Raw genomic sequence first — 277,849 nt, 5'->3', positions numbered from 1 at the left:
AGATTCACTGCTGTCTTCTCCGTCTTAAAGATCACCATGACGTTTTTTTGGCAAATGTAAGACGGATCTTTTCCATTTTTGCCATATTTTTTGAACTGTGGAATCATGAAAGGTGATCTTGACTCAGCTTGCAATGCTTTGGGTTATTTTGTAACAAAACACAGACAAGAACACATAAAAGTAACAGATATCTAAATTTTTGATTGTTTTGGACAATGATGAGTTTTAAAAATATTTAGCATTTCTCATTTTACATAAGTCTGGTGTTAAAAAAAAAGTTACTGTTCGTGTCACTCACAGAGCTAGTGTGAGACGGGGTGCACAGCGTATTGAAATAAAATAAATGGACAAGCTTTATTTTATTTCTGGGGATTTTGTTTGCGTTAGCTTTAACTTGTAGTGTCGGATAGCAAATTAGATCTTGAGGCATCAGGAACGTATTCCTAAGACAGAGCCTTATAATGAGCAACAAAAACAAACAGAAAACAAGCTGTGAATGCCTGACAGGGCTAAAGACACACTGAAGCTACGAGCTGAGGGAAAGAGTGAACCTGCAGAAAATACTGTCTTATTGCTAAAGTTATAAAGTCATATAGGAAACTGTGTGCTCTTAGAGAAACTGTATTCAGAGTTTTTTGGAGATTTGTTTTTACTCTTCTTGTCAGGTTGAGTAAATCATTCCTTTGTTCTAATAAATCCATGCCATTAGAGTCTTCACATAATCATTTTTAAGGTTGACTAACCTCCTTCAGACAATCAAACTTTGCCCATTTTGGACTTTATTTTTGTTTTTCATCTCTGGTTTCTAATTACAGCATTCAAAACCAACCATGCGCAGACCATTTAATTTGCAGATGATGTGTTATTTATTTAGAGTGGCCAAGCAGAGTAAATGTCAATAATGCTGTTTTGTTGGGTTTTAGACTGCATTGCTTTTTTCCAAATAGTTCATTATGCTTAACACTTTTATTTTAAATCACATGTTTCTCTCATGGAACATTACTAGTAGGAGTTGGTTCATGGACCGTTAATGGACCACCATGTACAGAACAAAACACGGAGTCTCATGTAAATAAATGTGGTGGAGTTCAGAAAACAGCATTTTAAAGTTTTGAAATTGACCGTAGGAAAATGGCTGCCACATCAATTATCTGGATTCACAACTTTAAAAAAAGTCAGAAATGGCTTTTAATTAAAACAAAGGAAAACCGACTGATGGATTAAAACCTCGCTTGTACTAAACACATTACATAAATCATCGTTACGTAGCTGATGCTTCTTCAAAGCGTGGCCGCACGGCTCAAATATATTTAAATATATATTCAAGCTCAGCGGTAAAGCTGCTTCACTAATGTGTTTTGATGCCGGCGTTTTCTGTAAAATGCATGATTTCTGCAATTATTCCTGCAAACTGGCTCTTCTTTAAACTGCATCTTATAATGAATAGAGGAGCTAATAGATTTATGTGAGCCTAAAAGATGAGTCGTGTTTTTTCTGCTGTCATGTCTTGCCAGACGTTTCCTCCTGCTATCCCATGAAAGTGAGTGTTTCTGTTCATCATCAGACTTGCAGTTCTCCTCAGTGGTTCGGATCATGTTGTTTTAAATGAGCTAACTCTATTGAAACAGGAGAGTTTATTACTTAATTAACTGATCCATTCTGATGCCCCCTCTCTGTAAGGAATACAATACAACTAAAGTGACACCTAAACACCAATCATCTTGGAAATTTAGAATAACGAGTTGCACTTATGTAAATATAATCCACGTTAGAAAAAAGTTAAATCTCAGAACGTTTCATAAACATTTTTTGTGACCATCTCCCGTTGACTGATCATAAATTGCAGGGGAAACACATTTATCTGATTGTAACACCTGAACGATGATCAAACCCAGAGCATTTTGTAGAGCCGCATCACTGCTGCTTGTCTGCCTTTCTCTGCCAGATGAAGATTTATCACCGCCTGTCCACACGTCTGATTCTGCAGCCAATGCACTGCGGAGTGCTGGGCCAGTTCATCTGCAACGAGAACTATTTCTAAAATTCAGTTGAGTCAAGTTGAGATAAATTAGTTCATAGTTAACCACCAAAACATTCAGCTAAGTTCACAGGTCCAGCCTGAACCTGGTTGGAGTTTGTTAATCGTATGTCGTCTGCAGTGCAGATTAGAAACGTAGCTCATGGCATCAATCAGCAGCATATGGATTATGTCATTGTATTTGCAGCTTTTGTCTTTGTTTGCATAGGTTTTATTTCATAATGACCAAATTTCCCCATGAAACACTGCTCTCATTCACATATTTTTACGTTTTTGTTATTGGAAATCAACATAAAGGAAATCTTGACAGCTAAGTTGTCTCTCCAGAGTAAGTTTTTGTAACTGTGGTCATTTTTCAACCTGTTCTTACTGTCCTTTCAGAGCACACAGCTTGTTTCGTTACGCACTTCAAACTGTTAGAAACAAGCTTAATAAATCCAGGTGGTCTGTGTGTAATTTTGGTCACAAAAGACATAAAGCCTCACAATTTTCCTCTTTAACAAAACCCTCTCTCTGTTATAGCATATTAAACTTCACTTATGTAAATTAAAGACGACACATATGCTGTAATTTTATCCATATTTACCTGTTCGATGGTCTGAGAGACAAGCTATACAATACAAAAGGAAAGCAAAAAAGCTCAAATTAAACTATGACTTTTCAAGACTAGCCAAGCTTTGAATAGACTAAAGTAAGCTTTGTGTTAAAATTCTTCCTTTAAAAAAATGTATAAATAAAAAAATCCCAAGTTTAAAGCCAAGAGCAGAGACCATAAATTCGGCCCTTACAGAGAAGCCAAAACATCAAGTCTGGAGGCATTTTGCTTGCTTTGAGGGAAAAATGTTACGGCTGCTTCTCTTTTCTGCACAAAGTATCCGAACTGTGTTGTTGAGAAATATATTTCAATTCTTTTATTCATCTCTAAATAGACGTTAGATTATGTTTACATGCACCAAGAAAGCAAACCGAACCGTTTTTAAAGTTCTCCAAAAACTCACGAGTGCAGAGCGTCACTCGCGTAACTCAGATGATTTTGACCGTGCCAAGAAATTATCGACGTCTCAACTCAGAAATGCCACACATGCTGCTGTAACTCGCATAATAAATGGTTTTATTCACTGCTGCTTGTAAGTTGTTCACCAGGTTCACTTTACCATTTTTTTGTTTTCTGTAAACAGAATTAAAAACATTTCTTCCACCATCTGTCCAGAGCAAACAACCAATATTTTTAATAAGCTAAACCTTCGTAGCCTCTTGCAGAGTGTGAGTGTATTCCCCCAGATAATTAAAAAACCTTTTTTGGCTTGAGCTGAAGAATAGTTACTTTCAGATCATTTGTTATATATAACCAAATATATTTTAATTATGTGCAAACGTTAATCTTCTGCCGCCTGTTTGAAACCAAACGTCGCCTTAAGAAGCAGATGATGGCAGGTTGTGATGCTGATATGCTAAATGTTTTTTTTTCTTTCTTTTTCGAGCTCAGACTGCACGCTCGCATGGTCACCATTCTCCGCTGCCTGACGCGCGAAACCACAGACGCTCCAGAAAAATGATCATCCCTGCCGTCTCTCACATAATTTTTAATTGCAGAGCAAAAACCTCTCAGTGGAGAGCCACAGAAAATCGAACTGCAGCGACCCTCTGCCAGTGATCAAAGCTTACCCAACCTCGACCCAGGAGATAAAAAAAAGAAGAAGAAGAGAGCAAGACGGAGAAAAGAGGCAGAGCGAGAATCCACACATAACACATCACGCCGCAGATGGAGCTACCTGCTTTACATAAGAAGAACACCCTTTAATCCCCATGAAATCGTGCAGGAAGGAGTTATTTTACCAGAGAGAACAGAAGGGAAGTCATGTGGAACGGCCAGAAGGCCCACAACAGAAAATGTCTGATTAGACCCAGGTCACAGTGTTGGAGTATTACTCTGCCGAAAACACACACTCACCCCTGGGTGTAAAAGTCAAAGAGGGTAGATTGTCTCATCTTCTCCTTGCGCCTTGTCTCTAGACAGTTAGGATATTGTTACACTTATCAACATGCAGTTTTAGGTTGCTGTACAACCCAAAGACAGCTTGTTTTAGGTCTCCCCGGGCTTTTACAAGTGTTTAAAGAAGACCTTCGTGCTCTTCTTCTCTGTGTTGCTACACTGGGACTCCATTATGCCATTTTAATGATTCATAGCTCTACAGTCATGGCAAAAACGTAGTACAACATACTTCCAGTTATTCAAATACAGACTTCAGGTAGCAGCAAGAAGGTCCTGGGTTTGAATCCCGGCCTGGGATCTTTCTGCATGATCTCCCTGTGTGGCTGCGTTCTCACTGGGTACTCCGGTTTCCTCCCACAACCGTCCAAGAAAATGATTGTAAGTTCGACTAAGTCTGTTGGGGAAACTATAGATTATCTTTAAGACCTCAGGCATCGATACTTTAAGGTGTTTTTATCCATTACGTTGGTCCACAGCTTTTTATTTTTAAAGTGACAGTATGTGAATGATACAACGTTGCTAGCACATATCAAAAATCATGCAGCCTATAAAATGTGAAGCCAATACGGCCTAATTATTGACTAAAAACTGATCATTTTACCAACTTCGGTGTCTGAAAGCCTGGATCCAGGAGACGGTGAAGGGAATGATTTTTCTTCTGTTAATCACGTTTCAAGCTTTAATTGAATTTACCATTCACCAATAAAAATCTACTTTGTGCTACAATTAGTTTTCAATTATCCTCCTCTGTTTCCACTAATGTTGAACTAATTTGAGACATTGGGGCGTGAGTCATTAATAAAAACTTCCTTTTAGGCACTCTAAAAGCAGTCTGCTGTGGTTCATATGAGCACCTACATTATATTAATTATGCTCTCATTCAAATTATGAATTTAATGGGATATTGTTGAGTAAAATTATGGTAAAAAACAACCCCCGTTCACACACATATTTAATGGAGAAAATTAAGAAACCAATTGAAATGATCAGTTTCTCTGATTGAACTTTTTATAGGTATATATTTGAGTAAAATGAACATTGTTTTTTTATTCTATGAACTACTGACACCATGTCTCCAAAATGCTAAGCAAAAAAATGAGTGTTTGTTTGCAGAAAATGAGAAATGGTCCAAATAATGACAAAGAAGCAGAGCTTTCAGACCTCAAATAATGCAAAGAAAACAAGTTGATATTCATTTAGGAACAGAAGTAAATATTTCGTTTGAACTCTGACCCCCCCCCCCCCAGGTTTGTGTGTGGGGTGGGGGGTGGGGGGGTGGGGGGGGGGGGTTGATGTCAAACAGCAAGATCAAAAAGGCAGTGTATGTAAATATCTGGCCTCAATTTTACAGACTTCCTTGATAAGTCAGAGAAGAGGTAATCCTTCCAGTCTGGTGCAGGTGGGACATGAGAGATCTCTAAAAGCACCTGTGGAAATAACATTATTGATTCCTCAGTGCCCTCTCATGCCTCACACACACCATGACATTGAACCAATGTGCAAGCGGGACCTCATCTAAGTGAAGTATAGCCTCCGTTAACACACATGTTCCTCCCCGAATCCCTGCGGGAGTGATTGAACCACTTGGAGAAGATGATTCTGCGATCACTTTCAGAGGTGGGCTCTGTCATCTTAAATGTAACAATACTTTCACTTTTGCTTCATCTGAAATCATTAAAAATACTATTCTGTCAATAAAGTACAATTTTAAACTATTAATTTGTTGTTTTAAAAAAAACTGATTATGGTCCTAATTTAACATTCATGGTAAAATATTTAACAAATTATAAAGAATGCAACATTTTCTTATTATATGTTGGCAAAAAAGGGAACATTATTCATTAAAAATCACAATTAATAAATAAAAAAACCCTAAGTGAACAGTAGTTACTCTGCCTTATTCTGCTATAAAAGCTTTTAAAACTAAATTGTGCAGATAAAACTACTTATTCTAACAAAAATGCTTTCACCACACTAGTTTTCATCATTGATTCCAAAGAAAATTGTGTCATTTGTATCACACCTGAATAACGTATATATAAATGCATTTCCAAATTCGGGATTTGATAAAAAATAAAGTAATTATTTTTAAAAGCCTGTAAAAATTATGTCTAATTATAGTGTCATCAAATTATATGACAGATGAAGACTTGGCTGGATAATTAGTTGCTTCTGATTGAAGTTTTCATCTGATTAGTTTCGCTGCATATTTATTATTGTGTTTTATCTTATCGTGGGTTCTTTAGTTGGCTGTCCCACGATGGTAAAACTACTACAGTGCCCCCTGGTGCACACGTCGATTACTGCAACTTAACATTACCACACCTTAGCAGCTCATTGAACATTCACCACTCAAAACTGTCTTTCTCTGCTTGCCTCGACAAGTTGCGCAGCTCACACGACTTCGCACAGGAAGTCACATTATGCTAAAGTGAAACATCCGGGTTCGCTGTCGCCATTTTGATAGTAGGGAAGCTGCTTTCCCGCTTCATTGATTGCACAAAAGAGGATCACCATGGTTGGATGTTGTTGGATATAAATAAAGACGATAAAACAGCGTAGCAGCGGGTTTGGTAATCCGTGAAGGTTCCCAAACTTTCTTTGCTACTGAGCATCAGGCGTCAACATGTGTGGCTGGCTAATATCCTGAGGAAATAAACACAAGCCATCCAGTACTTCATGGATTTACTTCGACCACTATTACCGGTAATAATGTTTTCAAAAGTTTCTAAAAAAATAACCAGAACTTTGATAGTGTTAGTTAGCCAATAGTGTATTGAATAAATCGCTGTAAAAAATATTTACTCTGTAGACAAACTTGTCAATTTGCTCAAAGTATGAAACGCTATGAAACGTAGATGTTCAAATGTATTTCTTCTTGCTGCGACACTAGAACAAAACTGAAAATATCCAGGTAACATTCAAAGTGGCTCCTATACTTCAGTACTGGTTATTTGACCGCATTATGTTTATAAAATACTTGCTGGATGTATTCAAATTGCATGAAGCTTACAGAATGGTTAGAAAAACTTGGCCCAACGCTGCCTTTTGTTTTGGCTGTAGAGTGATGTCATATTTCATTTCTTTTTTTTTCTTCCATATGGCCTGTTCAGTGTCCAAATAATAACATTTTAGTCTCTGGTCCAAGGAACATTGTTTCTGAAGTCCTGGCGTTTGTCTACATTCTCCAGTGACAACATTTCAGTCTGGCCTTAATGTTTATGTCAGAGTCCAAACTTTTCCGCCTTGCACAGCTTTCATAAAAGTTTAACTTTTTCCATTTTGCTCAGACATGCAATTTCATGTCAGCAGCAACAAGAATCATCCAAAAGTCCCATGATTGCATTTTGTGGTTATCAGGATTAGATATCTTATTCTTCACGTATCTATATATTTAACTATGTTATTAAAAAAATATATGCTTTTATTTAGTGGAATAATATTTTCACAGGACTTTGTGTACAACACAGAGAATGTGCTTTTTCTATGTTTTTTTGTGCTACCTACACATTCTTTATAAAAATAAAGACTTCAGGTTATCACAGCATGGAGCAAATACACAACAACATATAAGAGAGAAACAAATAGCCAGAGATTCTTGGATTTGATTAGCACGGTCATTGAAACAGCTTGCACACGGAGGCAGCTACAGAAACTGGGTTTTATGTCTTGTTTTTATCTCGGTGAGCTTCTGCAAAACTACAGAAAGAAAATAAAAACTTCAGAATGAACCACGTCCTCCTGGAATACAAAACAGGGATTCAGTGGAACTGCTGCAGAAATGTTTTGGCACTGTAAAAGCCGATGAATTATTACTGCAACTCTGCCCCGAGGTGGAAATACTGGAAAAATTCAAATGTTGTCTCATTGCTCTGTGATTAAAAGGCAGACGCCGCGTTGAAACCAGAGTCAGGTACCAGTGTTTTAGCATTTAAAGGAAGAGTGCGCTCTTTGCAAAGACTGAAGCACAATTTGAAATTGTCATGTTGTTGAAGCATAAACGATCTTTACCATCAAATCTTATTTAGCTTTTCTTTCCCGTTCGGTTGCATCTGTTTCAGTCACACCTACTACTGAAATACTTTAATCTAAAGAGTGCAAATATGGACTGTGGTGTCCTTCAGGTTTGCCTGCCATAGAACTCGAACTGAGGGAATTTTGCGTCCATGTTGCTCTTTGAATGCAGAATCCCCCAATTCTGTGCCACAGCTTTGCTACAGGGACTCGCAGGGAACAATTCAGAAAACAAGGCAGGATGCAGCTTCACCCTCTGAAGGAAGGATGCTCCGAAAGTGTTGAAAGTAGCCTGTGTGTGTAACTGGAGGCTTCTGCAGCTTTACAGCATCGCCACACATCAAACTGCATGGCTGGTTAAGCTGAGCGGAGCTGCTGCTTGTCTTTGTGTAGAACTGTGTGAGATGAGGAAGGCTAATTGGACTAATTAGCACCAAAACAAGACTCAACTGAGCAGTCTCTCTGTACCGCAGATAATGTGTCTCTTTTTTTTTTTCCTGTTTGAAAACAGAGGCAGGAAAAAAAAAAAAAGCCTAATTTTCAAGGCAAACCCAATGTGGCCTTATTAGGCTCTATGTAGTCACAACTCAGGTGGGTAGACATGTTTTGATGTACCGAAGCTTAAACTAACCCTTGCCACAAGAGCGGAAACCTCAGCAACAGCAGCGGCAACTTCTTAGCTGAGCCTCGCCGCGCCCTGTGGGATGAAAGCTTTGCCGACTTTAAGCTGAATGTTTAGGCTTAGTTTTACTTTACAAACTGTGTGACGCTACTGGCTGCGATCTCAACACCTGCATGTCTTATGAAAGCTTCATTAAACCTGCGCTTTGGCCCAAACACGGCTAGAGAGACGAACAGAGTTCTGCAGCTTACATTACAGAAAATGAAACATTGGTTTTCTTTATTTAATCTGCTACGGGGGGTGGGGGGGGGGATCCATTAATGCTCCTATTAAATCCATCACTCACTGTAATGGCATGTGGAGGAAGCCAAAGCTTCACAGACCTGCTGTGCGTACTTTACAGTTGCTAAGCTACAACTGGACAATCTTGGACTTAAAGAGACAACAAATCATGTCGTTTTGAAAGCAGGTCAGTGTGAAGTGTGTAGATATTACGAATACCTCTGCAAATATTCTGACGCTGACGGCAGTCGCACAGCAAGACGAGGAATCCAAACTCTTCAGATTTCTGAGAGGATCAAGATACTGTGGGAAGCTTGAGTTAGAGCAGCCTGTGAGCTTCTCAGCCCTGTAAGCTGAATTTGTAACACATTATGTCCTTTTAATGTAGGTTGAAATGCCAATAAAGCACAATATATTGCAAATTTATCATTATCACTATGTAACTCAATTTTCAGTTTTGGATAAAAACGTCCAAATCTTTAACTTTCCTTCTCTCGTCTGTCACAGATCTGGAAATGTTGGCTATCTTTTAAAAATCTCCGTGATAAGATAAAGGTTTATATTAATCTACATATATGTAGAGAGAGAGAATACACCCGGAGACTGCTTATTAAGTAATGCCAGTTGTGCTAATTATCACCAATAAAAACTGTTTTAAATGTCAAATATTTCTCTCATGCAGTGTGACATGCCCTCTGTTATTGATAGAGAAAAGAAAATAAGGCTAGAATTTACTGATAAGCTGCTGTTTTATCTTAATGTGTTGAAAGAGGAATGAGAATCGACTACAGTAGATATTAGCTTTGTGAAAAATCCCAGATTAGACGCTGACAACAAGATTCGGATTGGTACATCTCTGATATATTCTCTACAGTCAGCATGCATTCTAATAATTTATTTGACTACCTCAAAATAGATAAGACGTAGACATAATTTTTATAAATATTGGTGCTTATGTGAGGGTGAATGCCCTGTATGGTACCAGGATGCCAAGGCAATCACATGGGAGCCTCCTGAATGTTTTGGTAAGGCGTTTCCAGATTTTAATGCTGCGTTTTAAATTAAACTCTGTAACAGAGTTTCAGGAGTTTTATGTTGTAAAATCATAATTTAGGTCTGACTAAAACAAATCAGTTTAATCTCTTTTAGATGGCATAATAATTTTTTATTTTTTTTTTTTTTTTACATAAAACTGCTTTGAAAACGCACTGGCAGCGCGGACGTTTTGACGGTGATGCATTCTCAGGAACATCTATATCTTTGTTAGCTTTCGTTCTCTTGTCTGTCATAGATCTGGAAGTGTTGGCTATGCCATCCATCCATTTTCTTGACACCCTTGTCCCTCAGTGGGGTCGGGAGGGTTGCTGGTGCCTATCTCCAGCTAACGTTCCGGGCGAGAGGCGGGGTCACCCTGGACAGGTTGCCAGTCTGTCGCAGGGCAACACAGAGACAAACAACCATGCACACACACACTCACACCTAGGGGCAATTTGGAGAGGCCCATTAACCTGACAGTCATGTTTTTGGATTGTGGGAGGAAACCGGAGTATCCAGAGAAAACCCACGCATGCACAGGGAGAACATGCAAACTCTATGCAGAAAGACCGGGGCCGGGAATCGAACCCAGAACCTTCTTGCTGCAAGGCAACAGCTCTACCAACTGCACCACTGTGAAGCCCCTGAAAGGTTGGCTATGTTAATTTTTAAATCTCTGACTCAAGATAAAGATTTATATCGTCTTATATATAGATATATGTAGTTAGAGAGAATACATATATTACATGAATTAAGATGTTTAGCACAAACATATAATACTGTGGCCCGCATTGTTGGTTCACCTCGGCGCTGTCCACTTTGCTCAAGCAGGAATTCATCCAAACGGTTTTCATTTTCCAAATAACAAAAACCTAGTATTTTTTTTATTATTATTTTTTTATGTATCTAATTCTTGAAGAACTCTTAAAGAAAAAAAAATGGATATATTCCTAAACAAATAACCTTTCTGATGCTGAATTCTTAAAAACAGTATTGCCGTTTATCCGAGCTTCAGTCTGGTCCAAAGAGAAATCCATTATTTCCAGACATTTACCAGGGTTGTGTTCATCTCTTTATTTAAAAATCAAAAAAGATTAAACAAATTCAAGCAAAACGCCCACCGCAGGCAAGTTGGAGGCAGTTTTATCCTCTGCATGTTTGTTGGGGTGTGTGTGTGTGCTTGAGGTGTTTCACAGTAAATCTGAAAAGGTGTGACACTTCACAAATAACGCAGCCTCCCTCATTCCTCAGTATCTCCTCCAGCTGTTCATGAAAATTTATGCAACAAATGCTTCAAGAGCGCGATGCTCGAGCTATTTATGATGCAGGTTTCCGGGAAATCGTTCTCCTGTCTTTCGTCAGCGGATTAGATCATCTTGTGGGTTGTCCTCTATAATTTACATTGTTGTCCTGCTTGTTGAACGTTTAGCACCACCAGGGGAGCAGCTACTGCTCTGTCAGTCATGACATGTCACATCTGCGTGTAAATTTATTGAACAAGATGCTTCCCCCCCTCGCCCCCCAATTTATCGCAGGCAAGTGACATCATAGGGGATGTTTAACAGTTATTTCCACTAACTAAACATAAGAAGTAACACTACAGCCTATAACAGGCGTTATTTTAATTAATTTAAATCAGAGTGTTTAGATTGCAACATCTCTAATAGATATTTGTGATTCCTGGTTTAACTTAATAAATTAGAATATAATTGAAAAGTTTTTTTTTTTATTTCAGTAAAACTCAAGAAGATTAATTCCTCTAGCAAGGACTACTTATCACTGATTGGAGAATAAAGGTTTATTAAGAAAAGGGTTCAGAGGATGGATGGATTGGATGTGGTCGTCTGGGAAGACCTGCTGATGAAGTCTTAGGAGGAGGAGGAGGAGGAGGAGGAAGAAGAGACTCAAGGGAGAGTAAATTGTCTTTTCCCAAGCTAGCTTGGGAAAAGACAATTTACTCTCTGCAATGAAGAAGATTGGATGAAGAATTAAAATAGAAACTAGGGGTGAGGGTGATGGGATGGGGAGGTGAAAGAAAGATAATTAAATTCAATTCAAAAACATTTTATGCATCCTAAAGGGAAATTAAGTGATGTCATAACTCATATCATCCAAGTATCTTCAAAGAGCCGCCGCTGTGCATGGTGATGCTGGAGGCAGGAAGGATCTCCGTTTGCAGTCAGTCTTGAAGCGTTTCTGAAGACTTGGTGGCAGAGATAAAGGACGAGGTGGGGAGCGGTGCATACAAATGGGTGATTGACAGCGCTAAGACCCTCCTCCTGACTCTGATTGGTTGTTTTTGACGTATTTCTGTAGATGACAGCAGGTTCAATGGGAGAAGGCAGAGGAGCTCAATTATTTCCAGATTATCCGTCTCATACCTGCCACGACATAGTGAGTTTTAACAAATGCATAAAAACACAGATTTATGTTTTAAATAAATGTTACATACTGCTGCTTTAAGGAAAGATGTGGCTAGTGGAAATTGCCCACACTGACAAAAGTACAGATACTTATCAGGATTTCCCCAGAAAACGTGCTAAGCCTGGTGGTTGGGCTCTAGGGCAATCATTCCTCCAGCAGCAATCTTGTTTTTCAGTTAAAAAATGTTTAAAATTGACAGGAAATTTTAAAATACCACTTGATAATCATGTGTTATTGAAAGATTAGAAGATTAACACCTGAACACCAACTATAAAGTCTTAAAAAAATGCAAACATTAAAAAAAAACCTTAAATAAATAAGTAATGCTTAGTCTGGTGGGGGCATAAGTAAAGCCTGGTGGCCCGCCAGGCTTATAAGACACTGCAGGAAACCCTGACTTACGGTGCTATTGTTCTAGATCAACATAACCTAATCTCCATAGGTCAGAGGTCAAAGCAATGTAGACCTCCTTAGCAAAGCCACAGACAGGTTTCCTCCACGCCACAGGAGCTGCACTGCTTTATTTATAAAGGGACCCTGTCAAAGTTTTTAGTAGGTTCACATTTCTCTCCTAAAATTAACCTGCATGCTACTGCTGAACTTCTTTTCACAAAAGTTAATAGAAAATTTCAGTACTTCAACAAAATGATTTAGCTTCTTGTAGAATCATATAATTGTAATGTTTTGACTCGTTGGAGGAAGATTACAGCACAATCATATAAAAGAAAACCCTCGCCACAGGCCACCTGGTGCATTTGAGCGGGAGGATATTTATCAGTTTGTTTTCTCTTTTTTTTTTTTTTTACCTGCAGAGGACACAGCTGAGCACGATGTGAACTAGACGCCGCCGCTCTGCGCTCCCGCTCCCCGCTGGGGCTTTCCTGTACGCTTTTGCAACGAGTCTTGTTTGAGGCCGAGTGTCATTGACAGCCCACCTCACACACTCAGCCTCTGCGAGCTGCAGCAAAAAAAAACACAAACCAACCTTGCCTCTAGCTGATGGGATTGTAATAATGAAAATAGATGCTGGAGGTTTGCACATGTCTGACTGCTGCGCTCCCAGTGCAGCCGCGTGTTCATGTGGATGCGCTGTCTCCCCTTGTCGGCTTGCTGAGGATCAGCAGCTGAGCTGGTAGGTGTGTTCACCTCGTAGCCACGCTTCATCCATGTTAATGAGGATATAAGAGCTCCCATTCCTCAAGGTCGAACACTGTGGGATTTAGACGCCCCCTGCATCCTTATTCCATATGCTCTGTATTGGCGGTGGACACTTGCAGATGCGAATGACCTTAAAGCATATGAAGCGCTGTGTTTTACATAAAAACACCATGTACTTGAGTTGTTCCAGCAATCAGCTGGGCTTTTTGCATCTTCATTTTATGTAAGAGGGAATTAATTCAGATTTCACACTACTGAGCGTCAGAATGCTGTTAAATTTAGATGTGAGGAGAGTATCGCTGTACGCTGTCAGTCGCAGACGATGATACAAATAGACTTCACATTTTGTAAAATATGCCCATTACTTTTCTTGCAAAGATTTGGTTAAGATTACTGGCACGTTCTCACATTAACTATGGGTCAGTAGAAGTCTTTGTGAGCAGCAGAACTGGGGAAAAAAAACAACTTGGCTCCATCTAAATGTGTGAAAATTTCATCTTGTACTTTTGCATGGCCGTGGTAATGTGCTGGACTATTTCCCGACAACATGCACAGTTGCCAGGGCAGCCCTTGCATGGCATCAGGAGGAAATATCAACATATTCAAATGTCTTTCTGACTTTAATCTAAATTTTCTTCCAAAATTTGTGTATAATCGATTATTTTTTATGAAGAAAAAAAAAATACTCCCAGTGTATTTTTTTTTCTTCCATGAAATCAAATTTTAGGTTTAAATGTTCCTGTATTGTCTATCTTGTATAAGATTTTCACTTATTTCACTTTTCCACTAAATCTATATCTGGTTCTGTTGCAACAGACCGACTTTCCTCAACCCAAAACACATTTTGATTGGCTTTTGGTTTCTCTTTCTGAATCTGAATCTTACCTTGTCCCGACTTTCCTTATTTCCTGGATAAATTGAATTATACATAAATGAACATTAAAATGATCCAGTTGTTTGAATTGGTCTTTGAAAGAAATGCACCTGTGATGTTTGGATCGCTTCAAAAAGTTAAGTAAAAGCAAGCCATGATTTTGCACTGCAGAGCCAGAATGGAGGGAAATAACCTTTCAGCCAACGAATATTGTTCTAGACAGGAAATTACAATAATTTAGTCTCCAAGACATTTTTTTTGTAAATGTTAAATTCCACCAGAACTGATGCAGAACAATGTGCAACATGTGATCAGGTTATTAAGCTTTTCTACAAACTTCTGTAAATATGCGAACAACAGTTAATGGGACACTTTTAAGTTCATGCCGACGTGTAAAAAAAAATCACGTTTCCTTTTCCTTCCAAACAGAAGCAGAGCCTTTCAAAGGCAAAGCAGCTGCATAAGTCCCTCATTTGTTGTTTGTTGTCCATGTCATTACCCAATTTGACTCACTGCACTGGGTGTGTGTTGCTCTGACACTTTTCACATCAATCTTTTGTATACAAATATAAAATGCAAGCTGTGTCTGTTTCCCAGTTAATATTGGCAAATGACATTTCTATTGCTGCACCTTTCTGTGTGAGACTTTCCTGGTTAAATACAAATATATCAATTTATTGCTGGATAAAAAGTTGACAGTGAAGTAGATTTTGTTGAGGTACATTTTAATTCACTTAATTGTTAGGGCTGGATATATAATGTTTGTTGAAATGTTATTTCATTGCAAGAAAAGGGAACATTATACCATCCAAATCGATATAGCGTGTTAGTTTAATCAGCAGTGATAAGTTGGAGAAGACAAAAATAACATGTGGGGAGCCTCAAGGTCCAGTCCTGGAACTCCTTTGATTTAATATCTACATGCTCCCACAGGCTCAGGTTATACGAAGACATCAAATTAGTTATCACAACTATACAGATGATAGTCATGGTAAGTAATCATGATGTCACCAGGTGATTATGAAACCATTGGATCGCTGAACACAGATGCTTGGTGCTCAATGCAGATGCTGCATTTTTTAATTTAATACCATCAGATTCCGATTTTTTTTTTTTTACAATCCTAATTCTTAAAAATGTCATTTTTAAAGAGAAAACCAACAAATTAAAGCTGATGTACTTTGAAGTACAAAATGGTGCATGCTGCAGAAGTCATTTGAGAGTATTGCCATGGATTGTTAATTGCCAAATATGTTTTGTTTTTGGGAGGGGGTGCGGGGGGTAAAAAACGACAACAAAACATTTGGCACAGCTCTGTCCATTGCACAGTTGGTCCTCTATGTTTGTCTTTTTAAGTCCTCCAGAGCGCTTTCGAGGAGAGATTTCCATGCTTGAGCTAATCTCAAAACCCAGAACCAAATCTGGAATGTGGCAAGTGACTGGTTGTCTGTCAGGAGAGATCCTGCTCCCTCTACCTCAACAACCTAATCAGCCAACCGTGACCTCCTCTGCCTCACTGGGACACCCACATAAGCCAACAGTTTCTCCCACATCCTCTGTGCACTTCCCTCCAAACAGTGTAATCCCAGTTTATAGGAGGGATGAGAGACGCAACACCAGTCATAAAATGGGACTCACAGCCTCCTCCAGCTCTTCTGTTGTTTTTCCCACTTGGTCCGTTAGTGTCTTGTGTTTTTAGCTGCATGAAATAAGACAACATTTGCAGTTCTGCCAGGGTCATTGAAGCCGCAGGACTTGAATACAGTGGATCTAAAGAGCCTCTGCACAACACTACTGAAGTACGTGAATTTTATGAAGTAATACAATGAAACCAAGATAAGTCACTTCAGAACATTTTTCCACTTTGATCAAAGCTCAAACAACTCTCAAAAAGTAAACAGAAATCATTAAGAGATTAAATAACTAAGTTTCTAAAATTATGTCGCTGCCTAAATTTGCGCAACCTTAAATTATTACTTTGCAGAAAAACCTTTTACATTTTATTGCAGCTCCCAGTCTGGATTTACAAGTTGGACTAATCTTGATTTAGCACTATTTTACATTTTTATTAGTAAAAGTAATTTTCCATCTTGCACAGGTTTCTCCTGCACACAGCCCTCTTCCTGTGCCTGGATTCAAATATTTGCTCTGGCTTGGATTTTAAGGAGAAGCATTTCAGTTTTTAGCTGAATAATAATGTTTCTTTTTCCTCCCTATGTGCCGCTGTTGACTGGCTTTTGGAACTGCTCATAATTTCTTCTGACATGTTTAAGGACTCTCTTCCAGCTGAAGACAAGCATCCCCATACCATGATACTGCCATCACCATGCTTCACTGTGGGAGAAGTGTTTTTTAATTTTTTTGGTAACGTGTAGTATTGTTTTCTTTGTCACACAAAGCTTTTGGAGTTGTGACTAAAACATGGCCTGACATTACGATCCAGACAGGAATTAGAATTTGTCAGAAATTTCTGCAGCTCATCTGAGGCGTCTTCCTTGACCAGGTTTCCTCTTCTCTTTTTTCTCTCTCTCTCTCTTTTTTTTAGGTACATCCAGTTTTTGATAAGTGACTGGCTTCCATTATAGACTTAATGATTTGGAATATCTTTTCTGTCCTTCTTCTGACTGACACCTTTTGACCATGAGATCCCACATGTGAGCCATGCATTTTCGATGTGATGCAACTTAGAAAATGTCAAAATGTCAGGAAAAGTGTTTTAAGGCTGATGAACTTCACAGTATGTACTGACTCCAGTTTAGAATGAGTATAAGTGTGGCGGATAAGAGGATGTGTCACATTTGTTTAATTTTAAACTCTCCCCTATAAAATTCTGCTTGTTTTAGGTTGAGTGGTGTATGCTATATTTACTTTACATACTCTTTTATTTGCACAAAATACTGGACTTTTTCTAAAAAGTAAAAAGCAGGCCATGCTCATTCTAGTCCAACTTTATAAAGGAACCTGAAATTGTTAGCCGCAGTAAAGTCAAAAGGTGTTTTCCCTCTTCGCTGTGTCTGCGTGTTAGGAAAGTGCTCTATACGTTTGGTCCGAAGCTACTCTGCTGGGCTTTATCCGATTTAGAAAAGCTGAAGAGCATTAATTATTGGAGGTAGCTAGTCAACTGTCTAAGAAGTTTGCTGCAGGTGGATGAAACGAGTATCTTTTCGCTAAAGAGATTTGGATAAAATGTCCAAAGCCTGAATAAAATGTGTTTTATGATTGAACAAAAGCAGCATTTCACTTTTGTGAGTGCAGCATTGCGGTACCTCATTTGGCAAGAATTCTTTCTCACTGCTGAAGTCTGTTTCTGAAAAGCAGATATAGATACAAAGTAAGAAGCCCTGCAGAGATGCTGATTACCTGCACCGAGAGCTTTGACGCATCTGTTCCCCCAGGTCTCTGCATACGCTTACATGATGCTCACATTCACATGGCCCCTCAAAACTGCAGTATTTATTTCTTCTGTCCATCCCACACAACTCAAGCATGGCTCACTTTTTCTCACCTCCTCACATTCATCCTGTCATCAGTGTAAAATACTTCACCCCTGCAGACAGAGACAGATGGAGGAGGCAGCAGCAGCAGCAGCCTCCTGCTCAGCGACTGTGATTTATGCCGCTGTAGCAACAGACCCACACTTACACACCGCTATGCATGCATCCACGCTTAATGCATGTAAGTGCGCATCAGCGGCTGCGTGCATAACGACGCTAAGACCTGCCAGTGGCACCCGGCTGAATGCATGACAGCACCTGTCTGGTGCCAGAGTTAAATGCCACGGCTCAAGAGCTTCTTTAAAAGGACGCGTGCGTCTTTGAAGCAGCAGGATCTGACATCATTTGTCCCTTTCTATGACAGGTAAAGTGGAACAGGCAGTGAGCAAATTTCTCTTGCTTCGTCCACCCGATAGATCAGCGAAGCTGCAGTCTGTGGCAGCTCTTTACCGCTACAGTGGAAGAGCAGCTTCACTTTCTGCTCAATGTCACACAAATAAACTCAATTCTTAAGGTGGATAATGAGCAGCCTGTCCTGCAGAAGCAAAGTCGGTGCACTGAGGGTTGTGTTGGTATGATGAGGTCTGGGCCTCAGAGCCATTACTGTGTTGCAACAAGGACGTGGTTACTGCACATTTAGCAACCCTTATTGAGCAAGGTCATTGCATCAAAGCCTCCCTCTTGCTCACATGCAACCTTTTACTGTAGATTCTGTGGTTTGGGTGGATGGGAGAAAGGGAGGAGCACAAATCAGATTGTGATGGTGGAAACAGAGGGTGGAAAGAAGCAGTCAGATGGTGGAAGACAGGTTGGAAACGGGAGAGGAGGGTTGATGATGTTGGGTGGAGCATGGAGAAAATAAGCAGGGCAGAGCAGTGCTAGAGACAGCGGGGGGAATCGTTTATCCAGGAGCCCAGGTAAGGGTGACCTGTTTGTCTCTGTCGGCCTCTGTTACTCCCCTGATGTCTCTATAATAGGCCTTTAAGGCAGGTAGACACGGCGGCAAAATGAAGCGACCTGCAGCAACAGAGGTGCTCAGGTGCACTTTGGTTTCATTTCATCCTGATAAGTTAGGAGAAATCCCAGAAATATCATCTAATCAAACGCGGCGAATTATTTTTAGCATTTAAAAGAAGAAAGGCTGCTGCAGACATATTTTACAAACTGGTGCACATTTTGATTCATCTGTATTTATTTGGTGTTAAATGTCTTTCTGCAAAGCTCCATGTGACGACTTTGGCTTTGACTCGATGCTGTGCTGAACTGCATGTCTGTTTATTTTTTCCATCTTGAATTATGACTACATGAATAAATTGTGTCAATAAGATATCGGGCTTGTATTATGACATGCAGCAGAAATTTATTACTGTTGTGGCTAATGACAGATTTTTTTTAAGCTCTAGATCTGCGGATTCTGATTTTATCCAACTTTAATCTCTCTTCATTTTGCTGTAGGAAAGAAGTTGTCATGTTTGTTCACTGGTGATGGAGGTCGGAGAAGGACGGAAGCCTGGAGAGCCAAGAGCATGGAGGTGGAAAAGGGGTGGAGGTGGGTTGGTGCCGCTGTGGATGAAGGTCCTTATAAAGGGGAGCTTGATCGGTGATTGGCGAAGACGGGCATGGTCCGATGGTGATAGGCTGACAGTAGATGACGTGGCGATTGGATGATGCAGGTGAGGCTGGAGAGTCTTCCAATTTGAATTTATGCCTCAGGTTCATATCAAACTCGTCTGTATGGCTATCTTTACTCACCCCCAAAAACAGAAACATCCTGTCCAGAAGTGATGCTGAAAACTATTCCAGGCATTTGTTACTTCAAGACTGGATTTGTCATGATCTTTGGTTTGTGGTCAGCTTTATTTCTGTATTTCATATATATTTATATTAACCACTTTGCTCCCCATTTTTTTTTGTTTGTTTGTTTTTTAGTCATTTCTTCCATGTCCTTATTTAAACTTAAATTTCTCAGGAGTTGTCATTACTTATTTGTACTAAAATAAGATGTTTTGTCACGCCATGAGAGGTGGAAGTCAGTGTTACCCAGCTCTGCTGCTAAATGTATTTCAATAACATTTTCAATGAAAGACACATGGTGACAAAGATTACATTTTAATATCTTTAGCATCTTATATTTCCATCAAAAACTGTGTGTTTTCTCAACAGTAAGTAGAAAGTACTGGACTCTAAAATGATGAAACAGGGCAGTAACACCTTCACCTCTGAATGAACATGCCTCCAAAGAAAATATAGATTCTCATATTTCTTTATGCTTGCTCCGTCTTCAACACCTTGAATATACTGAAAATAGTTTACACTCGGTGATTACACTCGGTGATTTACACTGAAGATTTTGTCAGTGTGACCTGTTAGTGTAGAAGAAGTATGGTGTGTTCACTGAAATGGAAAAAAACAAAACAAAATCGTTGCCAGTCAATCATAAAATCTCTGATTTCATTCACCAGATAATTTTTCAGTAAACATCAACTTTCCTTTTGACTTGGATTAATTTATATTCTGGCATACGCACAACTTTCATGCCTCTGTTTTAATTAGTTATATCTGTGCTGAAACTCATATCCACTCATTATTCACCTTGTTACTACCGGAGCTCATAAAGGACAAATAAAACTGACTTTTGACATTTACACCCACCAGTTTTTCCTACATGCGTAAAGGAGGCGAGTGAGTGGGACGAATTCAGTTTTATGTGTAGCTTATGCTAATAAATTTGATCACACTGGGCTAGTTAAAATAAACTACATACAGAGGAAAAAGCAGCTTTTCTACAAGCTTTAAAGATTCGTGAATAATGGTTAAAGCTTATTTATAAGCATTTTGTGTCCTTTTCTTTTTAAAAATAAATAGGTTTTTGGATTTTAATAGGATCTTCTGTATGTTTTTAGTAGAGTATGTAAACTAAAATTAGATGTACTTTATTTGTGGTTAAAAATTTTACTTTAATAATAAAGCAACAACAACAAAAACAATACAATTTCCAATAATCCCAAAGCAGCTCATATACATAGCAAATTAAATGTGATATTCATAAACATCTTCCTGACACACATTCTGTTTTTAATGTTGTCCACAAATTTTCCACAATGTTGAACTGAGGATCCTTGTCCTGCTATAATAAATAACTCTGTATAGGTTTTGACCTCTGCTACTTTAGGATCAGGGGTGAAAGTAGTTTTAAATTCTTGGGGGTACTATGACAAAAAATAAATATATATATATATATATATATATATATATATATATATATATATATATATATATATATATATATATATATATATATATATATTCCGCGATCGACATATTGCAGCCATGCTCTAGCAAAGCACGAACAGTTCAGAAACGATATGAAATAGGAAAAAAGTTATTTGTTAACTGATTAAGTCATGTTTTAGATTGTTCTTGAAAACTAATCAGTCACGGCTGATTAGTGGGTGCTCTCACGGCTGCACAGTGAACCCATTGATTTTTTTTTACAGCAGACAGTCACTCTCTTCTCTTGCAGGTACTGCGTACCCCCGCTAAATCTTTTAGGGGTAAGCAGGACCCTGCCGTACCCCCCTACTTTCACCCCTGTTTAGGATCAAACAAAATTGGCCCAGATTTTGAGAAACCAACAAGGAACCACTAAATTTTAAGTCCATATCAAAGAAAAATATTTAAAATAAACACGAACTGAGAGTCTGCCAACTAATAATGTGAAATCTATACTTTTATTCAACCAGAATGGTAATGTCCATGAGGCAAGTAGTTAAAAAAGAGCACGTCAAAAATCATTTATACCATTTTCAGTGATTAGTGGTGAAGGCTTTTTCTGCATAATGGTTTTCAAATCTTTTTATGATTGCTGACAAGATTTTGCTTGATTCCCAGTATTGTTTTTAACTTTTTATTTTATGCATTTATCACCAGGTATTTGTGGTTGGAAGGCCTCGTCTTTCAGATTCAACTCTCTGGTTTGTTGACTCCAAAAATATTAAATTATTTCTGATTAAAAAACCCCCAAAACAAACAAAATCCTGTTGATAAAATTAAACGATAACTTTAAACCAAAATCTGCCCGGGGTATGAATAATTTTGGGCTGTACGTGATTGCTGACTTTCTATTTATTTACTCCTATTTGGGTTTGAGAAAATTCACAACAAATTCAAACTGGTGCAGCCAGTGAGTCTCTTAATGACTAAGGTTGCATAATTTCATGCATTTCACCCTGGAGAAAGACAAACAAATATTAGATGTAAAATTTAATTATAAACTGGCATGAGTAGGCAGCATACTTTAGAAAGATGAGCTACATTTCTAGCTTCTTCTTCAGGGTCGATATTCTTCCAGCAGAAGACAACATTTTGACCGAAGTGTTTCCATTCAAAACACACAACTTTAAAAATAAAAGATTGGGCTTGTTTTTCATATAAACCTTTTAAAAAAAGAGAAAACTAACGAAGAGACGGTGAGGTCCAGGCTTTATTTTGTGTGGACTGCTCCTAAGGGTTCCCTGCCTCATTATTGTTGCTGTTTGTTGAGCAGCATTCACATTGCTAGTGACTAATATGTCACCTAACATGACATATGTCAGAAATCCCACCGGCATTGTGAAGCAAACTGGAAAAAAATAAAATAAAATAAAAACCCTCTCAATGTATGCAGCTGTACAGCAATTCCTGAGAGGCTTTGTAGCCCTCAGTGAGTCCACAGAACAGTTTTGGTCTATAGAGCACCTGTCGAGATATTTCTGCAGACTGAGTATTGGATAAACCAATTGCTAGATTGCCATGACTTTTTCCGTCTCCAGGGGATGAATCCAATTGACCTTTAATATTACCGGGATTTTCTGCTTCTTCCTCAAGCAAAAGTTTGCACTTTCTGTGACAAACACAAAGTATTTGGAAAAAAAAGTTTCATTTCCTGTAGCCTTCACTGACTTTGGTGAGACAAAACCTTTTGCTCTGGTGAAACCAAAATGCTCGAACACTTTACTGAAAATACAAAAGGACACGTTTAGCATGACTAATGTTTTTCCACATCCACATTCAGGATGTCATTAGCTCAGCTGCATGTTTTCCTCGCATGTTGTTGCAGCTTTTCTTTCTCTGCCCGCAGCTTGACTATCACTATTTTCACTAAGTTGTTACCCATGGTGCAAATTGCATTTGCCAGAGCTGCAGGACAGAGTTTGAAGTCTTATTCATTTTTAAAGGCATATGTGCAAGTGGATGTAACAACTGAAAGAAAATCGTTCAAAGAGTTATGTTGTGCAGCAATAGGCAGTCTTGTTTTGACTAGGAATAACTGTAATAATTGCTTGGGGAAATTAGTAATTTAGATCAAAATTACCAAGTCGGGGGAATACTCGATTATTGAGAAAATAGTCAAATAATTTAGTCTGTTATTGTTGATAAATAACTGCCTGAAAAAGATTAAGATTTAAAATAATAAATTATGGCGTAACTCTAACACAGTCATTATTTAAATATAATAAGTACAGATACTCTCAAATAACAAAATAATTTATTAGCACAGGAAAACAACTTTACGATCAACAAACGCACAACTAAAATTACTGAAGTAAAAACAGTAGAAATGTACAACTTTACAAATATTCTGAAAATAACACTTATAAGACTAAATGTTATAGTCAAGGCTGAACAGGAACTTTAGTTAGACTTATGTTTCGTGTAGACTACTGGTGTTCAACTCAAGTTCTTTCTTCATTCAAAATTGATCCAAATGGTGAGATTAAATTTTCTGCATTGTCATCAAAAGCAAAGACCTGCTAATCATTTATTGATTTAAGGTACTTATAATGAAACAGAGACTCATTGCAAACAAAAAAAGCCCAGAGGGCTGGAAATGAAATCCCTACTCTGGACTCTTCTTCTGCCCCCATCTTTGCCAAACCTGTGCATGTAAATGGGCGTTCAGACTCTGCAGCTCGTCCTGTTTCCTGTTTTCTGAGCGCCTCCTGTGCCGCGCGTAGCAGGCTTGCAATAACTGACGATGTTCATGATGAGCTGTAACAACAGAACCTGCGTGTTCATACTATGTGTATACGGTATTCATGCCGAGTCTTGAGTGTATTTTTGTTGGGCCTGTTGCGTAATGACAGTATAAATACTGGGGGTGCCCTGGTGCTTTTGTCAAAAGACGATGTTTCCGATGCTAACAGTGGTGCACATAAAATGGCCATTAGCTCCAGCTGTGGGTGGTGGGGTTCTGTCATTTTGCCAATTAGATTCTGTGAGGTAGTTTCACAACCCTGGAGGGGTTTTGCTCAAAAATGAAAAGTACACAAAGAGCAGCAGCGTAGCGTCTCTTTTAAAAATGCGACTTGAACCTTTGCTTGAGTGTTACATCGGTATTGAAAGTCTGTGGTGAGCTGGATGTGAGTCGCACACGGGCAACAAAAACAGATTTGGGTCGCATTCGCCTGCTGTGTGAGCGCAGCGTTTAGTCTCAGCTCTGAAACAAAGTTTCTGAAACAGGACACGTGCAGAAACTATTTTCTAGAGCTTAACCCATAAAGACACCAAATGATTTCATCAGGTTATTTCTATCAAGCCTCTGTGTTTAAATTTAGATGTGTCTTTGCGTTATTATGATGCTTTGTGTTCTTGTTTTGGGGGATATTTTGTGATTTTTAATGTCTGATTTCTGGCTCTTTATTTACCTGTAAAGGATTTTGAATAATGGCATAAACTCACCTTACTTTCTCAAAATTTAAATGCCCTGGTTTTCTATTGATTTAATAAAAACCTAACCTTTCCCCACAGTATTTCCCCGCGCTTTGGGTTTACTGTTTTCCAGAAAAAGAGACTAAGTTCATGAGATGAAGCGTCAATGTCAGCATTTCAGCACCATTGAATTTTATGTCCCCATTACGTATGATGGCAGATATTGTCTTTCACTGTCCAGTATTAATCACTGATGTAGGTAAAACAAGAAGATATTCCCTTTTGTCTGTGAAAAACTTTTTTTCCCTAAGAATGAAAGAGTTGGTGCCTTTTCTTCCCAGCTGTAAGATGTTGCACCATTGTTCCACAGTCACATAGGACAAATGCACAGTAGAGTAAAAATGTCAACAGTTCATGACAAATGAACTCATGAAACCTACCAGAGCTTGGTGACTCAGTGTAAGAGTATTCAACGGTAGACTTTTTTCCTTAAGGCAGTAGCTGTAGATCTTGCAGAAATCTGAAACAAAGATATGTCAGGCAGCCGTCGCTATTTGATTTGCCCCTCTGCTTTCATCCTCTTTCCATTTTTGCTCATCATCCCCTCCACATGACACAGTAATGACAGCCTCCTGTTCACTTGCTGCAAATTTACCTCAGAGACAATCCATTTTATTACTTTAATTTGGAAATAAAACACAGAGTGGCGGCAACGCTGGAAATGAGATGGAGAGAAAGGCGAAGGAAGAAAAGGAGCAAAGCTTGGCCTAGAGCTATGGAAAGTTGTAATAGATGTTATGTGAGCAGCAGGAAAATAAGAACATGTAGGCGTTTATGTGGCATTAAGACTTTGGCGCTCATTAACATAAGCCCTTTCAGCTTTAGGTTTCTGAAAGCCGCATTGTTCTTGCAGAAATTGGGCTTCCAAACAATGAACATAGATAAACAACTCAGTGTAAGAACAGAATGTACATCTGTGGAACAGAAATACTAATAGCAGATGGACCAACACAAAGTATTAAATAGAAGAAAATTTATGCATGGTTTTGAGTATTTGTTTCCAAATGAAAATCAGAAACGTGAAGCTTATTCCCCGTTATTGTAATGCAACTAAATAAAATCCAATTCAACCAATTGTTGGTTGAATTAAAATCCGACAAAGTTCAGCTGTGGAAAGGCCATTTATTTGCACTTTTCAGCTCTACTGATCTAAGATATATCACTTAACCCAATAGAAACGGCCTAGGAAACTAAAGTTCAATACATACGAAAAAAATAAAAGTCTGGAAAAGTGCAGCTGCAGCTGTTGGCTAACAGGAACTAAGTGACAGGTGGGCTTGGGAAAATTAAAGGATGATTCTGCTTTAACAAATAGGTCGACTGGTCCCTGACTGTTACCCCGAACTGTCACTGGAAAGACGGTCACCAGCTGCCATTTTTCTGCCCGTTTCCCAGACTTCTGTCAGCTTTGAGAAACCTGTCAGCAAGGCCTGCATGGGAGTCAGACAGAGGCTAGCAGAAATATGAAAGGAAACATGCCAGGTCCTCGTTTCCTCTAAAGTTAGAAAGTTTTCCAGATGCAGCAGAAACTTCAACGTGTAATTTGTTACATTTATTCCAACCGAAGCACAAACACATTTTATAGCCCTGCGAGTGCAGTGCTGCTCAGGTGTTTTCTTCCAGAGGCAATCTGTAAAGTCCACTTGTCGCAAGCGGACAATACTGACGATATTTGCATATTTACAATCAGTGACGGTATCTAAAGGGGGAAGACACAGATCCTGTTCATCCATTCATTCATTTCATTAACTCAGTGCGGCAGAGTGCCGTTGATTCACAAAACATATATTCACACAACCTAATGCACATCTCATCAGACTGATGTCATTGGCTTATGGTTGCAGTAGTATGAGCAAGTAATTGTTTTCTTTCTTTAAGACTTGCAGAAACCACAACTAATCCCAGAATTATTCATATTGGACTTAAATTTTTTTTTTACATCTAGCAACGAATGTTTTTCTTTCCTAATATCTAAACCTTTTCCAAGTTTACTTTGAGAATTGAATGCTTATTGGAAACACAAGTCAGCCAGCACAACAAACAGGAAGTCCTTGCCAGGTGGCTACATTTCAACTTCTGAAATATCTTACACTAAATATGTAAAGCTATCAGATGATATTCACTCTGAACGTTTCTCCAGGCTCGAAGAGAAACAAACAGCCAAGTTAGCTGCGGGTTAGGATCAGTAAACAGATCCTGCTCTCCAGCTGAAGCAAACAAAACGTGATTTTTATTGGGTGTTTGTGTTGCCTGGGACAGAAACCGCCACAATTATGGCAAATACAATATACATGCGTGCTGGCTATTGATCTTAAAAACTGGATGACTCTGCCACATATTGTTGGTCGTCACAGGGACAGCATATGAGCCGTGGAACAATGGTGTGCTGTTCGTGCAGCCTGTGAGGCATCTTTTGTTTTACGATAATGTGGGGCTTTGTCCTCGCAGCCTCTGACGTATATTTGGCTTTATAGTAATGTTGTCTAATGAAGCTTCTTTACAATAAGGCGGGGCATTATTCCTGCAGCCATCTATTTAATGCCGTTCTCTGGAGCTCACAAGAAACATAATGCCGCTGTTTGATTGCACATCCTTCAGGGGAATGTAATTCAACCTTTGTAGATCAATAAAATCTATTGTATTCCAATGCATTCCACTTTCTATTCTAATCCATACCCTCCCATTTACAGACATATGGGCATGTTGACTGCAATTCCCGTTACGTAATTAATAGTCATGGCGGGGCAATTAAAATTTGGAGACTTTATGGGCCTGCTGATTAAGGTATTTAAAGCTCGAGGAACCCAAGGCTCTTCCTTTTCTGCAAGTTTCTACATTTCTTCTTGTTTGTTCTTGTTTGCCTTTTTGTCTCCTCCACCCCCCCAGCAAACGCGTTCTCATATAAAAAATAAGCGCTGCCTTTTGTGTGCGACGTGAAAGTGTGTACAAAGCGTTGAAACGGCTTTAACACTTATCCTTGACTTATCCTTTACCCGCACGCAATTAATTACAGCCTGGAACTGCAGCCCTGGGATCAGCTGCCGCTGCAATCAAAACACGAGTGTGCATGGAAAGCCGAGCGACTCGGGGAGCGTCGCCGTGTCCCAAGCTGAGACCCCGGCACCAGCAACCGTCGGCAGCGGCAGTCATTATCGCATGAAAGCAGCAGTCTCCAACTTTATTCGGGAGGGAGTGTGTGTGTTCATGGGCCCACAGTAATCCACATTCACATTGTTAATTGGTTCAATTAGTTCTCTCTGATACTGTATGAATTTTTCCACTCTGCCTGTCCCCAGATAAAGTCCAGTTAATGTATTACTGGGCAGAGGTTACAAATTGTGTTCCCAGTGGTAAGGCTTAATACACAGTGGATTTAAAGTCATTTATCTGGTTGAGTGGACTAAAAACTGTATCGCTGACACTGTAATGAGGGAACACAAGCAGCTTGGCCTCACTGTTTAGACTCATGGACAAGTTCACAATGAGAGTACAGCGCCTAGCAGCGGTATTTATTCACGCTGATTTTTATTGTTTTATTTTTTTTTCCAGAGGTCAGCAACCTTTAGGATCCAAATGGATCACTACAAAAAAGTTAAATGTCTCAAAATTGATTGCAGTTTATTTCCCCTTTTAGGTTTTAGAATAATTAAAAACCCAAAGGTGGAGCTCAGTTTTCCGGTCGAGCTACATTCCTACCTGCATCGATGGCCGCAAGCTTGTGGTCGTGACCTAAAGAACAAAATCAAGCTGCCAAAATGAGTTTTCTCCTCGGGGGGACTGGGCTCTCCCTTAGAGACGGGGTGAGAAGCTCGGTCATCCAGGGGGGACTCGGAGTAGAGCTGCTGCTCCTGCACATCGAGAGGAGTCAGTCGAGGTGACTCAGACATCTGGTTAGGATGCCTCCCTGGTGAGGCGTCGTTTATGATTTAAAACGGGGTCAACGTACAACATAAATTAACCTCATATTAAATGTGCCTTGTACTCTGGTGTTAATTTCCAGCTGGCTAGTAATAAAATAAATTTAAGAAACTTTAAAAGCAAAGTACAATTTTCCTTATACCATTTTGCATCTGTGTCTTTCAGAAAATCTCAATAAAATCCATCACAGTTTGTGGTCATAATGCGACAAACTGTACTGAAATGAAGAAGCCCATGAGGTGCGAGTACTTTTTCAAGGAACTTGAAACATACATATTTGTGTTGACTAAGTTGCCCTTTAATTTGATTAACATGCACTGCAAGTGTGCAACCTGTAATCCTTTATCCAATCAATGTCGGCATCTGGGCCGAGAGATCAAGTTAATGACACTTCAAACCTCCTGACATAATGGTCCCTCTCATTTTAAAGGCAGAGTAAAAGTTACTGCACGAGCAGGAAATGGGGAGCAGTCTAACAGCCACATGCGCGCACACACGCACACACACACACACACACACACACACACACACACGCACACACACACACACACGCACACACACACACACACACACACACACACACACACACACGCACACCCACCAGTTCGTCCTACAAATGAGGCAGTTGCATTACTGCCTGTCAAGTGAATGGAGAGCATGTATTGATCTGGAACAGAGGCTCATTCATCAGTGCAGTTAAGCAAAATACCATTAAGGGGGAATTAAAAATTATGTCCACACACAAGCACACATTTTTATTGTTGTCTTTTCCAAAATCAGGCCCAACCCCACACAGAAACAATCTTTGACTCTGCTTAGTGCCTCCATAAGCAGCAGTAGCCAAAAGCAGGTTAATAAATACATCAGCTGCACATAAATGAAGGAAAACCTCCAAAGTTTAAAGACTATGCACACATACTCATAATTTAAAGTTAAATTAATCATTTAAGCTCCTACTATTTGAATGAGGAAAACATTTTATGCACATGCAAGTGGTTGTAAATAAATTAATAAGTAATTATCAAAGCAGCAAAAAGCTTGGTCGCTCTCTCAAGTTGACCGTCTCTGATGTTAAGGCGGGAGATTTCTGCTGATGCCAGTAGATGTTTGAGTACGATGGGAACGAAATCAAGCAGCCAAAAAGAGTTAGAACTCCGAGTTCCTGTGATTTACAGTAGGTGCAGTTCTGATAACACATGTATGGGTTAGTCTTTCATAGTTTGGCTCTTTTTCTTCAGCTAATCATGCTTTAGTTGATTAGTCACTTATTTTCCAAGGGGGCTGATACTTTTACTTTTTACTTGCAGAACAGGCAGCAAGTATGCTAAAATAAATAGGGATCAAAAAACATACCCGAGCAGTCGCTCAGTTGTACTGCATGAGAGTTTATTCAAGTGTTTACCAGGATGTTATTTTACGTTCACTATTCTGGTTTTTCCCAAGGTGCACTATAATTATTTCAGATTACTTTAGCCTTTTTTAAATTCTCACCACTGCTAACTTATTTTACTGTGATAATTGTTATTTTGACAAGGTAACTTTTTTTTAAATGTATGAATGTCCAAAGAAAAGCATCTTTTTTAAAGGTTAACTTTTTTGGTCTTTTATTCTCACTGTTGGGTTACAAACAGGCTGATAAACACATCTCCTGTGTGGCAGATTTTTCATATTGAATTATTGCTAAAGAGTTTTTAGAACATGCCGTATTAATGATTCTCATCCAGTCGCATAGCCTCGTTCCCTTGCTTTCTCCTTTCTTACTCCTGTCACACTATTGCATATCTGCCTTATATTTTATTGGCGTAGGAAGACAAAATGCCACAGGGGGAAAAAAAACCTATTGTATCTTCTTTCTAAATATTTGGCATGAAAAGAGACTGCTACATATTTTTTGACATGTTCTACCACAGTAACTCAGGCGGGATGCATACTGCACACATACTAACTTGCCGTATAATTGACACACCTTCTGTTTTTAAAAGGATCTTTTGGCTTCAATTAAGCAGAATTATTTCCATAATTAAGAGAGCCCATCATCGGCCAAAGAAACCAGCCCTCAACCTATCGTTGAAGGGTGATGAATTCATCCATTCTCTCAACCTTTTTTTCCAGGCAAAAGCAGAGATTTTAAAAAAAGAGTCAGCAATCCTGACCAGCCAGTCTGCCAACTTGTTGTGTTTTCACAATGTTTCACCTCCACGTAGAAAATCTTGCCTATAATTTGCCTCTTGTTCAGTTCATTGCTTCTTTCCCGTTTTTTAAATCCAAAATATTTTCAGACATTTGCCTTGAAGTTTGTTAGTGGTGCATAACACTGTCTTTTTACGCTGCTTGTGAAATTGACGATGGCAACATGGGAAAAAGATGTTTTTAAAAGGATCAACTTAAGGGTTTTATTAATCAGTAGGAATAAAATTGATTCAAATAGATTTCTTTTTAAACCCAGCCCCATTATCAGTCGTACAAGTATTGGGAGTGACAAGTGCTTATGTGGCCACTGGGGGGAAATATGACCCACCCCTGGGTTTATACGCAAGCCCCCAAATGAAATCCAGGGCCTCATATGTCCTTGTGCCATCTGGCAAAAAAACCCAAAACAAACAAACAAAAAACTGCTGCTTTCTCACTATTTTTCCACTACATGTTTAGTTCCAGTTTCTGATCTAAATCTGCTCCACAATAAAAATGCTGCTGACTGATGCAGCTCTGAAGAAGTTCAACTTTTTCCTCCACCAGCTCAGTTGTGGGGTTTTATGAATAAAGTCCTGCTAGCAGGGTGATTCCAGCTCCACGGGGTTAGAATGTATGATATTGTAGGAGGGGGAACATTTCCATATAATGAACACAGTACATCTTCTTTAGAAACCCTCATGAGGAGCGCAGATGAGGATAAAGAAGAAAGAAAGAAAGAAAGGAAGATCAAGGCAGATTTCAAGAACGAGAGTGCAATGAAGAAGGAGGAGGAATGAGAGACAGTAAAATGGGAGTGTGGGGGGGGGGCGGATTCTGGTGGAGGTGGTAATAATGAGAGAGAAAATTTAATGGTAGAGACAAAGGGGTAAGATGGAAGGAGGTAATGTTAATGCAGTGCAGCCTGCAGGTTGTGCTCCCCTCTGCACCACTTGTGAGCACTCCTGGCTGCGGTGAGCAGTTGCTCCTTTATATCAACCTCCCGCTGCTACTGTAAAAGGAGACGCTGCGCGAATGTACTTATGTTTTTTTGTGTGTTTTTATGTGTACGCTTGTCTGCAGCGCCCTTTGTTTGGAAGCTTGCAACAATCTGTCATGCTGGCTCCTGATTTGTGTGGATAAAAGAAGCAACAATGATGAGCCCCGTAATGAGAGCTATTTAGCATGCTGTTCAAAGCGAGCTGCCACATCTGTCAATCACAGGAAGTTTTCTAGTCTCTTTGTAACAATTAGGGCTTTTGTCATGAAGACGTCTTGAGTTTTAAATTGACGCTGTGGTGACAGACATGCACTCCTGCCCAACTCCCAATCTTCTGTTTATACCAGATTTTTTATTTTATTTTTTTATTTCTTGCAATTTGCAGGCTGTCAAAACTGTTTCCGCAAGTTGTTGATGAGATGACGGCACCTTTAAACTGTATGACTTGGGTAAAATATTCTAGTTATCCCTTCACAAGCTTCACATAACAGCTTGCATTACTTCTGACTACACTGTACTTGAATTGGCGTTATTTTTACAATTTGGAAGATCCTTTTGTGGCTTGGATTTGACTTCCTGACTGATGTCTTGAGATTGCGGTTAAATATTTGTTGCCTTTTCTATTCAGAGTTAACATTGTGGAAATAACAATGGTTAAACCTTTTCATTTTAGTTTTGTTAGAATAAAACATGTCTCCAGATTTTATGGTAATTGTCTGTTAGTGCATTTACAAACTGTAATTGTGCATGAAATATATATTTTGGAGGAGTGGCTAACTTGTTTTATCGTAGATGATGACACTCTCTCACCAACTTCAGCCTCACAAAGACTTTTCCTTTTTTCTTTGGTAGAGGTTTTACAAATTAGAAATTATTTTGGTTGCGCTAACTGATTTAAACTACTCAATGTTTGGTCTGATGGAAGACACTGATAAACAAATATATGTCCATTAATACAGTAAATATCTGGTTTCAAATGTATGCATGCCTATGTTTATTTATTTATTTTTGTTGAGAAATATATTAAAACCCTATCTTGTCCACTACTTTTGTGTTCTATTTCATGAAGTTAGTATAAAATACATTGAAAATGGTGGATGTAATGTCACAAAATGTGGAATATTTGAAAGAGTGTGAATAGACAAAGCGCTGCATGTGAATACCAGGATGATTTTCATGTGTAAATACAGATCCAACATGGCGGACATCGCTACTTACTAGTGGAAATATGACACAATTCAATCATTTATGATAAATAGAAAAATATTTATTGATCCAAATACCACACAACTGGTTATATGCTGCTATTTATTAGCACATTTCCACCTGTTTTATGCAAAGCACATCAAACTCAAAACATACTAGACATTTATTCTACATAGGCATACATTTTTATCGTACTGTTGCTTATTCTACTAACCTCATAACCCATCTAAAAAAAATAGTTTATTGTATCATAAATGTTTACATCGTTGACCCATAATCGTAGCTTAGCCGTGGCTTGACCCATTTGCAGCTCCCACCAAAGCGATGAGGGGGGGGGGGCAACATCACATCTTACTGCCCACTGTCGATACACCTGGTGTGACCTTATTGGCTGAGGGGGAGAAGAGAAGCTGATCCATTGCATTGAGCGTCTCCTCCCTTCTCCACCGTGCTCTCATTAGATCTACCCTATTAAACTCTTTATGCATTTGTCTGTAGATTGCTTTCTGGAAACAATTGTAGATCCCTTCAGGTGGTGTGCGTGCTTCCATTAAGGCAGTGGTTCTTAACCTTTTTTGAGGTACCGAACCCCCCAGTTGCATATGCGCATTCACTGAACCCTTCTTATTCCAACCCCCCCCCCCCCCCCCCCCCCCCCCCCCCACACACACACACACACACACACACACACACACACACACACACACACACACAAAATACTTTGTGGTATTCTGATTTAGTAATGTAATTATATTAGCTGTGTAACCTCCCCCACACCATTAGAGGCAGTAGCAACCCCGAAAAGATGCGACTAAGGAGCAGATTTAGACTATAGAATTTGGTAAAAACTGTGAGCTTTGCTGAAGTAATTAAAGACAAAAGTTCAAATCCATGCTGAGAGAGGAACTCCTTCAATCAGTGCTCCTCCGCAGCTCTGATTGGCTAAGCAATGTAACGTGATCCTCTGCAGCAAGTGACGGCAAAGCGAGGCATCATCACGACTTTACACAAGTGTGTCTTTACCTCCGCGGCAGAGGCTCCACCGAACCTCTGAGACCGACTCACCGAACCCCTGAGACCTCTGGGGTTCGATCGAACCCAGGTTAAGAACCACTGCATTAAGGCTAAGGAACTGATGCAGACATGCATGTTTCGAGTCTGATAAAGACACTTGGAGATTTTTTTTTTTGGGTGTAGAAAAATGACTTTTTTTGTTTTTGTTTTTAAAGCATTTATGCAAAATACATTTTACCATGCACAAGAATTGCTCTCAAGTTGAAAGTAAGAAATTTTGCTGTACAATAATGTGATAGTATTAAAGAAATGATTCAACTATTTGGGCTCTCTGGAAAGCAATTACATGAGAGAATCAATACTATTTTTATCTGTATAGCAAACGGGCACTGCAGCCTGCAGCAGCTTAGATTTGGTTAAAAAAAGAGAATTAGATCTATCCTAATATAATAGTTGTACCAACGCTGAGTTTGATTCTTTAAAAACTATTTGACCTGAGGAAGTAGCTAGTCTGTATCACAACAGGCACCAAGAAGCCAACCTGATAAGATACATTAATTTACTTTTTTTTTTTTGTGGGAATAAAGAGAACTTTACTGCTATCAAGTTTACTTTCAAGCCATTTTTCAATTGAATTCCAAAGATGTTAAAAGCTGCACTGATATATCATATATGGAGATTTAAAAGTGCCAGAGTCCAATAAGCCCATCCCTTTTGCTTAGTCACAGAGGGTCTGGTGCCTCTACCAGGGGTCAGTGGGTCACCACCAGTCCTCAACCAACCATGCACCCACTTCTAAGAGCAACCAGTGAACCACACATACATGTTTTATGGTTGGACACATCGGGAGAACATGCAAACTATGCGAAATGACAGAATAAATTTAAAATGAATTAAAACCACTTAAGAAATACATTGAATGAAACCCAAGTAAATCATTGGATAGTGTCCTTTTTAAGCCACTATTGAAAATATAAATGTGAATACAAATGATTTATTAATAATGTGAACATAACGTATAAATATTTTCAAAAGGTTTTATTTATTGGACTTTAGCACGTTTAGCTTTCCATACCTATGTAACTGCACTCCAAATATATATTTATTTTAAACAATGCCTGCAGAGCTTCTGTGACTGTTGTTGCATTTTGACAAATAACATCACATAACCGTTGCTGCTGGCATTGACACAAAGTTAGACTTTGTCTTCTGTGTTGCCGTTGGGCAGAGAGGTATCACTCCGGGGTGGAGTTGAGGCGAATGGGACAGTGCAGCACAGAGGAGGCTGACTTGTCAGACATGTCCACCGTCGGCACTCCCATCTTCTTCAGGGAACGCTCGTCTGTCACGGAGATGGACCGGGAGATCGCAGGACGATCGCAGGAATCCTGTGGGCCTGAGAAAGATGGACAGATGTTTTGACAAAAAAAAAAGTGTATATCTTGTCATACTCGCAATGCAAACTGAAACCGGATAGAAAAAAAGAGTAAACTGAAAGAAAAAGGAAATATTATGTTCACTTGTTTGAGTTTCTAAGGAATAAAGTATTCTGAAGATCTGTGGCACACACTCCGGCTCCCATTAGTTTAATCCCCTATTGGTATTCAGCTCATGCTCTCAACTTCTTATTAGATTCTCTCTAGTAAATGACATCCATTTACTTTTATTACAGCAGATGAATGAAATGAAACCTACAGTATTTTTTTAGTGCACACCGACTGAATGCTTTAGCTGCTTATGGCCTGTAGGGGCTCATGGCAGTGGGGCGAGCTGCTTCAGGTTGAGCAATGACTGCAGCTCAGTTGCAACTTGATGTCTCTCATCATCACACGCAGAGGGGGGAGAGAGAGAGCAAGAGAGAGAGAGAGAGAGAGAGAGCAGGCTCAAGATGGTTCAGTCCATATTGGGAGTTCTACCTTTGATTTCTCCCACTAGCTCCTGAGGTTCACCAGAGGAACCAGCAGGGGGCAGGGTGACCACACACACATAAGCACATGCACGTACACACACTGATTTCTGCTGTATGCCCGTACACATGCCCCCTCCAGGTCTGACATTTACAGCTAAGTGCTGCAACGGCTGGTTATTTATGTTGAGAGGGCTCATGATGAGGGGAGTGCAGCAGGTGGCTGCATTACACTGTTTATCAGAGCGACGCAGCGGCATTATCACTTCATGAACTATCTTAAACCTAACTCACAAGCATGCATGCACACACACACACTACATCTGTCTTTCTGTTGTCCTCTTCTTCACACACTCCCTTCTTGCTGCTCCATGTTTTGTGAAATGCCTCCCAACTGCTCTTCCCTTTCTGCCTTTCTCCCACAGATGTACTCCTACCATCTGGACACTTGTAGGGAGCTGCAAAGGCACTAACCTGCTCTCGTCAGGCATGTCAGCGTTACACAGCTAATAATTCACGCTATTTTGGAGTTTGTATTGGTAAACGGACCACTAAAAAAATTACATAAAAACGTAATGTGAACTAAAGGAAAATCAGTCTGTCTTATATTTCTTCCTTCCTCTGCTGCTGAATGCAGCAATAATTTCCACAGATCTCAAATGTATGTTTCACAGCCACTGTTGTTTTTATTTGCTCCTACACTTGCAATCACCTCCCCTTGTCGTTGCCTTTGCCTGCACTGCTCTCACATGCAGCTGGACAGTCTCACCTTCAGTCCTCGGGGGAGTTTCAGTGGAGTGCGGATCGGGTGAAGCAAACTCACCTGAGTTGTTCTGGTTGGATTTGACTTTGCTGTTGGTCTTCTCTTGCATTGTTTTCTCGTACTCTCTCACCTCCTCCAAGCTGAGCCCTGCAGCGAAACGACACGTATAGAGGGTCATAAAAAATGCACATTTTGTACAACCAGAAACTGCAATACATTCATTAGGATTTTATTTGGCACAAGGCGGTGCCTGACTGGCGTAGAAGGAAGTGTATACAACATTACCACTAAATATCTAAAGTGTGGTCCATGAACTTGTTTGGTTCTTGGACCTGTTATGTCTATCACTGATAGATTGAAAATTAAAGAACATTGAGAGTACTGCTACTGGTCAGGCATACCACAAGTCTGGCTTTTTTTTTGCAGAATAAATATAGTTAAAATACACCCATAAGATATCTGATTGAGACTGACAAGGACTTGAGACTAAACATAAAGGTAGAGTTACAATGTAATGATTTACATTGTATGATTTACTAAGGCATACTCAGCTGTAAAAATGGCCCAGTCAAATTGCAAACCCATATCAAATAGAGGAAAAATTAAGTCTTGAGTTGGAGGGATTATTTTGAAGGCATGCCATCCTTTCTATACTTTGAAATCTGTGGCGGCAACGTGACAAAATGTGTAAAATTTCAATGTGTGGAGGCCGTGGAAATTTTTACTCTAAATACATTAGCGAGCTTTTGACCAACCGTGCCACTCGTCAACCCACGCGACTGCCTCCCTGTGGCCGACCAGAAGAATGTCTTTAACAATCTGAAATTACAAAAGAAACAAAATCACATCGAGCAGAAACATCTGAGCGAAAAATGCTTAGCTGTGAATTCTGCTAATGTCCTGTTGGTCACATGTGAAATACTAGCGTTCAGGTTGTTATGCAGCACGTTATTGTCACAGTCAGAGCATCCATCCATCTATCCATCCATCCATTTTCTAACACCCTTGTCCCTCTGTGGGGTTGAGAGGGTTGCTGGTGCCTATCTCCAGCTCACGTTCCGGGCGAGAGGCGGGGTCACCCTGGACAGGTCGCCAGTCTGTCGCAGGGCAACACAGAGACACACAGGACACACAACCATGCACACACACACTCACACCTAGGGGCAATTTGGAGAGGCCAATTAACCTGACAGTCATGTTTTTGGACTGTGGGAGGAAACCAGAGTACCCGGAGAAAACCCACGCATGCACAGGGAGAACATGCAAACTCCATGCAGAAAGACTGGGGCTGGGAATCGAACCCAGAACCTTCTGTTGCAAGGCAACATTCATTCTCATGGAATGCTGCTGTCGCTCTACTTGGAGGTATTTAGTTTCCTCGTTCAGTCTGTTGTTGTAACAAAACACAATATGTTTTTAATTGTGTAGATTCCCCGTTCCTCGCTGACATTTCTCAACTGACTTCACACAGGTACTTAACACTGGATTAAAAAAAACGCGCGCACACAAAGACAGCGTTAACCTGAATAAATTACTTTTAAATCTTAGTTGTTGTTTTTTCGCATGATACTGTGAAAAAATGTTTCCAGGGAAAGATTGTAGTTTGTCAGAAGATACCATACCAAGGCAACAGCTCTACCAACTGCGCCACTGTGCAGGCCCAGTCAGAGCATCTTTTTGTTTAATTAATTGGAGGAAATAGGCTGTTTTGGAGCCTACATCAACAATATAACTTGAAACGGTTATGAACACGACTAAACAAACACTTTGAGCTTCACTTTATGCTTCATTGCTTTGCCTCGTTGTGGAGGAGAACTGAAACAGCAGAGCTAGCTTTACTGAATTACATGAGAAGCAGTGCAGAGGTCATTTGAGACTGCCTGCCCTTGTGGTGTCTGTAATTAAGCTAATGTCTGGAAATTAATGTGGCAAAGATTTATTTGTGTCAGCATGCCGCAAAAGGCAAACTCTGATAATAAAACACCATCAGCACCAAATGAGGACCGTCATTTTGTCCTCAAACCTGGCGTCTTTGCATCGGCGGTGGGCAGAAATACAACTCCGACTCACTCTGTGCAAGAAATCCTCCGTCCTGGTCTGGAAGCCGTAGACCTCGAAGCTGCACTGCACTCTCTTATAGGAGCACATAATGGGGCTGTGGTTGTCCCTCCAGCCTTTCTCCAGAGGCCCTCGGTTGGTTTTATTTGACCGCCAGAGACTCAGATCCTGCACAGGGTAGAAGATATTGGGGGTTATACGCTGAATCTGCAGAAACCTTGCAACTGTGTGGTGTTCTCAGGGGGACCTATAGACGCCTGTGGACGTTCTTATAAGCTGCTGCACGTGTGAGGATGACTGATATCTGTGTGGAGGTGTAAGCAGGGTGTTGCTCAACGCAGCCCCGAGGAGGAAAAACTGATACCACATATTATGCACCTGCGACCAGACGATGGTTGGGATTTTATGTTCTCACAATCTTGTTTAATATAATCCACTGGTGTATTGTAGACATGTTTTTTTTCTTTTCTTTTTTTTTTTGGTTCTATGTGTTTGGATGCATTTGTGCTGGAAGCTCTTTCTACATGGTTGTTTGCACACAAACCTGTGAATTCACCTTTGTTGCTAAGGGCTCGCAGGCACTAAAGAGGTGTGAAATCTCGGATGAGAAGGAAAGAAGGAAGGCAGAGAGGCTGAGTTATGGGAGGGTATTATTGTTTTATTTTTCAGGAGAAAAACCTAAAGCTAGACACAATTTTTATTCGAGTTTAATGGATTATAACATTTGTGTCCACCTAAAAGCTTTTAAGAGCATAAAGGTTTTACTTATGTGTGCAGAGTGAGTAGCCAATCATGTAGCTCGAGGTAAAAGAACAATCCAGCTTAGCTATTTTAGAGCCAGCAGTAGCTAATTATCCTTTTGTTGCAGATCTTGCAAAAGTGTTAGTAATCCATTTACATTCCTGGGTTTTGTAAAACGAAGACCACAAACATGTCTAATTCTGCCTTACAACATTATTTGGCTTTCATAATGCTGTTTAACTATTGTTCTCTAAAAAAAACAACTGAGGCCTTCACAGAACATCTATTCATGTTACATTGAAGTTTAAATTTAGCCAGTTGGTTGCGTTGGATTTTACTTAGTTGTCAGAATAAAGGAGACTGACTACAAATGCAAACCACACTTGCATTAGATTTTTACTTCTACAAAAATGTAAAAACTGTTTATGCTTTTTATTATTTTAGTAAATACACATAAAAATTCCTACAAATACACTGTAATTTGTTGTAACATTACAAAAAGGGCAAAGAAAATAAAACCAACTTTGGGTAATAAACATTAAAGATGCAAGTGCAAGTAATTTTAAACAATGTTAGTTTTTTTTATTATTATCGTTTTCTTACTTTTATTTCATTTTCTTCATCATTATTTTTGTTTGTTTTTTTATTTTGCCCCACGTACCTCCGATTCTTTGTAGTGCTTGTCCGGGATGGGGTCAGCTAGGATGTCCAGGAAGCAAACGTCCCCCTCTGGGGTTGGCTTGTCCCCAAACACCTACATCCAGACAGATGGGAGGAGGTCACGCAGTGTAATGACTGCAGATGCACGAACACGCACACACTCACACACACACACACGCACACACACACACACACACACACACACACACATAAACACATGCATTACTCACTCAGCACTGAGCGGGGATAAGAGTAGATAAGTAACTGTGTAGAAAACGGAGGTCACACACCATAACACCCCTCACTACTGTATATCCCACCCCGAGGCCCTTGGAGGAAATCACACTGGAGCAAACAGATGAGAGAACAGATAGAGAGAAAAAGCACAGAAGGGGATAAGGGAAAACACAAGCCTGTATGTTGGATATTAAAGCGAGGGAAACAGAGGTGTTATGAAAGCAGAATGCAGTTTGTCTTGAGAAAGTGTGGTGCAAACTTGGATGAGCAGCAAAAAAAGAATTGATCTGTTTCCTGACCTTGGGTAACATCTCTTAAAATGCAGTGCTGAAATTGTTTACTTAATAACTCTAACAAGTAGCAAAACATGAAATAGCAGTCCGCCACGCTCCTGTTACTATGTTGTGCTTGTGTGTCGAACCAAGGTCTTGCTCATTCTCATGGACTGCTGCTGTTGCTCTAGTTGGAGGTATTTCGTTTCCTCGTTCAGTCTGTTGTTGTAACAAAACTCTCATATCATCACAATATGTTTTTAATTGTGTAGATTCCCCGTTCCTCGCTGACATTTCTCAACTGACTTCACACAGGTACTTAACACTGGATTTAAAAAAAAACACGCACACACAAAGACAGCGTTAACCTGAATAAATTACTTTTAAATCTTAGTTGTTGTTTTTTTGCATGATACTGTGAAAAAAAGTTTCCAGGGGAAGATTGTAGTTTGTCAGAAGATACCATACAAGCAAACAGAAAAGTGCCCTTGAATTTAAAAATGCATGGGGAAAACTCTGCAAAATCCTGAAAACGATGTCCTATTTCAACTGTTTGGAAATTTTTGTTGAGGTTTCTCCATTAATTCCTTTTGTGAAGATTTATTTATATCAATAAAAGAGCCACTGTAATGGACTTTTGCTTAGTTGTGGCTCATATTTTGTGGAGTGGAACTTAAAATTATTCATAGAAAATATGCCTATTTGCAGATTTTTCCATTTAACATATCTAAAATATTTGAATGAAAATGCAACTTGGAGAGCAGAAAAACCTGGGTGCATTGACATGTAATTGACTGGAGTTTGCAAAGCAACCAATCCAGGTGCGCCAATTGATTTTCATGGTTCTGATTGGCTGAGATGAGAGCGACTGTAGATGTTGGCATGAAAAGACAATGGCACAACTGTAAATCTACGAAGACATCTAAACTCACAGGCTGGGCGAAGAGAAAGTTAATTAAAGGTGCAACTAAGAGGTCAGTGTATCTCTGGAAAAGCTGCAAATATCAGTATGTAAGGATTACATGCACTTTTAGTATAGATCATACACAAGATTTTATAGGTTTTTATTTTTGGCTTTAGATGTGGGCATGTTTTGGTGAGCATCATTTTAAAAAAAATTCTGTAAGATTTCTACACGTCAATACATGTTCTCTTGTCTTAACGATTTTGAAGTGTCTATTTGACAGATTTATGCATATTTGTACCTCCATGGCAAAAGGGAAGAATTGACAATGTAGCTTATAGGTGTAAAATATAGATAATAAAATAAATCTCCAGGTAATTTTTGATTTTTATGTAGATATCTTCGATGCAGTGCTAATAATTGTGGCACTAAGAATTTAAAGAAAATAAAGTTATTTTGTAACCCAGTCTTTTTTCCCACTCCACTCAATAAATGTACTCAAAAATAAATAAAGGTTGGATTTTACTACATTTATCATTGTTAGATAACTGCTTCAATCAAAGTGGAGTTTATTTTCAAGCTTTTTCAGAGCTTTAAAATAAGAATCACAACATTTCTCTCAATAAGCCAAAGAAAATTGAAGCAGGTTGGGTCTCCTCCTTTTCTTCTTTTTTTTTTTAGTTTCATCAATTACTCAGAGCAGGAGCGAGGGGCCAGGCGGAGCTGCAATTGCTTGTAAATTTCTGTCCAAGTGTGTTGATGCACACTGGCCATGGACGAAATGCAGCATGGCAGCCATGATCAGCACACAGCACGTCAGGTTAATAGATCTGCCAATAGTGCATTTTGTGCTTTGCTTGTTTTCCTTGTAATGGCCACATCAATTTGATGAACGTTTTCGTGGCGCTGCAGAGAAAATTGCAATTCCTCTCATTGCCCCTTTGTCTCCCTCTCTTCCCACTCTTCTATGATCACTCCATCTTCTGGCTTTCTCCCCGTTAGGCCTGTACTCACATTGTTGTTACTGCCGTTGTTGTTTTCGAACCTTGTCTCAATGCGGATGCTGAACCTCGGGACGAACGACACCTACATGAGGTAAGCATGGGAGAGCATACAGTCAGCGAAGGAAGGTGATCAAGACAATCCACTGACCTCTTAAAAGAGATCAGCTCGATTGTGTTCATAGGCAGATAATGTGTGAGAGTACTTACTGAGTACTCTGCAACATCGGCAACATTGAATATAGATAGAGAGAAATAACATTAATTAGTCAAATGCACATAAGTGTGAGGAATGCATACAGATTGATTTCATTTACATCCAGTGAAAATCACATATTCAGCTTCTCAGAAATTTGTAATATTACATCAGATCAATAAAAAAAAAACATTTTTAATTCAGAAATGGGAACATACTAAAAAGTGTGTCTGTATTGTCAAGTGCAGGTATTCAATAATTGATTGGAGCTACTTTTGTATGAATAACTGCATCCATGCAGCATGTTATGGAAGATATCTGAGGTATTAAGAAAGACCTTTAACTTCTTCGTATTGTTGGATCTAATCTTTCTTTTGTCAAGACTCCACTTTATGGGGTTTATGTCAGGCCAGTTTGCAGGACAATAAAGAACATTAGCACCATAGTCATTGAACTGGAGAACTAAATCACTTCTTCCATAAATCTTGTCAGGAGTTGGAAGCTTTACGAACTCTAAAAAACAATGGTAGACATTTGCCTGTTACAATAGCAAATTTTGCTGGACGATAAATTGTTCCAGAAGTTATTGCGATAAACGATAATATTGTTGTTTCGAGACCATTTTTAATTTATATTGTGGTAATGGCAAAAATAATAATGCAAGAAAACATCCTAAAAGATCAGTACACTTTAAATTCTAATGAACATTTATTGCTGGAACTGGAAGACATTTTAAATATACAAAATAAATAAATAAAACCACAAATAACATGAATTTTGAAGCCTTTGTAAACAAAATTGTCCTTCAATTTAGGTGAGACCAAAGCACAAAACTGACATTTATCATCCAGTTTTCGGTAGAAAGAGAGGAAAAAAGATATACATGATAAATCATACCAATGGAAGTTATTAAATTTTTGTAATTTATCATGTGATTAATTGCTTTATCGATTATTGCGACAGGCATGCTATCTTGATAAAACACAGTGAACCATCACCACCAGATGACATGGCACTCCAAATGATCACACTGTGGAAAACTCCACCTGTCCTCCTTCCACTCAACTTTCCATTAATATGCAACAGTCTGTGAACAAACAGTTTTGTCACACCTTAACTTGTGGCGTGTCTGTCTTTGTCTCTTTCAGTCAGAAATGCTCACCTGTGATGGTGTAGGGGTAGAAGTTCCACGCCTTTTCTGTCACATAGAAAACTCGTGGCACAAAAGCTTTAATCCAGGACGGCAGTTTACTGAAATTGGAGCAAAAGGGAAAATATCACAAACGTGATTTAAAATTGGGAGGAGCAAGAGGCAGATTAAAGATGGAGACAAAGAAATCTTAAGTGTTTTATTGGGCCATTTAGAGCTACATTACCTGTACACTATTTCCTCTGCAGTATGACTCATTCTCTATTATACTTGCTGTGATGAAATGCTTCAAAGTCACATGTCTGAAATGAGCAGACGTCCATTGTGTGGTGACTGTACCTATGTGCATGTGTGTACTTTTGTGTGTATTCAGTAAGGAGCACCCAACACTTAAACATAGATTAGAAAAATCCTCCAGAGCGAGAGTGTTTCTTTGCTTCCTTAAGAGTTTATTTAAGGATTAAAACTTGGGTTTGTAGTGGTGATTGGAATAAGGCATGAGGTTGCATTAGGGTAATGAGTTGGGTTAGGAAATGACTTTGGACATTTTTTTTTTATTTAGAGCAGACAATAAATAAAACAACACAGAGTAATGAACCCTGAACCCATCCATTTAATAGTTTAAAATTTAACCTTAAAGCAAATTAAATTGTTTTTTGGTTTGCTTTAATCTGCACATTGTTGGGAATTACAGTGTGTGGTTTTCAAACCTTGACTGATTTATGCTTGAGTACGGTTGGAAGAAATAACAAGGACACCGCGCACATGGTTGATAAACCGTGAAGGGATTTGTAAGGTAAATGCATTAAAAAAAAGCAGCTTCACGTTTTAGAAAGTATGCTTATTGATTAAGCAAGCATGCAGCACATTAAAACCACTCCTGCCTCAGTTTAAGGTGACGGTTTAACACCCTCCTTACTTCACATCAGGGTTTTATTTTTTGCAGTTCTGGGGGTTTTCCATCAAATTATTTCCAGTGTTAAAAGTCATTGTTTGTAGAAATTTTGCAGGTGAAATTCCATAGATTTCCTGCTAGTTTTTCTACCAGTTTTTCCTGTCATTTATGACCTGGAGTAGAAAAACGGTATGCACTAACATTAGTTTTTTGTAATTAGACAGATTCTTTAAATAGGGTAATTTGGCAAAAAAGAAGTGAAATCAATTTTTTTTTTGAGTTTTGAAAAACTGTGGCTGTATCTGTGGCTTTTGTTGGTAATTCAAACTAAAGCCAAAATCAATAAAACAATCAATGAATTGGGCCAAAACCTGTGGCTTGAGATTAAATTCAGGCTTTAAAAAAATCAAGAAATCTAGATTGCAAATGGAATTTTCCAACATTTTTATTTATACACATTACACAGCTGTAAATTCATAAAATTATGCTAGATTTTTTGTTATTTGTGCTTTTGTTCTGTCCAATTTAAGACATACCCAGAAAACACTAATAAAATCTAGGATTAGCACTGGAATGAGCTCACTGTCTTTAATTTTTCTGCTGTTTACTTGAAGATTGTCCCATCAGGGAGTCTTATGTGGGTCAATGTGCCACATAAATCTCTGCTGAAACTGCTGACTGCAGCTAAAATATTTCAAAATCTGTTCATAAAACTGTGTTTTTTAGATGTGTAGGCTGATCAAAGAGCAGCTGGTTAGGACTGCAGGAACATTCAAACACAGGCTGTTGCTTTAAACAGCATTTATGAATCAAGCTGGTGGAATTAGGGCAGCTGTTTGCATGGATAGTGAAATAATTTGATAAATGTGTTAAACAGCACAGAACTGTAACTCCCTGAATATAACAAAGGGATTAAATGTTTAGTGCTGGTGTTTCAGTTGACATGATGACATAATATTGACTCTCTGACTTTAGAAAATAAATACACCTCCCTTGCTTTTTTTTTACAGTCAGTTAAGAAATGTTTCTTGCACTAGTTTTTAACAGACACAGAGAGTCAAAAATATTATTTTCTAATTCCAAATCAAGTCAGAAAAGTTTGACGGGTGACCACAAGTTAGATCTCAAGTCTCTTTTTTTCATAGTCCAAGTCAAATTTAAAGGCTCTAAAAACTAAAACCCCTGCCATATTTTTCCAGTAACAGTGATTTGCTGAATCAAACTGTACCGTTTGTGCTTACGGTTAATTTTTCACAAGCATTTAAACATTATTTTCAGTGCTCAAATAGGTAATTATTAACAAAAAAATAAATAAAACAAACGAGCATTATTTGTGTGATCAAAGTTAAGCCATCAATGGCTCTGGAACTGCTGAGCTGGACAAAACCAGGGTCCATTTGTCCTTTCTACGAATGACTGACTTGCACAAATTATATCCCTGAATGTCCCTTTTCACTGGACAATTATGTTTTAACCAAAACTAGTTTTTGAATTAACAACTGAAAGAAAACAGACTTCAAATCAGCATAGCAAAAAAAAGAAGAAGCATATTTTTAGTGTGGGCTGGGTGATAAAAACAGCTTTCAGGATTTGTGTTCCAAGGCACGGGTCAAAAAATACGAAAATTACTGGAGTGATTTGTGTAAAGAGGGTGAATGAACACCTTCAGGCAAAGATTCAGAAGAGTTAAATGCAGTTAAATGTGTTCCAACAACAGAGAAACCCATAAGCACTCAATTTGAATAGATGTGTTCTTATGCTTCTTTTTTTTCCACATTTTTAAACTTTTGAATAATCTTCTTTGTGTTTCCTATGCCACATAGTGATATGGGTGACTGTAAGTGTGGCTGTTATGTTTATTTTTTCATGATAAGCTCCTTTGAGCTATGGATTTTTCTTTTACGGAAGTTTTATTTTATTCTAAGATGCTCCACTGACAAAGATGAAGCTTGCATCAAATGAAGCCATGCAATGAGCTCCATTATGAAAAAGATCAATAAAGCAAGCTTTGCTCATATGACAGTATGACTGTTATGTGTAACATCAAGTAGTCTGTTGCAAAAACGTCACTCCATTTCCAAAAAGGTTGTAAAAAATTGTCTGGATGGTTTCATCCGCTTAACTCAAGCAATCATTCAGAATAGAGCTAAACAAGCGAGACTATGCCGCACTGCAGACTCTCACAAAATCCCAAAAGGAACAACAAGAAAAGGGTTTAGTTATCAGTAAGTTGCAATCATGTCGTCATCAGAGTTTGTCACCCAGCTAATCAACTGTGTGCACATTATGACTGAAATGGGCACAAAATTGAAGGAAGGCTTGTGTGGAGGTTTGTGCTTCATTTGCTCAATTAAAAGGACCTTTTACTCTGACGGCCTGTTATGTCATGAAATGGGTTTATGTCAACCTTTACTAATGAACGCAGTGTATAAAATCCTGATTGACAAGGGCTAATCAATACCTTTCACTTGCTATTATGTAAGTATTAGGTTGTCACTAAAGAGGAAGTAGCTATCAGATAATTTCATAGCCATAGCACTCCCAGCTCAATATTAGGCACAGCCATAACAGTAATCTCTGATATAAATCATAAACATTATCTCTGGTGGACCGGTTGCCAAAATGGTAGCAAAATCTGATTAATTCAAAATGTCACTTGAGCAGACTTTGCTCAGGTACTTATGTAATTAAGGGTGCAAAGTTATTGCTATTCCTGAAGAGTTTATTTGAGTGTTATCAGTCACCTAACACTAAAGCAACCAATCACAGTCATGAATTGAAACAACAAATTGCAGCAGCACACAGTTTCCTCGTGCTCTTTGTCTGCTAATCTAATCCAGCATCAATTATGTGCGTATCAGACTGTAGACTATATAATAAATGGACCGAGCTACTGTAACCTCACCCATTGATTTGTCTTATGCAGTTTTGAAGCCTCATTTCAGGTATTTGGCTACCAAGATGCTGCTCTATTTGGAGTGAGAGATAATTTAAGCTGAATCCTACTTTCTGGTGCTACACCTGCTCCTGGATTTAAAGTTTCCCTTCAACCATTCATATCCCCCCTATCAGATTATTTGATACCTGTTTTGATTTATAGTACATCGTGGTTTAGCTTAATTTTCATGCATGTTTGGAACTTAAGCAACAGCTCAACCAGGGTTCCACATAATTTTGAACATGCATATTGAGTGTTGCACCAACAAAATGCCAAATATACTGCACTTGCTCCTCTGCTATGAATGTAAGTGCTACATCAGTGCCACAACAATGACTTAGTAATATTACTTATTCTCATGCAATGCTATGCAGATGCTCTGTCTACACTGATGAAAATTAACTCACTTATGCATGCTTACCTGTGGAACTGGTAAGCACGCACATTTTTCTGAACATTTCAGCTAAGAACCATCTGAAAACTTGAGGAGACATTGAACTTTAAACCTCACCATCTAACCTTAACCCAGTACAGCAATGTAAATTCAACACCCTCTGTTCTGATAGACACACACTGTACAAAATGGGAGGCAGACCAATAGTGACACACATATGTCAAAGGTGCTACAGGACTTGAGAAATAATGGTTAAAACGTGTCGCCTCAACCTGTATGCATCCGCACTCGAGAGGTTTACACGTCATCAGTAGCTAGTCTTTTCATGTAAACAAATTTTATGTCAATAGTTAACCAGCTTACAACATCTGTCAGCACACAATGGTATTTATTTAAAGACTACTCCTGTGTAATATTCCTGAACATAAAGTACACCTGGTCCAGAGCTACTGCTTTTCTATGTCTCTCATTTCTGTCTTCTCAGGCACCATCAGGTCCTGACCGATGGCCAGTCATGCTAGATCTGGTTCTACTGGTGTTGTTTCTCTCCACTGATTTGATAAGGTTGAGATTAAGAGTTTTGCAAGAGTAAGGCTTTAAAGGGCTTAACATTAATTTAATTATATATTTTTTAAATATATATCCAACATCACACGAGTCAGAAAAAATAATCTCCTTAATTATGCAATACAGACTTATTGGTAAAATGTTGTTATTTAGTATTCAATTAAGAAGTATATATTTTTTTTATAATGGCAGTCTATTAAAATGAAACAGCTATTAGTGGCTATTAGGGATATTAAAATTTTATAGATTTCCACATTGACTTTCACTTTTCACACTGATATCCATCTGTTTAATGTGGCTTATATTCAGCTCCTTTAAACCAGTAGCCATTTGCCCAGAAGACAAAGAAAATACAATGTTGGCAGAAACGCTTTCTTTGTGATATCCAGCACATGTGGAATGTGTTCTCCAAGCTGCCTGCAGGCAGAATATGAAGTAATAAATTAATGTGTTTATACTTATCTGGTATCCTTGAGTATGTCTCAAAGGGAGTTTTATCCTGACTCTAAGTTCAAGTAAGATATATGAAACAGGGAAAATTGATCTTATAAATAAACTTACTGCACTAGATTTGCAAAATTCAGCTGTGCTTATATGTTTGTGTATGTACAAATTATAGAATTATTCAGAGCTAAAATTAAATGAAAGTTTCAATGTATTGTATAAATCACTTTAATTTCCTACTTTAAAAAGTGCCTTAAAGGCATCTGGCGAGCAGCTCCGCCTCAGGACCTGCTGGACAAAATCAGCTACCCTTCCGGTTCAACTCCGGTTGACCTAGTTGCTGATTTATCAAAATTGCCTTTTTCAAGACGCTCTTTACTGGATAAAAAAAATTATAATGTAAACCCCACACTAAACCTGGATTCACCAACACAGACCAGTAAGAACTTTGTAAGGTATTTTAAAGACTGTAACTATGAGCGCTAGGAGTGGCTAACAGCTAGCACTGAGCACAACAACCTGTGGATTTTATTTAGAAGTTATGGGTGAGTTACTTTTCTATTATATTCCCATACAGACTTTACTGAGCATCTTTTCGTTTAATTGTTCACATGTGCTATTTGAGCAGTTTGGACTGACGTTGAGCTTAACTGGAGTACATAGGACTGTTTTGCTGAATTGTTGGCTGTTCAATTATGTGCGCTATTGCCTGTGGACAATATACATTGGTATATTGCTTGATATGCATTGTTGAGCTGCATTGTTGCTTTACTTGGCGTATTTTTATTTATTTGCATTTTATGGGATGCCTGTTGATTGGTGTGGTGCATAATTTTTGCGTTGTCCTGCACAGCGTGTGTCTTATTCAGGCATAGTTGACGTCTATTGAAGGCCCTGAATGAAACCCCACGGTGTGCCACGGAGTATAACAGATAAAGTAATAACATATTTTTCCCCCCAATAACGCCATCATTAAGATACATGGTACTGATTAAAAATTAGAATGATATAATTGATGTCTGTTGGTAGTGCTAATTTTTAAAAATATAATTTCCACTTTTAATTCACATGCTTTAAAGCCTTTGACAGCTCAATTTTCAACACCGAGAGAGAAAATGATGAGAGGCTTAAATTTCTTTCACATCCTGCAATTACAGCCATCAAGATGATGTGGACGTTTTCCTCCCAGCTGGAGGCCTGTACTTACACAATTAGAACACTTAAAGGTTTACTGGATGAAGAGCTCAGGGAATGATAGCAGCTACCACTTTAACTCGCACTAAGCCTGTTGCGGACAAAAAGAGTCCTTGAATGTGGATGTAGACAGGTTACAGTTGCCTTTCTGAAGATTGGATCTAAAAGATGCAAAGCTGTGCAGGAGGGCAAGAGACTAAAGATGGCACAGCATCTGTTATCAGAGTGATAGAACTGGCAACTTAAGGCCGGGACTGGGGTTGCAAACAGGATTATTGACACAGCAGCACAATCTTTAAAGAGATGATCTCATACCTGGTGAGGTAGATTCTCTTCTCGGTCAGCTGTCCAGGACCATGCTGAGGGTGAATATCCGGCTCATTCCTCACCACCTCCACTCCTTCGCCCCCACCGCTCTGCTCACAGCTGTGCTTACTGATCATGTAGAGCTGCCCAATCTTGTACTGGACACCGGAAACGTACCAGGAAAATGTTTATGGTGGTCAGACAGAGAGAAAAAAAAATGTTTAGAAAACATGTTCCAAAAAGCCAATGCTAAGTTTTAAGAGGGCCTACTATGCAAAATTCACATTTTGCATGTTCTTATATTTCCGTTTGAGTCTCAATTTCTTCTAAAAACAGCCCAACTGTTTATAAAAAACCAATGCCAATGTTGTTTGACAATAAGTTGATGTTTTTTTTGGTGTCTGGAAAATGAGCCGTTTGAAAAACTCCCGATTGTTTAATGAACAGGCAGTGCACCGTTACCTAGCAACCACAGCCGAGTCCAACCCGTTACCTATCAACCCAGGTGGATCTCCATCTGGTTTTACTCCTGTATGTGCTGTACAATGGCTGCTGGAAAAAACAAGTGTTTTGCTGTTTACTAACCATTCAGAGGCCTCTTGCTGCATTCTTGTTGGTTCTCTTCTGCTTTTCACAGATAAATGGTTGTATAATGGTTCATCTGTCTGTAGCTATTTTTATGTGAAAGTGCAAACGCTGAGTTTACAGCAGCAGCTTATTTGGATTTAAGTGACAAGAGGCCCTAAAAAAGCTCATTCTTAAAGGAGCTCAAAATAGGCAGAACTGACCAGACTAAAATTTCATTATCTTGGAACATTTAGTGCAAAACAATGTAATTAACACTTTTTGTGCAGTCCATAGACCTATCATAACCTTTTCAAGAAAGCATAATAAGTCACTTTTAAGTTCACTACAGTGTACTCTTTGTTTTTGTTTCATGTTGAAAGTACGCATGGGTGGGTGCTTACTTGTTTAGCTGCGTCTTTTTAGTGGGGGGAGCCAACAAAATTAATTTCTATAAACTGTGCACTCTTTCTTTTTAGTAGATTAGTTCTGGTTTTATGCATATTTATTTACCAGTTGCTCTTTCCTAGATAAAGCTAATGACGGACCTTTTGTCCCCATTAAATATGTACCCCATGTATTTCTCTCTCTCTGCAATCCTTGCCCACTGATTCTGTGTTTAGCAGTGTCTTTTTTTGTCTGGATAGAGCAATGACACAGCTTTTCTGACCATTAACAATGTGTAGCGTTTTTTTTCCCCCTATAGAAAGTACTGCTTCTATGAAAAACCCTTGTTTCTCTCAGAAACTTTCTTACAGGGACACTATTATATATTGTGCAGTCGCATAGTATCATTTTACCATCCAGTATCATCCAAATAATTGTGTTACCTTCAGTTTTTATAAAATTGCTGTATATATCAAACTAGGGCTGTTGTAAACGACTATTTTAGTAATCGAGTAATCTATAGATTTTTCTTACGATTAATCGAGTAATCGGATAAAAACAATTATGAAATAAAATATTGGTAAATCTTCCATAACACCAGTGTTACTATCGGATATCAACATCAGTCTATTTTTTCCACATTTGAGCTTCCCTACCAGTTACTTTTTTGTTGACCGGGGGAGCAAGACAGGATATTTATGGCTCCTCCGTTCAGAAACTCATCTACCAGCCATGTTCCGCCTCCCGGTTGTTCAGACCGGGATGGTATAAGTTTATTGTGCGGTTCGTCCGTAAAGCTGCTCTTACCCTGTAAGCATCGTGTTCAGTCTCTCCGCTCACCTGTATAAATCCTCCTCAACTTCTTCCCGCCGTTCAACCAGCAGCTCCGGAGCAGAAAGGCTGCCGAGCTCCCGGCATCGCGCCGGTCATTTTAAGGATGTTTATTGGTCCCACAAAAACGATGACAACCCGGAATTATCACCAATCAGTAAAGTCCCCGCGGGCCGAACTTGAAGATTGGACGTTATGCCGCTAACACGTAGCTTCCGTCAACAACTCAGAGGCGGAAGTCAGAGCTCCGCGCAACGCAAATAATGTTCCGGCTGAAACACGGTGCGCTAAATGATAAAACATAAATTAACGAAGCTTCGAGGCAGGTCAATTTTCCTCGAGGAATTTTAATAATCGAGGTACTCGAATCACTCGAGGAATCGTTTCAGCCCTATATCAAACACAAAATAAATTTGACTGCCTTGGAAAAATTGGGATTCAGTCTCTTTAAGACTGAATAAAGTGTTCAGCACTCAGTGAATACTCAGTGTTCAGCACATCATGACAACAGTGCTTCTCATTTGACCGTTTACCATCATTCTTTGGAGCACTGGACTGAGAGGTAGTTTGTATGGTGATCTCAGCAGACTCCCAGTTCCATCAGCTGTTTGCTAATTGCTGTGAGGGCATTTAGCTTTTAGGCACTTGTGAATGGTTGCCACAGGAGATTCCAGGATTTCTCAGATATGCTTGAACGAATCAAAGCGACACTTCAGGCATGTTTTTGATTAAGGAATAACATTGTAACGTGTAGTACATTTTACATTATACTAGCCCTGTCAGATGACACTGGTTGTGAATTATGACCAGACTGACGATACTTTACAACCACTACTTTTGTCTTAATTGTATTAAGCATTGATGCCAGAGGTCAGCGTCCAATACAGAACCATACACTTCTGCAACTGTCACTTTTCGTTCGGTTTCATTTTCTTTGATCAGCCCAAGTTGTTATGATGCAATCTATTACTAGCATAACTTGGAAAATGGCATGTCTGTGGCTTTTCTGTTGACGCCACCCATCTAAGTACTGTTTGGGATGAAGTGACACATTGTCTTTCTATAATAACAACACTCATTGCATGAGAACAGCAGCCTCTCCCCGCCAAACAATGTACCCTCTGACATCACAGTTACAGCAGATTATGAGAAAGATAGAAATGTTCCTTTATAGCAATTTGCACTCAGCACCACAAAACCTAAAGGGTCTCCTGTGGCAGCTTTCAGTGAACATCCTGAGATGTCTGTTGGTGTGGGTGATGGGCTGGACCTGCTGTGGTTGCAAACAGCAGTTCTTTAGTCCCACTGTTGCAACAACAGAAGAAGATCCCCTCATTAAGATAACACCTCTGTTGTGCAGCTTTCATATTTGCTGTTTTGTCTAATCTTAAAAGTCAAAAGCTGCTCTGGATCTTTAACATGAAATAACAAGCCTTGCAGTACACAGCCATCTTTGTGATTTTGGGAGGATAAGGACAAATTGACTTGGCATTTAAACAAAAGCTTGAAATATGTTTAAAAAAAAATCACACAGGCAAGAAGGTATTACATAAAATCACAGATAAAAGGCCTGCTATATCAAATCAGTGACTTTGTTTTTCCTTTTAAGAAATAATAGAAAAATCATCTGCAATGAGGAAGTAGTAGCATGAAAAAAAAAACAGGCCATGATCACAGCTGCAGCGTTAGGTTTTGTTTTGACAGACACTTGATCACGGCTTCTTGGGTGCTTTCGTTTTCTTTTTTTTTTTTCTTCCTTAACAGCCCATTGGTGTGTATAAATATTGCCCTGAAGTGCCCTTTTCAGAATTTTTAAAATTTAATTTGGCCAGGGAGGGTGAATGTGTACAGTCCTAATGAGGAAGATGGGACTTTGTTCTCTGCTGCAGCTCCAGTTTGTACCCGCTGCTGATGAGGCACTGTGAATGGAGTATTTTCTTTTACTGCTCCTTTGGGCATGTGAAGTGATCCTCGCTGTGCTCAGCCTGATAGAATCGCTTGTGTATTTTCAGAAATCTACAGTCCCTTTTTTTTGTCATTTCTTTTAGCCAAAATTACACAGTTTTGCGTTACTTCAAGTGTTAACCAGTTGCTGCTTTATTTCTGTAATTTACTGCGCATCACGGTTGAATTATTCCCTAAAATCTAATAAGCTTTAATGCCATTACAATGATGGCACTAGAGTGGTTTATTAAAAGTAATCTGCTCCTCTGTTGCCATTGTAATGCAATTCATTTTGTTGCCCTATATTGGAGTGGCACAAAAGCAGAGTTTTAATTAAAAGCAAGTAACAGCAAAAGATAGGGAAAAAGAAAGAAAGAAATGAGGAGGGTAGACGTCTACATACCATCCTTCACTTCTGACATCTTGTGCCACTCCTTCTTGTTCCAATTACAATGGAGTGTCAACATTCAATATTTACTCATTGGATGTTTATTCGACTTAATTAATCATAGTAATGTGTACTTTTAACACCAGCACTGAGTACCTCCTACACATGCTATAGATCTCCTCACCTTATTGAAGACTTTTCTGTCCTTAAATCACTGCTGCCATGTGTCACATGTTGACAGTTTTTTTTGGCATGTTTCCTCCTACTGTTGTTTTTTTAAGACCAGTCTTAAAGCAATGCAACCATCACGAATTCTGGAAAGGTGTAAATATAGCCTGTCACATCAGGATGGAAACTCTGCTCATTGTGTCAGTGTGACTGCAAGTGAACGGAAGAAAATATACTTCAGTTTCCTTCTGATTAAATCTCTCATACGCATGTGCTCGGCTGCAATTTCCAGGTCTAAACAAATAGAAACCACCTTGCCTTGGCACTCCCTTAGTCCTTTGTTAAGATAAAAATACAAGATTGTGTTTAATGGCCTGCTTTTAAACCGCAAAGTAAAAAACATTTGATTAAAGCTTTTTTGGAAATAAATCAATAATTATTGTGATTGAAAAGTGGGTTCTATACAGTGATTTGCGCTGATAACTTTGTTGCCACAGAAACACTGTATATAGGAAAGATTTATTTTTGTCGTTGTACAATTTAATTGATAATAGATTACATTAATATGATTACTTATGGTAAAAGCAGAGTAGTTTAATAATTTGGCTTAATGAGTGTTAGTTTATAATCTGCTGCCAGTTTCCCATCTTGTCTGATGTACAAGCATTTAAAAAAAGTCCTTGTATGAACTAAGCCACAGGAAATGAGCAAAATTTGGTGAAGCGTTACGTCTTGTCATGTTGTTGATGCACTATTGTTGTGAATAGTGCATCATGTGTTTTAGGATCAAGGTTGTGGAATTGACATCATTCTGCTGCATATAAATGGGGAACGTTACAGTTGTCATGACATCACCGCCTTTTATTTGTATTTTTGGGGTTTCATATTTATGAATCTCATTATTTTCTGAGAATTACTTTTCTTACATTATTGGAGGACCCTAAAGTGACCAGGCAGAGATTTAGCATAAAGTTGGTCATGCTATCAGTTTCACTTTCAGTTTCAAACATCTACGATTTCTTTTGATTCTGTGACAGTGAAGTATTCTTGTTGTTAGGTCATGAGCAATAAATCTTACAGCAGTCGAATGGATTTGAGGTAATAATTACAGTTTAGAAGATGAAGAAGTCACATCTACATCCATCTAATCCACCCTTGGCTTAACAGACAGAAATCACCATCTGACAACTTCTATTTTCCTCACGGTGCATTCAGATTTAAAGGAAAATTTATGTCAAGGCCTTTTGATAAGGATTTAAATTGGTAAAGTTGTAAGTTTTACAGCATTTATATTCATGCATATAAACCAAAACAATCAACTCCGCAAGATTGTGGATAATTAACTGTTTTATAACTCGAAAGTTGCAAACAGCTGCTGCTGTGTCTGACTGAAAACGGAAATTTATTTTATGTTTGCTGCAATTACACAAGTAATAAAGTTAAGATAAATCTATTCCCAAAATAGAAAACTGCTTTGTAGGAAGTGTAGCTTAAAAATTCAATCAGTATCTTTACACAAAGAGCAGCAGAGAAAATAGCATTGAAAAACTTCAGTGGTGTTTGCAGAAAAAACAGCTAAAAATAAAACTTGTTTCTCCTTCAGATGCAAGCTAGTGTAAGCACTACAGTAGCGCCATATGTTGCTGAAGTAACAATTTAAAGTTTGCATCAACTCTGTCATCAAAGGTCGAACGATTTACAGTTCAATTATTGCTTTTCATTTTTTTCTCTTGTATATAGCAATCACTCAGGTAGATAATTGTGATGAATTTGCTCAGATTGTTTCAGTTTTTGTGTTGTTGAAAAGGTTGCTCCCTTTAATAATTGCAGTTGCTCCGGTGAGTCACGCTGCTAACCTAAGATGTTAAACCTAAAAACCCCAGAGGCAGTGACAGTCTCCTGTTGACATAACCATTTGCTGTAACTAGCACCAACTCTGCCCTCCAGAAATGTTGTCGTCTTGTGACATTTTCATCAATTATACTCAAGTTGAAATGCAAATACTTAGCTAGCTGACATACAGTGTTTGACATATAAAGACAGCTTTGCTTTAATGAAGTGTACAGAGATCTTTTAAAATATGTTACAATGCTAAGAGATGTCTACATAGAATGAATAAAGAAAATTTTATGTGATTTGAAGAACAGCTCCCTGTTAAAATATTATTCCAAATGTCATTATTGTCTGGTGTTAGTAAACCCAGTATGGCCTTTATCAAGTGCGCTTGTTGAGTTGCTTGCTAACGCAAATAGCAAACATGTCGGTCACATGACTTCAACTCAGTGCTTTTAAAAATCTAGACATGGTGAAAACAACTTCTTTTGATGACTACTTCTGCAGAAGGATGCACCGAGACAAAACGGGAACAATGAGTTTACTCTGCTCAAAAGACCTCCACCGTCATCTGATCTTAATCTAGTCAAGCTCTTTTGGAATGAGAGATGTGTATCATGGATGTTCAACTATCAGATGTTAAACATGTTAAGACATGTTTAGACATGTTTTGGTTCTCGTTTATGTTTCCGTTGAAGAATTCTGGCTGCTCTGAAGGCAGAAGTGGATTCTGCTACCAAGGTGTACCCCGTAAAGCAGCCAGTAAGTGGATTAGTGTCTTCCTCAACCACAAGAATACAAAGATTGAACCATCAGCCTTACCGACTCACTCTACCAACTGAGCGACCGTTACCTGTAAGCTTTTCCACAAGCAAAACGTAGCTCTTAGCATTCCACGGCACAGAAGCAGAGTATTGTGTAACAGAAGAGGTAGCGGATATCCAGATGTGCATAATCCACCTATTTTAAAGCAGCATGTTGGTTTAAATTTTGTAAATGGCATGAAACGAAGTAGCATTTTTTATTTGATACATCCTCAGGCAAAGCTGCATTTAAACTTGCATTACATTCAGTCGAAAGAGGATTTGCTGCAAGCTCAAGTTTACGTGTGTCCTGCACTGATACCGTAAATCCCATTCCGGACTGTTATTTGTCACTGTCATTGTTGTGGTAACAGATAGAGGTGAGGAATAGGGGTAGGTGGGAAAGGGACGTGGAGGTGCGTACAGGAGAGGATGAGGACATTTCTTTTGAAGGACACTTGAGGGAATAACTCTCTCACTCTCCTCCCTATAACAGGATCTCTGTGTGAATAAAATTGCAGGCCAAGTAGCTTTGTCTGAGCTAAGGTCTTGGTCAGCTGTAACCAGTTTGACTAGTTTCTGTATTTGCTCTGAATGCTACACAACGCCGTCATTTGTAAAGTATACACACACCCATACACGCACACAGACACACACAGAGGGGTGGACAGTAGTAAAACAATAGAAGCTTGACTTTGTGAGGATGCCGCCCAAGTGCATTGACTGAGTCAACCAAGGATGCTTCAAGATCCAGTGTGCCAAAACACCCCCGGAAAACATTTCCCATCATCACATTAACACTTTTCTAGATTGTAAGTTGATTATATATGATCACATTGCAAATTAACCTTCTCTTTAGTTCGCTGTTTTACAGTAGTGGGAGGGTAGTGGTTCGTTTGTGTGTGTGTTGCATGAGCGTGGGAAAGACAAACACTTACCTCCTCCACCGTCAGTGGCATACATATGCGATACTCTTTCATCAACATGGTGCTGCTGCAGGGAACACTGTCTTTTGGAGATGAACAGAGACACTGTGTTTTGGTTTGTTTATCTGTGTTGTCTCGCTTGCATAGTAGACTTGCTCAGGCACGCAGCACATGGACCACAGTGACCTCTTTACAGCCGCTCTCCTTCCCCCCTTTGTTTTGCTGATGTCAGGAGTCCGTGGAGTTGAGTTCACCTCTTTGTCAATGGACGTCTACTGTTTTCTTACTTTTTTCCGCTCCTCTGAGGCTCGTCTCTGCTTTTGGTTTCTCTTCCTCAATTAATCTTGACTCGACTTCTTAACTGCTGTTAGTACTCTCTCCTTGGCTGCTTCTTGTCTCCGTTTTCTGTTCTCTCTGATTGCTGTTTTCTCCCTGCCTTTCTGGTGCTGCAGTAAGAGCAAAGTGGTAATTAGCTAAGGTAAAAAAAAGACCTGCAGTTAACCAACCTTTCCCCTCCTGGCTCTGTCTGAGCTTTGTTTAATTCCTCTGCATGTGTAACCTTCCTGTCTCTGCGGTGCTCCTCCTCTCTAAACCGGCCTCCTCTGCTTTCAGTTCCTCTCACAAATTCCTTTGCCGGTTTTTCTTATCTGTTTTTTTTCCTCTCCGTCTGAGAGTATCCTCTCCCCGCCCACTGTATTTTCATTCCTTTCCACCTGTGTCACCTCCCTCCATGATTTTTATCTGTTCTTTTGCTTCTGTCACTCAGATGGCTGTCAACAGTAAATGTGTTCCTCTACCGACAACTTGAAGTCATGCCGATTTTTTTTTTTTTTTTTTTTACGCATTCTTCCCCGACATCTACGTCCAGAGGCACTTTTGGCATAGATATTTTTTTGTAAGGGCATGCTGATGCATGAACTGCTTTTTGGAGTTATAACACCAACACTCAGCAGAATGAGTTGTAAAAGCACACAGATCTTTACTTCAGCAAATCCTCTCAAAAGAGAAGTGCAGTCAATAAAACATTGAGAACTTCCAGTAAAGTTAACCACAAACACACACCAGCTGTTGGCTACTTACAGTTGAAGTTATGCAATGTGAACAGTAAAAAAAGATGTAATTTTTATCTCCATCAGATGTCAAATCAGACTCATTTAGAATTAACAATGCTATTTATATTGCCTAAATGCTAAAATATTTCATAAAGATTTTTTTAAATTTTATTTTTAGCAACTTTCTTCCAATTCGTAAGTCTCTGTACAGTTTCTTACTATTTTAAATTATGTGATGTGTTACACATTTTAGATATGTTTCCTTAAGGCTGCTGTAACTTTTTAAATATTTATATATATTTATTGAAAATGTCACTATGTGATGACAGTATGATAGGAGTCAGATAACCTGTTAAAAAATAAATTATAAAAAAAAGAATTGAGCTCCTATGCACTATTTAGAAACAACCAATCAGAGCCAGGAGGAGCTCAGACCCTCCCCCTGACTCTGATTGGTTGTTTCTGGCCGGGAGCTGTGCATTTCTTCAAATTGCAGTAGTAGCACTGGGAGAAGGTGGAGGAGCTCAATATTTTCACAGATTGCCTGTCTCAAACCGACATAATGACAGTTTTAACAAAAATGTAGAAAATATATATATACTTTTTATGAAAGTGAAATTTTAAATGGTTTAGTTATTTTCTGCAAATATATTTTCTTTTCTTTGTTTCTTTTAGTAGAACTATGTGTACTGTGTTAGTACACATAGTGAAGTGTTTTGGTTTTTGTGCTTACTTAGGACAAAGGATGAAATTCAGTTTTTGAACTAATTCCTTCATATTTACACTGCCATGAATTGAGCTAATGTTGAGTAATGTGCACTGTCCTAATCAAATAAACTAAATTCCTCAGAATAACTTGCTGGAATTTTGCACAATTCACCCTGACTGAACTGGTGCAACTGAATCAGGTTTATGTCTTCTAGCTCAGACACACTTTTCAAATTGTTTAAGGAACTGTGAAAAGAGCTTTGTGTGTCTTTTAAAAAATATTAGCTACTATGTAGCTAGATTGGTAATATGCACATATTTGTGCCCAAGCTTTAACTTTCTGGTTGATGTTTTGAGATATTGTTTCAATAAGTTCCTTGTAATGTTCTTTCCTAATTATCCCATCTATTTTGTTAAGTGCACCAATCCCTTCTGCAGCAAAACATAACTCTTTCCATCCTGAATGGTATGACGTCTACATTCCTACTCTGTTTATTGTTCCCTGGAATAATGTGGCATCGTAAAGCATGAACACATAACAGCTCTGTATGAATCAGACTTGTCCTTGTTGTGAATTAATCAGAAGCTTACAAAGCAATGACATATTTATCTGAGCTTTACAAAATTTCTTAAAATCTTAGTGGACATAAATCTAATCTTTTAAATAATGTAAAAAAATAATAAAAATGTTAGAAATTCTCAGCCACGGTTCTGACATTTAGCATGTATAAGAAACTTTGGCCAGGTTAACTACTGTGAGCTAAAAGAAGACAGTAATGATACCAAAAAATATTCACGTGAAGAAACAGATGATTTTCAGCTTGTGCAGGCGGAAACAGTCAGACCGCTGGAGAAAACGACCTCTGATCTTTTTGTCTCTGTCTCTAAAGGAACAGCCCTTGATTTTAGAAATCTCAGCGTTAAGGTATGTATCTGAATGCTGATAGCTGATTCTGAAGTGCTTTGCTAAAATGCTTCAAAGACAGTTAAGATATTAAGTTTGTAGCCTCTGTTTAAAAAAAACAAAGGCTTCAGGGATTCCAAGGAAGTCTTCAGTTTTCCTTGGAATCTTCAGGGAAACTTGTAGTTACAAGTAATCTTCCCACACTTTATATATTGTGACATGTAATTCATTTATAACCTTCAACCAATCATGCAGTGACAATTTCTTTTCTATGTACTTATTTTAATAACATAGAAAAGTCCCAAGGATTCCTGCTGTACCACAGTTTTGTAATGTATCGGCTTGGAAACGTTTGTGTATTTTCTGGTGTCACAGTGGAATAAAAAGTTTGAGAAGCACTGCCCTACGTCATTGTTGCCCAAACTGGCAGCAGCCTCCTCAAACGGACCCCCTGCCCCTCCTCCTCTTCTTCTCAGCGCGCTTCAGTTCACTCTGAGTGTATGAATGGCCGTCACACAGAGTGGGCCACTGGATTAAACATTACCTGAGCCAAGAGAGCTGCCATGAAGCAAAGCCCTGGACTCGCTCACATTGTATTCCCTCCTGACCTTCAGCTGGGTTTAATTGAATCCACTCTCAGTCAATGAGTAGTGGAATCGAAGCAGTCCTAATATCTTACTCGTGTCTGTCCTTGAGTCATGGGGTGCTCAGCTGCTGCCCGCCGCATATTGTTGCTTCCCCATCAAATAGGAGAAGCAGATGTTTTGATTTCTCCGATTCAGGCTGGTGGCCCAAAACCAACAGGCGGGCCTGGATTCCTCCTTTCTGGCGGATTTCTTTGGCTGTGTCTAGAGATGGAGCTGAAGGAGCTCCACGTGTCTTTCCTATCATCAGTTCCTTACTGAAAGAGCGGTAAAAATAAATTCCTGGTGGGGTTTGCTGCTATCTTATCAGATCAGTGTTTGGAGAAGGGAAGCCACTTCAGAGAGCTGAGGTGTGCTTTGCTCGTCTCAGCCTGAATTTTTCCCCAGACTCGCATTGACTCTGACGACACACGCGGCAGCACAGTTTAAAGACTGATTGACTGAGACTCAGATGCACATTCAGCAGTGAATCTGAGATTTGTTTGATGATTTAACTGTGGTTAAAGGGCGATCTGGGGCAAAATGGCAAGACTCTCAGATGACTTATTGGGCTAAACGTAAAATTGATTTCCTGATTGATTTCTTTGAGAGATTGAACAGATGTGTTTGGGAGTATGAGCTTTATCTGCCTGCCTGGTTGAAAAGTCAGTGTGAACTATTTACAAAGGATGCAAAGATATAGAAGTGACTTGACAAGTATCGCTTGGCATCACATGCAGCGTATATTATTTACATGTGATTTGTTTCCGGATACATAACACTGCAAACACTGAATCAGTCTACTCTGTGAGAAGACAAATGCAAATAATTTGCACTGAGATGCAAAACATGTAAATGTCTGTCGCGGGGTAGCACAAAGCCAAAGAATAACAAAATAAACATAGAAGAGTAGGGAACTTTTCTATAGTAGGTTTGGACCTACCTCTAAGAGGTACACTAAAAGCACACAAAGCTGTGAACAATCACTGTGAATACTATCAGGGCTCTGCATCTAATATGAAAGAAAGCAACATCACAAAGGGCTGACTTTAGTTTTTTTTCTTTACACTAGCGAGGACTTTGTACTTCAAGACTTTTCTGAGTGGTTTACAGTTTAACTGTGCAAAAGTGATATGATGCAACATTTTTAAAATGTCCCTTAAAATAGAAATATTGTCTAAGACGTTGAAACTAGATGTCAACATAAAAAGAAGTTAGTTGGCTGCCTTGTTGGTTTACTGACTAACTTCATAAATCTTGTTCTTGTTGAACTCAAGAAGTGGTTCACTGCAAAATGGCTCCTTTTGAACACAGACTCTCCACTGACATCTTTCCATCAGTACAACACATTGTAGCAATACTAATCCCCCCCCCTTTTTTTAATTTCATTGGGATTTCATGCGATAGACCAAAGCTGGATTAGTGTGAATTGGGAAAAAAATATATACCTGTTTACAAATAATTCTGAAAAGCATGCTGCTGTCATGTTTGGTTTGTAGACGACCCAGGCACAGATATCTTTGTTGAGGTGAATATTTAAAAAAGTGAAAACCAAAGACAAACTTATTTATAGAGAAGACATGTGATGGCCAGAGCATAAAAAAATCCAGCAGACAGAACTGAAGTAGGCAACAGAACGATCCAACAGGGAATGACTGAAGGTGAGTGGCTTAAATAGTGGGGAGCTTGATTACTGAACAAAGAAAAAGTGGCTGATTGAACAGAGTGCAGCTGGAGGAGAGACCAGGCAGACAGACTGAGTGGAGAGAGACGCAGGAGAAGAGCAAGGAAGGGAATGATGATAATAAAAAAGAACTAAACTAAATACAAAAGCATGGTTAACCAAAGTGAGATCTAACCACAAGTAAATGAATAATGGTTACAGGAGACTGACTTAAAATAAAGCAGGGATGCTAGAAACAGAACACTGATAATTAAGTCAGGGCACATATAAACAAATCAAAATGCAAATAGTGGGAACACCAAACAACCCAGGATCCTGACAGCTGCAGGCTTGTATTCAGAGCTACAATGAAATGGTTTTCATCAATGCAAATTTATATATTAGAATTGCCCAATCAAAGACCGAAATCCAATTGAAAAATTTGCGTTAAAATTTGAAAATTGACGTAAAAGAGGCTCTTTGTCAATTCCGATTGAGATTAAGCTATTAGGAGAAGGGAAATTGGCATAAGGGTGGACGTAATTGTGCAAAAGTGCGGTGAAAAGTTATTTTAGAAAGTAAACACTTGGGAGTGAAACTGCTTACATGCAACATTAGATTTTGTCTTTTAAGATTTTATTTGTATAATTTTTGAAAACAATTAAAATATGAATTTTCAGTAAATATGTTTATATTACTTTTGTCAGTTTTAAGTTATTTCAGTAACCATTGTGGTCCACAACGCAAAAATAACCCTTCCTCTCCACATCCCCTAGTAACAAAATGTATACCTCTAAATCTAGAGCAATATAAATACATTTTTCTCAGTGGTGAGGCGGAAACAGCATCTGTTTATGCAAATGTACAGGAAATATCAGTTGGTTTGTGTTTTTAATACCTTAACCCTAACAACTTTTCAGCCACATTTGGACATTTATAGATATTTATAGATATGTCTGTTATAGATTGCAGACTTATCAGCCTTGCACCTTTAAACCTGAACTATTACATGTTTAGAAAGAGGGCAAAATTGCCTTCTGCATGTATTTTCAAAGAAATACTCTTCGAAACCCATTTAGCCTTTAATTATTACATTTATCGGAGTTAATTTCAGTACACCCGGGTTTGCTTAAGGTAAATAGATTTTATTTTACATTCAGCCTGTGTTTCAGTCAGGGATCGACAAAGATTCTTGGCTTAGTTATAAAAAAAATTCTAATAACAGCCGGAAAAAAATAAATTTTGGATCTCTTCAACTTAACCACAGCAGTGGTGGTGTTGTTACTGTCGCTTCTGACTGGACTTGTCAGCCTGCAACCCAAGTCCGTGGAGGAGAAGCTTGTTTATTCCTGTGGCACTGGCATATAATAACACTTTAGATGCCTTCACCACATAATGGGGTCTTGAGAAGTCATGCTGCTTATATTATGTTTTCCCGTGTTTTCTAGACTGACAGCTCAAGCATGAAGAGGTGATGGAGTTCAGCAACATTTCTTCTTGGTGGGGATACTCACTCACTCACTCACTCACTCACTCACTCACTCACTCACTCACTCACTCACTCACTCACTCACTCACTCACTCACTCACTCACTCACTCACTCACTCACTCACTCACTCACTCACTCACTCACTCACTCACTCACTCACTCACTCACTCACTCACTCACTCACTCACTCACTTGTGAAAACTGCTACGAATCAGGACAGTTGTAGTTCTTAATTCAGCTCCTGTTTCAAGGTACTTTATATGCACAAGCATGACTAGTGACCTTGTGTACAATGATAATCAGTACATGAGTGTACACAGATTGGTCAAAAAAAGGACGGCAGCCCCTTGGAACTGCCATTAAAAAGGGTAATGAACTGAAACTAAGATCCAGGCTCTGCTGAACCTTATGAAATGAAGCAAACACAACTCAAATGTGACTTTATGCCACTCGCTTGCAAGCTGTTACATCACTCCAGAGTTCTTCTTGGTGGTGCAAATGCAAGAACAAAAAGGCCTTAATCTTATTTAGTTCTTGGGAAAGTTCCCCAATGATTTGTCACCATTAATTAGTCCCCAGAACTGCTTTGCTTGCAGGTGTTTGTGTTTAATCTTTTTAGAGTATAATAACGGTATCTAAACATGCCTTCACTCTCCTTAGTATCATTCTTCATTTATTTTAGTCAAACATCCCTGTTTTTATTTCAGTACTAGTGAAAAAAAATAAAAAAGGAGCAAATTCCTTACTTTTGACATTAGTCTTTTCTCCTATAGGTAACATTTATCTGAGTACACGGTGAAGCACTTTGAAGCTGTTCCTGCAGGTCAGAGCTGCTCCTCCTCATTTCCCGTCCTGCAGGATGAAGGAGCAGGTGCTGATTAAACTGGAGGGGACTTCATGGAGGTCCTTATGCTGTTCACATCCTCACGTCATTCAATGAAAAATGAATGGTTGCTCTCTTAAAAACTGGTGAGGTGTTCTTTGACCTCCGTGTCTCTAGCTCTTACTGTGTGTGTGCATGAGTGAGTGTGGCTGTATTTCATTGCAGTGACATTGAGGAGCAGTATAAAGCAGAAAAAAAAGGAAGAAGCAGATCATTAACTGGTGGGCTTTCTGCCACTGCTGCATTACCAGCTCTTCAATCTCAAGGTAGGGTCTCTAGCCAAGGATAAAAGTTCATTCGCAGGCTGATAACAATAAATGTCAGTGTCACCAAAAAGCTTGCTGTAGGTCATGCTATGTGAGGAGCTTTGAGATAGATTGTATATGAAGGAGTGAAGAGGCATAAATTTCAAATCAGACTCAGTGCGAAGTATTAGGCGCTGTTATAAACAAAGTTACATTTTGTCATGGCCTGATTTACAAAACATACATTGAACTGTACAGATCTGGTTCTAGATTATAGAGCAGGAGTCTGAGATTAACGTCGAGAAGGTTCAGTGCAAAGCCCTGCGCTACTTCCTAGCATACAAACACTCCCAAACTTACCTTATATGGAGATATGGAATGAGATTGGGAACCTTGGGAAATTAGATGTACTGGAGATATGGTTAGACTGTGGGTTTATCAATGTGGCATAGACAAATGGATAGATAATTGGGTAGATTAACAAAACATATTTTCTGCTGAGACTTGTCCAACCGATAGACTTGGGCTAGACAGATTGAGAGGATATTTGAGGAGGCAGATTTTCAGTTCATTTACAGAAATAAGTTTAGATCTAACATTGAACAAATTAAATGGCTCTGTTTTGAAGTTTATAAATATAAATGGTCTAATGACATTTTACATGAGCCAGAATTACAAACCTGTTGTTTGTGGTCCAGATCTTTATGTAACATGGAGCTGAACTAAAAACTAGAGGTCAGTGTTTGCACATTTTAGATCTGGTACTTTGCCTCCAGCATTAGGAACTGGACGATTTCACTCAGTCCAAGAGGAAGAGCAAAAATTTAAATCAAAATTAAAAGTTAAATGTGCATTTTGTTTTATTGTCATTTGTATGCAATTCTCAGAAATTTGTTGTTTAACCCACTTTTTTTAAATGGATGATGAATATAAATTACAGTATTTATTTAAGTATTGTGTGTTTCTGTTAGCTTAGTATGTTTCAAAAGCTTGGCATCTTCAAAAGAGGGCACTTTATGTTTTAAGTCTCTGTCATTATATTTGAATATGTTTGTCTCCAAAAGCCAATGAGGGCAGGGGATCTTTTATGGTGTGTGGCACAAAAGAAACAAACTATTACTCCTCAATTTGGGGGCTAAGGTCAGCTACAGGTGCCTGGTAGCCGATCATGGCCAATATCATCAGTTTGTGCTGTAATTTATAATTTTAAGATGAAAAAATATTTCCAGAGGTCACGGTCTAAAATCTTTGTAGCAATGTGGAGTAACTGGTCGACCTATGCCCTCTGGAAACATTTATCAAAAACATTTAACAATAATTTGTGCTGCACAATCTTTTAAAGAAGACAGTGTGGGGCAATTCACTCAGGGCATAAAGCTAATGCTGCATCTGCTCTTCTATGCCTATGGATTTACTGATAACCTCTCTCCTACGAGGGACGGACACGTCGTGGTTGCAGCGACTAAGGGGAGGGCAGATAGTGGATACACTGAAGGTTTTGTATCTCACAGCGGGTTAAGAGGTAAAGCTTTGCAGTGAGATTTAAAATGATGAACTCAGCATTCTGGGAGGATAAGGTGTGACTGCTTTTTGAGCTCAGTGTTGTACAGTCATCAAGAGTAGTAAGTACCAGAATCTCTCTGAGCACGTCCAGATCTCCTGGCTTTCTGTCTTCTCCTCGCTATCTACGACAAACCCGCTGGACGCCTCTGATCTTTGTTTTGGTCCAATCATCAAAAACCTGAAGTATTTGGGTCAGACTGTAGCATTGCAAAAAAATAAATAAAAAAAAAGAGGAGAAAAAATAACAGTGACAGAAAGTACACATGCTGTCCTTGTCCCCTGTTCTGAAAATGCATTAGAGCACAAACTGCAGCCATATGCCAGTCCAGCAGACAGAATGCAGGCTAGCTATTGGGCCAACATCTTTTTATGAGTTTTATTTCATATGATTGGTTTATAAAACTTGCTAGATTCTGCCAAGATGTAAGCCTAGTTTTAATCTCCTTGGAGCTGAGTATCGTGCTGCCGCTAAGACATCGATTGTACCAACTTCTTAATTGATACCACTGGTGGACCTCCTGCCAGGGGGGAATGTGGCTTCTTATAGTGTGTGTGTGTGCTTTCTGCCGTGTTAAAGACTTGCAGTGAATTCCCTGGTGACCTGGATGAAAACAGAGCGTTCGCTTATCTTCATCGAATCCCAATCTTGAAAATACATGTGCACTGCAGTCAGGGGGCTTATCCAACGTCGTTAGGGGGCTCCAGACAGTGTTCCAGGACACGCCAATCAGCAAGGCACCCTGACATGATAACTTGGCATGAGAGACGCTGCAACTGCCATCATTAATTCCTCCAAACTCATGCACACGCATACTGCACCCATATGGACACATGTCAGGCTTCTTCTTCCTGTAATCAAGTCCTGAGGCTCCAATTATAAAAAAGAATTATTCATTTGGAGATTTTCACCATATTCATTATCTCACTGAATTCCATACACCAGGTCCGTTGCTAAAACTACGTTCTTTGATGAATTATGGGTGTTGTTTGAAACGGTTCACTGTTCCTAAATGTCATCATTAATCTGGACAAGTAGAAATGTTGCCAGCTCATTTCTAAAGTGGAGAGTGTAATTGTGTTTCGTCTCTTAAGAGCTTGTGTACGAGAAAAAGATCCAAATCTCTGTTATAGCTTGCCTTATTCCTTTGTGTATCAGAGGGGTGTATAAAATGCAAGGGGGGGAGAGGGTTTTTATGAGCACTGGAGGCAGCCGAAAAGCGAGCGTGTATATAAAGGCGCTCAGAGCTGGGATGATCAGAGGGTGTGAGCCCAACATATTCATCAGGACTCTCTCCACGGGGATGGAGCCCGAGCACCGCGGAGACAAATACAAATTCTGTGGGCCGAACAGAAATGAAATAATTTATTCCTGGAATGGAGTGGAGGGGCGCTGGAGACAGTGCAGGGAAGGGCAAGGGAATGGATCAAGGTTGCATTCAGTGTGGCCCTGCACTTTTTCATATTCCACTCCACACACTGGGAGGAAATTCAATTGCCGCTCTCCTTTCCCTTTTTTTTTTTTCTCACGCAAGGAAGTGAGAAAAAAGGGGAAAAAAGATACAGTCAGTCCCTAAATTCAAAGTGAATGCAAGGGGGAGGAATTTACAGTCCAAAGAAGATAAATATATCTTTTTAAAGATCAATTGGTTCTCTGAGGCGCTTCCTTTAGGACTTGAGGAACCAACAAGTAACAATAATAAACCTCTAAGACATTTTAATTCTATAAAAGTTAAAGATGCACAATGAAACACCATGGTGTTTCCTTTTTCAGTTTGATATTGATGAAGGATATTGATTCTTCAGATGCTGGAACATCAAACAGCACCTGTAAGGAAGCAGCAGCCGTCTCATCTCTTGACAGCGAAGCAGCAGGGAGACCAGCCTAAGGTAGACAGTGCAACACTTTGGTCAGCATAAATGTCCGTCTCCCAGCCTGAATTCAGTCTTCATGCTAACCAACAGTGGCTGGTTTGGTTGCCGTTGTCCCACTTCACCTAATTATTTCTAACTTTATTTAAAACTTTTATCCAGTTCAGTGTCTCTCATATAAACCAGATTTTGTTTATTTTGAACTAAGATCAAGGAATTATGCTTCAACTTGCATGTTGATAATATCGTCACCACACTTTTTAAAATCCGGCCTTTGCTTATTTGCATCTGTTTAATTCTCTCTTGTTCTACTTGCAAAAAAAATTTTTTTTAACAAGTTACTTTCATACAGCCAATTTGGAAAAAAACATATTGTCATTCACATTTCTGAATTTTACTTGATAAGAGGATGAACTCAGTATGTTTATTGAAACTGTTCAATAAACAATTGCAGCCACCTGCAGGGTTCCTCTGATAAAATCCTGGTTCATTTTTAACATAATGACATGGACATAAACGTCACTAAAGTAACTGACCTGCAGACATGCGTTAAACGTTATTGCTGGATAGAAACAGGAGGAAGTTGATATTTTTCAAAATAAACTAATCTACAAATTGAAGTTAAAATTAGAATTTTAACAGATAATGTGGTTCACGAGCCACACATTAGCCACTCCTGCCCTAGCTAATGTCCCCCCCCAGATTACCAAGGCTTCCAATGTAGTCGCCAAGTTCTTAGATGTAAGGATATTATAAATCTTTTCTGCAAAAAAAATAAAATTATTTCATTCACTTTTTAAGAAAACAATATCAGGAAGAGCTGCACTCAGCTAAAGTTGACACAAAAACACTCAGTACTATTAAGTCCGCAGGGTTAACACCACTCATGAATGTATTCAAATGAACATGCATAACCCTGGCATTTAGTTTGTTCATTGTTTAAAGTCAGCTCTAAGATGTGTCCAGCCTCCCTCTTCCAGCTCACCACATTTCATACCTTCCCACTTGGCTGGCCAGGCCACTACCTCAAATGTTGACCTTGTATGGCTAAAAGGATTCCTCAAATGACTCCTTTATTCTACTTACACTCACTGTATTTTTCTATTGCACTGCAGGTGGGGGGCAGTTATTACAGTTGCAAACTTGCTCCACTAAAGGAAGTACTCAAGACCACTTTGGGGAGTGGACCGTCAAGTCACATGGGAGCATATTGTCAGAAAAGACAGGATGACTTTATTTAACAAGATGTCCAGATGGTGGAAGATAAGGCCTGTATATATTTTTTTGTATAATACTTTTACAATGTTATAGAAAAGCAGCATATTTGCACAGGTAATATTACCTACTCCAGACTCCCCCTAGTGGCCTGGAGCACTTTGATTCTGTGGAGCAAGTTTGCAGCATTTAATCCTTGCTGCTGTTTCTGCTATTAGCAACATTTTCCCATTTGCTTCTATTTCCTGTGATTGTAGCATTTTTTGTTTTTTGTGTTTTGGAGTTTGCAAACTCCCAAACAATTATTTGTTGCACTTTGCACCTGCTTGCTGCATGCTTGTAGCTGGAGGAAGATTGGCAATAATGAGAGAAAAATTAGTGACGTTTCTCTATCAAACGAAAGAAGTGAACTCACTTCACCTGTCAAATCTTTGGCGCAAAAAGAAAATTCAAACTGGAATACAAATATGTTTGAGTTCGGAAAATGTCTAATGACAGCCTTTACTAATGCACCCAAAAGATGGAATAATCTGATGGCTCTGAGTTTGTCAGTGCACAGACTCTTAATAATCTCAGAGAGATGACTGACAAGTTCTTAGAATGAAATCACAAATGGGAAAACTGCATTTACTGTTGAATATTTATGGGGAACTCCACTGCCTCAGATTGATGTGGTGTCAAAGAAACCTCCTTTCTTAGATCAAGATAAAATATTTTGGATTACCAGTAGTAAAACTCTGTTACACTCGGGTACGACAAAGACAAAGTGTTTTAGTTACAAACTCTGGAACCTTATGAGGGCAAACCAAAACCTTTGTGTGTGCAGATGCAGTTACTGCAGGTGCTTTGATTGCATTGGTTACGTTAGAATTAGTGAACATCCAACCATCCATTTTCTTGACACCCTTGTCCCTCAGTGGGGTCGGGAGGGTTGCTGGTGCCTATCTCCAGCTAACGTTCCGGGCGAGAGGCGGGGTACACCCTGGACAGGTCGCCAGTCTGTCACAGGGCAACACAGAGACAAACAACCATGCACACACACACTCACACCTACGGGCAATTTGGAGAGAGTCATGTTTTTGGACTGTGGGAGGAAACCAGAGTACCCGGAGAAAACACACGCATGCACAGGGAGAACATGCAAACTCCATGCAGAAAGACCGGGGGCCGGGAATTGAACCCAGAACCTTCTTGCTGCAAGGCAACAGCTCTACCAACTGCGCCACTGTGCAGCCCGAATTAGTGAATATTTCTTGTTTAAAAAGTGTTGTATGATACGGAGTCCTCTTTACCTCAGTGGCAAAAGCAGCCATTGTTTTTCTTCTAATCATTTGGAGAGAGTTTGATTTTAACAACTGGCTCCGCTCCATTGATTTGATTGGTTGAAGCCAGGCTGTGACAGACGACCAACAGATGGCTCATCCAATCATTTGCCAAGCATTTTCAGAAAAAGTCTGCCCTTTTAAAACACTTTCTATTCCATCCTTTCCAGATGGCTCTTTCTAACAAACCACTTGGCACATAAGGTAACGTGGGACCTTCACACTTCTTCACCAAAACCCCCCTTTGTGTTTTTATTGTGAACAACACATGCTCCAGCTAGGGGCAGAAAGCCATCAAGCTTTTACTACGATGCAGAAGAAAAAGCAGGTTCTCAGATAACTGTTGAACATGTAACTGAGTAGAAACTCCCTGAAGGCTTTATTTGTTCATCAAAATGCATGCCAGATGGAGGAAGGTGCCAGTCACACTGAGTGAAAACAACAGAATGTAAATTGTAAAAAAACAAAACAAAAAAAGTCTTATTTAACATTGTTTTCACCAGATTTAAATGCTGCAGTGATGAAAGCCAACTTCAGTTTCAGATTTACTGTGAATCTGACACCACCCCTCTGAGATTCTCACAGACCTTCAGTCTCAAAGTCTGCATGTTTTTGCTCACATTCAAAAAACATAATAAAAATACTAACACTTTAACTATTTTATTCAATTGTTAAGTTTATAGACTGCTTTGAGGTTTCAAACTGTCAAAATTACACTTTTACATAGTAAGTAATTACCACCTGAGGTACTGCGAGCGTGACAAACAATTTCTCCTAAACCTGTTTCTCCAGTCACTCCCTTTCTTTATGCATGAGAGTTTCTGTTACTTGAAAACTAAAACCATTTCCTGGAAACATATCCACCAGTATGCTAATCAAAACATTTGGGGATGCCTATAAACCAGGTACAAACTGCCAATAAATACAAAAACAGTCCCTGTTTGAGCATGCATTTGTAACGAATAAGCATTCTGCTGCAGATAGTCTTAAGTGGTTTATAGCCAAGCTTTTATTTATTTAGTTTTTATCCTATAAGTTTAATTTTTCTAAAAACGTAAAGATTTTAAGCAGGTTACTTACAAGATTTAGAATTAATAATGTAACATTAGCGTAAATGCAATGCAAGAATATTTATATGTAGATGAAATGCATATATATATCGAGGTCTACAGTTTACCGTTGCTCATCATGCTATTCAGGAAGGTTTTGGTTCGCAGGCATAAACAAATTGGTTCAAAGTCTCCATATCAGTATGTAGAACAAAAGCTAAAGATCTTGTCAAGATGGTAGATGAGGCTTGTAAGAAAGTCACAGTTACTGATATGGGCTGAGAGGCAACTCCAAAACAATACTGCATATGCAAGATTAGAAGCCAGATTAAAGTCTGCAAATACATGCAGGCGTAAAAAAGTAAAGATTTTGGAGACATGTTGAGTGGCATTCTGTCAAAATTAATGTTTGGCCATAATGACCACATTTGGCCAAACATGTGGTCAAATGTGGTCTTAGATTAGATATGGTGAGAATACCATATCTAATGTGGAGTACAGTGGTGGCAGCATCATGTAGCTATTATTTCAAAAGTCCTGGTCTTTTGTGAGTTCTTTATGGAACACAAAGATTTCTCGTCTTGCAAACCTGACATAAAAGATGAACTTCTGTTGTCTCTTTAAGATTGTACAGGCATCCACTTTTATATCTAGAACATCCTAATTGTAAGACTTATTGCTAGGAATATTAGTTGGGTGTCCTAATTTATTCCTCATCAGAAGTAGCCTGTTTAAAGAACATTTTAGATACAATTTTAGATGGTCCTCTCTTATATTCTTTATTTCTACTACTTGAATATATTTTTGTACTTTCAAAATTGACAACAAATATCCAATATCCAGTTATGTTTAAAAAACACTCAGACTTTTATGCTTTCAAAGGGTGTCCTAATTTATTTGTTTGATAACACTATACGTTGTAACTTTCTGAATTTCTTTTTTTTCTGAAAAGACAAAGAACCAAGTCACATCAGATTCCATGAACAAACACAAATAAAACTTTGAATAACACTTACTCACTCTTTCACACACAGTCAGGCGCAGACGCACACCACTACAGCAAAGTGCCTGAACAATACATCCAACCTGTCCTCATCATAGGAAGAGAAAATGTTCCCACACTGTAAATATTATGAAAGTGCTATCAGACAATGTAAGCCCTTGTATTCAACAAAAGCGTGTCAATACGGACTTGAAGTAAATACAGTGACGACGCATACCATCACATGCCTCATAAACCGTAATGTCGCCACTCCAGTTTCTCCAAAGGCTGCAGGCCAAGCAGAGACGGGGGGGAAGGGAGAAGAGCGCGTGATGATGAATTGATTGATGAATGCAAATTAAGATGAATGCATGTGGCAAATACAGATAACAAGAGAAATATGAAGAGCACAACAGCTGGTTTCACCATTTCACCGTGGCAGAAAATATGAATAGCTGATGTGTATCTGGCTTATTAATGCCACTGCAGCAACAGCAAACGCATCACTGAACCAGATACGGCGCCCTTATCACAAATCATTTGACACGGGAACAGTGAGCCGCCAGTCTCTCTGCAACACCTGGAACTTAATCACTGGGACGGGGCAAGCGGATCGGCTCCAACGGCCTACACCCTAACTTTTATTGCCATATGGACTCAGTCCTAAAACTGACCATAGATCAGTGCACAAGCAGAGTAACAAGCAGCCGTTTATTTTTGTCCCTGGGGCACCGTCACTCCATCACAAAACATTCAGATTGGTAATAACCAGGTGGAAGTAGCTGTGTGCGTGTGTGCGTGCGTGCGTGCGTGCATGCGTGCGTGCGTGCGTGTGGGTGTGTGCGGGTGCGTGCGTGCGTGTGTGTGGCTGTTTGGGAGTAGCAATGCTGATAATTAATTAAAAATTCATTTAAAAAAAACACTTGAACAGTTTCTCTTTTTAATCTTTGATAAATCTTTTATGTTCTGCTCTGTGTAACCACAGTAAAGACGTCTCTGCTACAGAAAAAGGATGAGACAAAATAAACATTTAACATAAGTCATTAATAATAAGCCAATGTGGAAAATTAGAAATACAAGTCTTTTCCACACCTGTGTTTTCCATTAAATATTTCAATTTATATATATATATATATATATATATATATATATATATATATATATATATATATATATATATATATATATATATATATATTTTTTTTTTTTTAAGATGCCATAGTAAAGATTTCAATTACAACAAAATGTATTTTTATGTGTTATAACAGGCCATTTTTAAATATCTATCATCTGATCACAGCTTTACCTTCTACCCTCTTATTAAAAAAATGGCATTATAGGTTTAAAGAAATGCGAGTTGTTGCCTTTGGTTTTGCTGTACCATGCTGAGATTATTAGTGGTCCCCATCTGGCCACCTCTGATTATGCCTGGTGGATGTGGCGCTAAAAGCTGGATGGTTCCAGTTGGTTTCACATCCCTTCTTTCCAGTCCCCTCTTAGAGTGAAGGAGATACTAGAAAAGACTGACAAATAAATAGATTTGTTTGTTTTTTTAAGTGTTCTAATTGAAATAATGTGTATATATTTTGTTTAATCAATAGTAAATACATATTTGTCAACTGATACTACATTTGTTAAAAATTACCTCTTGTTCTTTCCATTTGAATTTCCTTTAATGCTAATTATCCACCATGTCCTCCACTTATGAAATCAGGCTGTAAGGGCAACAGGTCCAGGCTGGTAATACATGAATCCTCCTTGATTTAGTGTAGCGGTGTTATTTAAAAAAAAAAAAAAAAGTTTTTCTAAGGCCTAAAGTAAACATCTCAGTGCATACTATCAGTTTTTTGGTAAAATCTCTTTTAAGACCATATCAGGTCTTTTATTTTAACCTGACTAGAATTCTTTTTTGCTGGTTTTCTGTTTCCTGCAGACTGATTCTAGCTGTGTGAAAGCCTAGCAGTTTTGCTTGAGACTTTATCTATTTGCTTAGATATTACATTTTTGGCTCTTGAGATAGTCCAACGTAGGTAAATTTTGCTCTGAGGATGCAGACAAGCTTTTTCTTCTTCTGGCAGGTACTGCTGCACAGTAAAACATTGAACCACAACTCCAGACTGCTGAATTGCTAAATCTGCTAAATCTTACTGACATTTTTTTACAGTTAAATTGGGGTTTTGATTTACCTTTAAACAATCCTCCCAGGAAGGATGTCTTTTTCTTGGAAACTGTAAACACATCTACACAGACAAGCTTTGTGTTGTAATTTTCTCCTTGTTGGTCATTATTTAATTAGCAGAATGCTGAGCATCTCATTAGGGAAGCCTATTGCTACTGATTATTGGCACAGATTTAGTTTTTATTGCTTTAAAATTTGCCTCACTCTATCTTTCAAGATAATTGTGCACAACCAGTAAATTTAAGTTAATGAAGGCCTGATCTTAGGGGGCAGCCAACCTTTCTAAATATTGCTTATACTGATAAAATTTAATCTGTGGTGAAGTAAATTTACATAACTGAATCTGTGAAATCAACAATAAAAATTCAAGTTAGTATCTTAACATGTATATGTAGCATTCGGGTCAAAAATACTTGGTCAGGATACAAGACATTGTAATTTTTTTTTCATAAAATAAATTAAGTACTAAGAGCCTATCCTTTTAAGTTAACCAACACAACAAAAACAATATTGTTGTTTTTGTTGTGCTATCTTTATTGTGTTTCATTTCAAAACACCGAATACTACCCATAAGCCATCAGAGTTCACAAGCACCAACGGACCAGCAGTGATTTGAAGTAATAAGATAATTTTTGAAGTAATAAGATAATTTTAAGCCAACAGAAGTCATTAAATGTGGTCATTTAGTTTATGACAGCTAAACAAAATTTATCAAGTTATTTTAGCTTTGCAATACTTAAATTGCACAACATGACTTCATTAGTTTTTAAATGTTACAAAACTTTATATGCAACAGTAGGATTGACCAGCAAGGTATCCCACAATGCACTGTACCACCACCAGCAGCAAATAATTAAAACACTTTTTTTTGTCACAAAAATTAGTTTTAAGATGTTTAAGGCGAAAATGTAGACTCCAAAACTCCATCTGCGTTTCAATCAAGTATTTTCTGTTTAAGCAGTTTGTAGTTCAAACAAACTAAGGTTTAGTTGTGGATTAATTAATTAGATTTTACAGTGTACTGCACATTTCATTTACTACATTAAAAATGTTGAGCAATTTAAGCAAACTTCAGCTTTTCTTAATCTACTTAAGTTCACTTAATTGGAGTTTCTTTTTCATAGGAACAGCATAGGAAAGTACTTTAAACAAAGAACAGTCCTGTTTGATGAGCATAAAGAAATAAAGGCAATTATTTGCATAAGTAGATAGGGCTGAATATTTTATCAGTCTACTTTTTATCCAACTACAAAAGTGGAGAATGCATAATAAAGAAACTAAATGTGCTTGAAGTTTTCTTTCAAATGTCTTCAGTCTACGTTTTCAGCTCAACTTTAAAAATTGCTTTAAATTGTCTTGCAATATTTATACAGCAATGAGAAGAAATACTAAAGTATCTTAATTTTAGTCATTAATATTCAGCTGATCACTTGAACTGACAGATTTCCCATGTGCTCTAAAAACACCCCTCTTCCTCAAATTAACTATAAGTTTTATGCAGCCTTGACGAAAACATGAATATACAGTGGATGTGAAAAATCAGTTTTTCTTTATTTACAATTTGAAATACAGCCTTATTCCAAATTGCATTGGTATAGTCTCTTTCCTTAAAATTTTACATACAAATATTTATCCTGATAATGTAGAAAAAAAGTTTGCGTTTTTCTCAAATTTATTAAAAATAGAAAACCAAGAGGTCACATTTACATTCTTATAATTGGTCAGCTGTTTCTGGATGTTTGGAGGCCTCCTTACCATCAGCATAAAGTTTGGCCACAGATTCTGTCAAGTTCTAGTCAGGACTCTGGCTGCACTCCAAAAATGATTCTTTAAGCAGAAAAAAAACCATGTTGGTAAAATAATATTTAAGTCAACCATACCTTGCAAAATCAAAGTCAAAATTTGTATTCTGAAAACCACTGATGCAGACGAATAACAGTTTCTACATCTCAGACCAAACACAACTTCTTCTACTTTAGATTATTGGATTAAAAGAAGCAAAAAAAACCACACTGCAAGCAATAGACCTCCTGTTGCATTTCTCTCACCAGACAGACACGAAAAGTTAGGTTGAATTTATTTGAAACTCTGCAGCCAAAACATCAGAATTAAGAATCTGAACTGCAGCTCCGAAACACTGCATGTCCCCTGCGCTGACTGCAAGCTGCGCACGCACGGCACGCTAGTTACATGCTGCTCCATTCATCCATCCACATGCACAGGCGCACACAAGCAAGACTATGAAGCTGCACCTCTCCATGCTAAGACGCACCAGGCATCTGCCTGGGTGACACTCACATGTGGATCCACAGACGCTGGTGTGGCGCCTCCGTTTTGCTTGGAGAAGCAGAAAGAGGCGATAGGAGGCAGCGGTAAAAAAGAGGGGGGTAAAAAAAAAAAAAAAAAGCAGGACGGCGAGGGAGGGATGTAGGGAGGGAGCTAGTGATGGATGAATGGATGGAGGACGAGAGAGAGAGGGAAGGAGGGGGGAAAATGCGGAGCGAAGCTAGGGAAGGGGGCATGAGAGGGCTGAGTGGTTCTAGTAAATATTTATATTGCATTATGATACGAGGAGGAAGACTGAGAAAGGAGGGGAGATAGAGCGCGCGTCCTATCCCTTTATTAATTTTATTCCGGACCGCTAAGTTTAGCATTCAACACGTGTCGCCTGAGATGGAGAGGCAGGGAGGGAGGAGGGGGGAGGAGGAGAGAGATACAGGGGGAGAGAGGGAGGTTGACGGTTGCTAGGTGACGGGGCGCATATACTGAATTTTAACAAAAGAAGAGGGAAAGAGGGAGAGCTGGAGAGAGTGCATGTGAGAGAGAGGAGAGAGGGAGCGAGAGAGGTGAAGAGAGATCGGGAGAAATTGAATACATGTAGAACATATATATTTATACAGATATATATTTTCACAGCGTGCGTGTCAGTGTGCGTGTGCGCGCGTGTGTGGCGGCGGAGGCGGCGGCGGTGGTGGTGGGGGACACCCGCAAAACGGATACCTCAAAAAGCAAGGATGTGAAAAAGGATGGAGGGACGCAGGAAGAGAGGGGGGAAAGGCTGGTGAAATTCAGTAAGTACATTTTTGTTTGATCCGGTTCAGATTTGCAGTGCGCATTTTTGCTCCAAACACGCACACAGACCCTCTGCTGCTGATGCTGCTGCTGCTGCTTTGGATTAATTGCGGTTCGGGCAGCAAGAGGATGCTGCGCGTCATTGAGACATGGAATAAATGAGCAGTCGGATGTCGGCATTCGTGTGTAGGGACGCTTCTGATGGAGAGATGGAGGTTGGAAGCGGCCGGCGCGCCGGGGCTTTGACCCCTCTGTCATTGCTGCGCCCGAAAAACTCACAGGCGCAGATGGGATAGACGCTCACGCACACAGTTTACCGGCAGTTCAATTAATCATGCACACCAAAGAACCTTGAGGCTGCACCGATCCTGTCTTTCGGGAAATGTTTGGTAAAAAAGAAAAAAAAAAGACAGAGTTTATGTTCAGTTTAAGAGGAAAAACTGGCAACAGTTTTCATGCTTCACTTTGCTGCGGAGGTTTTAATTGATGCTTGTTTTCGCCACATGCGTGCTTAGTGTTGGTGCGTGAACGTGTACTTCGTTTTAAAAAGCCACTGCAAGATTGCCGATCAGTTTTCCCACCCTCTTGATCTATTTATATCCCGATACACTGAATATTTGGGCGTATGGCGGCCCACGGTTATCCCCTCTGTTGCCACCGAAGAATCTTCAGACAGCTTGAACCGACGCTTTATTTATTTTACCAGGAGTCTGTGTGTTTGTGTGTGTGTGTGGGAGAGAGAGAGACACAGAGATTTTACATAATTTGGTTGTCCAGAATAAGTTTTCCTTGCCAAAAAACAAGGGTGATTTTATTTTATTTTCTCGTATAAGAAAAGAAGAAGAAGAAGAAGGGGGTTTTGGACTGTAAAGACCACCAAGGGAGAACATGATGATGTTGACCTGTAAAATGGAGAGGCACAGTGTTTCTACTCACGGATTTACTGCAGTGCTTGAGAGTGACAATGTCAAATTTATAGGCCTGCACCGAGAGGCCCGTTGGATGCATTTGTAATTGAAACAAATGTGTTTTTATTTCCTTCATTTCTTTCTGAGTTGCATTCTCCGCTTCCCTCCCGTATGATCTGTTCAGACCATTATTTCCCCTCACAAACCCCCTTTTTGAGATTGTAAGCACATGCAGGCATACTGCAGCAGTGTACTGCATGCACTGCTGCCCCTGAAGTGTTGCCTTCAGTGTCCCTTCTCTGCTGAACGGTCGCCCAGAGATCTGTACTGTACCAGCTGTTGTGAGAGGGGGGTGGCGGGAAGTTGAGGTGAGAGGAGACAATCAGTCTGAAGGTGTGAGGAGAACGAGGATGTGGACGGCAGGCATGATGATGAGGGCAAAAGAAAGCTGATTGGAATTGGATCGCAAAGGTTGGAGAAATGTAAGGAACAGAGTCAACATTTGTGAGCTTGTTTGCTCCAACTCCACGCTCGTCATCAATTTCATCCCATTGATTCTTTGACTTCAGCTCAGAAAAGCCTCGAGCTTACAGCCCAGTCCTCCCCCCGTCAACTCTCCTTCCCCTCATTTGCTTGTTTCTTTTCTTCTGCCAATACCCCTGCCTCTTCTCGCCTCAGACTTTTCCATCTTTTTCTTCACCCCTGCAACCTGTGACTTCCTCTGCACTGGTTTACTCTTCCACCTCCCAGCTCTTTCATCTTGTGTTTGATGCAACATTAGTGGGTTGTTACCTCAATCCTGCAGCCCACCAGAACCCCCACTTTTTTCCCTAGCTACACGTGCCACCCAGTGTTCTTTTAATACCACTAATTAAGGTAAAGCTCGTTAACATAGAACATCAATTAGCCTTTAACGAGATCAGAGGCGGCTGTTTTGGAGTGATTACAGTACTTTCTTCTCCCAGGGTGCATCTCTGGACTCTTCTGCAGACTGTTGGAACTATGGAGTTGGTAGTGAGGAGTTGTGTGACAAGAATGTTTTTCAGCAATTATTTCCCTGCAGTTTGCTTGGAAGACACAGCAACAGATGTCAAACTCTTTAACCACAAATCTTCTATTTCCTCTGATACCATCTCTCACTTGAACTCATTAAATAAATCCGCATCATTTTGGAAAAGACTGCCCTCCTTTGAAAGCAGCTGGGGACACAGATTGGCAGGCTGTTATCCACGACCAAAGTCTTAATTGCCGATAGCACTTTTAAGGTTTTTATTGCCCAAACTCGCTCAATGCCTTCCGACAGTCAATGCAACAGTATTTTGCACGTAAAATTAAAAGTTAAAGAGCTGACAGTTATAAGACCAAGGCAGAGAGCCTTCTGAGGAAGAACCGTGTGTGTGCAGTCGTGCAGTTAAAGCTGAGATAATTAGTTTGCCAGATATCCACAATTCTGCAGCATCTTTCATGTCAGGTCTTTCCTGGTTCATTATTTCTACATTACCACAAACTGAATGTCTGGTTATTAAAAACAAATCAAATTCAGTCATCATTATTTATCTGCTGTGAAAAAAATGGTGGCAGAAACGATTAAAATGATTAAATTATTCAAATGAAAGAGGCAAACAATGACACAGCAAAGTAATAATGAACTTACTAATGAAATTCATGTAAAACGATAAAATCTTGATGGTATAAAAGAAAATGTGCAAATACATTCAGCAGTAGAGCAGTAAAGTAAAGGTGAGTTATAAGCATTTAAAAATTATTAATGGAAAAGTAATCATTCAACATTTGCAGCATGTCTTGTTTGACTTGGTGAAGTTGCGAAGAGTTTGGAGTTTAAATTATTTATAAAAAAAAAAATTTACATGCCTGTTGCACCATTATGCTACACAAGAATAATCTCCCAATTTGCCTCTAGAACTAGGGAGTCTTGGTGGTTTCCTTATATGTCTTTTGATAATGCAGTTCCTTTTGGGCAGAGAGAATTGTTGGTTTGGGAGTCTGAGAGTTTATTTTGCACATATTCTGGAAACCAAGTGAGCTTCTCACCCTCTGTTTTGTTTTGGAGTCACGTTACGATAACCTTAAGTAAAAATTTCAAAGTGTTTCTCAAAAGAATGAAAACAAAACAGAAAAGAGACAGTTTATGCCAAAATGTGTGTCATAGTACACGTTGATATTTGTAATTATAATGTTAGCTGCTTTACAGATGTGGTGCTGTAGCTGCACTTGTTATTTAGATACAGAGTTGACTCAAGGAGGTGAGAGGTTTCACTTCTTTAGTTTCAGCCCTTTTGGTATTCTTGTTTATTAACAGTAGAAACAGATGAATTTGTATTACTTGCTAGTGAATGCAAAGTGTAGAAGCCTCCTTTCAAACAGCTGACAGGGAGTGTGCAGTAACTGGAGGAAATAGGGCATTAATCCATTATACTTCCTGCAGCCATCACTTTCTCTGCCATTAAACGTTGTTTAAATGGCAGGATTAGTAAGTTATGGAAAACCCTTTAGTGGTTTTGAGTGAGTGTTTGAAACTGTTGCGTCTCTTGAGATTAAGCTCAAGAGATTAGTTCAGGATTTCTTGTTTTGCAAAAGGATCTAATTGTGACAAACCTTCAGACAGTTTTGAGGTTAACAGTTTGAAGATGCAAACATTTAGGTCTGTATTGAAATTATCATTCTATATAAATTTTTGTGTAAGACATGTTTCCTTTGTTTGCACTTCGAGACTAAAATAAGAGAATAAAAAAATATATATTGTTTTTTTCACATTATTTTTTACATAATTTAGAGTCAGTGTTCAAATTCAAAGTAGACAGTGGCAAAGCCTTAAATAGAAATGAATAGAAATACCGTACTGTAAATTTTTAGAGCAGAAAGCTAACCTGTCGGTGGTCATTTATCTTTGTGCTGATTACTGTCTATAATCCCTGGGCAAGGCCTGAGAACATTATATTTACTGAAGCCCATATTTGGATTATAGGATAGAATATTAAGAAATCAGATGGAAATTAATGAATTCACATGTTTTAATTTCAATTTTATCTGATAGTTCCCAGCTTATCAGGCAAGGTACCTATAATTTCCTCTTATGAGTTTTGTCACTGCTGTTTCCAGTGACAACTTGAAGTGCCTTTACTAATTAGACCAAATAGAGACAGACTCATTTCAGATATACAGATCAGAATGTTTTTTCTTTCAAGGAACGGGCCTACAAATACTGATTTTGACTAATTACGATTCAAAAATCAGAAATATAAGAACAGTATTCAGAATTTCTTTTTACAGTCTTATTGAGTGTTGTTTGCAGTTGTTGTAAAATAGGGTTTTATTGACCTGCCTGTTGCCTTAATTTGCAATTTTCCATTTGGGACTTCTCCTATTGAGCTTGAGTACTCAGGATGCGTTTCATCCTGGCCAATCAGCGAACGAAAGGAGGAGTTGTGAGCGATGATGTCAAGTTTCTCTTCTGCTTTTGAATCTTAGTCTGCCTATGCTTGTAGTTTAGCATCGGCAGCAGATGAAGTGAACAAAGTTGTTCAGTCTGTGTTGGTCATCCAAATGTTGAGCAGCTAAAGTTGGAGCTTCTCTCTTCGCAGTGAGGAATGGTTGTATGAAGGGCATGAAATTTCCGGTAAGCTTCATAGCGTAGCTGTCAAACTGGGGGCTGGATTTTTTTCAAGATAGGGTTTTACTATTGTGAAATGAAGGAACAATGACTATTATATAATTTTGTAAAGTTTCTTTAAGTTATTAGTGTTTAACATGGTTAGTACTATTAGCATTTCTAAAAGAGCAAATTCTCACTTTTTGTGCATTCACAAAAACTTTACACATTGTGAAGGTAAATCCAGCATATTCCATGACAGACAAATGTGGAAATGCCAAAAATGATAAACACAGTAAGTTTCCTGCACAATGTTCAGCCTTCCTGTTATCTGATGAAGGTCTTGCTCTCTCTGGCTCTTTTGCTGCATGAATAAATATCTCAAAGAAATTCCTGATTCTGAAAATATAATCTTTTTCTTAGTTGCAATTGCCACACTAAAGTATTGTTGTCAGCATAACAACTAGTATGGTGTGTTTACACATGCAGTCACCAGTTAGGGCCAGTCTAGATGAAAACCATCCTGTTTTGATCAAATACCAGTTTCTCAGTGCATTTCTAATAATCATGATAAAAAGCCATAGAAACGTCCCTCTCAAAATCAGATGGGTAGATTATTAATCTCCTGAAGAAAATTGTTGTGTTAGAACATCATCAAAACAGAAACTAAAGATTAAACAGAAATAACAGAAATAACATTTAAATTACCTTCTCTGTTGATTAGTTTATCGCCCTATTGTTACAGAACCCATTCACTTACTGAAACGGCTTAAAGTATCAGATTTTTCGCAGAATGTGTGAAACAACACTGCAATTATCAGATATTAAAGTTTATGGAAATTCAAGCATAAGCTAAGCTTGGCATCCTATTCTGCACCTGTCAGCTGCTATCGTAGAGCAACGCTAAGATAACACCTCTGCTCTAAATTTACTCCACCTTTGGACCAGGAGTAACAAAGACATCAAAACAAAAACTAAAATAAAGTGACAGGAAGTCTCTTAACAAACAAGTGGAGATAGACAGAGACAAGTAATTGGACACTCTGGCAGATAGACTGATAAACAAAATCACACACAAAGGCACAATCAAACACAACACCAAGGGACAATTTAGCAAGCAGTTCCTACCCACACTTACAATCAAACAGGTGCACACACACACACACACACGCACAATTGCACCCGCACGAACCAGAGCCAAAGCCCTGCGGCGTGTTTTGGGAATAAAAGTCTGGAAGCAGCTAAGGCACAGAGCTTCTCATGACTGCATGCAACAGACAGTCACACAAACTCATAGAAAGTACATTCAGGGGAAAACCCATGGGTATGCAGACAGGCACAAGCACTCACTCAACAAGAGCAAGATTTGCACAATGAATACTTCACAGAAACACACACAACTCAACATTTTGGATGAGAGAAGACCTTGGGACCAACCCCGTGGGACGCACACACACACGCATACACACACCCCCACACACCATGTGTACCGTGTGTTCACACCGCAGTGACACTGACACACCCACACACAAGGGGGAAATCAGAATTAAGAAAAGTAATGAACGAGGTTGAAAAGATGTTCTGGAATGTTTTGCGTTGTGCCTGACATGTGCGGTCACTCATGATAATGGATGGGGCAGGAAATGACACCATAAGTGGTTATTAAAAAGTGGAAACGGGGGCATTTATAAAAACTACAAGCGAATGCCTGGAGCTCACGTGACATGTCGTATTGAGATGGGTTGTCATGCATCTCGTGCATCTGTGGGTCTTACTTGTGTTGCATGCTGCAGCATCATAGATAGATAAATAGATAGATAGAAAGGAAACTTCTTTCCCTCAGGGAAATCGTCAAAGGAATTAATTAAATGATGTGTGCCTTGCAAAAATGTTCTTTTCTTGAACTTTTCTACATTTTCTCACATTACAAAGACTTCAGTGTATTTTTATTTTCTATCACTCAACAGAACAAAGTGCTGCATAATAATGAAGTGTAACAAAAATGACACATGGTTCTTAAATTTATTTGCAAACAAAACAAGAAAGTCTGACGTTTTGCTCCACATGCATAATGTACTGCACAAAGGGCACCAAATGGTCAGGGAGGCACCATAAAATCTGACCGGTGAAAAATCATTTATTAGTCATTAATGAAAATTGTTAAAGCATTTTAATAAATATAAGCCAAGCAACATTAAAGTAATAAATTTGCTCCAGAAGAAAGAACCTCCTCCAGACTCCTCCGTGCCGCGCCACTGTGTCGCAAGGCAATCCAGGTTCTATCAAATTTCCACAGAAAATGTTTTAGAGAAAACTTCAGCCTCTCCAACTTTATGCTAAACAGGACTTCCTTGACCCATCAACTTGTGTTTCTAGTTGAGCAGAATTAAGTGCCTGGCCAGTAGCGTATAGAAAGCCATACCACGCTGTACTTCTAATAAAGTGTTGGTTTGTGGAATACAGAAAAGAGCAGAGAGGGTGTGCGTATCAGCCTCAAAACTGTACGCCATGCGAAGGGTATGAAGTACTTTAGACCAAAAGTGTATCCATTTTGGACATGGCTAAAATGTGTATTGGTGTACTGGACTGGCTACTCCTATTACAAGTATCTAAAACATTGGAATAGATTTTTGAGAATCTGCGATTGGTGCAGTAGATGCTGCGTATGAATTTGGACTGGATTAGCCGATGTCGGGCACAGATAGGGGAGTTGTGTACCTATGTAAGAATGTTGTCCCATTGGTCTTCTTCAAGTTTTAGCTCTAGATCCTGCTGCCATAACATCTTTGTTTGTTGGGGGAAGACTGGGATAGTACACCCCAAGACACAAAAAAGATGGGAAATATAATTTTTTTTTCTGATTGGGGTTCATCAATATCTAACAAAGTCTGTGTGGGGAGATTTGAGAATTCAGTATTGATTTTCTGGACACAGTGACATATTTGAAAAAAAACTAAAAAGTTGGGAGAGGTGAGATTAAGTTTGTTTGAAAGGTCAATGAAGGACATGAAGGTAGTAATTGTTAGTAGAGCTCATGGCATTAGATTAAACTTGAAAAGCTGCGTCCACCATTGATGGTCTAAAATTCCGATTGTGCAAAATTGGAGCATAAACAGAGAAATCTCACACAGGTTAAAAAAATCACTTAGGACTGTGAATCTGTCAGGATCTGGCGATTTGCTTCTTTGTAAAGCACTGAGAGCGTTCATACCCTCAGTTGAAGAAGTCGGGCTGGCTGAATTTTCCGCCAACTCCTAATCTTTTCTGGAGATTCAATAGTGTTGAGCATATTAACCATGACAATCAGATTTTCATTTATCTGTTTTGGATCAGTAAGAGTAACATCCGATGGCAGCTGTAGTTCCCTGGGCAAGGAATTTCCAGCTTTGTCCCCCGACTCAAAATTTCATTGTCTAGATTTGAACAATTGCAGTTCTGCCTTATTTGCAGTTAAAAGATCTTATTCAGATTGAAGTTGCAGAAACTTTTAGTGTGTGGCCTGGTTTATTAGAATAATTGCCATTGATTTCCAAGAGCTGTTCTGTTAGTTCTAGTTATCGGAACATAGTGAATTTTCTGAGATGAATTTTGTAGTAGATCATGTGACCTGTTAGATATGCCTTGAAGGATTCCCGTAAAATGACTCTGGACACATCTGGGGTGTTATTAATTTCAACAAAATAACTATAGTCGATCTTAAGGAATCTACAAAGGAACATTAGCTAGTAAATGTGAGTTGAATCTCCATAGTTTTAGAGAAAGTCTGTAAGTGGGGAAATGTATATCTAATGATGAGGGAGCATAATGTGAAATGACAATGCTATGATGGTGGGCTGACTGTATATTAGGGATTAAACTGTTATCTAAGAGAAAGAAAAGTATTCTAGGATAACGATGATTGACATACAGAAAAAGAGAAAATGATTTTTTTTTTAAATCTGGAAATATAGACCTCCATGGGTCTGATAATTCTGCTGCAGTGCAAGTTAATAATTTGGCAGAATTTCTAAAGGAATACAACCTGGAAAAGGATCTGTCTAATTCAGCATTTCTAACAAAATAAAACTCAACCTACTGCAATTATGTGGTATGTTTCAGTATCTGGAATGGAGGTAAAAAACCTGGATATGAACTGTTCATCATCCCTATTTGGTGCACAGGCACTAGCTAAGATAACAGGAGTATTGCACAGCAAACCTACCAGATGAGTCAGCTACAGCGTTTTCTGGCTCAAATGGAACATGGCTTTGAATCAAAATCGCAGCTCCCCTAGCACTAGCGCTGAACTTTGAATGAAACAGATGACTGAACTTGCCCCTTTTAATGCGCAAAGTCCTGTCACTACGCAGGTGTGTCTCCTGCAGAAACACCACGTCCCCTCTCAGCCCCTGAATGTGAAACATTACGTTGCTTATTTTAGGCCCCTCGACGTTCCATGATATGAAACGGATATTATTCACTATGTTTTTACTTGCCATGCAAGTGATGGGTTATCTATGTATTATGCAAGATAAGAGGTATTGGTATGTAAGGGTGATGTATGGTATAAAAACGCATGGTATGTGCGTTTGGAGGCTTATAGTAAAATAGCACAGAATCTGAGAATGAAAATTGAAAAAAGTAAGAACATAACTTCGCCACTCCAAACATGCTTTTACCGATGCTGCTTCAGCCGCCGTCTGCCCCCATTGTCTGCGCAGGGTAAAGCAGTGAGGGCTTGAGGTTGAGAATGTCGAGCCGATGCATTACTTCTTTGTACTCGGCATGCTGGTCCACCACAAAGGATTTGTGTTTAGAGCACCAGCATGGCTGGCAACAGACATTCTTGTTTCATATTTACCCTCATTTACTCCGATTCTTCTACATAAAGACTGGTGCAGTCATCTGTCTTCAGACGTCACTAGTAAACACTATACATCTCTTTGCAGTTGTTTGGCTGTATAAATGATGCAACCTGCTGGGTTTCCTTAAATAGAAACTACTTTGACTAACTAATTTGAGCATGCAGTACTGTTTTATAACTAGGATCAATAGGAATGTGTATATGATTGAACTGAAATAATTTTTTTTGCAAAGTGCTTTGAGATGATGTTAGTTGTGAATTGGCATTAAATGGATAAACTGAATTGAATTAGTGAACAAACAGCATCATGAAAACCAAATAACACAGCAAATAATTTCGGGGAGACAGTTATGGAGAAATGTAAAGATTTAAAACAATCTCTCAAGCTTTTAACATCTTACTGGGCACTATTCAGTTTACCACCTGAAAGAGTTAGGCACAACTTGAAACACCATCAAGACAGGGCTGCTTGTAAGCCAGGCAAGGAAACCCTTAGGAAACAAAAGCAGCCAAAAGGTTTGAGGCAACTCTGGAAAAGCTGTAGAGAACCAAATCTCAGGTATGAGATTCTGTGGACACAAATCTGACCCCTGTAGAAAAGTGACGTGACACATGAGATTACCATAAGCCAAGAGGACACAGCAAACATTATAGAGATTTAGACATGAATGCAAAATGCAAAATTAACACTCTTAACATACAAGATCTTCTCTGAAATGTGGTACTGGCAGCCTCATGTTTTGGGGCATGCTTTTTTTCCAGCAGGAACAAGGAACAGTAGTTTCTAGTGCAGATATCTTAGCACACTTGAAATGAGACAAAACTAATTTATGAGAAACTTTTCAAGAAGATATAGGAGCTTGTTTAGAGTCAGTAATTCCTTAATTTTGATGAAAAATTATGAGGTCCACTGGCAGACTATTTCATTTATAACATGGGAAAATGTCTTAGGAGTTAAATGATGTCAGTAGAACTAGTACTTAGAAAAACAAAGACATGATTCACTTAAAATAAGATAATATCTACTGAAAACTTGTTAGTTTTGTCTTATTTCAAGAATACAAAGATATTTGCAATAGAAACTAGGCCAAAGGTACTTAGTAAGATTTTGTGTTTTTGCAGTGAAGTTGGTCAGAGAGGCTAAAACGATGGGTGGACCTAATAATTCAGGATCTTCCTGCAAATGGTGTGGAAAAATAAGACACGTTATTGAATAACTGCATTTATTTAACTTGGCACATCAGGCACGAACTAAATGAAGGACAACAGCACCTCATGTGTTTTGGAACTTCATGTAATCATTCTTACTCTTCCTACCGTTGCTGTTTTACTACTTGTTGGTGGCTCCTCCTAGTGGCGTGGAGTGATGTATCACTTTAATAACGCAACAATAACTAGGCCTGCTGAGCTACTGAAGACTAGAGTGGAGATTCACCACAAGTAATAGTTTCTAAAGCTATAATTGCAGCAGAAGGCGCTTCTGCAAATTGTTGGCTAAAGGGCCTTAATGCAAATGAATACCTCACTTTTCAAAATTGTATTTTTAAACGTATTTTTCCCTTCCACTTCTTAAGTATCACTAAGATGCTTAAGAAGCCAATCATGTAAAAATCACACAACTACAAATATGTTTTTGGTTATAATATGACAAAATTTATAAAGTATGAATATTTTTGTAAGGCACTGTTAAAGTCCCTTAGGTTCTGTGTAGAATGACACCCTCTTAAAAATAATAGAAGAAGCAGTTTTCTATTACGTATCTTTCAAATTTGACTGTAAAAGACTTTCAAAAACGACACAAAAAGTAAGCAGCTGGTACAGCTGCAAAACAGGTGCGTGAAACTTGGACAGAATGTTCTCTACATTGGGAATGATAGTTTTATTTTTTTTGGGGGGGGGAGGAGGGAGTGCTGTGGGGAGGGGCACAGAGATGAAAAACAGTCTGATAAAGATAGATGTTGCTGGGCTTGTTTGTTGTGCTTGACTCTTGTGTGTGAATCAGATGCTAAAAGTAGCTCTGTAATTACTGACAGCCTTTCTGACGCCGAACACCACAATAGACTCCTATGCTGGTTGTGATTGAGTTGTTTAAGATTTTTTTTTATTTGAGCTACTTCTTTTTTCACATTGAAGCATTAATTAGTTACTTGAAATATTTGCATGAAAATTGTGTCATTACAGTTCATATTAATGTATAAATATGAGCCAAGAAATGATCCTGATCCTAATCTGGGGCTGATCACACTCATCAGGCTGATTGTTACGTAATCTAGTCGGAGCTAGCCGTCGCATGGGTTTTGTTATATGAGTAAGCTCTTGGTACTCACTTTGGGAAACAGAAAAACTCATTCACATATTTTGCGCTGAGCAGTGATGGGAAATAACACGGAAAACAGTTGCTGGCACAGAATGTTCCGTCTCATCTTCATCCAAATATTAAGTCAGCTGTTTGCAGCTCTGCCAGCGTACAGTGCTTCACAAAAGTATTCACACTGCACCTTTTTTTTTCTTCCCTTCCATTTTGGCACATAACGATCACAAACGTTGGTGTATTTTATTGAGGTTTTATAGCACATCGCAAAATAATGCAACGTAGCATAATTGTGAACTGAAAGAAAAAGAGCATATCTTTCACCCTGAACATTTTGCCCAGTTTTGATTGTAAAACAGATCAAGCTCATTTATACAAATACATAGTTTCTGTGAACATTAATTTCCCCCCATTGCCATATTGGCTTTACAACTAGACTTTGACTGGGCCATTCGAATATATAAATATGCTTTGATTTAAACCATTCATCTTACTTCTGGTTGTAAGTTTAGGCTTGCTGTCCTGTTATCTTGGCGAACTAACCAGAGCATCTTCCTTCACTTGGTAGTATCTTAAATATACTCTTTATAAAATCCCATCTGCTGCTTTATTCAGTCATATGCTATTGTGTGTCTGTTCCTATCAAATAAACTTAATTGTTTTCTATGTTCCCTATAATGCTTATGAGTTGGGACTTTGAATGACCTTTCAACAGTGGCTTTTTCTTATTTGTGCATGAAATCAGATTTGTGAAATGACAGATTCTCCTACCTGACCTCTTTATATGTGCAGCTTCTTTACTGTGGGCCTTTTGACTTCTTTTCTGATTAATGTCGTCCTTACCCAGCCTGCCAGTTTTTCTAGATGGACATGTCTTGATGGTTTTTTGTTGTTGTTGTTGTTGTGCCAGACTCCCTCAATTTCCAGATAATGAACTGAGCAGTGATGCTACATACTTTACACCACATTTGTGGTGTTAATGTGACGAAAGTTGTAAATGTTCTGGGATTATAAATGCCTCTTCAAGAGTTTTTTTCTTTTCTTTTTTTTTTTTTTTCCATCAGAGCGCACTGCGTGTGAGCAATCACTTTTCATCCTCAAGTGTGATGTTGGCCTTTTGTTTAATTTCAGGAGCTTGATAATGTTGAATCATCATTCATGTCTTAGTTAACTACTAATGCCGACCAGATGAATCACATTAGACCTGATCATTTATCATTTATTGATTTAGTAAACAGACAAATTAGACGCTGACAAACAGTGAAAGGTTTGCTTTTAATAACCTGAATGGCTTGTTTGTACGGGTTATTAATTTGACGTAACTGTCAGCAGCAGTGCTGCTATTTGTGCTGTTGTTTCCTCTAAAAAAGTGAAATCACAACTGTCAAAAATATCTCGTGTCTCCTGGCATGAGCTATTTCTTTCCCTGCTTTCCATGATTCAAGTTCTGCACGGTATCAGCGTAAAAAGTTGTGGCTGTCACTTGCTGCCCAGTGACTGTCTGATGACAAGCTGCATCTCAGTGTGTCAAGTTATAAAAAAGTAAAGGAAGAAGAAAGCGAACATTTAATATTCATTGCTTTGAAAAAAAAAACATCATAAGATTAAGGAGCTAATTGATTTGGTGATGTGAGGATGATTCAGAGGGGAGCTGACTTCCCTCCCTTCACCAACCCCTCACCATCTCATGTGCTTGACAATTATCCGGGGGGGAAAAAAAAAATCCTTCACTGGTCTGAGTCCTCAGCATCCTCTTCCTCCTGTTGGGATCCTGTCAGCTTGGAAGTACACTGTGCCAGAGTTATCTACCAGTGTTTATAGGACAGGCTGACAGAAGTGTCACTAACACCTTTGATTATGAGCGGGGGCCGGGCCAGATGTGCTGCGAATGCAGCTTAGAAACCCCACTCTATTGTTACAACTGAGCTTTTCTTCCTCTAAAACGTGTCAATTAAAAAGCAAATTAATTTTATCTGTCTAAATGAAGGATTTTTTTTTTTTTTTTACTCAGCCTCCTCTATACTTAAATGCCAACTTGTTTGTGAGCGCACCTGGCTGCACAAAGACACAATAGTTATCAGCTGAGGTTTTCCACCAGTTTAATCTGTTTATCCTCAGAATAAGATTGCAAATCATTACTATGCAGAGCTCGCTGGGAGAGTCTTAAGCAGCTTCGTTTTGAGTTGTTACAGAATGTTTCACCTTATAGGTCCTGAAGGGCTGCACCGTCGGCTGCTTTTCATCTCACTCTTTTAATTAGTGACTGATTTAGATCTGGCTAGGTGATCCCAGTGTCTGGCCAATCAATGAGGGAATTAATGGAAGCTGTGATGCAAACAGAGCGCAGAAACAGCAGCAACTTTGCAGCTACGGGGCGAGCATAGCAAGGGGCTGAGGTTTTTTTTTTTTTTTTCTCAGTACTTTCATATGATTCCAATAAATTCTTATTACTTTGAGATGTACTTCCTCTGGCTCATCAGATCTGCTGAGACATTTTCATCTAATTTGTTTCTGTGTTCAATCTCAGAGCTTGTTAAATCAGCCAAGCATTTGATTCATGCATGCACTGTATGTTATGAGTATGGAAAGCGTGGCCCTTTCCTATATGACTAAGCCTCATGGGTAGTGATTCGATACTGAGGCTGTTTCCCCTCATACCAAAATCCTTAAGAGTTTTTGGATGCCTGTAAAAAGGTTGAGCAGGAATTTATTCTGTCTAAAAAATAAACCTAATAACATAATCCCTCAGGCTGCGCATTGTGAGAAAATTTCAACAAAGCATTGCGGGGGAAAAAAAACGACGGAAAATAAGATACATTGAGCAGATAATTTGGTGCAATTTTCCGTCGGCATAGGAGGCGGCCTGGGAGGAGTGCTGCAGTCTCTACTGTATGCCATGTCAGGTGTCAAAGTGAGAAAATTAAATATTCTTGCTCCTTGGCTGGATTCATAGCAGCATTTATTCTAGAATTGGCAGCGTGCATGAAAACTGTAAAGCCTCCTTACAAAGCTGTTTTCATTCACTCACGTCAAATTAGTACAGGCCCGTTTGGCCGACTGAAATAAAACCATGGTACTCTGTTGTATCAATCCCTGCTGCATGATTCCCAGACTGCGACCTTTCCACATGAAAGCTTGACCTTACTGATATTTATGTGAGAACATTCACGAAGGTAGTAAACCATTTGTAGTAGATGTCGAATGAATGGATGTGTTTGTGTCTGCGGGTGTGTGACGGGAAGGGAGAGTGAAGATAAAATAGAAGCAGCAGGGAAATATTCCCGTGCATCATTCATACACAAATTGATTTTATTCACGCGGTCCGTGTGTGCTCACGCCACCGATGTCCTGAGGATTAAATGAGTGATGGAGGCTTGGAGGATAATGCACGCACGCAGCTGTACGTGTAAAATAGTTCAAGAGGCCTGAGCTGCAGATCAAAGCAGACGGAAACAACTAGCCGGGTTTCGTTTTTAATGGGTAATTTTTTCCAAACGCATCAAACGAGTTCATTCTTGAGCATTACTGCAATTACTGGACAGTGCAGAGTTGTAATGGTGCAAAATTAAACACTGTCATCTCCGCTTGGGTAATTATAGTCTGAGCTGGATGCCGAGAGTTAGAAAGATGAGTTATGGATAATGTCAAATATTTAAGTAATAATCATCAGTAAGGGGTAACTCAATGTTTTTATGTCTGGCATACTAGAAAGACTCCCGGTGACACGGTGATAAGTTTTTGAGAGAAAAAAACCCAGAATATTCTAGTGTTTCTCTTCAATTAATTTCCATCAATCCAAAGAGAAGGGAGAGAAATGTGCGTAATCATCTCTACATAAAGAAGTGAAGCCTAATTAATTGGCATTGTCTCTTATCAGAATACTGTAAACCAGAAAAAAAAGAAAAATAGATACCCTGAACATGCAGAGTGGGAGGCATTTTATATGGCCACATGGAAGTAAAAGGGGCTTCAAATGCCAGAATAAAATACTGGTTTGCTGTGAAGATACACCAAAGTGAGATGTCACAGTGACTGTTTCATTTTGTTCCTGCAAAAGGTTTGCAAAACATAAAAAAAAGGACAACTGGAGACTACCTCTTAGAAACAGCTTTGTGCTTTTGACTTTTTTGTTTTCCAGGAACAATGCAAATACAAGCAATAATGCCAAGTGTGTCTTCCAAGCTTGTATGTAAAGCGCTCATACAACAGTGTTGCTTTGCTGGATTTAATAATAATAATAATAATAAAAAGACTAGATTAAGTGTTTTTCCGAGTGAGAGTCCTGATTCAGTGAACAAACTTTTTTTACCGATTCTAGAACTCCCAATCTTAGATCGCTGGAAACATAGATAAATAAAATGGATGTTGAATAAGGTGGAATTATGTAGTAAATTAACTCACTGTTGTTGAAGCAACTTTGAGCATCACATATTACATGTTCTTAAGACTTTTAAACAGATGGAATACAGAACAACCTTACAATAAATGAAGAAGATAAAGAAGAGAGGGGTGGACGGGAATATTACAGGATTTAGAGAGGAATAAGAAGAAAGAGAGAGAAGATGAGGGAGGGTTGTCAAAAATTCGTTGTATAAGTTGGATAAAAGGGGTCAAAAGAGGGATAAGAGGGAAGACTGGGATAAAAAAGGGTTACTAAGACATATGAGCAGGTTGAGTGGGATGATAGTCATTTCTGTTAGAGAAGGCATCAGAAGAAATAAAGGTGTGATGAGAGGTCATAAAGAGCCATAAAGGACATAGGTGGGATAAAAAGACATTATGAAGAGGGATGAGATAAAGGAGAGGAATGAAGAGGGTCAGCAAAAAGATCAGGAAAAAGAGTTGGATAAAAGTGGATGATGGGAAAGAGGGATGAAGAGGGGGATGAAAATTGGTCAGAATGAAACGAAGGAATAGGACCCAGTGCGGTTGTACCAATAGAGAATATGAATGGGACGATGGGAGGGAGCCATAAAAAGGATGAAGAAAGCGAGGTGTGGGATGAAGAACGGTTGTAAAGAGGAATATGGAGAAAGTATGAAATGCAAATAATGAGAAACATTTCCAATTAGTTAAGGTAAATGAGTCGGATAAAAGCAGTTGTTAAAAAGTAGGAGGAAGAAATGTTGAGGTTGGTGTTAAGGCCACAAAGCAAAGCCTCTTGCATAAAAACTTTAATTGGTCATACACTGTACTGTACCTAAAAAACCCCACATCTCTAAACCTTATCTGGTCATTCATACACATCCAATCAAACTACGAGTACCACACACACACACACATACGCGCACGCACGCACGCACGCACAAGTTTTTAAATATTAGGACGACACTGTGAAGCCAAAGATATTGTGGGATGAAAATAATTGTGTGTGTGTGTGACACATTTCCTGTTCAGGTGTACTGTCAGGTGTCATCACTACTACAGTTGGCTGAAGTCCCGTTCTGTCTCAGCACAATTCAATGCCAGTCTTTTACTGCATGTTTATGGCCAGAAATGATGCGAGTGTGTGTCATTAATGTAAAAAAAAAAACACGGAATCTCTGATTTCTTCTTTTTTTTTTTTTTTTAAATGTATTAATAAAATGAAGTACTCTTAAATTTGAGAGCCACAGTTTGTCTTCCACATACTCAATATATATGATCTAGAGATAAAAGTTTCCCCAGCAAAACCATCAGGCTCTAATTTGATTTTTAGCCTGTGCCATGTGTAATTTGAAAATATTGTGCATTTCCTTTCCCCGCTTGGTTTGATTGCCACTTGCTTTGATAGATGGCTCCATCGTTTGTCATTTAAATGGCTTATGATGGCCGCAGCCATCAAGTCCGGGGGAAGCGGTGCTGGCTGCGGCGGCAAGCTTTACTACTGGTATTTACAGCCATGCAGCAGAAGCACACAGAGCCCCGAACTGCCTGCTGCACGCTGTGCCGCTTGCCGATCACTTTGCACACTATGCACAATGGGAACAAGAGCCGCTCGCCTGCCTGGTGGCTCTTCTACTCAACAGGGATCAAAGAGGGAGAAGGAGCGCGATAGGGAGGGAGAAATGAAAGAGGGGAAGCAAGATGGGGAGGGAAGCAGGGATGGGAGGAAGTCGGGAGTGAAAGAGGCACAGGACAAAGACTTGTGTGGAAGAAGTGAATGAAGAAGAGCAAGGAGGAAAACACGGGAAGGAGGTGTGAGGCTGAGATGCTGCAGAGCGAGGTGATGCAGTGTCTGTATATATGAATGAATGAATGAATGGATGAACGATGGGGGAAAATGCACAAATTGAACTTAGGCGAGTGAGGGAGTGTGCCCGCATGCGTGTCCGTGCACGTGTGTGTGTGTGTGTGTGTGTGTGTGTGTGTGTATGCAGGAAAAGTGGATGAACAAGTGTAGCATGACAGAGAGGGAGAAAGATTGGGAAAGGGAGAAAGAGGATCTGTTCCGTCAGAGAGGACACACTCCAGTGGCTGTGATTGAAGTATGGGCCAATTAACACGAGGAGCATTGAGCTCCAGCTGCACTCTTCTACTCGTTCCTCACTCCCATACACTGTCGTCTTACTCCCCATGTCACACACTCGCAGCCATTCACTCATCTGTGTGTGTTGAGGACCACACTGTGCTGGCACTTCATCTTACCTTTTAGTGTAGTCACACACACACACACACGCACACACACACGCACACACACACACACACACACACACACACACACACACACGCACACACACACACGCACACACACACACACACACAAAAAATTGTATTGTCAAGCCTGCTGTAGTCATAAACATGGGCAAATAAAAAGAGAGAAGTTCAGTCTATGATGTTAGAGGCGCTGTGGCATGGTGCTGTAATTCCTTCTAATGGTTTTAGTGGACTATATATTAAAATGCATCATTTTTCAGCAGTTTTGTGTTGTTGTGTAAAGCTGCCCCGGCTGATTCAGTGCTGCTCGTGCCACAGGCAGCAGGGAACAGGTCCATTACTCTGCATGACAGCATGGAATGAACCAGCAGAGCTTGGACAGAGGCTAAACACAACGCTGAACACTGCACCTCTGCAACTGCACACACTCCAAACCGCACAAGCCCCTCTCCCCGTACGCGTTTCCTCAGCAGAGACGATGCAGCGCAAAAAACTGCCTGTCGCTCTGCCTCCACTGGAGCTCGGTGTAAAGGGGACGCAGACAACCGTGGATGCCAGCAACTGATTTCTACCCGTTTTATACATTTATTTATTTATTTTATCCTTTTGGGATTTGCTCCTTCTCAGTCACCTCGTGTCCTCGTTATGCTCAAGCATGTACAGCAAAGCAGGTAGTGGTGATCTGATTGTGTTTCCTAACATCACACTGCCAGCAAGAATCAATTTCATTTTGTCCTTAGTGGCTGTACCTGCAGGTTTTGGGTCTCTTTGGTGGTTCTTGTAATAACATTGGCTTTAGTGTTTCAGAGCTCGAAGCGAGGACAGTTTATTTTTCCCAAGTGCTGGAAGAAAGGAGAGGAAGGACATTCGCATTAACCAACCGAGCAACAAAAACAGAGCTTGTTTATTTACGTGTCATTTGCATGACTTATTCCTGACGATGCCTGAACATAATTGGATGTCTGCAAACAAAGCGCAATTGAAAGGAAGATGTAGGTTTTTGTTTGAATATCCGAATGACACATTAAGCGTGGGACTGCATCTCCTCCCCAAACAAACTTGAAATGCCAAATGTTTCCTTCACAGCCATCAGATGGGAAGCTGAATTTGCGGTTTCACGTGGAAAAAACGTCAACTTTCCGGACGGAAGAGTGTTTGAATATTTCTATTTTCGTGTAGATTTATGTTAAAAAGTATTGCCCCTTTCATATTTGATGTGTTTGTGCTGAAATATTTCAGCTCATAAAAGAAATTCTGATATCAGACAAAGACAACCTGATTAAATACAGAGAGTTTTTCAAACTGCGATTCTGTTTGCTGTGGCGAGAAAGCTTTCGGAGGTATGTGTAGTTCTAACGCCCCCAGTGAAAAGGCTCTCTTTATAGCACTACTTAACGTGAAGATTGCAGATTGTTTGTTGCTCGTTGAGATCCTTGTCATAGAAGGCAGAGTAGAACCAGGACGGAGCGCATGTGCAATGTCTGCAAAAGCCTTACAATAAATTAGTTAAAGCACTGGCAGCGGCGTGTGGATGTGATGAGGTTGTAGCCTTGGCACAAGGCCAGTTCTGCTTCAAATTGTCTGATGAACAATACATGACGATGTGTGCAGGCCACATATCATGGGTGAGCTGACACCACTGCCACCACAATAATAACCCACCACAGTCTGTCCAAGGAAATGTGTTGCTTGTTTCAAACAGTGGTGGAGCTTTCACACGGTTTGGAGGGTGTGCTGGGTTCCCTCCAAACACCCCCCAGAGACCATCTACATTCAGGTTTTTAACATTGTAACTCTTTTAAGCTTCCCCCATTGTGAGAGGGGCCTAATTAAAACAAGCGATCTGGGAACATCAGCATGTTGGACAGCATTTCTCACTGAGAAGAAAAACTAATTTGTGGGAGGAGGCACTAGATAGTAATTATTTTTCCCCAATACCACAAACAAAACAGATCTGCAGATAGTTTTGCATATGCCAGCAAAGCTGACAAATATTGTTTGAGAGTAATTTTTTTCCCTAAGCATTGTCTAAGAAAATAAGACGTTCTGCTGGGTCTAAATCTGATTGTACCCAGCAGCTCTTGGAACAAGAAGATAGCATTCTCTTGAGTTTCACACAACATGCCAAGCTGTGTAGCAAACAAGATTCTCCTTTGAAAATGTATGGTCAAACATGAATTCCTCTGGTTTTTTCATGACAAACACAGTGTTAAATAAAAAGTAGACTTACAAAAATAATGCAATGCAAATCAAACAACTTTGGCTTCTTCATTAGGAGCTACTGAGCCTTTTAATAAATGTTTTCATGAGACAGAAAAGTCTGCATCACAGCGCTGTGTTTGTGTGTTCAAGACGGCAAATATCAATCGTAGAAAAATATTTTGTTGAGTAACAAGATATTAAAGAAACCGATGAAACATTAAACACAAGAACGTTAAACAGACGATTGCTAATCCTCCTTTTAGTTTTATGGTTCAAGAAAAATGCATAAATATATTAACTATCAATTGTAAATCTGTTTAATTTAAGCCAAAACAGTTTTATGTGATTTAACTTGCTTAGCATTGCTTAATTAAATAAACCAGTTTGTACCAGTGAGTCAGGCAGGTGCAATATTGTTGTTTATATCAACTTCCAATTACTGTGGAATATTAAGAGTTTTCTGTCATTGATTTAAACAATGAAATTCCTGTGAGAGTACCATGTTTGTTTTGTTTCTCAACGTCAGTCTCATGGCTGGTGTTGCTGTAAATGGTTTTTTATTGTACCTAAATACATAATCTTACTAACAAGACAGTACATAGTTTGCATTTAGTCTTACTTGATGGATGGAATAAGCAGCATTTAAATGCAGCAAATAAAGTCAATTAAGATAATTTTATGGAATGATTATATGGGGATTATATTTAAAGGGGCAGTGTTATTTATTTTCCAGGCACATAGTGCCATTTTGCAACACAATTAAATAACTATGTTACCGTATGTTGTTATAAAATTGCGGTATATGTCAACCTTTTTTTTTTTTAACAATTTAAAACCTTGAAATTGTGCCTTTGTCTCTTAAAGAAGCTCTTGCTCTTTCCAAAACTGCACCTTCATCACGTGACCGGAACAATTTTTCTTCATTAAGGCTTTAACATTGTTCTTAGGAGTAATTACACTGATAAGTAGTTTACATGACAAGCTAACCAGATGCACAGTTCCACCGGGTATTTGCTAAGTGCTGCAACTGCTAGTCTGGAGGAGCGGCGTGGGGCTGGGGAGCTCAGCTGGAGACTGCAGCTCCAAAACGGAGCTTTGTGGAAATAGGCGACGCATTGCAGGAGCAGGCACTAAGGCACATCTGAGTGGCTGCCACAGGAGATTCGAACATGCATAAAAGAATCACAGCAACACTCTGGGTATGATTTTGATGAGGAAATAGCATTATTACATAATGTAAAGCTCAAAAATGTTTATTTTGCATGAAAGCCCCTCTTTAACAAATACAACAGGTCAGTATAAAATGTGAATACTTTAACCTACTTCTACAAACATATACACCATAGATAATTATGCATTAGCATTCAGTTAAACTGATGTATGTTTTGCTGGTCTTTTTAACAAGAACTGGAAAAGTCTTTATAACTCTGCCTCCCTCTGTCAGACTGCCCCGGGGCAGATAGGGCTACTATGCAGTATCTTGCCACCGTCAGCATGGGAATGTGTGTGTGAATGACTGAATGTAATATGAAGCAGGCCATTTACAGTTTATAAAAATCATAACAAAATCGAGCTATATGATTTATGCTCGAAGCTATCTGTTAAGAGAAAAATTCAGCAACATAGCTCCCTGTTACTGGTACCTACACGTAGTTTTAGCTCTGAACAATTAACAATGGTGGCTCTGGTTCTACACTGGGACCTCTGAACACAAATCTGTGGTTCCAACAGGAAGCTTGCATTTTGCATATTTGTATTTGGAAACACATTTGCTTGTTGAAAGCTGAAAATAATGAAAATTAAACTAATCGTTAATCCTATTTTAGAGAATCACTAGAAGCATAGAATTGGGAAATAACAATGCAACTATAAATATTAAAGACAAAGAACAGTTTCTCCCAGAAATCCACCTCTATGACATGATGGACATTATAATTTTTATTTATTTATTTTTTTTATATATAATTTCTCCGTACTTGCTTTGGAAGTAGAACTAACTTCCATTATACATTCAACACAACACTGAACATTTTGCTATGACATTTGTGAATCTAGTGCCTTTCTCGGCGTTAGTTTAATTGGAGGTCTTTAAAACCTCCAATTAATCTGCTGGACATGTTTGTTGGATTGTTGGAGAAAACTGAACAGCTTTGCGTAAATATAAGCCGTAAGAGGAGAACACAACTGATGAGGCTTCCTGTCCATATCAAGCTCTGCGTACAGTCTCTAAATAAAATATTTTCTGTGTAATAACTGTTGTATACCGTACGTCTAAACGTACGGTATACAACCGTATACCGTACGTTTGTACACTGTACGTCTAAACATGCCATTATTTGGAGATATATTCTGATCAGTCAGAGTTTAGAAATCGACCCACTGCCACATGGAGCTTCTTTATTTTATGCTTTTTAACCAAAGGGTCTCCAAGTTTTTACTTTTTCTTTTATTTTGTAAATCAGAGGGAGCAAAGCAGCTGATTTAAAACCCTGATTTAAAAAATCTCTCACACACATCAGAGCCAATGGTGCAGAGCTTGTGGATATCAGTTGATGAAGCTCTGTAAGTCCTCCATTGTGTTCCACACAGACTCTTGTTTAACATGTTGACAAGTGACTTGTTTACATGAGTAAAACATCATTACCTTCTCTCAGACTAGTATTGGGGTAATTATTGCAGGAACACTGTGTTATGGTCAATAACCTGTAATTTATGTGCCCAATCAAGCCTCAGTTCAGAAACAACATGGTCAACCTGCTGACGCCGACTGTAGTAATGATTCTTACAGCATTACACAAGAGTATTAAGGGTAATAACTTGCACTTTTGTCCACAAACTTCAATATATTCAAACTGCCATTTGCTTTTATACACTTACATAAAATCTAGTGCAACCAATTGCCTTCCAGTGTCACCTGATAAGAAGTGTGTAACGCAATGCGAGTCTAAATGGAGCTTATTTTGTGGAGACCTCAGACGGCATCACAAAGACAAAGAAAAACACATTCCAAGAACAAAAGCTCTGGAGAAGTATAATGTAACAGTTGGATGTGGCAGCATCATGCCGTGGGAATTCTGCTCTTCAGCAAAGACAGAGAAGCTGGTCAGATTTGATTGGTAATTTGAAAAATACCCCCAAACGACTTGCAGCTGTAATTGCAGGGAATGTTGATTATAAAATGTTTTGACTCAGACGGAAACAAATTTCTCCTGTTTTATCTGTAAAAAGATGAAAAACTGATTCTTTTGTTTGGTTTCAATTTCACAATACGTGACTCTGTGTTGGTCTGTCCAATAAATTCTCAATTTCTGGAGTTTGAGGATTTTATATAAGAAAATGTAAAGAAATGTGTATGAATACTTAATACTTTAAAATATTGCAAGATTTAAATTTTATTGCAGTAGCCTTAATCTATTGTGTTATGAAAGAAGGAATACAAATCAAAAGCCCATCTAAATGCTGCTCTAACATCTAACATTAAACTTGCATTGTTATATATATATATATATATATATATATGGGGGTACTCCGGGAGTATGGGGTACCGGGCCCCTTGATACAGGCTGTCAGGTCCCTGTATGACCGGTGTCAGAGTCTGGTCCGCATTGCCGGCAGTAAGTCGGGCTCGTTTCTGGTGAAAGTTGGACTCCACCAAGGCTGCCCTTTGTCACCGATTCTGTTCATTACTTTTATGGACAGAATTTCTAGGCGCAGCCGAGGTGTTGAGGGGATCCGTTTTGGTGGCCTTAGGATCGCATCTCTGCTTTTTGCGGATGATGTGGTCCTGTTGGCTTCATCGGAACGTGATCTGCAGCTCTCATTGGAGCGGTTCGCAGCCGAGTGTGAAGCGGCCGGAATGAGGCTCAGTGCCTCCAAATCCGAGGCCATGGTCTTGAGCCGGAAAAGGGTTGAGTGCCTTCTCCGGGTCAGGGGGGTCGTCCTGCCTCAAGTGGAGGAGTTTAAGTATCTGGGGATCTTGTTCACGAATGAGGGAAGAAGGGAGCGGGAGATTGACAGGCGGATTGGGGCAGCGTCTACTGTGAAGCGGGCGCTGTACCGGTCCGTCGTGGTGAAGAGAGAGCTGAGCCAAAAAGCGAAGCTCTCGATTTACCGGTCGATCTACGTTCCCACCCTCATCTATGGTCATGACCGAAAGAACGAGATCACGGGTACGAAATGGGTTTCCTCCGCAGGGTGGCTGGGCTCTCCCTTAGAGATAGGGTGAGAAGCTCGGTCATCCGGGAGGGACTCAGAGTAGAGCCGCTGCTCCTCCACGTCGAGAGGAGCCAGTTGAGGTGGCTCGGGCATCTGGTAAGGATGCCTCCTGGACGCCTCCCTGGTGAGGTGTTCCGGGCACGTCCCACCGGGAGGACCCAGCGTGTCCTGGGAAGACCCAGGACACGCTGGAGGGATTACGTCTCTCGGCTGGCCTGGGAACGCCTTGGGATTCCCCCGGAGGAGCTGGAAGAAGTGGCTGGGGAGAGGGAAGTCTGGGCCTCCCTTCTGAAGCTGCTGCCCCCGCGACCCGACCCCGGATAAGCGGAAGAAAATGGATGGATGGATGTATGTTTGTTATATTTGTCTGCTGTTTTATTTTCCACAAAAAAGTTAATCAGTCCTGCTGAGCAAGACCTTTAAGATTTACATGACATTTTCTCATTTCTAATATCTGCAGAACTGCCTCTTTGACATTTAACTCCTAAAACCAAATCTCTATTTTTATTTTACATAATTAGACATTTATCACGTGGAACACAACCCTTTGAGCGTTAAATTGACCTCGATGTAACTTCAATTGTGTTCAGTCTTCCTGAACTGTAATCTTGCATGGCTCAGTCTCTTTATCCTCTCATTCCCACCTGCTGCTCAGGAAGTTGCACAGCTTTTGTTCATGCAACAGGCAGGAATTATAGCAGAAAAAAAAACCTTTTTTTGTTTCATTTTCTTCAGCAGAAAATAGCTATATAGTTTGTGGATGAAAAAAAAAACCTCTACCACGCAGATCTGACGGATTCAAGCTGCTTGGAGCCGCAGAAACTTCTTTTTGGAAAGATTTTGTCTGCTGTTATATGATGAGCTACCACAATCATTATCTACAATAACGTTCTCCTTGATGTGCTTCATTGTGCTTTCTGCTTTGTGGTTGTTTTCACCCCAAGTACATGGAGCTGCACATAAGGAAAATACACTTTAGTCCTGAAGCGCTAAATGAGGCTCAATTCACACCAAAAATGGGATGCGGAGGTAATGTGGACCAGAACCGAGAAACTTGACACAGATGAAAAGAGAATCAGTTCAGAAGAGAAGAAACTGTAGAGCTTTTTCTGGTAAACTGAAAAATAAAAAAGCTGAGACATGTAAATATTCTTTAAAAAAAAAAGTACTTGTAGCTAACAGGCTGCTAAGTACACAGACTACTATTGGAAGATATTTAATCCGAAACACAAACCCCAACAGGTTAGAGCTACCTTGCAGGTTGACAGGATTGATTTTTGAGGCTCAGTCAGTTTTGATGCGGGTCTTTGACAGTGTAATTAGTGCACACAAGTACAACCCTGGACTCTCTTAGAGTTAAATCTAGCTGTTTATTGTGTCATCTTGCCTAGTCATGTGGTACTTTTAAAGTGCATTTCACACCTACTTTCCCTTCTGTTTCTAACACTTCTGTCACTCTGATTCTGATCTTGATACTTGCGTGTCGGTGTATTGAGAAATGATTTTTTTTTACATGGATCCAAACATGAAGCAATGATGAAAACGTCAAGTCCGATCATGTCTGTGTGTTTGTCATTTATTAAGGTTTATATAAGCATGTGCATTAGGATGAAAGATGGAAAGTTTTCATTGTGACATCAGAACATATTAACGTACTCTTTGCAATGACGTTACCATTTTGTTTGTATTGTCTGACCCTCTGAGGCTGAAAGCTTAGTTCTCTATCTAAATGTAAAAGAAAATGAATTTATCTCAAAGTATGTGAAACTTGAGGGAGGGAATTTTCATCAGCGCAGACAGAATGTTTGCATAGCGCTACAGTTTAGGTAAGACCTCAAGTCATTACTATGTCTTTTGTGAAACATGTACATTTCATAGCACTGGCAGTGATGGTGGTGACTCTCTTATATCTCTAATTTACAATCTAATCCCAAAATCCCAGAGCCTGGTTTAGCTGCTGATGTTACTGTATCAGAAGAAAAGAAAGATGCTAAATTGTCATTTATATCATTAAATTGCAAGACACACAAACGATGTTGCTGTAAGAGTTAGCATCATCTTCATTTGATACAAGCCCAGATTTTGACTAGGCCACATCAAACCTTCTTCTTTTTAACCGTTCACAGATGACATATGAGTGTTGGACTGCCACATAACCCAAACTTGCTTAACCCTCAGAGTTTGACTTCTCCTCAACAATTACACTATGTTACCCAGTTCTCAAAGCACCTAAGACTCTTCAGATAATCACACGTTTGGTAGGAAAGACGCCTGTGTTTCTCAACCTCACAGCAGAGGTAACAGAATGTACACATTCTCACAAGTTTCATTGTTGTCATATTTTCCAAGATGTCTTGGGGAAAATCGATATGTTTTCCTGCAAATGTAAGACAGGCCTTTGTGTTATTTTTGGCCAACACTGATTTTTGCCCCAGTCCTCTCCCATAGATGCCATTTTTGCTCGTCCGTTTCCTGTTCTGGAATAATGAACATGACTTTAACCCTTTCTAAGCTGATAGATGTCAATGACTTTTATTTCCTAATCTGTTTTTGAAGGACTTTAAATCAGGGCACGATATGTTGATTTTTGTATTGTCAGACAGATTCTGTTTCTTTAACTTTGTAGGTCTGGCAGTAGCGTGGCCTGGTTGTGGCTGGTGAAATTGACCTTGGCTTTGCAAAAAGTGAAGCTATGTTAACTTAAGCTTTTACAAGAGGGGAAATTACTTTTCTACACAGAGCCAGGTCTGTTATGAACTAATAAAGGCTGTGCAAATATAACCAAATGCTTCAGGGTCAAGAGAGAGAGATACCAATGCATGCTCACTTTTTTTCTCTAATGTTGGCATAACAACTGGTAATGTATACGGGCGTACAGTGAACCATCTCGCTTGCTTTTTACAATTACCATAAATTATACCAAAGTGTGAATAACAGTGGAAACCTGACAGTATAACAGATTTCTAAATTTGGCTGTATGAGAGAGCTTTCACCTGATGAGCCTTTTCTTTGCCTCTGTATTTACAGCAGCTTTCTAATCTCTGCTCCATCTGTGTTTATTTCAGTTGTTGATCTGTGCTTGTGTGCTCTCACAGTAAGCATGCTTGCACAAAAAGATGTATCTTAAAATTTGATGACCTCCACCATATTATAGCTCAGTTTTCCACAGCCTCAGTCCCCTTCTTGAATACTTATCAAAAACGACTGCAGTCTGTTGTAGCTTTTTTTTTTTTTTTTTTTAGCTGCATGATTATAAGTATGATTTGGACTGAGCTGTAGTGTAAACAATTGCAAAAATATGCAGATATATGTTTTTATTTGCATGTAATTTCTTCTGCAGTAAATTTAAATGTTTCATTTCCAAACATCCCTCGATAAATGTTCCAGAGCAAAACCTTTTACTGCATTGCTTTAATCGATGTTATTATTTACATGCAGATGAATTCAACTCATCTTCCCATCACCAAAGCCGCTAAATTTGTTTTATTATTTCTCAGGCTGGTGGCAGAGCTTTTGAGTTAGCTGCACACACTCTGGTCATTACTTGCTATATGTAATCATTTGTAATCAAAGTGAGCACATTATGCGGAGTAAATCGGGAAGATGATAAGATGCATGATGATTGTCAAGTACTGGCTGGCAGCTCAGTCAGGGAACGAGGAGACTGCCTGTGTGGCTGTTTCTCACTCATCTTCTTGATTAGTTCTGTCCAAGACGAAGAATATTTCAGCTCTTAAGTTTTTAAGTAAATATTGTTGAAGGTAATTTTAGTCCTTATAACAGTCGCATGCATGCTCTCTGGATTCGGAGGTGCTTTAAATGCTGCTTTCCTCATTTAATACAATGAAAACTAAATAGGCACATTAAAAATAAAATGCGGATGGGCAAGATGCCTATTAAAATAACTGACCGATTTAAAAAGTCAACATATTTATTTAGACGCCTTCCAACTTCCAAGAAAAACATGAACGTAAGCTATTGATTATCAGGTGATAAGATGTTCTCCAAGTGAGATATAGTTTTCATATGCTGTATGTGATAAAGGGAAAACAAATTGTTGCCTAATTGTAAAGTAAAAGAGGAATTTTATTTGCCAGACAAAAAAATTAAAAGTACAACAGTGCAGTTGCCTTTGTAGTTGGAAACAATAATCACTGTTGCCACATAGTTGGTGGCAGCATCATGCTCTGGGATGATGTTTTTTTTAACAGGGACCTGAAAATGGTCAGAGTCGATGAGAAGATGGATGAGGCTGAATATATTACAATACAAACAAAGCAAACCTGTTGGATCCAAAAGACGTGAGAAGAAGACGGAGGCTCGTTTCCAGCAACACAATAACCACGGTTGGAGTTTGATATCGTCCATGCAATTTGGCTGCTTTTTATTTGGAAAGAAAAGGAAAAATTCTTATCCTTTTCCTTCCCTTTAACAATTGGATATTACTTTCGTAGTTCTATTAGATAAAACCCCAACATAATGTGGGGAAGCTTGTAGCTGCAAAGTGAAACGTAGAAAAGGTATGAATAATTTTCCAAATCGCCGATCCTCATGAAGCACTGTCTTTTCTACACCAATAAATTCTCTACCTCTATTGCTTTAATAGGGAAATCCATGCACCTTTTGATTAATGGATCTCAAGTAAGACTTCCCTTTAGCTTTTCCCAAGGCTGCCCTTCTCACAATATATTTTACAGCTCAGAAGAGGCTTTCTGCACTGGAGAGAATCATTTCTAGAGTCAGAGGGAGAGAAAAACACTAAAATGAGCACATTTGCATTTCAACAAAGAATTCATTTATGGTTGCAACTCAAATAAAACGTTATTCTCTTACTCCCGCCCTTCTTTTTCCCCTCTATGTGTAAGGGCTCCTATTCCGTGCTTCTTCTTTTTTTTTTTTTATTTGCTTTGCAGAACTTCACAGACAGAGAACATTATAGTAGCACGTATTTCGATGAGTATTTAACTGTAATCTATTTGCACTTTGTTCAGTGAGATGTGACACAGTGAGAGCCCTCTGTGATAGCAGGTATGAGACACACTGCGGGAGAAGTAGGTATAAAGTACTGCACTGCTGACACTTCCAGAAGGACTAACTTTTATAGAATAGCTCCCACTGGTTGAGGAGGGCAGTGTAAACATCTCATGAGAGAGAAGCACTGACAGGCCTAACAGCTAATGGCTCAGAGCTTGTTTCAGCAGAAAACATCTCCACCAAACGAGCCACATTTCGCCAGCTTTATCTCTGGCTCCTTTATTTATTTTTTTAACTGTCTTTTTTTTTCTTTTTTTTTTTGATGCGACATCTTTCTTATGGTTGAAGAAAAAAAGAGTGGAAAAAACAGCAAAGCCTTTGTTGTTTTTCTTCTTTTGTTTATTATTTTATTCATTCTTTTCCAGTAAGAATTCTTCATCTCGCAATCTTTCCACACACCCCCATACGTTCTTCCTACTCGTATCTTTCCGCCGTCCCATATTCAACCTTCTTTTTCTTCTTTCCCCTATTGTCACACACACACAAACACACACTCCTCCTTGGTCCTGTCACTCAAAGCAGCCGGCTTGATACTTTATTTGTTTAGGCCAAACACGTATGCACATCCCACCAATCAATATTTTCTTTCCTCTTGCTCCCCGACCATATTTTATACCACCTACAGCTCCATTTTCCCTCTTCTTTTCCCTCCGCTCAATCAGTCCATCTTAACTCAGACCGCCGGTATTTACAGTACTTTTCATTTCTATTCAGTCCACGACTCCCTCTTGTCCCCATCTTTCATTCCTCCAGTCAGTTTTTGTTCCAGCTTCACCCACCCCTTTGCCCTCTTGTTTCCGTTTTTTTCATGCCTTCTTTTCTGTCGAAAAGACTGATCAGGGTCAAAGAATTGGCAGAGTGTGACACGGCGAGAGACGAGTCGGATGAAGACGGAGCGGAAAACACAGAAAGGAGGAAGGAAAGGGAATATGCAGGAGAGTGACTTTGTAGGGAATATTATGTCAGACAGCAGGCCTCTGTTAATCAATACAATTGTGTCTGGTACCTGAAGCCATGAAAATTGGGAGAAGAGATGGGGAATACGGGGAGCCAGAGGGAGCGGCGAAGAAAGTGAGGAAAAAAATAGGAAAAGGGAGGGAGGCCTGTTGGCACAAGAAATAAATTGAAAATGATGTGCTGTGTTTTGTGTCTGTGTGTGTGTGTGTCTCACATATTAACCTTGCTATCTCTCAGGTAGTCATTATCTCTGTGTAGCTGTTACGGGGTGTTTGTGCATACTGCATTAACCCTCACATCCCTCTGTCGTTCAGCTTCTTTCATGGCATAGTGCTGCCCTGAACTTAACTTGCAAATGTTTATTCAAAGTCTTTATTAAATGGATATTTTAGGATGTTTGAAGGGAGGCTCTGTTAAAAGCTTGTGCTGCTCAGCAGCACCAGATAACTTCTGGATTCTTCATTTAGTGTCCTCCTCATATAACCTATGGAGAAGCTAAGACCGTCTAAAAACTTCTGATGCAAATCTGCTCCTATGCACTAATAAAGGCTGAATTATAGTCGCAATTTAAGAGGTTTGTGTGGAAAGAGGCTTTTATGCTTGATGCAAACCTTTGTGAACTATTCTATACAGGCAGACCGGACCTGCAGAAATACTTTCCAAATAGTTCATTTTGATTGAAAGATGGCACGCAATCTGCTTTCAGTTGCACAAATTCAGAGGTGCACTGACCAGGTGGCAGGACAGGCTGGTTGGTGTCTTGTCAGTTCCTGAAACCACAAAAAAGGATAAACAAAAAATAAAAACATTGTAAAAGCGCGTGCTGAGTCAGTTCGACCCCTTGGAGACGGCGCATGAAGGAGGAGGTTCACTCGGCCCCACCTGGGAATGTTAGAGGGATGAGGTTTCATTGTATTTTGCTCAAAGGCAAAATTTCACCACTTACTCTTAGAGAACAAATTTTGACACTTGTTGAACAATTAGTATAATGAATTCCTGTGGTCAAGAGAGAAAGGGGGATGATTTTAGCTGCTTACCATAGAAAACCAGAAGGATTTACATTAAAACATACAGGGATAAATGAGGATATTTTTTTTATACTGTTGTCAGGACGCATGAGGATGCAGTGGTACAAGTCTGAGCCTTAACAATGAGAAGATGAGCTCTGTCCTTTGTGAGGTATTAGTACGTGCTGGGTGCTGTCTGGCTAGGAGAGACTGCTGGCATCATTGCTGTAATTTGGACTATTTTGTAAGATTTTGTCTGTGTTGTAGGTGTTCTGCGGTGACATTGTGTTTTCAATGAACTTCATTCTAGTTGATCATTTACATTAGATGTAAAATCAATAAGTATGTAAGTATAATTGAGTCATATAGCACCTATGACAGACAAGGGCGTCACAATTATACAAACGTAAAAACAAGAATTTACTCCAAATACATAAAGAAGTCTACTTAAAAGCCTGTCGGTGTAAAAATGTCTGTGGGGCTGAGAATGATATCTGTTCTTAGTCGTTTATTGGTTGACGAATAAGGCCGAACAAAATGACTGTAAACAAGCTAGTGGATGACGCAACCATTACTCAGGCTCTGAACCGAGAACCGCTAAAAGGACTGCTTTCTCATGGTAATGTTGCTCTGGGTCACATCATCCTTTGTCCTCTCTAAATAATGTTCACCCAAAGATAAAAGCAGAGTGTTTGCATCTGCAAGTATTCTGGCAGCACATAAATCTGCATAACATGGAATTGCGGCACACACTGTGTCAAAACTGGAATTGGCACGAAAAGTGTAAGGCTGATGTTTTGGCATTATTAGCTGTGACAGATCCTGTTTGGTTCGTGCCGACTCGCACCGTCCGTTAATGCTGCCGCAAACCTGCTCAGACATAGAAAACATAGCTTGGGGTGGATGCTAATAAAAATAAATAAATTTAAAAAATCATAACTCCTCCACACACGGTATGCGCTTACGAAGTTGGTTCTTGCATTTTGGAACATAGCTTTTCATATATGATAAGGATTAGTGTTTTTATCAAAATGTGATGGAAAAAAAATTTTTTTTTTGACATCTGTCTTTGTTCAAATGCTTAAAAAAGGAGAGGGGAGAAAATCTCGAGTGAGTTTGGGGGAAATGTGTCCTTCAAAGCAGAGGCAGTGCCCAGTTAGCGCCTTAATGCCACGCATCATCAGTCATTGTCAGGACAAATACTGAAAGCTGGCTGCTCCTGTATTACAGAACCAGGGAGAACTTGCAGTTATGCAGCTGAAACAATATGAAGCTTCAAAAACTAATTTAATTTGAGTTATTCTGTGAGACTTTTAAATCTGCTGAGAGCACATTAATTGCTTGACGTTTTTTCTGTGCTAAGTTTAGAAGCAGTCAAGGATGAAAAGATCTTGATGTCATGGAAAATTTTACCTGATGTGCTTTCAGTAGTCCTTACGATAAGGCCCGTCACACCCAAAACACAACATGAGGTGAGGATTTACCCTCTGGGCTTTTCTGTTGGCAGTTAAGGAAGCAAGCAGGCAAAGTTTTTGGTGGCTCCTCCAAATTAAGTTTCTTCTGTCACCATTTTCAGGAATGGTCCTGTTTTCTTGTGGGTTAAAATGAACATTTTGGGTATGTACCACTATATATAGGTGCAGTGGTGAGCAGAAAAAAAAAAAAAAAACAGCCCAAGCTAAAGATGAATATCCATTAGCAATCAAAGTAAATCTTTATACTACAACTTCCTTGTTTTACTGGCGGTTGTAGTATAAAGTTTTAATTGTAGCCAAGCTCAAGCCACCAACAAAACTGGCAGGAAAATAAAGGATAAATCTATTATAGTTGGTTTCATAGTCTGCTACAAATGGCTAGTCCTGAATAGCTGGTGAATCTTCAGAAAGTTGAGCTTGGAGGAGGTGTACCAACAATAATCTTCCTCCAGGAAACACATGTTATGAAGAAGTGATGAAAAATCAGTTTTGAACCGGAACACTTTGCTTTTGGCTCAGGTCCCTTAGAACAACTGGTTCTTATGGTTCTAACTGACTCTTTATTTGTATCGCTTCTATTTTAGTCTAATTCTATTATTTATAAATGGTTTGTGTGCGTAACTGTCTGTGCATCTAGAGGCTGTTTAACAAGAAAACGTGTGAGAACAACTTCTCATTTACAAATGGGGCATGGCTAGGACGCCCAAAGAAAGAGAGTTTAAAAACATAAAGGGCAGCTTGAATGCATGTAATTCATGAGGACAAATCAAGTGTCATTGACTTAGAGGAAAAATTAACAGGAGGAAAAACAGCAAAAAATTACACACCTTATTTTTTTTATACTGGATATAATTACATAAATGTCTAATTATAAGTCTGATGAGACATGACAATTAAGATCAGGGGTAAGCTGCAGTGTTTTAGAAGTGACAACATATGTCAAAGTTTAAAAATTTAGGGTGGTTTGTAAAGTGTTTAAATTTTCAGCTGCTGCGAAGCAAAGTCACTTGCAGCCAAACACGATTGAGGTCTTGGGAATTAAAAAGGTCGACTCTTAATAATACACTCAATTTGTCTTGAAGGTTGGGGCTCAGTGAACGACACGCGTTTAGAGCGTTTGTACTGTAATTTGAGAAACAGAAAAAATTTGCAATTTATTTATGTGTAATTACACATTAGCAATAAGCAATATGTTTTGCTAGCTTTTACACATTCAAACACTGAAGGAAAATAATGAGTAGTTGTTCAGTTTTCTCGGCAATTTGTGTGTAACTGGCTTAACAGCACATGAAACAACTGAAGTGCTACGAATGTTTTTCCACTCAACTTTCATAACATCGTATTCGCTCAGCGGCAGCCATATTGAAAACATAACTCGGGATGTTTGACAAGCTCCGACTGACACAGACAGACTTCCATGTTCGGGGTCATTGTTGTTGCTTTTCCGAGACAAAAGATCACTGCTCTGAAAAATATGAAGCATCTCCAGTCAACATAACTATTGGAAGTAGTAAAAAGCAACAAAAACAGTGATATAGGTGAACTCTATTGATTTTCACAATGCCCTACTTCCCTGTCAGATTGTTGCTGTGACTGGAAAAGTTTCACATTATCAGAATGGAAGATCATCATCATCAGCGGACCATATTTAACTTTGATTACATAATTGAACTATTAATAACTAATCTGCATTTGTACTAAATGAAGTCCTAATGAGATTTTTTTGTTTCTGGTTACACATTACCTTGCAGAGCATTTTCAACACAACCTGATTTAAAAAAAACCCTGAACTGAGTTGGTAGAGTGGGTGCAGGGTGTACTGAGGCTGTCACTTCTCAGTGCACCTGTTCTGGGTTGACTCTCTCCCACCATTACCTGAATGTCTCCCCCCCCCCCCCCTCTTTCTCTCTCTAACCCTCTTTCCTGCCCAATAATTGGCAAATAAAGGCCACGAGTGCCACAAAATCTTTAAAATAAAACTTTCCCTGTGTGTGTGTATATGCATGCGTCTGCGTGAGGATGAGTGTGTTTAAAGTGATCTTAATTGCACAATAACTACTTCCGCCCCCATCTTTGTCTCTGTCTGCTATTAAATCCCTCCCCCTCTTTTACTCTAACAGCCTGTTTCTATTTTTCCTCATATTGTTGCTTCTCAGCCTGCAGCCTAAATAGCACCCATTTCATCTTCTCCCTGACTTGCTTTCTTCCAGTCCCTCCATTGGCCCCTGCTCCCCTCCACACACACACACACACACACACACACACACACACACACACACACACACACACACACACACACACACACACACGCACACACACACACACACACACACACACACACACACACACCCATCCTGCTTTCCCATATTCCTTGTCCCTTTTTTTATTTTTTTTCCTTTGGCCAAACCAATGCCAACCCTTTTTATCCCATGATTAGATTAAGTATTTCTTACACAGTTTGGCCTTCATGCTGTCTCTCATCAGTTTTTTCCTCCTAACTCTGAGAACACCTCTCTTTCTGTGTCGTTCTGCTTCCTTCTTCAGACATCTTTATTCTCTCTGATGTGATGTTCTCTGTATTGGGCATCGAATAAAAAGAAAGACTTTAATCTTTTCTCCTCTTGATTTTTTCTTCTTCTATGGTTTACCTCATTCCTCTTCTCTCCTTGCTGTTTCTCTGTTTTCAGGCACCCTCTCTAAGTGCGATATATATCTGCCTCCCCCCCTCGGCAGGTTGCCATGGTCGCCATACCTACTCTCTCTCTCCTATTGGTCCTGGCAGAGTGGGCAGGTCTGGTGGACGCATCCCCCCACCTCCTGCTCCGGCCGAGCCCGCGGGAGCGTGATGCAGGGGCCGTGATGAACTTCAACATTGCCGTGATCCACGCCGGTGCCACGGTGCAGGCGGAGGCAGCGGTGGCGGGGCCGGGGGGAAGGGTGCTCTACCCCGGCTTCGGACGGGTATACGGCTCCCTGGGGGAGAGCGTGGTCACCCAGTGGGGCTCTGCTAACGTCATCTGGCTTCAGGTTAGACACTGTGTCCTCTGCTCACTCAGCCTTACTTCAAGGTGGAGAATAACAATCCATTATTTATACTTATTGAGCTGAATGAGCAGCACATTCCCGTTGTATAAGGCCCGCTGAACGAGCAGGTGTCAGCCTCCATTCCCTGACTATATCTCGTATTGTTAGTGAAACATGTCATACATGCTACAGACACCTTCAATATAAATGACACACTGTCAACACTCCCTGTCCTGGATGGCCAACTCGACTTGTCTCCTGTTTTCTCCCCTTTCTTCATCCCTCCCTTCATCTCTCAGGTGAATGACAGCAGCCCTAAGACGGTGCTGTCCCAGCTGTGTGAGCTGTTAGCGGCGAGGCCCCTGCAGGGTCTGGTTTATGAAGAGGAGAGGCCCCCTCGGACGGCTTGGGGTCCCTTGGCCCCCATGCTGGAGTTTGTCTCTGCACAAACAGGACTGCCTATAGTGGCTGTGGGCGGGGGAGCAGGGCTGGGGAGGATGCCACAGGTAGGAGAAGTGAGGTTGGGAACGTCCAGAGGGAATTTGTGTTACTGAGATATATGCAGAATATTACAAAGTTCCAAATGTTTTTTGTTTTTCCCCCCCCATCTAAACCATTCAGTGAGATTAGGTGTATGAAGTGTTAGGAAACGGTGAGGAGTCTAAGCCACAAAATCTGTTTTACATCTGGTATTACATTGCCTTCCAAAAGTATTCACTGAACTTTCTCACATTTCGTGCCAATAGAGCCAAAAATCTAAATGTATCCCTCCTATTACGTTCGTTTCTGAGGTACAGCAATAATGTTTGTGGTTCAATTTGACCCGGGGAGAGTTTTATCATGCAATAGTGTCAGAAACCAAAACATTCCTCCAAAAAAATTTTTTATCTGATTATTTACTCTAATACTAACCATCTCAATCAAAATTTGTGCAATTATGTTTTTTTATTTCTCAGAAATTAAGGATTAATGACGACAACTTACTCAATTACTCATTTGGACATAAAAAATGGGATTTACATTTTTTATGTCCACTGAAAAAAACCTAGACACAAAAAACAATAATTTCTTTGAAAGTGATCTTTGGTAAATTTTTTATATTACATTTTTTTTTTTTTTCAAAGGGTGATCTTTATAATTGCACTTGAGACACACATACTGTTCCGGGTCAAATTGACCCGCCAATTAAAATCAAGATAAATGAGTCACGCAGAGAGTATTTATGTTTTCCTCCACTTCTACTGAGTGTCAACTCAGTGTGGGTGGAGTTTACCCACGGGAACAGAATAGGTTCCCGTCAAAAGTTGTATGAACACCTGCTTTCTCGCAGTTCATTGTGAAGTAAAGAGAGCAGGGAGAAAGTGGGTTTGTGTGTGTGTGGTGTGTTGTGTTGTGTTTGTGTGTGTGTGTGGTGAAATAAGGTTCATAGCTGTAAGGAAACAAATAGAATTGGACATTTTTAATCTTTTTTTGCACTTTAACTTGACTGCCAAATTCAAATTGACCCGAACAGTATCAATGTAACAAATAGACGCAGGGGGGGCTGCAGATGTGTAAAATGAATACATTTTCAATTTCTATGTAGAGTTCACCTATTAAGACAAATAGAAAAAGTTTCATGCAATAAAAATACTTGCAACTATTTTAAAAATATTTTTAAACTTTAAAACGGGTCAATTTGACCCGCAACATAATAGGAGGGGTATTTTATGGGGATTTCATGAGATGGGTCAAAACAAAGAGGAGCATAATATTGAAATGGGAGAACAACTTACATTTTTTATGGGTTTTTTTCTCTCTCTCAAGAGTACTAAATTCGTCATAAACTTCCTACAGAAATAATTCCTTCACCTGTTTGTATTTTTATTTTAGCTATGGGTGAAGTCAAAATTATTAGCCCCCATGTGAAATTTCAAGCTTTTTTCAAAAAGTTTCTCAAATGCTGGTAAACATATCAATGATTTTTCAGTGCAGTTTTCCAAACATCCTATATTTTATTTTTTATTCTTACATTAATTTACTTTGCATAAAGTTTTTCACAAACCCCAAAAACTACCACGGTCAAAATTATTAATGGCATTTGGGGAATTTTTGAGAAAAACCTAACATTTCATAATTTTCAGCTTAACAGCCTTCTAAAGTAGTAATCAAGCAGCCAGGAGATCCATAGATTCTTTGCAGGAGATGCAGAGGTCCATGGCTCAGGACCCTGCAATCCTGTTTTATTATTTGTAAAATAATTTTGATGTTTTATCAAATACAATACAATGAAATTTGTGGCTGTAAAGCAAAAGAAAAACGAAGTAAAAGTTCAAGAGGTAGATAGTTTTCAACTCACCTTTTGTGCTTGCAAGCTGCTGCGTCTCAGCATCTCTTTCACAAATAGCTGCTGCTTACATATGACAGTATTTTTTTTAAAATATATGCTTGCACTTAAATATGACCAGGTTGCCTCAGTGCTTGTCGTTGCAATGAACTTAGAAAGTTTAAGAGTTTTTATGAGTTTGAAGTGGAGAAACAGGTTACTGGTGAATCAGGACCAATGCGTTCTACATACAAAATGAAACAAAGTTAAAGACAGAACTGCTCATGTTGTTGCAACAGCTGCCAAACTCATGAGATTTTGTACAACCTGTGTGAAGAATGAGTGCCAACAGGATGGAGGGAGACGCTTAAGGTCAGTTTCACTGATCTGCAAAAACTCTTTGCTGTTTGATCTGTAAATGGCACCAACTGGGGCTGTCACATCGCCTCTGATGTTGCTGGTAGGGAGGCAATGAGCGTGTAGGAGAGGACAAGGACGCCGTGTGTGTCCTGTACATTTTTGTGGATTTATTTGTGTGCGTATCAGAGTAAACATGTGCTGTATTACATCATCAGATATGAGTAAAAAGGGGAACAAAGAGCTTCACATTTGTGATTTTTAGAATAGCCATTGACTCTTGAGGAACTAAGAGTCCTTAGTCTTGAGGAACTAAGTTGTAGCACTTTGATAAACTTCCTTTGAAGATGTACCTCAATGCTCATTCTCAACCCCAGCCACCCCTGAGCTGACTTTTTAGAAACGCTCTCATCTGAACGTCAGAGGAAACTTTACTCTACAGCCTGGTATCAGCCCTACGGCTCTACAAATGCTGCTGCTGCTGCATTGAAACTTAAAGCCTCATGATGCTCATCATTAATTGTGCATAAGGACATAGAAGCTCAGAGCATTGTACTCTCTCGTAGTCAAAGTGTTTTAATTTCTCAGTTGTGACACAGAGGATCAATTTTGCATCAACACGCTGAACCACATCTGCTGCTTTCCTCCCCAAATCAGGAAACAGGTTCCATCTTTCTCCAGTTCAGCTCCTCCACTGCGCTCCAGTTAGAGGTCATCTTCGAGGTGCTGGAGGAATACGACTGGACCGCCTTTTCTGTGGTGTCCACGCGTCACCACGGCTACCAGGACTTCCTGTCCGTGGTGGAGGGACTGACGGACGGCTCGTTCATCGGATGGGAGAAGAAGAGTGTTGTTATCCTGAACGTGACCGACGACCCTGGTGGTGCACGCACGCGCAGGCTGCTGAAGGAGAACGAGGCGCAGGTGAGACAGGGGGGAGGGAGGAGGAATAGAGGGAGGAAACGGGAGGAAGTGCTGCGACAATCATTGGGGGCCCCCTTTCGGACAGGTGGCTTCCCAGCTTTTTCCTTCCTTCTTCGTCTCTCCCTCTGCCTCTCCATCTCTCTCTCTCCCCTCTCTCCTCTATCCCTCTGTTCTTCTCTTTTTATCTGCCATGGCACGAAGGGAACAACAGAAGAACAACCAAAACCACAAGTCAGTCTGATTTTCCCCTGATTTCCTGATCCCCCATTATTAAGGAAGCTTTAAAGCTGATTAAAAAAAACAAAAAACATTTGGTGTATACCGGTGTTTCACAAGCTCGTTCTCACTTGTCAGTTTTGATCTGCAAAAGATACAAATAAAGAAAGATGAAAGAAAGTGGCTTAAATAAAACACTTTAATTTGAGACATGACTTTCATCTCATAACCTCTGACCTGATGTGATGTCACTCTTTGGCTGCTTTAGGTCTGAGGAGACACTCATGGTTTCACAGATGTGATTTAGAATTTTGAATTTTCCTTAAGATTAAAAGATTAAAATTACTCCTGAAAAAAAAAAAAAGATTATACAACTGTTAAAAGATTGGCAATGCTGTTTATTTACTTTTTTGACTTTGAATTAAAGGTTCTGATGCACCTATCAGAGAACCTCGAGATCCATTTCTCATCTCAGGATATTTTTAACCCTCCCACAGTCCTATGAAGGATCAGTGGACGCTGTGTGAGTTTTTGTTACCCTGAACACGGTCCCAGTGGGGTCGCACTGACCCTGCATTCGCTTTTACAATGTTTTTTTGACAGGCCGATGGAACACCCATATTGCTTCCTCGTTGTACAACCATGAAATCTGTGACCGTGAGACCGTGAGAGGGTTAAATGTTTGACCCACTAATTCTGATTGTCCCTCAAGAACTATAAGCGCTCAAAATATTTTTTTCTGGCCTTCCTGACATGCACATTTTTTTGTGACATGAACATATTTAGCTCATGTGTTCAATTAATAAGATAAAAGAAGTAACTCCATGTTGAAATGACTAAACTGACACTTTGACATCCAAATGTCATTTTGTCTGATTTTGTTTTCTAAGTTCATGCGGTAAATGTAATCCAAACTGACCCATGCAAGTGAATGATTGATAAAATGTGATCAGAATGAATTGGGGTTTTGGTTTCTACTCCTGCACTCTTTCACTCCTTTAAACTTTATGCTTGCTTGTTCTCTCCTCAACTTCTTCTTTCACACTCGTATTGCTGCTTCCTTTTCACCCACAAACAACTTCTTTACCCTTAAATTCCTTTATTTGTTATTGTTTTGACCAAAAACTGGCTTCCACTCTCACTCCCCTTGATCCCGCTGTTCAAATTTTCGGTTACATCGTGTGTTTTTGTGCTTTTCTTCTCAGATTCCCCCCCCTCCTCTCTCACCTTACCTCGCTGGCTCCCCCTCCTCCATTTCTTTGCCTAGAGACAAGCCTCAGTAACCTCAGCTGCTTTGCTTTGCACCTTTATCTCAGCATGGCCATCTTTCATTCCTCCAGTTCACTCCGTGCACGCTGCATGTCTTCCCTGCCACAGGCTCTGCTCTGCTCTCTGTTGGCTCGGTTTAGTCTGGGTCTCAATGTCATCGCTAATGTCCCGGCATGGCCACTGCATCTCTGCTTGTCGTTGTGTTAGTTGTGCGCACGTGTATTGGATTTCTTAGGCTCCACGATGCCAGATCGTTGTTTAAACGACATAATGCCTGCAGTGATTTGACCATACAAAGACCTAACTATGGAAACTACTTGCCTTTCACAGCCATCCTCCTCCTACTGGGCTTACGATGCTTTTGATGGAGTAGTGATGCTGCATATATTTGTTTCTCATGCTCTCTGTGCTGCGGTTTTTGTAATGTCTTCTACATTGTAGATGACCTGATGCAGGTCTGTGGCTCAGTTTCTTCTCAATTCCTCCACTACCTATGTTCCATTTTCTCTTCCAGTGTCTGCCTCGTTTGTATTTCTTCTGTTTTTTTCCCCGTGTCCCCATCTTTCTCTGTTCCCCATCTTTCGGTAGTGCGTGTGTCTGTTTATAAGTCTGATTTCTCTCCTTCGTTCCTCCCTTCTGTCTCTTCTTTCTTCCTGTCTCTCGCCCTCCTTCTCCCTCCTCTCTCCTCCCACTCTGTCACTCCCGGTCCATGCCTAATTTACTGGAGGTTTATTGGCACACAGGCAGAATTGTTTTGCCAAGCCATTACAGTTCAAAATTCAATGAAGGCACAATTCTCAGAAAGTGCTTTCCATCTATATCTCTGACCGGCTACCTTCCAGCGCTTGAAAAGAACCGTCTTTCTCTTTTTGTCCTTCGGTCCTCCTTTGCTTTATTTTCTATCACTCCATATTTTTCATGAACTTCCTCCCTTCGTTCTTTTGGATATTTCTCAGCATATATAGCAGAGATTATGACTCAAGTCTCAAGCTTAAGGGAAATGCACCTGGGAGGCATCAAATGTCTTATTTTAAAATGAAGAACCCACCGTGGTGATGTGTGGTCACCAGTTGATGTTCCTTTTCAAACATGTTTTCTTCAATGGCATTGATGTTTTTCTGACAAAACCGTCTGTGAATGTAGTACAGCAATCTGTTTGGGTTTTTTTCATGCATTTCAGCAAGGTGCTTCTAAATTTTGTCAAACGCTTCGACTCATGCGTGTCAACTTGCGCTTCCGATGCGCGTTCCTCTTTAAGCTCAAATCGCATCTAAGCTGCCAAAACAGACTTGAGATTTGACTTTACTAGCAATGTGAACATTTGAGACACGACTACAGCATATGTGTGTTGAAGCCTCACACAGCAGCTCCCACAGGTGAGACGTATATTTCCGCTGATTGCTATGTACAATCAATTGATAATCTGTTAGCTGTGGATTCACAAGAATAGCGACACAGATATTTTAAAAACTGATCACAATAACTGCAATAAATTACTTTTGGTTGTTTAAAGACAAAATGAACCCAACTTAATGTCTGACATGTTAATGTAACATTGCTATACTAATATCACTGCAAAGAAGACTTCCTGTTCTAAAACTCTTCATTCTCTCATTCGTGCACCACATCACGCTGCTCTTTATGTTGTAATTTAAACATAAAGAGCAGCGTGATTTGTTGTGGAAATATTTACTGCTTACATTCGTCAACAGCAGTTGTAAATGCATATTTATATCAAGCAAATGCTCAGACTCGGTTTGAGGAGGAGGAAAGCCTCTAAACATGAAGCGGTGGATAATTTGAACACCCAAGTGTTGACTATGACAACACAAAGACTCAACGGTTCTTCATAGATAGTATTTCCAAGTATTAAAGCATTCATCTCTACAAACATAAAAAAATAACATTTTTAAACGGATGTCTGAAAATTGAATTGATAATACACAGCAATGCAACATTATAGGCAGACTGGATCTCATGCATTTGGCAAAATAATATTTATTTCATTTATTAGGGTCTTGAGTTTTGCCCTGGAGTCGGGGTGCAACATTTGAAGCAACTTGATTTGGACTTCAAAGTTAAATTTGACTGAAAACCTAAGTTGAATTTGCCACAAAGAGTTTTGGGACTTGAATTGAAATTTCCCCTGAAAGACATGAAATTTGACTCGGACCAGCACGTTAAAGACTTGACTCAGACTTGGGGAAACACGACTTGTAAAAGGGTGTAGCATTTAGTTTAGCTGTGGTTTTCCCATCTCTCTCCGCAGCCCCATATTTCTCTGTGTTTCCTTCAACCCTCTGGATGCTGGATGATCTCTCTGCTGGAGAGATGAGGAGAGACAGACAGTGTAGTCTATTTATTGCCTCTTAATATTTTTTTTCTCTCTTTACCTCCAGACCTCAATCATTCCTCCCTTTTCTATTACAAATATTTTCTATTTCTCCAGGCGCTGATTTCACAAAAATATGCATTCCTTTGCTTTTCTCCACTACCCCCATCTCCCCTTTCTGATCTCTGAGGAGTGGTATTCCCATCTCTGACTTCTTCCCCCGATCTGCTCATTTTGCTCCTTTTGCCTCTGTTGTCCACAGGTCTCTCCTCCAATGTGCTTTTAAAAACATATTTTACAGTTTAACCTCTCCTCCCTCCATCCTTCCCTCTCATGTGCTTAGTCTTTTCGCCGTCTTTTCTTTCCCACTCGTATTTCTTTGCTCCTCCACTCGTTTCGTTTTCCCTTTCTTGTTTTGATCCTGTTTTTATTATTCATTACTGTAACTTGTTTCATCAGGTCTAAGCTCATTAGGCACTGACCTCTATTGCCTCTCATACCTCCAGGTTGGCAAACACAGCCACACAGTCAGACTTGCTTGTGTGTGCGCGCTTTTCATTTGAAGTCATACACTCGACTTCCATAAACCTTATCACATCGCCTTACCGCTATCTCTCCTTATACCTCCCGCAGCATTCTTGTTATTGGTTGATACGGCTTTTTCTTTCCATCTTCATCTTCCTCTCCGCTTCTTTATTTGTCTCCCTGCTTCTCCCTCCCTCTGTCTTACTCCATGTCTTCCCTTTCCCCTCCTTATCTCACTGGAGTGTATGTGTGTGTGTGTCTTCCCCCTTTCCCGCTCCCTCCCTGCCTCCCTTCTCTCCTCCAGGTGCGCCTGCTGTACTGCTCTCAGGAGGAGGCTGAGCTGGTCTTCCGTGCTGCCTGGGCTGCCGGTCAGGCCGGGGCCTCACACATGTGGTTCGCAGTGGGCCCCGCTCTCTCGGGTCTGGGCATGGAGAGCTTGCCTCGGGCGTTATTTGCCGTTCGGCCCCAGGGCTGGAGGGACGAGCCTCGCCGAAGGATCGCTCGCGGTGTGTCTGTGCTCACTCACGGAGCGGTGGCGATGCGCAAGGAATATGGAAGCACGGGCGGGCCAAACTTTGTCACCACATGCATGACAGATGCCAATCAGACCCAGAGGCTGCGAAGCAGGATGAGGTAAAACAGGAAGTTTTCAATTAATGACTTAATATCAGGTGATCTATAAAGCTTTTCTGTCCCTTGAATCTTTTCACATTGCATCACGGTACATCTGCAAATATCAAAGTATTTTATTGACTAGAGGTAAAAAAATTTTTTAGACGTATTTCTGTCTGACGCACCTGAATTTAAAAAATGTTGCTTTTGTCATAAATCTGCAGAAGTTGCTCGCATGCTGAGGGACCAGTTTAACCATTTGTGGTAGATGTTTTTGGACCTTTAACATATCTTAAAATTGTCCAAGAGGTTTGAAGTTTGAGACCCATGTGACAGACCAAAAAAAACGTTGCATAATTGGAAGGGGAACATAAATTGTTTTAATCTTGAATAGAAATTGGTTTTAAGATGAAATATGAAAATTATTGCACGGGTTTGTGTTTTGCATCCCTAAATTACATCGAATCCAAAATTTTTGCCTTCAAAAGTGATCTGATTACAAAGTGTAACCCAACTTTTTTTTAATTTTATGTTCAGTATAAATCCAGCTAAGCTCTGAAGGTCTCAAAGTTTTGTCAGAGAAGATCAGTGAAGAAAAAGCGTCACAATGACCAAGGAACACAGCAGGCAGGAAATTGCAGTGATGCTTAAAATAGGGACAAAAGTATAAAACAACATCCAGCTTTGAGTATTTCACGCTTGGAAAAAAGTATTGCACATTTGCAAACCAACCAAATCAGGCGGACCTAAACAGGCCAGACAAACGGAGCATTAATCAGTGACGCAGCCGTCAGTCATCAACGACATCCCTCAACTTGAAGGTCCTGTAGAGACTCTGTAAGCATCAGGACTCCCTGCAGTTTGCTTATCACCATGGAGTTGGAGTTGAAGACTCCATCATACACCTGCTTCAGCAAACCCACTGTCATTTGGACAAAGTAGGCAGCATTGTTATGATTTATTCCTTTATTTCTCAAGTGCATTTATCACAATTCAACCAGATCTGCTTTGTCAGAAACTCCAAAAAACCCAGATGAAGGACTTAACATGCCGAGGATGTAATTCAGGTGTGTAGAACCAGGGAAAACACCGAAAAGTTTCAGGAAAATCCCAGCAGAACATGTTGAACTTTGTGATAAAATGCAAAACAGTTGAAGGCATCTGGACACTTTTGCAATTTACTGTAAAAGATAGCTTACAGGCGCCAGACTAAGTATGTTAAATAGGAGGAAACAAAAATAGAGGTGGCATAAGGTGAAATTTTTCAGAGAGGATATTTGGTTCATGGCCAGAATTAGCCGGGAGATATATGGGTGGAATTAGCAGATTCAGTGTCAGGGAGCAGGCACACAGGGGATATCTGAATTTGGGGCTGGCTATCATCCATGCAAAATAGATGATGTTGGTGCGTGTAGTTGTGAGTTGGCAAAATTACCGTAGCATCTGTAGCAAGCGGACCATGTCTCATGTATATTAATGAGGGGCTTTTAATAAATTCCTTATAGGCTGTACAAACACATAGCAACAGACTCTAACAGGTTGCACTAGTGGCCCTCGTTAGCATCCCGGATTATTTTTAGCTTTGTTTAATCTTACAACAGGTATGCAATGCAAGTGCATCATACATGATTTTAGGGAACCTGGTTGCTCAAATTGGCTCAAACGGGTAATTAATTTGTTTATTTGCAGTCATTTTTTGTAAATGAAGCAGAGCACCAACAGTGAGGCAATTATGTTGACATGATTAATGGATTCTTCTGTGTTTGTTTATAAACTATGTCCAGGAACAAGAATAGAAAGCTGTTTTCATTTCCATCTTTTTGTACTGCTACCTACTGTTCACTGTCTGCAACTACAAGTTCAACTGAGGGGAAAAAAAGAAAAGCTTTCAGCTTTCTTTTTTATAAATTTGGAAATAGCATTTGAAGTTCTGTCCTGTGATTATCACTCTCACTATAGAGGTTGAAGCCTATGCAGAGAGCAGCAATTGTATGACTTCAAAGATCCTGACAGTTTAGTGTGTCTGATCATTTGTCTGTTGATTTGATTAACAGAAAATCCCAGACTGTCATCACAGAGCTTCTGTGGTTTAGCATCAAACAAGTAAAGAACGTGACAGGTGCTTTGTTGTAGAAAATACATTGAGATTTTTGATTCTGCCCTTCACTTAAAAAACAAAACCAAACCAACTTTATTTATAAAGCACTTTAAAAACAACCACAGCTGATACAAAGTGATGTGAATCAACCTCACAGTTTTGAAAGCAAGGTTGCACAGCTCACTGGGGGTGCAAATGCCAAAATCAGTACAGTACAGTACTACAACACCAGGTATCAGGCACTTGAACTGAACATCTCTTGTGTATTGTAAAATATTTCTACTACCTCACTGTGTCTTCCTATTCTCTCTGAATAACATGCAGGTATTTCAGCAACATAACGCTTGGTGGTCGAGACTATTCCTTCAATAGCGACGGTTACCTGGCCAACCCTTTCTTGGACGTCATCTCTTGGACACCTGGAAGAGGTTGGGAAGATGTAAGGACATGAAATCAGTTCCTTATTTATAACCATGTGTTTGCAATGATTATCATCATATGAGGAAGGGGTTTGCACCACGTAGTGTTTATGATTGGTATAGCAACAGTTTTCTATGTGAATCTGTAAAAGTGAGGGGGGGGATATAATTATTTAATTAAGTGTTGAATTCATATATTTGCTCACATAGATAGTACGCTGATATTCTTTCCTTACATTATAACAAATCAACAATGAAAAAATGTCATTGTGTTTATTTTCAAGCAAAGTCCCTCATTATTTTGATGATATTCCCAACTACAACTTTGTCTCCAGTTTGAAAGAGGGAAAGTACAAATATATGTGGGTTTTTGCTGTTTTAAGCAACATCAGAGTCTTGATTGCTCTGTGTAAGCTTGAAGGAAAGAGCTGTTCTGCATTGGCATCTGAAAAAAGAGCTTGAGGCGAGCAGGGAGGACAGGCGGGTTGTAAGGTTTAATGTTCATGTAAAGTTCACTCAGGCTGTCAGGGCCCTAAGGCAGAAGGCAGAGGATTTCTGCTGACCATTTAACTGTACTTGGTTTGACTTGATGCCCTTGTTATGCTGCTGCTGCTGCTCCAGGTCTGTTTTCCTGTTTTCTTTCTGAAACACTTTCACTTAAAATGCTATGATCAGGATTTTAGTGGCCAGTGCAAATTGCTGGTCAACTTCCTTTCAGTTTCACCGATAGCTTACAATCTTTGGCAGAATTAAAAAAGAAAAGAAAAGAAAATATGCTGCAGGATTTTTTAAATAAAGATAGTTTGGAATCCAAGGAAAAAAAAGGAAATAAAAATGTTTTTCCCATTTATGCCTCCAACCCTAATCAGATTTGTACTCATCTGAAAACTGCTGGGCCACACAGTGGATCCTAACTAAAAATTTAACTCACTATGCAGAAGTTTCCCTGTTAATATTACAGGTTATTAAAATGATTAAATAAAACATGAAACACAATTTCTGTGGGACAGCCTTCAGACTGACATGATAGATGACTGACAAGAAAAGTGTTAAAAGGTTGTGTTCTTTCTAAAAAAAACAAACAAAAGAAACACTTGTTTTAAATGATTACAGATTATTTTATGAAGCAAAGACATTACTTAGTGTTCTCAGTCACAAGCATTCAGCCCGTAAATCAAATCAAAATCCTCATATTTTAGAACCACCTACTGCAGAATGACTCTCATGTAAATCTCACCATGAAACACGCCTGGCGTAGATGGCTCTTTTCTGCCCATGCTTCAAAATGTCAGTAAATATGCGGATGACATTGTTGTTGTAGGGAGCCATGCTGGGTGAGACATCAGCTTTGTTTGGGTGACATTGTGCACAGAGGCTTTTTCCCCCACATTGTACACACCTCTGTGATGCTGTGGAAGTAAACACTTCTCTACCACTGCTGCTTCTTTGTGAATGTTGTAGCAGGCACAGGAGAAGCACGGAAAACATGAGACAGGAAATGTAGCACGCATTTGACAGCAACAGGTGGTGCATACAGTGCCAGAAAAAAAAACAAAGCATTTGTCATCCTAAAGATTTATTCTTCTTTTGCTTTTATGCCGTAGTTCAGTATTTCAGATCATGAAAGAAATTGTAATATCCTGTCCCAACCATCTTGATCCTACTTGAGAAAATGCAATCATCCCCCACTTGTTAAATTATATAATTTCAGCTCAGTTTTACCTGGGAATTTCAGAAGGCAGTGCAGATATACGAAAAAGAAACTGAAGCACTTTTTACTGAAGGAACTGAAGGAAAGTAAAACGTTAATAACAGAAGGAGAGCGTTTAGTTGTTGGCAGCAGACGATGCCCCCCTCCAGGAAGGTATCAGTGCTAAGCAGAACGACGAGCCAGATGGAGCTTCTATGAAGAGTAAAAAAAAAACTGAGAGAAAACATAAAGCTGAAAGTTGAAATAACAGCAAATAATGCAAACTGGAGAGAAGGAGGAGAATGTAGTTTGGATCAGACAAGTGGTCAGTTTTCCTCCAGCAGCTTGGATAGCTCAGAATAACCTTGGGACACTCTCAACTATAAGCTGACCCATCTGGCGTAAAAATAAGATATTGGAAGTCAAACACAGCGGTGGTAGTGTGGTGGTCAGGAGCTGCTTTGATGCTGCAGCACTGAGGCAAGTGGCAAGTGTTTGATGGACCCATAAACTCTACTCTCAGCCAGATAATCCTGAAGGAGAATGCCAGTTCATGACCTTAAACTCAAGCATACTTTAATTATGCTGCAGGACAATGATCTAAAGGACACCATTAAGTTCACTTCTGAATGGCTAAAAAAAAGAAAAAAGAAAAAAAAAGAACTAAAATAAAGGCTATTGAAAGTTCAGACTTGAATCCAATTAAGATGCTGCAGACTAACCTTAAGTAGGCCATTCAAAAACCATCTAATGTGGTTTAATTAAATTCTAATTTTATAAGAAACACATTGCCAGTTACTGCAAATAGCTTGATGTTAGTTCAGGCCACCAAGAGCTGTGCGACCAGTTGTTAGGTTTAGAGGTATACTTCTGTTTTCATTTAAAATCATGCTGGTCAGGATATTTATTCTACCAGTATTTAAAAATAGCTTTTTTGTATTTACTTGGGTTATATTGTCAAAAACCTTTTTTATTGTCCTGCAGTTCCAGAGGACCTCAGGAGCCATCCTGTACATTCCTGTTTGTGGAGGAAATCCTGTGTTTGGAACATTCATGGGTTGTTTTATTAAGAGGTTCTGTAACTGATGTGGGTTGATGCTTTTATAGATCAGGAAAGGCGAGTGTTCTTAGTTTTGAGGCATGCGATAAATCAGGAATGAAGAAAAAAGAAACCTAAGCTCTCAGCTCTGAAGGAGTTATTCCATCATGTTCGTTTCCCAGGCTACTTTGCAAACCTTCTCAACTGCAGTTTGTAGATTTTTGGTTTCAAGCTCTCATTTGCAATTTTCGGAAATGTTTTTTTTAATTTATTTATTTATTATTTGACAAGTAAGAAATGAAATGAGAAAAAAAAACGGCATGGCCACAGGAAAATATAAAAGTTGGAATCCCCCTTCTGCTTTTGCAGGCTAAGAGGATTCAGAGAGGGACAGCAACATAAGGAGGGCTTGAACAACAAACAATCACTTGAATTTAAACTCTCAGATTAAGTGGTGTATTAGCAGTAGCTTAATTTTGGACTGCATCGCTGCAGAAAACACACTTTCTGGATTTTGTCAGCTTTTACGTCGGATGTGTACTAGAAAGTATTAATCTATTATCAAAATAATAATTAATGTACGAAAACAACTGAACATGCAGTTCTGACTAAAAAGGTCATACAATAGACAAACATTCTTTAAAAAAAATATTAATAAAAAATGAATACTAATACAGAATATGATGTCTACATATTTTAAAAAGCTACCCATAGGCTGAACAGGAAATAAAACGTTGACAGATTTATTTGTTGGTCTGACAGTGTACTCATCTTTTTTCTAATTTAACAGCCCTTCCTGTTGTCATATTTTTTATTAGTGGTTAGACAGCAATAACCCTCTGTTATATTTGGTCAATGGTGGCTGATTATCCTGCATCCAGACTGCAGGTCTTTGCTTGGAAGGAAAACACACGTGAAAGATGAAGAAGGTTAAGATTTCGGGATGTTAATACATTCTTCTTATAGATATACATGCAACACTTCATGCAGGCTTTTCAAGCATCACCAGCGTTAGTCTGTCATGCATATTCTGCAAAACAGTTTTTCTTTCCTTCATGCCGGGAAGTCTTGTTACCTGCTGGAGATGGTTTCCCTTTTCATACAGAGGGATTTCACCCCCAGTCAGTGTCAGAGGAGTGTGAGCGCTGCTCATTTTCTCAGCTCTACACCCGCTCCTTAACGCCACCCTGCACATGCACAAAGACGCGCAGCCTACTCAGATCATACTCTCCCTTACTCTCCCTGCAGTGGCACAAATAGGGACATGTGAGCACGCAAACACACATTGATGGTTCTCAGCTTCCTGCTGGTTTTAACAGCCCACCAGCATCCAGCCTCAGCATGTCGTAACACGTTGACTTCTGCCATGTCCCTCAAATCCCTTTCAATTAGAGACTCCTGCACTGGTCCTTCGTATCGGTGCAAACCCAGTGTGCAAAACCCGCCCACACCCACACACACACAGAGACCAACACTCACATACTCAGATTGTCCACATAAACATCCACAAGCGTGCACATGAAGGAGAGAGCCTACTGTATTCTCACAACCCTTCTTGCATAAACCCAAATGCCTCTATCTGCCTATTATGCACATCCATTCTGTTGAATATTTAATGTTCTTTTTACAATGACTGCACCATTACTTAGAGCCTGGGAGCCCCCAGCTTAGCTCTCCGAAACACTGCAGACGAGTGCTGAAGGTTGTCCAGCGCTAAACGGGGCGTCTTTCGGCTGTGGACGCAGCGCAAACAGCGAGTGGTTTCGGGATATTAACAAAACTTAATAAACATTTGATAAAGCTCCCCTCAGCTGCGGAGGAGTAAAACTTCAGTTTAAAGTGGCTCCCAGTCCTCAAACTTTTTGCTCCGAGGCAAAATACTTTCTCTGCCGCACCATATTCAAGTAGTTTTTAGACTTTTGCGGTGCTATTTTCTTCTTTTTCTCTTTCTGACATATGTGTCTGCTCCTTTCGGGGTATTTGTCTTATAGAGTGCAGCGTTCCCCTCAGTAAGCTTTGTCTGTTTCCTGTCTGTGTTCCCTCACAGTGTTTTGATTGAATGTCTGTTGCCGAGCTGCGGTCGAAGTGCAGTCGAGACACTGTCATTGTTGCCACCCCCTCCTCCTCTCTGCCAACGCTTACATTACACTGACAGGCAGACTGCACAGAAGCTGCCAAACTTTACTCTTCTGGCCTGCCTGAGCAATCACATTTTTATTTTTAGCTTTCTTTTAAATATATACAGTATAAATGTGTGTGCGTGTGTTTGTGCACCGTGGGGTTTATGCTTGTAAATACCTCTCTAGCTTTTGTGAGCGCTTTTCATCATGTCTGCACTTTATTGTGACTCTGATCATTCAGAGAAGTGTAAAACCCAGATCTTTTGGGAAGTACGCCAAGCTTTCGAATGTTTACTATCCCGGAAATACAACGGATTCAAGCTGGATAATACCAGTGCGCACTGTTGATGAAATTAAACATTCTCATTTTCAGGTCAATAATTGAAAGAATAGAGACTTAGCATATATATATTTTTTATAATCATGTGGAAACAAAGGTTTACTTTTACTTTTGAAATGTCTGTTAGTACCTCTGTCCCTTTAAACTGGACCCTATTTAATTATTGAACCAGGATAATTTCAGTTAAAAGTAGGCTGCGGGCTGTTTGGTGATCTTTCAGGATAAAAGACATTTAAACTTTGCACAGCCACTTTAACTCTCTGTCTAAAGCAAACTACTTCTGGAGCGACTCTCCTTAATATCTAAATTCACGCAGTTATTGCCGTATTTGTCTGTTTACTGTTTCTTTCCAGCAAATATGTGTCTAATAATTACCTCCATCAAATATTGTTATTATTTACTTTCAAGTGTTTGAGGAAAAAAAAAACATGATAGACTCACAATATGCTGAATAATACCTGAGCAGCATAGTAAAATATAACTATTTGCTCTGCATGATGTTCTGGCTTTATGAAGGCTGTGCTCTTTCAGCTTTATTGCTTCTAACAGAGATGCTTATTGTGCTTGTTAGTGTCTGTAGTTTATGGTGATGCTTGTCTTTCAGCTTTTTCTTGTTTATGTTTCTCTCTTTGCATACTAGAACGGTTGATAATATTATTCAATTTTATTCATGCGCAACAGAACAGGATAAATCTAATAAATATCTTGCCGACATTCCTACAATGCAATGAAGTACAAGGCTCTCAATAGTTCTCTTTGCTTTTCTTTTTTTTAAGCCTTTTTCTCATATTGGGAGGATAAATGACAGAATCTAGTTAAAATGTTAAAGTGTGTCATGTCTTCTTGACATACATATGCACCGATTAGATTTTTGGTAATGTTATAAAGAGGCACAGGACTTTTATTATAACAAGATTTAGCAAGGTCTTAAAGATTTATGATCTCAAAACTGTTCAAATTTTCGGTCATATCTTGTCCAGATGATTTAAAGGTGCAGCATAATGTGACTGTTTTCAGCTTTACATTATCTTATAATGTTATTCTCTCATCAAAAACATACTTGTAGTGCTGCTTCAGATATTTCACGCATGTTTGAGAGAACCCTTCCCCCCCACAGCTGCACTAAGCTCCTTCAGACTAGCCAGCAGTAATTAGCAAACACCTGATGAGCTGATTATTTAAGCTACTTCTGAGTGCAATGCTTGTTGTTTTTATAACAGCTGAAGGTAAGATAGTTACTTTATTGTGCTGTAAAACATAGTTTTTATATGCCTGGGATGTACCTAATACTGCGTCTTTAAGAAGATGCTTCAGTAATGCAGACCTACCTCACTTGTTGCTGTGCACTGCTGATCAGATGGCGACAACATGGCTGCTACATGTCTCCCTTGCTTACAGGGAATGACAAATCTTTGTTTTAAAATACGGTGGATCTCCACTCACCCATTCATCCATCCACCCAGTCAGTCGGCCAATAAAACCACAGTTAACAAACTACATATTGAATGTCTATGAAACAGGCAACAGGGTAGTATGCTGAATACCATTCTGAATATTATTATTATATATATATATATATATATATATATATATATATATATATATATATATATATAATAAGCTTTAATCTGATTTCAATTTATTCAATGAAACATTCAAACAAGCCAACAAGTCAAATGTTTCTGTTCTAAGTAATGAAGATTTCCATTACATTGCCAATATTAAAGAAAAAAACTCCCCTGAGCTTATTGTGTGCATCCAACCCATGCAGGAAGTGGGCAGAATAATAGTGAAAGCTCATTTAGTGAATGTAATTCACAAAAACTTGCAAAGCTGAAGGAGCAAATGAATGGTGACGGAAAAGGGCATGCAGGGAACTAGACAAGCTAACATGAGGCTGGATGACAGGCTGACAACAACAGAGGATCTGACAGAGGACTGACTGAACTGAGAAGAAGACGTTCTGGGAAGATTGTTACCGGCATGCCACACGGGAGAGGCAGTAACCAGCCGAGGGAAGGCAGGGAGCCGAGGCACTGCGGAAAAATACAGATAAAAACACTGTTCACAAAATGGTCACAATATGAGTAAATGCTAAACATTCAAAACAATCAAATTCACTGAATTACTAAACACTGTAAGCAGAGACCAATGTGACTCAACCAAACTCAAAATGGTGCAGATCATGACATCCTATTTTAGTCACTCAATTAGGAGTGAAGCAGTAATATTCAGCACAGCCATCTATAAACTACTGAAAATGAATAGTGAATTAGTAGCTTTTTAATTTCTGCTTTTGCCCAAGTCTATAATAATAATAAGATAATAATCATCTCATTTTATGGCAGCAGAAGAATAATTGAGGCTTTTCTGTTTTAAATAAAATCAGTTATGTCTTCAGTTTAACTTTTTTTTTTTTTTAACAGTTGAACCATGGCATTTTTTACTTGATGTTTATCATACACTCATAATACTGGCTGATGTTTAGTTGCATCGCATACTGTAATCAATAATGCTCGATACACACAAGTGTTCATTTAAAAAATGTTATTGAAGAGCTGGTGTTAACTAATTGAACACAACTATGTACGTACCCAAACACTGAAAAATGTTATTTTAAAAAGTAAAACTGCTCATCAAGGAAAGAAAACAAACTTATAGTCTGATGGTTTCAGCTCAAACTCCAAACGGGAGATACAAAGGAGTGTTCAGTACGTCGAAACAACACAATTACAAACTAAACTATACATTCAGAAATTCCCAATTCACCTCACAGTTCTGTAGCATCCTAATTTACTCGTTCAGGAACACAGTCACTAAATGATTCAAGTCGATTGATTCTTAACCCGCAGGAGATTTAAACCATCTGATCACAAGGGCCTCCACTCCAAAGGAACAGCTAATGTTACCAGGCGTAGGCGCAAAAGGATCGATGACCTTATTCTTCACATGGTTACACTTCCAAAGCCAGTTAATCACAATGTTCCCCTTTGTTTTACCACAACTCCCTGATAAAAAATAATAAGCTGCTGACACGAGCAAAGGGCAGGTTCTTTCTGTGCTTCCGCAACTTAGACGAGAGGAAAATAGTCTGATTATTTCATCTCACGAATGCTTTAGTTATTAATCAATACAATGACGCAAGTGGCTTAAATTCAACCAGATAAGTTCAAAAACAGAACAGAAGATATTCAAAGAATAGTACTGATGATCGACCCACGTGTTATCGATCGCTCAAAGAAAGTGATAATTATCGTTTGCCGCGTCGTGAAAAATATCCAAGAGCTGTTGTGTTGTTTACCCAGGCAGGGGGACAAAGCTGCTGATCTTTACCAGCATTCAACAGACTTTTTCTTTTTTTTTTTTACATTAATAAACATAATTTGTTCTGAAGAAAAAATTAATAAATATCAATACCTGGTATCTCCGATATGCAGTAAAACAGAACTTTCTGCTGAATTTCTGTGAAGTAAACGGTGAATGTGTTTGAGATGGGTGATTTGGCTCATGCCTTGCTTGGCCTTCATCATTGTGTCAATAGGTGGCACTTGAACTTGCACAGTTTTTCATTACTTATTTCTATCCTCGGTTGAGTAGGGGAGCGCACTTACCTTCTGCTGAGCATAGTGTAAGCTCTGAAAGAAAATATTGCTTTATACGGCTGTCTAAAAACACTCCAGTTTGAATCAGGATTTAAGCTTGCTAGTAAGACAAAATTCTAGGTCTACTTTTAGTTTAATTAAGAAATTTTCGCCACACTTGAATTTCTTTGGTTGAATATCTGGAATACTTTAACTGCTCGGACGTGATCGGGGGTTTTCCACATTCAACATAGATTCTTTGAAACAGTTTGAGTTTAGTAAAATCGTCATTCTATATGTGAAATATGTAATCCACACAAGAAGAGCTGACAAAAAATGAGAGATATAACCAATAAATGCCTCAAGGCAAACGTTTGTTTGTTTGTTCAAGACATATATTTTAGGAAGACATGTTAATGGTTTACGTGACAAATAAGGAGAGAAATATTTAAAATTATCTAAAAATATCTGGTATAAAAATGTTGCAATTATTTTAAAGTGATCAATTTATTTGTTTAAATGTGAAGTGGGATTACGGTAAGACAGTGGTGCCCAAAGTCGGTCCTCGAGGGCCGGCATCCTGCATGTTTTAGTTCTCTCCCTGATGGAAGCAACAACCTTCTCAGCATGTCAGTGTTCTTCTTAGGCCTCAAATGAGCCATCATTTGATCCAGGTGCGTTAAACCAGGAAGAGAACTAAAACATGCCGGATGCCGGCCCTTGAGGACCGACTTTGGGCACCCCTGCGGTAAGACATTTATCACGCAAATAATCTTGATGAGGAAAGCAATCTTAAGACAAAACATTTCTAAATCTGGAAAGCATGTGAATCCAAAAATTGTAGCATGAACTAATTCTGTCAGTCTTTCTCAAATCAAAAATCCCTTTGTTTTAATGACCTCCGCTCCGAGTGAGAAACGCTCAACACCTTCTCCTTTGTCAGTACCTGCCTTCAATATGCAGACAGAAAGTCAACAGAGTCAGCGCAGTTTGATTGTTTTTGATGCTTTCTGTTTATCACTGTTAAGAAAAAAAAAGGGATGTGTTGATTTATCGCTATTAACAAAGGAAGCACAGAGTGCAGCCTCCTCTGATGTCTCTCTCTTCTGTTCCCCTAGGTAGGCTGGTGGGAGAACGGCGTGCTAAGACTTCGGTACCCAGCCTGGTCCCGCTACGGGCCCTTCCTGAAGCCGCCCGACGACGCCCAGCACCTGCGGGTTGTAACACTGGAGGAAAGGCCATTTGTCATTGTAGAGCTTGCAGACCCTGCTTCAGGAACCTGCATCCGGGACTCTGTTCCCTGCAGACGTCCTCTCAATGCCAGGTTTGAATTAAGTCGCCCCTTTTTCCGTTCTAAAACACTGCAATTTATATTCGTATATAAAACCCTGCTAACTTTAAAATGCAACCGAACGAGGGCAGTTGTGAATGGACTCGGCATAATCCAGTGATGCTGTTGAACTGAAGTTACTTTTATCAAAGCTGCAGCCTTTTCACTCCCTAACCATAATCAATAAGAGACTGCTCATGAGAGGATCAGCAGAATGACTCAGAATGTGGAGTCAGATATGACCACAGAGGAGCTTTATGGTTCATCAGCATCAGGTGGAACGGCAGCCCCCATGCTACACTAAGCCATCAAACCTGTCACAGAGGTCCTTACCACAATATTTATTTTCTCTGACCTATTTCTTTTTAGTTATATTTTCTGTTTCTGTCTCTCTGCCTTTGCTTTCTCAGTGCGATCCATGAGGGTGTGGCTCCGCTGAAGCAGTGCTGCAAGGGTTTCTGCATTGACATCCTCAAGCGACTCGCAAAGATTGTCGGCTTCACCTACGACCTCTACTTGGTGACCAACGGGAAGCATGGGAAGAAAATTGATGGCGTTTGGAACGGCATGATTGGAGAGGCAGGTCTTTGGCTGTGTGCGCATGGGGGACGCCTGCTCTTCTGTCTGCCTTTTCTACAGGGGTGGAAATTAGACGGACACTTCACAAGACACCAATGTTATCCTAGCTATCAAATTTTTTTTTTTTTGGTAATTCTCAGAAGATGCTGGTCGATTGGTGATTGTTTTGTTTTTTTTTTGTTTGTTTTTTTTGCTGCCATATAAAATCAAGAAAGAGCTCAGATGATAAGAATGACTTCAGCCTTGCAGGGATTTATTTGGAAACACAGTTTCACAATCAAACAGCAGATTAAGAGCAGCCAGAAAAATATCTGCTGGATCAGTTTGCTTATAAGATACTCAACCAATTCTTTGTCCAGTATGTTGATAGCAGGCAGGTGCAGTCACTGCTGACTTATGTAGAAAGCAAGGACAGAATTTGGACTTTAATCGAATACTCTGTAAAACATGGGATATCTTAGAATTTGGTAATTCATGGATTTGTTCCAGCACGTCTGATTCTTTCTGAACAATCTAGGTCAATCATGGTGTAAATATCAGACAAATGTTTTTATTTGATGGCTGATTTACTAGGGGGAAAACGGCTAACTTAAACTAACTGGCCCAATGTGAATAAATAGTTGTCTTTTTTGCACAGAGTCATTATTCTCTCGTCAGCCCGCAGAATAATGTTGAGGATCATTGAGTTCTTTTTTCAGTAAAAGCAAAATGAGCCTTCATGCTCTTTGTGGTTAGCAGTTGGTTTGGCCTTGGAACTCCTTCATTGATGCTCTTTCAAAGTCTTTTTCTTATTGTCAGTTCAGGAACTCTACCCCATTAAATATTCCTTTACAAACCAAGATACCAGTGAATTTATTTCTCATCTGTTCTTGAATTTATTAAAATTGAGGCATGATGTGTTATATTTTGGGGATCCTTCGCCTCCACCATGTTGTCAGACAGGTTCTGCTGAAGTGTTTCTTTAAAAGCCCCAACATACTTTATCCGAAGTGCTGAAATCGACTAGCATTCATGTCGCCGCGTGACAAAAATTGCGTGATTTTGTTCGCCGAGAGGCATCTGATGTCATACTCTGGAAAAACGTTACAGCTGACCCTGGTCGAACTATTTCGACAGAACTCTGTGGGAAGAGTCGTGTGATTGGTCAGATTGTTGCTGTGATATAAATGCGTACAGAAATTTGTTCGGACAGCAATTTTTATATTTTTCTTCAACTAGTCCGCTTTCACTATCTGGCTTTTACATCTGCAGGAGGAGACCTGAATACTTTTTGAGGAAAATTGTGTTACATTGGGGGAAAATGTGCACATTTGTACAATTTGTCACTAAAAACTACAAAGATTTTCAAATGGCATAAAGTTCCTGGATGGATCCTCAATTCAGGTTGGACAGAAACCAGGCTCAGGTGTGGCTAATGAAATAGAATTAAACGTTACAAGAAATATGGTCAATCACAAGTCATTTCTAGCTTAACAGAAGAGATTATTACTTTTTTTTACACTGGATGGCATTTTTCCGTTTAGTCAAAAAATTCTAAGTTAAAAACTAAGTTTTATATTATTATTTTTGTTACTTTTGTTGTGTAAATTTGGTTAGACAGACACATCTGTCGGCGGTTAAATAGGTTTTCACTGCGCTGTTTGAACAGCACGTACATCTCTAGGGATAAATTCTGCATATTTTAGCACACAAATACAATATGGCATATGCCCCCAGCTATTTGTGGTTGGTCAATGATATTTTCTTGGTCATATAGGTCATGAACTGCCAACAAAACAAGACACAGACATGCTGGTGGAGAAATGGAGGGAAGAGTCGCAGTGAAACAGGCTTGCACACATATAGTACTGGCTCATCTGCTGAAATCAATACAGCGGCTGTGACTTCGTTGAAGCTTCCTGCTGTTTCTGTCTCCCAGAAGGAACTTGCCATACGCCATTAGTCATGCGTTTCTAAAACAGTTCCACAGTACTTTCCCCCCATCTTTTCGTTTATAACTTGACCACGGGTCAGAGCTGGCAGTCAGATCTATTTTTGCGAGTAAAAAAAAAGAAGAAAAGCCACACGTACTTTGTTTTCTCAAGCTAATTTCTGTCATTTTGATCAGCTCCTCCAAAGCCTGCCATTCTTTGATCAGGTAATCCGAAGACTTGCCAAAGTTGAGCGGAGGGGGCTTTGCGTTCCGCTTCGCCTCAGTTTTCTGCTGATTTGCTCTGAAGAGTGGATGTGCCATGTCTAATGTAGATTAACATTTCGCTTGTACAATCAGCAGACGCAGCGGTTTTCAGGTTTTTCTTGATGGTGGCAGAGAGAAGATGGCCCCCCCGCTCATTCTGTATGCTAAAGAGATGCACAGGAAACGCGTGTTCAATAATTGTACTGCGCTGAAACACTCACTCCCCTCATGCGTAGCTGTACAAAGGGTCAAGGTGCAGAAACGTCAGGGTCTGACTTGGGGAAACAAAAAAGGTGGTGGACTGTAAAAGATTGGCTTTGTCTGCTGGGAGCAGTTACACGAGTTTACCATAATTAGATTTCTTTCTCATCGCTGCTGTTGTCCCTTTCAGGTGGTGTACAAGCGGGCGGACATGGCCATCGGCTCGCTGACTATCAATGAGGAGAGGTCCGAGGTCGTGGATTTTTCTGTGCCGTTCGTGGAGACGGGGATCAGTGTCATGGTCTCCCGTAGCAATGGCACCGTATCACCATCAGCATTTTTAGGTGAGAGCTTTAGCTTACGGCATTAGCTGATGAGTAGAATCTAATCTAATTGTAAAGTGTTGAGTTTGCATAAAGTGCCTTGATCTTTGGTTGCTGGCCTCCACATCTAGATTATTTTCTTTTTTTTTCTTTTTTTTTTTAGCTCCTCATGTCTTCTTAATGTCTTCTTTCACTCCGTCAGCACACTCGAGGCCCCAGTGGGAGATCAGTGTTTCTGTCTTATTGAGTGTTACTGACTTACTGACTGAATTGAGCAGATCTTAAAAAAACAGGAAACGGTGTTTATCTACTGAGTGCCGTGTTTGCTCCAGTGCTTTTGTTCAGGGAGATTGCTGTATGTGCAGGTTCTATTACACCTCCATGCGTCCTCTATTGAATGAATGAACTTGTTTCTTTTTTTGTTTCTCCTCACAGAGCCTTACAGTCCAGCGGTGTGGGTGATGATGTTCGTCATGTGCCTCACTGTTGTGGCTGTGACCGTCTTTATTTTTGAATTCTTCAGCCCTGTGGGCTATAACCGCAGTCTGCAAACAGGAAAGAGTGAGTGATGCGTCTTACCTGTCCGTAGATCTCTGTTTGATGAATGGATTCAACAAAATGCATGAGGATAGATAGATAGGTAGGTAGGTAGATGGATAGATTGACAGATAAACAGAGATAAACTTTGATTACTTTCAAGGAAAAGTGTTTTTTTCCTCAAGTCCAAAAGTCACTTTCATAATTTATTGATAGTCGTATCGAGTGCATTGCCTCGATCCTTCATGTTGAGTTTTGCACATTATACATACAGTATATTGAACTGCATCCAAGCATTCTCAATATTAAAGCAGCCATTTATAATTCAGCAGTGTAGTTTGCATCCTGTGATAGTCGGTGTGCCTGATGCCTTGGTTCAATACCCCCCTAGATTTGCCTCCTTTACTCCATGATTGCAGTGCTCTGCATAATTTCACCTCTCTGTCATCCTCCACCGTATTTCCCCCCACCAGCCCTCGATCACTCGCTTCCCTTCTTGTCCTTTTTTTCCACAGTAACTTAAGTTAGAGCTGAGTATTTCGTTTAATAAATCTTTTCAAATATTTGGTGCAACAATTTATCTTTCCTGAGAAATTGTTGCACCAGAATGAAAAGCAACTACTACTAATAATGTGTAGTAGTTAATGCGGTGTGGGTTATGGTTATGAAACAAACCGTTTGTTTGTTTGTTTGCGTTTTTATTGTCTTTCGCTGTTTTACAGAATTGTGATTAAAATGGTTCCTACACAGTAATGAAAAAAGTCTGGAAATTGAATAAGCATTAGTCTCTTCCTAGTTGTCTAAAAGAATTTTAGCATTGGATGAAGTTATTGGAATAAAATACAAATTTACTTGACCTTTTTCTTTCTTTTTTTTTTTCCTTTTTTTTTTTTTACATCTTTTCCAGTAGTCAGTAAATGTGGAGGGCTGTGCAAGTACTAGTAAAGATATTACATCTTGCATTTAACGTTGCTTTGAGCTTCTTAAGCATTCCTACTCCTGATCTTTCTAATCATATTTTTTCTCCATTACCGTTCTGATCAGAGGCCGGAGGCTCCACATTCACCATCGGAAAATCTGTCTGGCTTTTATGGGCTATTGTCTTCAACAACTCTGTGCCGGTGGAGAACCCGAGAGGAACCACGAGCAAGATCATGGTGCTGATCTGGGCCTTCTTTGCTGTCATCTTTCTGGCCTCTTACACTGCTAACCTGGCTGCCTTCATGATCCAGGAAGAGTACATTGACACAGTTTCAGGTCTCTCGGACAAGAAGGTACCTCACCACTCGAATACTGATTAGGTTTAAAGAAGCAGAAGGAGAATTAATGTCCTCAAGTGAGCCAAATCCTATGCATTTGAATGTTAAATTGATTAAAGCATGGGAATTAAGGAATGAATAGAACCTCATGTAACATAACTCAATTACCACTTTTCCTGGACACACAAAAGACGGTCTTAAATGTTACTGTAAGTCCACAGACTTCTCTCTTTTCATTTTAAGAGGGTAAGTAGTGTTGTAAGTAAGTCTGGAGAGTGGACAGAAATAGGTCAGACAGATTGGTGCACAGCCTGGTGTGTCTCATGCCCCTTCTTTTTCCTCCCTCACCCTCTTTTCCTCTCATAGTTTCAGCATCCAGAGGAGCAGTACCCACCTCTCAAGTTTGGCACGGTGCCCAATGGGAGCACAGAAAAAAACATTCGCTCCAACTATCCAGACATGCACCAGTACATGGGCAAATACAACCAGAGAGGAGTGGAGGACGCCATCCTGAACCTAAAGACTGGGTCTGTTTGCCACGGCCAAGCCAATTTTCACACCACATGCTCGCCTTTAATTTTCCAACCATTGAATTTCAAATCACCCCGTGCTGTGCAACTCGTTGTCTGTCCGTTTATGATCCGATAAACTGATATGCACTTTAGACATAGAAATCAGAAATGTCAGCAGCATGAAAGATTGTGGAGATTAGAGCCAAAGACTGCATCTGCATTGTGCATCAGGAAACATGTTCAGACAGAAACATGTTTCATTAATTTATTTGCTATTTCCATCCCAGCTAAGTTATCTGATCCACTCTTATTTCCTTTTTTTTTTATTGTTTCTTTATTTGGAAAAATACACAAAAAAATAAAAACAGATGTCTTTGTTACATTGTTTGTTTTCCCATTTTTTTAAAATAAGAAAATCCAATAGTGAGTGAAGAGGGGACCATTGCGTGGTTCTGTGAAATCTACATTCCAGGGTGTTGAGAAAGAATGGGCCAACATAAACCAATGACTAAAAACAAAGACGATCAGTCCTCATCACAGATGCAATTATATGAACTCGGATGTGACAGGTTTTACATATTCAGTCCATTTACTCCAAATTGAATAAAATGTATCTATTTGCACCTTGAGTGAATAGGACAGTTTTTCCATTATGAATATATCATGTACTGAGTCAATAAATCATGTGCTGCGCCAATCCAGCCATCATTGCTTTAAGGAAAAAGCAAGGGAAGACCCCCTTGCTTTTTCCTTAAACCAAGTCAAGTTTATTTGTAGAGCACATTTTAGCAACAAATCAGTTCACTGCACTTTACATGATAAATGCATAATACAGGCACCAATTATGAGACAAGCAATAGAAATTACATTTTGTAAAATGCTATTATCAAAGTGATCAAGAATAACAATCACCAAATACATCAATGTTCCAGTTATTATAAATCAAAGACAACTCTTGACAAGCGGGATTTTAAACAAACGTGGTGTTTCAGCATTTTTGCGATTTTCTGGAAGTTTGTTCCAGATTAGTGAAGCATAAAACTGAATGCTGCTTCTCCATGTTTGGGCATGTTCTGGGGAAGCAGAGTAGAGTTGAACCAGTAGACTTGAGGGATCTGGAAGCTTGATACAATGACAAAAGATCTGTTTTGATTTTGATCATATAATGTACTGCATTTTTCTAGTGTTAGTGAGATGTGATGTGAGCAGCAGCGTTCTGGATAAGATGCAGCTGCTCAATTTACTTTTTAGGCAGACACTGTTGCAGTTGCAGTAATCAATTCTACTGAAGATAAATGCATGGGGGAGTTTCTCAAGATCTTGTTGTTGGAACATTATCTCTAAAATACTGAAAATGTTCTTCAGATGATAAACGACCGACTTTGTAATTGTCTCTATGTGTCTCTGAATGTCCAAGTCAAGGACCCATATGTTGGGCCTGATCAGTAAAAGCTAAAGTTGTGTGCTGACTGACTGTTGATTTTTTTCCTCTGTTGGTCCAAAAATTATTTCTTCAGTTTTGTTTTGTTTCTATTAATCTGAAGAAAATTATGGCACATTCATTCACTGATTTGTTTGCTTAGCACTTCAGTGGCTTCATAGTCACTTTGTGCAGTTGTAGTGTATATCTGTGTATCATCTGCATAGCTATGGTAACTAATCATATTTCTTGTCATAGAAACCTGGTTTCCATGACAAGAAATGGAAAACGATACCAATTAATTAATAATTAATTTTATCAAATAATATTTAACCTCAGTGCATATGCATGGAAAATAGAACTAAACATAAATATGCAGTTGACATACAGGCTATGAGAAAATTGTCTTGTGACTCAGCAAGACTAGTGGACGAAGGCTGTGCTAAACATGGATTACCGTATTTTCCGCACTATAAGGCGCACCGCATTATAAGGTGCACCTTCAATGAATGGCCTATTTTAAAACTTTTTTCATATATAAGGCGCACCGCATTATAAGGCGCATAGAATAGACGCTGCAGTAGAGGCTGGAGTTACGTTATGCATCCACTAGATGGAGCTGCACTAAAGTGAATATCAACAAAACAGTCAAACTCCGGTCGGCGAGGAGAGCCTTTTGTGACAGGGCCGGGGCGTGGCCGGACAATGGTCACCCTTCTCCGTTCGCGCACAGCATGTTCGTGGAGAGTGTGGTGCTAAATGACCTGCAGACGACCTGATTACCAGGTCCGTAGGTAGATAGGTCAGTCAAACTTTATTAACAAACCAGCGTTCTGACAACTAACCCAGCATGCACCCGACTTCTTCAGGCGAAAATGAAGTCGGCGGCTGCTTACCGTGGTTGCTAGACCTGTTGTGGCTCAATATTGGTCCATATATAAGGCGCACTGTCGGCTTTTGAGGAAATTGAAGGTTTTTAGGTGCGCCTTATAGTGCGGAAAATATGGTACATTATAATTTACTGCAGCGTCAGCTAAGCATCTAAGCTAACGCCTATGTCACTACTGCATTTAGCCTTTTGTTTCAATGTCCTCCTTCAACATGATGCCATTGGAAAAAAAGGACGGTGCACAACAACGGCATCAAACATTGTGACAGAAACGATTATGGCACAGGCTACATTAAGTCAATGGGCAATGCTCTTGGATGATAATTTCTGTGATCCTTTTTGAACAGATTCTGTTCAAACACTTTTGATACAACTATCCAAAGATGGAGTCCAGTCATCTGTGCTGTCTCGGCACACTTTAGCTAATGTGTGTTAAATGTGCTATTTGAAGCATGTTAATTGATTAGATGCACCATGGTGCTCACAGTATGCATTCCTCTTTACACTCCCATATTGCCTATCCATGCAATTAACACTGTAGAATATACAATTAGATTACCAGATAAACCAGCCTCCCACTGATTATTTGGACATGTTGAAAACTGCTGTCACACGAACGCTGCAGCATACATATCATGTATATCAGACATGCCCCACCACCGCAGAAACAACAACTCAGATGCAACTTAGATGACACAGCAATGACCCAATAAAAACTTCTATATACTTCACTGCAGAATGTTTATAATACAGCACAACGGGAATAACACAACATTGTTCTGCAGTAATTCCCCAATGAGCGCATCAAAAGCCTTACACAAACGAACATCACAGGTGTTAATGTCCCATTAAATCACATTCATTTCCTCATTTTTAGAAGCACATAAGAGATGTGGGTTTTTTTAAAAAAAAAAGAAAAATCTTTGGAATACATCATGGCAAGACAGGAAATGTTTCCATTCTTACATGGATAGAAAATCTGTCATAAGACGGTTACTCACTCTGGTTGTTGTTGGTAAAGCTATTTTTACTTGGCTTGACAGCCACTTTCAAAACTCAGAAGTACAACAACACTATCTCAAACCATTAACATATTAATATTGTTCATAATGTTGTTTTTGTGAAGAAATATGTGTGAACAGTTTGCATTCATTTAACTAACGCCATAACATCACAGCTGAATGTTATATCTAAACACTTTCTCCAGCACTTCAGAAAGCTGTTCTGAAGAATACAGCTTATTCAAACCTTGACATTAAACTAATATATCTGTACTTTTAGACATTGAGCATTTATGTAACAGATTTTAACTCATTTTTATTATTTCTACATTAAGGAATCTGTACAAGTGAGGATAGAAAATGTAAATTTACCCCCAAAGCAGGAACGTGCAGAGGGAGGAGCTGGGGGTGCTTGATCACCTGCCCTTTTTGCTCCTTGCCCCTAAGTGCCCTTTTGGTCTTTTTTTTTTTTAGTATTATTATTTCCTCAGCCCTCTTCTGACACATAAAAACATGTGCTAAAATTATTTGCTTTTTTGTTTCTTTTTTGTATAACATAATAAGCTGGTCACCTTGTTACCTTTGACCTTTTGCCGGTGACGCACGACGCAATTGCCTCTCGCGCAGCGAGATAAGGCGGCTAATTGCGGAGCTCAATGTTGCGAACGTTCCAGATTACAGAACAGTTTTTGGTGAATTAAAAAAAACGTTTTTGGTGAATAAAGTGGAGTAGACTTGCTACTTGTCAGATGACGGAAAACATTGAACGTATCGTTTCTGCTTCATCACGGAGTCGCGGTTTAAGCAGAGAGGTAATGAAATACAACAGACACTGACAGGCCTCTGCGTCTGCCTTTCTCTGAAGAACCACTGAGCGGGAGGAGACAGCCAGGTGAGGAGAAACTGTTCTTATCTATCAATTCAGTATTTCTATCATACAGAGATTAGGCTGTTGTTGCGCTACTAGCTAGCTGATAGCTAACGACTTTGCTAGCAAAGCTTTGCTTGCTAGATAACTAAAAAGCTTCTTCCCTGTATTTTTAATGATATTAGTCATTCTTTAGTATCGCTTATGCAATAAGGGCACATCGCCCGTCCAAAATCGATCATCTCCATAATGAATATATGTCCGATCTTCTAATTTCCTTTGCTGCATAATGTACATTTCATTTATTCTGGCGTTAGGTAAATGTATCTTGAAGGAGACACTTAAATAAAAGTCCAACAAGGATATTCATTTAGAATTAAAAATAACTCACCCGGAATTACCATGATAGATAAAATGAATGTAATAAAAGTGTCATTAATGAAGGGGAAAAAACTCAACCCAGAATTTAAGTTTAGGGTCTGGTTCGCAGAGTATGAAGTTAAGTTTTTTTCCCCCAATTATTCAATGGAAAAAAAAAAACTAACCTCAGTTAAGTAAAATAAAATTAGAATCAAAACTTTTGGAATTGTAATGATTCCTTTAAAAAAAGTTTTGTTTAAAATATTTATTTTAATTAACTCATTTTTACCAAACATAAACATTTATTTGCACACATCAGAAATCTTTTGTTGTGATTTTAGGCCCTGCTCAGGACGTCATGTGAGAATCACAAGCAAAACTTTGAGTCACAAACAAAAACTTAGAATAACAAGAAAAGATTCATGACAAGCGCAAATAAGTTTGTTTTGCAAAAAAGAAAGTTAACTTCATGAGTCAAAAATGTGTGATTTAAATAAAAACATATATATTTAAGCAAAACTCAGTAGGCGTTTCTCATTGTTGCATGCATTAACAATTCAATTTTTGCTTTTTTTTTTTTTTTTTTCGTTTTTCTGCAGTTCCACGTTAAAGTTTGATGACAGCTCTGCTTTCCTGAATGGACCATCTTCATCTCCACTGCAGCAAACAGACAGCTCTGTTATAGATTACAGTCCACTAAAAGGTTGCATTGTGCCCTTGTTTACATTTTTAATAGTGTAATTCTGTAAAGACAAAATATGCCTGGTGGTCCAGCTCTGATTTACATATCTTGATAAATTGCAGGTTTGAATATTGCAATACTTTCCTATAACACAATAGACCTGCAGAAAGAAATTACTAATAAAATATCTTACATAGGCATAGTATTATGCTCTACAAGGAGATGTTCGTTAGCTTTGATTGTATATGTCACATTTTTGTAATTTATCATTGTTTATTAAACTCTGAAAGCTGAATGGCTTTGTTAATATTCTGTCCTAGAATGTGGTTTGATGTGCCATTTTTTTTTTTTGTTGTTGAGCTTCTTTTGTTGTTTTTTGTTGTTGTTATTTAACCTGCCCCTTTAGTGGCCCCTGCACGGCCCTGCCCCAAAGTAATAATAAGTAACAAATCTATTATTTGTGCAACCATCTATAATTTAAAGTTGTTTGTAGCCGGTATTTTTTGGTTAATCTTTCTTTGATTTATGGTGCAGATTGTAGTGATCACAGCAACCAGATGATGCAAATATAGCCTGCTTTTATTTCTTGCTTCTTTTTTTCCCCATCTTTTATGTTCTCCCATTCGCACGAACAGACCATCATCTAGAAAGGCATTCTTTTCAACTCCAACTAACATTTCACATCTTTTGTCACACATCATGCTTTGTTGCACAAATTCTCCCACCTTTGTTCTTTCCCTCTCCACCTTCACAGCTATCTCTCCGCACATACAGTGTGAGCAGCGTTTCCCTTCTTCAGTTTTCCCGCAGATTTTCCATCACTCGTCATGTGTTGGTTAATCCCAATTTACTTGATCCTAAGCCTCTGTCGTGATCCACACTGCTTTGACACCGCAATTATAACTCGGCACTAACATGTACTGAATGTATGAAACTCGAGCTTTTCTCTTGGAGGATTTTTTCCCCCTGCTGCCTAATGCTTACATATTCTTTTTTTTTCTTGCTCTTTAGCTGCCCTTTTTGTGCTATAGTTCGTTTCTCCATCTCTTATTTTGATCCATTCTTTCCCCTCCTTGTGCGCTTTCTCTGTGTGTCTGTATTTAAACTTTATAATCCTCATCACTCTCTGCCTCTATCCCATGTCTTTTCCACCCTGAAGTGTGTAAATCTGTCCCCCCTTTCTCTGTCGCTCCCTGTCACTGCACCCTTCATTTCGTAAATCTCCTCAGCCCCCTCTGCCGTCTTCCTCTTACTCACAGATCCTCACCTGATTTCTCCCTTATTTTATTCTCCTTGTGTTTTCACTCTTGCTGCCAAACCTGCTTTTCTATTCCACCCTTTCTGCCTCTCCTTGTCGTTATTTAACGTTTTATGCCCCCTCTATCATTCCTCTTTCCTTGTCTGCTATATATTTTTGCACCCCAGCTGTCTTCCGCAGCACATTGCAGAGATATGCCTCCGATCAGTCTCTCCATCCTAGCTCCACCTCTCTTACGTTAAATGATGAATGAATTTTGCCTTTACTCTTCCACAGGAAGCTGGATGCTTTTATTTATGATGCTGCAGTGTTAAACTATATGGCCAGGAAGGACGAAGGCTGTAAGGTAACGACTGAGGCACAGATACACATGCTTTTGTTTTTTTGTTTTTTTGCTTGGCATTATGTGTCTTTCAGTATCTGCATGTTGTCCTTTCTCCAAGGTGATGACCATAGGCTCGGGGAAGGTTTTTGCCACCACAGGCTACGGTATCGCCCTGCACAAAAACTCACGTTGGAAACGTCCTCTTGACCTGGCCCTGCTGCAGCTAGTGGGAGATGGTAAGACCTATGGAGAAAGGGGAAGGTTTTAATGAAAATAATGAGCACCATGACCGGCTTATAAGGGAAGGTTATGGCTAAGACAATAAGGTTGAGAAAGGAGTGACAGCCTCGCATGAGGGTGGGGGGTGAATAGAGGACACAGGGGGTAGATGAATGAGAAGATGTCGAGGGGAAAATATGGGGCATGTGACAGCAGAAAGGTGTTTTGATTGTGACAGAGGGCATAATGATGTGTAGGAAAGGGCTGATGAGACTTTTAAAAAGGTTTGTGAGCCTCTTTATTGGGTTGAAGACAGGATGATAAATAAAAGGGGCAGAGGAATATCATTTGCTTGGTGGTAAATGTTCTCCTCGTCTATCCATTCCTCCTGTGTAGTTATCTTGCTCTTTTGTGCTTTCCCTTTTCCTCTTTTTGCTATTGCAAAAGAAAAAAAGGGATTTACTTGAGTGAGTCACAGTTGTAAAAAGTCGCTTCTTGTTTGTTGACAGATTTTCAGAAATACAGATTATTTCAGACTGACAGAAAGGCTGAGGGGAAAAAAAAGAAACACCTGAAAATACCCTGATTTGATGGAGCAGCAAACCGAGGAAGCATATATACAAAACACTGGATTAATAATTTATTGATAGCAGCAGTACCTTGCAAAAGTTTTCACACCCCTTGAGTATATTTGGGTTTTATGCGATATGCCAACACCAAGCAGCTTTTCACACCAACCAATTGATTATTCCTCATTCCTCTTTGCACAATGGTTTAGTCTGTAAAATTGAATAGAGAGCAACGGCGAACATCAATTTTTGAGTCTGTTTGATTCAGGTCGCCCTGTTGGATCGATATACATTGATTTAAAGCACTTCATTGCAGCCATGGTTGTATGTTTAAGATAATGTTCCTGTTAGAAGGTGGACCTCCATACGTCCTCCTGTCAGTTCTGGAAATTTTCTCTCTTTCTCCTGATAAAGCAAACCTGCAGCATGACTTGGCCACCACTACGACTGACCATGAGGATGGTGTGTTCATTCTCATCTCCTCCGGTTACCTTGGATAGCTGTGAAGTTGTTTTATTCAGATTATGGATTGGTTTATAACCTAACCCTCCTAAAAACTTCTCCATAGCTTCTTCCCTGACCTCTGTTTGTCTCAATCAAGCTGTTTGCTCACTAATGTTCACAGCCTAGCAGGAATTATACTGACACAGAGCTTGAATCTATTTTGTAATTAGGTGACTTCACAAACAATGCACTTCTTTGTATGGTCTAAAACATATAACATCTACAGATGTTTGAAGCTACAAGGTGAAAAAATGTGACAAAGTTCAAGGCTTCTTATGCAAGGCCCTGTATGAGACCATCACAATATGCTGTTTAATTGTATCTACAAGTGGGACAGTCATGTTTGACAGGGGGAATCTGTTTTTAGCAACGGTTGTCAGTACACTAATGCTTGATTATCATATAACACAGTCTGCCACACACATTTATTGTCTCCATTGGATGTGGCTTGTTTGGCTTCTCCTCATGCTTTAAATCAGCTTTGCTTATGGCATGGCGGACAAAGCCCTTTAGCTGTTTCTGGCATTCCGACGCTTGAGCTGCTTACCCTCTGATAATGCCAATTTGGTGCCAAGATCTATTAAAATAAGACTGGCATCTGGAGCTGAATTGCTCGACCTGGAAATGTGTGACTGTGTGTGTGCAAGGCAAGGAAAAACGGAGAGCCCACTAGCCCTGACACATGCTACTTCTTCTCATCCCTTTGGTTTTGTGTTGTAAAAGTCCTGGACATCAGCTGTGTACATCTAGTTTCTGCAAGGCATTGCTGGAGTAGATTATTAAAGAAGAATATTAGTTTCTTTGGAGGTGGAGAGATTGGAGGAAGGGGCTCACATTCATCATGCCCTCGAAGGCTGCATCTTTTTAACGACATCTGAAGATCTCAGAAGTTGCACCTTTCACCAGACCGAGTTGTGTCATGGAGTTGCATCATTATAGCTCCATGCCTTGTGGAGCTGTATAATTTTATCAGTGAATTTAAGGATGTATGAAGACTTTTAATCCCTATATTGTTCCTCTTGTTGCTGTCTCTGGTGATTTACACCACAGCTTTAAGAGATGGCGCACTGATCTTACTACATTTTTGCTTTTTTTCCTACTTATAAAGAAAACTAGCTGAGTAGTAAGAATCCTTCCCCCCCTACATTTTATCAGATCCACTCTTTTTTTTTTTGCATCCTATCACGACTTTGATTCCTTGAATATATTATTCAGTGAGTAGATATTGAAATGCGAGAAGATGATGTTTCAGCTCTTGGCCAGCAGGACTTTTTTTTTTTTTTTTCAGAAATCTTGTGATGAATGCAGAGAGGTTTGTCATGGTGAGATAAAAGCGCAGCATTGTACAGGTCATGGTTTACTGCTCAGCAACTGCGAGGCTCGGTGTCTCTTGGATGTGTGTGGCATCCAGCCACATCTGGCATACCGCAAAATGCAAACATGCTCGCTGGTGCTTGCACATTTACATATGCAAGCGTGCCACATACACACACACACACACAGCCGCTGATACAGTGTCCTTTGTTGAACATCTTTGTGGTAAACGGCAGGCTTTGCATTTCCAACGTTGCCAGCCCTACCTGAGCTTGTCTGCCAGAAACAACATAGGTGGAGAAGAGGATGTGATGCACCTGCCAGATTTGGCAAGCTTAAGTTGGCTGTGACTGAGAAGTAGGAACGACTGCCATCTCAAAGGTTAAGGTGCGGGTGGTAGGGGTTGGAGGTGAGACCATAAGAAACAGTGGGCAGCTCTTGGATGAAAAAGGACAGGGTATAATGCTCATCATGCTCACATGGGAACATAACTCATCAATTGACACCAAATAGGGTGCTCAGATATGCTGTTTCTTATGCTGCCCTGGGCAACTGCCCACATGGCTGCTGGTGAGGAGAGTCTCGAATTTAAAAGATGAACAACCAGGAATAGACAACAGTTGATGCAAGAAAGGAAACATGTGGCTCAAGAAAATCACTCAGATTTTCTCCGCTGAGGACAGAAATATGACTTAATCTGCACCCTTCAGTCAGACCCCTGTTGTTTTCACATTAGTGCACAAAGCCACTTCTGGGGGCCTGTTGCAAATTCTCGTTTTATTGCAGTTGTAAAATCTTACACTTTAAATGTTTTAAAAGACTGTATTATGTGAGGGGAAAAAGTAAGCCTTGAGAAGAACTGACAAGGGAGGTAAAAATGTTTTTTTTCTTCCCAATCTCAATGAACTGCAGCAAAAGCAAGTGTAACGAAAGATGATGAGGAACTGGGTGCTTTGACTATGTTATACAGTTTTTTTTAGCTTTGTACTATCCAGGAATATTTAAAACGAAACAATGGATAAACATCTGAGAACGCACCCCATGCCTACTGTTAGAGCCAAGCAAGATTTGTGATGCCCTGAGCCTGTTTCTCTTTGGATCGAATCAGAAAAACTTTGAAATACCAGAGATTCAAAAATAAAATAGGTGCTCTGGCAGAAAACCTAAAAAGGGTCATCACCCTGTCTTACAAAATAACATTGACCCAAAACATGTGGTAAAATCAATACATAAATGATTTACCAGATACAAAATCAATATTCTTCCTCGACTGTTTCAGTCCAGAGACCTGAATCCTATAGGAAACTAAGGTGGGTCCAACTGCAGTGAAGACAGTGTGGAAGTGAATAGGAAATGTCAGCAATCCTTTTCTCTTTAACCTTGAGCAGTGATATAGGATAAAGATTATGAAACCACTGATAGTGGCTTCATAATCCACTATTTTCTGCACAAAAAGGACAGAAAGAAAGAAAACAAAAAAATCAAACATTGGTGTCCATCTCCACTGCGTGTGTTCTGTGAATATTTCTAAAGTCCTTGCTATTAGCATTAAATAAACCACATGCATGCCCCCCTGGAGTTGGAATACCGAGAAGAAAACCCCAATTTGAAATTCTGATATGGCTTCAGTGCATTCAAAGCTCAGTAAAACTGCATTAATAATAATTCAAAAGTGCAAACAGTTTATTTGCACTTTTTGTTCATTTGTGAATCATTAAATATTCTCAAACTCTCACTTAAGGCCAAAATTCTGCATACGTGTGACTGATTTAGATTTAAAACTAGTTTTATTTTCCAAAAAGTTTGTTTCTGATTGGAAATGAGACAGGCATCTCTGAAAACATAAAGTGATGTAAAAGGAATATCTATTTCAAAGGAAGACAATATGCTTTAATTTTTTTATTTTATTTTTATTCATATTTTGACCCTTTTCAATAATCAGTGAAAGAAATCTTGATTTTCATTACACCTTTCAGGTCTCTCTTATGAAGCTGACCAGTTATTTGTGTATTTCTGGTAATTTAACACTTTAACTTTGGTGATGAGCTCTACATCGTTCAGATTTTTAGGACTTCTTGCAATAATCCAAATCTTTAGCTCCCTTGATTTTGCATCAGATTTAAGTTACTGCAAATCATTAATAATAATACACAAAGACAAAACATGTTGGTAAATGCAGAAGATTATTTTAAACCTAAATCATGAATAGTTTTAAACTTGTACTGCTAACAGCAACCAGCTTGGTCAGCAACGAGTCTACAAAACGTATTGTTTTCCTATTGGTTTAAGATGAGTTTCATGTTAGTCCCAGTTTTAATTTCAACTCCTGATCACAGCCTGAGTAGCAATAGCAGTAGTAGTTCACTATCCTCTGCTTCCAATTCTCCTGAGAGGTTTCCAAAATATTCTCTACTGCACCTCCCTTTTAAGTAGAGTCATGAAGGAAAGATTAATGTGCTTACCTTACTTGCTATTTTCACTGCTCCGGCCTTTTAGTTGATATCAAAATTTCCCTGGAGTCACCCTGAAAGCAACCCAGGTACCACCAGTGGGCCTTGTACCACAGATTGAAAACCACTGAATAGTATCTTAATTTATTTTTTATTTTTAGAAAATGGGGTTGTATAAATATATATAACAGCAGGGTTATCGATATTTGAATTAACGTTAATTTTGTTAAAACAAACTAAAGGAATTCTTTAAGTCAAGATTAATTTTCAGCAATAACAAATTCATTTATCTTAAGGTTTTTCCAAACATCCTTACCAAGGTGCTAATAAACATGGCTGGCAGTGAGTTTGTGTTTGTTTGGTTGTGCCAGAGACATGGAGCTGTTACCTGCGTCTGCCAGTGGGCTGCAGCAGCACTATATCCATCTGTTGCTGTAGCTGGAGGCCACGGCTGATTGGCTAATGATGTTCTACAGAAGACATATTAGCCAGATCACACAGATGACTGAATCGGCTTCAACTAAGCCTTGCGAGCAGAGCTAATGATGGCTGAAATATAAAGCCAAGACCTTTTTTTTACGGCGCAGTGTAGTGTTGCAAGTAAATCCATGACCTGTCAGCTTTTAATGCCCACTATAGCCAGTAAAACGTAATATATTTCAGAAAAATCAACATGCAGTAAAAGCAACCTTCAGACCTTATGTTTGCAGTGCAGCTCATGCTAGCATAGGTAATATTGTACCATAAAGCTCCCATTACCAGTTCTGTGCCTCTTTGATTCAAATGTGAATCATATGCAGCATCCTATGGCTGTCTGTCACTATGGTTACACCAGCAACCTGTGCAGCCAATCACAGTACTTGCAGGAAAACCCAGGTTTGTTTTGCCATTTACTTCAAAAAAAAAAAAAAATGATTCTAACCACCCTTCCAGGACAAATTTTTGCTTCTTTGTCTGTTTTTCTTTCCTTCCTCAGCCAATTTTCTCTCTAATTCCCATTTTTTTCCTTTCCTTTTCTCTCCACTCATACTTTCCACGCTGACGAGTGCTCCACTGTCATCTTTGTCACGATGACACAAATTCAGCCTCTCATCCTCCATCTATGTTCCGCTTCTTTCAGCAACGTCTAACTCTCCCTGTCTGTCTCATTTCCCCTGACGCCTCCGTGGACGGAGAAAGAATGCCGCTCGCTCTCCGTCTTTACGGGGCATTCTTCCCAACTCTCTCATTACCCCTCACCATCTTGTCCACGCTTGTTCCGCCTATCCAAGCATCACTGTGGCTCCTGGTCTTTCTTTCTGCTCCTCTTCTCATTTACTCTCTGTTACAATGTTGAGATTAGGTTGTCGATGCCATTTTAGTTCTTGGTCCTACTTCATTGTTTTAGACTCTCCATCCCTCTTTTTCTAAGACATCGTTGTCTTTGTTATACCAAACACACTGCCTTATTTTACTGACCTATGACCATGAGCAGTCACCTTGAATAAACACGTAACAAGCAAGGCCCCATTTTGCATTGCTTTTGGTTTTTCTTAAATTGTTTATATTCTTCTTTCGCCACCGTTTTTCGTTTTATAGAACTCAACATCTTAGAACCTAGACAAATTTCTTCACCCAAAGATGTCCAATAATAAGTGTAGAAAAACAAGGGAACTTTCATCCATTCATCTGTAGTTTAGACCAGTGTTTTTCAACCATTTTTGAGTCAAGGTACACTGTTTTAATTGAAAAAATCCAGAGGCACACCACCAACTAAAAATGGAAATAAAGATACTCGGTAGCCGCCTATATATAGTCATTCTTATCAGTCTCTTGAATAGGAATCAAATTAACACAAAAAATTTATTATCACATTTTACATTTCTTATTTCAAATTGCACTTAACATATCCACTTCAAAAATACACCTGAACAGCCACAACACTGTGGTGTTAAATTTAAAGAAGTTGTAGAAAACGTCAAAGTGTTTTACAAACTAATCCACAAGCATCTTGTAGCCGGAATACAGAAAATAATTCTTATTCTGAAAGAAGCAATAATATTTGGGAAACATTTCACTTCATATTCACTGTTAGAATATGAAGAGTTGCATGTACAAAATGTCAATATCTGTATATTTTACCCACCTTGTGTGAAACCTGTGCATGTTTGGATGAAAACAGCTGATTTCCTGGCAGAAATTGAAGAAAGACAAAGCTCTTCCTCCACAGCTCTCAGTCTCTCTCTGTTTTTATAGTAGCCAGGCTGGAGAAGCTCACTTAACACAGATATGTTGTGGGAAATGGACTCATGTTCTTTCCAACTACTGCTGAGCTTCACTGTCTTTTCCATCACTGTCATCACAGTCTTTCTAGATTCAGTGCTCTCACCGCTACCTGTAACATTCGTGCATCACTAATTCTCGTTTTAATGTAAAATGCTCTGTACCTACTGCCATCTAGTGGTAAGAAAATTACATGATTACGCCGCTAGTCACTACTACAGCAGACACTCGAAGATGGCATTATTTGCAGACAATTCATTTTCAAAAAATCTTTTAAAACCAATTACCGTATTTTTCGGACTATAGAGCGCACCATACTAGCACCCTCAATTAAAAAAAATAAAATAAAATAAAATAAAAACTGGAAGCTGCTCTCGGTTTTCCATTAGGACCCAGCAGAATGCCTCGTCCTAATAAATCTGCTGTAAGGACGCAGCACTCCGTCTCCAAAGTCGAACCATGGTTTCGTTCACACCGAGCTTAAATGTAGTGGCTCTATTTCCCTCATGTAGTGCCAGATCGACAACCCTCAACTTAAAAGCTGCATGATATGAGTTTGAAAACATTTCTCCGTCGTGCCTGCTGCTAGCATGTGCTTGTTCTAAATGAAAATTAGCCGTTCTTCTTTGATTTACAATTTTGACTTCTAATGATTCACTTCCTGCTAGAGAGCCCCCTGGTGGTTAAAGAAAAATCCGCAGAAAAGCCACAGCGGGCTACAATCCGCATGGTTCAAAGTTAAGGAAAAAAGTAGCAGCTTTTAGTCCGGAAAATACGGTACCGTAGTGAAATTGAATAATTTCCACGGCACACCTGACGATCACTCACGGCACACTAGTGTGCCGCGGAACAGTGGTTGAAAAACACTGGTTTAGACCCACCTATTCATTCAGCATTTCTACCAACTGCAGTGCTGTGCAGCCCCTGAGATAAGGTAGTTTCAGAAAATGATCATACCGATTATACCATTGCTTAGAATCTGTTTTATTCTCTCCGCTTGTATTTGCTCAAAGAGACTGTATTTTATAATTGCCAGCTACCTGACATAGCAACTCTCAATCCAAGTATCAAGGCTTTGATCTTAAGAAAACAAATGTGTGAACTAAACTAGGTCTGTAATTGCAGTCTTTGTTGACCCCCTTGGTACCATCAGCTCAGTGCCGTCATGATGGCATTTGTTTTTTTGCTCTTTAAACCTAATTATTGCACACGCAGTAATACTGACTAACCTGAAAGATGAAGCTAAATTGAACAAAGAGGCAGAAAGACTCACTATAAGCACTTTCTTTGGTAATGCTAAAATCCAGTCAGCCTCTTTGCAATTTTGGTCATAAGAGGGTGAAAGCACCACAATGTTCTGATTTAAAAATGATCTTAATTCTGTTTAATTTGTTAGTCAATAAAATAGTCAGTTAAAACATTTGTGTTGTTCTTTTGGTCACTTACCAGCAGAGAGAATTGTTAGAAGCTGCAACATTGGAACAGCAGAAGATTGCTCATGTTATAAAACTCAAAAATATATTTAAGAAAGGCAAATACGCAAAAGAAAGTTCAAATTGAGTTAGTTCAAATAGTTTTTTGACCACCAACTTTGAATTGGCTTACCCTGGTAAACTGAGGGTGATGTGTGTTTATGATTGACACCAGGCAGTAGTCAAGGTCATGAGAAAAACATTTAATTTAATTAGGAAAATCTTTCTGTACACTATAAATGGCTGCTGACATCCAGTCAGCCATCATTGCTTCATACAAAACTCAGAAAACATTGTTCAGCAGAATCCTAACATTGCAATGTCAGTTTCGGTTTTGACCATAATTCTGAAGAGCTTGATTGGAATCAATTCTTTGTAGAACATAGAATTTCCGACATTGAACTTTAGCTCGGCATAACTAATTTTGGACTCGAAGATCAACCTCGATTGTTCTTTGAGCTCAAAATGACAGACCACAGATCTTAGTACAATACAGACAAATATCTGGATTGTCTTGTTCATTGCAAATATATGTTCAAACAGGTAACTTGTTTGCTTTTTTCCAACTAATTGTGCACGTCAAACCTCTGTTTTCATTTCCAAGTCAAATATCCCAATTTCATTTTATTTATCTATTTATATTATTATATGTTGGCTTTCTTTTTCTGGGAAATTATTGGGCTCAGAACAGGAAGGGATTTGTAGCTGAACTTCACTATTTATTCTATCGAAACAACCTTTTTCTCCTTTTCCACGTCTTTCTCTTGTCTGTTATGCTTTTATTCTTTTATGCTTCTCTGTATTTTCATTCTTCATCTCGTTCTCCTCCATCATTCTAACCGTTTGTCCTTATCTATTTTCCTCCCCAGATGAGATTGAAATGCTGGAGCGCCTCTGGCTGTCAGGTATCTGCCATAATGACAAAATTGAGGTGATGAGCAGTAAACTGGACATTGACAACATGGCTGGGGTCTTCTACATGCTTCTGGTGGCTATGGGCCTCAGTCTGCTGGTGTTTGCATGGGAACATTTAGTCTACTGGAAACTGCGCCACTGTATGGCCACTAGTTCTGGGAAGTTGGACTTTCTCTTGGCAATTAGCAGAGTAAGTATTTGTCTGCTGCTGATTTTTTTTTTTTTACTTTCACCATTTTTGCATGTCAGACTCACTAGCATTTCACCATTTTGATGAGAAAGCATAGTTATGTCTAATGATTTTCAAATTTCATATATTTTTGCTGTTTTGACATGTTTTGAAATGTCTCTGATTTGTTGCCGTATCTGGCATCAAACATATTTAGATGTCAGATACAGTTGATCAGACTAAATACAAAAAATATATCCTAAATGAGAATTTTATTTCTAAGGGAAAAGTTATAGAAACCAGCCTGGACATAGTTTATTTGAAGAGATGTGGAGAAAGATGTGCAGTTTTCTACAGATTTTGTAAATACAACCCAATGGGTTTGCATTTTCATTTGCTCCCCTTGTTGACTTTTAATAGAACCAGTCTGATAAATACAATTATTTATCAGATTTGCAGGTGTAAACAAATAATAATTTTTTCCCAGAAAGGCTAAAGCTTGGGCAGGTTGGACATACAGCACATGTAAACACAAATTCTCAAATCTTGACACAGTTTATCAAAAAAAAAAAGTATGTTGGTCTCACTGGATTTGGTTCAGTGAATTTTCTCCTACTTATTCGGGTGACTTTTGCCAAAATGGAAACAGGATGTCGCTTGACTTTTTTTTAACAGTGGCTTTACTTCTTGCAAATTATCCATTAAAGGCAGATTTGCAGAGTGCACACTTTATAGTTGTTTCATAAAATCTCCTGCAGTCTCCTGCCTGAGCGGAGGATCTCTAGATGGATCTGCAGCTCTTCCAGAATTACCATGTGTCTCTTGGCCGCTTACTAAATTAATGCTCTCCTTGCCCAGTTCATGTGTTGATAGGCTTGCAGTTGTGCCATATTCTCTCCATTTTCAGATAATGAATTGAACAGGGCTCTGGTAAATGTTCAAAGCTTTGGACATTGTTTTAAATTGCTTTAAATTTAAAGATCAGAGTAAAGGAGGGTTTTCTGATTCTTATTGCAGGACGTTTTGAAAATGACTAATTTGACTAATTTGTGTTTTTTTATCAATTAAAATCAACAAATGCATAATGTTGGTTGACTCATGGCAACATGTGGAAAAGTTCAGGGGAATCATGTAACCCCATAGAAAGCACCGTAGATTTAAAAAAAAAAAAACCTATTGTGATAGTTATGTACCTGTTAAAAATGTTTTTAGAAAAATGTGAAGAACAGACTTTAGTTCAAACTAGAAGATGTATTGAAAACAGTATTTTATTTCCATTTTTACTAGTTCAACTCCTATTGATCCATCACTAAAGCTCTGTATATAGACTGCAGCTATGTGTCATATTTTAGGCAATAGTTTGTGGATCTGTGTCGTCTTAGAAGTAAACACGTCATTGTTTCTCTGTCTCTTAGGGCATGTACAGCTGCTGCAGTTTTGAGGATGAAACGGCACCAGGTGGATCTAAATCTTTGCCTTCACACCACCACACCGCAATGGTGACTGTTCCATCACAGCCACATGTCGTTTCAACAACTGTGACCAACCCAGCAATTGCAATGGCGCAACAGCAGCAACAACCACAACAGCAGCAACCACCGCCTGTCTACAAAACACCTCTACCAGGCTCTCCTCCCACTGTGGTACATTCTGGGTCAGCTCTGGGTTCTTCTAACCCCCCCATTGCTGGTGCCCCCCTCCCTTGCTCCACTTTCCTGCCTCGACCAGATCGAAGGTTGGCAGTAGTGGATCGCTGGAGGTTGCCTAAAACTGCTACAGCCACCAACCCCTTGGCTGTAAGAGGGGGCATCACTGACATGGGGCCGTTTGCTCAGAAAGTTCCACAAAACTGGGCTACAGCTGCTGGAGGGGGTGGGGGACTCGATGGCTATAAGAGATATTATGGTCCCATTGACCCTGAGGGACTGGGATCCTGCATGGATCAGCAAGCAGGGTCCCAGACCCCCAAGACTATGCCAAGGGGCCACCCCCAGCCCCCTCCAGCGAGTGTGGCCTTCTATTCAGAGAAGAGCATGGATCATGGGGTGGGGAAGAAGGTGGTGGGAGGTGGCGGTGGAGGTCAGGGGAAAGGGCCTGTTAAACCTCTGGGCACCCCCAGGTTGCCTCCTAAGAGTCAGGCCCCTCTACCTCCTACACCTCCACTGCCACATCCCTCTCCCCCTCTCCCTTCATCCTTCTGGAGAAAGCGGAGGCCCAAGAAGCCCAAAGAGCCTGGGGGGCCACTTTATGAGAACATTCTGCCTCTGGGGCGAAGGGGAGGAGCAAGAGATGGAATGAGGGAAGGAGGAGGAAGGAGGACCCGCCCGCTTTCTCCTCCACTTTCACTTCCTATACCAGTTCCACTGAGCCCCTCCTATACTCCTCCGTCTCCTTCTGCATCTTTGCACTATACGTCCTCATCCTCCACGTCAACCACCTCATCAACGTCAACGTCGTCATCTGCCTCATCTTCCCGCTCCACCTCTCCCACCTACTCTTACAGCTCCTCCAGGAGCACACGAGACAGGACTGGAGGAATTGATGGAGAGGACGACGACGACGATGAAGATCTGACAGAAGAGTCGAGTCTTCTCCTTGGGAGGGGAAGAGAGAGGGAGCGCTCTATCATTCGACCACGTTCCCTTAGCCACGGGCGCTTGCCACCACCAATTCCCCCCAGGAAACCACGCACATCTTGGGGTGACAGAGAAAGAGAACGAGAAAGGGAAAGAGGCGGGAGCCAACTGTCTCAGCTTCAAGAGTGGTGGGCAAGCTGGAGCGAAAGGGAGAGGAGAGGAACAGGTGGAGAAGCTGAAAGGCTGAAAAGGGAAAAGAAGAGGAGGAAAGAAAAGGAGAAAGAAAAGAAGAAAAAGAAAAAGAACAAAAAGAGAAAAAAGAGAGAGGAGAGAGAAAGAGAGCGGGAGAGAGAAAGAAAGCGAAGGAAGGTGAAAAAGAAAAAGAAGAAGGCATTAAAAACAAAGAAAAGGAAAAAGTCTACTGGGGGAAAACGATCTGAGCCGGAAGAAGGCGATGTAGAACAAGAGAGGGAAGGGGAAGCTGAGAGAGAAAGAGATGAAGGGATACAAGACTACTCTTCTTTTTCTGCCCAGTATGGGAGCACATTTGGAGAGAAGGGGAGAGATTCATGGGAAGGAGACAGAGAAAGAGGTAGGGGGGAAGATGGCAATGACAGGGATGAGGAGGACAGTGGGAGAAGCAGGGAAAGGCGTCCCAAATCCTCACACTCTCATAGACGTCGAACCCCCAATAAGCGCTACTCCAACTCTAATAAGTTTCCTGCTTCTGTTAAATTTTGGATGAATGGAAGAGGAGATAACTCCAATACCACTCCAGTGTCCCTCCACCCACTTCTTCCATCATCCAAGCGGCGAAAAAGCGGCGGGATTGACAGAGAAGATAGTGGTAGAGTTGGTGAAAGGCGTCCTTTGTTAATGCATTATGAAAAAGAGAAAGCACAGACAAGAGAAGGGCTGTCTTTCCATGAATGGGACTCAGATGATGATGATGACGACGATGATGACGACGATGATGATGAAGAAGAGAGAGACAGAGTGAGGGAGCGGGGAGAGGACAGGGGAAGGAGGGTAGGTAGAGGGGCTGTCTCTGAATCTGAACGGGACAGAGGAAGGGTGGAGGACAGCTACTCGGATGAGGGTTCTTCAGGAGAATTTGGTCGTTTTGAAAGATACTGGGAAGAAAGTGCAGGAGGCACTGGCACTGGGATTGGAGGCATAGGTGGAGGAGGCTGGTTCTTTGGTACCTATCCCTCCAGAGAGAAAGGGGGAAGCATCAATAGTCGAGATGATTCGTTACTGGGAACTCGGGCAGAAGGATGGATTGGTGCTGATTTCTGGGGATCTGGGCCAGGAATAGGTTGGGCGTCTGGTGGAGGGAGTGGAGGGCTGGGCTCACAGTGGCCACCACCCCCAACAGCCTTCCCTCCACCTAGACGATACTGGTCCATGGACAAAATTCCTGTGAAGGGAGAAAAAAAGTGGAAGAGTGGCGGCGGAAAGAGAAAAGGACGAAGCAGGGAAAGACTGGATGAGGGAGGACGGTCAACTCTGTGCTCCTGCAGCCTTTACCCACAGCCCCATCCTTATCCACATCCCCATGGCCGTTCACAAACTTCTAACTCCAAGAGAAGAGCATCAGCACTTTCCCATAGCCAAGAAGAGCTTCTTCCCCACTGCCACAGCTTCAGCGGGGGTTCTCGTCCCAAACCTTTGCCTCCCAAACCAGATCCCAGTCAAGCCAAATCAGGCAGCCAATCTAACCTCAGCCTCAACACACAGCCGACAGACCATCAGCCACAGCCCTCACCATCACCACCGCAGCAGCCATCCTTGTCACCCACCTCGCTCCCCATGTCCATCGTACCTCCACCCTCCTCAGCCTCTGTCTCGCCACCAGCGGGGGTAGGGATGGCTGGTCCGGCTCAGGCTTCAGCCAGTGCCAAACTCCAATATCAGAGACTGCGCTCTGTACCTCAGCCACGGAGGTTCTACTCTCCCCACCTACCACTCAAAGCCAAGAGCCTGTGCTCACGTCGAGGGTCAGCCCACTTTTCCAGCCTGGAGAGTGAGGTATGACAGGGGGAGACGAGAGAGGGAGACGTGGGAGCAAGCACCAGTGCTGCTGAAAACCTCGGCGCCATGGCAGCTGGAGACAGGGGCGACACCAGAGAAATGGCTGCCTTGGTGACCTTAGGTAATCGGTTAGCAAGCATCACTACAGGAACAAACATGGACAGAGACTCTGTTGCTAACAATACTCTCGGTGAGAGCGACGCTACTGCCACCCGCTCCATTGTACGCGTTCTTATGAGGGCGACAGTGAGGTGCCACACCAGGGTGAGCTACATCCATCTGGATGGTTCCTACGATGAAGAGAGTGAAGGTGAGGCTGCATCACCGGGGACTTCGACCCCAGAACTTCTCTTATGCTCAGAACTGAGCTTTGTGATGTCATCTTCGGTCCTTCTCCCCTCCCCAAATCACAACTGTGGATAACAGTAGTCTCCAACTTGTGAGTAATGATGTCATGTTTGCACACATACACACACCTACACGCATGCGTGCACACACACCCACACACACATGCACGCAATCAGACACGAAAACACACATGATATGCTCAAAACGTCTCCCTCCCTCTGGCTTTGAGTGGAATGAGGAGAGACCCACCTTCTCTCAAAAGATGCCAGTGTTTGGTCATCATCTGGCTTCCTGTCCTCATTGGCTGATGGCTTTTGACCTGGACTGGTGGACTGCTTCTTGGTGTCTTCTTCCCTTTTTTAAGATAAGCAATGCAGTCACCTCTTGTTCACTTTCTGCCTGCTCACATTTCAATGGACGGTGAGCACAGTGCTACTTATTTGCCTTTAGGCCTCATGACACCATCAGACCCATCTAGCTCTACCCCAGGACCATCTATATGATGTCATGTTTTACTAGATACCCTTTTAACCAGTCAGACTGAACAGGAACTTCTTTTTCTCTACTGTGTTGGAGCTTGTCACGACACCTCTGGTACAACTGGAAAAATATTACCAAGTATTAAAGATTTTGAACAACAAACTCATCAAAAGAGGAATAACAACATGAAGAAAAGACATGTAGCAGAATTTCTTTTCATGTCTGTCTATATATTTATTTTTTATTCAGACCTCTCTCCCTAGCCCCTTCTTTTTATTCTATTAATATATTTCTCTGACTGTGTTAGTGTTTTAATAAGTAGGAGGCTGGATGTGGCTAGTGTTGGAGGTGGGAATGATTTCCAGAGCAGTGCTGAAATTTCACCCAAATTTTGAACTTCAACAAAATCCTATTTTTTTCCTCTCCATATGCGAACAACTCTTAACTCAGCCTAATCTAAGTGAATTCAGGAGATGATTAGTGTAATATCTGTAATTGGCACTAGATGGCTGCATAATATTTAAATACAGTCTTTGAAACTGTGGTGCAGGAAGCTGAAGATCATTCAAGTATTTGTAGATGCATTACAGATAGCAGAGAGGGTGCAGCTTTGGACATACAGTAATTGGTTCTGTGAAAGTGTCCAGTCAGGGTTTATTCCAACACATTTTCAAGCCCTCTTTAGATTTTAATATATGTTGCCACCATTCTGTGTCCTGGTTGAGCCGGTGGATGATGGATTATCGGAAGCACAATTCCTCATTGTATTTTTTAAGACGTGTTGCCACAAGTGTAAATGCACAATCTTAAGGTAACATATTTTGCTGATATAGCTCTTCGCGTAACGATAACAAATGTTGCTGGTGTAACAAATAAGCTTCACTGTAACCAAGAGTCAAACAGTAAAATACCAAGACACTTATGCTGAGGTAGTCATGTGCTTTGTCTTATATCTTTTTTTTTGGCAAATAAGGCAGAACGACTTACTGTGAATGTTTCCAGGTGCATACTCAGTAGCTGAGCCTTCATTGAATGCAGTTGATGATGATGCTAACTTGCATTGTCAAGATTATTAGATGGCTATTTGACCTAAAGCAATATTCACAACTTTAATATGACAGGGATGCAATGGCACATCATTCTGTTTGCTTTTTGTCTGATTTAAGCAAGATAAGCTGTTTGACCCAAGAGATAAAATGAACCATATCTTCAGTTGTAGTTAGTATGTAACTAGTAAAGCCTCACCTCACGCTAACCTGGATGTTTTTCTGTTTCTCCACCTCCCGTCCACATGCAAAGAGAGCTTTTCGTGAAAAAATAGTGACTTTTAAGCATTGCAACAGGGCCCACTTTGCACCTGCTCTGTGCAAAAAAGAAAAAAAAAAACACAAAGGCAGTGGAGCATTTTTTTTTCTAATGGAATATGTCATATATAAATATATCAGTCTCATTTTGTCTCGACTCTGCTTCCATTAAATGTCAAATGTAACTGAGAGGAATGGGTAAACAGCTTCACAGAAGACATGACCTGTAATTGTTTAGGTGTATTTTTTAGGTTAGCCCTTCTTTAGTTTATGCTCAGGTTATTCTTATTTTGAACTTTAGTTTAGTTATCCTTGATGTCCTTATTCCCTCCTGTTGGAGATGCATAGTTATTACAGCGGTTTCGATTAGATTTTTGCAGATGCGGATTTTTTTCTTTTGAAATGTCAGGAAATATATCTTCTTAAAAAATGACTGAAGTTAGAGTAATAGGGCCAAGATTTACAGCTCTCGACTTCAGTTGACAAATTCTAAAAAGAAATGCTACATGTTCAAGACAGGGTAGTGATATGTAGCATGGTACCTTCTGTGCCACAAGCCATCTACTTTTTAGCTGTGCCAGCGCTATTTTCTTAACTTTAGTATATCTACTTCATGTCTCACACTAAGACCAGCCACAGCCCAGCCATTCGTCTATTGTAGTTGAATGTAGCGTCAAACTGATGTAGCAAAAGAACATCTACTTACTTTGTAGCTTCTTTTTTTTGGATGCTGTTTATAAAGGCTCAAAGGACGGGACAGGGGGGAGGGAAATGACCTGCCTTGCGAGGGGCTGTGCATCGTGTTTGTGCATGTCGTCACAGATCGGAGGGTTAGTCGACCTTTTCACTTTCCCTTTTTTTCCCCACTCCTTTGCCCTTCTAGAGGCCAGACTATACCTTTTATCTACATACGGATTGCTTTTCTTTTGTGCCTCTATGTGGGGCAGTTTTTGAAACGATGTGTTTTAGAGAAATGCTTTTGCTGTTTTCCCATCATTTGGAAAAAGTCCCAGACTATCTGCATGTTTCGCTGAATGAAATTGTTGAGATTTGTAGTTTGAGGGTTGGTTTAGGTTGGGTTGTAGGCATACTAGGAAACCAGGACAGCCACCTTTTTGGTAAGATAATAAGCTTGCTCTGCTCTGCACCCCAGCAGCGGAAACCACGGCAACAGCCCGACTGTTTCCTGTGTCATCGAACACAATTATTTTCAACCAATTAACAGGGCTTCAACCTGGTGTGTCATTGAGCATTATTGATTTCTATTGAGGCACTAATACTTAAGTCTGTGACTGCATGAACACAAATGACTCTTAAAAAACCCTCTGGCTTATTTTTTATTTATTTAATTTTATGCTGACAAAAAAAAGAATATATTGAAATATACTATGTTTTTGAGAATGTACCATGTTATACTGTGATTTAACTGAGATATTTTATTGTATTCAATCATCATTTGAATTCTATCATTTATCTATAAAGAAATATATGTACAAATAAATATATACATATATATACATACAGGTATATATATATATATTAGTTCAGTTTGGTATATTTGGAGGAAGTGTTAGATGAAATAGTTTTAATGTTTTAGCTTTGTAGCGATTCTAGACACTGAAATCATTTTTGAATTTTGATTCCTCCTATATGACTGTGAAGACATTAGTGCCTGTGACAAAAAAGACAAGTAAAAGTCAAAAACTCTATTCATCTGTATCTACTATGGCTATCAGTCCGTCACACCTCTAGTACTACCTAACATTACATTTTCTTGTTTTTTCTTCTGCTTTCTGCTCTTCTTCTCTTCTCTTTGGTTGTCTTATTAACAACCAACGGACCATCCACTTTTAATTTCAGTCACATGATGGTCGCATCTCCTCGTCAATTAACTCCTCCATCCACTTTTGTCTGTCTTTTGTTTTGGATCGCGTTCTTTTTAAATCAGATCATCCCTCTGTCTGTCTCTCACTTAGCAAAAAACAGAGACCAGTAGATACTGTGTTCTTGCTCCTCTTGGACTGATTGTTGATGATGGCAATGATGACGATCAACTCACTGATTGATAAAACAATTCATGAACAATGTTACTAGTACTGATGTGACTGACGTGTGTATTTGACGACCACACCACTGTAGCAAGTCTGGGCTGTACCACACCACCAGCAAGCAAGTGGGGCCTCAGTTTTAGGTCATACAGCATAAAGTTCTTCATATTGTCCAGCGCACTGGTCAAATATATTTGAGCAGTGTTGAGATTGGTAAATTGGAAGACGAAGCAAAATTGAAAAAAGGCATGCTGAGGGGAAGTATACCAAAACTGAAGTGCAAAAATATTCTTACCCCATGAATATTCTGACATTTTGCAACTACAAACAGCTATTAGTTTTAATGGGAATATATAATGCTTGATAGACCCACGAAAAGCAGTGCATAATTGTGAGTCAAAGGAGCGGGATAAGTGTTTTTTTTTTTTTTTTACATGTTTTTACAACTAAAAATTATGTGCATTTTTTCATTGTCCTTTTTAATCTGATATCCTGAAATAACACCCAGTTTACTGCTACCACAGAGAAGTATTTTTTGGGGGTATGTTTCTACTGGTTTCTGCCCTTGTTTCTTAGCAAAATAGCTTAATGTCAGCCAGATTGGATGGAAAATGTCTGCGAACATGAAATTTCAAGTCTTGCCACAATTGGATATAGATTTGGGCTTTGACTGGGCCACTCAAACATGTATGTTTTGATCCAAACCGCTCTATCTGTATGTTCAGGGTCGTCGTCCTGGTGAACCTTCACTTCAAGCTCAAGTCTTTTGCAGCCTCCGACACCTTTTACACCCATCAACTCTGACCAGCTTCAGTATCCTTGCTGAAGAAAAGCACGATGTTGCTACTACCATGTGTCACAGCGTGGGCAGTGTGTGAAGTTTTAGTCCGTTCTTTGGTGTTTGTGGTGATGTTTGTTTATAAATATTTTCTGACAAACCTCTTAGGCCTGAGGCATTTGGTTGCACTGATTTTTATTAAGGGCTATCAGAGTAAAGGGGGCTAAATACAAAAGCAGGCCATGACTATCAGGTAAACATTTTGTAACCACTTGTCAACTATGCACTGCTTTTTGTTGGTCAGTCAGATAAACTCCAAGTGTAACATGTTGAGGTTTGCAGATGTATCATGGCAGAATATGATTCAAGGGCTATGAATACTTTGGCAAGGCAGTGTAACAGCAGCATTTCTGCTGAATATACAAATCTAGACTGGACTGGGCATGCATGGAAGGTGGTAGATGGTTGGAATCTTATAAAATTATGTTTAGTTAGTTAATGCTGTCTTGCATGTTATTCCAGAAATTTTTTTTTAAATCACAGATGGACTAAAACATGTCTCTACAAGTTAGCCTGTGTTTATTCTATTTTTTTTAACTTTGTTTCACATTCAGCAAAGTCATGATTTATTGCATGAGCACAAGTCAGCGGTCGACTTGTAGTCGACTTGACTTTGCGACGCTCTCCTTTCCTTGCTTTTCATTTCCCACAGTTTCTAAAATGCAGACACACGCTTTTGCAGTGCATGCATGCTACTACATAACGAACACATCAGCCAGGATCCTCAACCTCTTTTAACACTCAGCTGCAATTGAAATCAAAGTCTCGTGTGGTTTGATTAGTCCATGTGAGCTTTGCAGAAGCTTAAAAATCATTCCATATCAACTCGTTTTTTTTTTTTTTTTGCCAGTGTCCATTGAGTAACATTTAGTCCACCTGAAGGGGCTGAGAACCTTCACAATAAATACACCGCTTGTTTGGAGTCGTCTGTGTTTTTACATAACTCTCGTCTGATGTCTTTCCTTGCCTTTTCTCATACATCAGTTTCTCTTAGGGCTGTCAAAATCTATTTGTTTTCCATTTCTGTCTTGCTTTCTCTGTAATTCATGTTTTTCTGTTGTAATATGCTTTGACTGATTAGATTATCTCTTTGGTCAAAAGGGAAGCTTTGAACCGTCCAGTCCAGTCTAGAACAGTGCGCTGCAGGTCAGTGAAGGACCAGAGTTCCTAAGAGATCCTAATGCAGCCTTAAGCTCATCCCCCCCTCTCTCTCTCTATCGGCCCATGACCTGTTAACCAATATGTGTGGTGCTCCAGAACTCAAACAGGGTCCTCATAGGCTGAACTAGCCATGAACTATATCAAGGAAACATAGGAGCATCACACGTAGCACCTATCAGGTCTCGGGCGTGCATGCTGCACTGCAGAAAGCTTACTCTGTTGCAGTTGCTGTGAGCGGGGCACATATATCTCCCCACAGAAAGCAGCGTGTGCTCTCCCCATCGTACAAGGCCCAGTTTTGCTCTAGTAACCTTGCCAACACCACAGGCCTACTTACAGGTTGCTACGGCGGGTTGCTAGAAGGGTGATGTCGCTCCTAGCCCAGACTGGTCTGGTCTTTGCCCTATTTCAAATGTGTTAGTTTATTTGACATTGTCTGTCTGGGGTGGGGCTGGAGGGTCAGTGCTGCACTTACTTCCTGAGAATTGCTTCATAAAATATGATTCTCTCTAATGATTGGTAGTGGTGCCGTGTCTCATTCCGTTTCTTTTGTCACATGCAATTATGAGTAAGAGTTTTTGTGAATGCGTCTCTGCAGAGTGTGGTTGAACGCGCCTGTTAACCTTGAGAAGGTATTTTCTGTACAAGCCGTTAGTCGTTCAGACAAAAAAAAAAAAAGAATGTCAGGGAAATCAAAGAGTTGTTTTTGTGGTGTTATGACAGTGTGCCTGCATATCCGTGTGTATGTGTGCATGCTTGTAGCAAGATTTTTCAGATGTTTCCAAGTTCTTGACAGACTTTTTTTCTTTGATCTTGCAAGAGTGGACCAAATATAATCTATTTCTGTTTTTTTTTCCCCCCCTCAAAGAGACCGAAGCGCTCTCAGCCTGAGCAGTGAGTGACCAAGTCAGAAACATCTCAACATCTTGATGGATGCAACACCACACACACACACACAAACACACACACACCACACCACACGTTTTACTAATGAGAGTAAAACATCTGTGGCTTTTACTTTGTTGAACAAATGTATTTATTTTAATCTGTCATATGGCCCCCTCTCTCGTCCCCCCCCAAAAAAAATTTATGTATGTATGTATGTATGTATGTATGTATGTAAAAAAGCAGCTCTATCCAGTACAAAAACATGTCTAATACATACCTGAGAGTTCGTAATCAGCCAGAGTGCTGAGGGGATCTTAAATGTGTTTTGTTCTGCTCCCTTTGCGCCTGCGATCCACTAATTAGCCATGCTTTGTTAGTGTGATGGGTGAATGGCTAATTGCATTGTGAGGCCTCCGTGTGTACATGCAATAATGACTTAACGCTCTAATAAGATTGAGATACAGGCAGCTGGATCACAGGCTCCCCAAACACTGATCAGAGGTCAGTACTATGCTTTTTCTCTAATGATAATCATAGGAGAGTGTGGGAGATAAGCTGATTCTCGAATCTCCCAAAAGGGATTTAGATCACTTTCATTAGGATCCATCACAACTCTTAGAGGGAAACGTAGATGAATGTGGTGTTTTTTTGTTGTTTTTTTTAAATGCGATTTTTCTGAGTACAGTGCCCTCATTCTCTAGTCGAGATGAAATAAACATCTTAAATAAATTAACCTTTTCCAGCAACATTAACCCAAACTGGAAGATTTAGAAAAATAAAACCTTTAATTCAGGTACATTTATTTTGTGAGGAGGAAAACGATCATATTAAGTATTAGTATTTGTTTAAATAATTTCTTATGCTCTCATCTTTACAGCACTTCACAGGTTCACTTAAGGCTGGAGACTGAAATGGTCGAAAAGGGAGGTTGATAAAATGTCTAGTGGATAAACGCTGCCTGCCTTGATTTGGACACGTGATCTTAACAATTCTCCTGTTTGAAAATCCAACGATGAGCCGTTTCCAGCTCAGTCTTTGATGCCATGAACTCTGACAAATTTCTCAGAACCTTTATAAAAGAAACAAGCTCAGTATCATTGCATGAGGCGGGCATGAGATGTTTCTCCACATGTTCCTCATTTGTTTCACCAGTCTGTCCTGCAACAAAGCGACGTCGTCGTTCCTACACTTGAAAGTTGGAATAGTCTCCTCAGGCTTGCAATGGGTATCATAACCAAACACTTGCATTTTTGTGTCATCGGACTACAGAGTGTAAGTGTTTGTCCCTGATTGTGTCTGCAAACTGCACAGTAATCTGTCTTTTTATCTTACTTTTCAAGTCTTCCTCCTGTTTGAGTAGCTTTTCAGTCATGTCGAACATCACTGCAAAAACACAATCTTGCCAAGTAGCATAGGTCTAGTTTCGAGTGCAACATTTCCGTACTCTTGATGTAAGACAAAACTAATGAACAAGTAACTTTTCAGGAACATATAGGAGCTTATTTTAAGTCAGTAATTTCTTACAATTTTTATATGCTAAAATATTTGCACTAGAAACTAGAGAAAACTACTTGCTAAGATTTTGTACTTTTGCCATGCGTGACTTGTTTCATTGTGTTCTTTTACCAGCTTGAGCTAGCATCTCTAAAATGTATTTTAATTTTGTTCTGGAATGTCGCATCCCAAAACGTTTTCGTCTGGGATATAAAACCATCTCTTTATTGAATGCTATTACGGCTGGGCATTTCCCTGGTGTTTGTACTACTGCAAAATTGTTTGAACAAATGGAAATGGAGTTTTTTGGCATCTGAAAACCAGACTTATGTCAATACACAATATTCCAGATTTCCATCTGATCATTTTGTTCTCCAACTTTCCTCCTTGCTACTGCATCCCCAAGTACTCTGTCACCTCACTTCCAATGAATCTTTCTCTTTCTCCCTCCCTCTCTCTGACAGACACACTCACACACACACACACACACACACACACATAGCATATGCATTAAAGCAGATACAGTATGAAGTCACACACTCTTGTGACCGGTGTGTGCTGCATTCCTGCTGAGGTGCAGCAGATTGATTCTGTAGTGATCTGCCGCCGGTTCCCTGGGGATTTGTAACGCATGCCTGCAGCACAGGGCTTAACACCCTCTCTCTCTCTCTCTCTCTCTCTCTGTCTCTCTCTCTCTCTCTCTCTCTCTCTCTCTCTCTCTCTCTCTGTCTTTGTCTCTCTAATTTTATCTCGACGGATTGTCTCTTGCTATGCGGTGCTGTGGCTTCGTCCTCCTGCACCTCTGCACCTTCCATCTGTTCCAGGAATCAGCCGCACGCACCCTTCATCTTTCAAGTTATAGTTGTGTTCTTCTTTATCATGTTTTACTGTTCTTTTTTTTGCTACAGCTTGCTCCTTGCAGTCTCAGAGACGCAAGTTTTTCCACTGTATTCTGTTGATTTATTTTATACCATGTCTTCCATTGGTTCCCTTTGGCAAACTGCCCATGATTAATGTAGGCATTTCTCCACGTACAAATGTTTATCTTTCTGAAATGTTTCCAAATTCTCTATAACTGTCAGATTATATTGACTCACACTTTACTTTCATGCACTCGGCACATGTGAAAATCACGTTCTGTTTCATTTTCATCACGTGTGCAGGGCCGCGGGCGTCTGCAGCTCATCAGCTTGATCTCCGGAGTTGGGGGGGTGGGGAGGGAAACATCCAAGCATCCTTTCATCTCATTCTTTTTATAAGCTACATATCCAGTCTCTTGTTTCTTCTATTTTCACACGAGCCTCACTGGGCCCCAGCCAGAGATAAATGACCGAACGGAGGCACAGCTGATACCACCAAATTCACTTGTGTGTGAGGAGCAAACATTTCAAGTGTGCGTGTGTGTGGATGTTATTTTTCAATTCATATTCTGGTATCTAGAACTTTGTTCAGTCCAAATTCACAGTTCAGATGGGGGTTTGAGAAGAAAGGAGGGGAAAAAATACATAAGCAGTGATCCAGGATTACTTTCTACATTAGCTTAAAACCTCTGGCTCCTATAGCAGCTCTGAGCCAGGAGTCTTTTTCATCAGGAAGGAAAAACAATGAGGGTACACATTGTGAGTGATGGTAATAGCTTCATGTATGACGACATTCGTGCTAAGCAGCATCAGCGAGCAGGAAAACTGAAAGTCTTTCGACCATGGTTATGATGTACTACACAAAGAAACATTACGTATTTTCACAGTAACTGTAGCCTTAAATGTCTGTCACATAATGCCTGATGTGACTTTTATGCTGGGCTTTCAGGGTTGTTGATTTCTCTAAATACTGTAGCCAGATGTTGCATTTTGTTAACTCCATAAAGCCTTGATAACTGAAAACCCAGTTTGTACATTCTCTGTTTTGAAATCTCATTTGAGAGATTTTAAAATACGTTTTAGTTTCCTCCATTACCACCACATCTAGGCCACTATAATTATTTATGATTCTCCCTTGTTTGTCTTGTGGTCTGTGTGTGTGTGTGTGTGTGTGTGTGTGTGTGTGTGTGTGTGTGTGTGTGTGTGTGTGTGTGTGTGTGTGTGTGTGTGTGTGTGGGTGTGTGTGTGTGTGTGTGTGTGTGCCAGCTGCCCAACGGGACTTCATCCTAGAAAACTGGGATGAAGATTAAGATATCCACAGACTTTACCTTGTTCTCCTCTCGCCTCATTATCCAATCGCCCCCGTTATCCTGAATTCCCCTGCCCTCTCGCTTTCATCCTTCCCCTCAAGCGCAGTTTGTTCACAACATCCTCTTCCTTCCTGCAGCAGACGCTTTAGCAGCCCACAGTTGATGCTTTAAGATTTCTTTAGTGTGATGCTGACTGTGATATGTTTTCTGTGCATGGCTGGTGTATTTATATAAGCAACCTTCTGGATTGGCTGTGAATTTAAACGCACCGTTTATATCGTCAGAATCTGACCAAATGTTAGTAACAGAAAGAATTTTTATGTTGATAAAGGCCAGAATCATAATTTCCTTCTCTGGTCCAGGTTTTAATAACAGCTTTAATTTTTTATGGACATTTGAGCCAAAAATGTGAGTCTGTGTTTTCTATGAATCATTAAACATGATGCAGACTTTTGTTTCTGGTTTTTTTTTCATTTGTGTTTTTTTTTTTTTCATTTGTTTAAGCCAAATAAGCTTTAACTTAACATCTAAAACAATTAGTTTGGTCACATTGTGACTCAATTAACCTACACAAAATACAGATTCTTTAATTTTTTTATTTTGATTGTAAAAGTTCAGAATTATGTAGTACTTGACACCTAAACTAGAAACTACACACAAAAACGAATTCAAGATTTTAATTAGTTGTTCTACCTATAACTTTTTATGGTTAGTTTTTCTTTTCTTTTTAGAAAAAATATTGCAACTTGTGATAGAGAATGAAATAAAAGATGGCAAAAATAACATTTTGGGGTGAAAACATCTACTTATTAAAAATAAAGTAAATAATTTATGATTCATGAGATTGTAGTCCTATCTTATAAAATATGACAGCTTATGACTCCATGATCATGCTAAAGAACTAGAAGTAGCTGCTGACTTTTAGTCTATTTTTATTTTTTTGTTTTGTATTGAAGTCAAGAAAAAACTGGATTAACTTTAACAGTATCTTATAAAAATGACATGAAAGGTATCAGATATCAAGACAAGTCCAGATTATCTAAATTGGGGGTGAAAATTGATGCAATTTAAAAAAAAAAAAAAGTTCTGCACAACAACAAATTCAACATCATATCAAATAAAGTTGTGTAGGAAACATACAAAACTGGAAAGGTTACAGAATACGTTCGCCGGAAACCTGAAGAAGCTGACTGTGTGTAGAGATCTGTATCCAAGCATATATTTCAAAGTTTAGTGGAAAGAAAAACTGAAAGAAAATTTGTGCAAATAATTTATAACAAGAAATACAAATTTATTTATTTTACATCTGTTACATCTGTTCATGTTGTTTTTATTTCGATTTCTGATTTTCCTTTTTTTTTTTTTTACCACAGCTTCTCCTTGTTTCCTAGTTTCTCTTGTTCTGTTTTCCCCAGTTTCCCTCCTGCTGAATATTCTCAATCAACTCACCTGTTTCCCTTCACCTCTCACTGCTCTTTCTCAGCCAGTCCTCAGATCCTCTGTGCTACAGACTCCGTCTTCTCGGCATTTCTTTGATTTTGTCTTTGGACCTTCAGTGCCTCAGATTAATTATTAAAGTTTTGTGTTTTTGGTACCACCACCTGCCTGTCTGCCCACTCCTGGTTGCCTGCATTTGGATCTTTCAAAAGCTAATTCGAATAAGATTTCACCTCAGCTCAGACAGGCTTCTTGTTTTAGTTTCTTGGGTTTTGAATAAGTTAAAAGTTAGGTAAGATAAGTTATAATAAACTCCTATTTTGGATTATGTGAAACTGAAAGCAATACAGCTAAAAATATAATAACTTGTTATAAATTAACAATATCACAGTATTGCTTTTCAAGTTAGTTACACTACTTCAGCATGTAGTCAATTATTTTGTCATATATATAAATGGGACTAAATTTCAGTTAAATCCCCCCCAAGAATATTTTGGCTGTTTGTTATTTTGCTCATGAAGAACACATTTAATTTTACAGTTTAAAATTTGGTTTCAAACTACAATTTATCTGTTTAGAAACATTTTTTAGAACACTCCCATAATATAGTAATTTATTACACTGTTGTCTAAACGATAATGTGTGAATGTATCATAAATGTTGGTTAAATTGGCCATTTTTACGTAATTTATTACAACAGGACGCTACATAGGTGAAGTTATGTCAGAGTGACCTTTTAAACAGAGGAATAAAGTCTTCATAGTAGAGTGAGGCTAATGACTTTTCCAGCTAGGCTCTTTTCTAGCCACATAAAACAAATTAACTAAAAATGATTACACCAGAGCCAACCAATCATCTTTGTCCTTTTGCATGATGCAGTTGTTAAGCTTGTTGCCATTTTTCTTAACCAAACAGCGATCAATTACAGCTGCTTAGGCTGCAAACGGTGCCAGTCAGCCTGAACAGCCGAGTAACACCATCGGTGTTATTTTTAAAAAAATACAAGAAGAGAAAAGCAGGCCATTGCAACAGTAACGAAGAGTTGCGTTTTCTGAATAGATAAGGGTCTATCTTTATGATAGGAAGAACTGCTAGTGAGAGGAAAGCCCAGTGAGACAGAGCAGAGGGAGTATTTCATCTTTTGTCCTATTGCCATTGCTGCTATGAGAAGAACTTGGTTAGGTCACAGCTCCACTGTTCATCCAGCGGTAGGAGTCTGGATTTATTTCATCAGCCTTGTGCCATTTGTATTCTTTGAATCTATCTCAATGCGGTTTGTTGACATCCAAACCCTGCAAAGTGAATCATATACCAGTCTAAGTTACTTAAGATTAGGAATCTGTCAATGCCGAGTTCCAGTCTAGTATTTCATTAAATTTAATCCAATGAATGCCACGGGTGCTTGAAAACTCTGTAGCTTTTAGGTGAAATGAAATAAGACTACATGTCATTGGTTTTATACTTTATCTCCCAGTGACATTCTGGATGCTTCAGTCTCTCTTCTTCTTCTTCACAATGGCAGATGTTTTGTTCCAACAGGTGTTGCTGTAGGTGAGCTTCAATAAGCTGGCCCAACATTTGGTTTATTCAATTAGTTGTGACAACAGTATGGAGAGTAGCTATTGGTTGTTGTAAAAGTTGCTTGATGATCATCCAATTTACGACTGACTGTGTATCCAATTGTAAAAGATTACTTAGAAGAGTGTGATGCTTAGTTTGTTTAAAAAAAAAAAATTCAGCTTCTTTTGCTGATTTGTTTTTTAATTTTCAATAACATTTTGTTTCTCTATCACACAATAAACCTGTTCAATTTACCACGTGTTGCAAAATACGGGATCAGAAACCGAACATTAGCAACAGTGGCAATAGGCAGAGTTGATCACACGGTCAACATAAAGGGTGAAACAGGCTTAAACTCTAAGTGGAAATGCCGAATTTGAAAAAAAATAAAATAAAAATTACTTGTACAAACCAGAATGCAGTTTTGCAAGAAAACAAATCTGTCTTGCTAAACATTAGCTGTGAAGAAAATGGCAATGCACCTCGCTAAGAGTGCAGATGTCAAAATTAGGACATTAAAAGATGTAATAACAAACCCAAATTATTACCTGGGATAACATGATAAACTGAAAACCAAGAATTGTTATATAGCAACTATCTGCAAATATTAGACATCCTTATCTTCACAGAGCTGATTTGATTAGCACAATTGCTTCTCATTTTTGTACACTGCTTCCACTTTCAGCCTTGTTATTCCAGCCTCTGTTGCGCTGAGAGGCGGGTCAGCAGTAAAACAAATATGAAGGGCAGGCATATTTGCTTCCACACTGAGAGTTTGTAGTCCATGTTGACAGACCGTAATCGCCTGCCAAATGTCTCATCTGACTGGCTTTGAGGTTGGCTGCTCTCTTCCAAAAACACAACAGACCCCACTCTTCATTAACAAAACAAATAGAAATACTCCCTACCAGAAAAAAAAAAAAAACGTGATAAACTGGCAAACCGAGCTACTTTGGTCCAGAGCAGACAGATTTAATAGACAGTTATGATTACCACAGACACCACTTCTCCCCCGATTCCAAGAACAACAGTTAGGCAAGTCAATTTACCTTAATTTCTTTGGAGGAGAAAGCCAGCCTGCCGGGTTGAAGCAGCAGCTCGATGCGAATGAGCGCTCGTTACATGATAATAGATGCACGTAATTGCTGAAGTTTTGATTGCTCCCCCCGTCCAAAAAAAAAAGATTCTATCAGGGCAGAATTTTCTGTTTCATTAAGCCGTGGTCAGAAATAATAAAATAGCCATCTGCAGACCAGAAAAGAAAGAATGGAGGCTGATGGTAAGGAGCAATTTAGAGACACTTTAGTTTTAATGGTGCTTTATTAATTCATCTATCCTTGCTTTCCTGAAGGCCCCTGTCACTGCTTTTAATCGGGCTGGCTGTTTTAGTGCGTTTTTGCTGAGTGTGTGCTTTTTGTTGTTTAATGCATCACTGGCTGGCTGTGCACCAGCTCACCACTTGCTTTTATGATCAAACACTGGAATCCACGCTTCGTTGGGAATGCAAAAGCATCCCGATACAGAAGCTTTAGAGTCACAAGTGCTGACTCATCTCGCCTGGAGACGAAATGGAAGCTTTTTGTGTTTTGTTCGGAAGAAGTGCCGTTTAACTTCAGAACCCCAGCTTGTATTTTTGTGACCACGTCACTCTTTCCTTTCCCTGTGCATCACTATGCATATGCATCCTCCTCATTTGTTTGTGACAAAAGAGGAAGTATATGACTAATCCAAGATAAGGCTGATGGAGCGAGAGAGACAGAGAGAGTCTTATGAGCCAGAAAATGATGTCAGTAAAGGCGGCTCGTTTGGTGACGGTCTGTGTGCAGGAAAGCCCCTATCATGCCCAATCAGCTGCTGTTTCTGCATGACTAATGCTGAAATAACATATCATTGTCAGACACGGCATGTTCACACAGCTGTTTCATTTTTTTTTTTCATCCACAGGCACTCAGCGATAGCCTTTGATGCACACACACGCACACACACACATTTCTGCACGCAAACTCATCCTTATCTTTCTGGATGACACCATTTTGCTCTCTAACAATCTTGCTAATTATAATTGTTAATTAATTCTCTGCCTGTGTCCTCATCAGGAGACTAATAACCTACATTTCCATTAATTAGACCTTCAACCCTTCGCTCCCTCTCTCAGTCTCTGTGTCCCACACCAATCCACCCCGTCGTCCTCCTGCTCGCCTGCCTCTCTCCTCCCGTCTCGCAGGATCTGCTGAGGACCACATCTGAGCACGGACAGTGATTACTCGTGTGTGTGTGGGTGTGGGTGTGGGTGGGTGCGTGCGTGCGTGTGTGTTTGTATTTCTGACATTGAGAGGGCAAACCTTTGCTCACTCTGTAAGGACTAAAATATGATTTGGTCCAAAACAGCTTGAAAGCATTAAGTTCTTTAGGCCTAAAGAAATTGACATTGTGGAAAATATGGATTGTTTTTTCTGTTGAGTTAAATGTAAACATTAAAACTCTCCTCCGTTTGGTTTTTGGACCTTAACAAGTTTCCTCAAAGACCCCGGTGTCGGGTGGCTACACTACAATTACTGAAAAGCTGCCATATTTAAAGCTCACCAGCCGACAGGATCTACTTGGGTTTCAGTGTTAGTCGCCCAAAGCACATGCGACGGCTTGAAATCAGCAGGGTTTGTAATTATTGAACAACATGGTGTTCAATCTGAACCTCTGCCATTCTGCTCCGTGATGCCGAGTATGATGGTGGATTTGCTGCTGGTAACCTCTGCAAGACGTAAGACCTGAACATAGAGAGCAGGAATTATCTCTTACCTTAAAAAAAATATCCAGAGGAGCGGCATAAGCTTTTAATCTTGTACATTTTTGGTTTATTTTTTTATGTGGAGAGACATTCAGATTACTTTTTACCCTTATTTTTCAAATTTTGTCACCAAAAATTTTTAAATTTATTTCTTTGGGAACAAAACAATACATTATTATTATTATTATTATTATTATTATTATTATTATTATTATTATTATTATTATTATTCACTACATATTACTTCTGACTGTTAATAGTTTGAATCACCCCCGTTTGTCAGCAGCATTTAGCTTTTTCCCGTGATAACATTTCCCTGGTTGGAGCGCACAGAGAGCGGGTTCTTTGAGTCCAGTGAAGCATTTCTGAGGGGTTTTTTTTTCAGAATTTTGAATCTGAACTTTTTCAGGACATATGTTTATTTGAAATCTCCTGCTGTGGCCTTTAGAAAGATTCCCAGTGCCTTGGGAAGGGAAACTGGCCCACAGCCTTTAGGTGTGACAAGTGTGTTATCAATAGTTCTCTTCAAAACAATAATTTTTAATGCACTCCCTCCACCCTACCTTAATAAATACATTCAAATTGCTGTCTGGATTTCAAAAGGACAGAATATTTAAAAGTTTAATCCCCTCCATCCACTGCTAACGTCTCTCTACATCTTGTTCTCCTCCTCCCATTAAATGCTAGACTTATTTGACTGATGACCTTATTTGTAACATTTTCTTTTTTTTGTTTGTGTGTGTGTATTTACGATCGATCGCCCGCTAGCCCCCCTCAGAAGGAAGCTACCGCTCCCTTTCGGCTCGGCTGACCTGGTTTCAGTGCAGAGTGGGGCACTGTTGTGTTTATCATGTCACCGCTTGTTCTGATCTCAGATCATTGATATGCAGCAGACACGCTGCCACTGCTCATTCCTCAGGCCTGCTGATCGTCTTGTCATTCAGATCCAAGCTTAGACCAGAACCAAATTGAACATTCCTCGGATTCTCTGCCTCTGTTGTTGCTGGATGCTTTCTGGTCCAAGCGGAGCTCTTCCTCTCTTCCTCCTCCTCCCCCTCCTGTTTGGCTCGATAGGAAGTGGGGAACCAGTTGGCACTTAAATTTCCATACTGTACTGATTGTGGTAAAATGGCAGCTTCTGCTTCCTCCGTCCTCCTTGCTGTGGTTCCCTCACCCTCTCCTGAGAGAAGTAACCCAGATTTCAAAATGAATCGCCGCCTATTCCCCTCAATCTTTCTCCTCTCTCTTTCTCTCTCGCTCTCTCTTCCTGTACTTTTTCCACCCTCTCTTTCTCTCTTATTCTCTCTCCATCTCTCATCCTCTTCCTCGTAAAAACCGAATCAATCTTGGAAAGAGAATACCACCTCTCCATCTCGTACTCCCACTCACCCTGCCTCTGGGTTAAAGGATATATACCACTTCAATCCTGTGTTTGCTTCTTTAAAATCTTGAACCACTCCAGTTGCCTGTTGCATTCATTTCAAGTTATGTTGTTCGTTTTCGTTTCTTGAGCTGCTTTTCCTCTCCTAGCCATTGCTTTTTCTGGCTTCTCTACCTCTTTTCTTGGGAGTTTGTTGTTTTTTTTTCTTGTTTGAGTTGACCAGCTACAGGTGCACCCCAGATTTTCAATTGAAGGCATTCAGACGAAGAGTCAAGGACAGGAAGAGGGGACGACTGTTTTTGGCAAGGATTTTCTTACAAACTAAGGTATTTTAAGTACAGCTTGGTGCACATCTTTAGTATTCTCCATCACGTGTTTGTATCACTAGACCATTTTTAATTCCACTCATCTTTTTTGACTGCTTCTTTGCTGAGACATCATCATTTTCTCATTTATTTTTTTTAAACTAGTCTTGTTTATTTATTCATTGAATCTCATTTATCATTCAGCAGCACGCAACTCACTTCTTCCATCCAATATTTGCCATTTTGCACTTTTTCTCCGCACGTCCCATTCCCTGCAGACGCGCTCATGTTATTCTGGTCCAAACTTTTCTGCAGAAATAGGACTAATTGCTAATAAGGGCAGGCAGGAAGACGATGAGAGGATGCAGGCTCCAATACTGGAGCAGCTGGTGGGGTGTTGTTGACATGGCAACAGGAGGTAGTTGACATAACGACTGAGGTATGGGTGGGGGGTGCGGGTATTCATAGCAAATGAGGGGTGCAGCAGGATGGACAGCCAGTATGTGGGACACACAGCAAGTTGAGCTAATTGTTTAGCTTCTCTGAGTTTCTCAGGAGACTTTTGTCTGTATTTGAATTAACCTTCCTGTCTTCTTTATCGTGCCTCTCTCCTTTCTCTTTTCTTTCGCTTTCTACTTGTCGCTCTCTCTGCACTCCTTCCATCACCTTCTTCTCGATCTTTCCCTACCCTACATTCCTCCTTCCATTAATATCATTCCTGTCTCTGCGTGACCTATTATGTCCTTTGTCCTCCGTGTCCTTGACCTCTCCTTCTCCCGCCACCCACCTTCCCCAGCGCACAGCTCTCAGCCTCCTCTTCTCTCATCCCGCAGACATCATGTCCACCCCGGTGTCCCCGTCCCCCTCCCTCTCCCCACTGACCTCCCCCACATCGCCCTCCTCCCCGCTGCCCTCGCCCCTCTCCCCTCCGCCCAGGGTGCCCGTGTTTCAGAGGAAGGGAGCGCTCAAACACAAGAGGATTGTCGAGGTGAAAGACCATCAGTTCACAGCTCGCTTCTTCAAGCAGCCCACCTTCTGCAGCCACTGCACCGACTTTATATGGTAAATCACACACACACACACAAATTCACACACTGTTTCACATTCACACAGAAACCACCCCAGCAGATCATATGCTGCCTCCTCAGGCGTCCCAACTCCCAATCTAGTGCTGGCTTTCACCTTCTTTTTTTTTATTTTTCCCTTTTCTTCAATTCCAGCTGCCAGCTGGAGATACTGCCCACACTGACCTGATGTGTTCACATCTCCACACTGCTGCCCACTCCATGCAGGAGTCAGTTTGGGAACGTCATGCGCTGTCTCACACAAAATTCACACAAACAAAACCCTGCCAGGACGTAGCAGGAATTAATATGAGATTGACTTTTACAATGTTGTGGTATTTACACTAAAATATGACACATTCATGGACTCACCCAGGATTTGTTTATTTCAAAGCATCCAAAACTTTCATTCCATTTTTTTTTAATAACACATTCTTTGAATAATAGATTTTCGGCCAAAATTATTTATCTGCCTGGTAGGTTTATGTTAAAACTCGTCTTTTAATTTGACCATCATGTTTTTTTTTTTCTCAGATTGGAAGTAATATTAAGGTTTGAAAGCAGCCAGAGTGCCTAAAGATTAGGGTGATGGCAACAAGGCATCAATTGTCAATATACCAGTGGAAATGTGCAAAAAGTGATCAGCAATTATAAGAAGTGTTTGATTGGTGTCATGCTGTTAAAAAAAATCATTAATTATTGAGAACAGTATAAATAATGTTTTATATTGATCTATCAAACATATATATTAAAATAACCTTCTTGGTCAAATGAAAATAATTTTCTGTCTAAACTTGGCAGTGTATGAACAGTTTAGGACTTTGTAAATTGGATTTCTTTTGTCCACCTAAGTGAACAACATGGATTTGGAAATTTAAACACACATGTGACAAGTAATTACATGGAACCCTGAATGCAAACTTTAAAATAATGTAAAAAGATTGTTAAAGCTGCATATTCCAACATTTTCCAGTATTGTTCAGTCCAAGCAGAAAACCCTCGACTCGCTGACTCCCCAGCTGGTGCCATTTGCATCCTCCTGTCTCCTTCATTCATTATTTAGCTTTTTGTTTTGAAACCTTTAAACACTTCACATTCAGTACAAACAACAAACTAATTGCTCATTGCGATAAACATTCTCATTAATGAACTGAGGTGACATACATACCTAATAACAATGCACGGTCATTACAACCAGGGAATTTCAATATCTGATATTCTGCTTTCTTTTATTCCTAAAACTAAACTCAGGAATATTTCAGCACAGTCGCCTGTTTCAGTCCTTTCTTTTCTAACATTCATAACATGTTAGCAGTGTGACTAGCGTAACCTTCATTTGACTTGGATATTATTTAATTGGCTGTACCTGGAGATCATTCAGTCATGTGATTCAGTATTATGAAATTTAAAAAAAAAACATACTGAATGTAAAAATTACCCCCTCCGTTTTATGTAAGTTGTAATTTAGTTCAGTCTAATTTTATGAAATACATTTTGCAGCTACTGCTGTTGAGGTTTTCTCAAGAACAGATGGTAGAAATATGAGGTCAGATTTTGCCGGTGATGTTTGATGTCCATTGAGCGGATAGTCAACTACAATTTCCTCAGAACATAAAATGCTTCCAAATTTTTCTCACCTGGGTCTCTTGGCACATTCATGTGTTCTTTGAAGTTTATTTTTGCACAACTTTCACAATGCTGCTGTAAATTGCATCTAATTCGGTCAGGTTTTAGGGGGGATTCTTGTACAGTTGTGCTGTTAACTTTCTTATTTGTATGTTGAGGACTAAAGCAATAATGGTATTTATTAAAAAATCTGAAAAAATATACTGATACAAAAAAAATTCTACCTTTCAAGCTATAAAAAAGTCTTTTTGTGTCCGAGGGACACAGGTGGAGAATAAAATTCAGGGACCCCAGAGGGTTAAATGATATTTCAAAGCTTTCAGAGAACTTGTGAGGAGCTGTTCACAATTTAAGTGCAGTACTCCAGATGGATTTGAAGATACAAGCATTAAATTAAGTTGTGAACTTATGAAAAGATATAGAGATGGGTTTCAAATTTACAGGTTTGTCAGTCAGAACAGGTGAGAATTTTGTTTAAAGTTTAAACAAAATTGCATTACAGGATCTATTTTCTGCAGCTAAAACAAATGAGCAATAGTTAATCTTGGTGCCAAAATTGAATCATATTTGAAATAATGTAATGTACATCCTTTGGTTGCAGTTATTTTGATTCAAATACACTGACTTAAGCAAATAAAAAAATAAAGCTCATTGTAGCTTTATTTGTTGCGTTTATTGCTCTGAATTGAAGGCCTTTCTGTCATTCTTTTTTTAACGGGTCCAACACAAGTATAGCAAGCTGAGGTTAATCCAGCTGCTTTACCTGCACGTCTCTGAAAGTTGCACCACCATGACTGTATTTCTCATGAAGGGAAATGTTTCACAACACCTAGATTTCTGGCTTTTTCTCAGCCAGCTGGCTAGCAGTGCTCAGTGATGGGTCAGAAAGGGGAAGGGTTTTGTTACTCTATGCCTCAAATAGCTTCAGAGCAGTCAGGTCACTCTTGCTCTTTTTTTCTGGGATCTCATTAAGCTGACTTTAAGTGGCAGACACACTATGACGGAAAATTTCAGCAGACTTGAGAAAAGTGTTTTTTAAGACCTCAGTCAATTTTAATCCCAACTGGCATAGTCAGGATGATAAAAAAAAAAAAAACAGAAACAGAACTGAGCTCAAATATCCAAACGTACAACTATTGAGTTTAGTTTGGCCTCATTATTATTTCAGTGGGTGATGCTGAACTAAAAAAATATTTCACTCCCAAATACCAGATGGATTAAGCAGGAGCAGCAGGATTGTATATTTTCAGCACTAACTTTTGTGTGTGTGTGTGTGTGTGTTTTATTTTGTTTTTTGTTTTTTAGATTAAAGTTTGCATTTTAGAAAATATTTTCAGCAGTTTGTAAGATTTTTGTCCTAGAAAATAAATGTTAATTCAATTATGTGAAGCATGCCATGTAACAAGTAAAAAAAAGACTTATAACTCCTGGCGATGAAGAGCTGGCCTTGACAGTTTTACAAAAAATAATTTGGTAACACTTTATTTGAAGGGGGGTGAATAAGACTGACATGACGCTGTCATAAACATGAATCATTACTGATATAAATTTGTTATAAAAGTATTACTGATTGCATTTTAAAAATTAGGTAACTTTATGTTATTAAAGGTAAAGTTTAAGCAGTAATGATTTCTTGGTTAATGTAAAGTTGTCATAACAAAGACATTTTCAATAATGTCAACTTTGTATTAAAAGTGTCATAATTTACCGAATGACGCTTTATGACAACAGTCATAAATATTCATGAAGGCTTATTCATGTTCATGACAGGTGTTATGTCATGTTTATGACAGCGTCATTCACCCCCTTCAAATAAAGTGTTACCAACAATTTTATGAAATTTTTAAAAAGATTTTCTGAAAAAGTAGGAGCAGTGAAGTAACTACCAAATAATTTACAGTCAATCTCTGACTCTCTGATATTCTTCAAACAAACAAAAATGATACCAAGCTGTGAGTGTGTTCAGTTCTTAGAAGACTTCATAGCAACCATTTGTGTGTGGAGGAGCTCGTATGCGTGGGCATATGGTGGCGATGTACCATATGTTGATGCAGGGCGCCAGCTCTGCCAGCAGCCTCTGGGTATCTTTCAGGACTTTTCCCCAACTGGCTGCTGTCTTTGCTGGCAGCAGCTGAACTTATTTCAGGGTGAAAACCGCCTTCCTTTAAACAAGACGTCAGTGCAGCGGCCCTCACCTGGCTGTCTGAGGCCCCTGGAGGGTTTTTCTGATTAATTGAAAGATTAACGTTATAGTGAATAACTTCGTTGTTTAAGTCAATGTGCAGAATTCAGGAAAGTGAATGTTGTTGTCTTTTGCAACTTATTTATTATAACGGAATCACATCTCAGTAATATTTGGAGGAGGTTAAAAACAATATTTATTTTTTTTTAACTGTTTAACAATACATGATGAATGAGGAAAGACTGCAGATCTTGCATAGAGAAACTGCTTTTCTCTGTGGAGGAGGATAAAAAAGCCCGGCGTTTCATGTGGAGCATCGCAGTGAAACTGGGTTGAAGGCAGCAGTCAATAAGCAAGAGGCAGGGTACGTTCTTGATGGGTCTCCAGTCCATCAAAGGTCCAATAGAGCATCACAGAGGACTTACAGCCAAGCCTAAACGTCACTAACTAGTTAACTTAACCTGAATGTTTTTGAACCCTGTGAGTACTGTGGGTTCTTAATAAGGTTCATATGGGCATATAAACAACAAAGGGAGCGCACAGTGAAAACATATTTTAAGAAATACATAGTAATTGTGGCCTAAACTAAAAAAGTTTTCTATGTATGTGTTAGGTGTCAGTTGGTGAGTCTGAAGCTCAGCTTGCTGGGAACAGGGAGACAGGCATTATGCAGGGCTGCACTGCTTTTGATCCTGGTCTGGAATTTGATCATTTTCTGCATAAATCTTTTGGTTTGGGGTGCAGGCCGCTGCACCATTCATACAAGAACTGCCACAGAAGAAAGCTTGAGATAACTTCCACACTCTGGAAAGGAGTGCATTCATTGGGCTGACGAAAAGGGCTGTTTTACTGCAAGACGACATTACAAATTACATGATTAGGTATGAATAGTAAAAAAAAAAAAAATAGTAATATAATTTTTCCTATTTTGAAAAGGAGTAGAGTAAGCTGGGATATGGGCCTCATATTTCCCAGCATAGTGTCTTTACCTGCTGTGCAACACATCACTACAAACTCTATGTGACGCTATTGTGTATGATTTGTAAGCCCGGGTCCTAAAACCATGCTGTTCATGGTTTTATCGATGTTGATCAAGGATTAATCAATTTTTAATAATATAAATTAAACTCATATCCCCATTTGCCTCGGAAACACCGTGTCAGCAGTTCATTGCGTCTGTGTTGCTGCGGAAACTCAGTCAGTCAAGTTCAAAAACCCAGAGATGCTGCTGCTGTTCAAGAATGCAAGTACATCTGGTTGGAAATGAAAATTTATGTGAAACAATTGACATAAAACATTAATTCAACATCGTCTCCGGTGATACCTTTGCGCAGTACATCTAACCTGCTTAAAGTACAGATAAAATATGTGTCATTACCGCCCACCAGTACAGGACAAATACATAAATATGTCTCCATATTTACCACTGCTTTCTAAATTGTTTAAACGCTTAGATAAAGTATTATCTAAGCGTTAAGTTGTTCCTTCTAAAATGATTCGGCTCACACTGAGTCAGATGTTGTCTTTCAATTACAGTTTATGCGTTTTAGCATTTCTACATGATTTACATGCTTTTCGGTGCCGAGCAAGTAACTTTGCTTGAAATATAGTATATGAGCTTAACTCAGGACTAGCTTCAGACTTTACACTGATTCATGTTTAAGTAAGATTCACAGCTCAGTTACAGCTACAGTGTGTCACTGCATACCTCAAAATACATAAATGAAGCCCCTCGTTATTTAATCACGTAACCTCTCCAAATAAAACAAAGTGACGTGCAAATATTTGACTTCAGCAGAAATGTTTTCTACTCAATTTTCGAGCCTGTCTTTGCCACCATCCACTCTTTTCCTGAAAATCAAACGAAGGATTGCATTTTTACCAGATATACAAATTTGCATTCCTGTATGTTGCTCATTTCCAGCTGTAAGCTGTAGTTACCAATTTCCTATTACATAAACTAAAAAATTTTGCACAAGGAAACAGTGATGTATTTATTTTAATTAACACAACATATGTTTTTTTAACACCAAAGTAAGCATAAATGGCTAAAATAGTCACCGTTGATAAAGAAAGGAAAAAAATTCAAGAGGAAATAAGTAGGAACATCTTCCCTAATTTAATGTGAGAGATTACTTGTCATTTTCAGAATCTCTTTAACGACAAACCGACTTTAATAGATAAGTAGGGAGGAACCAAATCACAGTGGCACGAGCAGACAGTGCCCCCGTAGACATAAAATATTTTCACCTGTGGTTTATGTTTCCTTTGATGAAATGTTTAGCTCACTTTTACATGCTGCTGACGGTGTGGATGTGGGCAGATGGCAGAGAAGAGGTGGAAAGCTTATCAGAGCATGTTCCCTGAATGGCAGCAGTGAGTTCATTAAGTCCCAGTTGTTTGTGAAATTACCAGTTGTAAAATAGTCGGGTGTGACAAATGGCACCAGTTTCACACAGTGGTTCATACAAAACAAAGACTTCTGCATGCTCATACTTAGAAGAAAACAGTCATTGATGAACTGTGTTCATTTTAAAATGTTGCTGACAGGTTTTGTGACATTTAGCGCTTTTGCAATCAGTTGCTTAGTTGTAGTTTGTCAATTAAACGGCTTTGTTAGATTTGTGGATGCCATATTGAAACATTCGCTCAAGCATTTTCTCCTACATCTAAAAGATTATTATTTAATATTCACACAGCATTTTGCTGCACATTCTTATCTGCTTTAATGGTTTACATTTAAATGACAGTCATATGTTTTAATTTGTCCTACTGGAGACTTGTTCAAACAAATATTTGCTCTATAAACTATCTAAACTATCTGCTGAAATAATATTTCGTTAACTCAATCAGCAGTTTTGATGCCCTTGGCTAAAATTAGTTTTGCAAACGCTTCAGACGAAGTGTCTTGGAGAACAGCAGACCTAACAACAATAACCGAGTCAGAGGAAGTCTTAAATGCGAGTTCGCTCCACTGCGTCCCCGATCTGCAATATCTTTTAAGGCGTGGAGTGAATGAGCTCCCAGATGCAGCCTGACAGTTGGAAGGCAGTCAGGTGAGCTATCAAACTTTTATTTAACTAAAAGGAAGCTGAGCGTGCTGCAATGCAGGAAATCACAAATGGAGTAATCCAGAACTAAGGAGAGCAGGAATACAAGTTGACATGATGATGAATAGTACCAGGTAAAACAAAGGCAAGGCGCTGACACCGAATAAGGGAAACTAGGGAGTATTTAGAATGACGGCGGATGAGGAGCGACATGCTGCACGTGAAGTGATCAGCAAAACAGGAGCAAGAGAGAGAAAAACTCAGAAAGCAGATCACTTGGAAAATAAGTCAATGTAACGTAAGATGATGTGTATTTCTTATGTGTTTAGCAAGCAAAAGTCATAAAAGCATGTTAAATGAAAACATCGTAATGAAACATCACAGGTTAGACCAAAAAGTATTATGTCTGCAACAGTTGTTTTTAAACATGTGAAAAGTAGCTTTCAAACATATTAATACTCCTTGAATGTTATGACACATTACACTGACAAATATGAATTTATCAGATTTTATTTGCAATATCAACAATTGAAGAGTGAAAATTATGTTTTTTTTTGTTTTTGTTTTTTACACCAAAAGGGAAATCAACTGTAGTGTACGTTTGTTTTCAACCCCCTTTGGTGTGATAACCCAAAATAAAATCAGGTGAAATCAACTGCCTTCAGGTATAACCTAACCAGTAAACCAACTGTGTTTAATTTAATCACAGAATAAATCCAGCTGTTCTGTGACGGCCTCAGAGGACATAAACAAACAAACGACGACATGGAGACCAAAGCAGGAAAGATGCAAAGCAGTGTTGGAACATATATGGTATAAATATGTCACTGTGCTCTTTTTACTCCATAGTATGAGCGTGCATTTTAAAATGTTAGAATTTAATTTTAGAATGAATCATTAATGGAAAGATTTTAACCATGAGTTAAAACCAGGTCAGCATGTCCTGGACATGTGGGTAAGGTGATATTTTAACATTATTTCCCATCAGTTTATCGTCCATGTTGCGCCACTTCCAATGCTTTAAATACAGCAAGGAAATCTAAGCATTTTTCAGAATAACTCCTCCTGTCTTTGTAAATTTATTAGCAAGACATTTCCAAGGAGAAGCTGGTTTTGTTTACTTATGTTTAACTGAAGCATTTATTCAGTCTATTCAGTAGTTAAATCTAAGATGCACTTCTACATATTTAAAAAAAAAAAGAAAAAAAAAAAAGCTCATCAAGCAAAGCAGTGAATTCTCAGTAAATCCATGTCTGGTTCTTTAGCGCCCCCTGCTGGTGAAACATCTATCCTGTCCTAGCGCCGGGGCTCCAGACTTCTGCTGCATGCTGATCAGGGATCAGATCGCCTCCTTCAAGCCCATCTATAATCGTTTCTCAGCCAGATGGCGAACTGATTGCTGATCAGTGATTATGGTCAGTTTAAACTCCCTGGACGCATTTGGTATGATTGTTGTGGAGCTCTCCAGCGTGTCTCAATTGCTTGACTTTCTAAACAACCAAATCAACTTGATTCACACCGAGCCAGCTGCTGAATGGACGCTTTGGCCAATCAATGGCTTTAATTATTCAATTAAAGCTCTGAGGAGACACAGGGAGCAAGCCGGTGTTTTAGGAGAATAAAAAATTAAGTCTGTGTGCTTCTGTATGAGCAAGTCAGCTACTTGGCTGCTTCACAAAAAATATGTTGAGTTTCTTAAGTGACCATTGCTGTTTTTTTTGTTTGTTTTTTTTTTATTACTTTCTTTTTATATTAATAGAGTTGGTTGAGATTGAACGGGACAGTTTCACGTTGAAGAGGAATGAGAGCAGATTGTTTCTGTGTCCTAAGCCGTGTGTCTTTCTCATTCAGGGGCATCGGCAAGCAGGGGTTCCAGTGTCAAGGTAGAGATTGGTCTGCTGTTTTGTTGCCTGTTATTTTTATTTTCTCTGATATGGCTCTGTGGAAAACTGATAACAATTTTCAGCCTCATCCTCCCTGTTTTCTCCAGTTTGCAGTTTTGTGGTCCATAAAAGATGCCACGAGTTTGTCACCTTCACATGTCCCGGATCTGTGACTGCCCTCAGGCCCGATGTGAGTGTTCCTGTTATCGGCTTCCGCACTTCCATTTATATCCTCAAGTTTCCCCACCTTCCCCTGGACTTGCGCGGCGCACCATCATCCACGCATTTAGCCTTCCCGCTCGTCGCCGATGGCATGCGCGCGTGACTCATCCGTCAATCCGCGCTTCCTCTGCGTCTCATCTGTGACATCTACGCTCGTGTCATGTCATCCTGCAAGGGGATGTAGGGAGTTTCAGATAGAGAGGAAAGGTTGTGTGGCAGGGAGGGAGGCAGGAGGGGGTGAGAAAGACTGATAAGAGTGAGAATTAGACGATGGAGAGAGCAGCAGACTCCTCAGCCCTCCTCCGTGTGGCATCTTGAGGATATTAGGGAGATTTGTCTTTTCCTCAGGAGAAGTGGGGTGACAGCAGTTATTAATAGCAACGAGGGAGGGAATACAGTTTGGGAGAAAGGGTGGCGGAGCGGTTATGAAGAGATAAAAATGATTAATTCCTTCCTGTACAGTAAATATACACTAACATGCTCACTAACTTGCCTGGATGCAGTGAATTTCCTCTCCCAGTGGAGAAATCTAATTGGCTCGTACCATCAGTAGTCACCCACACCATAAATGTGTGAAAGTGTGTGCATATGATTGTGCTATTTAATGAGGGGATTCTCTCTCTTGCTCTTTTTTTTTTTTTTTTGGTTGTTTGCTCGTTTGTTTTTTTCGTTCCAGGACTTGAAGAGTCAACACACATTTAAGATCCACACCTACTCCAGCCCCACGTTCTGCGATCATTGCGGATCGCTGCTGTATGGACTCATACACCAGGGCATGAAATGCACCAGTGAGTTTCACCGTCCAGTTTGACCCGCTGCACTCTGCCGATGTTCCTAATGAACTGCTGGGTTTAATATCGGTTTGCTTTGAAGAAAACGTAAAATTCACCTCTGCATCTTCAAAGGGAGGGAAAACGTGACAAAAATGACAGGAAGGTAGATTCTCACAGTGGGATAACTGAGTAAGAACATCAGTTTCGTTTTGCAAAAAGATTTTTTTCACAAAATGTTCAACATGATCTAATTAATTAAATGTATAACTGAGAAAGATCACTTTTTTTTTGTCTAAAATAATGTGCAGTCAGCTGCTTCACAGACATGAGTCGTGTAACTCACCAGCTGTGGTTTTGAAACGGTAAGAGAGCTCCATGGTGCCCAGAAATATTTTAAAATCTGTATGTTTTGTCACCAAGGGAGAAGTGTAGTAGTTCTCTTTAAGCCATCTGACCAGCAGTGTACAGCAACAAGTGGGGAAGGGGTTAATGTTTCTTTAGCATCTCAGTAAAAGGACTGCAGACCACAGGAATTATTAATTATGAAAAGTGAAATTGGAACTCACCCAACCCATATTTTACCCCGCAAAACCAAAAACAATTAATCACAAAATGGTGATTAATGAATAGTTTTGTCCCGTACAATTTGTCCAGATTAAATTAATTTTCTGATGATTTCTGACAAGCATTTGGACAAATATAGTGAGCTTTCAATTATTATAGTCTAGAAACCTAATTTGATTTACAAAGCAACATTTTTATTACAGAGGAAATGTATATTTATTTATTCTGTAAACATGTCACGAACTGATTGCTGCATTTTAAAGGTTACCCAAACAAATATGGGAAAAACTCAAAACTATTTCATTAGTATAAGGAGTTCAAAAATGTCTCTTTTTTGACATTTTTATATTGTTTCACACTTTCATGTCTTTTGCATTCTCACCTTTTGTTTGCGTTTTCTGCACGCTAAGGTTGCGACATGAATGTCCATCGGAGATGCGAGACCAGCGTTCCCAGTCTGTGTGGTCAGGATCACACGGAGAAAAGAGGGAGAATCCACCTGACCATCAGAGGAGACAAAGAGGACATCTACGTCACAGGTGAGAGGAGGTGTTGGGTTATTTCATCCGTACGATGAAGGATTTATTCCCTTTTTAATTGATTGGTTCTGTTGTGACCCTGCAGTTCGGGAGGCACGCAATCTGATGCCCATGGATCCGAACGGTTTGTCAGACCCGTATGTGAAACTAAAACTGATTCCGGACCCAAAAAGCCACAGCAAACAGAAGACGAAGACCATCCGCTCAACACTCAATCCTGTCTGGAATGAGAGCTTCACCTTGTGAGTCCCTGCGAAATTTAACCCAAGGTGGAAATCTGACAGTGCGAATAAAAATGCTGGAGGAGATGTGTAAATACGTATGACGTTTGTTTGAAGATATTATTCTGTCCTGTTTTTGCGTCCTGTAAGTAAGATAAAACTTAAAACTTCCCCACTTGAGTTTGCATTTTGGGTTTCCTCAGCTCAGTGCGAGGCAACCAGTGGGACAGGCGTCTGTCTGTGGAGGTGTGGGACTGGGACCGGACGTCCAGGAATGATTTCATGGGAGCGCTCTCATTCGGCGTCAGTGAGATCTTCAGACGTCCTATATGCGGTTGGTTCAAGCTGCTTGCACAGGACGAGGGGGAATACTACAACATCCCAGTACCAGATCCAGATCTGCAGGTAGGAGGACGTCTGTTGACCTCTGTGCACTATATTTGTTCACAGTGAGACATTTTGTTTTGTGAGCTTTTATGGGTGCATAATTGTTGAGACCTAATAAAAACATTTGCACCTGCTTACATTGTTTCTATGTCCTGAGTTGTCTTGATGATTTATTGTTATCATTTTTATCTTGAGAGCTAAACAATGCAGTATGTCACAAAATATTTACACCCCCATCAACTGTTGTAGAATTTATTAATCACAAACTTCAGTGTAGTTTCGTTCGGATTTTGTCTAATGAATTAATGATGATGATCTAAATCAATACTCTGTATATATAGTCACAAGTCTCATGGTGTATTTCTTGCCCAAACTTTCACATCTACAGACTCTGTTCACTAATTTGGTGACTTCTGTAGCCACTGGTTGTGCAGGATTTTATTTAAGGGTATCAGGCAAAAGGAGACTGGAAGCATTTGCTCTCTACACCTGTTTGGTTTGTTTTTGTAAATTTTCCATTTTCTTTTCAGTTACTCACCAATTTGCAACACTGAATCCCAACAGATTAAATTAAATCCACCTCCTTGTTACTTTTTGCATCCAGTAGGGTGCAGAATTGTTTGACTGAAAGTGGGTAGGGTGTTGTTGTTTTTTTTCATGACTACATCCACTAATTCATCTCTCTGCTTATGACCCTCCAGGAACCTCAGCCTGACGCTACAACGCCCTCTCTGCCTCAGGTGTTGGCCGCCCCGATGCCGGAGCCTTTTCCCGTGGTCTTGTCTCCGACCCCCATCCAGTCCTGCCTGCCCATACACTCTTCGGGTCCTGGCAAAGTCAGAGTGGGAATCCATGACTTCAATTTCCTCATGGTGCTGGGCAAAGGCAGCTTTGGCAAGGTAACCGCGGCAGATTCAGAGTCAAAATGTCATCCTCTCTCTGCACACCTCTGATCCAACGGTTGCAGGTGATGTCAAAGAGGGCCCTCGCACTGAAAACAAAAACATTTATTCCTGGCTTTAGCATTCCTGCTCCTGTCATGACCTTCAGCTGGCATTTCATTTAAAGCTCCTGCGAACAATAAAGCTGAACCAGTTTCAAAACAGATTTTTCATTTATACCCAGGCTTCGATCGTCTCTTCTTCTGCTAAATGAGTCACTGGACCATGAGTTTTTCTTCCAGCTGGTATATGCCACATAGGCAGCGCTCATGGAGGTATTCATTTCAAGGAATACTCTGCTTTCTACTCTCTTTAATTCCCCTGTAGATGAAGAATAATGAAGAAATTTTAGTTTTGAGTCCTTTCCCCTCCTCTGAAATCCCCCAGCGTTGTTTCATAACTATCAGAGAGTCCTCAGAGGACAGGAGAAATAGACTCAACTTACATAAGATGTGTGGGGGAAAAAAAAGGAAGAGGAGAGACAGGCCCCGGGGCTGCTGAGTGAGGAAAAGTGAGAATGAAACTGACAGAGATGGAAAGAAACAGAGGAGGATTACTGAGCTGCAGGAAGTAGCAAAATGACCAAAAGAAAATTGGATTACACCGGAAATGAGAAAAAAGTATGTGTTGCAGGGATTCGTATAAGTATGAAGGATGAGGAGTCCAGTTTTTTTTTTGTGAATTTGTGTAAAATCACGAGACAAAGCAGTAGACACACTCAGAGAGGGACCCGCAGTGTTTCTCACAGCGACTTCACACGCATAATCTTCTGCAAGAAGCTATTTTTTGCTGTTGCGTTGATTTATAAAATATGAAAAAGTATAATTTTCTCCACCATTCAATTTGAAATGAGATACTTTATCTCCGACGGCCAGAAACCCCTTACAGTGCAGCGCTGCAGAGTGGCAGCACAATTTTAAGCAGGGTTGTTGTCAGCATATTGCGCTGCTCCTGACCGTATCGCTTCACTAAAACCAGTATCGTGCGGTTCTCTCGATGTGGAAAATTATAGCATCATTAGCAGTCAGAGCTGCCCACAAGCAGCCAATTTCAAATCTCCTCTCAATGTATTTTTAATGTCTGATAATAACCAAAGAGCTGCTTTGCTTTTTTCACTTGTGACGTTAATGTTTCTGGAAATCTTCAGGCGCGGCTTCTCTTTGATTAAACCCTTCATTATGCCAGGCTGAGCATACTTCTGTCTTCACAAAGTGATGTACTTGTTCTTTACACATTTTAATGCATTTTCAGCAAGTTGAGGTTTGAGAGGCGTTTCATCTCAAAATTTAAACAGAGAATCTCAACCATTGTCATCGCCCGCCCTTAAACCTTTTTCATAGGACTAAATACATTTTTGAGATTTTATGTAACGGACATTCACTTTTACTTCTCAATTGTGCTTTATTTTTTGTTTTTTGCATGAAAACCAAATAAACTACTGTGCAGCTGGAGATTACTGAGATAATATGCAAATACTGTATCTGTTGTGAAAGCCCCTATTAATGCCTCAGAAAGGGTTTGTTTCTGTTGACTTTCCTCTAAAGATTGGTTTGCGCTGGAAAAGTCAGCCTCTGCTGCGTTTTCTGCTAATCTCCCTGAAAGCCTTTTGAAAAGTGTTTTTTTTTATCTTTCAGACCTCAAATTGACCTCGACAGTTTCTGTTAGCTTCCATTTTTTTTTTATCACATTATGAAGCAGGGGAACTGCTCTATGAAAATACTATCTTCCTCCGTTTTATGGGACTCAATTATTTTAATTTTCACAGTCCCAGGCAGCTGGAATAAGGAGCCATGTTTTAGTTTTAGGAGTATTCATGACCTGGCCTGTCCTTGACTAATGGTGGCAATAGAAAAAGCCACAGTCAGAAAAGCATAGTCCTGCTCATAGCCTCAAGGGGAGAAATGCCTCCAGTTTTGCTCCAGGTTAGGCTTATTTTCTGCACTAGTTTCAAAAGGCAAATAGCTCTAAATACAAGCAGGAACAGAAACATAATACAGTCTTCCTTCTTTCTGCCCTTGGGGTCAGCAAACACTGAACCTTGAATAGGTGTTGGTTAAATTGATGCTCTTCTATTTAGCAAAATCTGCCGGAATAATAAACTGATTTGTGTGCAACTACATTTTTGTAATTTCACCTAACAAATACATTTAGTTAGTACCTCTACATTTAGTTTCAGAATTAGAAAGACAGAAACACAGGTTTCCACACACAGCCTCAAAATGGTTTTGTAAGTTTCCCCTTCTGTGCCCACAAGGGTGAGATGGAAGAACCCAAATGAAGATGTAAAGGACACCACAGGCAGAGGAGTACCGAAAGGTATACAAGCAAAAGCTCCGAAGCAAAACAAAAAAACTAACAAACAAACTCAAAGCTCAAAACTCATTGCAAGACACTACAGAACCATCAACACAGGATCCAACAATGTAGTGAAGAAACCAGGCAGCCTAAACCCTGGAAGGGTTCAGAAACACAAATCAGGTGATCAGTATGAAGACCAAGAAGAAATCTGATGTGGAAAATTACAGGATTAGCTAAAAAAATCAATTTATTTCCCAAGAAAAATAAAACATGCAGTGCATTTATAAATAATAATAAAAAAACAACAACAAATATTGACATCTTTTTGCAGTAAAACTGTGGCACGCAGAGATAAACTGCATGTGTTTTGTGGAATGCCTCTATTGTGACTGATCCTGAAGATCATTTCATTTTATAGATTTACATTTTTAGATTATTATTTTACTCCTTCATGCCATAATTTTGCCTCAAAAGCACACTGACAGAACTAGTTTCCTCCCAACTGGAGCACCTTGTCATCCATCACACAATGACCTAAAAACGTGTCACAGCCGGCAGCAAAGTGCTACGAGACATGTTTAGTTCTAATTATGGTGGTGAATGATTGGATTGAGAATCACCTTTTGTCTTACAATAATGACAAACAAAAAAAAACAAGTGGTACAGATGAATGTGTCCTGGCTCTGGAAAGGTGAATCTTAAATCAGAAACCGTTTCAGGTAAAACTCATGAACCTTTGCACAATTTAAATCGTCACACTCCAGCTTTTGTACTTTTCTTGGGAGATATGTTGCTTCACCTGACGTGGTTTCTTTTCACTCATTGGTCCTGTTCAGGTGCTGCTGGCAGAAGAGCGAGGCAGCGATCATCTGTTTGCAGTGAAAGTCCTTAAAAAGGACGTTCTCTTCCAGGACGAGGACACGGAGAGCGCTCTGGTGGAGAGGAGGGTTCTGGCGCTCCCCTCGCGTCCCCACTTCCTTACATCGCTCTACTGCGCCTTCCAGACCGAGGTGTGTGTGTGAAACATATTAGCGTTATTAAATTGTCCATGAACAGGCTTGATATTTAGGCTCTAAGGAGTTGTTCCATTGCAGGCTGGCTGCTTTTGCTTTTAAAATATGAAAAAATGATCTTGTTCTCTTTAGTGAAGTCATTGTTCTTGAAGCTTTGGTTTTAGCTGAGTGCCTTTTATTTTAGAGAATACAACACTTTGCAAAACTACGCCTACCAAAGTTTCACACTTTGTTATATTACAATAACGAGCTTCATTATATTTTATTGGGTATTTATGTGAATTAGGTAATTCAATTAGTTGCTCTTATTGATGCTCTTTGTTTTCTTACACCTAGAACAAATACACAGATATTAACGATGTTCATTAAAGGATTTCATGTGACTGCTGGTATCACTGGATTTAGTTTATGGGACTCGGAGTGAAGGTGGCTTAATAGGAACGCACGTCAATACATTTAATAATTTTATTAATATTAACGTTTGAAAACCAACTTTTTCCTACCGTACCACAGTTATCCACTACTTGTTGTCGGTCTACCACATGTTATCTCGAAGAAATACTTTGTCTATGTTAATAAAGTGACTGTGTGGAAAAAAATTCAAAGTGTATGACTACGTCTGCAAGGCTCTGTATTCACAGTGTGTGTGTGTGTGTGTGTGTGTTTGTTTCTGCAGGATCGTCTGTATTATGTTATGGAATATGTCAATGGTGGAGATCTGATGTTTCACATTCAGCAAGTCGGGAAGTTCAAAGAGCCCCATGCAGCGTATGCAGTCCGATAAAGTCTAGCTTTGATCTCCGCCGTCATCCACACAAGTCTCATTGCCTTTCTGTCTTTTATTTCGGTGTTCACTTACCTCCTCAGTCATCTCTTAGCTTTGTTCATTATACCTGGTGACTCATACAAAAGGCTATCAACTCAAGTCGCAGCCCTCTCCCATTTCCTCTAACGTTCTCCTCACTCTAATCTATTCTTCTCATCAGTTTCCCTCCCTCTGGCTATTCATCCAATCTATAATCTTTGATCAATCATCTAAAGCTAATTCTTACCCAGTTCCCTATTTCTTTCTTTTTTCTTTTTTTTTTTTTTCCAATTAGATTTCTTTCATGTCTGTTTGGTTACTCTCCACTTTCATCACCCTCTCAACCTCCCACATGTTGCCCAAAAAACCTCGGGTCAATTTTTCTGAAAAAGTAGCCAGAGAGCTTTCTTCTTACCGTCTCCTCTCTCCCTCTAGGTTTTATGCAGCAGAGATCGCAGTCGGCCTCTTCTTCCTCCACAGCAAAGGCATCATCTACAGGTAAAGACGTGGCCCGGCTGTCACGGCACAACACAACAGAGCCGATGCAGATTTATCACGCCTTTTTTGTGTCCAATGACCGATGAAGACGCTCTCCATCAAGATGATTTATGGCTGTGTGAACTTATCTCCCTCTTTTCTCAGAGATCTAAAGCTGGATAATGTGCTGCTTGACAGCGAGGGCCACATAAAGATCGCCGACTTCGGGATGTGCAGGGAGGGCATGTACGGGGGCGACACCACTCGCACGTTCTGTGGCACTCCCGACTACATCGCCCCTGAGGTGCTCTGACTCCCCTGTGCTCGCTGTGGTGTCAGATTCACTGTTTCACCCCTTTGCGCATGCATGACCTGCTTCACTTCACTGTTAGACACCCACAGCAGCTCCTCATTGTCTGATCTGTCCTCTCTGACCTTGTCAGCATTTTTAAATAATTAACCTCACACTATTCAATTAGTGCACTAACACTGTTGAACAGAACATGCTACTGCCGCTCAAAAGCCTCGTTATTCCAGCTTCACCTCAATACTTTGTAACTCTCAAATCTTCATTTAAGAGTTGGTTAGATTATTGTGGCGTGATTGTTGGCCTTGATTTTTCCACACTTAAAATGACGCCACGGCTAACAGTTTGTTTCTGTCTTTAAAATGTTTCTATTCATATTCAAATGAAGTCTTGGTTGCTTCAGTTTGAGTGTTGCAAAAATAGGTTAACCCACAGATTCCATCAGTATCTTAAGTCAACAGGTGCTGCAACCAATAGTCTCCCCATTCACTATTCAGAGATTACTAGGGTCACTAGGGCAAATCTTCATTTATTAAATTAATAAAATATTACGCACAATCTGTTCTGCAGTTTTGCAAGAAAGCATTTGGGAATACAGCACAATCCAAAACGTGGGATCAGATCAGTGAAAGAGCACAAACTACAAGAGATCACTTTCTTAATCTATTGTAGTGATATAGAAAGAAAATCCACTTTCAAGACAGAAGATTTTTTTAGCCTTATGAAAAAAGATAGAACTTTTATCCGTTTCACCTGATTCTTTAGGGTTGAAAGAATCCCCCTGTGTTGTCAGCAGTTTCCAAAACATCTTGGAATTGTCTCACCTTAAAAAACGTCACTGTGTAGATTTAACATCCTTTCACAGTCTTACAGAGACCGGTTGTAAAGTGAGTGGCTGCGTTTTTTAACAGTCAGCCCAACATATGACCCGGGTAGAAGTGATGACGAGCAGCAAGGGAGGAGATTTCTTCCTAAATGGAGGGCAAAGCTTTTGCCAGAGGGAGGAGGTGTCACCCTAAATACGGGGACAACTTATCAGAGAAACTTGCCCGTTTATCATGTAATAAAAAATAAATAAATGTGTCAAATAAAACATAAACTACAGGAAATTACTTGCAGATTAAAGCTGCCGCCACACTGTTTCTTACCATGCCACATATGTTGACATTTTAAAGTTTTTTTTCCATTTGTCCAAATAGAAAACGAGCAGCGCAGCATGTGCATTGCACACATTTAAGCATGAAAAAGTTTGCATGTCAATACTTTTTCAAGTAGATGTGGCCTGGCGGTAATGTACCTTTTGTCTCTAGCCTCTAAACTGTGAAAGTCGGCGTAGAACTATTTTGCAGCTGGATTTGAGAGTCCAGTGTTTCCTTTCACTAGGAGAAAGGAAAAAATGGAGAAAAAAATCATGATTTTTACAAAATCCTAGAAAACTTGGCAATTTTTCGTCAACAATATTCTTGTGATCCAGTTGAAAACTATTTGCTTTATTTTTTTTTTACCATTTTGTATTTGTGATGAACTCTGAATGAGGGTTACAAATAAAGAAAAAAATTATTACATATGGTTTTACGCATATAAAACTGCTAAGTACTGCGCTGTTTTGAAACTGAGTCTTAATTTTAAAGAGATCAATTACTAAACCGCCTGCAGCTCAAGAACGCCAGTGAAGACCAAAATATTTGGAATAATGAAGACGTACAGCAAATTTTGCACAATAGTGTATTTTTATATTGGAAAATAAAATGTTAAAATGTGTGTGTGTGCTCATACCTGTTTGGACTTGTTGTTGAGAGAGAGAGAGAAACCGACAGAGGGAGGACCTGACTGTTCTGCTTGTCTTTGATATGGTAAACCTCGCTGTGGAACCACTACGTATCGACTCTCTTATGTAAACACCTATTGATTCTCTTGCTTCTGCCATTTTGGAATGGATACAATATAATTCCCCGGGGGGCTGGGAATTGTTCACCCGTGCCCCTCTTCCACAGACAAGAGGAGCTCTCACACACTCACACTCATGGGGGGGTGGGAGGGGGGAGGGGGGGATGCATAATCAGTCAAACGCGGACGCAAAAATCCAAAGTTTCGTCCCATTCATACACTTCCTCTCCGTGCTGCTTTTCATTTCCCTGCGCTGATTTTTTTTTCTTTTCAGTGTCTGACAGCTCTCCTCCTCTGGCTATTCCTACTGCGATAATTTTGTTTACCTTCGCTTCGTGTTTACTTCTTTGTCTTCTTATCTCCACACTGCTTCTCTTCTAATTGATCTCCACTCATGTTCCTTTCAGATTGTGGCATATCAGCCGTACAATAAAGCAGTAGACTGGTGGTCTTATGGAGTATTAATGTATGAAATGCTTGCGGGACAGGTAACTCTCACAATAACTCTTAACTGCACTGCAATAATATAAAAGCCTGCAGTGCTTTGTAATCACTTCAAACGCAGGAACCGGCACTGATCTGTGGTGAAACTCTTTCTTTTCTGTTTTTTTTTTTTTTAAACCCTTTTTCCTTCAAGCCGCCGTTTGATGGCATCGATGAAGAGGAGCTGTTTCAGTCCATAATGGAGCAGAGTGTCTCCTACCCCAAAAATCTCTCTCGGGAAGCTGTGGCTATCTGCAAAGGGGTGAGTTCATTTCCCCTCCTGTTCTACTTGCAGCCTTCAGACATTGAGGGCAAGATTTATATTAGAAGATTTATATTATATTTGATAAATGTGCATTAGGACATTTTTATTAATCCTGCACATTATTTGAAAGTTCGTTTTTTTTATATTTATTAGAGTCAGGCAGGCTGCACTCTGCGAAATTTTATGCAGCCGTCAGAAGTTTTATCTTCTCTGAGGAATAATAATATGAGAAGGAAAAACGGCGGGCCTGGACTGAAATTAACAAAACTCAACTAGCTCTGAATACAAATCACTTTAATTACAGGTCCTGGCAGAACTACGCAGCAGTATTTATTCTACTTTAACTTTTTTTTTTTTTTACATTTTGTCGCATTGCAAATATAATCTTCAATATGCTTGACTGGGATTTTCTATTTTTCTTTGTAGTAGACCATCAAAAAGTACAGCATAATTGGGAACTGAAAGGAAAATGACAATAACCTTAACATGTAACAATCTGAACGATGTAGAGTTTGTTTGCATTAGTTTAATTTTATGGGTTGTCTTATGTTGGAGGCGTTTCAATCTGCATTGTCAGAGTAAGACTGTTTTTGATCTATCAAAGTTGCTTTGTTGCAGTAACAGATTTCTGTCTGCTGTCCTTGGCCCAGGAGTGATTTCTCCTGAATATTTTAATAATCCAGCTTCACTTCTAGGTTCTGGTTCTGGCAGTAAAACGTTGCCTTCAGTGACTGTCATTGAGATCTGTGTACATGTGTCTCTCAGGATGTCCTGTAGTTTTTCTCTGAGCGCTGACACAGCTGCTAACACGTCCTCAAAATACCTTGGAGGAGAGAAATTGACGCTGGATGAGTGTGTAGACTCACCGAGTGCCGACAGCGATGGGGACTTCTGCAGAAAACGGCTATATTCTCCTGTGTTTGAGAGTTGCTCCAGCTCGGCGTCTTTCCTCTTAAGTTCAGCGACCTTCTGCTCCGGCTTGTCCTGAAGTTCTTTCCCTCCCTCAGCTCACTTCGGTTTCCTGTTGGGATCTGATCTAATGCTCCACATTTTCTGGATGATGTGGATCCCCAGGACGGTGAAAACCTCTCCGATGACACAGATCCTTTCGAAGCAGTTTCACTTTTTCCTCTTGGTCCTGGATGTTCTACTGAATTTGTTAACACTATGATCTACTTTCATTTCTTCATCCTTTCTGGAGTTAGCAGAAGCTGCAGCAGGTTTGTGCTTTTTTTTTTTTTTTTTTTTTTAAAGGAAAAGATTTGTTGTGAAGTTAGAGGTGATTCTAACAGTTTGACACAACAAACAGGATTTGGTGGCTTTCATCTTCTTCCCAGTCCACATCTTCAGGTTCAGCATGGAGTTCAGACCTCTTCGGACTTTAACTAGGTCTGCTGATGTTATATCTTTCCCCTGGACAGACTTTTGCAATCGTCCTCCTCCCGAGTGTGTATCTGGCGACAGTGGAAAGAAATGGCTTCCTTTTAACAGCGAAAAATCCTTCCACGAGAACAAGGCTTAGTGGGGATTGTCCTCTGCATCCTTAGTTGAGAGATTCCCTCTTATCAAACCACAGACCGAAAAAAAAGATTTACATTTAACTAAACTGAACAGAACTTAGTGCTGAAAACACAATATGTTTAGTTACAAGTTCAATTCCAGGAAAGTTTGCCGTGTTCTGAAACTTTTGTCTTTTGTCTTTCTTCAGCTCCTGACGAAGCACCCTGCCAAGCGTCTGGGTGGAGGAGAGGAAGCCGAAAGGGAGATCAAGGAGCATCCGTTCTTCCGTTGGATAGACTGGGACCGTCTGGAGCGACTGGAGATACCGCCACCGTTCAAACCCAGAACTGTCAGTGGACATTTCTATTTGCTTTCTGTGTGTTTATTTTATCGCCTCTTCTTCCAAACTTTCCCTCTCCTTCTACCTCGTTTTTCTCCCCACCTCCTCACTCTCTGACTCTACTTTCTGTCGCTCCTTCCCGTCAACTCTTTCACCACCTGAGCGGATTCCCCGGCTCACACACAGAAAGTTCAGGAATAACAGACAGGACCTCTGAACCCAGGGCTGCGTTTTACTCCTCCATATGCAAATGCATGTCATCATTAGCTCGCCGCATGCTAGTCTGCTGCCACATCGCCCAACGGTGAGGCGTGGCAGGAGGAAGATGACTGTGCTCAGGGGTTAGAGGCCAGGCCCATTAGCCAAATGAGATTCATTTCATCCACCAGAATGGCTGTCATGTGGGGTTAAGGAGGTGGGGAAGATATGTGGCCGGCTTTCATCCTAAGACGGCAAGAAATGAAGGCTGTGGGTGGGCAGGAGAGACATGTTGGCAGACTCTTTCAATATTTCTTTAGAGGGAGTCGGGGCTTTTTTAAGTAATTAACCGTGGCGTTTTTGTGAGGCCGGAGTGACTGATTTCGTGCTTTACCTGCCTTTCCTCATCAGGGCGGGAGAAAAGGCGAGAACTTCGACAAGTTCTTCACAGCGGCCCCGTCCGTTCTCACCCCATCGGATCCAGATGTGCTTGCAGCCATCAACCAGGAGGATTTCCAGGGATTCTCCTTCTTCAACCCAGACTTTGCTCCGTTGCCTCTCACAGCTATTTGAAAACTGTCCCCTCCAATTCTCCCTGTTGTGTATCAGAAAGTAGTTTTATAGCTGAGAGCCAGAGTATGAAAATTAGCAGCAAATATTTCACCTCTTGTGACAAACTTCTGACGTTTACATTAAAATGCCAAGACAAGTCGGTATTCCCCCACTGACATGTGTGTGTCCTCTTACTGCATGTGTATTGACCATGGCTTGCCACTCTACACTTCTTTTCTTTTGTAAGATCTGTCCTAACCTGCTGTAAGACTGTTGTGGCGTCAGACAGACAAATGAATCTCTTTGCATGCGGATAGTTTTTATAGAGCTAGAAGGAAGATAAATGTCCCCAGTTTTCTGAACAGGCAATTTACCTTTAACATCTTTATTCATACTGCTATTCAGAAAATAATATGCAAAAGAAATCTTCTTTTCGTGATCTTGTTTTCATAAATTACATTTCCTTGAAGGTCTATTTAGCTCAAATACATTCCCATCATAATTATGGCCTCCACAGCACCTAAATGTGCATTTTGAAATCTAGATCTAAACTGATAGACTGGAAATCTAAAACTGACTCATAGACTATGAAGCTGTCTAAATGGCTAGACGTGTTTCTCTTTCCCAATTTGATTACATAATCATAAAAAAAGACTCACTGAGGCTCTTTTAACCGGCCTCAACTTCTCAGTTTAATGTCGTGACCTCAGCCGATTCATGGAGGTGCATAAATGACGCAGTGTGACAGTGACTGTAGGCAACACTGCTGCCCTCAAACTGCTGGACTTTCAGTTGCATTACTTTCAATTAAACACCATGTTTGCATTAAAGCTGGTCCTTGCAAAAGCATTAATACTCTATGAACCTTTTATTTTCACATTTTTATATGTTACAACCACAAACTTTATTTGATTTTATTTGGATGTAAGAGAGACCAACACCAGTGGTGTTAAGAATTGGGAAGAAAATGCTGCACGGTTTTGAAAACGGTTTGGTACGTATTCACCTCTCTCCTGTCGATGCTTTGCAGAGCCTCATTTTGATGCGATTACAGTACATGTCTCTGCCAGCTTTGCACATCTAGAGACAGAAATGTTGAACTCTTCTTCTTTCCAAACAACTCGAGCACAATTGTATTGGATGTGAAAACAATTTTCGAAGGTTTTTCATGAATCTGGACTGTGACGGTACCATTCCAACACATGCTGATCTAAACTAATGTAGCTCTTGTTGTTCAGGAACATTGTCACACTTCTTTTGTGACCTGTGACAGATTTACCTCCAGAGCTCTCATGTATTATTATTCTTGTTAACTCTGGTCAGCTCCTGCAGACAAAAAGCATCCCCACACCATGATGCGGCCACCACCTTGTTTCTCTGTGGGAATGATGACTTTAGGTTTATGTGGAGTGATGGTTTTCCACATCCATATGGTGGCCTCAATCGCTCCTTTCTGGCCTGAGGCAAAGCTTAGACAGAACTTGTCATGACTTTTTTTTTTTTTTTTTTACATTGTCTTTCTTCTTGCCACTCTTCCATAAAGATCACGTTTGCAGAGTGCAAGACAATGTTTGCAGCTTCTAATTCTTTATTTAGAGGCATCAGAATGACGGGGCAGGATGGGTAAAACATACACGCGCCTCAGTTTTTGATTTCTGTTTACAAAGACAATCTAAAATCCCTTTTTCTTCCACTTTACAATTATGCTACACTTTGTGTTGGTCAATCAAATAAAATACAACAAAGTCGTTGTGTGTAATGGGACAACTTGTGGAAAGGTTTAAGGAATTTATTTTTGCGCAGCACCTTAATTAGGACCTCTGATTGTTTTACTGCACATTGAGAAAACATTATCCTTCACGTTGTCTTACCCAAACAAGCTTGTTGGCTTGTTAAAGTACAGAAACTTGTGTTTTTATCTGTGTACACTGGGAAGCTTTTTGCTGTGCAACCACATACAGCGCACAGCATCGATTGGGAGTAATTAGAAGGGAGGCTCAATGGGACTGTTCAATACGTGGAAAAAAAAAACAATACAAGCAGGCAGTGCGTTTACTTAAACCTGCCTGATCGGAGCAGGTGGCCGCAACGTCTCCAGTGCAGTCCCACAAATGAGTTTTATTTCTTTAATAGAACTTATGGGTTCATAATCTCTCTCTGAGTGTTTCGATACAGTAGAGACAAGAGAAATGCGTAATAATCAGCAATCTATTATGGCTAGTCTGTGTGTTTGTCTGTTGAGTTGACTTCTTTTGTTTTCGTGTGCTGGAGAAATAACTTCAAAATAAACCAACTGAGAAAGTCACAGTGACGTGTCTCATTCTGTCGTCGTGTGAAGTTGCGGAGGAATGCCTCCCGCTTCGTGTTCTCCACACGCCTCTCTGTCACTCCCTCTCGTTCACACATACTCGCACACGCAAAACACAACGAAACAAACAGAAAAGGCCAATTTCCAGCATGTTAACGTTCTCAGTCACACACACACACACACACGCATGCTGGGAGAGAAGATGCTGACCGCTCTGTTTGCTGTGGGACTGGAGTTGTCGAAGCAGCAAACCCTCCCGCCATCTCCTCCCCTCCCCTGCGTCTCACTTTCCCTCCCTTCTCCTCTGGGGCAGCCTCTCACTCTCTCCTCCTCCTCCCCCGCAGCTGCTCCGCCCACTCCCCCCCGTCTCTTAAGCCCCTCCAGCACCAAGCAGAGACTAATATCCCTGTAGAGATCCAAAGTTATAACAAGTTGACCTTCACATTAAAATCTCATCAACTTCCCATCTCCCTCCGCACTTCCCCCTCTTTTTCTCTGCGCGTCCTTCATGGCTCTTTTGTACTTTTCTGACGGTTTGACACATCTACTCCTTTGCTGCACGTTTTTAAATTATGCTCTGTTTGCTCTACAGTCAGAATTTATTGGTGTAAGCATCTTTTTTTTACACACCCTGTTGTTGACTGTTGATGGAAGGTTTTTCCTATCTTAAAATCTATAGTTTTCTATAAAATATTCTGCTGTCAGATCTCTGCTATTTTGAAGACATAAGAATCTGGAACCATTTTACTTGTTTTTTATGCTATTTTGAAAAAAACATGTTTTATAAGTAATTTGAACATGGCTTTTTAGCTTATAAAGGTGCTGAAAAAGTATGCGTTCCATTTGAACCTATTTATGTTTTGGTCACATAGCAGCCACTATTGTACAGGAAGTTTTGTTCTGTTTTGTGTGGTGGACCAAAACAAGATAGTTTATATTTGCAAAGTGGAGAAAAAAAAAACATAACATCTTGTTTTTCTAAAACTCTGAAACATTTAATGTAAATTCATAGTCAGTCATTTACACCTACTGTGGCTGTAAGACTTCCAGGCATGTCTGCACCAACTTTTACATCTACACACACATGCGTGCGCAACCCCCCCCCCCCACACACACACACACACACACACACACACATATTTTTCTCATTCTTATTGGAAAATGACTCAGGCCAAGTTAGAATAGACGGAGAGCGCCAGAGAACATTTTCAAGTCATGTCACATACTCTTAATTGGATTAGGACCAAAGGAAAACTAACAGATAAATATGCTTTGATCGAAGCCAAAACGCTGCAGTGCTCTGCTGGCTTTAAATTACACACACAGGTAAGGTCTGTTTAATAGGTGACTTCTGAAGGGGTTTGGTTATTTTGGGCCATCCGATAAAAGTGGCCTCAATACAAATGTGAGCCACACATTTTTCAGACTGTTATTTGTAAAATGTATTTGTAATCAAATGAAATTTTCTTTGCATTTCACAATTATTGACTACTTTCTGACCCCCCCTCCAAAGTGTAAGGTTGTGAGGATAAAAGGTTTGAAAAAGCCAATAAAATTCATGTTTTTCTCCGTCAGGTAATGTCCCTCCAGTCTTGTCGCTGTTTATTTCATCTGGAAGCAGAAATTTAACAACTAGCTCACAGTACATAACATTTTAGATGCAAACTTGTCTGTATAGTTTGCTCTTAACCATCTCCGTGAAACCAAACCCTGACCTCTTACTGGAGGGACACGCATTCATGCCCCATCACTGTCAGTCGCAGTGAAATGATATTGTCCCTCTTCTTCAGCGCTGCCTCCTCCTTCCTTTGTTTCTATCTGTCCTTAATCTCTCCTCCTCTTCCTCTTCCTTTCTTACTGTCTAAGTCTCTCTCTCTCTCTCTCATGCCCTCAGGTCAGAGTGTGCTGTAGACTATTGATATCGTTGCTAAATATATAGGATTTCTCCACCAGTCGGGTTATAAATAGAATAAAAGGACACGGCTCACAGGGGACGAAGGAGGAGGAGGGGGGCAGAAAGAGTGAAGGACGTTGGTCCTATAGAGTCACGAATTCATCAGCATCCACAGTGTGCAGCTGAATAAAAGGGACTCTCATAACTGGAAATAAAAATGAATATTCAGACCATGACCTTTGTTTGCTGCTTGTATTTGTTGATTAAACCTTTGACGTTGTTTGACTCACACTCAGCGATCTGTTTTTTAATATTTATTACCACTTTTCAAGTAAGGGTCATTTTTATGTTTTGCATAATCCTGATTAATCCAGGAAATGCATCACAGGGAGCAGAGCATCTCCTTTAGCAGAGGCATCCCACCCAAGCAGTACAGTCAGTAAATGTATACACTAATTAAACATTATTATAGTAATGTTACATGTAAATAAACTCACACTTTCAATAAATATAAGGCCTTTAATTTATAAGATATTAAAAAGGAAAACAAAGTCCTGAACAATTACATAATGAGACACTTGTGCAAAAGTTTCACCAACAGAGAAACAGAAATGCATTACATTTATAAGGAATAATGTTCCTTATAAATTTTATTGCCCTCATTAGAAATATTAACAGTTTATCCTGAAAGTTGTTTTGTTAGTATTTGAAAATATGAGTGAGTTTGACAGGGGGAAACATCTGATGGTTATAGACGACTGGGTCAGTCAGAGCATCAGAACTGCATCTCTTGTGGGTTATTTTTAGCCTGCGCTGGTCAGTAGACAGACGGGGTCATGGGTGACCAAGGCTCATTGATGGACGTAGAAACAGAAGCAACTGCAGCTCAAAATTTGGAATAAATGAATTCTGGGCGTCCGAATAGACACAAAGCCAAAGACGCAACAGCTTTACGGGAAGGGCAGCGATGCTGATGATGCTCATTAATAAATATGACGCCACGCAGCAAAAAAGTGCAGGAATGTTTCTGTTATTGCATATTCACCCTGGGTTTCCTCAGGGTGATCCAGCTTCATACATGCTTGCAAAACCTAAACTACCTCAAGATGTGAATGTGTGTGTGCAGAGTTGTTTGTCCAAAGCGATGCAGACTGTGTGTCCTGTTGCATACAGGCACCAACTCCTCACTGTAAAGCTTATGAAGAAGTGAAGAGCATCTTCCTGGCTCAAGGAAGATGAAAAAAAAAGTGTTGCAGACGTATGAAGGACGGCTTCTACCCTGAACTACAATCTGGAGGCTCTGAAGTAAAGAGTTTTACCACAGAATCGGCTGCCATCCTTCTCCTTCTCAGTAATTGCAAAAATAAATAAATTTGAGTGTGAAAATGTGCATTTCCAGTTGTCGGCCCTGTGTGTCTCTGTGTTGCTTTCTGAAGCAGCCTGTCCTGGGCAGACCCTACTGACCACTGGAGAGAGCTTTGTCCTTGCTGCAGTCAGTTTTTATTTTTTAATAAGTCACAGTTGTAATATTTATCCACATGTTTATGCCGTTTTTTAAAAAGATTTATTTATATTTTCATAGTCGTGAGGTTTTTTTTGAGAGCTTTTTAATATCCTATATTTATGTAATATATTCTTTTTTTATATACTGACACTTTCATGATGGCTTCTGGTCTGTCCAACAAATCTACTTATGAGTATTAATAAACTCGCCTTGATCACAGAACCTTGATTGGCCCCCAAACCCTGCAAGCACTAACCGGCTGTTACTTGGCTTAACAGTTTTGAGTAATTTTCCATTTTTGGTGAAAAAACTCCAACCCAGTGCTCTGGATTAAACCTGGATCGGTCTACGATTGGCAAAGGACTGAGTTAGTGGATAATACTAAAAGAAATGGAGAGAAAAGGGGATTTCTTTTGAACGAACTTTTTTTTTTTATTAATATTTGCAGTGTACATTTGCGCACGTCGCACAAAACATTAAAACCAGCAATAAAATTGATCCGGATGTGGTTCAGTTGAGAAATAATAAAACCAATACCCAAAGTCCACACATCTCTCTCTCTCTCTCTCTCTCTCTCTCTCTCTCTCTCTCTCTCTCTCTCTCTCTCTCTCTCTCTCTCCAGCACTTCTCCCTCCTGCCCCCGCTACAGCATTTCTCTGTTTGTAGCCAAAGTAGCTCAGTAAACGATCCACCGCAGTGCCTGGGACAGACTGCGAGGAAGAGGGAGAGAAAATACATTTCGAGGATGGGAAGGGGAACTTAAGGGTAAACACCCAGAAGGAGGAAAAGAGGAGAGGAAGAAAGAGAGCGGAGGAGAAGAAGGGACAAAAAAACCCCAGCCACAGCCTCCCCTGGTGTGGGGTTTCTTGGCTTCCTGACGTGTGCGCACGACTCTTCGTGGCACTGTGAGTATTCTTCCTTCTGGGTTCCTGTGTTTTGTTGGCAGTAATTACAATGGTGACTGAGTCATTTGAATTGTAGGCGCGCGCGCGCGCGTGTGTGTGGCAGCTGTGGAAAAGAGCAGGAATCATGACGCGTCGTGTTAATAAAGACAGACAGCAGCTCGTTCCGGAGCGCACTGGGGAATGGTTTTGTTCCGACAGCCAAGTCATCCCCACACACAACTCCGCTGCAGTTTCACGTCGTTCACATGTTCCTCACTCTGTGTTTATCAGCCCCCCCCCACCCCCAGAAACTCCGTGCGCAGTCTCTGGCTCGGGTCCTGGTTGTGCACACATGTATTCAGCAGAGAGATGACAGTGTTGGATGTTCAGCTCTGCTCTCTCTCTGTTGGCGCTGCTGCACAGAGAAACCGTTTGCAGAGACCAAAGCCTCCCGTTCAGTCAGGATCTCTGCGTTCAGTTGTCGGGAAGTCGTAAGGTCTCCCGGTGAGTGATTCCGTAGATTTTTCTCTGAGCCCGATTTGTGAGCCGCCGCACACAGTGATAATTAGTTCAGCACATCTTCCTAGTTCCAGTGCGTGGACGCACTCCTGTCGTGCGCGCCCACGTTGGATACTCCTTCCAGTTTTTGGGCCAAGGACTTTTCTTTTGATACATTCTTTCACTTTTTCTCGGTTCCTGTTTCTTTTTTTGTTTGTTTGTTTGTTTGTTTGTTTTTTTGACTGCTGTGTTCTCTGAAGGTTTTCACATCTTCCTCTCTGTTTCTTGCATGAAATATTCCCCATAGGTCAGTCATATACTACCTGTGTTTTAAATCTATTTATTGTTTACAAATGAAGGTTTCATTAAACACAAAATGTTTAATCAGTGCGTATTAATTCTGTTCAGGTTAGCCCAGTCAAACCAATGTAAGCTAATCAGGTCTTACCGGTCTATTGACTCCATTCAGAGGGTCTCAGATCTACATTCACAATGTTTTCACAAATTGATTCCCTTTGCAAATAAACCCTGTTCCGTGTGGAATCCTCTCGTTCTGGCCTCACAAGTCCAATTCTCTCTGGTTCTGAACTAGTTCTGATCAAATCCAGCCCTCAGTTCTTAAAACACTGTAAAATCTCCCCTTATTTCTGAATAATAAGTCTCCAATCAAACGCCTAAGCTTCATTAATTGTTGCCAAGTGCAGAAATGTTTTCGTACAGTGTTTTCTTTGGCCACTAGAGAGGGACACTCATTCTTTTTTTTTTTGACTTGATCATTAACAGAAAAGTTGTTCAGATTGCAATTAACAGGAGACTTTAGTTTCTTACACTAGTTGCCCAAACATGTTTTGTCTTTTTTTACCCAGCCGTGTCCCTAGCACATTTATTTCCAAGTACTTTTCCCATATTGCTCACATCAAAAATCACAGCAGGAGCGAAGCATAAGCTCCATATCAGCTTCGAACTTCAGGATCATCCGCCATCCGACATTTACAGTAAAAACTGTGTGACCGTATAGTAAGCAGAAGTAAGCTTGTTCCCTGCCAGATTATGTTTTCGCTTGCCCACTCCAGGTCCTGCCACTTTGGGCAGAAAGCCATATCCCCCAAATCAAAACTCTTATCCCTCCCTGTTATCCATCACACCCTCTTTTTACTTGGCATCTCTTTGTCCTGTGAGTTATAAAGGCTGTGCCAATCTGTAGATTGAGATAGATTAGAGTGAATTAAACCTTTTGTCCCCCTGTGGCTCCTATCTAACCAGTTAAATTGGTTCATTGCTTTCCGGGAGAAAGAGGCCAAGAAGGCTGAGGTGTCAAAGCCTTAAAGTGGGATTTCTATCACACATCTCTGAAGGAAATTGTTTTCTTCTGCTGTTTATGGTGTCTCCATCAAGTATCAATGAGATATATACACTGCTCAAAAAAATAAAGGGAACACTTAAACAACACAATATAACTCCAAGTAAATCAAACTTCTGTGAAATCAAACTGTCCACTTAGGAAGCAACACTGATTGACCCGACGAGGGTCCCTGTTGTCAATCAGTGTTGCTTCCTAAGTGGACAGTTTGATTTCACAGAAGTTTGATTTACTTGGAGTTATATTGTGTTGTTTAAGTGTTCCCTTTATTTTTTTGAGCACTGTATATATATATATATATATATATATATATATATATATATATATATATAATTTTCTTTTACCTTTTTAGCTGACAGGTTTTATCTGGATTTTGAGAAATTGTTTGATTTTATAATTTTATCTCTATACTTTGGCTTCTTTTAAATCTCCTTAAGGCTTTATTGGTATTTGGGTTTCACCACTTCATTTTTATTTATCTATTTTTACTAATGTTCTTTGGTTCAAAAGTATTATTATGATGAGATTTTATCTCATGTTTCTGCTTAATTATTTTCTTGTTTAACTTTTTAGTGCTTTATGTCTGCATGTTTGCTTTTTTGTAGCAGACAAAATCATCTGTAGCACCTTGTGTTGCACAAAGTTGTTTGAAGTTTGATTTACTGACTGCTTCATTAGGGTTTGTGTTTCTTAAAACTGCAAAGTAAAGAGTGGAGCGGTCACAAAGGAAATGTTCTGATGAAAGTACGTTTTTCTTATTTTCTTATGGGACTGATCGTGACCCGATCCTTAGCTTTAGAGGAAGTGATGTGAATCCACAGTAAAGGTTAAAAGTTTCACCTGTTTGAATGCTAGTTTTTGTCATAAAACTAGTTTTGCATTTAAAGCAAGCAGAAAACGATGCAGGTTCTGTGTCTAATGCTGAGGGTGTAGGTGCTGTCCATGGTGCTGAAAAAAGATTAGCAACTTGACTTACTAATAATTCTCAATTTCTGCAGTATTCATATTCTAATTCAGTCCAACTCTTTCTAACTAATTTTTTATAATGGTTCCTTGTGTGACTCTTCATTTTGGAGGTTTTTTTTTGCGTGCTGGTGATCTTTTTGTCACATTCCTTTCTGTGCCCCGTCATGCTTTGTCATTTCAGTGAATTTTTATTGATTTAATGTGAAATTGCTCATAACTTCCTCTTCCACACTTTGTCTAATTCCCAGTGCCTCGATAGATAAGCTTCTAGTTAGGAAGAGAGAACGGAGAAAAAGAAATGTTTAAGAACAGGTCTGCAGCAGACTAATGCTTAGCTTAAATATTCATACAAATCTTTAGTTTTGCCCTGGTGCCTCAGATGACAGAGCCAATTTGCTTTCTAGATCTTTGAAATCTGTTTGATCTCAGTGGCTTTGCATCTTTTATATGCCCTGTTTGTCTGATTAGGTTTTTACTTTCCTCTTAAATCCATCTCCCATATTACTAACCATTTTCTTGCTTGATCTTCTTACTTTGACACATCAGATGCCTTGAAACTCCTCTCACCTCGAAAGATGTGCACTCTTTACCCCTCTTTTTACTTTTCCTTCTCACCCCTCATTGACAAAGAGCCTCTATTCAGTCGCGCTGCTGCAGCAAAGAAAGCAGAATAACTTCTGCAGCAAGTCACATCTTCCACAATGGTTGTCCAGATAAGATGGGACCAGGCTTAATCTTTAAGATTTCATTCCCCTGTAGGATGACTGTTGCTGTTATAGCTTCGCTCTAAAAGGCCTCCAGGATTCGTCACACAAAGACGAGGCAGGACAAAGAAATGGCTTTTTTATGTTGCTGCAGGTTTGTTTGTGGCGTTGAAAGTAGCTGATAAATGGTTAAAGGCATCATTAAGATTTAACCCGATGTTTTGTAGTTTATTTTCCATGTGATTGTGTCTCTGCCTGACAATTCTTTTTGTACTTTTCTACTTTTATTCAATATTTAGTGCTTAAATCATTGACAATCAATTTATTTTACCTTGTAGTTGAATACTCCCTTACAAAATGGAGGTAAGTAAATAGAAAAGTCACATTTCTCACTGTTATTTAAAATGTAGTTGTGTATTATTTTCTGTCAGCTTTGCATAACAGCTTATTTTCATCTATTGTGGTTTTGATCCTCGTTTCGTTATCTGATTTTCAATACAACATAGATATCTTGAGTATCTGCGTTGGATACTTAAGATATCTAAGTATCTAACATACTTTATATATTCCTATGTATTGAAGTGACTGACTGACACCAAGTTGCACCCAGCTGAAAAAATTAAATCATCATTTGAAAATAACTTTTTAATGCATGTTTATGCATGATTTAACGCATAAACAGAAAAAAAAGCTATCCAAAGCAATGGGGCTTTGGATAAAAATATAATTTCCCCTTAAACCATAACTGGTTGCTGACCCACGGGGGGGGCGCAACAGCTGCCGTCAACCTTTGGGAAAACTGGAACCACAGCATCTAAAATGGGACTTAGATCCGGCCTTTGACTGGACCACACCAAAAACCTTCTTTTTTGAGAAGGTCTTTGGTGTGGCCCTGCTGGTGTGTGTTAGATTATTCCACCGCTGCACAACCAAAGTTTGCAAACAGATGGCTGGGCATTCACCTCCACAGCTTTCTGATGGAGAGCACAGCCATTTTGCAGAGTTTATTTCCTACTTTTGAATCACGAACACATGAACTGAGCCAAATGAGATCTGCAGAGCTTTGAATGATGCTTTGAGTTGTTTATGGCCTCCTGGATGAGTTGTTGATACATTTTTGGAGTAAATGTTGTTGTCCGGCAGTACTCCATGATAGATGTCAATAAGTTTGTTTCCTGTTTGTTCTTGAATTCCCTATTTGGGCGCGGTGTGTTGCTTTTTAAAGTCTTCTAGCCTACTTCATGTTGTCAGGCGGGTTTGTTGAAGATGTTGAACATTCTGCAAAACAGTACATGAGCTCGACAGCCTCCACACGCGGAAACATGGGCATCTGCTGACAAAAGCTGTATTGCAGGCAGAGGTTCCGAATCCAAAAAGCTGCTCATTAACCCTCTGCTAATTGCATCCAATTAAAATACTGTCAAGCGTATCATCCTGAAAAACTCCATAAACTTTAATTATATTATACACTGAAGAGCCAGTTTATGTATATGCAAGGGGAAAAAAAAAACAAATAAAAACTTGTAAATTAACACAGAGGGGACACACAATTAGTAAGAATGTCTGCAGGTCTTTGGTGAGTAAGCCTCCTTACCTTTCTTAAACAGCCAGCATTAATAAGGTGAGGCAGCTATTATGCTGCCTGAGAGGCGAAACCAGTGGAAGATGAAGTCCGCTGAGCACTCCCTCCTGTTTGTTAGGCTTATTGCTGTGTGTGTAGTGCAGCGTGATAAGTGAGGACGAGCTCAGAAGAGCCAGAGTCTTCCTACTCTCATTTTTACTCTGCTTGCTTACACACAAGGTTAAAAGACAGTTCAGAAAGTAACTGACCCTGAAGAAAATAAAAAATATCAGCTAGAAAACAGATGTAGATTTTACACTGCAGCATGGTATCTAAACATCGATAACATAACATGAATAACATGATGTGAGGGTGAAAGTGTTCCTGCCCCTTCGATTTTTCCCAGTTTTTCTTGCTGCAACCACAAACTTCAACATATTGTAACAAGAACTGAATTGACCGACCAGCACAAAGTGGCACCTGACTGTCAAATTGAAACAATACAAAACACGGTCTTTGATTTTTGTTGTTGTTGTTGAAAAACCCCACAAATTTTGCTGAGCATGTACCTTCAGATCTCTTTTCTGTGATACCTATAAATATATTACTCTCCAAACAACTGCCTTCAGAAACACCCAATTAATAAATAGCATCTGCTCGTGCATAATCCCAACCGCTGCTCTGTGAAAGCCTCAGAGCTTCATTAGGAAACTTTTTGGCCTACATGTAAAATATTAAATTTGTCCATCTGTTTATATTTCAGTCTCACAATTGTGGTGTTACATGGGGCTACAATTGAAAGGCTAATAGAGAAGGTGAGATGGAAAAGGAAAAAGACAGTGAGGGAACTTTTAGATGATATTTGTTTGGAGTTCAGGGTGGCTTTTCAAGTATGCTGGAGAAGCCTGAGTCCTCTGTGGTACTCTTTAAAAAGAAAGATAATTTAAAGTTGACAAGCATGAGGAGGATTTGAAAATGTTCCATTTCTGGAGAGGAAGAAGGGAATTATTTAATGCTAAAGTAAAGGCTTAGACTGGAAATGGTTCATAATTCCAATTATTGGTCTACAGGCAAAATATGCAAAAACTGCATCGTCCTGAACTGTAAAACACGGTGGTGCGTCATGCTCTCTTCAGCAGAGACAGGCTGGTCACATTTAATGGAAAGGTGAATGTAGCCATAGGTAGAGCAGCGCTGGAAGAAAACCTGCTAAAGACTTGAGACTGTAAAGTAGAACAGGTGAAAATATCATTTTCTAGACGTGCAAAGCTGCTCGAGCCATTGACCCACCACTTGTAGCTGAACAAACATCAAACCCCAAATACTTTTGCCAGGCTCTGTGGCTAGAGTAAAGAACAGGCCTCTGTTTCTTCTGTGCTTTTCCTTATTCGTTGTGCTGATTCAAATGAACAGTCCAAATTAAGTAGAGGCCAGAGGCGGAGCAGCCACATGCGGCACACGTGCGCTGAGAAACATGAATCTGTACAGACAGCTCGCTCAAACGTGCATGTGCCGTTCAGCCAGAACTAAGCCACAGAAAGCCTGCGACTGAGTCACCGTCTCCTTTATGCTTCTGTTCCCTCCATCGCCGCGTTTTTAAAATCCTTGTCTAACTTCACCGGTGAGGTCATCATCTGTTACATTGGCTCCTCTCCGACCTTTAATGCGATTGGCTGCCACCGTGTGTGTGTGTGTGTGTGTGTGTGTGTGTGTGTGTGTGTGTGTGTGTGTGTGTGTGTGTGTGTGTGTGTGTGTGTGTGTGCGTGTGCGCGTGTGTGTGTGTGTGTGTGTCACTAAATCATCTCCAGCAATAACAAGGCGAGAACAGAGGAACAGCCAGCCGCGGCGTGTCCCTGTGAATAAGACTCACATTTGATAAAAGGAGTTCCCCGTTTTCCACGGCCCCCTTCCTTTTCCGTCTCGCCTCTCCTTCTCCCGCAGTTTTGAATTTGAATTACCGCTCTCCTCTCTCTGCCCCTCTGCCCTCCAGATGAGTTCATGCAGCAGCCGTGCATTGACCATCCTGTCCACAGTGTTTGGAGCCTGCGGACTGCTGCTGGTGGGGGTGGCTGTGTCCACCGACTACTGGCTCATAATGGTGGAGGGAATCATCCTGCAGCAGAACCAGAGCATGGAGGTGAAGATGGCTCTGCATTCTGGCCTCTGGAGAGTTTGCTTTGTGGCTGGTAGGAATACATCACCACACTCGTGTGCACATGTTTACACTTACTCGCACACACATGATATCCAAGCACAAGAAAGGAAGAAACGAGCATAAAGAGGTATTGAAGATTGGCAAGTTGAGGGCGAGTCAGGCTAGAGAGAGAAAAGGAAGAGGGGAGCCTGTGGCTTCTGGAATCAAATCTGTCAGAAAACATGATTGTTAACAGCGAGAGAGGCCGCCGAGACCTGCGCTTCTGCACGCATGACCGACTCTGATCCTAAAAGCAAACCTAACGTTCTCCCAATTTCTGTTTCCTCACAGGATCAGAGAACGGGAGGTGTGTTGCTTCGGAGTACTTCACCGAGCCCGAAATAGAGATCACCACCGAAAACACGGCAAACATCCTGAGTGAGTGAAAGACGGATGTGATATTACACGTCTGTTGTTTACCAAAGGGAGCCTACCCTGGAATTATACGGAGTAATGTGCAGCTGACTAGATGGAAAAGGTGGGGATGGAGAAGGGCTGAGGGTGAAGAATCTGAAGTGAAAGAAAAAAGGCCTTCAGGTGCAGAGGGACTCGAGGAGAGGGGGGTCAGTCTCAGAGGACTTTCCCTTCTTTCACTCAGAGTTCTTGTCATAAATGAAAAAAAGAGAAGTGAAAAAAACCTGAGCTTGGAGGGAATTTACGTCTGAAGCTAGCTCTTTTATCTGAATTCAAATGTGTCATGTATAAAAAGCATATTTTTGTGTTTTGTTGTCACTTTTTTCCGGATTCTGAGTCTGAGATTATGTATAAAGGGCAGCAGACGTTTCTGAAATACAGAAATATTTTGTTTTGCTTATTCATATCTAGACATCGGTTTGTAATTTGCTACCACAAGCGTCGCTATATTGTATTGCAGTTTTATGTGACGGGCAAACACAAAGTTGCATATAATTTCGAAATGGAAGAAAATGAGACATAATTTTCAAATATTTAAAAAGATTAAAAAACTCAGAAGTGTTGGGGAAAGCTGTCTTTATTTTGATGCCTCTAAATAAAGTGAGATGCAACCGAGTGCTATCAGAAGATGCAGAGTTGGGCTTTAAAGGGGTCAGGCACAACTGCAAACCATCAAACGTGGCTGTCCACCTAACCTGCCAGCCCAGGAGACTGTGGAGGAGCTGCAGAGAACCACAACTCAGGTGTAAACCCAAAAAACGTAGTACTGCACATCACCCTGAGCACTGTATAACATGGTGGTGGCAGCATTGTTCTGTGGGGAAAAGTTTTCACAAAATACCAAATCAGAGATTCTGACTATGAGAGCAACCCGACTTTTCAGATATTTGTTTGTGAAATGAAATTGAAAATACGTGCCATTTCATGTTGATATATCTCATAGAAAGAGGTGTGAATATTCTTACAACACGCTGTGTTTGTTTGCCTTTGAATATTTTCTTATTCCGTGGAAACATTTCTTTCCAGGTAACATCAGATGAGCTGTTTTTAACGTCCTTTTGTTCCCACAGAGATGGTTCGCACGGCCACGCCCTTCCCCATGGTGTCTCTGCTCTTCGTCTTCACGGCCTTCGTCATCAGCAACATCGGACACATCCGGCCGCAGCGCACCATCCTGGCCTTTGTGTCCGGGATCTTCTTCATTCTCTCAGGTGGGACCCATTACTCATGTCGCGCTGTCACTGCTCCCTCACATCATGATTGATTACAGCAAGCCGGCCGTGTCCTGCGTCACACATGGCGATGCTTTGTTAATGACTCTTATTTTTGGACTGGGATACAGGTGTGCCAGCTGTCAGTAGAAGAAGTGACAGGATTCATTTTCAGCACCCCAAACCCAAGGGTTTAAAAGTTTTCTCCTCTTTTTAAAAGTTGGCTTTTTAAAATTGCTTGCAGAATGTCAGTGTTCTGCAGGAAAAAAAAAAAAGAAGACATTTCAAACAGATTTTTCTTCAGTTCTGTAGGGATGCTTCTTGAGCAGCAGGGGGCACTAATGATCCCCTTTCCTGTGCTGGAGATGAGAGTAAAAACTATCAGGAGGCACGCTGCAGCTTAAGCTCTCTGAAGGCTTTTTTTCCTTTTGATACTTTTTGAAGAGTAAGTAGAGATGAAAGGACTATCAAACAGATTCTGATACAACAGCGTTAGCAAGCAGGGACTGGGGTAAAAAAAGAAAAGTGTGTTGTAAAAGCAAAGAGTTATGTAACAAAGGTTATAAAATTTGAGCATCATGCGCTGAGGTGTCAGAGATGATGACAGTAATTGCACTGAATTGCTTGTTTGTGATGCTGCAGTAAACTATCAGCTCTATCATTCCTCTCACATTCCCCTCTCTGTACGTTGTGGTTGTTGTGGTTTCGATGGTATATATGGATTATTCAGAATATTCCTTTTACATCCCCGAGGCAGTGGTCTAGTGAATATTGCAGTTTGTGAGCGGTAACACCATGTTCTGGTTAATATAGCACAATCCAGACGATAAAAAAAACACAAAAAAAACAGCATAGAGCCGCAGATGTTTGAGCTTGCTTGAAGGCTGATGTTCTCTTTTTTTCCTCTTCTTCGCTTCTGTTACTCCACAGTTGTGCGTGTCCACTTTAAAAAAATATATAAAAAATTACCTCTGTTCCTTTTCTGCCAAACGCTCGCTCGTCCTTTTCTGTCATCTGCTCTTGTTGGGCATGAAGATTTCTCTCCGTGTCACTGAGGACGCGTGAATGAAGATGCACTGTCGCGTCACAGTTGACAGCAGCATGGTTTCTGCATTTCCCATGCCTTCAAACTTTAATTTGTTTTACAAACTAAATAGGTTTGGCATGCATTTGCCTTTAGCCTCACTGAGTCAGGATTTCGTAGAGCCTCTTCTCGTAGCAGCAGGTCTGTCGACAAGAGAACCTCTTAGACCTGCCATTTGAGTAAAGAGACACACCACTGAAGACAGCGCAGCACCTCATTTCAATGTTCCAGCCATATCTAAAATTAATCCTATCTGGCTCTTTCAGCAGGCCTCTGTCTTTGAATATTGATTCCTTGACGGATGCCATATGTTGTACCTCATGCATTTAACATTTCCAAGGCAGTGAAGAGTTCATGTCTGGTTGCTGGAAGGACAGGGGGGTTTTAAAGATGCATGGGCTACTTCTGGGGTGAAAAGGTTTTACAGTACTAGTCACATTATTGGCACACCTGGTATATATATATATATATATATATATATATATATATATATATATATATATATATATATATATATATATATATATATATATATATATATATATATATATATATATATATATATATATATATATACTCTTCACACAAATATTTAGAATTTCTGCGTTCTGGGTCTCTTTCCTTTAGCTCACCCTGCAGGTTTTTGGTGTTTATCTTGATATGTTTTACATCTTGTCCCCCCCAAAAATAATCTATGTGCAGTTTTGTGCAGTTTTTTTAATCCAACTTGTCTTAAAGAAAATGTCCAGAGTGCAATCTAACAAGCCTCCCAGGGTGTCTTAGAGGAAAAAAGACCCACAGCATCACAGATATCCCACCCTACTTTAACAGTGTACATGAGGGTCTTTCCCACATGTTCATATTTGATTCTCACTAAATTTGCCTTGAAACTACTTAGTCCAGTGGATGTACAATATATAAAGAAAATATTCTTCTGCACTCGTTTATATTTACTGGTATTTATAAATGCCTACAGGAAACATGTTACCTTAAAGTTGTTAAAATAACTTTAAAATATGCTAACATATAGAACATGCCAGTTAGGCTATCTGTAGTTTTAAAGAATGAAGAAAAAATACGTTTAGCAGCCAGTATGTTATCAGTATAATACATCCAGCTCAACTGGAGCATTTAGGATCCATTTATATCACAAATCAATAAAAGCAGTTGGTCAAGTTTAAGTAAAGGCTGTGGTTTTGATTAGAGATACTTAAAATGTCATCAGTGTTTATCTGAAGAAAATAGGAAACACGTGCAAACACACACTCTGCTGCCTCTGTTTGTCTCCTGGGACACATCGTGTTACATATCTCTGCTCCTTCTCCATTGGGAACCATTTATTCCCATGAATAGGAGGTTTTTCTTCTGACCCAACTGGAATGCTTCAGAAAAGGATCGGCCTGCTATTGTCACACAAACTAAAACTCTCTTCATTGTTGCAAACAATTTGGCTTTGTGGGAGAATTGAGGTACAGAACTGAGTTATAAACTTTAAAAAAAGTATTGCTCCATTTTTCTGTGGCAATTCTAAATGAAACAATGTTTTGTATGTAGTTGGATTTGAGTGGTGAAAGTTCATTCTGGAGCACTTTCTCATCCATCTCTTTGTTCTTTATCAATATCACTTTGGAGGCTAATTGGCTTTCATGGTCAGCTCGTATCTTTCTCTTTTTCTCCTCGGCCGCACTGCCGCGAGTGTCTCTATCGCAGCATAATGAACTTCCATGTATCTGACTCTGTTTCTCTCTGTCATTGTCATCGCAAATGTGCTGCATGCAGGCCTCAGTCTGGTGGTGGGTCTGGTGCTCTACATCTCCAGTATTAATGATGAGGTGATGAACCGGCCCAGAGAGCCAGAGCAGTTCTTCAATTACCACTACGGCTGGTCCTTCGCCTTCGCTGCCTCTTCCTTCTTACTCAAAGAGGTCAGTGTGGGTTGTGTGTGTGTGTGTGCGTGTGTGTGTGCGTGTGCGGCGCTGTCTGTTGGCAACCGTGGTCCGAGCTGCTGTCTGACAGCACAAGTTTATGCTGCTCGTTTGTTTAAATCTGTTATCATTGTTTCATCTTGGACTCAGCTTTTGCAGCTTTGAAATGAATCTCATAAAAATAAAAACACATCAAATAGGAACAAGAGTAAAGTTGGTATTTGCACAGCAGAAATAAGCGCCAACTCATTTTGATGTCAGTTTATGGCGTTTCAGCATAGCTTGAAGTTTGTGGGGTTTTGTGTGTTGATGGGAATTAACATCAGAAGTTAATCATTCCAACACAACAGATCTGACCTTTAACCCTCAAGAACTCCTGTTGTCCTTTAAAGCTACTTCAACATTTACCTGATAGCCTCTTTATTGTAGCTAAAGCGCCTCTTATCTACTGCTAGTGATGTCCCAGAATCTTAAAATATTAGAATATTTTTATTCCTGAAATACTGTGAATACATCTCAAAGTATCTTTTCATGAAGCATCATAAAATGATTTAGAATTTCAGAAAACATAATTTGTTAACTTAAAAAAAAAAAGCTTACTGGATTAAACCTTCTTTATGCAGCAGAACAATTACATGTTGGAAACCTGGAATAAAGCAGCTTCAGTACAAATGATAAACTATCATTTTACCATTTTGGCTAAAATGACATTTTAAGTTTACTATCTCTTTCATAATACTTTGTGACATTCCTTCGTGTTTCTTGTCCGTAGCTTAGTTTTTTACCTTAGTGTTACTTACCTCATTAGTAACATATTTCATGGAAATATAGTTGACATGTCAAACATTTCAAATGCTAATTCTCTATTTCTTTTAAAATGGACTTTCTCTCAGGGTGCCGGAGTTTTATCAGTCTACCTGTTCATGAAGCGTTACGCAGAGGAAGAGATGTACCGCCCCCACCCTGCCATCTACCGCCCCCGTCTGTCCGAGGGCAGCGACTACAGCGGCCAGTACCTCCACCCAGAATCCTCCTGGCCTCCACCCAAGAGAGGCCGCAGCACCTCGGAGGCGTCCAGCGACATCTCCATCCAGCTCAACCAGACTCCGCCGGCGCCGCCGAAATGCACCCTCCAAGTTGGCGGCCAGGGAAGCCCGCCCTCCATGTCATCTTCTGCAGGGAGCTACCAGATGCAGCCACAGCCCACTGGTTACCCCTCCACACACACCCTACCCAGGTCCCACTCCTCCCACCCTCAGGGCCAGGCTCTTCCCATGACCATGCCTCCATCGCCTGTACCCCCACCTCACTATCACACACATGTGCACATGAGCGCCTCCCCCTGTTAAGAAGGGGGATCCGCACGAAGACGAGCCACTGACTCTTCATCATCAAATATACTGAACATTTCGAATTGGATCAGGGTAAGCGCGGAGCTTTGATCTAGCATCGAACGAAGCAGAAAAATGTAGCTTTGAGACGTTATAAATCAAAGAGAGAAGAGGAGGGGATTTTTTTTTTTTTTTTTTTTTTTTACTGATTTCTGAAGATTTCAAAGCAGCTGCGACGGATGGAAAGAAACAAACAAAAGAGAAGAAAGAATAGAGAAAGTCAAGGAAGAGGCAAACTGTTCTCCAGAAAGACATTAGAGGTTAGGTTGATTGGTAGAGCAGGTATAAGGGAGGGAGAGTGAAGCAGGGGGGGCTGCAGTGTTATACAAAGATGCTGCATTGCTGCAGGACTTTGTACACACTTGGAAATGTGCAACGCAAAGCACTGATCTGAAAGGACTCTGAATGTTCATAGATTTTTACATGCATAAGTCACGCCAACATGTGGACTACATGCGTTTTTGCCAGACGGTAAAACGTGGTTAAATATATTCTATTCGTGTCTGAATTTATTACATCATCAGTTTGATTCCACAACCCATGAAGTCATAATAGTGCCCTCGGTGTTATTAAGTATTAGTTAATACAGTAACTGTTAAATGAATCTGCACAGAATGAATGTTGTTAAGCTTTGTAACATACAGAGATACAATTAAGAAATATCATGCAAACAACGTATTGTTTTACATATTTAAGATACGGATCTTTAGCTTCTTGTACATAGCTGCACATCAGAGCTAGAGTTGTGAAATGGCAAATGAAGCTTTTGCACAGGTCTAAGTGAGAAAATACGTTTACTTGTTCAGCTTTGAATAGAAGGGAAGCAGCTGCAGCAACGCAGCCTCTGGATGCAGAGCGGTCTGGTTTTCTCCGGTTTTACAGGAATCTGGCGCCCTCTAGTGGCCGCAGCCATGAAGCAAAATTTTCTGGCTCAAGACATTTCTTCATCTCTGCCTTCACTGTGCGGTATTAGTCTTAAAGAAATGAAATGACAGATTTTGTCAATTTTAAATTGTAAATCCAGAATTATTAGACACACACAAAAGGACTGCAAAACAGAAATAAAGTGATAATCTGGTTAGTAGTGTATCGTTAAATATAATTATAAAACGCACTTGATAAAAATATTTGTTATATTTGCAAATCATTTTAATGCCATTGTTTGTCTCATGCAGCTTTTTAGCCACTTTAAGTCTTAAATAAACCCTCTTTCCCACTTTATTCTAAGGAATTAAAGAAGATATGGCAAAACAGTCATTATACATGTCTGGGTTTAAATCCTCAGTAGGTTAAATCTAAATAGATAAATACGGCTGCTTCACCCACAAATTTCATACCCTGCAAAAATTCTAATCTTAAAAATTTCACTGTAATTTTAATGGTGCATCAATGTAAATTGTTTTTCTTTTCTTTCTTTTTTTGACTGACCAGTTAAATTAAATCTAATTTCTGAAACGCTAACCAGCCTTAGATCACCAAAACTAAATTATAAATCAGCCTCCGCTACCCATGTAATTACGAACTTCTAGAAAATAATGTTTTCTCAATGTTTTCGCATACTACAAACTACGCTGGCAAACATATTTTCATACATTTTTGTCACAACTTACAACAACTTACAATATTGGTTTTATGTTATAGACCAACACAGAGAAAAACAAATGTAAAGATTTAGCATGCATGATGTGTTTGTGACACACGTGCAGTGCTTGTTCCTCACTATACATAATTTATACAAAAAAATGTAAAACCTTGTTTTATCTGAACAGAGCATCTTCTGCCTACCAGGTGCTTTATCTCCTGTGGCTTGTGGCAAAGTGCAAACTAAACTTCTTTTTTAATCCTTCAAAAATAGATTTTTTTTTTCTTTGCCACTCTTCTATAAAGACCTGCCTTGTTAAGAGCAGGGCTAGTAGAGATCCTGTCCATTAATTCTCCCACCTGTGCTTTTAAACTTAAATCTGCTTCTCATTTCACACCACACTTTTCAGATTCCCATTTGTAAAAAAATAGATATATCCGAAACCAGACATTTACTTCTACTTTGCAATTATATGCTACGTTCTGCTGGTCTATCATATAAAATCAAACTTACAGTAAGTACGTCAAAGTGGTACGAATACATAGTGCAGTCTGGTTTTCAACCCTACATTTGGAGCACTTTGAACTGCCTTGCTGCTGAAATGTGCTACAAATAAACTTGACTTGAATAGCGTAATTAAATGTAATTGATTATTGAAGTGACTGTGAATTGCTTCTCATAGAGGGAAATAGTTCATCTTGTTTCCTAAGTACTTCACTTTAAGATGTCCTGCAACAGAGAGGGAACTTGAAGTTAATTCAGACTTTTCCAGTGAAGCATTTTGACCCCACTTGGCCATTTAGTTCAGGTTGTAAAGTTAAGACAGTTTTATTCTCAAAAGCCTAATTGCTTTTTTTATGCGACACTGTACAAAGAACAGAATGCAAGAGCATAATTTCCTGCACACCAACAACCAGATTTAATTCTGAATATTCATTTGTTTTTTGTTTTTTTAGTTTGCTACTGTAATGTAAAATAAAAACCATTGTGTCATCATGAACTCATTGGTTTGGATTATCACTGTGATGCTTCAGAGAGATGAAACCTGCTCCTACAATTTATTGTGGGGGAAAAAAACTAAGAAAAAAAAACTCAAAAAGGGAAAATATGAAGTGCTTGTTGTATCGCCAACGTCCTGCAGTCTGGTTTGTTTTCCTGTTTTCTGTTTAGGCGGTTGATGTAACTCCAGCCCCCAGTTGTTGACTGTTTTCTTTGTTAGGCAGTTCAGTGCCTTGCCCACAAGCATTTCTGCAGCATCTGTTGAAGAAGATAAAATAAATTCTCCAGACGTTGCACTTGCAAACCTTTTCAATCAAAATGTGCTTCAGTAACTTTGGGTTCCTGCGACCGCCATCATGACCAGAGGAAGATAAATGCTTTGTTCTTGCTTTAAATAAACAGCTTTTTTTTTTAATCATTTGTTGGATTATGTAATTATCTCTAAAAGTCCTCCAGCTGTTATACTGCATTACTATTTCTAATGTTGTAGCTCTTTTTTATCTGCATACTCAACTCTTTTTTTTACCTATGTATGAATGCACAAATGAATTTAAGCTTCTCTCAGAAATCAGTTCACATTTTACTTTATTTCACTGTTCACTGTTTATATATATATATATATATATATATATATATATATATATATATATATATATATATATATATATATATATATATAAATCATAAAAACAAGCTAAAGCAATTGCTTTTCAGTGCTTCAATGATACTGCAGCTTTAAAATCTGATCGAATGCAATAGAAGAAATACTGACAAAATTACTGCTGTTATAGAGTTGACATCTGTAACTCAATTTGTTTTATTAAAACTTCTATTGGGGATACATTTTGTCATGTTTTAGCATCTGTGTTTGCAGGTTCTGTTTGTTTTTGGTAATATATCTGAGCTTTTCTCTTTTCTTTTGGTTTGTACATTTATAAACCAATGTGAAAATAAGAGGCAGGGATGGCAACATCATATTGCACTCCACAAAATGTATGATAGTATGTACAAATATTGAAGAAACAGCACAGTGGATCACCCAGGAAGATAAAGTTTGGTCACACAAAAATACTCTAATGAAATTGCTACTTTAGTTACATATAACTTTAGATCAATAGAAAAGATGTGTGTAGAGCTGAAGAGATGTATGTGAACAAACCTGAGTCACATTCATTCTGTTGGAAGGAATTGGCCCAATTTCTAGTAAACTCTTGTACGTTTGAAGAAAGATACACAAAGCGTTTGACCCAAGACATTTAGTCCAACAAATGGTAAGAAAATCTATGCAAAAATCAATATCTGAAGAAAGTAACCCTCCAAAAACAATTCTCATTATTCTCGAAATTATTAAACAGAAGAAACTTTAATAATATTAACTGACTGAAAAGTAGAATAGTAGAGTCTTACTTAATCAGCGTTTAAAATGAGGATAAGTTTTATCTTAATGGTGTTTGGTGAAAACATGCAGAATAAGGATTATTTTCTGGCTTTTCCCTTAAAAAAAGAACAAGAAAAAAAAAAAGCCAGGGAATCTCTGCAAGTGGTGCACTGCAGCGAACCACAGGGTGTTTACCAGCCTCCCTCTTCAGTCACGCCAAGCCACCACAGCCTGGAGCCAAGAATTGATCAGAGTTGTGTATGAGTGCACGAGTCTGACTGTGCATTTGCCACTATGCATTTGTGTTAAAGGTTATTTCCATTTATCTCAAAAGTAACTCTGAAATTAATAAATAGATCAAAAATCAGTAGGGATTCCAAAAGAAGTAGAAAAAAGAGACATTATCTATTAATAAGAAATGTCTGTCCAAATGCATTTGAGATGTATGCAAGTCTTCCTGAAAATCAAACACCTGCTGTAGACGTTTGACTTTATTAAGGTTTTGGGCCTTAAAGTCAAACACGTCAAGCGTCACCAAGGGGGTCAATAAAAAAGCCTGTGTGCTCTGCTAAATTCAACATTATCTGAGTGATTGTGTCAATAAAGCCAGCCTTACACTCTCTGTGATAGCACGCTCTCTGTCTGTGGGTTTGCTTCTGTCCTTTCCTTTTGTTTATCCATGTGAGTGTGTGCTCCACTTCATGTGTGTGGGTTGAGTGGATCTCTCTTTTCACCCTCACCATTACTGCATGAAAGACCTGTCACTCTGGATTAGCTCTATCAAGCTCGGCCTCTCCCCTCTTTTCCGTGTGTATGTGTGTTTAAGAGGGGGGTGAACTGGGTAGTAAAGCCATTTTATGGCAATTGAAGGTCATAACAAGCAACATCCCTGCAACTAGTACTTTTTTTAAAATTTACATATACTGTTGATTAAATCCAGTCAAACAACTTATTAAAAAAACAAACAAACAAAAGACATCTTTACTAATTTCATATAGTGACAATGATATGAAATTGCCATGAATAATGTTGATTTCCCCTCTCTAATTCATTTTTCACATCTTAACCTGTGGATGTGCGCTGCGGTGACTTAACGTCTCTCCGCAGGGCTGCGCTCTTGCTCCATGTCCCAGATCGACTGTGATCAGCGTCGTTTCCACGCAGGACAAGTGTCCCGCAGAGGCGTTCCAGTAACAAAATGTTACAATCAAAACCCACACACTGAACCTGGTCTAACAGGGGGCTTACAAAGCCCTGCGCGCCCGGCACACGCTCCAGTGAGCACATCCAGACCACAGCACAGCAGACAGAGAGGAGGTCAAATGAGGGGGTTTCAACCCGCGTCGTAATCTCCGCAGACTGTTGGAGTTATTATCCTGTGTCCTAACCTCACAAGGTGTTTGCCAGTAATGAGGAGTATATTTATTTTAACTTTATTTTTGCTTTTTTTTTTTTTTTTTTTTAGGCTGAATGCGACAAGTTCCCTGCATGCGTCTGGTGAGATGTGGATGAAATAGAGGAGCAGACAAGGCGAGAAGACACGAACAGAAGTTGGCGTCCGAAATGTAGCTTGCGATGCGCAACTCGACTAAAGGGCTCTTCTGCTGAATTTAACGACTCGTGCAAGGTGCGGGCTTGAGCCGTGAAAACTTTGATTCAATCTGTGAAAATTTGAAACAGAATGATTTTAAGTTTTCTTTTTGTTTGTTGAGTTTTGGATTGAGACCACCTGGTTTATAGAGTCTAACTTAAAAAACTACATTGTCAGTAGCAGGTGAAAATATTGACAGAGTTAATTTACAGATTACAAAGTCAACATGAATTAGAACAACCCTGATAAGTTAACTCAATTCATACAGATTCATGAAAGATCTCAAGGAGCTCTTTCATGAGCTCCTTCAATAAGAGATGAGACAAAAAGTTGTCAAAATGTCATTCTGGAAAGTCTTACAAAGCCATTTCAAAGGGTTTGAGAATCAGATGTACATTTTTATTTCAAAAAAGGTCTCTCTTTTAAATAAGATCTTGTATCTCCATGGGAAAACCTGTTTAAAGAAAGGTTAAATAAAAAGTGCAAGTAAATCTAAAGCAGTATAGGACTGACTTGCCTGCAGTTTTGATCGAAAAGCCTTGTTCAACAACAAGAATGAGACTTAGCAAAACTGCGAAAGTTTCAAGGCCATAATCTCTGCTGCCCAAAAATAAAACAAAGACCCATCTGATATGGGACAAAAACAAAGTTACAAGCAACTAAGTGACACTAAATATCTGCTGATCAATTGCTGTCAAACCACTTGCTTTGACATGTCAGTGTCAAATAATTAGTGATAATAACTGAGAGTAATGTACTTGTGATCATATTTAATCCAATTCAAAGCCCTGACATTTCACCCTGATTCTGACACAGAGCTGCTGATATTGTTTATAGTGTGCTTGCCGTCTCTCTGGTCAAATAAAATGTCCCTGCCTCTCCTTTCCTTATTGTTCTTGTTGCTTTCCTAAATTGCATTTCATGAGGAAACACGTAACTTTTCCTGCCTGCTCTTGCCTCTCTTGGTATCGGATCGCTGTATACACGATGCAGTTGGATCAACTGGGTGCAAGTGTGGACTAAATCATTTTGGGCTTTTTAAAGTGGGATTAAGGGCCTCAGAGACCCTTCATTATTACGGGTAATTCAAAAAGCGGTCTCTTAAGCACGCTATTCAGTCGCCGGTGAATTTGATTATTTCAAAAGTGCAACACAAAAACCCTTGTAATCTCAGGTTTTATGAGCCCCCACAATGCTTGAGGAGTCGAAGTATGTAAACAGCTTCATTAGCTCCTCATCAGAACCACAGGTGGATTACGTCATGCAGCGCTGTGCTGATTAACAAATTTGAGCAAATCTAAGTATTGTAGTTTCTCACAAACGTCACATTTTTGTAAGTATTTCATTATGGGTGCTGTGGTGGCGCTTTGGTGAAGCACAACCCACGTATGGAGGCCTTAGTCCTCCACGCGGACGTCACAGGTTCGAGTCCTGATTACCTTTGCTGCATGTCTTCCTCCTATCTCGTTGCCCACTTTCCTGTCTATCTACTCTCAAATAAAGGCTGCTTAAGGCAAAAATAAAAAATAAAAATATATATATTTCACTATATCCCTTTAATGGAACAACAGTGGAGATATAACACTTTGATACAATTTAGCTGTGTAACAGTATAACTCTATTGTCCCCTCAAAATACCTCAACACACAGTTATTAATGTCTTGACCGCTGGAAACAAAAATACGCATACCTCCAAATTGAGCCTAAAGTGTCAACATTTACAGTGGCCACCGTTATTTTTCTAGCACTGCCTTAACACTCTTGGCCTGGAGTTCACCAGAGCCTCTCTGGTTGCCATGGGAACCCTCTGCTTCTCCTCCACGATGGCGTCACAGAACTGGTGAATGTTTGAGACCTTGCTCTCCTCCACCTTCTGCTTGAGGATGCACCACAGATGCTGGGTAAGGTTTAGGTCTTTCTGGAAGTATCAAGTTACTTCATGCCCTAGAAGTGGGGAGTCCTCTGAAAGCTACTTTGAGAAGATGGCAAATGTATTCTGTCATGCAAGCTGTACACCTGCTACTGTAAATATATCTTCAGTGTTGTCCAAATGCTGCGACAGACTGGCGACCTGTCCAGGGTGACCCCGCCTCTCACCCAGAACGTTAGCTGGAGATGGGCACCAGTAACCCTCCTGACCCCACTGTGGGACAAGGGTGTAAAGAAAATGGGTGGATGGATGTTGTCCAAATGACGGATACAATAAATGTGAGGAGTGCACTTACTTTTATGAGATACTGTACTCAAGAGTACATGGACATATTTCATAGAAGACCAAAATTTCTGTATTAGAAAACTATTTCATTGCTCTTATGTAATATTACAGGGAAAGAATTGTGGTTTTATTTATAATCAGAAAACTTAAAAAAAAAACACAATTTGCTACGTGTGACATCTTTATCTAATTTACAAAACTCTTTAAAAAAAAAGTAATTATGATATTGATAAGAGAGGAAAAAAGTTTTTGTTTTTCCACAATTACATTAAGGTTTAAAAAATAACAAGCTGTGTTTTATCGAATATGCAGTGGATATTCGATAGCCTCAGAGATTACACAATCAAATCGGTGGAGATTTGGCTGCTAGGAGTATTTTAGATTTCCTAACAAAGTGGATAAAAATTATTATTTTTTAAAAAAGTCTAAAGCAGTTAAAATGCAGCAGATCGACCCATTAGTCAAGTCTCAAATCGGAAGCTAACTTCATGGCGGTCAGGGAGGCAGGCGAGCGCTCATCCAACCAACCGAAGGGGCGGGGGAGACGCATTCTCCCCGAGTACACACACGCGCAGCGGCCACATCCACGGCAGACAAATCCGTGCTCAGTGACGTGTCCTGTATTAGCCTTTTTTGTAATGCATGTTCAACCCTTTTCCATCAGAGACTAATTTGAATTGCTGCAAACCTCCCTTGGGTGCTTCTTCTTATTTCTATCATCTCTTGCTGCAATCCCTTTTAAAAAAACATTTTTATTTATTTATTTATTTATTGCCTCGATTATTTATCCTCTCAACAGTCCACCCCTCCCGCCCCCTCTTGTCTTCTTCTTCCCCCCTCAGTCTGCATCTCTTGGGGAGTGCAAGGACGCTGTGAATTTTTATATATATATATAGAGAGATATATATAAAAAGGAACTGAAGGTAAGAGATCTGCACGTTTCTTTTACTAAGCCCACTGTGGCAGCGTTGTGTTTTGACTTTGCAGTGTTTCGGATCACCAGTTCACCCAGTGCAATTTACATGCAACATTAATCCGCTTCACTCACCTATTAACAGTGTGTTGGATCTGCAGACCCAAATAATGATAGTAATTCTCAGACTTCTGCCATCGCTCTAATTAGACGCTGTTGATAAATGTTCCCGTCTATTTGCCCGGGTCTATAATTAGCTATTACAACGTCTTTTATGCATATTAGATCCCTGTAACTGCTTGCTTGGATGACCCCCCCCACCCCCCTTCCTCCCGCTCCCACTCTCCCATTCTGCATTTGCACGGCAGGTGTGAGGCTGAAATATCTGTTGAATTTGCAGAAATTGGTCAACCAAATGGATGACGGAACAAAATCCGCGTCTTAATGTGAGATTTGTCTCTCTTGTCTGCTCTGTGGCTTGATGCTGGCGTCCATTTTCCACCGTGTAGCCTCTGCATGCATGGTGATGTGTGTGTGTGCGTGCGTGCGTGCGTGCGTGTGTGTGTGTGTGTGTGTGCCTTTCTCTGCTAATAAATGCACCGCAGTCCGCATCACTATAACTGAGCTGTCCACGCTGGCAGCGCTGTAGCTCCAAACTGGTAAAGGTGTTTTAGTTTAATCACTGGTCTGCACTCCTGCTGCCGAGCTCCCATCGGTGCAGCGCAGAGAACAGGGCTAAACGTACGGCTCCATGTTGAACCCCATGAAACACATCATGCTGATGGATCCTGAAAATTCATGTTCCCACCAGACCGCTGTCAGTGTTCACATGCTGCCTATGCGCAGCCGATGACATGAAGCAAAAAGGCGGAAGGAAAAGTCATAAAAGCAACGCAGAATGTTGACTGCAGCAGATGGGAGTTTCTGTGCAAGTTAATGCCATCCTAAATCTGGCTGCATCCTTTCTATACAGAGGCAAACAAATACTCTGAAGTCTGCAGTTGTCTCATGCACTTACGGTGATCTGTCTGCAAAGTGCTGCAGTTTCAGGAAAGGCTGCAAATGCAGCCTGAATGTCCAGCAGTTTCCCCCTCCTGCAGTTTAATGCTGATCCACCTTCTTGATGTAGACGAGTTTGACAAACATGTAATTTTTCCACACACGTATCAGACTTTAAGTCATTTCAGAATGTCTGGAGGCCGGCGTGAGATTCTCCCAGTATTCTAATGTTGAACAAAAATACTTCTATTGCATCTAAAATTTTACATGTTGTATTTATTTATTGCTATTTTGATTTCTACACAGAGACTCAAGTGAAAATAATGTGTTTAACTGCACAGAATATTGGCCCTTTTCCACATTTTCTTCCAGACCTGTCTCTGTCTGTAAGCATGAGCTGCTTGGACCTCATCAGCGTCGCTCTGCTGTTCATATTTTGGCTACGTTGAACCACAGCCTATCACTCAGAGATGAACGGTTTTAACTACAGGCTCATAGGAGGGCAATGATGCCCTGTTTTGGACAGTGTCTGCTCAGAACAGAAGAAGAAGAAAACAGAACTTAAAAGCGAGAATCGGTTCAGTTTTGGCTTCCTTTGTGATCTCGGGGAGATAAATTATCCAGATGGAGAACAAAGCAGATCTTCCACACTGTACTGAGAAACATTGTCTTTTTGTTCTCCTTCTCCCTTTCCTGCCCTCATTGCAGTTTCTCCTGTTTGCTGTGCATTAGGTGCCTACTTGGACTGGGTGTTATCGTCTCTGTCTGCATGGAAACAAAACTTGACTGGAGCTGGAAGTAACTCTGTGAAGTCCTGTTAGGCATAATTAACATCACTTGAAACCTGCTGACTTCAGTTCTATAAACTGACCATGAATATTTCAAAACAGACCAGCTTATCTATTGTTTGAATGAGAAAGAAGAGTATACCATCTATAAGTCTGCTGACTAGCAGTGAGCAGCAACAAGTGGTAGACGGAGGAGAATTGTTTTACTTTCTCTTCATTAGAAACTTTAAACCTTAGGAATGGAAAGCATAAGTTTTTTTAAGCTTCTCTCTACCTTCCTGCCTCCCTCCTCCTGTTGATGTACTTATTATAAAAACCGTTTGTATTACCGCCAGCAACATAAATGTTCAGCGACTGTTCAAGATTCAGATCCTTCTGCCCTCTTCAACTGATAATTCCCCCAATGACAGAACATTTTTTATTACTTTGCTCATTCACACAGACAATAAGATGCGATACAGTTCCCTACATTGTTCTAAGCATACATCAGCATGTGTATTGCTGACGCCATGGATCAGAATCCAGACCCGTTCCACCTGCTGAGTTATGATAGTTTGTTGCCTCATCTTCTTCCCACTGACTCCCTGCTGTTTTTCTTTAAAAATGTGAAATTCCTTCTTCAGAGACAGTCGGTTTATTGTCTGCTGGTCGCCCCCTCAGCTCCTCCACCTGCCATGTGTTAAACTTTCTCTGCGCCATGTGTGCGAGGTGCGATCTGGGAGGTTTTTGATGATCATCTCTGTGGATGCTAGATTACATTGAAACCTCTTAGTTGGCTCTGAGATCTGCTGCTTACACAGCGAGGTGACTCACTGCAGACTGTAGTGATGCGAAGCCCACTCAGGGTAAGGTTTTTGTTTTACTGATTGCCAAATCATAATCGTCTAATACTCTAGTGGTTCCCAGTGACCTGAAATAATCTCTCTGGGTGTTTTTATTTGCTTTTCTGAGCCGTTTTGCCCGCATGTGGTCGCTGTTTGGGTGGCCAGGTCTGTTTCTTACTCTCTGTTCCCCTCTGCAGGGAAACGATTCTGCAGCCATCATCAGATCTGTCATGTAGCTATTGTTCAGAGGATCAATGCCTTTGTTGCAATTTTCCTGGTAGTCTGAGCTTTCAGAGTTGTTCCACTCTCCCTCTCTTTAGTCAAGCGGAGGCTCAGGAGAAAAGCCTTGCACTGCTGTGTAACAACATTGTGTGTTTCAGTTAAATAGGCTCCTAGGATCCCAAACAAATTAAGCAATCCAAAACACTGCCGTCAGTTTCAAATACTGCAACTTAAGCCAATACTTGTCATCTGAACACTGTGTTTTGGCTACGTTTAAGTAATAAGCCCAAGGAAATCCAAATCATGGGGGAAAAAAAAGAACAAAATTGTTAAAAGTTCCAGGGAGAAAGTTTGTTATTAAAGTTTTCTAATTGACTTCAGTCTCAGTGGAAAAGACCTCTATAGTAAGGTACTTAAAGTTAGTGTGACTGGAAAAGCACAGCCTCCTACAACCAAGCAGAAAGACTCTGCAGTCAAACTTTATTAAAATTATCATATTTTTAGGAAAACTACTCCGAGTTACAATTTTGACATGACTCTCTGCTTCATCGCCTTTTGATTATAGATCGTCCTCATTATGGCCTCCATTTTCACCAGCAGAGTGGTTTAGACAAAACATGAAGATGACTGCAAATGCAGTAATGTTACAGGAGACCCAGTCTGGTGATGGGAAGTAGTGCATCTTGTATGTGTAAGTAGTGTTATTCTGCAAAAAGTGTGAATACAGTAACATAGCTGAAGCCTGCAACTCTAAGCTACAGCTTGTAATTATTAAATGAGCAGGAGTGACGAACCTGTAGGATTCGTTTCCTGTAGTGCTCGTCAGCTGACGTAGCTAAATAATGAAGAGGTGAAATTGTTGTTCATTATCTGATACTTCAAATTATATTTTTATTATGGTACACAGGGTAAAATTATCATATAGTTTTAATTTGATTATTACTTTATTTCTGACAACACTGTAGCAGATAATGGCTGCATGTTCAGATGTTTCCAGTGTATTGCTGTGGATTTTTTTTCTTTATTAAAGGGGTTAAAGGTAACATTTTCTTTAGCAATTGCACAATTTTTTGGGCCAACTTCATAGTTTGAACTGATCCTGATTTTTGTTAAGGTCCTAGAATACTGATAGAAATTAGAAAGCCATTGAAATGATTTTTTTCTAGTTTCCCTGCTGTGAGCCATCATTTATTATTCATGTCAGGAGGAGAGATGACATAATAATGAGAACAGCTGCTTTTATAGAGGCTTTACCGTTATTTTAAAACAAAGCTAATCTTATGTAACATTAGCATTGGTAGTGTTACTAAAGCAGCAGTCTCTTTGTGTAGATTCTACAAGCTGTAGATCTTTACCATATCATTTCCAAGTTAAGCATATTCCATTAGACAAAAGCTTAAAACAGAGCATCTATGCCTCAATACATTTGGCCTTCCTGTTGTCAGCAGAAAGTCTTGCTCTCGCTTCATTTAAATTAACAGCAGACGTGCTTCGACACTTAGCAGAAAATACACAATTGTAAATTACTTGTGCTCCATTTTAAACATCTCACTGATATTAAAAATAGCTAACAGTGAGACTTCTTCCCCCCAGAAGCATTTTTGAGAGTGTAGCTGGCATTGTGAAGCTTCAGCTCTTACTATGATGCATTCAATATAGAAAATATCAGCATTTTGACCTTCCAACTGGTTGGTCTGTTGATTCCAGTCACCAATCGATTGTCTGTGATTCTCTGACTGTGACAGAATTGCCATGTTGCGGAAAGTTCATGCTAAAAATGTAATAGTGGCTTTAAACTATGTGTAGCAATTTGTTTTTTCATGTATGCTAATACTTGTGTGATGGGACACCGGATCTGAATTTGGCACCAGTATAAAGTTATGAGTTGATTCTCCTTGTCATCCCATGGAAAAAATATTTACATTTTAAATGTTTCTGTAGGCATAAAAGAAAAATAACACTCCGAAATTTGGCTCATGTCCACTTGCTCCAAAAGGAAGCAAGGGTGATTCTGATCACAGGTGCTTTATTTAAAGTTATTCAAATGTGCATTCATGGGTCAAACGCTCAGTAATTTGTCCATCCTTTGAAGTCATGATATATCACAGCGGTAAATTCAGAGACGCTAATGAATAAGCTGTGCAGACCTCAGAACTTAGTGGAATAAAAATGTGAACTCCAAATGTAGGTAAAGTATAGGTGCAAGAAATACTTTCCAGTACAAACTGAAACATGATGACACAGACCCTGCTGGTTACGTAGTTTTGATATCTTCTAGGTAGTTTTTTTTTATTAAGTAAACATGCCATAAATACTGTGGTGCCATTCCAGCTCTGGACAGATAAATTAGAAATAGTGACAATTTAAACATGAGCGTGCCAAATAAAGATTTTGCTATAAAAAGCCGCATGGATGTGGATAAATAGTGTGAACAGAAAAAAGTAATTGTACTTTGAAGTATTACTCTATACTAACCTTTAAAGGCTTTAGGATCTAGAAATGAGCTGGTCAAAGGTAGACGAGGTTTTAAAAAGTTTCAGTTCCAAAATCAGTACATTTTCTGTCAGACCGTTCTTACCTTTCCAAGGTCCTTTAATAAGACATCAGAGAAAATGTCAGTCACCAAAGTTTTCTCTCCCAATGCAGAGCTTGAGTTATTAACAACCTTTCATCAGCTTGATAGACTATTAGTGCTTATTTATTATGTGCAGCACTGGTGAAAGGATGCGGAAAAGCTTGCTAGATTTGGCCTGTGTCACTTTTTTTTTATCAGAGGTTAATAAAGGGATTTGAATACTCGCTAAATACAACTACAAAATCACTAACTGTACAACACTGAATCAAACTAATGAGCCTATGGTTTTGGACAAGGGGAACATATTTGTTGGTTGGACAACAAACATACAGTTGTCTAAACCCTATGGTGGGCTTCAAACAAATCCTAAACCTGTAACTCCAGTAGAAACCAGTTTTCAAAACATGACAAGTCTTGTCAAAAACTAAAAGCTTTGTAGATAATTCAAGGAGTTATGCAATGAAAGCAGCCAGTTAAAGTGCTAAATATTCCCTCTGGAGACCTTCCTCCAATTGAGGTCCTCAGGAAGAGGCCTGAAGGCAGACCCAGGAGACTCTGGAGAGATGATATCTCACAGATGGAGTGGGGAAAACCCCCCCGAGTCTCTGCGGTGAGCTGCAACAGGTAGATGTGGATGGGAGGTCTGGGAATCTCTGAATATCATCAGATTTTGTTCAGTATTTGCCTTCAAGGCCTTGATGGAAACCTCGTGGCATCTGGCTGCACCAATATTTTCACCATTAGTTTAGTAATGTACGAGCTACAGTACACTGAGGTATTTGTTGCATTTTTCTTGTAGTAAAATATTTTCAATTAATACAGGGGAGTCCAACTGCAGCAAAGCTTTTGACATGTATTCTTTGGAAAGACCTAATGGTGATGTTTTGGAATAAAAGTAAGAGAATTCCCATTTTTGGCTTGTAAATGCTCAAAAAATATATTTTTGGGAGGAATGAAATGTGTGAGATTTTGTAAACATGAAAAACAAATTATTCTTTTTATTGGAATTGACAGGATAATGGCACAATGTATTCATGTCAGTTTTCTTGAGTATCATTTTATTGTGCTAAAATACTTTGAGGGTACGTCTCACTTCTTAATGTCTTGTAAGCATTTTAGCTTTCGACCAATATTTCCCAGGATTCTGGGTATTCTCATAAAGTTAACAACCTTACAAAGCCATTGAAGAAAACAGCCTACTCAGTTAGGAGCATAATTACACCACAGTGCTGATACTGGAGAACTAAAGAGGACGTCCTCACATTAGAGCAGTTAAATACTTGCACGGGAGTTTGTATGCATTTAATCTCCCATTATGTTTCTTGCACAATCCATGTAAATGCATTACATTTTGTTAGAAGTCCACCTTTTCATCCACCTGTTTTCATTATCATAAATATTTCCTCATTCCCTCGTCAGCATTGAGCGATCAAATAAGAAACTAAAAGAAATGTAGAATGTTGTCATGTTTTTAATCAACACTTTACGGTTTTAAAATGTCGTGTTGATGTCTTGTTTAAGGTTTTATTCAGATTGAGACTGAGTTATTTCTGTTGGTGATGGATTATGTGGCTCTTGCACAGCAGGCAGATGCAAACTCTGAGTAAAAGGAAAATGATCAACTATTTTATTGTAATATTGTTTAGAATCACTAATGCACGGCTGTCTAAAATGTGCCCTGTGTCTTTTTTGTAATTCTGTATATATTTTGATAAATATTAAAAAATGGACCATGTGGGACACGAGTGCAGGCGGTTGGTCCAGATGGATGTTTTAACATTTTTGTGTGACATTTCTGCTGACAGGAGGGCTCTCATAAAAGATGCTGACAAATTAACTTCTTCTAAAAATGGAAATTGTTTTTGGCACAACACAAAGCATTCGCTTTAATTTAAAACATTACTTGTTTTCTTATCTTATAGTCGGGATGAATGAAATAGTAATCCGTATCCAGTGGTTGTTGCTCAAAAATGAAGTTGCTTAATAGCAAGCAAAGTCATCAGTCTAAAATATTTTTGGACTTTGAATATTTTAAATGTTTCTCACTCATTTCAGACAATATGAGTGAAATATTTATTTTTAATTTGGATGATTGTGGCTTGCAATAAAGCATTTGAAAGCTCTCATATATTGACAATACATGGGCCACACAGTCAAAGGGACTCTTGATTGGTTTCCAGAATATTTCCTCCCCAAGGAGTGTAAGCCACAAAAGATAATTGCTGAAGAAGCTGGTTGTACTCAGATTGCTGCATCAAAGCATCTTCATAGAAGGTTTAGTGGAAGAAAAAAAGTTTCACCAGCAAGAAGAATAATCACATTCTTAAGAGGATTGTCAAGCAAAAGGTACTCAAATATTTGGGGAAGCTTCACTAGGAGAACTGAAGCTGTAGTCAGCACATCAGAAGCCATTACTCAGAGAGGAATCCTACAGATGTTGCATTTCTCTTGTGGAATAATTTCACTCCTGAACTGGAGACAACTTAAAAACAGTCTCACCTGGGGAAAGGAGAAAAAGCACTGGACTTTTCCACAGTCCTCTTTTCAGATGAGAGCAAAATTTGCATTTCATTTGTAAGTCAAAATCCCAGAGTCTGGAGGAAGAGTAGAAAACCATAACATCAATGTTGTTTGAAGTCCAATGTGAAGTTCCCACAGTTAGTGAGGACTTTTGCTGGTGTATGATGGTGTCAGTCCATTGTATTTTCTGAAGTACTCAGTCAGCACTGCCTTCTATCAGGAAAATTAAGAGCACTTCATGCCTGAATCTGCTGACAAATCTTACAGAGATGCTCATTTAATTTCCTAGCAGGACTTTGTCAAATATACTAAAAGCTGCTTCATCGACAATTATGATACCCTGATTAACTGATCTAAATCCATTTGTCAAAAGGAAGATGAGAGACTCCAGATCCAACATTGCAGATTACCTGAAGTAACCTGGGCTTCCATTACACCTCAGCAGAACCACAGGCTGATTGTTTCCGTGCCACGCTGCATTGATGCAGTAATTCATGCTCAATAGAGCGCATAGACATGAACATCCTTTTCAAAAGCCTGACATTTCTGTTCAATTTTTAATCGTCTCATCTAGTATTCTAATCTTCTGAGACACTGAATTTTGGGTTTTCTTTGTCCACATGTTCCTTTTAAGGAAAAGTGCATGACTCTTTCAATTTCAGATCTACAATTATTATTTTATTACTTGTATTTTTATATTCTATTTCTTATGTTGTTTTTTTGTTGTTTTTTTGAAGAGCAGGTAAGAATGACAAAATCATAAGTAAATTAATTGTTTTTAAACAAATAAAAACACGTTGGACACTGCTGCAGAGGATGCAACATTTGTTTCAATTCTAATTTTTCCTTCTGCATAAATTCTTCACATTTAATGGGTCATCTTGCAACAGACAGCAAAATAGTGAAGGTACTTTGCATGCATGATTGCTAATATGTCTGTTTTTAAAGCACAGGTTTATGGGTTCATAAGCATACGATTATTCTGACATGCTTTATTTTGGGAACCTTTTAGACCAAGGTGTTACTTTCTCTGGCAGATCTGCTAAGACTGTAGAAACCCTGGGTTACATGCAGTCTGAGGACCTTAGTGGACTTTTCACTCTGGCTTAATGGCTGCTCAGCTGTTCTTTGAAGCTGCTTTTAAAAAATGACCTATTTTAGGATTTCTTTATCATTTTGACAGTTGTGGGGGCTTAAGCCTGTGTGTGTGCTTACATGCCAAAGATTTCCTCGCTTGCGGATCGTGTTCTGTGCACCTGCACATGTGCATCATTTCTGCTGACATAGATACGGGCGTTCCAATAATATTAATACTATTACATTTCAGCAGAGAGCTCAGGTGTGCAACAAGAGAACAGAAATAATTTCTGCTCAGAATGACTTGGATGTTTGTGTGTTTTTGGCAAATGCTCCCTCTGCTGCCATCTCAGAATAGAATGCACTGTTTTTATTTTTAGAAACTTTCATCTTAAGTAGGCCTGGAGCATTTTTTTTTCTTTTCAATTAAGGAATCAGTAAAACCCTTTGCCATTTCCACCAGCTGCAAATGTGGCTTTTAATATTTCAACACAAGACCCGTTTCTTCAACCTCGCTGGTATTAGTCAGTGGGGTGGCACTTTGTTATGCTGATTCTCACACAAGACCAGGGCCTTCCACGTGTGGAAAACTTATTACAGCTGTCATCATTTATTCAACAAGCAGTTTGGTGGTTGATTTATGCAATGAATAGCTAATGGAGCAGCTGCTACAAGACTCAAATCTGCTCTGTGATTTATGACTACGGTATTATAGCTACAACATATTGGGTGGGCTTCTACAAAACAAAGGTATTCTGCCGTGCTGGGAATGAGTCATGCAGGTAGATGTGATTATATCTGAGGGTTTCTGACAGGTGAACACCTGCTCTGTAATGGGCTCTGCGGCCACTGGCTTGGCTGCTGCTGTGTTTGGTGCTGCAGTTGACCTGCTGCAACTAATAGGCCTCTGGCTGGCCTGTGCTGCTCTGGGTGATGCAGACTTACCATGAACAGCCTCACTTTGAGGGCTGTGATTGTAGTATGGAGTATTTGTTCTTCAAAACACACAAACTTACTCTGTCCTTCTTCAAAACACAGCATACTGGCTTATTAACTCAAGCTGGAAATTAAATTAAAAAAGTTAACAAGTACATTGAAAGGGTCGACATGCCATTTGCCTCAGAAGAACTTTCACCTGGGAATAAATTCAACAAAATGTCCAAAAGCATTTTGGATCATAGTTCTGCTCTATGACGATATTTATATTTACTCTTATATACTGTAAAGGCCAAAATCAACATCTTGTCCTGCATTTCTATGTACCCTTACAGCATTACCACATAGTTATGCTACCTAAAGAGATGTGCAGATAAATAGTTTTGGTAACGCTTTATTTGAAGGGGTGTGCATAAGACTGAGATGACACTGTCATAAGCATGACATAACACCTTTCATGAATATGAAGGAGTTTTTATGAATGTTTATGAAGTTGTCATGAAATGTCATTTGGTAAATAATGACACTTTTAATGCAAAGTTGCTCTAAAAGTTGCATTGAAAGTCCATTGAAAGTGCCAACTTTGCATTGAATTGTCATTATTTACAAAATCATGCAAAGTTGGCATTTTTAATGGACTTTTAATGCAACTTTTAGAGCAACTTTGCATTAAAAGTGTCATTATTTACCGAATTACACTTTATGACAACTGTCATAAACATTCATAAAGACTTCTTTATGTTCATGACAGATGTTATGTCATGTTTATCACAGTGTCATGTCTGTCTTATACACACCCCTTCAAATAAAGTGTTACCATAGTTTTTTACTGTCCCTACTATGCAGACAATTTGGTGGAGCATTGGGGACATTTCAGGATTTTTGTTTTTCATATTTGAGCTAAGAAGACATAATGGACTTTGTCTAACAGTAGAAAGTTAGTTTTGATTTTTCACCTTTGTTGTCATAAAAATACACTATAACAAGGGATTGTATTTGGGTACAAAAATGATTTTAAAAAAAACACGCACAGGAATTTAACGTTTGCTTTGCTCTATATAGGTGTTCTACGGATAAAGCATAAAAATATTAAAATATTAAAGCTGCTGTAAAAACCTGCAGTATGTAAAAACAGATTTTAAAATTGGGAAATGAAATGTGCTAGATTTTGTTGTTCATCAAGTCCTCTTAGATTTTCAACTTGTGTTTCTTCTGATGTGATCCTGGTCTGAATAGTGCGTGTGCAACAGGATCAGGGGTGTGAAATTGACAGTTGTGCTTCATCAGGATGGGGTATGTACTTCTGCAATAAGGTCGCCATCTTGTTTGAGTTCCTTATAATAAAAGTCAAACCAGCTTGGAAGAAGCATACATACCTCTGAACTGCACATAGTGGTTGATAGTTGATCAATGTAAGCTTTGTTTATTGTTTTTTTTAGATCTATAGTGTCATAAAATGTGTATATTTCCTGCCCTTCATGAATACCCAATGTGTACAAGGCCCTTCTCCTTGCCTTGTACACAAAGTATTTGACAACCTTTCACTTATTCACTCGCTTACTTTTGCCTTGTTGCTCCCTGGTCTTGCTCCCAACGTTCCCTGTCATCCCCCTCTTTCCTTAATTATTAGAGAGAAAAAACAATTTACAGATAATTAAGTGACAATTATGATCTGCTACTCAGGGGAGGTTTTGCCTTGGGGAATAACATAGTAGGTTATCCTTGAGGTCATTTATTAAATGCCAGAACCACACACACACACACACACACCCCTCCCACACACACACACACACGCACACGCACACACACACACACACATTATAACATTGGTGATTGGAGTGAAATGAATGTATTTATTTTTTCCTTATGAAAATTCAGTATGTTTTTTATGACACAAAATAGCTCCTGTGTCACAGCTTAAACATGCCGTGTGTAATAAACAAGCCACACTGCAGTGGTGTCCTTTGACATTTTACATAATGAGGAGCCTGAACGTGGAGATACGAGGCTAACTGTCTAACATTCGGAGCTGAGGGAAACATTACTGGGATTCAATAAGATTGGACTAGACCCATCCTTGGATGCTCTGAAGAGGATAAAGCTGCACACACGTACATATAAAAAAAAATCACTCCAGCTCTCCTTCTGTCTCTGAGGCAGCTCTCTGCTTTGGGTCTCACAATGCAAACAGGATGTAACCTATTTTGATCACGGTGCCATATTGCATCGTTAAATATTCAAAGACTCGACTGAACTGCATTATGTCTGCTAAATGGGGTTCGTAGAATGTTCTGTGCTGCTTACTTGGATCCTTTATCTGGATCTATTAAGAAAAAAACAAGGATGAATGTATTTTTTTTTAGCTGAGGTCACTTAATTGTAAATTACCTTAATTTTTTCTGTGTGTTTTTGGTAGCATCTGGGCTGCGGTGGCAGTGGACCTCTCTACTGACACAGCTTTGCTGTACTGGTTTGTCTGGCTAGATTTCAGAGTCAATAACCGTTTGTAACTGGAAATATCCCCTTTTATGTCTTATTTCCATCTCTCCTCTCTGTCTTTTCCTCTCTGCGTCTCTCGTTTCCCCTCTTTTGCTCTCCGCTGATCCCAACTTTGGAATTCACGGTTGCTATGGTAACAACGTCGGGTTGGTCCTCTCTCCCTTTTCAGACTCGATGCTGTGCACATGCTCTAAAGTCACTCTCACTTTAGCCTGCCACAGTGCCCTTGCTATAATTACCCTCTTTAGCAGGGTGCAAATATGGTTTCACAGAAAAGCTGGGAGCCGGAAAATAATTTTGTGACTAAGTTTAAGGTTAAAGCACTTTCTCCCAGTGGTCCAAAAAATATTGCAAACACGCAGCTTTTGCATGCACTGGGAGAATGTTTTATTGGTGTTTAGTCCCACATCGTGTCTCTCTGTGGTAATCACAGGAATTCAGTCAGCACTGAAGGGAAAAGAGCACCTGAGAGGACACGCTAGGTCTTGCTGAGGACACTATGCTCAAGATTGCAATGTGGTTGCAGCTCAGTCGTCTTGTGCAAAGTGGTGTGTTCAAGTGTTTGAAATAACCCACCATTTGGGGCAAAAGCTACCAGAAGTTGACCTTTCTGTAAGATGGCTACAGCTTTAATGTTGTTATGGTATTTATGTTGGCATGTGTTTTGACCGATAGAAAAAGTTGTTGAAAAACATGAAGGAATTAAGTATATTTTGTGAAAGTCAGTTATGAGGCACTCCCCTTAAATATACTACATCTATATTGGGTAAAAGAGTGCAACATGTACAATGTGCTGCCAGACTTTTTTAGTTCCTTACTAGACTACTGAAGGTAATTTTTAAACTCAGATTCTTCATTTCGTTTTTGTCAAAATCTGCATCCACGCTGTTTGCGAGATTTAACAACAATGCCGAACCACCGTGTGGTAATACCATCATTACTACAGACATCAGAACTCAAAAGAAGATACCGAAAACTGCTGAAGTTCTTCTGGGCCGATTGCAGCTTCTGGTTTCGTTAACTGACCCCATCAGCTTGAATTTGAAACTAAATTGAAACAGAGTCAGGACAAAGCAAGACTGCATGCTTTGGTGGTAACAAAACAGAAAAGTGGTTACATAATGACTCTGGTTTCTAACATTTGTAGAGGACATGTGTACAACAACATCGTAACTTTTAATTATCGCAAGATAAGCAGTTCACATCAGTATCTTTAGAAAATATGTTTGGTGGATGCTTTTATTATTCCTGTCATTGCACTAGGGAATGATCTATGCCTATCGCATTATTTATTAATAATTATATCATTACTTCATGTACGTCTACTAGATCATAAATACAACTTAACATTTTAAATAATTAGTAATAACTTCATATTTTTGTTCTCTTTCTTTTGCAGCAACAGACAGGAGGTGCGGTGACCATGGGTTTTCCGTCGCAAATTTTCTGCTAACGGAGGACGGACAGAGTGGGGTGGCTGTCCACAACCCCCACAAGCTTCACTTCCTCCAGGAAAGAAAGAATAAAGGAGAAAAAAAAGACACCGGGGTAAAAGCGAGAGAGGCACAAGAGGGAAAAACAAGCGCAAGAAGGAGCGAGGGGAGCAGGTGAAAACAGTCGATGGATGCTGTCCGGATCGAGGGGGCAGCAAGTTCTTCACTGACGAGGAGAAAAAAGATTTCAAAATTGAGTCGAAGGATAGAAACTCGCCGTCAGGTAGGGATCAGCCTTTTTCCTCGCAGGTTTTTATCTGCATGCAGTAAAAAAAAAAAAAAAAAAAGATTTATCAGTAAGAGGTGGCTCCAGTGTAATAGTGAGCAACTTTACAAATTAAAGCACCTTTGCACAGGGCAGTACGGCATGCAGTAACCAGGTTACGGGGTGCTGCATGTGCAAGTGCATGCAAAGAAGTTGGGTTTGTTAAAAGCACACCGTCATTCTAATAACGGCTGGTACAAGGTGATCACGTGTGTAATCTGGTGTGCATGTGTTTGTGCATTCATCCCCAGTTCTGCTGATTGTGAGGTAGAGAACAGAGTCCTGCTCATGAATATGCAGCAGACTGAGCTTGGGAGGGAGTGTGATCGTCTCTGCTCCACATCAATTCAGTCTTGTTAAGCAGAGTCAGCAGAGTCATTAAACTCTCCTCCAAGGACACATCATGAGGGCCACTCACACACCTCCCACACCTGCCTCCACCTCTTGTCGTTTCTTGTCTCATCATCTCACTTCTCATATCAGCCTCTCGCTTATCACCTTACCCGCTGCTTTTCCAGCTTAACTTTACAGTGTCTATGACTGTAAATCCTCTCCTGCACAACCAATGCTTGTCTGTTCCCGGGCTGCGTCTTTTAATGTCCGCTCTCTCCGTCCCCTCCCTCACTTTGCACCTCTCCTAAAGGCATGGTGTGTGAGAAGGGGATCCAGATCCTCCTCACCACCGTGGGGGCATTCGCTGCCTTCGGCCTGATGACGGTGGCCATAGGGACGGACTACTGGCTGTATTCCCGTGCCCTCATCTGCAACAGCACAGCCAACATCACGCAGGATGATCCCCACAACAAGGACAAGAAGGACCCTGGGGCACTCACCCACTCGGGGCTGTGGAGAATATGCTGCCTGGAAGGTATGGGAAAAAAGAAATTGATGTCAAAAGGTGCGATCCAATGATGGGTTGTTCAGAAATAAATATGGGTGCGTGGTTTCAAATTAGCACTTGATGTAAATCGAAGTAAAACTCTTGCCTATAGGATGTTTAAGGACTGAACAAAATGTACATTTCTTCTTCCACAAGCCGTCTGTCTCATTGGATCCAATCTGAACGTTCATATTCAAAACCTCTGAAGCAAAATTAGTGTTGAAAATACCAGAAAGATGATGACTAAGAAACAGGTATTATTGTGAGATGCAACATAACTGCAGATATTTTATTTAGGACGACTTTACATGCAATCTTATAATCAGACCTCTAGAAAATGATGAGCGTCTGTTGTCTTTAAACCAATTAGAACGAATAAATTGAACTATTATCTAAAGATAACTATTATTCGACCATTAGACACAATCTGCCCATTTGCACATTTCTTCTGTTTTTGCATTTTTGGGACTTTTTCATTTTTCAGATTATCCAAGGTGGACAATTATTTTTTCACAAGAGAACAAGATGTCTCGATTGACAAATGAGATCATCATATGAACACGTTTTTTATTTATTTATATTATGTATTGTCTGATATTAAATTTTTAAAGATCTAAAATCAATTTTAAAAGGATTAATAAAGGATTTTTTAGTTTATCCCCAAAAATGCTTCAAACATATCCCTAACTTTTATTTTTTTTACTTTTACTAAACAGAAAAATCTCTAAACCTTTGAGTAACGTCTAGGAACCTCACATTTCTCTGAGATATATACAATTTCTTGTTGAAAAGTATTTTTAAAATCCTGTAGTGTCTGTAGTGTCCAAAGGAATTAAGCCTTTTTTTTACCATTAACTGGATGTCATAGAAGCATCTTAGAAGAAAGTAGTATTATTATAGAATATAGTTTTCAGTCGTGTTTGTTACACGGTGCCAGAGTAACAAGAAAACAATTTTTTGCATAATTGCTTTCTAATTACATGACACTGAAGCGTAACCTCCTCTCAAAAATAATCCATTACTCATTGTCTTTGATTCAGGCTGCATTTATTTCAGTCTTGTTTTGAAACAAAAGCCTCTGCTCTCTCATCGATTTCAGATTTGAAAGAGGCAGTTGATACAAAATCTGGCAGCATCTGTCTCTCGATCTTCAGCTTGTTACAGCAGCACAAGCTGCTAATTCATTATACATTTGAGTGCCTGGCTAGAGCTCAACACTGAAACGCTGGGATGGAGTTAACAGCGGAGGAGCCACAGTCGAAGGGGTGTGTGAGCTGACTGATCTGTGCCTTTCCTCACATCCACATTGAGGTGGAAGCCTTTCTGGTCCCCTTAAAAAAAAAAAAAAAAAATCTCTTGGCTCTCTTTTTAAAGCATCTCCAACCCATTCCGAGTTTGGTCATTGTATAAAGCTAATTTGTCCTCATTGCTAAGCTTCCTGATAGCAAAGCAGCCAATTACAGATAAGCTCAAGCCCTTGCAGCTTTGCTGCAGTGCAACCCCCACCCTCTTCTTTCATTACCCCACTCTCCCAGTTTCCTCCGTCTTCATGCTTTGTCTCACTCTCTAAACATTACATTTCATCTTTCACTGCTTTCCCCCCTGATTCCCCTCTCCGTAACTTCCATTCAGTCCTTTCGCTCGCGTTGCGATGCAGTAAGGCTGACAGTGTTTTGGCACAGCTTGGAGGTCATGTATCCTTGATGTATGTGGAGTATTCATCAGAGACAGATGCTCAGTGGTCGCGCAGTGATGCAGTGAGGTGTAGCTGTGGTGGAAATGCGGGACAGGCTGGCTCTAAAAGATTTATGTCTGTGGGTGGGCAGCAGTATTATGCTGTGGATGGAGACATACTGCTCTACTCTATCTTATTTGCAGACTACTGATAGAGATGTGGCCGTGAGAATTACAAATACACAAGTTCAATTCAGTTTATTTATGTGGTGCCATTTCACAACATGTCACGTCAAGGCATGTTACGAAACAAAAAGTAATTCCAGTCCAATCATACATACATTCCTATCTGAGGAAACCCATCGGATTGCATCATATATCGACAGCAGACAATCACTTGCGTTGTGTCGCTGACCTTTCAGCAATCCCTCCTACAGAGGATGCATAGCGACAGTGGAGAGGAAAAACTCACCTTTAAGAGGAAGAAACCTTCAGCAACGACCAGCTGTAGGTTTGACAGGACAGAGTACATCATGACCATTTGACTTTTAATGACCATATTCATTCAGTATGTTGTAAAACATCTGGCGGAAACAACATTTTTTACCTGTTGTAGACTATGAAGATGCTTTGCATGTGGATGCTTTGAGCCACTGACTTCACATAGTGTGTTTCATGGGTCCTTATTTGTGAGGAGTGGTTATTATTACCAACTGTGGTTTCCCTATGCATTATGTACTTTAGTCTAAAATTAACTGGACATCTTTACATGTTATAATTTACAATCTAAGCTTCAACTTCAAACTCGGGTTTTATTGAAGGGTTTAAAAAATTTGGCGGTTTCATTGCAGCACATTGTCTGTGTGAGCGTTTATGGTGAGCAAGTTTTAATATTTGCTGTTTGCTTTTATTGTAACAGTGCCACTGCTGTCTTGACCAGGTCTCCCTGGAAAAATTGATCTTTGGCCTCAATAGGTGAAATAAAGATCAATAACCGGTGAAATAAAGATCAAATAAAATAGAATAAAGTAAAATATAAGGTGCTGTACGTCCAGCTTGTGGTTGCCTTGAAGCTGTTATGGCCGAATCCAAGAATGTGACCTCACTGACCTCCCACTCCCTTGTACCTACATCTGTTTTTTGTTTTTTGTTTTTTCAGACTAACCAGAGGAAATAAAAGATCTATGAGACAGAAATCAGCTCATCTCACATCTTTCCGTCTCCCTCCGTCTGTGTCTCTTCATTCCAACACTTCATCTGTTTCACAATCCATCTATCAGCAACAGTTTTGTGCTCTCATCATCATGCGTTCGTCTGTCTGTCTACATGCAAGATGCGGGTAGTTATCTGTCTGGCTGTGTGTCTTCGTATGTGTAGGAATGAACCTCTGTGTTTTCACTAACACCTTTTGCTTCTAGAAGCAGCTCCAGTAGTGCTTGTGATTTCCTCCCAATATGTTGAAGTTTGCTATTATGTGGAGAGTTGAGAAGAAAATGTAAAAAAAATTAAGATGCCACTGTTTTCACGTCGTTTAGATTGTTCTTCAGGATTGCTGGTGTTTTCTATTGTTAAGACTGTAGTTATGAGTTTGGGTGTTTTGTTGACTCAGGTCACCCTTTTTCTTCTCTTATTTCCCAGGAGTGAAGAGAGGAGTGTGTTCTCAGATTAATCATTTCCCAGAGGATGCGGACTTTGACCATGACGGAGCAGAGTATGTCCTACGTAAGTCAATGCTCATGAATCAGAACAGGATAAATAACTGTAAATCATGGTTATTTAGCGATAACAAAATGATTTTGCAGGGGACACTTTTAATTATCTTTAGCATCTCACATTTATAACCTGGCTTGCATTACTTCAACACACTGTGTGTATTTACAAAAGAGTGCAGTTCAAAAAATTTAATCAGAGCTACTCTAGCTGTGTTTCCATTACAAATATACGCAAAACTTTTTTGATATTCTGCTAATGTCGAAAAACCACAATTTTGCAATTGTTGTGTTTACTGTAAATGATACATGCAATTAAAATCGCACGTTAATAAGTTTGTTCGTGCAATAATTCATTCAAAATCAACATGGCGAAGGATGCAGACACTTACATGAGATGTATTCATATTCAGCCACGGCACTAGTGCTCATCATCAGCCATCAAAGGAGACTTCTGTGTCTTTCTCAGGCGTTAGGTGACAGGCCCATTATAATTGGGATGGCTACTTGTGGTGCATTTTTGGGAAATTGTAGTCTGCCATTTTACTGAAGAGTTCTGCATTCAACACTCTTGAATGACTCAGCTTTTGATCAATTGGCCTCTGGTGGAGTCAATTGCACATCGTCCCTGGAGGCCAATACCTACAAATAAGTGTGCTGCTGCTGCAAATTGGCCTGAGTTACATGATGCAAAAAAAGTGTTTCAATTGCATTTTGACAAGGCTGAAAAACCACTTCATTCTACTTATAATACTTTTTTCTAAAAACATGTTGTTTTTTTTTTCCAAATTGATGTGTTTTCAGTAAGGAAATGTATTCCAATTTGCACATTCTTATGGTCAGTGTAAACGCAGCTTCTCATATATTCCATTTAGCCGTCCTGTTATTTTCTGTCCTCTCCGTTTCTCACAACCAAAATGTATCCCAGATATGTCTTTGCATATCCTCAAAAATGACTTCTTACGTGTTTTCCCACTTATTTTTCCTCTTATTGGCACTGAAAGCTCAATTTGAGTCTTCTTCCCTTAATAACAACTTCCACACTAAAGAGTGTTGCTGTTTTGGTGGATTTAGTGATTGGAAAATGCACACAGACTGTTTGATCACTAGATGAACCAGGAGATTCTTTATACATGCCAAATACTTACATCACATTCTTACTGTAGCTCATATGTAGACCGAAAATGTTCACCACTGTGACAGAAGTGGCGTAACCATGACTCAAATATCCCTGTACTGACCCAACAAGACTATTACTTTGTCTCATTTTATGCTGATCTGCATGGTTTATTCACCTCGAGATGCTAAATGGTTGAAACTGAATGTGAAAATTATCGTACTCTTTACTGCCTGATTATGTTGGTTAGTAATGATCTGACCACTTGGAGGCACTCATATACGACTGAACTTTCATTTCCAGCCACTAATAAAACTTTGATTTTTTTATTATTTAAAAAAAAATTGTAAACTTCATGACAACATCACAGAAAATGGCATTTCACCACTTTGGTCTTAGACTACATGCTGTATTAAAAATGGGAACACGTTAAAAGCAACACATACTTTGAAAACATGGCAGGAGTTGATATTTCAGAAATTCCCCTTCATTTATTCATGCTCAGATTTACCTTCATGCAATGCAAGATAAGTAACAGTGTGACAGCAGCTTAGGCTGCCTGTCAGAGCGAAGCTGCAAACTTGACCATTTTCAGTCATTAGATGGTTTTCACTAAATCGTTAGCGTATGATCTGAATGATGAGGCAGGTATATGCAAAACAGATAGTGCAGGAAGTGTAGAAATTGAGGTTTAAATCGCTTTTTCCTCTGACGACATTGTCCCAAAGAAACACACAAACAAACATATGACAGTGTGTAGAAAGGCCAGGAAGATGGGGTGCCCTAGTTCGCACTCAGTGCCCTGCAGTGATGTCTTTCTGCTCTGTGATATGCTACATGTGAGCCTGTGCTCTGTTTACAATGTTGCAGAGGCATTTTGCTGGCATTTAGGTGGCATTTTCTCTCCAGTGGCCTAGTTGTCCTAGATGAGAGAGGAGTGTTAATGTGTGTGTGCGTGTGTATGTGTGTGTCTGTGATTTTGGTTAGCAAACCTAAAGAAAGATTTGAAGCCACATGGGAGCATTTTGATTCAAATGCATGTGTAGAATCAAGCAAACTATGTCCTCTCTAACAGTAGAATATTCTTTAAGTCATTTTTAAATTTTTGTATTGCTTGCTACATTACATGGCACATAATGTTTTTGAGGGTCTTCCTAATTTTTTTGTAGTAGCCTTTAAGAATAGATGTATTTATTAAAAATGTGTGATTTAAATCAACTTCTTTGTTTGGGCATGCATGTCTAGTGAAGTCAAATAAATAAACTTTTTTCTACCACTGATATTGCACAATACTCTAAACTTTGAAGCATAAAATAACAGTAACTGGTTATAAATTATGCATTTTGTGATCTGTAACCAATAAAAAAGGATGGCTATCATAACCATACCAGTTTCTTAACTAATTAATTAACTAATTAATCTCCTGCAAGCCCATTAATCATTATTTTCAATAACATTGGCAAAATCAGCCTGAAGAACAAGCCAAAACGTCACCCTTGTTTCTTCAACCCCGACACATTTTGATGAGTACAAAGGCTTTACATTTGTTTCTCTTTATTTGTCATATTTGTCTTGCTGGTTGCTTACTGTCATTCCTCTTTTCTTTTTCAGGAGTAGTCAGGGCTTCCAACATCTTCCCAATCCTTAGTGCCATCCTGCTGCTGATGGGTGGGGTTTGCATCGCTGCTAGTCGTTTCTATAAAAGCAAAAGGAACATCATCCTTGGGGCAGGAATCCTGTTTGTAGCTGCAGGTAATAGATGAATATTGCATAGATACCTTGTAGGAAATGTTTACATACTTGTGATACATGCATGTGTGTGTAAATTCATCTGAGTGGTCCAAGGTGTTATCTGAAAAATTAAGTACTGTGAAAGGAGACCTTCAGGGCTGGGTTTCTTTGGACGTTCCTGAAACACGTGACAGATTCGGGTGGCCAGAAGCTATCTGAAGTTTCAAAAGCAAGAAGACATTTAGAAGACGTGAAAAATGACATAATTGGTTGGTCTCAAGGAAGCTCTAAAAATACTGTTCAACCTTCAGAAAGCAGCAGCAAGAATCACTGCGGGCGCTGTGCAGTTTAGGGGAGAACTGCTGACCCAGGTGTTGGAGGGAACACTTCAAGGATTGCAAATTAGTCATCAAGTCCTTCAAGGCGGAGGCGAAGTCACAGGATTTGGGTGAAAGCAACTCCATAATTATGGTTGAAGGCACTGAGGTGTTTAATATGCTCCTTGTTTGAAGGGCACAACGGGAGGATGAGATTCATCATGAGATGCCGAAGAATTTAATAATTTGAGGCTGTCATGGCTGACTCGCCTCTTCAGTGTCCCATGGAAGACTGTGACAGCACCTGGAAAGAAGGAGTTGGTCCTGATTTTTAAGAAAGGCAACCAGAGAGTCTTTTCCACCTGTCAAGGGATCATACTTCTAGCTTCCTGTAGGCCAGGTATCAAAATCTTATGGCCATTGTTCCCAATATGGTTTGAACTCCTCCAAGACTTCCCCTTGTTGCCAATTGAGTTTGTGCTGAGTCCTAGAAAGGATTGTTTCTGGTTTGGGGATCTCAGGGTCTCATCTTGGATTTTTGCAGATGGTTGGCGTCTTTTAAGGCCACAACCTTCAGTGAGCACTGGAGCGTTTTTTGGTATGAGGAACAAAGAACTAGGACAAAAAGCAAAGTTCTCAATTGAAATGCATACTCAAGCCCTCACCTATGAAGAAAGAATGAAATCCAGGAAGAAGAGGCTGAAATATGGATCCCCATAAGAGGAAATTCTTCATCCTTCATGTTTCTCCAGAGAATCTTTACAAATGGTTCAGGCATTTGATCAAGAAGGACCCGATGCCTCTCTTTGGAGTTTTTCTGGGCATGCTGAACTGGGATCACGCCAGTATTGAACCTAGACCCAGTGGAGAGACAGCTGGAAACACGTTGAAATCCTTTATTGTCAGCTGGAAAGAGAGATATCTAGGTTTCCCTGGTGAACTTGTGACCCCTGTAACCTGATGTTTGAAGACAAACAGTGTTTTTCAAGTGACGCTTCCCAACACATTATTAATACTTTTCATGCATTTTCTTTAACATTTAATTGTAATCACTGATTGAGATATTTTATAGTATTTTAGTAAAGTATTCACTTTATGAATACGTTTCATGCATTTTCTTTAACATTTAACTATAATCACTGACTGAGATCATTTTTTTTATAATTAGAACATTGTTTTTGCCGTTACAGGTCTGAGTAACATAATTGGTGTGATCGTCTACATTTCGGCTGCACTAGGAGACATCTCGCCTAAGAAAGATGAAGACAAAAAATGGCAGTATTCCTACGGATGGTCCTTTTACTTTGGAGGCTTATCCTTCATCATGGCCGAGATGGTTGGGGTGCTGGCAGTCAACATCTACATCGAGAAAAACAAAGAGCTCCGCTGCCGCTCTCGCACCGACATCTTTAAAAGCACGACGCACGCCATGCTGCGCCTGCCCAGCTACCGCTTCCGCCGTCGCTCGCGCTCCTCGTCCCGCTCCACCGACCCATCCCGCTCCCGAGACCCTTCGCCCGTCGGGGGAGGTGGAGGGAAGAACTTCGGCCTGCCTCCCTCCGCGCTGCTCTCCCAGGGGCCCATTTCAGTTTCCACTCTGCCCAACCCGCACTCCCGTTCGCACACGGCCCTGGCTGGAGGAGACATCTCCCTCTACACGCTGTCTCGCGACCCCAAACTGGCGGGTCTGCCGCCCATGTACGGCACGGTGGACAGGGCCACACTCTACCAGCTCCACAACTGCTTTCCGAAAGATGGGGGCGGAGGAGGGGGAGTCATGATGAGCGGCACGCTGCCCTCACTCAAGTCACATAACCCTTCTAACACTTCCAACTCCAACGCACCGATGGCTAACTCTGTGGCTCCTCCGCCATTCACGTCGTCCACAGTAGACAGGGAGCGAGGGATGGGGACTCTGGACAGACTGAAGGGAGACAGGGAGAGCAACTCTAACACCCTTAATAGGAAGACAACACCTGTGTAGAGGGAGGTAAGAAGAAGAAAGGTGGTGGGATAGTGAAAGAGGGAACATAAAAAAAATAGGACAGCAGATAATTCTCCTCCTTGTTCACTGTTATTTAGTCGACTCAATGTCACTGAGAACAAAAAAAAAAAGAAGAGTAATAACAGAACGATAATAACAACAACAATGAACTTTCACAAAATAAACTATTTTGATATTTCGATGTGCTAGAAATGATTTATTTTGTTAATGATCAAATGCAATTAACCTTGGGCTACTATGAAAACACTTCACCTAATTTCTGTGCAAGAGTATCGTTAATTTAATCGGCGCATCATTAATGTAAATTGTTGTTGTGATTATTCTCGGTGTTATTACAGGCTAGTTGTATTTGCAAACACTAGTTTGGAATGAAACGTTGATTTTCATGGTGTTGTTTTCTTCTGCGTTAAGTTTTTTTTTTAAATTTTTTTTTAGATCTTTATGACTTTTACTGTGAATCCATGCAGAGCCACTGAGAGCCGACAGTGAGCTGTGTGTAGCCGTGTTAAAGAATGCGTGTGCACAAATTGTTGGCTAACGAGAGCCTGTTTTATTTTTTTAACTCCCATAATGTCGTGTTCCTTTATAAAAAAACAAAGAAGTCAGATGTGAATACTGTAAATTGTCTTCCAAATACTGATGCTAAAAGAAATGCAACAATAATATGAGCAACTGAGGCAGCCAACAATTTCTATTGTTAGTGCAGGTTCGGGTTTTCTATGGGCCTCTGTTTGTCTTATTTCCATTCTAATCAGTGTTAGCAGTTAGTACTTGTAGCTTTATTGTGTTGAAGATGTTTGTTCTTGGGCATTAATGGAAACCTCTGTTGGAGGGGATAAAAAATGGAGAAAGAAGCAAAATAACGTATGTACAGAATCAGGTAAAGATTGCTTCCTGAAAAGAGAGAAAAAAAAGAATCCATCATTTTTTGTATTAAAAAAAGCCCTAACGTGACCCATGCAAATAATCATTTTCAGTCACAGAACAAAACACATCTGTGTGGGTTAAAAGGGTTTAAACAAAGAGGAAACTTTGGGGGAAAACAACATGTACATTGTAATTTATGCATATTTGTAAACTCTATAGATACCTTCTTTTGGGACCACAGCTCAAGAATTTGGAAAAAGCAGGTTCAGATTGACGGACGCCTGTCGGCTGAGTTCCCATCAGACTTGAAACCTAAAGCCAGTCCATATCTTGTCAGTTTTGTTTTTTTTTCTTTACCTTATCACATCTCTGACAATAGTTTCCTCACAGAGACAAACTCCCAAACCTCCCCAAAGAGTCTTTTCACTGTGCTTCCCATGAAACTGCCGACTCCTGAGTGAGAGCTGTTGATGCTGATGAGAATGTAAACACATGTGAACTTCCCCACTGTCCCACCGCTCTGCTAAACTGTCCCAAGCGACTGCAGATCCAGGTGGAAACCTGGGATTCACCTGCTACATGACGAAATGAAGAAACTAAATAATAACCAGATGCTTCCAGATTCTATATGTTTTTAATTTGTTTGATTTCGTTTCAGAAAAAAAAAAAAAAGAAATCTGTCTAAACTGCACACAGACAGCATTTATGTGGGCAATATGAATAGTATGTAGTTGAGAATAGATATATCTAGACAAATGACTATGGTTTATCTAAATGTGTGATAAACTCAAACACTGTATTGCACGAAGTTTATAAAAAAAAAACAATAACGGACATATTCACAGACTTTTGTCTTTTGTTCATTTTTTTTAAGGAAAATACTGTAGACTGTTTCCTGCTGTGAGACAAAGACTTAACGTGCATGAGTTTACATCTGCAGTATGTGAAGATGTAAATCTATCTAATGCCTGTCATTATCCGGGGAAAAATTACTTTTCAATATTAATTCTGCACTTTCAGATTTTATTGTTCCATCATTTTACATCCAATCAGTATTTGAACATTTCAACAAATACAGTTTTTTTTTGTTTGTTTTGCTTTTTATCAGAGTTACTATTTAAGCCTTAGCTAAACAATCTTAGGGTAGAGAGCTATAGATATTGTTGCAGAAAATATTCTAACTTGATCAGTGTTTTGATTTTAAACCTTTTTATAATGACAGATTTTTTTATATGTGATGATTCAATATCAACAGTGTCTTCAAAAACAGATGCCAGTCTTACCAGCCATGACCAGATGAAATTGAACTTACTGAAAACTAGGTCTGGTTTTGGAGATAATTGAAGGATCAAAAACACATCCGTTTGAAGTAATATCAAATATGACTATATAGAGAACAAGGATAACAATCAAGGATTTATTTAAAAAAGAAACGACAATGACTGATGTATTGGGATGTGTTCAGTTCATACTTTCTTTCTGCTCATAGTTTCCAGTTTGAAAACTGAACTTTAATTTCCACCTTCATTTGTAAAAGGTGTTTTCCCAACTCAGAACTCAAAAGGAGTGAATTTCTGACGGTTTAGATGGTTTTAAATTAATCCTCTTGTTTTTGTAAACATTAATCCTTTAATATTTAAATGCTTGAATTTGGACAAAGAAAGCTTGTGTTGCTACTTGTGGCTAACCTGGTCACTTGGTCTAGTAAATTCTAGCCAGTCCAGGGCTTCCTTGTAAACCACCGTCTATCTCCTCAACTCTGACCAGCTTCATTCCCACAGCATAATGCTGCTTTCCTCATGAGCCGCCGTAGGGTCAGTGTTACCACGCTACCAATTGGCATGTTTGAAAGAAAGTTTCATTATAATGTCCTCCAACTTGTCTGCTGTGTGTCTCGGCTTTAATTGCGCTATTTGTTCACTGATGCTCTTCACACCTCTGAGGGTTTCACAAAACATCTGGATTTATACTGAAATTAAATTACATCTGTATGAACTCTATTTACTAAAAAGAGGGGGCATGTGAGGGTAGATGCAAATGCAGACCACACCTTTTCAGTTTTCATTCTAAAAAAAACTGTTGAAGACTACAACATTTCTTTAAACTTCTCAATTATGCCCTGCTTTGTGTTATTGGATCACATAAAATCCCAGTGAAACAGAATGAGGTTAGAGGTAGTAACGCGACAACTTGGAAAAATTCGAGAGCGCGAATACTTTTGGAAGCCACTGCATGGGAAACACATAAAAATCTTGTATTTTACAACTTGACTTTTACAAACTGAGTTGATGTTTTTGCAAAAGAGTTGCAACGTAAGTGCTTCATATACCCCAGCTCAAGGTCTAATCTTTTGCGTGGAGTGACTTTGACCTTCCCTGTCAAACCTGCGGCTCTTTAAATGTGCAAATACATAGATAGTGCCAGATGGGTGGTAGTTAGCAGAGACGCATAGCGAGAGAATCAACAGAAAGTTATCCCAGTGTCCTTTGGTGTGACTCTTACTTTTTGTTTTCAGATGGAGCCATCTGGTATTTTATGCATACTTTTGCATGAACAATTAGAAGCTGCTCTCAAGGTCTGTTCTGCTGGTGTATTCTGACCGCAGTGGAATAGCGACTGGCAAGAGACTGAGAGATGGCTCATCTTACAGTAGCTGGAGGGAAGAAGCGGTGTGACATCTTTGACAAGCATCCTAAAAGTCCAAGAAGTTTTCCTGGATTTTGAGGATTAGTTTGCCTGCTATTACTAAACCTTCTCCAGTCCGACCTCAATGAGGAAATGAAGGACTGAGATAATAAGTTCAATCTTAATAGACGGATACTAACTCTTTCTTATTTTAGAAAGGATTTTTTTATTTTTTATTTTATTTCCACCCTTAATTTTCTGGTTCTGCTTCAATAATTCAAATTTGTTTCTATTTGTAAACAAGCAGCCAAAGCCCCTGCACCACACTTCCCATCGTCAGAGTGCAGCTATTAATGGCTGTATATACAAGCAGGATAGTGTGTCATGTAGATTCATGTTTCCGCCTGCTTGGAGCTAAACGCATGCAAGTACGGCTCAGGTGAGCTTGTCTGGATACCGTCTGCCCCCCAGTGAGACTGGATGCATGAGTGCTTATTGAAGTGCTCCGGAGCTGACCGGTCAGTTGTCTGCGTGTGGCGTAAAAACGTCGGCCGTCCTGGCGGATAGGTGAGGCGGGGAGGGCACCCGCCGGCCTCTCCCGAAGACCTCTGGGAACGTGACGCATCGAGGTCAGGGTTGGAGAGGTATGAGCACAAGCCGGAGGGCCAGGCATGGGGTTGAAATTCAAGGATAAGGTTTCCCAAACCTCTGCAGTGAAATGCATTGCAATGAGCTCTGGACTAATTATAGAGGAGTGTTTTTTTTTTGTTTTTTATTTCTCTTTTTTGGGGGGGATGGGGGGAAATGGGAACATTTAGCTGAGAGGCTATCCGTTACACAGAGTTGTGGTGGGAATGGGTGGATGTCAGACAGTAGACCAGACAAAATGTCTAAACAAAGGGAGGCATTTGCTTATTGTTATATTGTTTTAATTTTGACCAAAACAGATGCTATATACATGACAACAGTAAACAGAGTGCAGTGTAAAATTCAAGAACATGACAGTAGCTGCTTCTCAGGATAAAAAGAAGCAAAACAAGCATTTCATTGACATGGCAAACGAAGTTATGCATTCATTAAGAGAATCGCTGAACAATCGTAAAGCACAAACTAAAGACGGGACACCATTCAGTTTAATGTGTTACACAAACCTGTTCAGAAAGTTATTCTTCTGCATGAAGAAGTTGTTTAACTCAAAACAACAGTCATCCTGAACCGACGCGCACTCAAAGGTCACGCATCATGGGAGACTCCACTACTTGGAAAAACCACACAGAAAGCCCAATTACAGTTTTTAAATGCTCACAGGTACAAATACATATTGTCTAGAGACATGTTCTAATTTGTGATGAAGCTAAAACTGGAGTGTTTGACCATTATGACAATTTTTATTTTTGGAAGAAAATGAGGAAAAGTCTCAAAAAATTATCCCAACTGTGAAGCATGGGAATGGCAGTTTGTTTTTGCGCTGGTGTTTTGCTGCAGGAGGAACTGGTGCCCTTCGCAAAATAGACGGGATCACAAGAAAATAACACTACATGGAGATATTTCAACTTATCAGGACATCATCCAGAAAGTAAAACCTTAGGCACAACTGGATAAAAGGAAAATGACCCAAAGCACACTGCCAAGTTAGTTACGTTGTCTTAAGAATGACAATGTTAATATTTTGGAGTGGCAATCGGCAGCACCAGAGAAAACTTGTGGGCAGATCTGAAAAGGTGTGTGTGAGCCAGACAGGCTGCGTCTGTTCTGTCAGGAAAAATAGGCAACAGATCCAGCAGACCATTGTGAAAACCAAAATATTTGACCCAGGTCTTACTATTGAAAGGAAGTGCTAGCAGTCATTAAGGAATTGCATGTAAGCTCTTGAATTTGAAGAAACTAAATGCATATAGATGTAAGATGATAACTGAATGTTCAATTCATATTTTGGTCAATGTTGATCTGACATCTTGCGGGTAGAAGCGAAATGCCAGAGAGGCCAAAGATTTATACACGATGATGACTGACGAAACTTAAATCCTTATAAAACTCAAACAATTTGGGTACTTGTCAGAACAATGCATGACAGTAGTTTCACATACAGTATCATTGTTTAAAAATGTACTATCAAACCTATACGAACTGACCAATCATTCATTCTTGGTCAGTAAGATGTCAACTCCTGCTGCAGCAAAGGATCCCAAGACTTTGAGACTTAAAAACTCTGAGATTTTTTGTTTATCGTTTATGCCAAACATGTACTCTATTTTGGAGTCCAAATTATACAAGTTTTTATACTTTTGCTGAAACAACATAATTCCAGAAGTCCTGGTCTTGGTCTACGTTCGTCCCTTATTTTCTTGTTTTGCACGCTTTTCATCAAAGTTAGACTTGCGTAGTCTCTTTCTAATCGCAGAAACATGCATTTGCATGCCAACAAAAACGCTAGCCTGCTGGAGGTCCTTTGTTCACATTTTAGGGTTTTTGGAGACATATTTTTAAATCTTGTGATCTGCTTTTGAGGTGAACAACAGTACCTGTAAGCAGTTGTTCTGAATGTTGTCCACTTGCAGTTTTAAAGACAGCTGGCGGATTTCACATTATTTTGAGACTTTTCTGAGCCCCTTATCAGATTCATGAGCTGCTACAATCTTTCTGAAGACGTCAGGCAGCACTTAAAGTCTCACCACGATATTCTCTCTTAAAGACAGAATCACTGAATGAAATATCTGAGGTTTGAAATGTGCCAGTTTCCTTCAAATAGCAGTTACAATGTTTTAACCTTTGATCTAAGGAATTATGGGTCTTTTAAGTAGGAATAAATAAGAAAGTTCTTAATTTATGTATCAGCAGAAATTGTGTTGTTTATTGCATTTTGCATAAAATTTTAAAAAGTTTTAGTTTGTTTTTGTCAAACTTTGTCCCTGGTGGCTCTCGGGGAAAAGTCTGTACAACGACCAAAGATCAACATGTACAACAAAGCCAACTGATTTTGGCATTTCACATTATGACTAATGTCTTGAAAATCTCAGAAAAGTTATGATTGTCATGAACTAACATAGCTCCATAATTTTATCATTTAGATCTATGGTTTACTTTATGTTTCCGTATTTATAACGGCGGTGGTAAATATAAACAAACCTCAAAGCAAAGCAAACAGAAAAGCATATTAGTAAAAATAGAATATTTATTTGCAGTTTTACAGCTTTTGGCATGCAAAGACATATTGGTTTATTTGTGATTCGGCTTTAATTCTAAAAGAGTCGTTTCATCTTTATCGCTACACATTACTGACATAACAAAGTTTACTGTAAAATCCTAAGTCTAGAGGCCTTCCTGTGTTTTATGTGTCATTCATTCCTCTTCTCAAATTCAGTTAAGACCTAGTGTGTCTTTTATGGCAAGTTACAGACCAAATGCAAGCTTAAAGTCACAGCTTTTGGAATTTGGTGTTCGCTTCCTCAAAAAAAAAAAAAAAACTGAGGATATCGTTTCCAGTATTCATATTTTAAGGGCTAGGTGGTGCTATCCTTGTGTGGAAAGCATTTTTGCCAGGGACTAAAAGGGAGAGCGAGGAAGATGAACAGGACGCCTCCAACGATGAGGATGGCTCCGGCTGAGCCGACACAGGCGACAGACCAAGACAGCTCGTGGTGAAGAGGTATGGAGTGGTCGCTGGACAGCAGAGCCAGTACAGACTGGTGGAAAATCAGCACCGACAGCAGAACCAGAACACCTGCACAAGTTGGAACACATGATAAACGGGGATTAGGTGAAGGTTGCAGCCTAAAATAAACTGTGCCTTCCAAAGGTGTTTATGCCACTTTGATTATCACATTTTGAGTCAGACTTCATCGCACTTTGTTGGTAATTTATGTGTTGAACTAACACAAAGCAGTGCGTAATTGCCAAACAATATCACTTAGATTTAGTCCTGTTCGTTGATGTTCTCTGTTGTATTTATACTAAGAATAGATTGAGAAGAGCCTGATGACATTCACTAACTGGGTGACTTCAGAAAGTAACATTTTCCACCCATTTTATTTAGACTTATCAGAAGAAAGGGGCTGCAAAAGTGTCCAAAGCCTCAAAAGGTGTTCTAAAGCCTGTCAGCAGATAAAATACACGTACAGACAATAAGGTGCACATAAGGGCCGAACTCTATAAATATATAAAAGCCTTCATGGGAATCTTGATTGTCACCTGATAGGATGAAACAGAAGGATGCTGGTTTGAGAAAGAAGGGCACTCCTTTGTTGAGCGACATGGCGATACAGATGGAGCCCATCACCATCATGGTCAGGCTCAAAAGAGCCAAGATGGCTGCTGCTAGGTTCAAATCTGTAAAAGGGAGAAGACAGAAAATTTAGGAAGCAAAGTTGCATAAAAACCTTTTCAGTTTAAAGAAGGATTTTGCAAAGACGGCCTCCAGTTTCTGTTGAACAAAATATTAACAGCCACGTGGTCCACTCTCTAAATCTAGACATCGTTCATTCTTGCATATTTGCTCATTATTATGGAATATTCTACAACAAATTAAACCTAAAACTCATATTCCTGCTTCCATCACACCCAGGAGTCACTTTACAAGCCAATCGTCAGCCAGTTTGGATGCAACACAAAGATATCTCTGTTGCTTTTAAAGATTAAAACTTGTTTTTGAAAGGACTTGAAATTTTTTTTCTCTTCTCTGAGAATATGCGTGTCCATCATGTGTTATGTTTGGGTGAATTCTCAGCACAAGCACAACAGATTGTGCATATCTAACTCATTTCTGTGGCGTCCAGTTGGCTTACCAGCATAGTAATAGCACTATTAGTTGAGCATATCTGTATAATAATACTATCTGAACTTACTATACATTATCAAAAATGTTTTTTCTTTGAGGTGAGGTTGTGTGATGTAGTTATGAGTCGTCAGTATCTAACCTGCCATGAACTTAGAAAACTGAAGGAGAAAAAGTCGTACAGAAAAACAGTATGAATAAGGAGGATGTTGAGATATTTGTGCATTCGTTCAGAACTCTTAACCCCCAAAACCATTCGCTAATTGTTTTTCTATTTGTCTCAGGAATAACTCTAACAGCAGATATCTTAGAAGTAAAAATCTGAGTTTGAAGTTTTTTAAAGTGGTGGGAATCAAATACAATATGCAAATATTTTTGTATTTGCATATAAAATACTGTCAAGGATCTAGAAGTGGTGCTCAAGCATGAACCAGACTTGTGGAGGTCCACAATAATTCTCTTCCTCACATTGTGATTGGTGGCTTTTAATTTTCTCATGATGTCACACGAGGAAGAAGTGTGTTTGAGGTGTTGCCTCGTATAGAACACTTTGAATTGCCTTCTTGCTCAACGTGTGCTATAAAAATAAAGCTGTCACGCCTCAATTTGATGCAATTGTTGCAAATTAAAGGTTCAGAAGTCTTGGACAGCAGCGACACGATAATCTGGGCTATCTAAAACTGTTTAAAGGCACAGTTTGCCAATATAGACTTCTGATTTGGATGGACAAAAGAACGCTTCTCTAAAAACCTTTTCACAGGAAATGTTTAGTGTGATTTAATGTAGTTAAAAAAAACTTTATACAGTTCATGAAAATATCTGATTTCAGCTACAAGGCTTATCTGCACCTTTTAAAGATGACAGCTTCTTGAAAAGTGGGGTTTTAAGCATTAGCAACACAACTTTAGCTGCTGATAAAGATGACCAACGTTCGGTGTGAGACAAGATTTAAGTGTCAGCAATTTAATCTGAAAACTGCACTGAAACAAGTGGCTCCCTGGACGGGATGGTAAACACATTAATCAGTCTGATAGCGTATAGCTTTACTTTGGAAAATGGGTGGCTGTGGAAATTAATGGGCTAATACAAACACCGCCGGTACGGTTCCGTGAGCACCGCAGTGGGCATCTTTATTAGACTGTAGGTGTAACCGGTGTGTGTTCGTCAGACAGAAGTGGAGTAAAGAGGGTAAACATGTCTCACTTCTGTTTGTCGTCTTCTTGAATATGACTGCGTTCTCCCCAGAGGTGAAGAACTTGAAGTAGGTGCAGTTGGATTCTGTGGGTACAAACAGAAGATAAGACAAAGACACACACATACGCACACACACACGCACACACACACATACACATTTCTCTGGATGGCTGCTGGTCTCCTCTGATGTGCCTACTATACGCATCCATGCACTCTGTCCTTCCAGGCATCATTCCTATTTATATCCAAGAGTCGAGCATAAAAAAACAGAGACACACACGCACACACACACACACAACTCTGCGCGCACACACACATACGTCTCATACCACTGCACATAAGGTGCAGCCAGAGACAGTGAGAGACAGCAAAACGTTAGGATAAATAGCAGAGAGGAGAAAGAAAGGAAGACTGAGAGAATGGTGCGTAATGTGAGGAGGAGACGCGTGGCGGCAGAGGGAAAGAAAACAAGAAGAAGAGTTCAAAGGATGGGATATAAGCAAATATGGAGGAGTGCGTTTCAGGCAGATGGAGGGGTGGTGAGTGAAGGCAAGGATAGAGGAGAGCCACAGATGGAGAAGGAGGTGAAGGGAGGAGGAGAAGTCAGGAGGGAGAGAAAACACAGAGGGGTTGGTTAATACTGCATTAGACACACACTTTCCCTCTCGTCTATCTGTCTGTCTGTCTGTCTGTCTGTCTGTCTGTCCCTCTTCCTTGCCCCCCCTCCCACTCTATATTTAGACAAAAACTGTGAAGTAGTCAGATTCCACTTGGCTTCACAGGCGCATAGTGATGATTTTAATCCACAGGAAAAAAAAAAAGATGTTGTCCAAGATGACTACACATACAGTTCCTCCACACACAAACATGGCTTTAGCCCACGTGCAAGCTCTGAAACTGATCCGGCATTTATCAGCCCGCTGATTCTGTCACACATTACGCTTCCACAGTCAGCTTGTTTGTTTGTTTTTTTTTCTTCCTTTTTTTCTCCCTCTCGCAACCCCTGCTGAGACTGTAATTATTGAGCCGTCACTTTCTCGGTCCAGCGGGCAACGAAGATGGATTGCTGGTCTTAAGATGACAGACGCAACATCAGCAGGCCGGGACGGCAGCCAGAGGCGCGTAAACATTGATACGAGAGGGAAAAGGCAGAGGATGGTGAAAACAGTTGTTTTTTTCTACAAATGTGATGAGCACACAGCCATCTGTGACAGGCAGCGTGGGCCAAACTGTGGAGGGATGTGAGAAGGAGATTGTCAGGAGCATGCTGGCTCCTCGCACACGTCGACAAACCGTCTTGTAGTCAGATCTGCTGGCCAGAAACAGCCGGTGATCCAGAACATACCTCTGTGGCAAAACCTAGTTGCTCCCAACTATTTGAGATACTGGCCATGAGTTGGATTGAAGTCCAGACTTTAATTAGGCCACTTTTGAACCTTCATTGAGCCAGTCAGAGGTGCACACGATTCAAATCGAGGTCCTGCTGCACAACTCAACCCCTTTGGATTTTCCAGAATTTATCACTCCAGCAGCAAAGCGACCCCATCATACTTCCAATACTTTGATAAGAAATATCTAAGTAAGACAGATATGTTAGTTTTAGGGCAAATATAGCAAGGCACTCACTTCCCAAAGAGTTCTCCCTTTGTCTCAGCAATCTCTAGAATATATTTTTAAAAGGATTATGGATCATTAACAGGATTGTGTCCTTCAAGAAGCACCCCCGACAGAGATCAACTTTGTGCCAAGACTACAGACACAGTTCAGGGAATGCAGCTACAAGCCTTCTACAGATCCACAGGATACGTTTGGACTGGACAACCAAACCACCTTGACAACCTCAGCAGCTCTGGACAGGCAAAGATCTAGTCCTCTCTGCTCCGTGGCCAAGAGGAAAGCAACACTGCTCCTCCTGAATCTGAGGCTAATGGTCGAAGCCTTCTGTCCATCACCCAAGAGTAAATTTTCCCGGGCTGGCTGAGAAGGATCACACACTCCTTCATTTTGATGTCTGTGAGGAAAATATTTGCTTTTCTCTTGAGAAATTCTCTGAGCATGTCAGTGAGTCCAGGAGGTCTTTCAGTAAATGCCTCTCCCCACGTCTAAGCTAACCTTTCAGACAGAAATAGGTCATTGTGCAGATAATCTCCGGAGCACCCAGCCACGGTCAAGTTGCATAAAGCGCTATTGGAAAGGAGCCGTCACTACAGTAAACACGGTTGTCTGTCAAAACAAGAAACCTGTGGTCTTTATCACCTAATGTACAACAGGACATGACAGGTTATATACAGGGATTTGTAAATATATTCATACCTGGACAGCAGCATACATCGATACATTTTGTCAATATAGTAAACACCACGTAGCGCATAATTGTGAAAAATTTATTCCAAATGAAAATCTAGAAAATATGGCTGTGCGCTCATATTCTGCTCCCATGTGTATGTTTCTATCAGTTTTTATCATCTAGACTTTTTTCATTTTTGCTCATTCTTACCAATAAAGCTCAACTTCAGTCAGATTCAACTGAAACGAAATCATTACTTTATTTTAGTGCTGATTTGATTAGATAGGAAAAATAAAATACATACCACATCAGCTGTGTAATTTTACTGGATAGGTTTCCATGTCTTTAATGATTCAGTATGCACATTATCTATATGGTGATGTAGATACATTTTGTCTACAGTTTTATATTCCTGTATATTTACAATAAATGGAGGAAAGGCAGAAATCTAAAGAAAAAGAGCAAATTGTAATGAAATATGTTGACTAAGCTGCAAAAAATTATGTCTAAAATCTAAGAAAAGACTATTTAGGTGTTGGTAGCAACATCTGTAATTTATCCCTTTTTCGGACTAGGTTTTCTTGGAGCATTCATGGACAGCTAAGAAATCCCCACGGGGTCAGACCCGTTTACTCACAAAGCCGACAGTCAACCACAGACTCAGGATCTCACCTCCAGGTAGCTCAGCAGGGCCGCAGCTTGTCCTCTCAGGGTCGATGTCGGCCACCCACAGGGTGCGGATGCAGCCCTTCCACAGGCCGTAGTGGGCCATCTGGCAGGTCTGGTTGCCACTGTAATTCTTTGGCTGGGCCAGCTCTACCCAGAACTCTGTGCCCATGCCCAGCACCGTCAGGGTCACCCCAACGATCGCCACAAAAAAGACCAGCTTGATCTTTCCCTCCTGGCTGTCACTCATCTTGTTGGTCCTTCTTTGTCCTCCTCTAAAACCCTTCGCTCCGGCCAGACCCCCGCCCTGACCGCCCCCTGCGACTCCAATGCGGCCCTCCTCTTCCTGCTGCACAAAGAAGTTGGACCACATGATGCTGGCCAGAGACGAGGAGCAGCAGAGATCACAGGAAAAAGACGAGAGGAACAAACGAGAGATTCGGTATGAAGTGGGTGCGAGACGGATGGTTGTAACTCTGTAATGACTGTGTGACACAGCTGTGCTTTTCTGGATGAGTGAATTGAGCAAAAACTGTGAGAAATTTAGTAAAAAAAAAAGTGGGCTGGATGCTGAAATTAGACACAAGGAGCTATGAATAGATCTGCAGTGATGTTGGGGGCGGATGCGCTAAGGTAACAATACGAGGGGATGAAACACAGAAGGACCAGGAGAGCCAGTCTGCGTGGGTTTTGTTTTTTCTTTGTCCAATCTTCTGAAACACAGAGATAAAACACAAAGATGAAAGAGCAGCCAAGCATGTGCTTCACCAGAGCAAACTCCTTTCATCACCAGCATAATATTTAATTTCCACAAGCTTTATCAGCCTCTACAATGTTCCCTCCCTAAAAGCCATACGACATGCTCTCAGCCAACAGCAGAAAAAAGCAGATGGCAGATTCTGCTTCAGATGAAGAAACAATAGGTGTGGAGGAGCTAGCAGGGTGGGTTTGCGTCGTGTCAAGGTGAGAGATGACTGGGACCACCCATCTTTGTTTCCCCAGCAGAGCTTCTCCCTGCGCAGGTACGCTGTCTGCAGCTCAGAGACAGATCCGCTTTGATCTGAGGGGATGAAGGGTTGCTGCAAATACCCCACAACCTGCTTTGTGCTCCAAATGTCTTCGAGATGTAAAACTCCAGAACCAGCTCACCGGGTCTTGACCTTACAGTCCTGGAGCTTTTTCACATTTTGTCACTGTAACATAAGCATGTCTGTATCTTACTGAGTTTACGTAATATTTAAACACAAAGTAGAAAATAACCAAAAAAGGAAGTTACAGTGTTCATGGGTTTTTTAAAGTATTTTCACAAGTAAAAATCTGACAAGTGTGGCATGCATTTTTATTCGGCCCTCCAGAGTTATGAATTTGTAGGATCACCTACTGCTATTATTCCAGCTGCAAGTCTTTTGGTGTGTTTTTCTACCAACTTTGCACAAAAGAGGGTTTGTGAAGTAGATCAAGCTGAGTCGGATTTGATGGAGAACGTGTGTGAAAACCGATTTTCACGTCTTGATATAGGTGCTTAAACGGATTTAGGCCTGAACTTTGACTGTGCTCTATGTTCAAGGCGGTCCTGTCATTGAACATAGAGTAATAAAGCAATAAACAGAATCATACACAAAAGCAAACAATAAAGTTTTAGTCTGAACAACTTTCCAGATTTCGAACCAGTCACTTTTTTTTCACTCTAGTTATAAAACATTAACGCCTGTGGCATTCACATGACGCAACTCAAGGGTGTGAATACTTCTGCAGGGCACGGCATTAAGTTGTTTCTTAATACGAGCGAATGTGGTTAACAATGCAAACAACAGGGCACAAGAGTGTTGCTGCCATGTGCAGGGGTGCATTAGAGGTGATAATTTAAGCCTGAGCCCTCTGACAGAGAGGGGGCTGCAGTAATTAACTCGGCTGTGCCGTCCAGCAGTGCGCCGAGAGGAGGCAGGGGGCCAGCACCAGCAGGCCTCGTTCGCAGTTGTTGGATCACTTAATTCAGAGCTTTGCCATGACACCATCAGCGGTTTTAAATAGTCAACACAACACGTGAACCCTCTCACTAAAAGTCCTCCGTGTGCAGTTATTCAGGAGTATCATGACAGTATGTTCTGTCACATGCAAAATGAAAAAAAAAAAAATTTGAGTGCAGATATTGTGAGGGATTTAAAAAAAATAATAAAATAAAAAAAAAATATATATATATATATATATATAATGATATATATATATAAAATGATTTTCTGAAGTACATAAACAGTAATATCAACATGTCACTGAGCGCTAACCTGCAAATCTGTTGGGCAACTGTGTAAATTGACAATCAAACTGAATATTTTTCTATAAAATAAAATACACTTTTGCAAAAAAACAAAAACAAAAAACAAAAACAAACCAGAACCAGATTTAAACTAAGAAACAGTTTACATTCATCAAAGAATGGGTCTTTTTTTTATTTATTTGATGTTAATCAAATTTTAATTTGATGTCGGAGCTGAACAAATCTGAACTACCTGAGAGCAAACATCAGCCCAGATTTTCTTTTAAATCTCATTTTAGCATTGTGAAAACTATTTGTTAATCATTTACACAATACATGACTTTTATGAAGCAGCCTACAATCTGTAGTTTGACATACAGCTTAAAACAAAACATTAACATACATTATGAAAGGATAAAATATATTTTTCCCCACTATTCCACATTAATCAAACAAACTTTTCCCGTCTGGATTATTGACCTACGCTAAACAACAACAAAACATGCATTTTTAAAAGAACTTTTCAGTCAGAAGTGTACATAGATTTTCTTACTATTTAATAGAACTGACGCTTTCCACTGTCTTTAACTTGGCTTGAGCTTCTTATAATAGTTTGATGGAATTTCATTTGCATCTATGTAATTTTCTGCATAGTTTTTGTCATGGATTCTGTGAAGTTCAGCAACCCTCCCTCTGCAGTATTATACTGCCATCTTCATCATTTTCAGAATGGCTGGTGTTTACAAACTTGCAAGCTTCCCCACTTTTTCCTCCAAATGCAGCAATGGTCATGATGTCCAAAAAGCTTAAGTTTTAGTCTAAAGGACTTGTTTCTAAAACTTAAGGCCTTTGTTCTTGGGTGTATTGGTAAACTATGAATTGGGTTTTCACGTTGCGCCTGTGGTAACGGCGTCTTCATGTCGGTACATGTCCTCGGTCCTTCTGAGTGTCCACTCAGCCTATTTTAGTACAGCACTTGTTCTACTGGACAATGACACACTCTTTCTAGTCGCAGACAGCATTTTTTTTAATAAGATTCAGCTTTTATTCTGAGTTTGACATGTACATTACAAACTCAAACACTTTAATCTCTGGGACACAGACGATGTCTCCTGTCAGAGCAGTGACACAACTAGACATTCCCATGGTGATTGTGGTTTCTTCAGGCTTCTGGAAATTGAAATGGACCTGTGGAGCTCCAAATATCATATCCTAATATGTTTACTGCTGTCTTTTGAGTTTTCCATGATGTCGCAGAAGAAAGCACTGTGTTTGATGTTTTGTCTGACGTTTCATCTACAGGTGTGCCTTTTATAACTCAAGTGTTGTGAATTAATTAGAAGCTTACACAGCCATGACATCTCTTACCCAAAATGTTTAAGGCATGATTGTCTTAGTTTTTGTTTTAAAACATCCCAATATTTGAAGAAAGTGAGGTAAAACAGGAAAAGCTTAGGCTGATTTAAGGTTGTAAAAGAGCATATGTAAAAATCTGGGTACAGCTGCCATGCAAATGTTTTGCTTTTGCTTATTTATATTAGATTTGATTTATTTGATTAAACAAAAATTAGATATTCCTCTTTTTAAAAAGAAATATAGCTAATAACCTATTTTATTGACACAGGAATATCCAGTTTTCAACTTTTTTTCTTCCTAATGTTATAAAAAATATTTGTACTATTTCCACTTGGGGCTTAAATTATGTTTTATTTATATATGTTTCATATATTTCACACAATTCTACAAACTTGAGTTTAAACAAAAGTTTGCAGTTGGACCTGAGCAAGGCAGAAGCAAAGACCTTAAACAATTAGAGCCCATTTTCAACACCAGCAGTAATAGAGAATCTCTAGACTGCGGCTACTGACAGCCAAGTTAGTGGAGGTAGAGTTACAAACCTCGACCACGTTACCACAGATACTGTCCAGGCTGTTCCAAATGCAAGCAATGCAAACAAATACTGGCTTTGGAACTGGCATTTCTCCCAGTCAAAGTACTGACGATTAGTTTTGTTGCAGCTCTGCTACGTTTACTTCTACAGCAAGTTGCGCAGACACGTGCAGATTTTGTTGTGAAAATCAGGAATTCTCTCTCCACCGCCATCTGTGTGATGCGTGGCCGCCGCAGAGTGACATCAGGCTAAGGCGTGTGAGTGAAAAGAAGAACAAATCTGACCTGTTTGGTGCGTGTTGTTCAGTTCAGGAGGAAGAGGCGCCTGAAACCTAATAGAGGGGCAGAGTGGTGATGGGAGAGGTAGTGAAAGGGGGAGAGGGGGAGTAAGTGAAGGGAGGGAGGTACAGAGGAGCTATGGAAAGTGGGTGTAAGTTGGGGTTGGAGCTGCAGCCTGGTTGGTTCGCGCTATTGATGTGTTGCTGCTGTTTTGGCCCACCGACTGTGCTTGCAGCTCATGTTCGGTCTGAAAGGCACCCTGTTCGTGCTCCATGCATGTTTGAAATTTTAAATCAGGGAGGATAGGTGCTGCAGGGTGGTCTGCTGTCATGCTGAAGGTTCTGCCAGCGTGGGTGAAAACATGCCTGCAACCGCCCTACTGTCAGTGTGTGTGTGTGTGTGTGTGTGTCTATTTTTGACAGCCACCTGTTAATGACATTAAGTCAGGGTGAGGGAGGAGCCTGTGTTTATATGAGACGGCCAGTTACACAGCACACTGACATGGAAACAGGGAGGCACATCCAGGAAAAGTGCAACTGGAGAAAAAAAAAAGGAACAAAAAAAAAGGAAAAGTGGGAAATGAGATGAGTTTAAAACATGTCAAAGAAACATCTCAGGCTGGTGGGGCAACGGCTAACCCAAATTAGACACCAAATCCTGAGTTTAACGTCCTGCTGCACAGGTTTTCTCGTAGCCCCGTCCTGCTCGGCTGTTCCACAGTTTAGGTTACATACGTGGCACACACAGAGTCAGAGAGAGAGAGGCCAAACCCGGCAGCCAGTGAGCGCTGAGGGATGGGGGTTGGGATTGAAAAAGGATGCAAACCGAAAGTGAGTCGGGCACAAAAAAACAGAACGGGACAAAATCAGAGAAAAAGGACGAAACAAGCTGCAGGCTGTGACAGCGAAAGAAACACCTGCCTCGTCCCAAACTATCAAATCCCCCGAAATGACACACACCTCTGAGTTTTGACCTTTCATCTCCAGAGACTCTGCTCCCCTGCCCACTTTTGTTCTGCCTCACAGATGCCATAAAGCAATTGTTTTCAGGTTTTTGAAGATATTTTCATCTCACAAACATAATTTTGTGTTTTAACTTTGGAACCACTAAAAGCATCTGTTCTATTGATCTGAGAATACAATATGCTGCAAATGGGCACATGAGAGCAGACATATAAAAAAAATCATTTTAAAATGAATTCAGAAATTATCTGGAGTCCACTGAGGGGAAACCAGTAATGGTGCAATCAAATCATACCAGTTTAATAAAAGAGACCATTACAGTAATAAAATGCATTTCGCATTTTTAACTAAAATGCAAAATACATTTTAGTTAAAAATGCATTTCGCATCTCTCTTTTTTTTTCTTTAACCAAACACTTAACTAATCATGTAATATTTTCGAAGAAGTCAGTTTTTTTTTAAGGGGAATTTCTAATTATTATAGAATATCAAAAGGGTCTCACATGTTTTAGGGGAAAAAAAGGACATATAATTTTAAAAAATTGGGAGAAATGAATGGGATACGGATTTCTTTTTTGTTGAAAACGCTTGCTCTAAGTTTAATAAATGTCTTGCTATGGAGTAAAAGTTGTGTCTGTGGTTTTATTCACAATAAAATGAACATTAAAGAAAACAATGTGGTTATTAAAAGATGAACACTTTGAACTGCACTTAACATTTTCCATTGAACTGAACTCACGATCTGAAAAATCTTTAATAGCGTCCATTTTTATCCACTTTTTATATTCTTCATGAAGAACAATACTGATAAGAGTTATGAACACTAAAGCCTTTTAAAGTAGCCGATGTTCACGGTGAGATTGCGCGCCGTCTCAGTAGAGGTCACATATGTTCAACCTGTAACAGCTGCAATTAATCTGTTAACTGAGAGGACAGCAATCTGTTTTAATGCGAGCAGTGTGTGTCGATTCTTCGAAACACCCGAGTTCACAGAGTCCCGCCGCTCCTCCATCATGTGAGATGGATGGAAAATGTCCAAAGACAGTCAGAAGCCATCAATAATCTGCAGCATGCTGATGTGAACAATCTTGTCTCCACATCACTCTTGGGCTTCTGTCAGCAGCACCGACTTATGCTTCAACACTCTGCCTGGCTTACATCTGTCCTCATGTGTTCGCCTGTGTGGGCGCGCCAGGCACACACATTACATTAGTGATGCAACAATTACACACTTTGCTGCTGCAGCCCAAACATTTCCCCCAATAAAATACATCACATCGAAGACCTAAAGAATTAGGCCTATAGCCCAACATGAATCAACATAATGTGCTACAGGTTTATAATGTTATGAAATATTTGAAAGCTACAGTGCATTCAGAAAGGATGCTTACAACTTAACCGTGTAACTTTTTTGTCATTAGAGCCACAAATCTCAACTTACTGATCAGAGGAGCATCACAGGGGACATGGTACCGCTGGAGGAGATGAGGAGATCCACAGCTATAGGTGTAAGAATCTGATTACAGGATCACCACAAGGCCTCAACAAATTTGCTGAAGTGTGGCAAAAAGAAAAACAATCCCTATAAAAAGCAATGTCCAACAAATTATGCAGGAGACACTGGAAATGTGTCCGCTGTTAGTCAAGAATGAAGTCTTTTCAATCCAACCTGTAGACAGAAATACATGCTCTTCAACTTTGCACCTCAATTACTGTAATGGTCTCTTTTATTAAACTGGTATGATTTGATTGCACCATTACTGGTTTCTCCTCAGTGGACTTCAGATCATTTCTGAATTCATTTTAAAATGATTTTTTACATGTCTGCACTCATGCGCCCATTTGCAGCATATTGTATTCTCAGATCGATAGAACAGATGCTTTTAGTGGTTCCAAAAACATCTATACTGAGAGTCGATGAAGACTTTTCTGCTGCAGCTCCTATGTTGTGTAAGATAATTTTATACTCTTTTTGTTTTTTTTGGGATAATTTCTAGATTTTTAAAAAAATGTGTGTTCTGTTTTACCTCTTGTTCTTTTATGGTTTTTGTTATGCGCTCTATTTTGTGTGTGTCAGTTTTCCTGTGGTTTTTTAGATATTTCAAAAATAAACTGTGAGGGTGTGGCACATGGCCAAATGAAGCATCTAAAAAGAATCTCTTCCGTCTCTGTAGTTTTAATTTCCACAATAAAAGGCTTCGTATCATATTAATAACATCTATGTGTTTAGCTGGTGCAGAGCCCCTGTCCAAACGATGATTTGCAGAGCTTAACCCCCTGTGTGTAGAATAAACACAGGATATTGCTCACAGATACCGCATCCAGCTCCAGTGTTGCACTCCCGCTGCGGCAGTGTTCCATCTTTCTGAATGAAGATCAATGAGGACGCTCTGCCCGGAATGCCAATGATCACCGCCAGAGTCACGCATTCACCACTAGAGGGCGACGATGACTTTACAATCCCCACTGCAGCACCAGGGTGGGAGAGGAGAGGAGAGGAGAGGGGACGGTAATGACAAGTAGGGTTCTCTCAGAGTG

At 39.7% G+C, this 277,849-nt stretch overlaps 6 protein-coding genes across 11 annotated transcripts; 4 read left to right on the top strand and 2 right to left on the bottom strand.

Moving 5' to 3' along the window:
• Positions 1-33,016: 33,016 nt before the first annotated feature.
• Positions 33,017-59,250, bottom strand: pitpnc1b (phosphatidylinositol transfer protein cytoplasmic 1b). Its single transcript, XM_008431542.3, has 10 exons — positions 58,474-59,250; positions 50,627-50,775; positions 43,892-43,980; positions 42,744-42,751; positions 42,547-42,618; positions 40,121-40,213; positions 38,731-38,886; positions 37,416-37,479; positions 36,721-36,807; positions 33,017-35,387 (listed from the first exon to the last, which is right to left on the bottom strand). Exons 1-10 carry the CDS (start codon positions 58,519-58,521, stop codon positions 35,227-35,229), a joined length of 927 nt encoding a protein of 308 aa, XP_008429764.1. The 5' UTR covers positions 58,522-59,250; the 3' UTR covers positions 33,017-35,226.
• A 19,353-nt stretch (positions 59,251-78,603) lies between these two features.
• grin2db (glutamate receptor, ionotropic, N-methyl D-aspartate 2D, b) lies at positions 78,604-170,826 on the top strand. Of its 4 annotated transcripts, none has more exons than XM_081597208.1 (16): positions 78,604-79,279; positions 115,261-115,505; positions 115,802-116,008; positions 118,822-119,088; positions 123,735-124,063; positions 126,465-126,579; positions 136,448-136,653; positions 137,070-137,238; positions 139,806-139,959; positions 140,374-140,499; positions 141,520-141,749; positions 142,101-142,261; positions 149,001-149,070; positions 149,168-149,285; positions 158,709-158,944; positions 160,339-170,826. In XM_081597208.1, the coding sequence occupies exons 2-16, from the start codon at positions 115,338-115,340 to the stop codon at positions 163,534-163,536; spliced, it is 5,754 nt and encodes a 1,917-aa protein (XP_081453334.1). In that variant the 5' UTR covers positions 78,604-79,279; positions 115,261-115,337; the 3' UTR covers positions 163,537-170,826. The 4 variants fall into 4 exon arrangements, with proteins under 4 accessions (XP_081453334.1, XP_008429762.1, XP_008429760.1 ...); XM_008431540.3 differs by having other exon boundaries at positions 115,212-115,505; XM_008431538.3 differs by having other exon boundaries at positions 115,166-115,505.
• A 3,994-nt stretch (positions 170,827-174,820) lies between these two features.
• prkcg (protein kinase C, gamma) lies at positions 174,821-207,614 on the top strand. 2 transcript variants are annotated; one of them, XM_008431537.3, is made up of 17 exons: positions 174,821-181,753; positions 182,529-182,794; positions 191,506-191,537; positions 191,645-191,727; positions 192,436-192,547; positions 193,507-193,635; positions 193,721-193,877; positions 194,060-194,261; positions 194,945-195,142; positions 198,319-198,492; positions 199,172-199,263; positions 199,736-199,798; positions 199,943-200,081; positions 202,379-202,459; positions 202,609-202,716; positions 204,428-204,568; positions 205,169-207,614. In XM_008431537.3, the coding sequence occupies exons 2-17, from the start codon at positions 182,571-182,573 to the stop codon at positions 205,328-205,330; spliced, it is 2,097 nt and encodes a 698-aa protein (XP_008429759.1). In that variant the 5' UTR covers positions 174,821-181,753; positions 182,529-182,570; the 3' UTR covers positions 205,331-207,614. The 2 variants fall into 2 exon arrangements, with proteins under 2 accessions (XP_008429759.1, XP_017164893.1); XM_017309404.2 differs by lacking the exon at positions 174,821-181,753 and having other exon boundaries at positions 182,475-182,794.
• A 3,853-nt stretch (positions 207,615-211,467) lies between these two features.
• Positions 211,468-228,206, top strand: cacng7b (calcium channel, voltage-dependent, gamma subunit 7b). The gene is made up of 6 exons (XM_008431536.3): positions 211,468-211,920; positions 218,979-219,174; positions 219,474-219,560; positions 220,667-220,807; positions 223,671-223,816; positions 224,710-228,206. Exons 2-6 carry the CDS (start codon positions 218,979-218,981, stop codon positions 225,163-225,165), a joined length of 1,026 nt encoding a protein of 341 aa, XP_008429758.1. The 5' UTR covers positions 211,468-211,920; the 3' UTR covers positions 225,166-228,206.
• A 5,323-nt stretch (positions 228,207-233,529) lies between these two features.
• Positions 233,530-257,629, top strand: cacng8b (calcium channel, voltage-dependent, gamma subunit 8b). Its single transcript, XM_008431535.3, has 6 exons — positions 233,530-233,895; positions 247,725-248,041; positions 248,727-248,951; positions 252,276-252,359; positions 255,075-255,215; positions 256,702-257,629. Exons 3-6 carry the CDS (start codon positions 248,729-248,731, stop codon positions 257,493-257,495), a joined length of 1,242 nt encoding a protein of 413 aa, XP_008429757.1. The 5' UTR covers positions 233,530-233,895; positions 247,725-248,041; positions 248,727-248,728; the 3' UTR covers positions 257,496-257,629.
• Positions 257,630-264,162: 6,533 nt separating this feature from the next.
• cacng6b (calcium channel, voltage-dependent, gamma subunit 6b) lies at positions 264,163-274,712 on the bottom strand. 2 transcript variants are annotated; one of them, XM_008431532.2, is made up of 5 exons: positions 274,356-274,712; positions 269,933-270,639; positions 266,983-267,057; positions 265,197-265,334; positions 264,163-264,729 (listed from the first exon to the last, which is right to left on the bottom strand). In XM_008431532.2, the coding sequence occupies exons 2-5, from the start codon at positions 270,297-270,299 to the stop codon at positions 264,509-264,511; spliced, it is 801 nt and encodes a 266-aa protein (XP_008429754.1). In that variant the 5' UTR covers positions 270,300-270,639; positions 274,356-274,712; the 3' UTR covers positions 264,163-264,508. The 2 variants fall into 2 exon arrangements, with proteins under 2 accessions (XP_008429754.1, XP_008429755.1); XM_008431533.2 differs by having other exon boundaries at positions 269,933-270,636.
• Positions 274,713-277,849: the final 3,137 nt, after the last annotated feature.

The sequence above is a fragment of the Poecilia reticulata genome, chromosome 16 (assembly GCF_904066995.2).
Source record: "Poecilia reticulata chromosome 16, P_reticulata-male-v2, whole genome shotgun sequence".
Lineage (NCBI taxonomy): Eukaryota > Metazoa > Chordata > Actinopteri > Cyprinodontiformes > Poeciliidae > Poecilia > Poecilia reticulata.
This window is presented reverse-complemented; position numbering and strand designations above follow the sequence as displayed.

What these genes read in the sequence shown, in the direction of transcription:
- pitpnc1b (XM_008431542.3), bottom strand. Translation starts at nt 58,521, where the DNA reads ATGTTGATGAAAGAGTATCGCATATGTATGCCACTGACGGTGGAGGAG. An exon ending in TGCCACTGACGGTGGAGGAG is followed by an intron (nt 50,776 to 58,473) that starts GTAAGTGTTTGT and finishes TCCGGTGTCCAG; the next exon opens with TACAAGATTGGGCAGCTCTA. An exon ending in ATCCAACCAGAACAACTCAG is followed by an intron (nt 35,388 to 36,720) that starts GTGAGTTTGCTT and finishes CATCTTTCTCAG; the next exon opens with GCCCACAGGATTCCTGCGAT.
- prkcg (XM_008431537.3), top strand. Translation starts at nt 182,571, where the DNA reads ATGTCCACCCCGGTGTCCCCGTCCCCCTCCCTCTCCCCACTGACCTCC. An exon ending in GCAGGGGTTCCAGTGTCAAG is followed by an intron (nt 191,538 to 191,644) that starts GTAGAGATTGGT and finishes TGTTTTCTCCAG; the next exon opens with TTTGCAGTTTTGTGGTCCAT. An exon ending in AGAGGACATCTACGTCACAG is followed by an intron (nt 193,636 to 193,720) that starts GTGAGAGGAGGT and finishes GTGACCCTGCAG; the next exon opens with TTCGGGAGGCACGCAATCTG.
- cacng6b (XM_008431532.2), bottom strand. Translation starts at nt 270,299, where the DNA reads ATGTGGTCCAACTTCTTTGTGCAGCAGGAAGAGGAGGGCCGCATTGGA. An exon ending in CCCTGCTGAGCTACCTGGAG is followed by an intron (nt 267,058 to 269,932) that starts GTGAGATCCTGA and finishes TTGTACCCACAG; the next exon opens with AATCCAACTGCACCTACTTC. An exon ending in CTTCTGTTTCATCCTATCAG is followed by an intron (nt 264,730 to 265,196) that starts GTGACAATCAAG and finishes CAACTTGTGCAG; the next exon opens with GTGTTCTGGTTCTGCTGTCG.
- grin2db (XM_008431540.3), top strand. Translation starts at nt 115,218, where the DNA reads ATGGTCGCCATACCTACTCTCTCTCTCCTATTGGTCCTGGCAGAGTGG. An exon ending in CTGGAAGAGGTTGGGAAGAT is followed by an intron (nt 126,580 to 136,447) that starts GTAAGGACATGA and finishes CTGTTCCCCTAG; the next exon opens with GTAGGCTGGTGGGAGAACGG. An exon ending in GCTGCAGCTAGTGGGAGATG is followed by an intron (nt 149,286 to 158,708) that starts GTAAGACCTATG and finishes TTTCCTCCCCAG; the next exon opens with ATGAGATTGAAATGCTGGAG.
- cacng7b (XM_008431536.3), top strand. Translation starts at nt 218,979, where the DNA reads ATGAGTTCATGCAGCAGCCGTGCATTGACCATCCTGTCCACAGTGTTT. An exon ending in GAGAGTTTGCTTTGTGGCTG is followed by an intron (nt 219,175 to 219,473) that starts GTAGGAATACAT and finishes GTTTCCTCACAG; the next exon opens with GATCAGAGAACGGGAGGTGT. An exon ending in AAACACGGCAAACATCCTGA is followed by an intron (nt 219,561 to 220,666) that starts GTGAGTGAAAGA and finishes TTGTTCCCACAG; the next exon opens with AGATGGTTCGCACGGCCACG.
- cacng8b (XM_008431535.3), top strand. Translation starts at nt 248,729, where the DNA reads ATGGTGTGTGAGAAGGGGATCCAGATCCTCCTCACCACCGTGGGGGCA. An exon ending in GAGAATATGCTGCCTGGAAG is followed by an intron (nt 248,952 to 252,275) that starts GTATGGGAAAAA and finishes CTTATTTCCCAG; the next exon opens with GAGTGAAGAGAGGAGTGTGT. An exon ending in AATCCTGTTTGTAGCTGCAG is followed by an intron (nt 255,216 to 256,701) that starts GTAATAGATGAA and finishes TTGCCGTTACAG; the next exon opens with GTCTGAGTAACATAATTGGT.